The sequence below is a fragment of the Haemaphysalis longicornis genome, unplaced genomic scaffold, assembly GCF_048455015.1.
Source record: "Haemaphysalis longicornis isolate Haplotype H1 unplaced genomic scaffold, Haemaphysalis longicornis Haplotype H1 scaffold_7, whole genome shotgun sequence".
In the NCBI taxonomy this organism is placed as follows: Eukaryota; Metazoa; Arthropoda; class Arachnida; order Ixodida; family Ixodidae; genus Haemaphysalis; species Haemaphysalis longicornis.
This window is the reverse complement of record NW_027526422.1, coordinates 181,949,741-182,238,098: the sequence shown is the minus strand read 5'-3', so window position 1 is coordinate 182,238,098 and position 288,358 is coordinate 181,949,741. Positions and strand designations below refer to the sequence as shown.

The window sequence follows — 288,358 nt, the reverse complement described above, 5'->3', positions numbered from 1 at the left end:
CGCGTGCACGAGCGCTCGACATTTTCTTTGTATTTTTAACTTCGGACACCATACACAACCATTTGCTCAGCAGCTTCGCTGTTAGAAAACATCCTGTGGGCAGAACGCGGGCTTTATCGCGAATGGTCTGGGGTTCGAGCCACAGCAGCGCTATTTTTCTTTCGTGAAAACCCGCGATATTTTTAACCTAAAATATACTTTTCGTAAAAAGGGCGGTCCGGTATCTCCTAAATCGGTTTAAGAGCTGGGTACAGCTATGAAAAGGTTTAATTGACGTTCTGCATAGCAACGGAAGTGTAGGGCTTGTGCCTATCTCGAAACGGAATGTCGCGCTTCAGAGTCCATAGCAGTCGAAGTTCAGTTCAGTTCAGTAAAACTTTATTGAGGTAGGGGAAGGGTTAAAGGGAGCAACTTGGGTGGAGCCCTCTTTCCAGGGCTCCACAAGCGTGTGCCCCGGCCCAGGCCCTGTCGATCAGATGGCTGGTCTTCCAAAGGCCTCGCTGGCCAGAGTCGCAAATGACAGGAGCTTAAACATCATCACGGACTCGACAAGAGCCATCAAAAACATCACTGCCGGAGTAATTCCCATTGGCTCAAAACAGATCGTTCCAAGGGAGTTGAACCGTGTACACAACCAGTCGAAACAGCACAGGCTTGCAGAAGCGTGTCCAGTGGGGCGATTGTGTCCGCTCATTACCATCGTCATGATCCTTTTCCGGTTGCCTCGTTTTTCTCTTTTCGGTTTTCTCCTTCTCCTTTATAGTCGTGGAACGTACCAACGCAGGGGGATGGTTTTCTTATTCTTCACCCTCGTAAGCCCCACGTGTTCGCTATTAGCCTAACGTGCTTTGCCAGCCATTTGCATTCTCAAACGACTGCTTTATAGGCCTGGATGCATGTTGCCAACACACGTTTCCTATTCGAAGGCGTGGGAGTCGTCCGCTAGGTCCTTTTGTTGCCTTGAGCGAAGGCTCGGCAGGGATTGCGTGTTGGGAATCGCCCAGCAAACCACCTGTGAATTATAGTGAAGCCGACTTTAAAGGCACGCTGTGTATGGCGTTTTATAGGAATACGTGGGGTCTTACGAAGGAGTTCAATAAAACGCCCTTGCGTGTTGTTACTTCGTTGTCAGACTGCTTATATGGTGCTGGAGAGATGTTTTCCATGCAATGCTAGAACGCCTAGTAGTGAAACCTACTTTAGGGGGGCTTGGTGTGTAGCAAAGCGACTTAGTCTAAGGCGACTTATTATTCATTCTGCAATTCCCACTCGGGAATCACCTTAGATGCTCCAGGTGGAGCATAGGGTAAGGGGGCTATACAAAGAAAAGAAACTTGGGGGCATATAACCAACACACGGGAAAGGGTAGTATAAACAAAATGGTCAGAACATATTTTTGATTAAAATAGCCTGCAAAATGGATTAACAATCACACCAAGAGCAAAATTCAAGGAATGAATACAAAGCCATAGTTATCCGGTATGTTGGAAGCACAAATATAAAACAGATATATTAGGGAAAATGCACGTTTAGTTGTTCACGGAATCTGTTACGGTTTGATGTAGAAGCGATGGCGTCAGAAAGCTCATTCAATTGTCATATGGCACGAGGTAAAGCCGAATAATTGAAGGGAAGTATTTTTTCATAGAAACGCTTGAAGGTGAATTGATTGTGTCAACGGGATGACATGGGGGGGGGGGGGGGGGCTTCCAGGGATAGCGGGGATGGGTTATCGCTATATACGTATTTATGAAACCGACAAAGAGCGACCCCGCAACAAATTTGTAATGTTTGTAATGGAATGTCGTGTTATGCTTCAATTATAGCTGCGAGAGATGAAGCAAGCGGGTCTGTTTTCAATGCAATCGAGCAAATTAACTGAGGAACTCTAGTGAGGTGACCATACTATCCGGCGACTTCCATTTGCGGAAGGACGAGTGTTAGGTAGGACAATTTACGCATGGCAGTTGGCGTGTTTCGCAGGTTACAGCGCAGGTACCCCACCTTCTTGGTGTTTTTGCGCAGATTGAAGTGAGCGGACCAAAAAAGTGCAGAGGTGAAGTTAATACTTAAATATTTGTAGAATGTGGCCTGTGATATTTCTGCGTTATTTACAGAGTAAAAGAAATCAGAATTATCACATTTCCGAGAGAAAACACAGTTCCGCATTTAGTTGCGGTTAAGTCATGCACCGGGAATCAAGGTCTTTTTGCAACATAAAATGATATTGGACAGTGTTAATGACACGATAAAGGATACAATCGTCCGCGAAAATGCGCACACATGACGTAATGTTAGTCAAAAAGATGTTCATAAAAATTAAAAAAAGTGATGGACCAAGAACGCTGCCCTGAGGTACACCAGAGGTGACGTCAGTTATTGTTGAAGAAAAATCATTTCCGACGGTGCACTGTTGGCGAAGCGATAAGAAGTTGCGCAACCATAATATCTTAAGAAGTCTATGAGAAGAGCTGATAATTTAGAAATTAAACTGCAATAAGCTGCACAATCAAATGCCTTAGAAAAGTCGAGGAATATGCAGTCTGTTGGTTATTATTCAAGTTGAAATGTAGCTCCGGGGTAAATTCAAGCAACTGGGCGTCACAAGACAAACGTTTTCTAAAGCCACGCTCACTATTGTAGACGTGCTTATTTTTCTCGGGAACTCTTAAAATCTACGATGCGATGATGTGCTCAAGCAACTTGCTGCAAATTCATGTTAATGAAATGGGACGATTATTGGCACGTGAAGTATTAATTCCATTTTTGATAACTGCCGGCAATGACTTCTGCTACTTTCCAATCTGTGGGTAGCCGACGCGAAGTTAAAGGCTGCTTTAAAATGTGAAATAATATTCGACTTGAAACATGTACTGGGTTTTTTAGTGTCTTAGTGTTGATGTTGCCAACGCCACTTGAAGTGAATAATTTCATTTATTTAGGAACATACTGCAGGCCATTGAGGCCCAAGCAGGAGGGGCACAAGGTGGTAACAATATCAACCATACAATAATACAAACAGTAAACAACAAAAAAGCAGGAACAAGAAAAGCAAGTATAAAACAGTGCACGCTATAGGCGCAACTAAACATTTGCTTGTTATGAACCAGGAGAGTCTAGACAATTTTCGAGTGTATTGTTCCGATCATTAATTGTGCAGGGTAAAAAGGAAAATTTAAACAGATTGTATATTAATAATGAGAGTTATGAGATTATTGTTGTGAGTTCTAGATTATTAATTAGATCATTATTAATGACAGGTCACTTTTTCATTGTTCGGCAGCACCCTACCGGTTTCATGTGCCGTGTGCTTCAGCTCCCCACGGAGTTCAGCTAGGGTGGTACCCTTGGTCCAGGGCTCCAGCGACCTCTGCTGCCCTGCGTGCCCGATGAACCAGGACGATCTGGTTTTCGTAGCGGTCGCTGGCCACCTGTGCCTCCCACTGCTCCGACGATACGTCGCCAAAGATGCCATCGACACTTGGAAAGTGTTCCCGATACGTAACACTTGTTACGTGCAAGACAAATAACTGTAATTTGCCAATGTTCAGGCCGCAGTCTGAGGCCACCGACCAGCGCTCGTGACGGTTCATGACGTCCCTGCAATTTACAGAGAAACTTTGGCTGCAGAATTAAATAGTTAATATACGGACATGAAATCGCAGTACGCTTGCTTGCATTAACAAAATTTGCCCCACCCCGTTTTGCAATTTTCCCACCTTCCCACCATGCCGTTGCTTCATCTCGAAAATTTCCGCTTTGCCTCGCTTCGTTTACGTCCCTTGACATTTCCGGTGTTTAATTCGCCTTTCCCGCGCGTGTTGCGTTCGGAATCGCACGCTGACACTTCTTCCACCGTGGCTGCTGAACTGCCCAGCTGATGACACTTACCCGCGATGCTTCCTCAACTATTTATAAAATCGGCGTAAGGTTTAATTCGCCCCCGCAGCAGCAGCGAGAGATGCCCCTCCACCGTTCGACGCGTCGGGATGCCGAGCGGCAGAGTAGATGCGTGCAGCGGCGGCCGGAGCGCGGCTCCGAAGGTTCGTTGACCTCAGCCGATCGGCGTCGCCCGCGCAACCGTTGCCCGCGGAGCGCGGCAGACGAAGAGCGGCCGCAAGTGGAACGAGGTCCTGCTCCTTGTGGGCGAGCGAGGAAGCCCGGGATTTCCTGGCCACCGGAAGGGGTGCTGCCGCTGCTACTCCTTTGAAGCCATGACCCACTCCCGGCCGCCACCGGCGGGGTCGACGACCGCCGGCCGCACACATCACCTGCTGTTGCTGTTTCCCCTGGGGGCCTCCTGCTCCCCCCTTGCCGTCGCCTCTTGCCCCTCGGCCGGGGACGCAGAAGCCGGCGAGCGGCAGCGTTCTACCGGGACACCTGGAGCGGACGTCGTCCGGGGTTGGAGAAGAGAGGTGGTACCAAGCTCTGCTCTCGGACACCAATGGCGTGCAAGGGATGAGCTGAGGAAACGACACTTGAGTAAATGATGGCGCACTGTTTATTGTCTTCAAGTAAATTAGTCCTAGTCCTTCGGCTTAACCCGTATTTTTCGATGGCTATAAACCTTGTGCCGTGGGCGCAAGTGCCCGAGTACGCGACATCTTGGGTCTGACCGTAAATCTTTGTGCGTGGAGGCGCATAACGAGTGCAAACAAGCATGTTCTGGAAGATGCATTCGACACTGGTTGCGGCCTTTCTCTCACTCTGTTCTTTTTGCAATTTTTCCCTGTAGACATAGCCTGTACATCGTTATTTTTTTTAATTATTCAACTCTTTTTAAATAAAGGCTCCTCTCCTTCTCTCTGTCTCCTTGTGGGACCACGTGCGTTTGGCACTATCACAAGCATGCGACCAGCATAGCGACGGAGCGCATTTCCGCTTCGACAAGGACGGCGGAATCGGAAGTGCAGGGGGGGGGGGGGGGGTGGGGGGGGGTCAGAACACCGTTAAGCCCCTACCCCCCCCCCCCCCCTACTTCATGCCCAATTGACATTTTTGCGCAACTTACAATCTCAGCGTTCCTACAAGTTTGGCTGCTTCACGATGTCATCATCATCAGCCTATCTACGCCCACTGCAGGGCAAAGGCTTCTCCCATGGATCTCCATTTATCCCGGTCCTGTGCCAACTGCGACCAATTTATCCCCGCAAACTTCTTGATCTCATCTGCCCATCTAACTTTCTGCCGCCCCCTGCCACGCTTGCCTTCTCTAGGGATCCACTCTGTTACCCTTAATGACCAACGGTTACCTTGCCTTCGCATTACATGCTCTGCCAACGTCCATTTCTTCTTCTTCATTTCTACTAACATGTCCTTAACACGCGTTTGTTCCCTGAGCCACTCCGTTCTTTTCTTTTACCTTACCTTTACACTTTTCATCTTCCGTTCCATTGCTCGCTGAGTCGTCCTCAACGTAACTTGAACCCTCTTAGTGAGCCTCCAATTTTCTGCCCCATAGGTGAGTACCGGTAAGATGCAGATGTTATATACTTTCTTCTTCAGGGACAATGGTACACTGACATTCATTATCCGGGGTCACAACTTGGCCTAAGTAGATATATTCACTTACCACTTCCACTGCCTCGCCACCTATCTCAAACCGCTGTGCTCTCCCGAGGTTAATGAGCGGTTACAATACACCTAGGTTGTTTACGTAGTTAACGGCGCAGCCGAAGTGCTATTGGTTGGCTATTTATGAAGGATCACATTTTCTACCCGGGGGAACACCCCAACTGACTTTGAATCAGTTGCAGCAGTACAAAAAGTAGGCTTGTTGATTTCAACAGCTTTCTAAATACGATCGTCTTCGGCCGTGAACATCTTCAATGGACAATTTTGAGCCCAGTTGGAAGGTTGGGGTGGCCTGTAGTTGGGTATAGCACCAGCACGCAGCGCAGGAAATGTCAGCCATTCGCGCGTGACAGGACAAAAAGGCGACCACCAAGCTTGCCATGAATTTTTGATGCGCAATGGCATGCTCGCTCTCTTGGAAAGGATTGTGGTAATTGTCGGACAATTTCTATGCGCAATTTAGGAATGCTATAGGTTAACATTTACATCCCCGTGAAAGCACGAAACTTTGAGCAGCATAGCAACAGGAAACGTGTTGAATTCGGTTAAAACTATCTTTGGAAAACCTGTTTCGATATTAATGGACACCCAGACGTAGCTTAAGTGCACCTTGCAACTCATTTCGCATTCTGGACGTCATCCGGCCTACCCAGAATGCTAATAATGGATAGATAATATCGGTTCTGGCAGCGAAAATAGTCAACGTACACTGCTAACGCGCATTATGCAGGATTGAAGGAAGTGTCGCGTGCATTTTAGGTGTTTCAAGGTGACGGCACATCTGCCAACGAACACGTTCTTTCCCGCGGTGTTCTTTAAGATGCGGAATTTTTAGGGTGGCACTTGAAAGCTGTAATTTCTTTTTCTTAAAATAGGCTCTGAAGACGATGGCTGCATTCTGCATTTGCACCTTAGCGCACGCCGAGGGGACGAAGCTACATTACTTTTGATTAGACCACCGCATCTCAAATAATTGTCCACGCACCCCACGAGGCTGGCGAGGTCCGCATTTGAAGAATCCTAGAAGCCCTCACCGCGATGTCGAATAATTCACTACACGTTAGCTTTTTCTGCGTCAAGCAATCAATCAAACTTTATTTAACATTCATGGGTACCAAGCTGACATACGTGACACATTCACACAGACAACACAAAAGAATGGCAATGTCTTACTAGGAAGTCAGAATAGTCATGTGCCCCAGAATAATACCCACATATATCGACGTGGCACATTTCCGTGCCCCGGATTCTTCTACTCATTTTCAAGTGTAAAGTTTAGGATGTGCTGAACAAAATTTTGCCCCATGATAAACATCATAATCTAACAGAAGTATGTTATGTTAACAGATGTTACTGTTGGTCATATCACCATGGTCATCATCATCATCACCAGCCTATCTACGCCCACTGCAGGGCAAAGGCCTCTCCCATTAATCTCCAATTACCTCGGTCCTGTGCTAAGTGCCATCAATTTATCCCCGCAAACTTCTTGATCTCATCTGCCCATCTAACATTCTGCCACCCCCTGCTACGCTTGCCTTCTCTGGGGATCCACTCTGTTACACTTATTGACCAACGGTTATCTTGCCTTCGCATTACATTCCCTGCCTACGTCCATTTCTTCTTATTAATTTATACTAATATGTCCTTAACACGCGTTTGTTCCCTGACCCACTCCGCTCTCTTCTTGTCCCTTAATCTTACACCTATATCAGCATGGTGTAATCACCTAAATTTGTTTCCCTTGTTGACTCTGCACTCGGAATTGTTGGCTCGAAGCTGCCAAAGACCTAGTGTGCAGAAAGGTGCCCACTCTTTTGGTGCCACGACTTACAACGCTTGCCGTTGGGTGTGGTGACTAACTTGCCACACAAGCTGGAATCAGTTGGTGTTCCAACCCTCCTTCCTCCTGGAAAACGGTAATATCCCTGATTTTCGAATAAGGATGTTGGTTAAAATGGCACAGAAAATTAGCATTGTTTTGTCACCTGAACAGCACAAGTGTCAGAAGTGGTGATCAGCGGCGTGTCAAGAATTTCTGAGCTGCATGATGCGGCTGTAGCTGCCCTGATTTCAAGAAGGGTATACAACAGAATGGGTACTGTGTACGTTTTTAGAAGAGGGTTTTCAACTTTCAAAGGTTCACCGCTGCATCCTTAGCTGCCTTCCTGCGCTCAGCTGTTCATGACGGGCAGCTTTCACTGCATCATCGGTTGATGACTTCGGCAGGTCCTGACTTGGGACTCCAGTTTTCTTTGGTACCTTCCTATTCGATTCGCAGCCTGAAAGCCCAGTTCAGAATATCGTTAGCATGGCACGACAAGACGCAAATTTAAATGCAAACTATGGCAAATAGCAGTACTGAAAAAAGGTCTGTCTAGAACAAGTTGGTTTATATCGAATTGCTGTAAACACTTTGCAGAAAATATTTGGCTTCTCATGACAGCGATGACAGCATGCAACTTACGGGTGCTGGATAAACTTATAAAGCGAACATTTTACGACGTGGTGTAATGTTTAGAGCGTTGGATAGCTGCTGGTGAAGTCAGGTTCTATGCAATCGGGCTGTGTTTTAAATTGCTGTGTTGAAACGTGAAATTTCGGGTACATTTTTTTTTTCTCGCAATTTCGTGGTTTTCCGCTTCGAGACCCAAGTTTGACTACTATGATTTGCAGCCGCCCGTCACGTTTGCTGATAATAAGTACAAAGTCGTACCAGTTGGTTAACAGGCTCGCGGATCACAGCGGGCGGTTGGTATGTGCATCATGCACAACTTGCTTCCGGGAAGGGACTAAACTGGAATCTCACGTGCGATAGCAGTAAATAAAAAGGCGACACAGCATGCTCCGATAAGATAACGTCGTGCGCTCCCTGCTTGGAGCTGACGAAGATGCGGGCGTCCTGCCATCCACCGACTTCGTCAAGTACGTCGAGCTGCGCGCGGGGCGGCGCAAATGCGCATTTGAGGCACGGCTTCAAGCGCGAAGTAAAAAGCGATGTTCCAAGCTAATTGAAATCAAGGCTTCATTTCAAACATGTACCTTGACTATATTAGCATCTGACAGGTATATATTTAGCACATAACAGATTAGAAGGGCAGGTACATGTTCGGGCATAGCACACGGGGTAAGCGCGCCGACAGAAATCACGCCACGAGCACGCAATGCGGCTTCGCCACAATGAAAAAGCAAGTGGCGGCTGACCTGGAAGGTAGCAGTCGTTTTGAGCGAAGTGCTTCGGGCAAGCTCGGGCAAGCTTGCTGAAAGGGGACCGCGAGCTTTGACATTTCTGACCAGTATTTCGTGCGTGGGCTTGCACTGAAAGGGGCGACGACAGAGTCGGCAATGTTACCCCCGGAAGCGGCGGCGGCAGACAGGCGAGCGTGCCTGTGATGGATGACCAATTAGCTCTCGAAAGTGACAATGAATGCGGTGCGCGAAAGTAAAAACCGCATGAATGGCTTTAGGTGAGCGCACCCACCGGTACGTGCGGTTTGGAGGCAAGATTATGCGGGGGAAGGGGGCCTTGAGCGTTCGGGAATGCAGCTGACAGCAAAGAACCCCGCGCCGCCGTGCAACAGCACTTCGCACCGTGACGCCCCTTCCTCCCCTCTCTTCGGTGACTTTTGTCGAACCCGCGAGATGGCTGTGTTGTATGTTGTAGGTGTGCATTTGTGACTTTCTCCAAGGCAGTGTTAGCCCTGTCAAGTTGAGAGGAACCGGGTGGGTCAACGTAAAACGCGTATGGAGGGACTTGAGGTCAACGCATCCAGCGGCATGCGTAATCTGGAGGCAACAAGGGTTCGTACGGAGGCCAGGGCTTTTAGCTTTAAAGAAGCCTTGCCGTGCGCTCAAGGCGCGTCCCCTTGTGAGGGTGGTGCTGCAGGGAGGGGAACTTTCACTTTTCCGATTGTGGACACTTCCATACCTAGGGAAACGACGGGTAGATAAAGAGGTCATGCTGCGTCTCGCCGAGTGTGTTCTCAACTTGATTCTCGCCCTGAATTGTAAGCACGTTATGATTAAGGAAGTTCAGCTTGTGCGATGCTGTCTTTTCGCTCAGAAGGAACAACAGCGACCGGACCTGCTATAACGGTCCGGCAGAAAGCGCTGTATATGGTATGCACCGTTATCTACAGTTATTATCACATCGCTAGGCCTGTTTATTGTTGCTCTTTTAGAAATATAAAATGCGTCTCTCATACCACTGGGTCCGTTAATTAGCGTGGTATGTGAACTAATAGTTAGAAAAAAGAAGCAATGAATACAAAAAACATTTTTTTTCTCACATGGTTATAAGAAAAAGATAGCGCTTTTTCTCTCTAGAAAAAAAAACAGATTTTTATGGGTTCGACATTTTTAATGCATAATTTTTTTTTTTTTAATTTGCTTCAGGCCCCCTTTTCCCCTCACTTTACTGAAAATATAGTTCAGGGGTCACTGCGCGTTGACGGTTCCCGGTCTAAAAGGCACAGACATTTCAAGGTCACCCAGCAGGTTGGAATCCAAAACAGAGCAGCATACATATCTCATTAAGATATGTGCTATTTTTAGTAATAATAGTTTAGCCGTGCCCAATATACATAAATAGCGACTTCGACTCAACCGTGTCCCAATCGTGGCCATCGCCCGCCTCACCAAGAGCGGAATAAACGGCGTGAACAGGTAGCCGTGATCAGCGAACAGGAAGTGCAGGAAGCGGGTTTGGCCACTGATTTAGGCTGGCACCCGAAACAGGCAACCTGCCTTTATGATTCAAGTAGAGCTCCTCTATGTAGCAGAACGTGTGCTTGGGCTAGAATTTACTGCACGAAATTTTTGAGCCCCGCTCAAGCAATGATCCCTCTCGCACCGAGTGACGTCATTCCTAATCGTGCCATGCTAGCATTTATACCGCACAGTGCATCCATTAGCATAAAGACCCACTGAATGAACCTCGAAAATTTGACGTCACTTAACCGTTCGTTCCGCGAGTACGTCAAAAAAGCAAGCACGGGCAAACAGTGCTTTCCCGATATGTATGTGTTGAAACGGAAGACGTCTGATCCAGGTGCGGCCACCCCTTAGCTCTCCTCCGAATTACGGAGCCCTCTCCCGATGCGGGCTCCCCCTCGCCCGCTCCCGTTGCCCCCAGCGACCACTGTGCACTCGTCCCGAGGCACTGGTGACCTTCTTCGGGACGCACCCCCTCTCCACACCACCGCTTCTCGGCGCACGTGGGCCGCTACGCGAAAAAAACTGCAATGTTTTGCTGGCTGCTTCTGCGGACACCTCCGCCCCCATAGCTGCGGCCGCGGCACGAACCCTTTGGGACCTTTGGCAGCCTTTCCGATTGTGCTTGAGCGCCTCCTGACTGCTGCAGATGCTCTCAGCAGCTGGCGAGTTTAATCGCGTGAATGGAACTCGGAAAGCATTTTACCAAGGAGGAGGTCGTGTATGGTCCAGCTGTCGTAAAGCGAAGCTCTGTCAAACCATTGAATCCTTAGTTTGTAAGGAACGGTTAGAAAATACAGAGCTGCCAAACGACGAATCCTATCTACTGCGTCGTCCCTGATGCGTGCACTTAACGGTATCATCCCACAAGCTACGCCACACGGGACGTGTTCAGTGCACGCATCGAAATCTGTGGACAGTGCTACATTAGCCTCGCCGATCTGAGCCGCTACCCAGCGAGGACAGGACCAGGGATTTGTCGAGGAAGAAGAACTATAGAGGAGGCGTGAGCTCACGGCAGGATTGGTGAACAATGTGAGATGAGCGGGAAACGATCAATATTTTCCATGCATGCCATACGTTGGCAAGTTTAAAAGCAGCAACTGAACGCTGCACTACACAGAATTCTCAGGGCCCACGAGTTAAGTGGCCGAGTTGTTGTGTTTTCATTTATTCCATAGCCTCGAGGCTTAGTAGATACGAAGCGAGTCCGATCCATATCCAGTAAGCTAGTTTAGCATCGCGGATATATATCTTTACGCACTCGCGGAACGAACAGTTAAGTCACTTAAGTGGCGTCAAATTTTCGAGGTTGATCCACAGCCCTGCAGCGAAGTGTGGCTAGACCCCCTGAAGAGTAACGTGGTTGAAAATTGGGCCCATCTCCCCGCGAGGGGGACTCGAGTACTATGCGTCGCATAGGGGGTGGGTGTATTGAGTTAACGTTTAGTGTTTGGGGAGTTGATGGTAGTGAATGCGTTGTATCAGCAGCTTCTTGACGTAGTTTGAATGAGTCAAGGATACAAGACGCGTTCGTAGCCTCCCATTCTGTGTCGGCTTTGTGGCGCAGTGGGTAGAGCACCATGTACATTGCGTTCCGCCCGCAGGGTCGAGGGATGGAAACCAGGCGCCGGATAGTATTTTTTTATATCTAGTGTAGGGGGAGGGGTGCGGACTACGACTACGGACGTCAACGCGGGTGACATCGTGAGTAACTGAAATGCTCTGCATTTAAAACTGACATTCTAAAACACGACCGTAAGGTTCGGTATTGATGCGAGCAAGTAGCAGCCACCCCGTTTTATCGGTCGATGAAAGCGCGGCCAGAACGTCCCGGCAAGTCTCAGTTTTAGGTCCTCTTGAGAAAGCAGACAATTAAAGGGAACCCTGGAAGGGAGCCAACGAACCAGTACACTCTTGCATTGCAACACGTGAGCCAGGCCAGAGTTTGGCTCGTATAATTGCCCACACTGCCAAGGGCACCGACATGTCAAAAAGGCCGCTCTCCCTAGGGAAGCCGTTTCTGCTTGAGCACCAAGAAAGTACCGTCATTCGCACTGCCAGGAAGAAGCCAATTAGCGATGTAGCTTGCATTGCACGGCATTCGCGACACGCTAACGGCACGGCGATCCGCTCAAGGCGAGCCGGAAGATTAGCGCGGAGTGATGATCGTCTTGGGCTCCTTATAGCCGTCCTTCCTGGCGCCACCATGAACCGGCTGAACTCTGGCGCCGCGACCCGGGGGCACGGTGCCGAGCAGAAAAGGAGGCAGCCCCCAATGTCAGCAGCGGCCGGGGCGGCAGCGGCGCCCTCGCTCGGGCCCGCAGGCGTCCCGGTGGCCCGCATGGAGACCGTTCAACCCGCTGCCGGCCTTGGCTGAAAGCGAAAGCCGCCCCTTGCGTCACACGCGAGAGGAGTTAACGGGTACGCCGGCGACGCTGCACCAGGACCCCCTTCTCCCGACCCAAAGCGCGGCAAGCAAGTTCTGTGCAGTGAACGGTTCGTGCGGAGTCGGGTGCTGGCGGAGGAAGAGCGGCGAGAAAAGAAATGGACAGCAGGAGTTGAGTAAAGTTTGCCAGTGAAACGCATACAGACAGTGCTTACAACTAGGCGAAAGGGAGGAAAAGTGGTGCGTGCGTCCTCCCTTTTGTCCAGTTGTGCGTTGCTGGTTGCATACGTTCCAGTGACGAGAACGGACAGAGAAAGCGAACAAGCTGAGTGGACAGCCAAAGCTGCGTTGGCGAACCTTCGCGCGTCGCACATCACCGCATCACTGCAACAGTTAGAAACATCGCCAAGCTCAAGTTTAAGCCCTGTACGTCCTCACTATCACTTGTCAGACTTGCTAGGAAGAGTTAGCACTACTACTGCACGGCAGTCGTCCGCAACACACCTTACGAAAGTACATCTTCCGTGGTTCGAGTTGCGCAAAATCGTGTTTTCTTGGTTTGTTCTACCTCGTGTAGGCTTTTGGATAAATTGATGACCTCAGGCATTTGGAAACGACGTACCTGCATCAGTTTGAGCAATAAAAAATGTGAATCTCCGCCTTCTATTAAAAAAGACAACCGTGATAATGAATGGTGATGAACCTTTTTCGAAGCTTTACGCAACGGGCATAAGCGAAGCGATGGCAAACACGCGTTCACGCGTAAAACTTCGAGAAAGCAGCCTTAGGAGCAAAGCGGGAATACAGCGCTCCAAATAGAAGAGTCGTTTACCACCGGTCGAAAGCAATTTTCTTGTCCGGAACTCGGAACCCCCCGCAGCCTTCCTGAATTGGCGGTACTTTGTCGAATGGCAGCTCTCTCATAGTTTCTTCCCGTTTCTTATGTGCGGTGCGATCCCAACACTTGAATTACAAGTGCAGCAATCCGCTTTCCTCGTGAGAATTGAACCGTGCGTGATATGAACTAAAGTGCAATGCAGTAGGAAATAGGAGTTCAACAAACTATTATTCGGTATCTCTTTCAGGAGAACCAATTCATTCATTCATTCATTCATTCATTCATTCATTCATTCATTCATTCATTCATTCATTCATTCATTCATTCATTCATTCGTTAGTTCGTTCGTCGGCCTGCCTAAATCCATTGCCTGACCATATACGGGAGATTTACGGCAGAATACCTACACCAGGACTTCTAGATTCTGTTCTTGGCAAGAAGCACTGACGTTAAACAATTCGAAACGCTTGCATTGCAGGGACCTTATAAAGGGAACTGGGACGACTGTCCGGAGGTGTTTTTTTTTTTCTTTTTTTTTTTTCCAGAGAGATGTGAAGTGCCATCTTGTTTCCTTTCGGGATCAGTTACATCGCCTGTAACTTCGTATAGGCAAGGGTGTAAGCGGCAGTTGACGCCGCTTCGAACATGGTTATTCTAAAACTGCGCTTCAACAGAGAGCAAATTGGCTTGTAAAGAGGAACATGCATATCAGACGACATCGCACAGAAATATTTGTGGGGTGGTCGCGAAATGGACGGAGTGCTTTTTTTTTTTTGTCTTGTTTCCACCCTTCATCTAGAAGTGCAATAAGACATTACAAGTGTCGAAGTGCGCACGGTAGTGCAATTAAACCGCTTAAATATCTTTCTTTTTAAGGCGAATTCTCACCCCCCTACCGGAGTAATATCGCCATTTCAGTCTATCGACTGGAGTATATCGACTAGAGACAGGAGAAGGTTTTTCTTAGTGTTGGAGATGGGGGGGGGGGGGGGATTAAGATGACGAAGAAAACGAATGTCGTGTTCCTACTCCCGTTATTGACTTATGCCAATAAATCCGTAACCTAAGTACTCTTTCCTAGCTAATTTTGGACGAAGGGAGCATTTTATACGCGTTAAGTTTATCCTTGAGGCTGAAACAATTGGATTACAGTCAAAACTTGATTTAACGAAGTTGAGGAGAGTCGCGAATTGTTTCGCTAAACAGAGAACCTCGGTAAATGGAGTTAGGCGTTTCTCGGTCACTTAATTTGGTACATTCGATTAGTATTCGGTTTATCCGCACTCGCTGACGACTGATGGGGGCAGTGCAGCACTGGTTCCACCAGTTCAACTAGTGCAGCTATAACAGCGTCTCTGCACCGCAGTGTTCAATTTACTGCCGGTGCAAGCCATCGCAAATTGTGGTCAGGGCGTCGTTTGCACTCGGTGCAGACCCAGTGCAGAAGCAGACGAAAAATACTTGGTCAGTTTCCCACAGCTGGTGAAATTGCACTGAACTGCTATGGACAGAACTTGCGACCGTCGAAACTCTCTTGTGTACCAGATAGGTGTTCTAATAAGACTAATTAAAGCTTTTTAACGCATACACACCGAGATACTCGTTACAACAGGCTGTGAGTTGTTTAGTTCGAAATTCTAAACTTTTTTTAACCACAAAACAGAAAACGAAATGGCGGTCCCAATTTTCGTAAATTTATTAAGTTACGCAAAGGACGTGCAAAGAAGGCAAACCTCTTATAGCACTGGATCTTGAGCATGTTCTTTTTACCATCACAGTCCCGCTCTCCTTGCTCTTTTCGGGAGCGTCAACTGCAGCCAAAGCTTTCGTGCAGCCCTATGATGTACTGCGGCCCATAGGTCGGCGTACTCACTCGTGAGTACACTCATTTGTACTCATTTGTACTCAAACTCACGAGTGAGTACGATGATGATTGAGTACACACCCAGAAAAAAAAGGTGAGTATGATGACGAGTGAGTACAGGGGTAAGTCCACTACTCGTGAGTACAGTACTCATGAGTACACTACTCATGATTATGAGTACTCATGAGTACAGTATTTATGAGTATGAGTACTCAAGAGTTTGAGTACTAATAAGTATGAGTACTCATGAGTACACAGTACTCGTGAGTACACAGTACTCGTGAGTACACAGTACTCGTGAGTACACAGTACTCATGAGTACAATACTCATGAGTACAATACTCATGAATACTGGTTTTGCGAGTGTTTGCACTCTTGGGTATATGCACTCGTGAGTACAGTAGTGCAAACAAGTTTTATCACGAGCTCGAGTACGGACGCGCGTGTACCAGTCGCAAACATTTAGCGGTGACGCTGTGCAGCTTAACAGCCAAGGATGGCAAAATTAAACAACGAAAACTGCACCTCCCCCCTTTCCCGGTCCCTGTTTGGCGCTGTAAGCGCTTCTCGGCGGTCGCTCGCAAAGGGGTGACGGTGAAGAGGGGAAAACGGGGGGCTGAGGGCCCGGCGGGAAACGCGGCCGCAGTTGCTCTTATCCTATGGCACTTGTTGACTGCCGCAGTTATTTTTGTTGACGCGGCCTCTGAACGCGTGGCGGCTTCATTGCGCTTGCTCCCTTCCAGTTGTTTTAGGGGAGAGGCTGACAATGCACGCACTAGGCGTACTGAAGTCCCTCTTTTTCGGTCTTCAGAAGTTTCCGTAGACGCATGTCACGCTGTGTAGTCGTTTCGTGAGCCGAACCGCTCATTTCAACAGTCGCAGTTAATTTACGTAACTCGCATCAAACCGACTGCATGGTTTGTAACGTTTGACTCACCGAAATTGTCCGCACCATTCCGCTGTGCGTGTTCAAGCGACAATTTGGGTGATGAACGTCCGCCCATATGGTTTTATTAGGTTCCGGTTTTGAAACATTTTGCTCAGGTTCGCTAGTAATCTGGTCTCGTGTAGTGCCATTTACAAGTGAGCATATAGCCCCACCATACAGGCGTGGCGGTGGAATTTGCCCCAGCAATGGAAATAAAATATCCTAGTACACCTAAGCACGTTTGTGAGTTGTGAATCGGAGATCATAATATCCAGTTGAACGCGTGTGACGCCTTGTTTAGCCTCGAATATTTTGTTTAGCCTCGCATAATTAGTTAAACATTTTATTTTTTTCTGTTTAGCCTTTCATTCGAGCCACGACCTAGCTAAGATGTTGCAGTCGACAGGATCACGATTTGTGGCCATGAGAGGACGAACGCACGAAGAGATGAACAACGTGGACGAACCGCACCACGACTACGAGAGTGCGGCACGCACTCTCGTAGTCGTGGTGCGGTTCGGCACGACGGACTCCATGTGGCACGAGTGTGGCACGACGGACTCCATGTCAGTGGTGGTCGGCACACTGCTGTCTTCAACGGAACGCTACGTCCTATGCTTTGCGAAGAAACAGAAGTTCGTGAGCGCACTACGATTACGAAGGCTACCCTGCTCTGGGCGTAAGGACAACATCGTCTTGCGTCTTCTAGAGGACAACGGAGAACGTCGCGATCTCTCCAAACGAACGAATGTTCAACGCTACTTCAGGCTGCCTCCGACGCCAAACGGCAGAGGACCCTGCAAGCGGTGCTGTTTGAGAGCAGGAGGAGGAGGAGGAGGAGGAAAAACTCTCTTAATGTACAAGACAGAGTTAAAGAGAGGGAGAGGCGGTTAGGCCTTTCTTGCGTGGGTGGTATTCCTCAGTCCGGGATCCCATTGGTCGAAGCCGCCGCCCGTGCCCGCTGGACGAGAGCCCGCTGAAACTCTAGGTCCGAGCAGACGGACAGGGCCGCCTCCTAGCCCTCCCTCGTTGGCTTCACTTTGACTTTTAACCCTGGATTGTACTGGCAGGCGCATACCATATGATACGTGTCTGCCCACTGACCGCAGAAGTTACACGAACCCGAGACGGACGGGTTGATGTGTTTGAGCATTGCGAGGCTGTAGAATGAGCCCGTCTGCAGCCGGCGAAGATATGGCGCTCCTCAGTTCTATCCAGGCCCTTGGCGGGTACCGGGAGCGCCCGCCTACCGTGGCGCAGGTACGTTGTGACCTCAGAGGATGTGGTTAGCGGGAAAGGTACAAGTGTACGGTCAGAGCCTGGGAAGCCAGAGTAACTCCGGGGGAGAGACGCTCGGGCGGCTGTGTGCGCAGCCTCGTTCCCCTCTACTCCCTGTTGGCCAGGTACCCATACAAATTGTTTTATGGTGTCGGATATTTCTGCATTGGCATTTGTGAGAATTTTTTTTTAGCTAGGAGTGCTATCCGACCCGATGAAATTTCGGCAAGCTTGTTGCGAGTCAGACATTATGTGCGTTGCGTCAGAGTGAGTGGCGGCCAAAGCTATAGCCGTCTCTTCAGCAAACTCATTTTTACTCGTTTTCACCGATAGTCCATCCACCTGTATTCCCTCATGCAGGACCGCAACTGTACAGATGCCCTCCGGTGTGGGCCCCGCTGCGTCTACATAATACACGCCTTTACGGGTGCCATATTGTTTTGTTATGGCTGTTGCTCGGGCTTGCCTTCTTCCTGAGTTTCGGTAAGGATGCATATTACGGGGCAGAGGTTTAACGATTAACTGCAATCAGATACGCATTTGGGCTGGTTGGTTCATGATTACGAGTGAAAAAACAGCGCTAAAAGGACAGGACAAGAAAGGACACAGGACCAGGGCGCTGACTAACAACCAAATGTGTTTTATTTCTTCAGTCAGCATATATACTTCACCATTATCACAAAGCAATGACAAACAAATTGATTGGAATACTCAATTCATGTCTGATTGATCGCCTCTTAGCCTCTGCGCAGGCTGAGTATTCCAATCAATTTGTTTGTCATTGCTTTGTGATAATGGTGAAGTATATATGCTGACTGAAGAAATAAAACACATTTGGTTGTTAGTCAGCGCCGTGGTCCTGTGTCATTTCTTGTCCTGTCCTTTTAGCGCTGTTTTTTCACTCGTTTAACGATTAGTTTGCGGCGCCAAGGGGGAGGGATGTCCGCTCTGTCTTCAGTGGTAGGGGGTAAATCGATGCGGAGATCTTCAAGGACCTGCTTGCCAGTAGTTGTCATTGACAGTCGCATGATTTGACTCGTGTACTGAGCCTCTATGAGCTCAGTGATCGTATTGTGCATCCAGAGCTGTGTTAAACGTTCGGTCGACGTTTTAGAAGGGAGTAATAACAAGTGCAATAACGTCATTGCTTAAATCCACGTGTGAACAAATCAGCCGCATGATCGGCCGAGTATCAGGCAAAAACGGGGGCCTCCAGGAATGCGAGACGCTCCGCCTGAGACCCGCATTGAGACCCTATCAGCCGTACCTTGAGACCCAATCACTTGACAATATGATCAGGTCAGTTGTTAAGAGTGTGTGATGAATGAGAAAGTTTTCAGAGACAACTGGCGAGAGCCGGCCGCACGTTTCCCATGGTGCATGGACTGCACGAGATCCGGACACAGACAGAATGCACGACGGCACGCACATAAACGAGACGACGCATGCAAAATTGTGATTGCGTGCTCACCGGACCTCTCCCAGGTAATCGCCACGATTACGGAAACGCATCGAAGGTCAGTGCATTTCTGGCGAGATAACGAACACACGTTGCTCTGCTACATCGCCCACGAGCTACATCGCCCACGCGCAGGTCATTCCAGCAACGAGCAACGAGACGCGCAACGTACGCAGCGTGCACGAGCCAGAAGGCACCACGTTCCTAGCACCTGCTATTCCGGTACAGACGTACACGAACGGAACGCTGAGAGCACGGAACGCAACGGAGCCAGTACGTACATTTTTCGCTCGTGCTGTCCCGGCGCCGGTCCACGCAACCAACGACATCACATCCGGATTGGTGGATATGGCCACGACAAGCGAACAAGACGCACGGCGGCCGAAATGCACCATACGTGGCGAACAACCGCACACCAATTATAGGGGAGTTTCCTAGATAAAACGAGACGCACAGCGCACGAAACGCTCCAGAGGCGACGACGACATCCAACTTGAACCAGTGGAGCTTGAACAGCGCACGGAACGCCACCAAGCCAGCACACACGGAGGAAAGTACTGTTCGCGACATCCTCCGCTCCCACTGCCGCTATCCGGACTTGGCCAGCGGATGTTACAACCTCCAGAAATCACCTGGCCACAAGCAACAATAGACCCAGCGCATGCAGTTCAACCCTACCGGAACGTACGAGCTCTCCACACCCGCTGCTCCACCCCGATGTCCAGCGGACGAACGACATAACACTCGTGCAGGTAGGTCCGTCAACGAGCAACGAAACGGCCAGCGCATGCGGCATGTCCGAGCTAGAACGAACAAGATCCCCAGCACCCACGCTCCGACCGAGACTCACACGACAAAACACCATTTCGTACAAGAGGACGCAACCGCGAGCAAGCGGACTCGGGACGAACGGAGCCTGCTTGTATGGAAGAGATAGCGATTATAGCATTTTCGAAACAACGGGCAAAAGACAAGGGCTTGAGCGACGACACGGACACGGCATGAACGGAAACAAATGAACCCGATCCAGACGAAGGCATCGAATGCCCTAACGATGAAGTCACGCTTGCGACGCCAAGGAATGTGGGACCGAACGGGCGGCATAAACCAGGCCTGCTTCCCCACCACAACGGTTTCACTTCCGAAACAACCACTGCGACTGCGAGCACGGAGCCGCAACGACCTTGACCGATCAGCCATGCAACCCTACGAAAACGCCACGCTACCGCACACTAAACGAAAAGCCAAACGGCTCCCGCACCATACGCAACGCACACGACAATTCAAGCAACATCATTAACGCGCCGAACTATACCATCCCTACACAACGCAGCTCGCCACCGGACAAACCGGACGTCTACGCCCCCACATGCATCAAGCACGCGACGAGCTGCACGAACCCAATCGCCGACGGAAGCGGCGCGACTAACGCAACGCCGTAAACGCTGTCAAGTTCAGGTCTGACCAAGGCAATCCCACGGAACACACACAATAAAATCCAGCAGATTTGAAATTCACCGAAACTCAACAAAACGAACACCCTCTTAACGAAGCTTCTAGTATCCGGAACAATAAAAGACAAACGTCAGCATCGAGCATCTGTGAATAAGCGGACAGTGATCTGGATACGAACGGACATCAATCTACGCAAACGTTTCAGCGTGCCTGCGGGCAGGCACAATTCAGATTTGGAGCACGATTACGAGTATCAGCGCGCCCGGAAACGAAAACGAACGACAAAAGCTGCCACCCGAAGACACGCACAAAACCGCAGTTTAGGGCCACGGCCGCACCGACAAGTCCTGAGCTCCCCTGATCCCGACCCGGCCTAGACTTCGTTGTTTTATTCCTGAAACAAGAGGAGACGCCAGACGCAACGCGAGTGCTTACGTTCCGTTTCGCTCTCCCACATGTACGCGCCTCCGCGCAGTAAGTCGCCCTACGACAGTGCACCGCGTCAGACGTTTTCTTCCTCTGTCCTGATATATATGTAACCTGTGTTTTTATAATCAATTAAACATTTTATTATTTTCTATTTATTCTTCCATTCGAGATACGACCTAGCTAACAGTGCAGATAAGTTGATTATTCGTAATACAAATTGAATACTCATGAGTACAGATTGAGTACTCATGAGTGCAGATTGAGTAGTACTCGTGAGTACAGATTGAGTACTCGTGAGTACAGATTGAGTACTCATGAGTACAGATTGAGTAGTACTCATGAGCGCAGAATGAGTAGTACTCGTGAGTACAGATTGAGTACTCATGAGTACAGATTCATGAGTGCAGAATGAGTAGTACTCGTGAGTACAGAAGATTGAGTACTCATGAGTACAGATTGAGTACTCATGAGTACAGATTGAGTACTGATGAGTACAGAGTGAGTACTCATGAGTACAGACTCAGTACTCATGAGTACAGATTGAGTACGAATACTCGTGAGGACAAATGAGTTTGAGTACAAGTGAGTATGGTTACAAATGAGTATTTGATGAGTGAGTACGAGTGATTTTGTGAACAGACGAGCTTTTTGAGTCTGAGTTTGATTGAGTACAGCGTGAATGAAAAAAATTGTGATTGAGTTTGAGTGAGTTCTTTCTGTTTTGCCGACCTATGCTGCGGCCTCGCGACGGCTGCACGCGGACAGGCGCGCTGCCTGCCTCTGGGGCGGCGACGCCCCTTCTTGCGCGAGGTAAATACAACGGCGTGGCCTCGCACGCGCGCCACTGACTCATGGACGTCTCAGGGCTGCTCGCTAATCGCCACCTTGCTGCAGGAACCTTACCCCACTGGTGACGCCAAACTTTAACCTTCCGGGAAGAAAATTCAACCTTCCAGGGAACGCAACCATAACCGCGTATCCACTGCGTACCGTACACGCTTTTTGGAAGCGCTCTCCGCTGCCTCCCGCGACAAGAAAGCGTGGAAATTGTGGTCTGTCTGTCTGTCTGTCGGTTCGTTCGTCTCTGTGTATCTCTCCGTCCGCCCGTCCTTCGATTAAGCCACCCGGCCAAGGAACAGCTGTAAGAACGCTTGACCCGAAGTATACATAGGCAAGACCGTACCAAAGTACTAAAACTGCCGTCATGACTCGTGCATGCCCACATTATTCAGCGCAAAGGAAACCTGGCGCATATCTGAGGTAACATATCAGTACTCATAACCGAGGGTACCGCAGAATTGTTTTAGTTAATAATACACGTTCGATTGGTCTTTACGGTAGCAAATGAACAAAAAAAAAAACGCGTTAAAAATGGTGTAAATAAAACCGAACACTAAAACAAAAAAAAAATGTCCGCTCGAGTTGTTTCAAGCATAGCAGAAACAAAAAGGTGAGCGAGCAGTGCGTACGCGGGAAGTTTGAATTGCATTCATCAAGCATCCATTGAATTTATGGTGGGAGGAGCGAGACGGGTGGAGGAGGGAATAGAGGAGGAGAGAGAGCTTAGAAGACCAGCGCCTTCGACGACATTGGCAGCGAAGAGAGCAGATTGTACGCGGCCATATTTCTAACATTGCAGTGTCGTAACCAAGTGATAATATGAACTCACTTGCTCACGCACGCACACGCACTGAGCTTTAGCAATAAATTATACCAGGCATTGTTGCAGCAGTAACGGTGGAACACTAAGAACATAATAATTACCAGTTTCGAACAACTGCCACCACTTGTAAGATTCCAAGGGTTTGCATGATAAAGCAAGCATCCTGTGGAGCCAAATACGGTGAGCTAAGAATGCCACGGACGAGCCATCCGTCGCAGGAGCAAATACCTACCTCGCCCTGTCGTCATCTTACGCGGTTAAAACGAATTCAGGCTTCCTAGGGACGCTCCGGAGCAGGAAACCCCGGCATGGCCATTAAAAAGTTCAAACTTAGGCGCCCTTACGCCGAGCGTACTCGAGTTGAGAGAAGAATAACGGGCACCCATCACACTCCGATCGCGTTTAGGAACAACGGCTGTTCACTGGAAGGCCACTCCGCGGGAGCAGGCACGCCGGGCGAAGCGGTTCTACTGCAAACTGGGCTGCTCATAAAAGAATGCCCGTTTCCTTCCGTATAAGCTGCCCAGAAGGCAGCGGCGGCGGCCCTCCCGAGACGGGCCCGCAAACCGCGCCGGGCAAGGGTGTACCTGGTCCCACGCGGTTCGATGCCGTAAAACCGCGGCGGCTGCAGCCAAATGCGTCCCCCACTATCGGAGCGGCCACTGCGGCCCTATGCAATACGCACGGCGGGGGTCGTTGACCGATCCGTACGCGGCTTTCCTCGCGGCGCGCACAGCTGATCGCAGAGCAGCTCACTACGGAGCGGAGAGGAAAGGAAGAAACGCGAGCACCCACACCTCGAGACGCGAAGCAAATACGGCGGCGCCAATCTTCCTCGGGCACGTCCCTACTCCGACCATTGACCACGCACTCCGTTTCCTCTTCCGTCCGGAAACGAGGAAGACGGAACGGGCGGCTCGATGGCGGCGGAGCATGTAAAGACGCCGACGGGCTGGCTGCTCCGCGGTGCGGCGGCGGGCTATCCAATGTGTCACCCGGTCTGCCCGCGGGGGGAAAAGGGTTGCCCCCCCCCCGGAGGGAGGTCCTTGCACCGGGACGCTGCAACCGTTGCAATCGGCGCGGCAAAGCGTTCCAGAAAGCACTCGCGGCACGCGGCGCCGGGCCGACGTGACCGACAAAGGCGTTCGGCTGCAGTGCACTGGCCTCCTCTGGACACACATGGCCACGGGGAAGATTGACGACCGCCGCTGGGACTCGACGGCAGTGCGAGAAACGGTTGTGCAACGGCTCAGCGCGAGGTCGATTTGCGTTGCATTCTGGCCACGCCGTCCAGACCGCGCCTTTCAGCTGGAAGTACCTACTCTGAATTAAAATCTACATCTAATTTCGCATCTTACGCAGCTTAAATTCTGTAAACTTAGACGACTACCAAAGAATCCGTCACGAGAAAGCTTTGCGTTCAACCATTGTCGTCATTAGACGTAGGGGTGTATGATTTTTTCTTCATTCATTCATTTATTCATGCATTCATTTTAGAGGAATCTCTGAAGGTTTATGTAAATGACTAAATGAGGAAAAAAATTACAGGGTTCAAATCACGCGCTGAATCGATGGGAACCTTTTTAAAGTGGCTCAAAAGTCGCGCTCGTGTGTGCTTCCGGGTGCAGGTAAGAGTGTGAATCAGCTGGAATTTCAGGTTACGGGCTGCACCAATGAAAAATAATATGACTATATAAAGATAAATTGAAAGCGCTGACTATGTAGTTGCGCAGACATTTGTGCGGTTAGCAGTAACCACATGTGCTTGGAGGAGGTAGTGCGGAGACAAAAATTTGCACTTGCGCCCTCAATTTTCACAGGATGTCCTGGAACCCCCTGAAACAACGCTTTTGTATATAAGAAGTAGCACTCCAAGGAACAATCCTTTGCATGACCACTCCGGAAGGCTCAACTTCTCATGCCGTAGATAAGGGTGTCCCACAAGGTGCCGTGCTGAGCCCGTTGCTGTTCAACCTGACCCTCATTTCACTCAAGAAATCCTGCCGCGTGGAGTGAAGATCACGCTGTACGCAGATGGTACCTGTGTGTGCTGTGCTTATCATTCACGACGATGCACACAGCAGCGTTTACAGAGAGCCCTGTACAACATTTCTAACTGCCCCGCAGACGCGGCCTTCAACTTTCTCCAGATAAGAGCGTGGCCATGGCCTTCGCACCGGAAATTATGGATCGTTATTCACTGATACTACGCGGGCGCAGATACTTCCATACGCACAAGTTCAAAAATGTCAGAGTTTTAACAGACCGCAGCTTGACCTGGTCACCCGAGGTCGAACGGATACGGAGCCGCATTTCTTCGGCCACTCAGGTTTTTAAATGCCTTGCAGGTTCGCGCTGGGGCAGTGATTGCCATTCAATGGTTATGCTTCACAAGAGCTATGTGGGTGGATTGCTGTGTAACAGCCTCCCTATCCCGCATAAAATATCTGAGACAAGCAAGAAAAGCCTTGAGGTCGCAAGAAACAACGCACCTGTGTCTTCGAGCGTTGGAAACGTAGAAGAGGCACGTTGTTTGCCTTTTGAAGTGATTAGTCAACAGGAGACTCTTCGGGTGCACTTGTGCCCTCGGCTACACGCAAGAAATCCCTTCATAAGTCGTATTGCCTCCAAGTGCGGTGGCTGTTGATTCGACGAAACGCTTCATATCATACCGCCGCCACAGCTTCCTCCGTGGAACCTTGCTCCCCTGCAAATTGAATGTGGTATCCCAGAAATTGGCCCTAAAAAGAGTATGCCCCAGTCAGAAATCCTCCACATCGTTCTAGACGACATGTATAGAGCGCATTCAGCAAGAACATTCATATTTACCGATGGTTCATCAACTATGCAAAGCTCTTCCTCTGGACTACTCATACCACTAATTGGTGAAATGCTTTCATTTCGTCTGGAGCGACAAACATCTTCGACAGCGGCTGAGCTTTATGCCCAGGAGGAAGCAATTAATTGTTTACATCCGGTGTCATGTACCGCACCAATGGAGAATCTTGACGGACTCCAAGGCATCTCTGCAAATTCCATCTTGGAGAAGTAGATTCCCCCCCCCCCTAACAAATCGCAGCCTGTGACATCTCATCCCTTTGCCAACTTGCCTGCTCTGCTGGACACAACATTAAATTGCAGTGGATACCTGGACACAGCGGCATCAAAGGTAACCAAAAGGCCGACGAAGCGGCCCGTAAAGTCCTTCTGCACCGGGAATACCGCAAGGTGTTTTTTTTTTTTTTTACGAAAGCAGAAGCTTCTGCCATGGCTCACCACTTTGGGGTGACTGAAAGAAGCCGTTTACGGAATAATTTGCAAAATACCCTCTGCCTTTTGCACACGATTGACGCACACGATTGACCCAGGGTTAGAATATCATGACTTGCCAGAACAGTTCTTCTCCAGCATCCTCCTCGACATCCCATAGGGATTATTTCATTTGGGCTTCAGCCCACTCCGCCGTGTCTGGCAACGAAGCTGCCCATCAGCGTGCCCGAGAGTTGACCCACAGGGCAAGCCAGGAGTTCGGCGAGCAGTGGCAGGTCTGCCCCCTCTTGTCCCTCCACGAAATCACCCAGCATTACCGTCTGGAGCGAACACTACATCACCCTGCGCACAAAAGCCTCACTAAGGATCAAGAACGCCACCTCCGAAGCATACACATTTCCCCACACTACTAAAGCCCACATTCTGGCCCCCACCCTGTACTCCTCGGAATGCCGCTTCTGCGAGGCTCCGGGCACCCTCTACCATATCATGTGGGGCTGTGATAAGAATCCCCCTACTCCCCCTGCCCTTCGCCTCCCCTGAGCACTGGGGAAGAGCACTGTCCAGCTCGGACCCTGACAACCAGCTTTGGCTAGCTGGTGCAGAGAGCCCAGGAAGCTGGGTGGACTCAAGGGCTCCCGGATTGAGGGATCTTCCCCAGGACTGACTGCTTTAGAAACACATTTATCCTTCATTCGAGAATCCCGAGACAGCTCCCTCGTAACCTGGAAACGTTATATCATTGTTTACGGCTGAAGTGTGCATACACAAACAGTTACCTAGTTACCTTGTAGCAACTGCAACTCCGCACTGGGATAATTGCTCTTGTGTCGAAACAGTTGAACACATTTTATTAGAATGTGCGGCCTACATGGAACCGAGATCACACTTCCTTGAAAACATCGACCTTCTATAGAACAGGGACCAATAACCCTCAAGATTATTTTAGGACTATGAAATTGTCCCTCGAAGCAGCGCAAAGCTCTATTGAGGTAATTCTCTTATTTTGACAACATTGTCCTGATTTCGACGTTGTAAATTATGTCCCAATCTCAAAACAAAAAACAAACGCGTTTAATTAAGCCTGTCATCGCACCAAGACCACGAGTTTCTTTTTTCTGCCCAGTTCTTTCTTGGGCCTTATCTTCCTCAATCCTCAATCCTCAGCATAGAAGCATATAGGTGACTGTAAACGGCGGCAAAGTTTTTAGTACTTGAAATACTGGTGCAAACTCGGTCGAATAGCGTTCGATGAAAGGACGCTTGATGAACTTCCCGGTAATAGATGCTTTGGAAGTTTGCCTTTTGGTAAAAAAAAATGGTTGCCACCCCGCCCTGCGAAAGTGGGTGTCTAACGAAGCTGTTGTGAACTACTACAAATGCTGACGGGGGAGGGTATCAAATGTTTCTCGTCGCCTCGTCGGGCTTGTCGCTTGCGCTCGGTTTCTCTTGCGGCAAATGTTAGGTCCTCCCTAGCCTAGACACATGCTCTCGTCATCTTGGGCAAGAACTGTTCTATTTAGTGATGCCTAGCATTCAAAGGTGATATTAGATGCGACGCATCTCTTTGACTCGCCTTGTCCCTCCATCTATCCGTAGTCCGCATGCACGCCTCTCCCCCATTCTCCTCGCCACGCCAGCTGCGCGGTAACGCCGCTCTCACCGCAGCGCCATCTTGCGTTAGCGCTCGCTCCCCTCGCCATGCCAGCTGTGCGTCAGCGCGCGTTAGCGCTCGGTTAACACATGCGCATGCGCTACTCTTTCTCATTCCCCTCAGCGTTAACGCGCGGTACATATAAACGTGATAACTGCGCCGCTCTGCTCAGTCGCTCCACCGCCGCCGCTCCGATGACATCCGATGACCACCGATGATCTGAATGCAGACTAACAGGTCTGCTACCGCGATGGTCGGCGCAACCGTAACAAGCACCGCCCAGATGCGTCGCATCACCCCATGGTTTCCCCCTGCGGAAAGACATGTGGTCAATTTTTCACCAGGAACACATGGTGCGGGTGTCCCACAGGCCTCGCAAGCTTGGACGTTCCCTGGTTTCCCTATAGGCGGCGTAAAAATCGACGCCCCACGTGACCAACCTACAGGGCACTTTTCGACCAGCAAGTCCACCAGACGGCGCAAGCGAAAGGTTACTTTTGGTATAGAATACAAAACATTCATTCCGTGACTCAAAGAGCCCACACAGTTCGCTTACAATGTGTTATTTAAAAATATTATTAACAAGTTCCACATCAAACATCCGTTGAGCAAAAATGTACGCAACTTTTTACGAACAGCCGACTGGTGCACCACCTCGTTTCTGAATTCGCAACCACAAAGCCGCCAATTTAAATTGAAACCGCTGCAACGGCCCACCGTTTTGATGTGCGCGGAGCACTGGTTTCGTGACTGTTATTGCTGTTATGTGCTTTTGCGTCCATTAGTTGTTGAGATGACTGGCAAAACACGGGATTGAGTGCTTGTTGAGTGACAAATGTGGGAAATTCCGCATCGGAAGACAGCTGTCGAGGCCAGAATATTTGATTCTTCCAACAGAAGGTGAGTGTTATGCACTCCGCTAGAAAGACGGTGCAAACGAAACCGTTGTCGCCGTCAATACCTCATCCGTGCCCTTCGTTCGAAATCTTAGCGCAAGTGAACGAGTTGTTATGGCAAAAAAAAATGTTGTCATGAAAGCGACGTACAATTGCAGCGATCGAAATGAAATGATGTCCTGGCCTCTGTAAACTTGCGGATGTCAATAAACGATTTGTTCTCACTTGCTGCTCACTGTGGTCTGTGCCAGTCGAGGCCATCTGGTCACCTGGCGTAACATCACTTCACTAGCGCGGCGCAAGTAAACACGCGACCAGCGTGCCAGCCAGGAACCAGCAGGAGCAGCCACGGCCGGACTCGACGCCCCTTTCGCGCGCGGGAGGAGGAGAGTCGAGTCCGGCCGTTGAGCAGCGAGCCGGCGGCCGCCGTGCGATGGCAGCCATGTTATTAAGGAGCTCAAGCGGCCTGTGCAAAAAGCATCCGCCATCTTTACAAAGCCGTGTTTACAGCGCCATCAAGCGGGCGTACTGGGTAGTTCACGACGCCGCCACTACGCTTTTTCTGGCACTACAGGCAAAGCTAGACCTTTGCTTCTCTAAAATCCTCCCTGTTCTGTGTGTCCCATTGTTCACAGGCGCCTTATCATCCATAATGAGGTTTTAATGCTTGTGTTGTGGTTTCCCTAAACAAATTCAGAGCTCTATGCTGCGCGCCTGATGAGCCATGCGCTCTGCGTCTTATGCGAGAACTGATGGGACCAGCCAGGGATGTTTGTTTACGACACGAAATTTTCCGACCAACTAGAGGCTAACAGCTTCGCGGTAAAAGCGCACTCCCACGGAGCACGTTGTCTTTTGCCGCGATTTTTCGAACTTGGGTGTGTACCAACAAGACACGCGTATATGCGTTGCCACCACTGTTTCAGTTTGTGGCTCACCACACACAAGAGTGAAGTTGTAGGAACCCACACTGCCAATCTCCGCTTGGACTCGTGCGTGCACACTAAACTTTCCTACACCCTTTTTGACCGAAAAGGGTGTAAGAATCTTGTCCCATAGCGAGCACCTTTCAAAGGTGTTTTAGCCAAAAAAGGGTGCACAGATGAAAAAGGGGTGGTCGCGTGAACACCCTAAAAAATGGTGTAAAGTTGCTCAACACCCTAAAATAAAGGTGTCGGCAGCGGAGCTACGCGTGACGGTGTGGATGGGCCGAGAGCGCAGGATGACATACAGACACATTCAACACGCACAAGTCACACCTGACCATCAAATGAATTGATCCAGAAAACCAACGGGGCGCATGGAGACTGCGAGTACATGCTTAGAAATAAAATTCCCTCGCACTTCCCCGAGGGGGAGAGTGTGTAAGTGCGAATGCACGGTTGTTGATTGCGCGATTACGGTGGATATCGTGATCTTAATGAGTAGTCGAGAGATTACACACACGCACACTACAAAGAAAGATATTTCACTCGTTATTGCTGGTACCGTTGCCCGGTCCGCCATCATCGTTATCGAGATGCAGGACCAGCGACCGCTCTCGACGACGGCGCGCGCTCGACTAATACCCTCCCGCGTGACGCGGCCGCTACACGAGCGCCCTCACGCGTCGGAATGCGGAGCGCCCGCTACGCGAGCGAGAGCTCTCCCGCCCGAAGTGGAGAGGAGGCGCCCAACACCCGCAGTCACTGAGCGGAGAGAGGAGGAGGAGAGTAGCGCGCGCCCATCTCCCCCCGTTGCTAGGGAAGACGAGGAGCGCGCGCACCCGCAGCTGTTGCTATGCGGACGACGGCGGCGGACGATTCAGGCTCGCTTAAGAAGTGCATTCGCACTTAATATCTGCTCATCTTGCTTTTATAGCCAGCAGAGGAAAGTCCTGCGGTAGAGTTGGTGGGCTTGTCGCAAAAACCATATATTTTAACGATAATTTTGGAATTATGCATTTTAATATGAGAATATGCAAATCAGCATGCGGATTTGCAAAAATCGCTACGTAGTTACTATGTTCCAGAAGTCATAGAATTTTATTAAATGAAAAACAAATATTCTCCGCTCTATCAACACCTTTCAAGAAAGGCTGTTCATTATTTCAACGCCCTTTTTCCCCGAAAGGGTGCAAAGCTACAAATTAGGGTGTTGGAAACTAAGAAAAAGGGTGTAAAGAAAAAAAAGGGTGTAAGAAAAGACCGCCAACTGAGAAAAAGGGTGTAAGAGACCTCCAACATTGGAGGTATTTCATAGCTGTTTACACGGGTGGAAGGAACATTTTCTACAAGCGGGGTATGTTTTGTACCTCACGGTGTTTAACACAATATAAATTGGCATAATTTACAACAAGTGAAGCTGTTTAAGCTTGAATTGGGTTCGGTGGCGTTAGCAAAAAAAGGACAGAGAAAAAGAACTGCGCCTCCTGTAAAGGTTGCACCACCGCAGATAAGGTATTATAACAGTGAATTCGGCTTTGGAGCCTGTTCGAGTGTCATCAAAGAAGGCGCAAGCGTAGTATGTGCCCCTCTTAGTGTACCATTTCAAAGGTACTAGTATTTTTGGGATTCTAAAGTCAAAAATATTGGCGCAGCTTGCAATAGGGGTCCAAGGCTGGAGAAACAGCATAGAGGGGGGTGGACCTAACTTGTTTCACATTTGGATCCGCCGACAGTGTGGGGGACACACTGGAACAGCCTTGTAAAACCCGGTTAAACTTGGCCTCACCCTTCAGCGCTTATCCTAGCTTAGCAAGAACATCGCAAAGCCTAGCAAACGTAGCAACACATAGCAACACCGTAAGAAGCTAGGTCGACTCCCAGCCCCGTTGTTCTTTTTATGCAACTGAACGCGTATTTCACACCGTTTCAACACCCTCCAGAAAGCCGAGCGTGTTGCAGTCGGTCAACAACCTTTTCGCCACACTAGTCTTTCTAATTTTCTTTCTTTCTTTCTTTGTTTCTTGTTTCTTTCCGTACAAAAAGGGTAGCAGAGGCAAAAGGCTTGGAGCCTGACTAGGGGCCCTGCTCCGGTGGCAGGCAGCGTGCGGGCACAGTATATTATATTGCACACTTGCAGTCGAGTGCACAAAACAAAAAAAAAAAAAAGATGGCTACAGACTACAGAGAGTACATTTGCAGTCGTGATCCTCGACCGCTCAATGTACGACAACTTTGCACAAAAAAAGAATACAGAACCAAATTTTCACACAGGATTTTGGATCAAAACACACGCGTGTTTTTTCGTGCAGTGCAAGGAGTGAACGAACAACGAAATACACCTGAAACAGACTTACTTTAGCATAGATATGTACAATGCAACAAAACAACAAAAGAACAAACAACAAAATACACCCGAAACAGAGACTTACTTCAGCATAGATATCTACAATTTCGCTGCAACATTTTATTTTATGCTTTGGTAAATTTTAGCTATATGCAATTAACTGCTTAACAGGACGTTTTTAATCTGTGTTTTTGACAACCGTTGGCGAAAATTAATCTGTTTCTGAACTTTGTTCAATAAGGAGGGGATTTGATAACCTGTGGCCCAAAAGGCTCAAATTGATGTTTCACGTGTCATAGCTCTTGGGGCATGAGGCGCACCGCACCGTATATGAAAACGAGCGATCATTGCAGACGAACAATTTTTTTTTTGCTTTCGTACATTTCCTACGAGTAAAGGAGGGTATGAGGGGATGTCTTGTTCTTTACAGTGCAATTATATATGTATGCACGGCTTTATTCAATTAACAGCTGAATGCCTTTTCCACACCCTTTTAACACCCCAAGAAAAACCAAAGGTGTTAAGTTGATAAACACCTTTTTTTCGCACAAGAAGGGTGTAGAGCTAGGAAAAGGGTGTTGAGATTCAAGAAAAAGGATGTAATGGTCTCCCAAAACCTCTTTTCCACTTATGCTACACCCTTCTCTAGCAAAAATGGTGTAAAAAAGTTTAGTGCGCGCGTTTACCGTTTACATGCGAGCGTCGAAGCAGCGCGACCTAAGGTCCCTAAAATTTAGTGCGACCGGCGTATCTTGTGGATTCCGCGCGCCAGGAAGGCGTCGCGCAATTACCCCTGCACAAAATTATGCGCCTTGGACCAGAAAATTCGTTATAACCGGAATGTGAACCGGCCCGCGGGTTCTTTTTGCTTGCAGAGACAGCTGCTGACGACTGCGCCGGACACCACCCCCGCGGAGCACGAGCGACGGACACGACCCTGCCATGCTTGATCCCTCTGCAAGGACCCCCGGGTCATAGGAGGCCATCCGTGGCACCGGTTAGTGTAGATAAGGTTAAAGAGTATCGGCACTCTTGTCTCCTTTTGTTCCGTGCCGCCGCCGTAATCATCGGTCAGTTCACATCGCGTGGCACTTGTTTACACTGCGACGGTTCATGGCCGCCACCATTTTGTTGTTTATGCATCTTCTGTCGGTCAACTGTGTTAGACTCAGCTTTCCCTCCCTGCACTGCCGCTGCGCGCGACTGGCGACGTTCCAAACGCGAACCAAAGATAACGCGCTTCGCGGCATTTCAGCCGCAGAAGTGTGCCCGAAGATGCTGTGTTGCTGCGTCTTCGGCGGTGCTGTTTAGAAATGACCTCGTCCAAGTTAGTGGTGAGGCCAGAGAAGCGGCGATCTGGCAACACTGATAAACAACAAAATGGCCACCGTTGCCCACTTGCGTGACTCTTTGACGGTACTAGCCACCCTAACGGTACTCTGTAGCTTATTTAGTGACACTAGCACACGTCTACCGCCACAGGGGCGGAGCTGCGGCAGCCGCTGTGGACGCCACCCGCTTGCACGCACGGTTCCGGACGGACGCACGGGCGAGCATGCAAGTGAGTGAGTGCTGCCAGCGCCGGCCGTGACCACGCCGCCGCCGATAGTCTTCGGGAAGGACCACCCGGTCTTTGAAGAGCGTCCCCGGCGCCGAGCAGCGATCGTCAAGCATCAAGTGTTGTTGAGCGACGAATAAACCGCTGTGTTGTTGAACCACTGCTTCAGCGTATGCTCTTTGCCGGTAGCAGCATGGCCGAACTGCTGTTTTAATGGTGATTTGAAAACAGCCCAACCGGGAGAATTCAAAAACAGGCTCAAAACTGAAATTTTATCACTGTGACGCAGTATAACTCTACCAGAGAAGCGAATTTTTGTGGCGATGTCAGCAGAAAACTATCGTCATTAAGTAGACAGGAACATACCTACGCAGGGTAACTGGCCATACCGGTAAAGATTACGGTTGCGAAAGCTACTCCGAGTGAAAAAGTACCCGACAGCCAGAAGCAGCAGTAGTAAATGTCGTTGTACAGTAATAGAAAGCGTGGTTAAGTACATTTCACATGTCTCTGACTTCACTCTTTGTAGAGACACGTGTGAGAATTGAAGTGACGTCGCATTGTGGGTGTCGTTTGTTGTGGGTGTCGTTTGTGGGTGTCGTTTACAGCTTCGCAGTCCGGCCCACTTCACAGCGCACATTGGAGGCACCAAAGTTCAGAGGTAAACGTGTAAAAATCTATACAAATGCTGTGAATGCCTGCTCTAATTCATACCTTTGCACAACGAGAAAAGAGAAAGAAACAAATTGTGGCTCCGTCCTGCCCTGCGTAGGTGTACGTACCCCTGTCTTTTTAAACGATGGTAGTTTTCTGATGACATCGCCACGAAAATCTGCTTGGATGGTAGAGGTACACTGCTTTGCAGTAAAAAGATACGTAGTGACAACTGGCGTCACTACCTGCACGAAAGTCAAAGAGAACATGAGTATACTCGGTGACAACTTAAGAACGGCACCGAAAGTTGCCGCTGTGCCTTATCACCGTAGCCGGATGTTTCTCCGCGCGGCGGGCGTTACTGGGAATATTTTGAACATGGCGTGAGCCGTTCCCGTGATTTTTTGGACTTAATATGCTTATAAGCGACTCCAGTGACGACAAACAAACTGCGTGATACAAGGCAGACGATATCACGCATTCATAGCAAACCCCTTTCAAAACGCGCGCGCACTGACGTCACGGGTCCGGCGCTTTGGCGGAGTGATACACTGCATGAGGTGGTGCCGTTCTTGAGTTGTAACCGAGTATAGTTTCCAAAGCGGCTAGTGGTCACCTAGAACCACTTTGGAAGCTCCACGCGATAGTGAAGCTTCACGAAGTGATTCATACACTGTCGGACACTGTGAATATTGGGTTTATGCCCAGTCGTCACAGGTCCATTGTCAAACGGTAACTCGTCACAGGTAAACTGGTCAGGAATGTCAACTCGTCATAGGGCATATCGTACGAGGAATTCGCGTGTTGCCGGAATATTCGCCACACGGAAAATTCGCGTTAAGAGCTAATCCAAATTTTTTTCCAGCCAGCGCGAGTCCGACTAGTGCGTATTTCGGCAAATCTTTTCCCTTCCAACAACATCGCACCCCCCCCCCCCCCGAGAAAAGTTTTGGCTACGGCCCTGGGTGAGTGTACTTGAGTTTTTTTGCTGAAGAAGTTAGTGAAGTTAGGTTAATATACCGTCACAGGTCATTAATTATGTAAAATTATAATTGGATTCAAACTTACATCACAAGACGCGCTTTTATACCCTGATGCTTGTTCTTTAGGGGTCACGTTATTTCGCCGTAGAACATTCTTCCTGGCCATTTAAAGCCAGTGCTTCGTTTACAATGTCGCGGAGCAGGGAAATCCAAGCGACAAAAACGAATTCTGTGCCCAAATAAACATGGCGAAATTGCTCTGGTACCAGGCCTACTTTCAAAACACAAGTGCGCGCCGCGCTGCTACTCGCCGTCCTCCCCTCCCCCCCTCCCCATTCCTGAACAGTGCTTCAGCTGCGTTTAAAGGGTTCAAACAAATGTGCAAATCACAGTATGATGGGGTCACACAGACATCTCCACCACCCTGCCTAACTACCCCGTTTACGTTGACCCGACGAGGGCGCGTTGAGTCGAAATAAACAGGTTTTTTTTTACTCAACCCCCCCCCCCCCCCCCTATGTATAAGCGGACGGGTTGGGTCGGGACATGTCCAGTCGACCCGGAGGCAGGGGGTAGAGCCCCGGATACATGGACTCGACGAGAAAGGGTCGAGTCGACTGGCCGGTTCAGCCAAAGCCTTCTAGAATGGCTTTGGTTCAGCTCGACCCCTCCCGTGTTTATATGAACCTCGTCCGAAGAATCGAGGTGAGGGGTCTGGAGGGGTTACCGGAAAAGGAGATACCGTATTTTCACAATTTTAACGCGCTTTTTTTGACTGAAAAGTAGCCTTAAAATTTGTGAGCGCGTTACAGTCGGGTTCAAAACCGAAATAGGTATTAAAGCGGCCGACAGCATTGCCATAGACACGAAGTCCCCTTAAATCAAACTGAATCCAATAAAAACAATCCGTCAACATGGTGTTGACGGATTGTTTTTATAGGATTGCCGTATTATAACGCGCCCCCATTCGTAACGCTTAAGTTAGCGCAGAAAAATTAGATAACAAAAATCATTGGACGCTGACTGTGCCATGCAGATGAGAACGGCATGACACCACGTACCTGGATGGAGATTTTATTTTTCGTATGCAGCTGTGGAAGCCAAGAATGATTGTGCTTCATGAGATTGCTTATCCAGCTGCTGCCGGAAATAAAGTGACAGCGGGAAACATTGGAATTCTGTTTGCGATTTCAAGTGCCTTGATCTTCACAATTCTAGGCGTGACGGGCTAAATGTAGCAGCACAAAAATGTGTAACAGCTGACCAAGGTATGCAGCATGCCACTGAGGAACTATATAGTGCACCGAAATTCGCTCATGTGGTGTTGACGGATTATTTTTATTGGATTGAGCGGGATTTTGGCGGGACTTCGTGCCCGTTCCTATGGCAATGCTGCTGGCCGCTTTAAAGCCTATTTGGTTTTGAGCCCGATTGTAACGCGCATACAAATATTATGGCGACCTTTAAGTATTCACACGACGGAGCCTTTCAACGGGGAAATCCCAGGGAGGTCGTGGCGTCACCGCAGGCGGACTTCCGCTCGGCCAGCTCCTTCGCTCACACGGAGGATGCGACTATCGGACGGATATCACTGTTTGCAGTCGCCTATCTCTAAAGGCCCGTTCACATTTGCGGCGAAGCGACGCGACGAAGCGACGAAGGCGAAAGCGATCGCCACCCTTGCTGTTCACACTAGCACGCGACATCGAGCGACGGCGACGACGAGTTTTTGCTTTTCTTGTTATTGTCTCGCGCTCGGAGTGAGACTTCACGGGAGTTTCGCCGCTTGTGGAGACAAGCGGGTGCTTTGGCAGGATATGACGTCAGGAAGTCTCGCCTCCTGCTTCCGCTTCAAAAGCGACGGCGCGATGGAGGCGAAAAAAATTGGTCGAGACCGATCGCTCTCGTCGCGCGACGAAAGCGACAGAAATTTCCGTCGCTTTCGTCGCAAGTGTGAACGGGCCTAAGCACAGCTGCCGTAGCACCGCCGATACCGCGCCGGCGGCAATTACTGCTAAAGCCCCTACGTACTGATCTTGTCAGCTGCCCAAAAATTGGCCGTGGACGCGATGCAGGCGCTGCCGCGGGTAGAGGACGGCGAGCGACGCGCGAGGCAGTGGGTAGTGGGAGCAGCCGGCCGGACCGCCCACAGGCCCACATACAGATGTTAGGCTTAACACTGCGGCGAATATTCGATTACCGCCCTCGCAAGTGGCGCAGATGACGATTTTTAAGGCAATTTGCCATCACATCATTACCCCCGTTCTCGTATGTGCAGCTTTGTTTGCTCTTTCGGGAGCGATAACAAGCTATCGCTCGAGCTACCTGCGCCGGCCTGCGCAACTTCGCGGGCGCCGCTCGCCCAGCGACCGTGCTGGTGGTGTACGCGGCTCCCGCAGTGCGCCTGTCGTGTGAGCGGCACATTTTCGCGTCCAGTGTCATAAAAAACAATAAAAAATGGGCCCATCTCCCCGCGAGGGGGACTCGAGTAAATGCGTCGCATAGGGGGTGGGTGTATTGCGTTAACGTTTAGTGTTTGGGGGGTTGGTGCTATCACGTGTACACCACGCAGCTATGACGCCGCTAGCACGCCGCTGAGTCGCCAACGCACGCCGCTGACGACGTAGTTTGAATGAGTCAGGGATATAAGGCGCGTTCGTAGCCTTTGATTCTGTGTCGGTTTTGTGGCGCAGTGGGAAGAGCACCATGTACCTCGCGTTCCGCCCACAGGTAGTTAATGCGTTGTATCAGCAGCTTCTTGACGTAGTTTGTATGAGTCAAGGACATAAGGCGCGTTCGTAGCCTTTCATTCTGTGTCGGTTTTGTGGCGCAGTGGGTAGAGCACCATGTACCTTGCGTCCCACCCACAGGGTCGTGGGATCGAAACCAGGCGCCGGTAACTGTTATTTCTTTTTAGAGTGTAGGGGGAGGCTGGCTGCTGCGGACGCCGACGCACGGGTGACATCGTGAGTTATACAAATGCTCTGCATTTAAAAACAGTGCCTGTAAGTTGTAACCGCCTAGAATTTGAGTCGCAGCCAGCTGCCCGATGAGCGCCTCCGCCGCCAAGCGTCGGATCGTTTGTACCTCGCGAGCAGAAGCATGGCGTCCGAGATTCCCCCGCGCGCGGGGTGAGCTCGGAGGCCATGCTTCTGCTCCGACCTCCGACCAGAGCGGTGCGCCAGGGAGAAACCGTGACGTAGGGGTCGTGTGGCGCGCACTCCTATAAGCCACACGGCGGAGTTCTTCGTCGTGTGAATACCACTTTAGCGAAATAGGGTGCTCCTTAGAATCGTAATAATGCGGTAGCTCCTTTTCCGGGATACCCTCCGCTCCCCTCACCTCGATTCTTCGGACGGGGTTCATACAAACGCGGGAGGGGTCGAGGTAGCTGAACCCGTCAGTCGACTCGGCCCTTCCTCGTCGAGTCCATGTATGTATGGTCCGTACCAGCTAAGCACCACTAAGTTCTTTTAGAGTAGACGGCAGCGTAATGAACATAACTCCACTCTGAAAGTTATGTACCAACCGGCTCAAGCTTCGACTCTACGAAGTTCTTGTCATGCGAATATCTTACTAAGTACCCAACCTAAACGCCCCCGTATGATCAGTCCTTTAAAGCAGTCAGGTCACGCTGACTTCTCCCTCCCCCCCCCCCCCCCCCCTCCCACCCACTTTTCCAAGAAAAGGAAAAGCAGTACTTCAGGGCGTTATACCGGCGTGCAGGTCCCACAGACTTCCCCACGCCCTCCTAAACAGTTGTAACGAGTATAACATTGTTGAAAACATTCCTCGGAACCGTTTTCAATGCCAATTTTCGGTCAGCGCTCTCAAGGTTTTGTTCACACGGTCGTGGTGGGACGACACCCATGCGACGAAAAGGCGCCTTACCCGAGAGATGGCATTGTACCAAAGGCCAGTGGGACGAGTGTGAAGAGCTCTCCGGAGCCATGTGGGCTTGTGACGAGTGGGCTCGTTCCATGGAATGTTCTCCCAGTTTCCACTTCCTTTATTGTGCCAGACCGGAAGGAACAGGCCCACTCATCGCAGTCAATTCGTCATAGGAAAACTGGTCATAGGCGAACTGGTCAACGAGGGCATCTGGTTCTAGGTAATACCGTGCTAGAGAAAGTGGTAGTACCGACCTTCTTGTTCTTGGAAATTTCGTCCCGCAGTTCCATTTTTGGCGGATATCAAGGAGAAGAACGGGGGGGGGTGGGGGTGCTTTCCTTGACAAATGGCCCCATTTTGACCTCTCCATATATCTATAGTTCCTGGGTTGGCCTCTCCTTTCGCGTGTTTGCAGAGGATGGTAGAAATTTGCTTTTCAGTTTTAACACAATTTTCCTTTCCCTTTCTGATTTCTCATTTCCCGCGAAACGTAATTGTCATGATTTTTTTTGGGGTGGGGGGGGTCGGTTAAGGGGCCACCGTTTTTGTCCCATCTTCTGTTTCCCCGCTTTTGTAATTGAAGCACTAAATAGTGGAGCTTCACGAAGTGATATTTTCATGTTCCGGCGTGTTGATACTGCGTTTAGTACAAGGGCGCACGCAAGACCAAAGCACGGTGGAAGCTGCGGTTGCAGGAACAGAGGTCTATACAGCGTTCAAACAGTTTGCCACGGGGTCCCGACAGTTTATCGAACACCGTTTTATCGAAGTCATTTTATCGAACGCCGTTTTATCGATGGACGTTTTATCAAAGCTGTTTTATCTAAAATGTTTTTCTCAGCCTTTTCATTTGAGAATTAATTTGCAGTATAGTTTTTTTCCGTTTCCTCTATGTATTTCAGAAAGATTGTCTCCACAGCGGGTCCTTATTATTTACCAAAATTCATGGTATTTATAGTAGACTCCTTTTATTTCCTGCAAGCTTTTATTGTTTTGGGGATGCGCTAGGTTTCTCTCCGTCAATTTCTTATTCGATTCATAGTGCAGACGGAACTTCTATAACGACTCTCCGGCTCTGTATGTCCCCCATCTTATCCGGAGCATACACGCCATTGTAGCGTATACGCTATAATACTCTGATATAATAATAATAATAATAATGGTTATTCAAGCTCTTTTACACGCTAATATCCAGCCCGCAAAAGCCCGAGTGGCTTGTGTGCGGGGCTGGGCAGTCTCGGCTAATACAAAGAGCCGAAAGAGAAACAACTTGGTGAATAAAAACAATTCTAAAAAAGAAAAGGCACGTATGCTTCTTAGTTTTTCATACTCCGCCTTTGTATCGCCACATAATTATTTCCCCGCGTGTGTTTGTGTAAGTAAGGCACGTCTTGGCGCTTGAGCAGCCCCGCCGCGGTGGCTGAAGGGCTAAGGCGGTGTTAGTGGCTCTACGCAGTGCTGCTGAGCCCAACGTCGCCGGTTCGATCCTGGCCGTGGTGGTCGCTTTTCGGATGAAGGCGAAAAGCGAAAAACCCTGTGTGTGAAGATTTTGGAGAGCGTCAAAGATTTCTAAGTGGTCAAAATTAATCCGGAGCCCTCAACTGCGGCGCGCCTCATTGCCGAGGTCTTTCTTCGACACGTTAAATACCAAAATCATTCAAATCAGCGCTTGTGCGTCCAATGTCAAAACTTCAAACTGGGCAGCTAGTAAAAGCCTCCTCCGACGTCTGTATTTCTAGCTGTTTATGTGCACGGTGTTTATTTCTAGAGGATTACCAAGCCTTCTCCTGCTGTTATCAACGACTTGCTCGATTAAAACTAAAGAGAAGTAAATGTCAGCATCCCCGCTCCGTGGATGATGATGGAGAGGGTGCGGAGTACGGGGACTCGAAATGACATCCAAGTTGCGCCCCGAGTGACATCCGATTTGCTCCCCGACCGTCATTCGATTTGAGCCGTGAGTTGCACCTTGATTAATTCCCTAAATGAAACTGCAACTCCCGGCTCAAATCGAATTTCGCTTGATGGTGGTGTGCGCACTGATGGACGCGGACGGACATTGGGAGGTCCTATAAGGTACTCCGCACCGTTACGGGCGAGGGAGTAAGCCGTTTGACTCTCGGATACGAACTCATGGTCGTAGCCCAATGGGTAAGACGACGGACACTAACTCTGTCTGGTCTACCAAGCACAGGCTCGAATCCTCCCGGTGACTGTGTGATCTTTTTAGATGCGACGCTGAGAGGAGCATCTCTTGCCGGCGGCCCTGTCCTGCGTCCGTCGTCGTCGTTTGACCGCGTCCGCACAGCTGCGTCTCTCCTCCGCTCACCCCCTCTCCTCTCGCCGTGATAGCGCGCCCTCTCCCCCTACATCTGTGGCGCGCGCAGTGCGGCGCGCTCTCTCACTCCGCCGGTGGGCGACGCTGCGCGCGGCGCAAGCGCGCTGTGCGCATGTGCAGCGCCCTCTCTTTCCGCGGTCTCCTCTCCTTCGGGTGCGCTGCGCATATAAGCGGAGTGCCGTGCTCCGGCCGGTCTCTCAGTCGACGGTCGTCCGCGCTACGCTTGCTGTCTCTCTCTCTCTCTCTCTCGCGCATTACCCGACGATTGCTCACGCAATTCGAGTAATCGACCCAACGGAAACGCACAATGGAACCCCCTTCAGCGTGGCATCACACCAGGGTTCCCGCGAGGGGAGGTGGGCGTAATTTTTTCGATTGTAAATCCTATGCGCACGGACGCGGACGGACATTGCGCGGTCCTACGGTACCCCGCACCTAAAAATTGGTTCCACTCCACGCTGTGAAGGTGGCTGGACTGCGAAGCTGTAAGCGACACCTACAACGATTACCCATGTGACTTCACTTGAATTCACACACGTGGCTCTACACAAAATGAAACCAGAGACTCTGGCAGCCAGACCACATGGTAATGAGCGTCGGCGAAAGGTGTATATTTGGCAGTTCCGATCTAAATACACCGAACACAACTAAGGAATAAAGGGCTTAGGGTTTGTAATATAGTGGCAAATATGGCAATACAAAAATCTGGAATATACATGCTTGAGAGCTATCAATGAACATGCAATAAATAGTCATAAAATAAACGTGCCCGAAAACAACGAAAGGGAGGGAATATCGCGTCAACATATATATGCAAATTGCTGCACATAATGCACGGTCGAGACAATGTCGAATGAAACTATAGCTACAGGTTGGGTTTGTGCAAAGTCCGGTTAAACGAAATAAACACTGAAAATTGCAGTGAAAGCAGAGAAACCACACTTTCGATAAAACGGACGGTGGTAGTTCGATAAAATGGCATTTGATAAAAGGGCGTTCGATAAAAGGAGGTTTTCTTCGATAAAACGGCGTTCGATAAACTGTCTGGGAACCGCAATAACCCCATGTGCTGTTCTGCGTACTGACCGTTCGTCGAAAGACAAATCGTAATAGGGCAATTCGTCATATGGCTATTCCTCGAAAAAAAAACGGACTTTATTAACTGAAAAGCACAACAGACTATTCGGACAAGATCATCGAACGCGTATGTGTAAAAGAAAAAAGTTCAGACGCCTCCTAAGAAAAACATTTTACACCATCTTCCCGCGAGGGGAACCATGGGGTAGATGCAACGCATCGGGGGTTGCCGTTGCGTTTCCGTTATGTTAGCGATGTCAGCGTGTGGATTGCTGTTGTTGTGTATCCTATTTACGCAGCATGTTCACCCCCGATGCGTCGCATCTTCCCCATGGTTCCCATCGCGGGAAGATGGTGTAAATTTTTAACCGAGCGCAAGCTGCGCGCTGACCGCGCTGACGCACAGATGGCGCTGCTGTGAGAGTGGCGGAGCGCGCAGCTGCCGCGGCGAGGAGAATGGGGGAGGGATGCGGGCTACGCCGCGACAACGACGCGGGACAAGGCGAGTTAAAGAGGTGCGTTGCATCTAAAATTAATCCACCACTGCACGGGAGGCTGCGTGTTCACTGGGCCAAACTTATCACCCACGGCCGAAAATTAGTTGTTCAATTTGAGCCTGCATCTTCCAAAACAAACTTTCAAGATTAACAAGATAAAGTTCACCAGCCAAATGCCATCAATTAACTTGTGTAAGCGTGTTTTCTTTTGTTTTGTTTTTTTCGCAGACGCTATGGAATTCATCAGGACAGAAAGGGGTAGGGAAATGCTCGTTCGCAAGGGATTTTTATAAATATGAATCGAACGGCTGAGCAAAGCCCAAGAAGAATACCTGCAAAGCGAAAATCGTGACTGACGTCTGCAATCTTCTCGCTGTTAAAAATCACAAATAACCGAAACCGTGTACCAGAAACAACCGAGGTTAACTGTCTGAAAATCCGTTCACGAATGAAAGCCAGCGCAGGAGGGACCGCACGAATATTCGTTCGTGCGTTTTGTCACGACAGCAGAGGAAGCACCGTGGTATTCGATTCGCCGACGATTGCCTGTGTGCATTCTTTGTGTTCTTGCGAATCACAAGTTGACTCCAATAAACTTTGTTTCTTAAAGAACCCTGCGTAGTCCTTCGCTACGTGGCAGTATACTATTTCGTAATTCGTTTTTTCCTGATCTTATAGAAGCATGAAACAAATTGCCGCGACATATTGTTGAACATTCTGACGCTAAGAAATTTCAATGTGCTCTTGATGTTGACTTCGCCAAGCAATGAATATGTGATTGTGTTTGTTGTTCTAGGTTGCTGAAAGTGTCAATGTCTGTATTTGCTGTTTGTGTCGTTTGCTTTCCTCTCTGCAATGACCCTCAAGTGAGGGTTGACAGTGCAAACAAACAAACAAACAAACAAACAAACAAACAAACAAACAAACAAACAAACAAATAAATAAATAAATAAATAAATAAATAAATAAATAAATAAATAAATAAATAAATAAATAAATAAATAAATAATAGGCAGATAGCTCTCCTTAATTTTGGATATCAGGAATAAGAGTGTCTCGTGAAATACTTGTGTTGAAGCACGATGAATGTCGTTTCCGTCACTTTTCACGTTCATTAAAAAGCACGACGCGTTCATTCTCGGGAGGCGCGGGGTATTTACCTTTTTATTAAAATCGCTTGTTTCCTCGATAACATTGTGTTGCTAGTCTGCACGGGCCGTGCTGTATCTTTGCCTCATTCTGTTGTTCCACGCAGTAGTAGAATGAACGGGGTGTAGGAACAAATGGTCCCGGAACAAATGGTCCGAACTTCAAAGTAGGAACAAATGATCCCGGAACTTATGGCCCCGGAACAAATGGTCTCGGAACAAATGGTCTCGGAACAAATGGCCCCGGAACAAATGGTCCCCGGTACCTCTTCGGGGAGAATGACTCCAGAGAATCTTACGTTGGCTCTTTGTTTAAATTTGTTGCATCTTGCTGGAGTGTTGTATCGCCTTCGCTAACAAAAACTGTCAGTAAACGATCGGTTCATTTTAGTTTGCATTTTTGTGCAAATGCAAATGCATGGGGTAACACAGCTGGCCTGTTTTTGGCCTGTTTTTATTTCTGTTTCCGCCGCTATTTTCCGGCTTTTCATTTCATTCTTCGTTTGCTGTAGATGTTTGAAGATGCATTTTTATTTCTTTAGTTGTTTGTAATATTTCTTTTTTTTTATTATTTCTTTCACATTGTATTTATCGAAATTCCGCGCTACAACTAATTATCTCCATTCTCGCTATTATAACTATTAAACCGTTCCGTCCGCAATTATGTATTTTTGTGCGAATTCAGTGCGTTAAAAGGCCCCAGTTATGGGGCTACTCGGCAAGAAATGTTCAAATAAAAATAATGAAACTTCATTCCTCGTGACCGGGTGAAAGAGCGGAATTGTGCTCATTATGCGTTTGAATATGCAGACGGCAACGCAGGCGTGGGCCATGAATCATGAGTAAAAGATATTTCTGCGACATACTCTACTCGGCCAACCTTCCCTTCTTCCACTTACTTACCGTGCTTTCAACTTTTTTGTATTTAACTGTTCGTCACGGCATACAAAGGGCGCAACCGAAAGGAAAACAGGAAAAGAAGAAGTCACGTGAGAAGCAAGCGGCTTTATGATCTACGGAATACCTAAAGGCATGCCTCAGAAAGAAGGTTCATCAGTGTCTTTTGTGCAAGCACTTCGATACCAACTAGCCCAGTTCACAGTTTTTTGAACACATACACCGAAGCAACGAATCGTAATTTCGATGAACGAAGAGTCCTACAGCCGTGCTGTTTAAAAAGAACGTGTAAGCAGAAAAATGCTAATTAACGGAGCTAATAGACTTAATTACTAGAATAGCGTACACATAGATCATTGTGACAACAAAAATAACGGAACGATTTGGGCTACTGATGGCAAGAAGTGACGACAGACATTATTGGCCAGTAGACACAAAAAAACAAAAAAAGAACAAAAAATAAAAACGGAAAATGCTGAACCAAATCGCAATGGTGTAACACAATACAGTGCGTTCACCCCATTACCTTAAGACGAAAATGTAAAACCTGGCGTCTTCCTCCAAGGAAACGTAAGGTTGGTAAACCGAAAGATTGGCGTTAGAATGTTTACGCATAAGTAGAGAATTATACGAATTCCTGCATTTTTTCATTTCAACATGCTCGACGAAAAACGCAAATTGTGACGAGTTGTGTAAGTATCCAGTTGACCTATAGCTTACAAGTTTCCCCAGTGCGAGATGGCTTATGACGACTCACCTTATTTGACGAGTTCGCTGTGACGAGTTCTAGACCGGGTGCAGGTAAGCTCTTCACATGGCGTTTCGCCATTGGCCGGTTCGTAATAGGCCATTTGGTCACATGGGATCATTCGTCATAGGCTAGTTTGTCACTTAGGAAAGTTCGCCACAAAGGGTTGGCAAACCAAAGTTTTTCAACCCTGTTTTTTAGAAGTCTGTAAACGACGATACGGCACCGCATTTACATGCTGCATGCGTAATGGTTGCTGCATAGAAAGTGTAATTATAACTAATTTGCAACCTCCCTAATTACATAATTAGTTCTCCCACTTTCAATGAAACCCCCCACGGTGGCTAAGGCGCTGTGGTGCTGAGTACGAGGACGCGGGTTCGATTCCCGGCCGCGGCGGCCACTCTTCTGATGGAGGCGAGAGGCAAAAACGCCCGTGTGTGCGAGATTTCGGTGCACGTTAGAGATCCCCAGGTGGACTCAAAATTAACCCGGAGCCCTCCGCTACGGCGCCCCTCATCGCCTGCGTTGCGTCGGCGCGTTGAAACCCTACAATCAATCAACCAAATCACTTTCAATGAGCCAGTAATGAATGACACGGAATGACTTAGTATCTATATCTGAGATTAACAGCGCTCTCCCGTTCTTTCGCGCTGTTAATCTCAGAAATATATATGTACCAACTGGCCCGCCTACAATATTCCGGTTTGAGCGCCATGTAACCCAACCTCTGCACTCTGACTGGCATTTTTTTTTTCTGAAATGTCCCTGATGTACGGTTGCCGAAACAAGAAAAAGAAAACATGTAGGCGGAACCCACGTGGTTCTCCCAGTCCTTTCTCAGTAGCATGTAGTGCCAATGCCTACAAGGCGGCCACAACAGCGATGAGGGGGACTCTAGTCTACCTGACTCCTCTTCCAAAAGGTTTTTCTTTTTTTTTTAATTGTGCTACCTGCCTTTGTTAAGTCTTATCTACTTCGCTGATACCTGTATTGGCGTCAAAAAAAGAAAAAAAACTTCAGCACGTGGACTCACGTATGACTCATGCAATTTTGCCGGCTCACGCGGAGTCTGACATTTTTTCTCACGTATGACGAACTACCCCACCTGTCAAACGGGCCTGTGACGAATGTTCCCCAGCTACGAACAGGCCTATGACCACCTGGCCTATGACTAATAGCCGTGTGACGAACGCAGACGAAAGGTTTGACCAGAGTTTGGCGCCGTGGAACAGGAGGACGGCCGGCAAGAGCACACGCCCCCCTCACGTCGCACCGTGCAAGGAACGCATTGCGCAGCAACCGAGAGAAAGACGGTGACTTACTGGCAGCACTGAGAAATGTTGTCGCAAGGAAGAAATGCGGAGAGGGAACAAGGCATTCAAGGAATGCAGGTGGGATGCGGGAAGGCAGACGCCACAACAGGGAGGGAACGGGTGGCCTCACGCGGAGGGCGGTGACCCGGACAAGTGACTGCCTGTCCGAGCGTCCCGTCAGACATGTCGGTTGCCAGGCAGCCGTGAATGGTGACCACCGGCGACGGGTCCGCAGTGACCTCTCTTCGAGTGGGGTCGCAGGGACTGCAAGGGAAAGCAAGGGGTGCCTTTCGGAGGCCAATGCCCGACAGCCACGGGCAGCCTTGCTGGAGTGTGTGCCTCAATGGTGCAACAAACCTGTCAGTCACGCTGAACGCCAATACGCTAACAATGCGGAGGGGATGACTTACCAAAGAGGGCGACCGACCGGATGAGGTCTGCCCCCGTGGGGGCACTTCCTAGAAGAGAATGTGTGTCGCTTCCCAGGCGTGTGGGAGAATTACGCGTGTCTAAGCTTGTTTGTTGCTGCTTTCAAGTCGTAAATGACCAATTTCCGAAACGGTTGCCCTCATGTCGTAAAGGGGAAAGAAAACCGCGTGTCAAGGGTTCCCAGACAGTTTATCGAACGGCGTTTTATCGAACGGCGTTTTATCGAACCACCTACGTCCGCTTTATCGAAAGTGTGGTTTTGCGGCGTTCACTGTAATTTTCGGGGTTTATTTTGTTTAACTGGTCATGGCATTAACCTAACCCGCTGTTAGCTTCATTCCACATTGCCTCTGCCGTGCATTACATACAGAAACCAGCTTACATATGTTGACGCGTCTTTCCCGTATTTTCGATCACCTTTGTTTTAATAGAATTTTTTTTTAATTTTTGCGCCTTCATTGATTGCACGCAAGCATGTATGTCCCCTTTGTTTATATTACAGAATTGGCCACTATACTAGCAACCCTAACCTCGTGGGCGATACTCCTTAGATGTTCCTTAACATTATTCCTCAACCTTATTTCGGTGGGCGTTGCCAAATATATCCCTTGCGCCATGGTTCACCGTCACGTAATCCAAATTCTTGTCCTCCCCGATTTCTCTAGCCACGTGCTTTGCACACGACTCCTACTCGGACCATGTGGTTACATGGTGTGCATCCGGAGAAATATCGTGCCAAGAACTTCTGAAAGATTAGTGCTATATGGCTGGAAGCTGCGGATGAGATGGGGGAATATACAGAGACGGAGAGTCGTTATCGAAGTTCCCCCTGCACAATGAATCAAATAAGAAATTGACGGAGAGAAACCTTGCGTATCCCAAAAACATTTAAAGCACGCGGGAAATAAAAGGCGCCTACTACAAATATTACAAATTTCGATAAATAAGAAGGAACCGCTGTTGAGACAATCTTTTTGAATTACGTGGCGTTGAGGAAACGAAAAAAAATATAGCCCTGAATTCGCAAATGAAAAGGCTGAGAAAAACATTTTCGATAAAACGGCGTTCGATAAACTGTCCGGACCCCGTGTTGACGCATAAGAGTGTTGACGCATAAGTAGAGGAACATACGAAATTCTCTATTTTTTCTATTTGAGCATGATTAACAAAAAAAGGCAAATTGTGACAGGAAGGGCAATTGCCCTAGGTTACGAGTTCCCCTGGTGCGAGATGACACGTGGCGACTTGCCCTACTCGACGAGTTCACCTGTGACGGGTTCACCACCTTTTTAGGGGCCTCACTTTCACTGTCGGAACGCCCTCCCCTGTTCCATTCATATAGCCCTAATCTATCCGAAGGTCTTGGCACGATATTTCTCCAGATGCAAACAATGTAACCACATGGTCCGAGTTTCCGAGATCCGAGTTTCCTTGGTGGTCTTGGAGGAACACGCCAGACCAGGCAGCATATTTTTTTGTGCGTGCGTGTGTGTGTGCGTGCGTGCGCGTGTGTGCGTGTGTGTGTGTGCGTGTGTGGGGGGGGGGGGGGAAGGGGGAGGGGGACTTTGTTCAGCTAATCGCACGGGTCATATTAGATTTTGTTTGCCCGTTCTCATTTTTTTTTTCAGTTCTACATTTTTATTTCCAGGTAATCGGGTGACGGCGCTGTATTGAGTAGACCTTCACGATTGCTCTAGTTTTGGTATTTACTATTTTGATATTAGTTTTTTTTATGCCTTATGATAAAAAGGTAAAAGAGTATGGGCATGCACCCCAGGCATGCTGGGGTGCAACGAGGGGGAGTGGAGGGGAGATGAAAACGAATCAGCCTGTATTATGGTGACTAATTTTGTAACTACCCTTTTTTTCTCTCGTTAGTTCTAAGCAAGGCATCGAGAACAGTAGAACAAGGCTTGGTAACCTCTTAGCAACTGAAGTCAGTGCCCATTAAGAATTACGGATGCAGAAATCGGGAGAGACTTTTGCTAGCGTTCCAGTTAGGTTTTGGACATTGGATTCACACGCGCCAAGAAGAGCCTTACTGATGTAGAATATACGCGGTGAAATAATTATATTGTGTGTCAACACGAAAGCGGTTTATACAAAAACGTACGACGCAAATCGAGGCATTCTAGTATATAGGACATAATGCGGTGATATGCTTAGGATTAGACAGGGGATTAGATAGAGACACAAGAAGATTCGTTATGGCAGTACCACCTGCTCAATGAACAGAACAGAAAAAAAAATGTGCAGACGAATTTCGCGCATCACGCAGGCAATAAAAGACAACTAGTACGAAGACTACAAATTCTGTTAGAAAGGCTCGCTGTGGGGAGATTTGCAAATTACATGTTGGGACGGAAACAAACAAAAAAAAAACGTACTGCAGGAATTGTTACACGAAAAGGCCGGGAAAAACACTTTCGATAAAACGGCTTCGATACAACGGCGTTCCATAAACTGTCCGGAACGATTCATGCGTGTAGATTACAACCGCTCTCACGCGCAAATATTTATGAACAGCGTTCAGCCGTGAGTATGGTTCAATAACTGAATTACGAAAACGCAAGAATTTACCGTTTTCTGCCCCCCCCCCTCCTCCTCCCCCCGCCCCGTTTGTGACATATAAATCGCAAAAGCTGGTTTTGCGGAGTCGGGTAACGAAATCTGAAATAAATAACTGTCACCATGTTTTTGGATTCTGAGCCTAATTCCTACGATAGTTTCTCTCGTCAGGAAGACGTTTCGAGGTGCGGAGATATACAGTATATGGAGCGCGAAGCGGAGTACAGCAGCGACTGTTACGTTAAAAAAAATCAAGTACAACAGTTAATCAAGTGCCCGTAGGGGAAAGTATTTCGCAGTACTTCCGCTGAACGCTTGCTTTGCGGAGCTCGGTCAGGGCAGCCACGCAAGACACTTGTACGCTACGACGCGTCGGCGCCTGTGAACGCGCCCGTGGCCTGTCCAGAGAGCGCAACCCTTTAACCGGCGTACTGCCGCGGACCTGCGTGGCGGAAGGAAGCGCCGAGGGCGGCAATTACGAGGCTGCCGTGGCCAAATTGATGCAGCCGCGTCGTCTCCTTTGGGGCGGCCGGGGATCGGGAGCGCGCCAAGGTTGCCGCTGAGCCCACCACCACCCCGGGGCCAGCTTTCTTTTCCACCGGCCGATCGGTACTTTTCCAGGGAAGTACGCGACCGGGCTCACGCACCAACCGCCGGCCGACCGTCCGTGGGCCGCCCTACTCTGGGCGCTTAAAAGCGAGCACGAGCGCCAAAAAGGGGGCAACGGCTAATAAGAGGTGCGCGCTCCCGGCATTCCCGGGTCGCCCTTTTCGACGGCCGCTTATGGTAATGGCCGGCCTTCCTTCGCCGCCTTTTCCAAGCTTCCACGAATGACATTACTGCGCTCCCTGGAGTTCCGGCCCGCGGTGTTCGGAACGTGCGATGCACTTGCGCTTCTAGTCGTCGCGAAGAGGTGATGGCACGGAGTGATCGGCTGAGCGGAGGAAGCGCGGAACGGTAAGCCACACCGCGACAGCCGACCTTGTAGCAAGCTTCACTGAAATTGTCGCATGTAAGACGGGAAAGACTGCGTGCCGAGATCGTTTGTTCTTACGGTGCTGCCGGCGTCGCGCGACTTCTTCAACGTTTTAGGGCCAAAGCACTTCTTTCATACCTTTCTTGATTTCGAAGCTTTGAAATGAAGCCCTTGCAGCGGTGGCGGCGCGCGGAAGGGGTCGTGGGGCGCTGGTGGGCGTTGGTTTGACGCTGGCCTTAAGTTACGCTTTGAGGTCTAACGTCGGCAAACGGTACTCGCAGATTGACGTACAGCGAGGTTGTGCGCTTATTGGCAGGTCGTTAAGCTTAACTTTAAGGCTTCTAAACGTCAAGGCTAAGCGTAGGCCCAAAAAGGGTGACTGGCCACGGTAACTGAGTGAAGCGGGATGGCGGAGAAGAACGGATAGCAGATGATGACGCTTTCACGAACGCATCTTAAGTGACACAAGCGTAGATGCCCTCTGCGACTCGAAACAAACCCGCCGACAGCGGTACAACGCTTTACCGATCCACTCAATCATTTCAGTCGGCCAGTAAGTTCAATCAATCAATCAATCAATCAATCAATCAATCAATCAATCAATCAATCAATCAATCAATCAATCAATTGGTTGATTGAATGAGTGATTGGTTGACTGAATGAGTGTTGGCTGATTGATCAAAATAACCGATAGCAAATAAATATGTAATTTAGAGCGCCAACAACAAATTCTGTTAAATAGGCTCGTTGCGGAGACAAGATTGGCAAATTACATAGCGAGGAGGGAACTAAAAACGTACTGCACATTTTGTTACACGAAAATGCCGGGGAAACACTTTCGATAAAACGGCTTCGATAAAACTTCCGTCAATAAAACAGCGTTCGATAAAACAGCTTTCGATAAAACGGCGTTCGATAAACTGTCCAGACCCCCGTGGACGGACGTTATTGTTGCAGCTATTTGCGTGCGCGCCCACAGACGTTTACTGGTGTTCAAGGTTAATGGTGTAAGCGGAATACCCTCCCCCCCCCCCTCCCCCCCCCCCTCCCCCCACCTTCCTAAATTTTTCAGCGTAAGGGGGGAGGGGGTGTAATGGACAAGGCCACTAAGTCTACCTACGATAAAATAACGAGTACTACGGATAATTATTTTTCTCCAGTGGCTACGCACCAAGCCTACGCGGATGTTTGCTCTTTCCACGGCGATCAGCTATTTCGCAACAACCCTGAATAAAAAAATCAAACAAGAACAAATGAACCAAAAATACGAAGGCCGTGGGTCATGTAAAGTGCGACAACGGTATTGCTCAGTTGGGAACAAATTCGTTCTTTACGCTCATGTTTTATTTTTACTGTGCTTTGTCCTTTCCACGTTGTCTTCACCTCATGTTCCCCCCTCTTGCCGCCGAAATGAAATCCTTCATACGCCACTACTGAAAAGCACCCTCAAAATAATTTTTTCGTAGTGGGGTGGACAGCCTTGTTGTTTGCTCCTCACTGCCAACAACGAATAACAGCTCAGACAGCGTACGTCGTAGCATGCAGTTTGTTTTCGTTGCTACTCGCAAGACAAAAACTGCCTACAATCATATTTTCTCAGAAATCACGCTATAATGAGCCGTCGATTTGAATAAGGTTATTGAACTCCGGGGTCTGTTGCTTGTAGACGAAAGAGCGCGGGTTCGCCTCCCATAGAATTCAATGGACTACAATAGCTACGCCGGACACCATTTTTTTGGCGGTGAATTATTGCAGAAACTTCATCGGTGAACGACTTTTTTCCAGTAGCGATGTGCGCATGCGCGGTACTCCATTCTTGGCAGTAGCTTCTGGCAAAATAAACAAAAGGGCGCCCCCTTAGCTTGCTGCTTGGGGACCGGCTATGCCTCGGAGGGCTGCACGTTTTTGTTTCCTCTTTTTCGACAGCTGGGGGTGAGTTCATACGCGCACACAAAGAAGGCTTTCGAAGGAAAGGGGCAAAGACCTTTGAGGCTGACCACGCGGCGAGCACATGGCTACCAGTGAGGGAGTAACGAAAATAAATAAAGTAAATAAAAAGGGGGGGGGGGGGGCGCTTCGACCACTGCATATTAGTCACAGGAACGTACACCTGCTACCGTGACATGATTGTCACGGTAGCAGGTGTACTGCAAACAGGAAAGGGGGTAAAGGCTGCAGGAAGAGAATATTTTTCTGGGGAACAGGCCCACTCGTGGCAGCCAGCTCGTACTAGGAAAGCTCCTCCCAGGTGAACTGGTCAAACCGGGCATCTGGTTCTAGGTGATCCCGTACTAGGGAAACTGGTGGCACCGACCTCCTCGGTCTTGGAAATTTCGTCTCGCAGTTTCATTTTTGGCGGATGTCGAGGAGAACCGTACGGGGGCGAAGGCGGGGGGAGGGGTGAGTCAGTGGCTTCAAACCTGATAATTGGTCCCAGCTTGACCTTTTCGTAGTTCCTGGGTTGACCTCTCTGTTTGTTTGCAGGTGGTGTTTGAAATTGGCTTTTTGGTTTTAACACAAGCTTTGCTTTTCCTTTTATTTTTCTTCTTCTAAAGAAATTGTCCCATTTCTTTTTTTTTTTTTGGGGGGGGGGGGAAGGAGTCAAGGGTCGCCTTTTTTGTCATATCTTCAATTTATGTGCTCTTGTTGTTGAACCACTGCTTAGTGGAGCTACATGAAGTGATATGTTTTCATGTTTCGAAGGGTGCGCGCATGACCAAAGCATGGTGGAATCTGTGGGATCGGTGTACATATGCATCAATGTGACAAGAATACGGAAATGAAAGTTACCCAGTTGAGCTCTGTTGGCAAAACCTGACAATCGTGTTTGGTGAGAAGACATAGAAAACAAAAAAAGATCAAAATATTAAAAACCGAAAATACAGAACCAAATCGCAAAGATCTACGCAATACAGCTCCGTCACCTGATTACATAGAAGTAATAGTGTAAAATTAAAAAAAAAAACAGAAAAAAACAAACGAAATCTAATATACCCAGTGTCCTCATGCGATTGATTACCTGAACGAAGCACACAAGAAAACAACAAACTGCTCTGTCTGGTCTGGCATGTTCTTCCAAGGCCACCAGGGAAACTTTAGGTAAAAAAGGGTGTAAAAATGTTTCCACTCAAATAGAGAAATGAATTCCTGTATTCTTTCCATTTGAACATGACTGACGAAAAACGGGAGTTGCGACGAGATGGGCAAGTGTCCAGTTGCCCTAGGTTACGAGTTTCCCCAGTGCGAGACGGCCTATGACGAGTTCGGACGAGTTGAGTGTGACGAGTTCTCCTAGACCCATTTTTCTGCACGAGTTCTCTGAAAGCCAATCTTTTTTTGGGGCGTGCCTTACTGTCCTTTTTAGTACACCATGGCGGCCCGTAGGAGGAGCCGTGTTAGACAAGGGTCCATTGAATAACCTCCCAGACGGCGGCTCTTCTATGGGAAGACAGCTCGACGATTTTTAAGTGCGCAGTAATTCATCAGCGCAGCGGCCCCACGAACGATAAGTGCTCTACGCTCGTGTTGCGAGGCTCGAGGATTGCGACTCCAGCTCATCGACACCCCGACTGAGTAACTGTGGAAGTGTCACTCACAAACTATTTGTTCCAGTATCTATGCTCTCCTTGGCGGTGATTATGCCCTTCATAAAATTCCGGGACAGGCGGCTTAATTCGCTGTTTGCGGCCCCTTAAGGTATCAAGTGCTGGGGAATAAAAAAAAACAATAAACAACGCAGCTTTTGGTATACACCATAAAGAACACTTTTTTTTTACGCCAATGGGACCCTTACAAACTATGTCCTATTTTTGTTTATATTTTTTATTTGAACATTGTAATAAATGTGGGTCTCCCGCCAGCACTTATAACTCTAATTTAACTCCATGAAAACACACGCTTTGTTCTGTGAAATGACGCAAAATTAATGAAATCTGATGAATCCTCGAAGCCAACCACAATTAGAATTTTTTGCCAACCACATTTAGAAAGCAATCATACCATGCGCTGTTCAACTCCAGCTTGAGTTATTGCATGCTGGTGTGGGGAAACACTACTGAAATAAATGTACACAAGATGACTGTATTATACAAAATAGAGCGCTGCGAATTATTGTAAATGTACATTATCTAGAACACACCGCTCCAATCTTTCAAAAATATCGAATTATAAAAGTGAAGGATATGTATAATCACAGATTGATATGCGCTTACCAAAGCGCTATGAAGGGAAAATTAGATTTGTTTTTAAACCTAGCTAACCTAAAGCAAACCACATACACATACCCGTTCCGTCAACAGTCACCATGGTAAGTTCCATTTTCCCGCACAAATTATGGGAAAAAAAGATTAGGTATATTGAATTGCTTTTATTTCCATAAAATATATGGTGGATTTGTTGGGAAAAAGCCGCTCTAGGCAGCTTGACAAGCCCTGAAATCCATTTACAGAGGCAGCAGCAGGGGCGGAGTGAGAAAGAAACGAAAAACAAAGAAAGAAACCTTTTCGAAAAGAAAGGAAAATGAAAAATAAAATAACAGAGAAAGAGAAGAGGGGCTCCTCCCCTCATAGAAGAAACATCAACAACTAGTAGTACTACTACAATAACAACAAATACAGAAAAAAGAAGAAAAGAACTAGAAACCGGCGCTAGAGATGTACAAGTCAAGACATAGGGTAATTCAATTAGATGTCACAAGTATAACGGCTCGAGCGGGACAGTGTTCAAGCTGGTGACAAGTAGAACACTAACTCTTGGGGCAATGCAGAATGAAGGCGACCACCACTGGTAGAGGAACAAGAAGAGTGCAGCTTACAGGCATCAAATATCAATGATACACAAGGCGCATTACTAGAGAATTCAAAGACAAATGTGGTTTTGGCGTGGTGGGCGAACAAGATATCAAATGATATGAGCGTCAAAGAAGAAAATTGGTTCCTGCGCTTCAAAGAAGAAAATTGATTCCTGCGCTAAAGAAACGCATTCCAAATTTCAGGCAGGCATAAAAAAGGAAAGCGTGTCACTACAGAAAGTACGTACGAAGAGCTGTTAAGGATGTGGATGTGACGTGTATACTTCACGATTAGATCACGATTTGCTTAAAATACTAAATTATTTTCACTCAAAAGAAGTTGACATTATGAAACTGAACGCAAAGAAAACCGTCGAAATGCTCCTTTAAAAAGTGCTTGTGACTATCTTTGTTTTTAGAGAGAGAGAACAACATCTTTATTGGCCGGCTAGAAGTTAATCAGGGGTACCAGCCTCCTGAACGGGAGGCAGCGCCCTCGAATGCTGGCGTTGGAGGGCCTCCAGAGCAGGAGTCTCAAACAAGGCGCTCCGCAACCTCAGCGACGGGGGTTCTTCAACGAACGCTGGCGCAGTGGCACGCTGCCCCCCAAGTGGAAGGAGGCCCGAACGGTCCTCATCCCAAAGCCAGGCAAACCACCGAGTATCGAGAACCTTCGTCCGATATCACTAACGTCCTGTGTCGGGAAAGTCCTCGAACACGTGCTGCTCAACCGATGGCAAGATTATCTCGAAGAGAACGGCCTCTACCCGGACACCATGCTAGGCTTCCGGGCGGGACTGAGCACTCAAAACGCCATGCTCCTCATCAAACATGAAGTCATTGACAGACCATCCACGACCACAAGCCCAATGGAGAACCGTGCGATACTTGGCCTCGACCTGAAGAGTGCGTTTGACAACATCCACCACTCGGCAATCTTACGACAAGTATCGCGCCTCAACATGGGAGAACGATATGGCCGCCTTTTACACCAAGGCACACCCAATTGAAACCTTCAGTGTTTTTGTTATTTCGACATTACGCTTCAATCAATCAATCAGTCAGTTTTATTTTTCGCTCCAAAAAGTACAGCGAAGAAAGGAAGGCCGGCGAAAAAGCCGCTCATTTGCGGCTTGATGGGGCTCCGGACACCCATCGGCAGTGGACACAATGCCGTCACAGAAGCACACGTACATTAAAACATACATTTAAAAACGTACTAAGCATTGTGATATGGCATTGAAATAAAACACACTAAAAACAGAGTCCCACTGTACTGATGGGACTCTTTGTTTTTAATTGGACTCTCCAGTTAGACTATCTGGCGCCGATTTTGGTGACGTCTAACAAGCGTGCAAGACACTCGTTTCCTCAAAAGTCACTCGGGCGTCCTTCGCAATACCGTTAAATAAATGTTTCTTCAATTTCTGCGCGCAGTCCGAACAGCTGCTTTTTGGGCTCGGATTTGACCAACAGATCAAAGCGTAGTGGACGCACATCGCGAGCGGCGCGCACAGAGAAGGCATTGCGCATTGGCGCGCATCGCTACAATGCCGCCGAAGAAAAGGAAAGAGGCGGGAGGGCCTCCTTGGAGCCGACCGCCTCCCACGCCTCCCTCCTCTATCCACGCAGCGAGTGGCGCGTCGATTGAACGCCGCGGCGTCAGATAGCGGCGATGATAGCGCGCGCGCGTTTCGAAGATTCGTGTGCATACATGCACGCGGCGCCAACCGGCGCGCACCGCCGCCCTCCCCCACCTCTCCCCTGTTCGGCGAAGAGGGGCCGCCGGTGGCACTTGTTGCGGCGGAAGGCGGCGGCGGCACAGAAACGGAAACAAGGCGGGCAGTCGGGCGACCGCCGCGCAGGGAGGCGACCCTCACAGCTGGAGGCACGTCCCCCTCCCCCTCCTCTCCCCTCCGACGCGGGGCCTCGTATAAAAGGGGGCCCGGCTCCCCATTTCGGAAGACGCAGACCAGTGCACCGCCGACGACATGTCCCCCCTACTCCTGCTGCTTCCGCCGTGGCCGGAGACCACGCTTCCCACCTGGCTGGCCGTGTTCGTGGCCGTGCTGCTGCTCAGCCGTCGCCTGTTCTTCGGCGGCCGGCTTCCGCCCCTGCCCCCGGGGCCGTGGGGGCTGCCCCTGGTAGGCTTCCTGCCCTTCCTGGGAAAGGAGTTCCACCGCACGCTCCAGGGCCTGGCCGCCACCTACGGCCCCGTCTACCAGATCTTCCTCGGCTCCAAGAGGGTCGTCGTCATCAGCGACCCCAAGCTGGTGCGACGCGCCTTCAGCCAGGCCGCCTTCTCCGGAAGACCGGACACGGAACTGACCAAGCTCCTGCAGGGATACGGTGAGGACCCGCGGCTGTGGCGGTGGTTCGTTCGGCCGCCTGATGTCGGATTGACGGATTGTGTGCACCTCCCATCTCGTGTGGCTGCCGAAACGTGAGCAAAGAGGCCCGCCTGTGACGCAGGTTTCCTTCGACACTTTTAACGGAGCATTGCTTTGCCCTCGTCTGAACATCGGCGGAGTATCGCAGTCTGTCCGTCGTTTCCATGTAATCATAATGGACGAGTCAACGACCATGCCGGATCCCGGTTGTGACTGAGCAAAGATCAATCAGCTCTCTTGATTTCCATCGTAGCGGACATGTTGATCATGGATGCAGAAAGCTTTCGAGGTGCTTCCAGTCACGAAGGACAGTGAAAGCGTTTATCCGCAGTGCTGCAGCTTCCCTTTAAAATCGTTGTGAAACTGTTTTGTCGTTACAACACGACTTTATTCACCGCAAAGCAAAACACTGCATAGGATTAAAATTACGTTCGCCCGGAGCAAATTGCATTTGCCTCTCTGCGCAACGTTTTTAAATATGCAACAATTAATAGTCATGCAACGTTAACAAGTTAACGTTGACAAGTTAACAAGTTAATTTCTCTAAATTGTAGACGACGCTTCATCGTGTCATCGTTGCAATAGCCTACGAATAATTTACCATGTTCAAAGGCAATGTTTTACAAAAACGACGCGTGGTGCAGGCTTCGTCCAAGAATGTCTCATTTTAATGCGAGAAGTCATCGCCCGCTAACTAGACTTGTTAAATTGCTTGGCCACTTAGTGCATGCGTTTTTAAGTGTTTTAATCAACCATTCGTTGATAAATATAGAAAATTTAACGCGAGGCCAGAAAAAATATGACCCACACGCAAATCATGCTATTTAATTTGTGTATTTTCTGTCGTGTGCTTCCTTTGTTCTGGCGTGTGTTGCTGAGTCGTTTGCCATGTAAATAAGATTGTGCGATTCTTTCAAGCTGTTCCTTTTGGAAGCAGCACCGCACCGTTACTTGATCTTATGCACCGGAATCTCCAAATGTGTACCTCCGGCTTTATATTTTAATCTCGTTTTAAATGTCGCAAATAGGGCATAGGAGATCGGCAGTTCAATCTTCGTGCGTGCACTCTCCGGTGCTGTAATAATCTCACTCCTCAAAGTTGCAAGCTCACTCCTGAAACCAATTATCCGTCGAGAAGTCATGCTTGATGTTGTAGCGATTATTGAAGGCGCAAAACATTGCTGTCTGAGCAAACATGGCCTCGATAAGGGTTGCTGTGCTTCCGGTAACCGCGAAATGAACCTTGGTGCTCTTGCGTGAAACCGAACATGTGATCCGGAGGAGTGCTGTATATACCGTAGTTCATTCGCTTTTCAGTGTAACCTGCCGCGGTGGCTCAGTGGCTGAGACGTGTTACTGTTGAGCCCAAGGACGCGTGTTCGATCCCAGCGGCGGCGAGCCGTTATGGAGGTCTATAGAAGATTAATTTCAACCACACGGAGATCGTCGATGTGGAACGAAATCTCGACACGCGGGGGTTATCGTATTCCGGCTCCATCGCAAAAACTGCCTCCGGGGTCGAACCCACGTCCGCTAGAATAAACCAACGGACAGAAAGGTTTTACAGGCTGGCCACTGAGCGTGATATGCTGTTTGGCACTTGCATAAATCATCAGCCTATCTACGCCCACTGCAGGGCAAAGGCCTCTCCCATTATTCTCCAATTATTCCGGCCCTGCGTTAACTGCGACCAATTTATCCCCGCAAACTTCCTGATCTCATCTGCCAATCTAACTTTCTGCCGCCCCCTACAACGCTTGCCTTCTCTAGGGATCCACTTTGTTACCCTTAATGACCAACGGTTGTCTTGCCTTCGCATTATACATGCCCTGCCCACGTTCATTTCTTCTTCTTAATTTCTACTATGATGTCCTTAACACGTGTTTGTTCCCTGATCCACTCCGCTCTCTTCTTGTCCCTTAATGTTGCATCTATCATATTCCGTTCCATTGCGCGCTGAGTCGTCCTCAATTTAAGTTGAACCCTCTTGGTGAGCCTCCACAAGTTTCGGCCCCATAGGTGAATACCAGTAAGATGCAGCTGTCACACACTCTCTTCTTCAGGGTCAATGGTAGGCTGCCATTCATTATCTGAGGATGTCAGCCGTATGCACTTGACCCCATTCTTATCCTTCTAATTATCTCTGCCGCATGGTCGGGATCTGGGGTAACAACTTTGTCTAAGTAGATATATTCGCTTACCACTTCCACTGCCTCGCCACTTATCTCGCTAACCAGTTGACCAATGCATAAATGAAGGCCGCAAGAACAAAAGAGGTCTTCCCAACGTTGAAAGGACTCAGCAACACTTCCGATAAACACTTAACCTCTTTCCTTCGAGTCTAAAAGCATTGTGAAAGGTATAGTTATCGCCAGCACGGAGCGACACTGCGTCATTTGCCGGTCGCAGCAAATCCGCCTTCCGTTTCTGCATTGCTTTTGTGGATTTCTTCGTAAAGTTGCTGTGGAATGCGCATATTGCTGCTACTGAAAGAAAGCCGGTCAATAGCCGCTACACCGTTGTTATGACGTAATTCTGGCGCTCGAACAATGCCAAGACCGGGAAAGAGAGGATTTTTTTGGGCAAGTTATCTGATGGGCATAGAGCAGCTATTTCGGGCTAAGGCACTTTGTGACCCCCTATTCTAAATACCGACTGTGTTTGTTGACTACGTTCTGAAAGCATTTAGGATATAGAAAAAAAAAACTGGTTGATTCCTCTGTTATAGGTATCGGTAAAACACGAAAGTGAAATGTGCAGCGAAATCTGCAGCCGGGCGTTATTTTCGGGTCGACGGCTGTCTTGAGGGTGCGCTTGGCGAGCGACGTCCTGCTGGCGGGTCGCTTTGGAAAGGCGTACTGGCGCCAGTGAAATCCCGGTGTATCCCGGCATAATACACTCTCGTGTTAAAATATAAAACCCAATAACGAACAACCCAACCCAATAACGAACCCTAAGTATATAGTTCTCTTCAGTACTAAAGGTTGCTTCCCCGCAAAAAGACCCTGTGTGCAGGGGTGCACCCTCTACAGGCCGCTTGCTTCGTTGGGCGTCACTTCCGTGACGGAAATGACGTAAGTGAAATTATTCGTGAATCCAGGAATACAGCACTTTCGTGTTTAAATAGTTTAAAAAGCGTTGCAGGGTCCTTTTAACGAGCGTCTCGGCGTGGGTTGCCAGAACGAGTGCCGTGGCAAACACGAGGCAGTTGGATACAAACGAACAGCCTGGCTCAGGCTTCAGAAGGGGCAAAGGATAAGCGCATTATAACCGATCTCAAGAGAAGGCAAGCGCTAGAGCATGTTGTGCTTCTTCCGCAGGCATCATCAACTCTGCGGGCGCCTTGTGGCGCGAGCAGCGCGCCTTCCTGCACCGGGTCTTCAGAGACTTCGTGCCGCGCAACGGCAGGCCTGGCAGTGTGGCGCTCGAGCAGAAGATGCAGGTACGTCGGGCTCACTGTACACGCTTACTCCTCCACGCTGTCGGTCTAGATGTGGACGCGGAGAGCTCTACATCTGCTTCGTAACGGCACGGGTTATTTTTAACGAAGAAGCGAGCGGATATATTCAAACCACGACGTCTTTTTTTTTTTTTTTACCGCCACAAAATTCAATTTCCAGACTAGCGCCCCGAGGCTCAGATTTGTGAGGTTCACTCTGCCTATCTCTGTTGCACTCACCAGCGGACTTTTCCGGTTGCGACAGATTAGAGAGAGGGAAGAGGCAGTCACGTGGTCACGCAGCATTCGTTCGTTATAAATGAAGCATTTGTAATACGCGTAAAGTACATAAAGTACACGGCCTCGGCCGTATGGCCCTATTTCTCTTTTTCACTTGCTTGATCAGTGTGGGTGATATCACGCGAAGCGGTGGCACGGCCATAATAAAGTACGGATAACCAGGAAAGGCTGTCCGCATTTCATCGCAGTGGAAAGGCAACGATGAATAGCGAGTTGTCTAAGAAAGCTTTGGAGCTTGCGTTTAATTAGGCAGGCCGAACTGCAATGCTCGGTTGCACGACGAGCACGTTATTACCGTGCAGTAGCTTGCCACCATTGCTTGGCTTCCAAGCGCAGCGGGAACTAACAGCTGTTGTGCCACTCTTTTGCGCGGCGTGCTTCACAGCTCAAGCTGCTCTATTATTCAACACTTAGCTTCCCAAGCAACGCCTTCTGGTCACGCTTCCGTCTGCTCTTGGTCTGTCAAGCGCGAACTGCGCATGCTCTCTAAAGAAGGCCCCCCGGCTTTTCCGAGGCGGACACCGTCTTGGCCAACTTCACTTCGTACTCGTTTCCCGACGCCTCTCACTACTAGCTGTTTGAACTGAACTCTCATTAGGACAAGGCTCCGGTTAGAAGCACAACCTTTCATGGTTACCAGTACATCTTACACGCGCCGTCTACATGTCTGAATTGGGAACTAGACATATAATCGCCGTAGAACACGGTGCCTGCGCTAGATAAGGCAATCCGGTCGTTATATGCCCAGGACGCGAGACGTCGGTGGTGAACGACAGACGGGAAGTGCGAAGTACCATAGCGTCGCCGTCCCTTGGTCGTCGCAGGTGCACATCGGCGAGTTCCTGGCGTCGCTGGGGCCCTCGTCGTTCGAAGGCAGCTCGCAGCAGGTCCGCCGGTCGCTGGCGCGCGCCGTGAGCAACATCCTGGGCTCTTTCCTCATGAGCGTCACGTACATGTCGCGCGACTCCAAGTTCGAGCAGCTGCTGGCGCTCTTCGAGGAGGGCTTCCGCTTGCTCACGCTCGCCGTGCCCGTCAACTTCATCCCCGCGCTGCGCTACGTGCCGGGCTCCAACTGGGCCTACCGGCGCATCAAGCGCAACCGGCGCCAGACGGCCGACTACTTCCGCCGCATCGCCGACGCGCACCGCTCCTCCTTCGTGGACGGCACCGTGCGGGACATCGTCGACGCCTACCTCGTCCAGCTGCGCGCCGACAAGGCCAGGGGCATCGAGCGGGAGGACGCCTACTTCGGTGAGTGCGGTCGGGAGAGTTTGCGACACCTCGCTGTAGAAAGTCGTGGACTTGTGCATAGTTGTTCGCGGGCCCCGTCAAGCAGCCAGATAGGCCTCTCCAACGCAGGCCGTAAGCGAAACAAAAACGCAAGGTCAACTGCTTTCAGCGTTTCTTTGGTTACCACGTTTCCGAGCTTAGTTGGATGCATTGTTTCGTGGATTCATGGTGCAGTAAAGCCCGCCTTGCAGGCAGGCTTCCCCAGAGGGAGCGAGCTTTATTCGCCCAAAGTAGAGAGCGTTGGGCTGGCAGCTACATTACAGTTTCTCTATATAGCTCCCACAGGGAGCTATATAGATTTACTCTAAGCTACTTCGGCCATCTGGAAAAGGCGTAGTTGCATTGGAGCTGCTCTGTGTGTTTGATTTATATGGGAGGTGGGGGGGCTCTTGTTCCGTGATCTCTTCTGACATTTCCACATTGTGTGTGAGGTCTGTGCGGTGGCTGCAGTGCTTTTATTTGTCTGCGAATACTTCTCAACGGAAGTGACAATAGTCCGCCAGGTTCGGGAGGTATTCGTTCGAAGTTCGTTTCCATGCCTTGACATGTGCAGCGGTGGGCAGGTGGGAATTCGCACCTGCTAACTTAGTAATCGTTTATCTCTGGGGGGTGTTGCTGCTCGGGTGACGATCTCGCAAGCAGCTGATACATTCAAACAACGGCTGTGAGCACCTGACATTGAGCTCCGCCTCTCGACGAGTCCAGCTTTCATTTATTGAAGAATATGAGCCTTGAAGCTGTTTTTTTAATTTTATTTAGTCGACCCATAAGTACCAAGGCTAGTAGCCTACGTCCGGTTGGCATGTTGCCAGAGCATAGCTTGGAGTCTCTCTTTTTTTTTATTGCGCCATTTTACCACGAGGCATCAAAACCACGAGGACGCTATGTACAGAATCGTTGAAAAAGATGTATAAAAATAGAAAGAAAGGAGACAAAAGAAGCAACATGATGTGGGCGGCTTCATGTACTAATCAGCAATACTCCGGCGAAGGTACGCATAACTTAACACACGTCAATAACTTGTGGGTTAAGCTATATCACTAATGTCTAAAATTGAACCAGGTAGAAAGAATAAATAAAAGGCAAAAACGTTTTTACAGCAAAGTGGCCTTACACCTCACCGAACATACACTGTTACCATGCCATTGTTTTGTGCAAGGTATAGACGTGTGTGGCTTTTTTGCGCAGCTTCAGCGTCATGCAAAAAAGCCAACCAAAAAGGACGAGCCGTGCGGTGAAGTTTAGACGTTTGCATGGAGTTCGGCAGAGCTCTATTCGCATATTCGAATACTTTGAACGATAAAACCGCCTCGCGACTCAAATCGAATAGCAAACACTATTCGCGAGCTATTCGAGTTTTTGAATATTCGCACACCATTCTTCTTCAGTTAGCTCTGCCGCACGGCGTGCCCCTTCCGGCGGCTTGTCCGCATGACGCCGAAGCAGTGCAAAAAAGCCTAGCACAAATACGCGCTGCGCGAAACAAGTACATGCGACACTTGTGTGTTCGCTGAAGCCGCAGGCTACTCGCATAAAATGATTAAATTTAATGGTCAATATAGAGGCATGAGTAAGGAAACAAATCGAGTGATGAAGCAAGTTGAAGCATGTCGCGCCATCTGTTCGTGCTTCGCGCAACCCTGCCTTCCTCGTGTCTCGCAGAGGAGCAACTGGTCCAGGTGCTAATGGACATCTTCAGCGCGGGCCTGGAGACGGTGACGTCGACGCTCGAGTGGGCCATCCTGCTGCTGGTGCGCCACCCGCACGTCCAGCAGAAGCTGCAGGAGGAACTGGACGCCCAGCTGGGCTCGTCCTCCGAGGGAAGGCCCCCCAGCATGGCCGACCTGCCCGCGCTGCCGTACGCGCAGGCCACCATCCTCGAGGTGCTGCGGCGCGCCAACGTCATCGCGCTGGGGAACGCCCACGCCACCACCTGGTGAGCAGTCCTACTTGTAGGGCACTCCGGTACAGACCTCGCGAGATGGCGGACCAAAAATATTAGGCTCCAATCCACGCTGTGAAGGTAACGGTTAAACTGCGAAGCTGTAAACGACAGCCACAAAGGTTACCCATGCGGCGTCACTCGGATTCACGCACGTGGCATCCACTCACTGCTACCACCCATCACGCTCTTTGCCTCCCTGTCTCACTCCTCTCTTGATGAATTGAACGGAGGTTTGTCCAATGCAATTCAAATTTCCCGCCTTCGCAATGCTCGCGTGCCGAGGCCTTCCTGCGCAGTTTGGAACGCGCCGTTTCCGGCAACCACTTTTATCGTCTTTCGAAGGGTGAGGAGGAGGGCGACACACGTGTATTTGGCGTCATCTCTCTCACTGTTTCCCCTCACTCTTGTTTCACGCGTTGCCGTCAGAGCGCCCCCCCCCCTTCTCACGCGCTGAATCCCAACCACCGGCTGTCTCCCCCTCTCCCCGTGTGGGTGTAAATTACTCGGCAAGACCACGGGCTCTCACTCGTCTTCTCTATGCTGGCCCAGGTTCGATCCCTGGTGGTGCCACCAGTAGTTTGCTTGTGTAGCCAGTAGTAGCGTGGGAGTTTTCTGCTGACGTGGACATAATAATGGCCTTAATTTTAGAAGCCCCATTAGAACTTGGCTTACATGTGATGCCGTGCTGCAAAGGTCTTGCCAAAGGGACTACGGCAGCAGAAAGCACCTGTAACTTACCTTTGCTAGAATGTGAGCTGGCATCTGCCAGCACACGTATTGAACGAGGCTCAGCAACAGAGAGTAAGCCCGCATGTGGCGCATGCGCAGTGATGTGGAGCTGGCGGGCTACCGGATCCCGGCGGGCACCCACGTCATCTCCAACCTCTGGGCCATCCACATGGACCCGGACCTCTGGGAGGACCCGGAGGAGTTCCGGCCGGAGCGCTTCTTAGTCAACGGGCGCGTCCACAAGCCAGACTACTTCATGCCCTTCTCTGTTGGTGAGCAGCACTTTTGCGTTCGGTTAGCGCTGTTGGGTCGCAATGGGGATTTCCTTTTGGTTAGTGCTGTAACTATGGGGATCACCTTCGCTTTTTTATAAGTGGAACATCATAGCTTGAAAAGTGTTGTCTTTACTATTCAACAATTTATTGAATTGAGGACGACTTGGCGAGCAATGGAGCGGAAGATGATAGGTGTAACATTAAGGGACAAGAAGAGAGCGGAGTGGGTCCGGGAACAAACGCGTGTTAAGGACATATTAGGAGAATTTAAGAAGAAATGGACGTGGGCAGGGCATGTAATGCAAAGGCAAGATAACCGTTGTTCATTAAGGGTAACAGAGTGGATCCCTAGAGAAGGCAAGTATTGCGGAGGGCGGCAGAAAGTTAGATGGGGAGATGAGATCAAGAAGTTTGCGGGGATAAATTGGTCGCAGTTAGCACAGAACCAAGATACTTGAAGATCCATGGGAGAGGCCTTTGCCCTGCAGTGGGCGTAGACAGGCTGATGATGATGGATTCATTAAAGCACTTCGGTTGCTTTGTGTCTCAATGTCAATAAAGGTCGATAAACTCACCCAGACACACGTTACTACGCATGCCTCGTGCCTACGTGGCTTTCTTGCACAATTGTAGTGTCGTGCAAAAAGCCCACGTTAAAACCCCTGCCATTGCGGGATGTCAAATCTACGTGCCACGTGGCAATGTTTGGCAAAAAAGGATAACAAGGAGTGCCATGGAGGTACTCGCAGACACCCTGAAGTGTCCTTGCAGATCCCTCGTGGTCCGCTGACCCTTACTTGAGAACCACTGCCGTAGCGCACTAATCGCAAGTCTCCTTTGAAAAGCTATGAATTCAAGGCCTACCAAATCTCGTTATTTCGTCAGCATCCCGAACAAGCATCCCAACGCCATGCGCCCTCTTCTTTTGCAGGCCGGCGCATGTGCCTGGGCAACCACCTGACCCAGACCGAGGTGTTCCTGTTCCTCAGCCACATGCTCCAGAGGTACACGCTGGGCCTGCCCGAGGGGGAGGAGCCTCCCTCCATGGACGGCCACGTGGCCGTCTCGCACACGCCACGGCCCTTCCGAGTCAAGTTCACCCCCCGCAACAGCTACTCGTAGTGAGCCAAACCCGGCACCAAGATCAACAGTGCCAACGCACCTTATTTGCCATGAGTGTTCCTCTCCGGAAGCTCGACTCCTGCCAGTGCTCCTTCGTACTGGGACAGACGAAACGTGCCCCCTTTTCTGAAGCAAGTCGCGCATTGTATTGCGCATGCTTCTGCTAGCTACCAGCGCGGCTCGTGTGAGCGGAGCGCCCGTCGTGTGGTGCCCGTGTTCGTGTACCTGCGTCAAGCCAGGGGCAATGCTTCCATCCTCATTCTTGCTACTCAGGGAAGACACAAAAATGCCTCGTTTGTGCAGTCATGCTGTGGCTATTGCGTTTTCAGCGCTAAGTCAGAAGGCGAAATGTACTTCCTTCAAGTGCAGTAGGAGCCAGAAACGCGTATGATGCGGTGTTTCAATTCTTTGCTGCCATGATCCGACCCACTTCTCGCTTCATCTTAAGAAGGTCGAATTCTCCTCATCGCGCTAGAAACCAAGAGCAGTGTTCCTGCAAGCTTTGTGAACTCCGCAGCCAGGATGTGACAGACGTAGGTGCACAAGGACAACCACCATTTTGTGCAATTGAAAGTGAACGCTCCGCCTATTCTTGACACTGCTGCGACCTGCAATATCTCAAGTACGCACCTTGAATGCAGATGACAAGCAACAGGCTGGCGAGAAAGTCCTAATACTGATAGTTGAAGGAGTTAGTGCAAGCACATTTTCTGCTCAAAATGGCCCACCTTGACGTTCCAAATGGCTTGAATGGAAGAGGCCACAGAATGGCATAAATTAGGCCTGCCTTTTTGCCCAATTTCTCATAGGCGCAATCAGTCGCGACCATCACCCACCCTCAACATGGTTTCAAAGTGTTTGCAATTTTTTACACACCCATTATTAACAGTCAGAATTTCATTTCCCAAGCAATAACCTGCGCCCGTTTGCCCGAACGCGATAAGTGTGGGAATAAGTTCTCAACTACAACTTTAGCGCTGTATAGGTAATAAGTTGTTTGCCCGAAACTAATACAAACACTCGGTTAAGGTAGCGTTTCCGTCGGGTTTTCTGGCAACCGGCTTATTTGCCGTGGCCGTCTTCGACTTATTGGCATCTTATGCGTAAGCGGGAACTTATGCGTACGGGCAAACGGGCCCAGCTAATGTCGACTAGTCAGTTGCAAGCGAGCAATTGTGTCCTATGGTTCAGATACCTCTAAAGCAGTATGCTTTGTAGTTCAATGCTTTATTGACCAAGTGCACATTTTCAGGGCAATGATTTCCAGAGGCTCATCAATGCTTCATGTACATAGAACCACATCAGCTGCACGTTGGCAGCTTTTGCGATGCAACTAAAGCAAGACAGTCCTGCTTGGGAATCGCATGCCCACCTACCCACCCTTGCTTGCGAAAAGTGTTCCAACTTCATCATCATCATCCCTAGCATTTGAAGATGAACGCAGTGCAGTCATCTAGAATCTTCCCTGCTGATTCACTGCCAGTGTGCACTTTTGTGCGTGTGTTCAGCATGGATTCTCTCTCGTGCTCGTGCATTTTGCCTGGCACAGTCGGTCTCCCACAAGCAACCCAGATCTCTCGCAATGCAAGTCCATGAGGAGGATCTCGTAGGTTGACGCCCGTGCGAGGGCTGCCGAAAGATCTCGTGTACATAGTTGTTTACACTCGTTTGACACTGTTACGCTGTTCAGTCAACTCTGCAATTGTCTGCCGCATGTCCCTGTGGGGACGCATTCCACTGTACATATGTGCACCCCCATTTCTTGTTTTTCATCTTGGCATCTGCAAAGTACAACAGAAGAGAACAAAGTTTGTTTCAAACACCCGTGTGTCTGTGTGCTTAGTTCTTCGACGGACCGTCAAGGAGGGAAGGTGATATCCAGCTCAATGGAACTCAACAGAATTGCAACCTAAAATGACAGAGCAGCAGGGGTGGAACAGGGTACTTGGGTTTGGGAGCAGTCCTAGGAGCAGGCAAAATTGCCTCTTGCAGCAGGCTTCGAGAGCCACAAATGCCTTTTAGAGCATGTTTATAGCAGCCAAAATGGCCATTGGCAGGGGGCTGACACAGCCATGCACTAGATTGACAGGGGATTGGCAGTAGATTGGCAGCCCCCTGCCAATCTACTGCACAGTAGAACCCATGATATAATAGTCTACTATATTAGGTGTTCTATTGTGCACTAGAACGTACCCTGAACCAGGAATGCAGTTGTTGTACTATATATCTGGAAATTCACAAAATGTGGAGTCATCCACCTTAGGCTCTGTTTCGGCACATTGAGTGTGCCACCTCACCACTGCAAAGGGTAAACCTTGCGAGCAGAGTCGAAGAGGAGGAGATAAGAGGCCTGGCTTCATGTCTGGTAGGTGGCGGTGCAAAGCGAACTGTAGGTGGCCTTCCGTAAAAGAAGGCGTTTGCTTGTATTTTTTCTATCGAACAGTGGCTTTTAAGTGCGTGCAAAGTAGAACGTAGCTTTGTCTTACCCGTCATGGGGTTGCGAGAGAGTCGGTGAATGTAACCCATAGACTAGGTAACAAGAGCATAACATAATTAATGCTGGACCCTCCTCCACATAAGCAAAGCTAAAGCCAAAGTTCACACGGGGAAATGAGTAATTGCTTCACAACAAAGACGGACTGAATTAACAAGCGAGGGCAAAGCCTCCAGGGCCCTGTTTGTCTTGCAGCTATGCTCGTCAAAAATGGACGACTAAATTGAAGTCCCCCCCCCAATAAACTGAAACCTTTCATGTGAATATTATTGTTTTCTATCTGTTGTTTGCGATGTGACACAAAAATGTTTCACTCACTTTTAGTCATTTTAAATTTATCCTAGCACAATGGCCAGCACCAGCAAAGAAAACCGTGCAAATGCGACACAAATAAATCCAAAGTGAAAGTAAAGAAGGTGCGTCGTGCCTGTGGCCTTACAGCTAAGCAAACGACAACTTCCATGGCCTTGATGACTTCGTAAATCTGATGAAACCGCAACCATAACAGCATTGAAACGAAAAAAAAAACAGTGTTTCAGCGAAGTTTCCAGGCACAAGGCACCATGGCAGTCGTATCTCGCGGTTCAGTTCAAGCTCTGCAGCGCAAGATGGCGCTGATAAACGATTTTGACGCAATAAGGGCGGTTCGGCTCAGGACAGCACATAAAAACAAAATTGGTACTCAATAGCGCAATAGGCGCAGCTGTTCCACCCCTGGAACAGCCTTGCACCATTTGGTTTCTGTAAATGTGAGTCTTTAGCAAACTGACCTCCCACTAAACAGAACTTCTGATGTCCAACCACTGAAAGTCACATTTTAACAAGATTTCACTCTAGCTGATAGCTTGCGGGCCGCCCTGTCATATTCACCATGGTAGAATTTTTCTGCGGGGAAAAAAATTTTTGGTTAGCTGCTCTTCTAGTAATCGAACAGGGCGGCCCAGTCTTTCGCAGTATCCCAATCCGAGGCAACAGTAACTGCTGTGGGAGCGAGCTTGTGAATGCAATAAATGGTCGTGTCATGCCTCTCGTACAGCCTACTCCTTTCCTCTAAAACTCTAAAATGAAAAAGCAGTCCTTATAACAGCTAACAGTGTTCTGATGGTATAGATTACAGCCACATCAAAAACAAGTTCCCACAAATACAAAGAGCTTTGAAGTATAAAATGACAGCATACTAAGTTTTTATTTATTATTAAAATGTCATACTATATATTAAAAAAAAAACACAAAATTACACTGCTTAAGCCACACAACTTTGTTAAAACCATGATCAAAAAGCACGTTACAGTGATAAGGATGTGGTGTTTTACTACACATTTATTTGGTACAAACAACCTCGGTTCTATCCCACTCACATAAGCAAAAATTAAGAAAATCTACATGACTTGGTTTTGTGAATCTCTAGTCACCTTTACAAAAAAGCACATCATGCTAATTATAGCTACACATCTAATCCTCACAACTAGAACCTGCCCTTGACGATGCAGTTCAAGAACTAAAAAAAAAACAAAAACAGTTCAGGGGAACGGTAAAACATCCGACAAGTGCTGCCTTTTCGAATTCACAAGTTTAATTCACTCTGTAGAGCTTTGCAGCAGTTTCATTCATTTCAAAACAAAACAAACAAACAAAAAAAAAGATTTGAGAAGCTTGTAGAGTTTTACTGCAGTTTTTTTTTTTTTTGGCAATGGGGGGCAAATCTGTCTTGCTCAAAAACACAACAGAATTCCACGTGGCCTTTCTCAAAGAGTGAAATACATTGCGAAGCTGTTTTTAAGCATCCTAACCGCTGCACTGAGGGGTCCAGACCGGCAGATCAAGCACCACTAAAAAAGTTCATCTGCTGATTTAGAAGGCTGGTGTCGCTGCCCACTTCTTGTCAGTTATCAAATGAAATCCACAAGGCGCCCACTGCGCCATTCTTAATGTTTTTTGAGCCGTACAACCAGCTGCAAAATATGATGTTTCTTTTTCTGCTCCATGCACCGGCTGTGATCTATGGGAAGGTGGTATAGCCTGTATTCAATAGCCAGGCACGCATGCAGGCAACCATGTGAGTGCGCCGTCACTGGTTACGTCGGGCTCCGCGGGATGGCGGTACTTGTCCGTGCTAAGCGCATGATATGGGTTGGAAATTCCAAGCTCTGGCCCACCGAACACAAAGTAATGCCTCGACTCCAATGTGAGTGGGATTAACAACAACTCTGTTGACACCACCGTTGAGAATCAGCAGACGACGCATGCTGGTGTTATTTTTTTCTTCGGCGTGCGGCCGCAGTGGCACAGGCCGCACCATGTCCGTGGCGCTTCGGCCATGTCCGTGGCCATTTCCAGTATCACCAAGAGAAGAAATTGACAGCTAAACTTTTCAACGAATACCACCATTACAAGCATTGCCTCTGCAACCCAGGCAATGCCCCTCTTCAATAAGGCTGTTAAAGGGACCAATTGTGCGCTGCACTGGGGCTGCAATGTGGTGCCAGATATGGGGGTGCTCGTTGCCTGCCATGAGCAATTTCCCGACCCAAAGGCCTATATGGCCCTGAACTTCTCAGCTGTTCTTTGCAGCTCAGATGCTGCTTGCGTTACATTGCTCAAGGTTGATCAACTCCTCGAAGGAAAGGTTGGCCAACATGGTGCACAATGACTAATGTGCGCGTTTCACGATTCCACATTTTTGTTTATGACCATTTTCTTTGGCGAAGGTGCATTTGTTCTAACAGTGTCTGGATGTGGTTGTACTCCACAGTCCGCCAGATTATACTGCGAGCCCCAAAAAGGCTGTGTGGGCTACACAGCATGCATACACTACATGCAACGCAATGTGGGTGAAATTTTTGCCAAGTTCGGTAAAGTAATGCAGAATCACCACAGACATATCTGCAGCCTAGAAAAAAAAATTGAAAAGAAAAAGAAAAAGACACCCTACAGGATCCCCGATTCAAAACTAATTATCATACCTGGTGTCAGTTCTGGCACTGTTTTTCGAAAAAGGAGGAGGTTACCAAGCCAAACAAAATTCAGCGATATTGTCGACTCCAAACTTCTTTACCGCAACAAAAAATACAAGAAACAAGTTCACAGAAACGCTCATTTAATATGGAGTTTCAAAGCTCTTTACAACGTTCTCTAGATTCCATGTAGTGAACGTAGACAAGGAGTTCTTCTAAGGTGTGGTACAAGGCTGGACCAACGCTGCTTAACAAAAATGGAAAAGAATGGCTCTATTTACACTACTGTACAAGAGGCATGCTGACATTCTTAACTAACATTGCTTTCAATGCACACGTCTCGGTGAAGGGTGTCCAGAAAGTACATCAACGCATGAAACTGCATCGTCGCAACAAGCATTACTCAAAAAGGGGTCTTTTGAGTTTGCGGATGTGAGGGAATATGCAAGTAGGAGAGGCTGGCAATTTTAACTCGGCATGTATAAAGGGCTTCAAATAGGGCAAAGTGGAAATAATACATTTGATGCTTCGCAAAAGGGGAGAATGCAATTGAAGTTTTAAAAGGAAAATACAAACCCTGGCTTTTAAGTTTCGCCTTGAGGTAATACATAAACCAGTACCCGCACAATACAGTGAGTACTTTTTCCAATGGGTAAGCGTCAACGATATTTGAGGCGTTTACCCAATGCGAATTTGAGAAATAAGCAAAAGTTTGTTATCGGACTTAAATGCAACGCCGTCAAAGCTATTATATGATATATTTTACATGTCAGCTAGCCAACATTTATGGCCACAAGTAATTGCAAATTATGCCGTGAATTTAAGCAATGTTGGGATAATAAGTTTGGATTTGGCTCATACTGAATTGAAACACTCAAGGTAATGCGGTATTTGTATGAAAACTTTATTTAAATTGACTTTCAAGAATGGCGCGATTGAACTTTGGAGGAAAAGGCATTAAACATATGCACCAGGGCTTCAAGAACTGTAGAACTGTACATGGAGAGCAGGTGAGCCCTTTTGGTACCATTAGCAGCTCTTTTCGAATTCTTCGCTAGGATAAATTTATTGGGCATGCCTGAAGGCACTCGCGAAGTAAGCAAGCCTTTCATTGCTTTGCCATGAATTTCCAAAATGCTTCACGAGAAGGCTGTTAATATCTTCTTCTTCATTTTAATGAACTCGTTCGTACTCTCAGAGAGGGGGGAGAATTGCCAGGGCTTGCAAGTGGTGGCTGTTCAGTTAAGTACTAAAACGGTAAATATGGGAGTAAAAAAATAAATATAACCAGAGTTATTTTGTAGGCACGGGGGAGATGAGATGAAATCATTGTTTCACATCTCTCTGTTTCATTTCGTTCCCTTCTTGCGTCCGCTTCGCTGTTGACATCGGGGGACAGATCTTTTGCTGATCTCCTAATTGCCGTCTGAATTCATGATAAGCCAGCTCCAAAAAGCAAAAAGACAAAAAGAAACTTCCAAAAAACTCTCACGAAACAGTCTGAACAGTCAAGCCAAAAGCAAACTCCCATTGGTAAAAATGGACTTTTACCAATGAATTTGGTTCATTTTGATCCGTGAAACAGTAGGATTTGCTCATTTTAGATACGATCTACCATCTGTGTACACACTTTCAGGGTGTTATCTCACCTATTTTCTTGCCACCCCTTTTTTTAAAGGAAAGTTGCTGACCTTTTCTTGTCACTGCAGTTTTACTGGTTTAGTTTCGATTTCTGGATCTGGCTCATTTCGAAAAAGAAAAAAAAAAAAAAAAAGAGAAAGCCTTTATTTGATTTCAGAACTTGACATTAGGCCTAACATCCTATGCCTCAGCATAACATTATGTGATTTTCAAGTTGAGCTTTACCATGGTCAAGCAATGTTACATTCATTGTAAGCAAAGCTGTGAGTACCGGCCAACAACGTTAGACCTCAAAGCGCAACATTGGGCATAATGTCGGGCTGTTGAATTCCCACATCGCCCCCTTCCTCTACTGTGCACCAAACTATGCGCAGGCAAGCTATAAATTGAAAAATACAGGACATTTCACAAATCAGGCTTCAAGCGCTCATGCGAAATCAGCCGAGGTCAACAAACAGTTCCAGGTTCAAATTCTGTGGTTTAATGCAACAAAGCCTGGGGTATAAGGCATGCCGTAGTTGGGGGCTCGGATTAATTCTGACCCCCTGGGGATCTATAACGTGCGCTGAAGTCTTGAACACATGGGCATTTTCACTTTTCACCTCCATCAGAAAAGCGGCCACCGCAGCTGGGAATCGAACCCGCGTCCTTGGGCTCAGCAGAGCGGCTTAGCCACTGAGCCACCGCGGCGGGTTAGGTGAACAAACAGTGCTTTCTCACTAAAAATGCCCTTCGTAGATTCCAAGTGAGGCACCGTACCAAGCTGCCACAGGGTCCCCTAGTAGTGGCAGCAAGACGGAGGAGGGTTGAGGGTCAGTGTCGCAGGGAGGACATTGGTCGTACTAGTGGCAAGTGGCCACACGTAGAATGCCCGGGCATCTTTCATGAGCGTCGCGATGTAGAAAGGTGGTGCAGAACAATGCCTGGTGGAAAAGGAGAAAAAAGACAGCAATTCAAGTTGGCTGAACTACAAAGTGCGTGCAAGGTTCGCTCCAAAGAGCCCTTATAGACTAGACTGACAAGCTAGAACAAATAACCTTGTCCATGACCCTATTAAAAAGCTAAAAGCAAATTTTGCAAGTATACGTCTTGCATCGGTGATCAGAATTGGCAAATATTTTGTTGATTCCCAATGACGACAATGGCAAGTTCACATGAAGAATTGCAACGAGAAATTGTAGGGTTATTTTTATCAAAAAATTTTTTAGACAAGGCCATAAAACCACAAATAACCATTAAAAACTGGGGGAGGGGGGTAAAGAGGCATGTTATCTCACTAATCTGCTAAAGAGCACTGGAGATGCAGAATTATACAAATATGGCCTTGTCCCTGATGTCTCTGATATGGCTTTGTCTCAGATCCACATAATCACAGAATCTCTTGACACAACCGATGATTTTTTAAAAATTTCTGGCACCATAACCAGATTTCCATCCCAGAGTCAAGCGTTAAACATTGTGGATGCAACGTCACACTGCAGATGCCGAAGGCACAGCCACAAACACCAAAGCTCGAGATGATAGGGTCAAAGGTCAAACAGACAACACGATTTCTTGTGGCAGTCTAAAGCAAGTTGAACTGGCTATCACGTATTGTCCCACAGTCAAGAATGAAGCGAGGTTCCTGTAGAAATTAACGCTTATTGGAGCGAACTTGTGCTCCTCAAAGAGTACGCAAGCGTCGCAGAAGCAGTCAACAGAATGATGTGCACAGATGATCGTCGGCAAACTGAACGCCGCAGCATTTGCTTGGCAAACGTTCATCTCTCAGTGCTGTTCTCAATGAAGTCCAGAACATTGTTGATCAAAGAAGTTAAAGTCTAGCCTAGTGACAACAGGGTGAAACCTCTCCCTATAAAACAAGATTGCCTGGTGTGGCCCATGACAAAAAAGAGCAAACCCTTGCTAAGTTCAAAAATGATAACATATCTGCGCATGTTGGGCCAAGTGCTGGTATCAAAGCACAAACAAGGCATGTTCACAATAATACGGTAGACTCTTGTTAACACGAAATCGGTTATGATGGATTTCGTGTTTAAGACGAACAACACCTGGGCTCTCTTGTAACATGCACAATGCAAAAAACGTCCACTTAAGACAAATTTCTGACAACGTGAACACATTTTTATGGTCCCTTCGAGTTCGTCTTAACGATAGTTTACTGTATACAGCCAAATCCTGCCACAACAAAATTCATGCGGTGCATGGAAATCTTTGCTGTGGTGGAAACTTTGTCATTGCAACCAGGGTGTCAAACCGGAACCGAACCGAACCGAAAACCGGAACTGAACCGGTATTTTTGCGGGAACTGAACCCGAACCCGAACCGTTATTTTTTGAGCGCGCTGAACCCAAACCGGAACTGAACCGAAAAAAGAAATAACGGTTACCGGTTCATGCCGAAACGGTTCGACCCTCCGTTGTTGACACTGCACAGTCAATGCAATTCAGGCCTTTTTTTCTTCCACGTACCATCAACTTCGTACCCGCTCGCGCACTTTCCCCTCCAGACAATTGAACACTATCACGCTCAATGTAACAAGAGAAATGAATGAGAACCGATGTAGCAATGGTCTGTTGCTGCTGGAAGCGCGAGCGTAGTGCAAGCTGACCAAACGAAATGTCATTCTCCGCAGCTTGCAGAGGATATAAAACGACTTTGCCCTTCCCTAGCTGCGACTTTAGTGGAGCAATCAGGCTGCAGGAGTGCTCCAGTGGGCAGCAGCGAAAGCCCATACCCGATGTGTGCAAACTTTTTGCATTTCATAATTTGTTCCCCCCACCAGGCGGGTGCCCAGACAGCAGCACCTAAGGCTCGCATAAATAATGTTTATTCCTCCTCCTCCTCCTCCTCCTCATAATTTGTTTAAAAGGTCCGACACCTGCAAATTGTTAATACTTGACAAGGGTGACCGCAGGAGCTGCTCAGTGGCTAAATCGCCTGCTGCTGATCACAAGTGGCTTCGATGTCCCTTACCCACGACCGTTTTTGAGGACAGTCCAGTGGACAAGCTCCGTTTTTTACAAGTACAAATAATAACAGATATGTCAGGGAAAACTGTTAAGGTGCGCACTTAATCCCTTGGCAAGAAACTGCAGCCTTTGACCTTGTCTTGGAAGCAGAAACAGTAATAAAGCAGATGACACGTGCAGAAAGGCAGGCCGGTACCTCACACTGTCCCATTCGCCCAGCGATCATCTTTTCTGCTTGTTCTGCAGTTTTGTCTCTTTCAGATCTGCTTTTTTTTTCGAAGGTGCACTTGTACTGACTGCCCAATTCGCTACATTACTTCTACTGCTACTCGTTCCGGAGGGGAGTACTGATTTGATTTGATTGTGGGGTTTAACGCGCTGACGCAGCGCAGGCGATGAGGCGCGCCGTAGTGGAGGGCTTCGGATTAATTTTGACCACCTGGGGATTTTTAACGTGCGCAGAAATTTCGTACACACGGGCGTTTTTGCTTTTCGCCTCCATCAGAAAAGCAGCCGCCGAGGCCGGGAATCGAACCCGCGACCTCCCGCTCAGCAGCGCCTTAGCCACTCAGCCACCGCGGCGGGTCGGAGGGGAGTACTGCTGTGGACGAATTGAAGAGCGTCTACCCAAACATGTTCATCTCATGCTCCGCGCGTCAAATTTCCTTTTCATTTTGTAACAGCATAATCTGTTCCACAATGTAGCACATGGAACGATGGCCGGGGGTCAGGCGGTACGATGACATACTGATTGTAATGCACACTATTAGTGCTGATATTTGTACGCGCCAGTACGCAGACCTAAATTTAAGGCTTCAAGGTTAGCGTGATGGGCGATTTCATAGCGACGATTGCGAAAAATGAAAAGGCAGAAAATATATCCCACCGTCATATCTCTTGGCGGTTGCTATATGAATCGTCGCTAGGACAACATAAAGTCTGGACGAGAAAGTAGGTGGTAAATCGTGACCACTTCATCTGTTTTTCTAATATCTCGTGAATGTTAAAATTTGCTTTGCAATTGCGCCTCTGCCCTTGGGGAACAGCAGCATTTTGAGTTTTTGTTTGTGTTTTGATTTTACTGTCGCTTTAAACTACTAAATATTTTTTTTCTAATTTCAGTGACAATTCAACTCATCGAACTGGTTCGCAAACCGGTTCAAGCTCCCGAACCGGTTCGATACTTGATTTTGTCGAACTGGAACTGAACCGGAACGAAATGATTTCACCCAAACCCGAACCGTAACCGAACCGGTATTTTTTTCGGTTCGACACCCTGATTGCAACGAAAAAAAAAAAAAATCTAGAGGTGGGGGGGGGGGGGGGGGGGGGGGGGGGGGACACTTGCAACTACCATAAAGTTGTGAAAGAACGCACACCCAAAGTACAGAGATATCAAGAGAAAAATACGGTATGGGCCATCTTTCAGGTGAGTTGTGAAAAACTACAAAAACATGGCCGCACCGCTGCAGACATATAATGAAGTAATGAGCGAACTTTCAGGTCAAGTGCAGAAAGGACGAATAACTGACCGCATCAGCACATGAATAGATGATTCGCATTTGTTTTGTTCACTCATCGGTGCTAAAGCCATCGATTTTAGGGGGTGGGGGATCTTCAGTGTCCTTTAGTAAATTGAATATTTCACCCCTAAAGAGGCTGGGTGATGTTTCGGGCTGGGAATTCTCTCGGAACTTTACGGTAAGTTTATTCAGGAAAAACACACTAACGTACAAAAATCTTTTCTTCATCGGGTTAAAGCAGTGCCACCAAATAAAACAAGGGCTTGTGCAAAGCAGAACACTCACTATCTGCAATAACTTGTTTAATTTAAATTTTGATGGGTGCAGGAAGCACTTGCACAATCCCATTGAGCCTCTGAAACTGCATGGGGCCTTTTTTTGCACCTTGACGATAACACAGCTGTGCTCGCCAGAAAAAATAAAATAAATGCCCCCCCCCCCCCCCCCCCCCCTCTGCCTCTTTTTTTTTTTCCCTGTTTTTCTTTTTCTGGTGCAGGTATGTGGGCCACGTGTTCTTGCTGAGTGGAAAAATAAACCTAAGGAGCCTTTCCTTAACTTTGATGCTTCCGCTGTCATGGGCCAAGCAATGTTCGCTGCTTTGAGTGTTTGAAAGAAAAATCGAGTAATTATGGTAATCACTTTGTGCAGCAGAAGTGCCGTTAAGTAGTTGACATTCCTTGGTCTAACTGAGTGATCGGCTGCGAGTGGTCAGCAGTACAACAATAGTGCCTTCCCTGCCTGCCATACGAGTGATTGCTGTGATTGCTCGGGAAATTCATGCTTTCCATTCTTTACTTGACAGCACTGTGCTTCCAATCAAATTAACTCATTCACAAAAGAATTGCTACAAACCTAACTGGCACTGGGAGCCAGGATGCAGTTTTAGCCCGATGCAGCTTGCCTAGGGCTTCTCTTAACTTACCTCAGCCACATCATCATCGCCACAAACAATGGCACCTTCCACTGCAACACCAGTGACGTTTGACGCTCTAACATTGAGAGCCATTTTACAGGAGAAAGAGCAACAACATTACAATGAATCTGTGCGCACATTCGTAATGTTATGAATGTACCATTTCAACAGCTTCAAAAACCCAAGACAGCGAAAAATTCAAATTTTTCCTTCACAGGTTAAACTGTACACCCTGTGCCACATGATCTTAGCACAAACCTGTTGTGATGTAAACAGTTTCTTCCTCCATGAAGCAGTTTCACTTTGGGAGCGCATGGTAAACCAAAATGAGCAGAAAGCAATTACTCCAAAAACTATGTGTTAGGCATTTCATGCCCTCAGTGCACAACGGGAAAAGAGCTTACAGGTGTTCCCCGATCGTGCTCATAACAAAGTTGCAATGACTGACCAGGTCAACTGACTTGACCTGGTCAGTTACAACCTGATCGGACGGACTTTCGTCGACCCCTGAGCTCTCCGATGGTGCTGGTGCAGCGATAAAATTTAATTTGTTCCTATCCATGCTGGACAACATATTAGAACTGCAGCAGCAACAAGCTCCCCGTTGCAAGTTTTCATTACTAACGTATTTAAAAAACAGTGTGGATTTTCTGGTGGTCTCCACCACCAAGTTCCGGTATCACACACATACCCACAAAAAAATAAAAATAAAGAAATAATGTTCATTCCTGATTAATGACTCATTTACTAAAACCGGACTCCACTGCATTGCTGATTCTGAGCAACTGATTTTTGTGCACTCTAAAAGGGGCAATGATGCCTCTATGCAGGATTTTTCAACACTGCACGAAACGAACGTACAAGCAGCCAGTAAAAATGCAGCGTGTGGGATCTAACAACACAAGGAAGACATAAACGTTCAACAGTCCAATGAACCTGGCATAAAAGAGAAAATTTATTGGCTACCTTTAAACCACCTGCGATTTATTAACACACATGAAGTGCTTAAACATAGGGCGCATCAACACCACATCCTTTGGAACCCATTATTTAAAGAGGGGGAACCGACACATTGTTCACTGTCTCGATTAAGCCAACTTGATCATAGGCTAAGCAGACAATAGGCTCAAACAGCAGTTATGCTGTCACAGTGAGCTCCAAGCACTCACCGCAATGCAAAACTCGAACAAAAAGCCACCGACCACTCAAATAGGGAGAGACAGACAACAAGGTCGCACCCTAAACAGGCAAAAGCGAGACAGATGCTGAAAATGGGTAACTCTATAAAGTGAAACGAAAAAATGGCAGCATCTCCACTCCCTGGATGATGGTGAGGGTGCGGAGTACGGGGACTCGAAATGACATCCAAGTTGCGCCCCGAGTGACATCCGATTTGCGCAATGACGGTGATACGATTTGAGCCGTGGGTTGCACCTTGATTATTCCCTAAATGAAACAGGAACTCATGGCTCAAACTGAATTTCGCTTGATTTTCGCACAGATGGATGCGGACGGACATTGGGAGGTCCTAAGGTACTCCGCACCATTATAGGCAAGGGAGTAAGCCGTCCGGACTCTCGGGTACTAACTCCCGGTCATAGCCCAATGGGTAAGACGACTGGCACTAACTCTGTCTGGTCTACCAGATACAGGCTCGGATCCTGCCAGTGCTTGTGTGATTTTTTGCGATTGTAAATGCTATGCGCACGGACGTGGACGGACATTGTGCGGTCCTAAGGTGCTTCGCACCTAAAATTTCTCAAGTAGAGAAGATCACCTCAAGGGAAGCGAGCAAGAATGAGCTGAACAGATACGCCGGCACACCCACCTGTTGCCACGGAGACGTTGAGGCTGCCGATGGGGTTCTCCTCCGTGGAGGGGGCCACGCACAGGACAGTGTCACACAGGGCAGACACCTCGGGCTTCATCCCCTCGCCCTCGTTGCCTGCAGTCGCAAGAAGTGCAAGTTTCTTCTTCGACAGCCACAGGGATAATTTCAAGCGCTGCTACTTCTGTGCCCGCGCAGTCGAGCTTTGTGGCTTGACGCGTACGGCCGGCAGGTAACCCCCCTCTCTGCCCCGAGGCTGGGAGTGTTATTCCAGGGCTAGTTGTTGTACCGTGTAAAACCACAAAGTAAAACCAGTTCTGAGGTGCTACTTCATCTTCTTGGAGCGACGGCACATGCGTGGCAAGGGCTGACCTTGCCTTATGGTAGGGCTTGCTTGAACCCATGGTGGACACCCTGAAAGCCTGCACTGCATTACACAGGTGATTGATTGATTATAAGGTTTAACGAACCTACGCTACACAGGCAATGAGGCACACCATAGTGAAGGGCTCCAGATCAATTTTGACCCCCTGGGGATCTTTAATGGCATTACACAGCTGAGTCCCACAGTGTCCAGATTTCTTCTATTAGCATCTCAAGGCTTCTGGCTTTTGTTGATCTGCCTTTCCCCCTCCCCCCTCCCCTCACCCCTTTCCATGCCTGAAACTAACATTTGCATACAGTCACCATCCAATTTTTCAGATGGTTACATACCAGTATGGCTGACCGTGACAGTTTACAAACCGTACACATGACAAACCCATTTTTGGCATATGCTAGTCTGCACAGAGTTTGTGTATGCGGAGCTGCGATACCCTCTGTAGGGCTTACATGTCAGAAGGCAACCGCCCCTGATTAGCCCTCTGGTGTTGCATGATTACAAGCCAACACAGACTAGCCTGCGACCTGCCGACAGTAAACTAAACTAGTAGGGCAAAAATTGCGGTATTGGCCCGTACATCAGCAGATTTGCTCAAAAACTGTTGAAATGGTCAAAGAGGCTTGCTCACTCACTTCTCATAACTAAAAGAAGACTTCTGATTGGCCAAAAATGTCAGCAGTAATTTTCGTGCAGCTGTTGCACTTCACTGTTTGGCACCAGAAGAATCGACAATTGGGCTAGTTGGTCGTATTGGTTTTTGAACATCTTGAAGTAGGGCAAACACGACACGGAAACAACGAGAAAAAAGTGGTATGGTCTGTCTGATACCTAAATTTCTTCTTGTGTCCATGTCAAGTTTGCGCTGCTTCAAGATGTTCAAGAACCAATGCTCAGTTTCCAAGAAGCATGGGAGGGGGCACCATACTTTCAAGACTGCTAGGTACTAATGCAGTTTGAATATATGCTCTTGTCCTTCCACAGGTGTCAAAAGACCTCCGCAACCAACCAAACCTGACCAAACTCACCGGATCACATTCCTGCGGGTAATTCATGATTTCATGATCAATGGGCCCCCAAACTATCGTGCCCCAGTAAGAAAAGTTTTACGGATCAATGAAAATGTTCCTAATGGTCTAGCTTGCTTATTTTAAAGTTATGCCACTTCTGTACTGAAATAAAAAAAAAAACTGAGCAAGAAACACAATTTAGTTTAGTTAGTTTGCACTAGATGGCACTCACTGTCTCGTTTATTTCAGCACGAAAGTGGTGCATTTCTAAAATAAGCAAACGAGGCCGTAACAAGCATTTCCAGCATTTTGGAGCATAGTGGTTTTTAAGCATGTGAGTCACGAATTAGTACGTTCTATTTGCCGCGAGATTGGCCTATAGGTGGCGACAGCGTCGTGCCGCTAGTGTGGATGCTCCACTGAGTAGTAGCGGGCAAATGCACGTTGCGGGCGCGCGTCGTGTTTATTTCGCGCCTTATGTTTGCATGAAATGCGTAGACAAGTGTGTTATGCTGTTGTTCAGCTCTCCAACATTCAATGTTTTGCACGAAAGTGGCAATGAAGTTAAATTACTACACTGAAAAAGGCGGCGACCTGAACCACTGAACAGGCAAAATACCGACACAGAACCTGTATGCTGCGGTTTGTCGCAAGCACTTTTTCGAGAATGACTCTGAACAATGAAGAAAAACAGAGATAAGGACAAACCAGGAATCTCGGGGAATTCAGTTGATAAAAGCAGTTTCAGTAGCTTTCTTTGCCAAAATGATGCATAGTAACTGCATTTGTAGGATGCCTTGAAAAGCTGACACCCCTTCACTGCTCTCACAGTCTTTACAGGAGCTTGAAATAATTTGTTTCGTTCGGAAGTCACCGTGAAATTTCTTTTTTTTTATTAGTGTTAAGATACAAATGCAAATATTGAAACAGATGTCTCCTTCGTGCAGCGTAGTTAAGCAAGCCATGAAGAGAAAATACAACTTCGTGTAATTTGAAAGAACTAGGATTCAGTATCTCACTCAGCTCCATTACAGCCACAAAAGATGTTTTTGTAACGAAAAAAAGCAAGAAGTATTTAAAAACTTTCAAATTTTGCGCCACAGTGACGTGTTATGAGCAAGAATGACGTCATAAGGGCCAACAATAAAACATAATTTTCAGTGCATTAACTGCACGTTAGCATTCAAGTGATGCGATCAAATGGAACTAGAGGGCCCATTACAGACGTCCAGTCATGTGTCGTTGCGACAGGTCAGTTAGGCGGCCGCCAATCGCACAAACAAGGTTCCGTGACGTCATAGAAAAGTTGCGGGAAATTGGCTAGGGGGTCGCGACTGCTTCACACGTTTTCTTTCATATCTCCAGTATTTGTTCGAAGATTGCGATAATATTGGTATCATTGTTATCGGTACTAAGCAGTCTTTCTAATAAACCCAAGTTGTATTTTGTCTTCATGGCTCCTTTAAGGTAATTTTTAGCAACACTGAAAGCAGGTTTGATGAACAACGGTGTCATATCAGTTATTTAAGGCTTTCATAGTAATTGAAGTTGTTAATGAAATTATTGCCGTGCTCACTGCAGTTAAAATCTAACCTCCACTTAGATTGTGAAATGTGACCAGCGGAGTTAGCATTGTAAGGCGACCTTGTTGGACGCTTTTCTTACAGTGAGCACAAATTGTTAACTACCGCGGCGCTGTTGATTATTTGTGTCCCTTTCATATGTCACAAGTGCCTTGAACACCGAGATCTGGTTGAAACACTACAAAATATCGCTTACAAAGCCAGGTAAACAACTCAATTAACCTGCCCAGTAACAGGAGTGACACGATGTTGCTCCTCAACTTTCCTGTAAATAACAATGATACAAATGTGGCTACAGCTAGTTTTGGCATTAGAACATGTAGGGCAGCTTCCATCCAAGTTTGCAGAGCGCAGTGCGTTGTCACTTGCGGAAGAAACCCGCCTAGCCGGAACCAGCAGCTCAGCTGGAATAGACCGGTACCCACCGACGATCAGCATGACGGGCCTTCCAGGCGGTGGCAAGTCCCAGCTGACTTTGGCACCTGTCCCGTCAAGCGATGGCGAGCTCCTGGCTGGGTCGTAGAAGCTCGAAGTGCCCACAATCCACCAGCCCTTCGACTTGAGGTCCTGTGCAGACGAGGGGAGAGGGGGAAAAAGGAGGCCAGTCATCGAGAGAAGATACAAATAAAAATGCTTTCTTTCATGGTAACATGATAATTGTAACAAGTCAACCTATCAAACTAAAGATGCTGAGTCCCAATTAAGAGTCACCCATTTGGTGGGGCTGTATTGCAGGATGAAAAACTTTCTGAAATAAATTTTTGGTTAAGTGACAGTTATTTTGATGCTAAGCCCACTGTACCTTTCATAAAGATTATTGTGCTTCAGATTTATACAGTGAGAGGTACTTCCAGAAACAAGGGCAGTGGAGGGAGTCTTCAGTGAGCCTCAACATGGAAGGCTGACTTTAATGGACGCCTATTTCTAAATGCCTCTGATCCCCAAGGTGTCCTTTTTCATCACACATTGTTTCGAGAATAATCAGACAGCATCTCAAAAAAGAACATTTTACAAGAAGTGGTCCAATGCAAGCAAGACGGACAGCCACGTCTGTTCAAAAAATTGAGAGGCATTCTGCAAGTGAATGGGGTGGTGGTGCACGGGCTCTAGGCGTGCCCCTGCTTGCCACCAGCTTAGCAGAGACGTGGCTTTCCTGCTTGGCAAATGTGCTTGCAGCAGAGGCGGCCGAATGAGGCAGAATAAGAAAGGCACAAGAAAGAAAGAGGAGCCAGAGGATGGGGTGTCTCCACTGGCACCCTCCTCTTTCTTACTAGCTTGGAATTCTTTTGCTCAACAGGTGAGCCGCCCTGCACATGCCCAGCGTGCCTGGGTGTCACCCACCAACAGACACACACCCTGCTCTTTCTATGTAGAGTAGCCAACCAATTTTTTGGACCTGGAGGGGAATGAAATAGTCCGAATAAAGGAGCAGTCCGAAAAATCCATCAGTCATTACTCCTATAGGACAACTGGCGGTTCCTCGGGAAAGTCCGGAATATCCAGCAAGCCGAAATTTTTGGTGTCAAAAAAACAAAAGTCAACTACTGTAGCTGATCCCACCATCGTAACCATCTTCATTCTAAACACTGACTAGGACTGCACTGCTTCAATCTGGCAAAATGAGGAGAAGTGGGGCTCAAGTTAACAATTTGAGATCACCCTCACTTTAGTGGCCCTGTTATACAGTATATAAGCAAGAACAGCCAAGGCTAAGAAAACTGATCTTTTAGAAGGGGGCCTTTACATGCTGAAGCTATGCCTTCAATGTGTCGCTCACCGCAGCTTTAGCACAACGCCAGCCGGCCTGGCATTCTTTTATTAGAGGGACCACGAAGATAAGGTACAAGTTTGGCTCATTCAAAACACTGTTGTGTCATAACAAAAATGATGCCAACTCTAACAAAAGCGTCAAACAGCTGCATGAGATATTAAGTAGAACGTGTGAAGTAGTGGTGATGTACCACCAGCCCCTTTCCTGCCCAGTCTTTGTGATGTCACATAGACTTGTTTGTGCGATCGGTGGCCGCCAGCCAAAGCCACCACCAGGCAACTTAGCATGGCTCTGCAGTTGTGTCAGTGACTCTAGTTACGTTCCATCCCATCAGTCAAATGGTCATGTACAGGTGACTCACTTTCCTGTTTATAGTATTCCCCTGCTGCATCTCTGCTGACACTATGGAGCATGAAATTTACGCACTGTTCAACATTCCCCTCTCTCTCTTTCTATTTCTTTTTCTTCTTGAAAATGACATCCTTCGTGGGTGAAATGAAGTTGAGCGGGTTGTTAAAGACTGGTTTCATTGATTGTGTGGTTGAACACGCCGACGCAACGCAGGCGATGAGGCGTGCCGTAGCGTAGGGCTCCGGATTAATTTTGACCACCTGGGGATCTTTAACGTGCGCCCAAATCTCGAACAAACAAGCTTTTTTTTTCCACCTCCATCGGAAAAGCGGCCGGCGCGGCTGGGAATCGAACCCACATCCTCGTGCTGAGCAACACAACACCAAAGCCACCGAGCCACTGCGGCGGGTACCAAAGGCTGGTTCACCCAAATAAAATGTGACTGCATTTTGTCTTTGTGGTCTCTCTAAAGCGCCCAATCCTTGCCTCCATGGGTGCTCCCCTCCCCTCCTTCGCCTCCCCAATACTGCCACTGAGCCTCTGTTAAAGGAGCCATGAAAACAAAATACAAGTTGGGTTTATTAGAAAGACTGCTTAGTCCCGATAACAATGATACCAATATCACCGCGATCTTCGAACAAATAACGGAGATACCGTATTTACACGATTGTAAGTCGACTCAAATGTAGGTCGACCCCCAGAAATTGCATCTCAAAAAAAAAAAAAAAAAAAAAAATGCGAGCGCCGCCTATAAAATTGTATCACAAAGAGAAGCTCTTCCGTCAACCCACACGGCGGCTCTAGCACCAATGATCGATGCTCCCACAGGAGCCGTGCGCTCGCAGTGTGCACGGTAGATGTTAAAAATGAAAAGCTTTTGTATAAGCACATGGAATAACCATGCGCTTTGGGTTGAGCGGGAAGAACACATTCGCTGCGTGATGACAACCATCGAAGCAACCAGCAGCAGCCATTGGTGCGCGATACCAAAACAAACAAAATGGCGGCTGACGGAAGCGGCCGCGCGCAATTTACTTTTGAGCGACTAACCTCCCACCATTGCGTTCGGAAGTGTACTGAACAATGTGATACGATCTGATCTGGGCTACGTTAGCGCCGCGCATTGAATCAAAGGATTCGCTAATACTCATTTTATTTATTAGATATGAATAAAAAGCTTCTTCACGCGTTTTTGCACGCGATTCGTGCGCGTCGGTGTTGCGCGGCCGACTTTTTCACGCCCGCGTCGACGATTCCGCGCGCGCGGCAGCTTCTACTGCTTTTAAGTTAAACCAGTTCTACCGTTCTACCTCCGTATGACGCGCGACGAGCGCGGCAATGGGGAGGCGTGCTCTTTGATCAGTTTGATAGCGCCCAGGACTAGCCGGCTGGCGCCGCTGGAAATGTTTAGGCTTACCACGGTGGTGGATACAGTACAACCTCATTACAACAGACCATCATAGTGATCGTGATTTCAGTCTGCTACAAAAGAAGTATGAACAATCCAAATACTGTTACTACAGACTTTTACGGAATCATGGATGATGTCTGTTATAACAAGAGTTTGGACTTTTCAACTGTTAAAAACAAATCACACAACAAAAGTGTGCAGGTCATTTCTCAAGATTCAGTTACAACTTAAAGGGGTCCTGAAATGCCTTCCGCCGATGCATGGATGTACATGTAACCAAATAAAGCAATGTATTAGCAATCTCCTCCTGCAAGAATTTTGTTAAAGCGATGAGTATTAGCTGAGAAATCGTAAATCAAAAACCGCGAATTATCGTCGCGCCGTATTTCCTCCTCCTTTCAACTGTTTCTTCGCTGTTGGCCTCCCCTCCCATGATGCTCCGCTCCTCAGCGGTGACGTACTTCCGCTATTGCGCTCCCACAGACTGCCGTCTGCTACGGGCCAGCTCTTTCGGCTTTTTCATCTCTGTAGACACCATGGAGACAGGCTGGAAAAACGAACGAATGACCTGGCCGCATGTGTGCGGCCTGGCCTTGCCCTTTCGCGGTGTACGTAGCTGCAGGGCTGCAGTTGGTATCGGCGGCGAACTCGCAGCCGCGTGGGGAGAATCGTGCGCTCGTTCCCTTTGGTGCACCGCGCACTGTTTATCCAAAAAGCGCGGTCTCAGATGTGGCCCCGCTGGTGCCGGGTGTTATTTTGCGGTGGTTGTAATTCCTACTAACGGCGGCATGTGAAAAAAGACATTTTCAACCGACACAGAACCCGTGCACAAAACGCGCCGGATCGGATCGCTTTATCAGCGGCGATGAACGTGAAGGCGAAGAGCAAACCAACGCTGCACTCGATCAGCGAGAACGTACCCGTGTTCTGACAAGCTGCACCCATGTGTTGCATTCAACACTGACGGGAAAGCGTTTGTTTGCACTTGTTTGGATAGTCGTAAAATGTCCAAACACTCCGGCACTCCGCTAGCAGATCAGCCGGCGAGACATTTCGGAAAACATTTGACAGATGGCGCCGTATGCATTAGTGTGTCGCTACGCAAAACTGATGAGACGCTCTACTAAAACTCCCATCGCGGTGTCACGTAGCGGGACGCAAAAATTTAGCGTTTAGCGTATGCAAAGGCCACAAACGCTGTACTAAAACTCTATTAGCAGCAAAATAGCGTGCGTATGTGAAACCGCTTGCGTTTACAAAGCTGCACGCCGAGCGCGTACGTTTCAAACCTAGTGACATCGTTTAAATACACTGGCAAGCACAGTGTAACGTAGTCAGATATCAACCGTATGCTCAGGCGACAAGCAAGAGCTTGTTTTATGTGGGGCGGAGATTGCACATAAAGGCCCGTTCGCACTTGCGACGAAAGCGAGTGAGAGCGGCAGGAATTCCGTCGCTTTGTCGCGCGACGATCGTTTTTGTCGAATGGTCGGGACAAATTTTGGTTGCGCGACAGAATTCCCGTCGCTTTCGCTCGCTTTCGTCGCAAGCGGGAATGGAAAGTTCTGCCGCTGCTGTCTGCTACGCAGCTCGGAGGTAACCGAACGATCTGCTCGGGCCGGATGAACGCGCACACTCCCGCACGGCAGCGCCCCAAGCGGCAGACGGCCGCGTACATCGCTCCCGGCGCCCGCCTGGAGCCCGCCCTCGGCACACTAGCCAGTATATTTCAGGCACTATAATGGAGGAAAGATTTTTTGCTTCCGATGAACCTAGTTCTTTGCCCCTGTGTTTTTAAATACGTGAAGTGGTTAGCACGTCGTCCTCACGCAGCTCTGTATCGTCGTAGCATCGCTGATTGTCCGAACGAAGCTTGCAGCTAAGCCAATGCAGCGACCGAAGCTGTGTGTGTGTGTGTGCATCGCCTCCTGTGTGTTGTGGACGCGTTCGTTTCGCGATGAAATGCGACATTGTACTTCTGCGGGTGGATAGTGCTTCCCATGGTCTGGATTATCTTTCTCGAACGACGTACCACTCAACCTCGCATGGGGTATGTGCAGTGTGCCTGGCTAAAAGCCTTCTCGCTTGCGCGCCAGAGTTGTGACTTGCTGCTCGTCCCCGCAAACCGGGTGTGAGGTGAGTGCCGTATTTACGACGGGCAGGAGGAGGCAACTCATCGTCTGTCAATCGCGGTTCAGACTTGCAACGCATGTTGTGACGTTGCGTTCGTTCGAAACGCATCTCTGGATTGTTTTGAAGTTGAATAAAATGTACGTGTCAAACCCGGGCATTCGGCTCAGGGCGTTCTCTGCGATTGCACCAAAGAAGTGCCACGGGACTTTCTTTATGGTACGTACTCACGTAAGATAAAATCCACGTCGTGTTATGGCCGTGTTGCATTCAATACAAACGGTTAAGCGTTTGTTTACACTTGTTTCGTTTGTCGTAAAATGTCAAAGCACTCCGGCACTCCGCTGGCAGATCAGCCGGCGAGCCGACGCTGAGCAGACGACTCATCTCTTTGCCGGAAGTGCGTGAAAAAGCCGCCCAATAGCAGGATGTCTAGCTCATGACGAACATCTGGGAATCGATGATGTAGACATGTGAAGATGGCGGCGTCCAAAAACACGAAGGAAAGGGTGAGAAAAAAGCGACAAACTTTGAAACAAAAGTGTGAGCTTTCCGCTGCGCGTAAAAGAGTAATACTTGGCACAGGTGACGTTGGCGACCCAATCTAGCGATTGCGCTAGTTCATTTAGTGTGCTCAAAATGCCTTTCAGGGCCCCTTTAAACAGGTTGGTATTTTAAGCCAACAAACCTTCAGGATGACTTGGGTTTTTCAGCAGTTTCATCCTCTTGTGGCATTGTGAAGCACATCACAAAATCACATGAATGACTCTTTTTACATTTGCTGGGCTCCTGTTGTATGGCACCTTCTCAAACTTTTGATTCACTCATACTATTATTTCTCTCTTTCACGTCTTCAACCTACACTTGCATTTCCATTGTCTTCACATGAATATAAATGAAATGCAAGTAAAGATCTCATTGCTAAGCTTGGAGATTTAGCCAGCTATAATGTATGAGGGCATACATTTTTTTGTTTCAATGATGTTAACTTTCATATATAAGCATCTTATCTGTTGCACTGTAACACTTAAATTCTAAATCCTATCACTTGACTGCCAGGACATCACACTTATGCATACTGCAAGTGGATGCAAGAAGTTTCACTTCTATTAATTCACAATTATTTTTAATTGTTTCAAACTGTTTTCATTTGATCACAACTGTGAGGTAGAAACACAAACTCTGGAAACGTACCTAACAAATGAATGGTTGCCTGCATTTGAAAAGTCCACTGTACAGATGCAAAGGTGGACTTGTCAACCTTTCAAACTGGTCTGTTATATCCGAATGTATGTTGTAACAGAATCTGCAGTAAAGGAAGTTTAATCAATGGCACAGATAGGAAGACCAACCAAGCATTGCAAATCAGTATGTTGTATCCAAATATCTGTTGTAAGCAGATCTGTTGTAACGAGGTTACACTGTATTTGATTGGCGCTTTCCCTAGCGGTGCGGATAATGCTTTATAGTGTCGTTTTCAAGCACATTATCAGCTCCTTTCCTCCACAAACGTCTTCGTTTGTGCCTTCAGTGAAATCTTAAAGGGAAGGTGAAGAGGTTTTAGAATTAAAAGAAAAGTTGACTAGCAGCAAGTACACATTGAATAGTTGCCATGTACGAAATACTTTTGCAATACATTCAATAGAAGCGGCGCAATGCGCAAACAAAAGTGGCCCGATGCCCCGCCCCCATCTCGCCGCACGGTGCCGGAAGACCGAAGAGCGCGGACGAAAACCAGCTGAAAAACGTCATACCTGGATTTTCGGCCGGATCAGCCGCCTCGGCCATGCTCTTTTCGCCGTGTTTCCTTGTGAATGATACTTGTTGTTGTTGTGGTTGATAGCACTCATTTGTACAATTTTTGTGTTCAAAAAGTATGCACGAATGCCAAACGAGGCATAAGTTATCATGCCGTATTCCTAAGCAGAATAATGCCACGCCGGGATGCTTGATAACGTACGGAAGCGACAGCCGAGGTGGCTGTGCTTGATGACAGAGAATATACTACACTACGTTAAATACTTTGTAAACCGCTCCAATGCATTTTTTTTTTATTTTTTGATGCGACGGATGTGAATGTTCACCTTAGATTCTAGATTTAGGAAGGATGGGGAATACTGCTGTACTTTGGCCGGGGATGTTTCGTTCCATTCCAGAAACCAAGTCACATTTGTTCAGGAAATACTTTTTTTGTTAAACGCGTCGGTTTTCTTTCCCTATGGGCTCAGGACAGTGTTCAAAAAAACAATTTTTTGGCGAAACTAAAACGAGGGGCCAATCCTGATAGAAGTTCTCTCCCGGCTAAGAGGTAAACAGTATTCCTACAAAGTAAAAGAACCAAGACAACCAGATTACCTATTTTGCAAGTATACATGTCACGATAAGGTGATGTTTGTCTGGAATTAAAAAAAAAAAAAACACCACTCCGAACCTCCACCGTGCCATAATTCATGTTGACTGCGGGGGCCTAATTTTTTGCCCAAGATTCCGTGTGGCTGCATATTATAACCTGGCAAGCACTTGTTGTCACTGAACCTCAAGTGTGCTCCAGTGATAGTCGGTGATATATATAATGATGATACTAAAGAAATTTGGAGCGAAGAGTAAATATACGGCCTTTGTCCGACTAGCGCGGTAAATGCTTAAATCTAGAAATGCTGAAAGAGGCCAACGATTCGTTATCAATTTATCACAAACGTTTGGTGATTGTTACCTAAAGTAACGTAACTACAACGTAACTGCCTTGTCCGACTGGTCTGTTAATTATAACAAGGTGGCCGTAATATTGTAGCAGAATGCGCAACGCACAAGCGAAAATCAAGCCCTACTACAGCCAATAATGCTGAGCAGGCACTAGTATGCGGCAGTGTTTTCAGAATAAATGCATGTGAAGCAGTAAGACGCCACTCATCGAAGTGCAGCTAGCAATCGGGGAGGTGCCGTAGCGCCGCTGCCGAAATTGCGCGCGCGTGTGGGGCTGTGTACGGGGATGAGTAACGGGGCTGGGGTGGACGACAACGAACAAAGGAAATGCGGAAGCAGAGTCTGCTTGTTGGTTTATGCGTGTACCGGCAAGATGTGTCTCGCATATAAGTTTACAGTGCATGAACGCTATTTTTTCGCGCAGTGCACGTAAGTGCTTTTCGCTGGTAGATTGTTTATAAAACGCCCAATAATCTTTGGCATAAATGGTTTTGTGTATAATAAGAAACAGTTAAGGCAGTACCTAATATTAACATAAGGTATAAAATCCCCCTATGCTGGTTGCCTAATTCAAAAATATTTTGATGGAACACACTAGTCGACGTCACAGTCACTGCTTTGGGGTTCTCTGTCGTGTAAAGCAAATTTAAGCTCCAAGATAATTGAACCAACCGCACGGGAAATTATAAAACAAACTTCCAGTCATGTGCGAAAATTAAACTGCAAGCTAAATTGCCGCAAAGGCAACCGTGCGATCGTTTGCAATGCTTCCGACAACCCGCGCGGCCGAAGGGTGTCCTCCTTTGACGTCATGACGGGCGCAACCAATCAGGGGCGTCAAAAGACGAAAAGTGCGCGTCTTTCAAACGGGGCCGCGCTTTTTGCAAGATAAATGCCACTTGGACTCATGTACGATAAATTTCAATGTGATATTCGGAATCAGCACGCAAGAAACTATATAACTGTTAATCTAACTCAAATTTTTTGGAAAGCGCTTCAGCTTCCCTTTAAAGAGCGGTTTAAAGTGGCCGCTGGAGCTACGCGCACCTCTTCGCGGCTGGTGACGCCAGTGACGCCGCCATGTTGCCGCCACCGATCGCGTAGCGCGCAGCATGCGGGTGGTATTCGCGGCAGCGTCAGCGCGGCGCATTTTCACGAGTAGAAAACACCCCATGCTGTTATAACCATGGGAATGAGGGTGCAAAGCTGTCACCACCTCGTAGCACCCACTATTTCTCGTTTTTCTTGTTGTTACTAGCGGTAGATGGTTTGACTTCGATTCTAAGTCGACCCCCCAACATTGGATGGTCAAATTTGAAAAAAAGGGTCGACCTACAATCGTGTAAATACGGTATGAAAGAAAACGTGTGAAGCAGTCGCGACCCCCCAGCCAATTTTCCGCAACTTTTCTATGACGTCACGGAACCTTGCTTGTGTGATTGGCGGCCGCCTAACTGACCTGTCGCGACGACACATGACTGGACGTCTGTAATGGGCCTCTGGTTCCATTTGACCGCATCACTTGAATGCTAACGTGCAGTTAACGCACTGAAAATTACGTTTTATTGTTGGCCCGTGTGGCGTCATTCTTGCTCATAACACGTCACTGTGGCGCGAAATTTGAAAGTTTTTAAATAATTCTTGCTTTTTTTCGTTAAAAAAACATCTTTTGTGGCTGTAATGGAGCTGAGTGAGATACTGAATCCTAGTTATTTCAAATTAAACCAAGTTGTATTTTCTCTTAATGGCTCTTTTAAGAGCTCGCACCAAGGCAGCCCTGTACATATACCGTATTTACACGATTGTTGGTCAACCCGAATGTAGGTCGACCCCCCCACATCGCAAGTCGAAAAAAAAAAAAAAGCAGAACACACGAGCACATTCCACAACCACAATATATTGATCACTTGAACTACAGCTCGTCCTCGCTAGTGTCCTCGTCGTCACTAGTGCTGCTGCTGCCGTCACTGCTGCTGCGGTCCCACAGCACGTCGTCGTCCAGTGTTAGCCCGCACTTCGCAAACGACCGCATCACAACATCGCGCGGAATGGCCGACCACGCGGAAAGCACCCACCCGCACACAGTAGCCAGCGAGGCCCTCTTCACACGCCCGGCTGGAGTGAGTTCACGATTGTCCGCCGACAGCCACTCGTTGTACTCGCGGCGCAAAAGGTCCTTGAAAGGCTTGTTTACGCCCACGTCAAGCGGCTGAAGTTGCCCCGTCAGACCACCGGGGATCACCAACATGTCGGTCTCCTCTTTGCGGAGCTCCGCTTTCACCTTCTCGGTGAGGTGGCCGCGGAAGGAGTCCAACACGAGCAGGTTGGGGAGACCCTTCCTGAGGGAAGCGCCCGGCCTCATGAGCCACACAAGGCGGTACCACTCGACCACCATGTCCTCCGTCATGTAGCCCTTCTCATTTGCTCGCACAACGACGCCTCCGGGGAACACTTCTTTCGGTATCGTTTTCCTCTTGAAGACGACATACGGGCGGAGCTTGGTACCGTCCGCCAAGCACGAAAGCATGACAGTGAACCGCAGTTTCTCGTTCCCTGTCGTGAGAAGGTTCACCTCGCGAGCTCCCTTCGCGCTCATGGTTGTGTTGCTCGCCATATCAAAGTACACAGGGGTTTGATCGGCATTACCGATCTGGCCGAGCAAGTACTGCCGAGAGTCGCGGAGCTTCAAAAAATATCTGTGAAAAGCGAGCACTTTTTCCTCGTAAGCGGACGGCAACTTCTGGCACACGCTTGTACGACGGCGCAGAGAGAAGCCGGCCCGCTTCATGAACTTCGACGCCCACGACCTGCTGGCTTTGAAGCGCGACCTCGGTATCCCCGCTTCCAAAGCGAAGAGACGGGCTTTCTCTGTGACCATTTCACAAGTCACCAGCAGCGACCGATCGCGCAGTTCGGTTACATACGCAGCAAGCTTTGCTTCCAGCTCGGGAAAGCGTCCAGATTTCGGCCCGCGAAATCCTCGGCGTTTGGCATCACACGCGAATATTTCGTCGCGCTGCTTTCGCCACTGCCGCACCACCCGCTCGCTCACACCGAACTTGCGTCCCGCCGCGCAGTTGTTGCTTTCTTCAGCATGCACAATAGCGGCCCTCTTAAATGCCGCTGTGAAGGAGCGCCGAAAGATTTTCGGTCCGGGTGAAGTCATGGCAACGAAGAAATGTCGGACGCCGAAAGAAAAACGTGCCGAAGGCTCACAAAGAACAAGGAGAAGAGCTCTTCCGTCAATTACTGGTACCCCCCGTACAAGCCGCCAAGGAAGAGCGCTCACCACTGTCACGTGATATGACGTGCCGCGACGCATCCGTGACGTCTACAGCTGCGCGGACGCCGCTGTGAGAGCTGCCGGCCGGCACTCGCCGAGTGCCGCACGCCGTATCAGCGCCGGCATGTTTACAGGAGGCTCCTCGGAGAGTTGCGCGCGCCGTTGCCGTTGGAATCTGTCGTGGTTTCGGGCCTCTCTGAGGCGCTCACGCGAGCAGCGTCGTGTTCGACACTACGCTTCGCCGCGACGCTGCTCGTGAGAGCGCTCCGAAACGGCCAACGGAAGATGCCACGTGTGTTACCGTGAGCCCAGTAAGAGCAGAAAAAAAAAAGTATTGCGAGCGAGCGTTAGGAATAACTGCAATACGTAGAGTCGAAAAGCAAACGCACAGTTGCAACTACGCCGTTGCGTCCCCGATTTCTTGTTTGGCTTGCCATCACCAGCGGCACAAGTTTCAGTTTCGATTGTAGGTCGACCCCCCAACTTCAGATTTTCAAATTTGAAAAAATGGGTCGACCTACAATCGTGTAAATACGGTACGTGGCCAATGTTACTAATACGACCCTTACAGCTAGCTGCTCCAAGCTCTTGTGAATGACACCTACAAAAGAACAGGGCCTCTTTTCTACTCTCGAGCAAGAAGATTGAGTTGGTTGTTTGGCAGAGCGATGAATTCTTTAAACTACACGCTGTGAACGTGCTTCCTACAACTGCCAGAGTGGCACCTTGCAATCAAAACAAGCCTTAGAAAAATCGCAGACAAGCACCTTCCCTCCTTGGAAAGAAACCCGGCGTCCTCCACGCTGAGGATTAGTGTGACAGGGACTTCTGTTGTGGGGAAGTGTCCGCACCTGTCGACCGTTTCAGGACGCAGCACGGAGGGGCGACAATTGAGCTGGCAAAGGGATTAGCGTGACGATGACTTTTGTTGGACACGGCCTACACCTGCTGGGCATTCCAGGAAGCAACAAAAAAGGAGGAGCGACCATTGAGCTGATGGAGACCTCGCGCCCCCTTCTTCAATACGCGGAACGAATGAATAACACACAGGGGAAACACTCCCAGGACAGCACTGCTGGTGGAGCTATGCCAGTTGAGAGACGGCCATCTGAGTAACCGGAGCTTGCTGAAAGCACACTTGTCAATCTGAATGCAAATACACGCACAGTTTTAGTTATAGCTGAGTCGTTCGCCTGGAGAGCCACGAATCAGATCCTGAATGCCACTGTGGCTGTGGTTAGGAAAAGACCCGAGTTAAAGAACCGAGAAGTTTAACATTGGTGTTGTACTTTTCCCCATTGCAACATTTTTCCAGGGGCTATAGGGCAAATGTCCAGTCCCCCCCCCCCCCCCCCCCCCCCCACAACTTTAAGCTATGTCTGGAAAACAGCTTCGCACCACAGAAGGCCGAAATGGTATTCTACTGCACTCAGCAGCAAAGCAGAGGAAGCAAAAGCAAGTTATCTCATTGCATGGTATCTGATACCCCTGTCACGTACACAACAGATCTAACGACATTTAGAGTGAATAACATTTGCACTAAATGCCATGAATTTGGCGCTACAAGAGAATACCGAATAACGTTTGAGGTGAATGACATTTAGCGGCTAACTGAGGTTCGGGAGCTCATTGAGCAGTCAAATGAGTAGCCTCAACAGCAGTGGCATGTCACTAGAGAAGAAAGTTCAGTAATAAACCAAAGAATACTGTTTCTAAAAACTGTTAGTAAACATATTTTTCCCTTTCTGTTGTTTTTCAAATAAAGAAAGACAAACAAGCACTAACAAAAAAGAAAATCTCTTCCCCCGTGCATGTGGTAGCCTAATACGGATTTTTTGTGGACTTGCCTCGGCTTGTGATGTCTACTGATGTCACCTAAACCGGTGATTTTCTTATTTTTATTTTAAAAAATTATTGTAAAAAAATAATCTTTTATGTTTTAAAATAATATTTTGTGTGAAAACATTCCAGATGCACTTCAAATATAATTTTGCAATTTTATGAGCCTGCTAATCGTCACCGCTTTCACTACCAAATGACACTTGTTTCGCCTTGTAGACCCACACAGCCAAACCAAATGTCTTAATTAACAGCTAATGTCATTCACTTTGAATGACATTAGATTTGCCGTGTGACAGGGGGGGTACAAACTAGAGCCCCTCCATACCACTATCGCCCACCACCAAGGTACAAGTGACCATGAAAGAACGTGATGAAGGGGCTTTAGCTTCTCCTCCACATGCTTGCCCCCTTCCCCCTTTTAGTGCCACAGCAGAAGCGGCCTGCCTCACCGCCAGGAACTTGTCGGGCATCTGCAGGGTGTACAGCTCCATCAGCTCCAGCGCGCCCGAGCTGGCCTTGCTCACTGTGGGTGACAGCCGGCAGCTGGCAAGGGAGGGGAGAGAAGAGAGGAACTTGGAGCAGGACCTTCAACCAGGGTTTTTTGCCATCACGTTTCCTCTAGGATTCACCAACATCACACAATACAGGGGTTCCTCTCCTGGACAGCCCCCTCTGGGTGACAAGAGGCACAACTGGAGACCTGTTTTCAACCATTGAGGACACTTAAGTTAACACTGAACGGCTGAGTGTCTTTTCACCGAGTTCACAGCGGAACTCAGCCAGCCTAGCCGAGTGCCTCGAGTCTTGTTTACACGCACCCTCAAACAAACTCAAACAAGCACAGGGGACAGTTGGAATGTTGTAACCTCTCCCTCTCTACCCTCACCTGGAAGAAAATCTTCTGACCGTTATTTATTGACCAGCACTACTAAAAAACAAAAAGAAAAAAAAGAAAAAAAAAAAAGAAAAGAGAACAGTCCCAGACAGTGGCGATACACACAACTCGGGCCTGAACATGGCTTGGGTGCAAAGGTTGCCCCCTACATTAATTCAAAGAGACAGCACCAACTCTTTCTGAGCTGTTATACGCCTCGAGCGTGGCCTGTAGGGGCGCCACTGAAATCCCCCTAGCGGCGCGTTTCGAAAGCAGGCGCGGGAGTCCGCGCCCCGCTCCCCAGTGCCGCCGCTGCTTTTGCGGCACGTTCACGACTGAGATTTACCGTTTGCGAGCGTTTGAAATTCATGTTTGTGTGGAGCAGTCACTCTGTTCGCAAATTGGGTGTGTTTACGAGAGTGTAAATGTTTCCGACGCGATCTTAGCGTGGTATTTTCGGTCTGTATAAGTGCCAGGTGTGTGTCACAGGCCAGCGTCGCGGAACCGGCGTATGATGGAGCCGATTGTAGTTACACAGACCTGAATTTACTAGCCGTGTCTCCGTAACCACCGGTTCCTCAGATGTTCATGATACGGCTATACACTACGATTTAAATCGGTTTTGTGCGCTTACATAATCAGCGGAGCACTCGTACCTGACAGCACACCAGTTACGTTTGCCAGTATTATACCTCAGATATTGATCACCACTATTTACAAGCCAGTCTGTGTTAATTTCGGTAATATTCAACAAAAGTACGATGGACAATGCATAATTATACTCGGGGATTAGCACAGGACAGAGTCGTCTTGTCGTGAGGTGCGCGCCCGCAGACCTTCATCTGCTACATATATCCTCTGCGAGAAGCGCGGAGACGGGCTTACAATATAATCCGCGTCCGCGACTAAATGCTTCTTCGAAATATCGTCATATGGCACAGGGAGCCTGCAGAATAAACCAGAAACTGAAATCAGAGGGCCTTATCATATACCACACTGTTCCAACGACACATTTCATCGCTTGTTGAACAGCCGACCCTGTATACTTCCAAAAATGCGTCCGCCGTACGATCAGCTCTTCGTTGAAGTAGAAAAACAAAAGGAAAGTGAACGCGAGATTTATGTGTGGGATTACTAAAACGTTCATTGCTTGATTCCGCTCCGCATTTGTACACAGCGTCCCCCTCCTCGCCGCCCCCCCCCCCCACCGATTTCTCGCGAAATAGCAGTGCATTTCGCGTATAGTTGGTCTAGTGAAACCTACCTGACTTAAGTTTAGACAAACGTCTTTATCATGCCAGAAGCTGCACTGTTTTTTTTGTTTTTTTTTTTTTCATTTCCGTTACAGCTATTATGTTTCTCAATTCCGCATTGGCACAGCATTTATTTTTCTGTGGTTTCATTTCCTTGGTTCTTGCTATATGGCGTGTGTGGGCACATATTTAACGACGCACAGGCTTGGAATATACTTTACATTTTCGCATGGTTTATATTCTTATAAAAGGCATAAGTTATTGTCCGGGATTGGGTAATCACACCCCCGAAACATATTTTTCTGCGGCGTATATGTATAAGCGAAACAAAGCCGCATTCGTTGTCCACGCTGCAAAATGAAGCCAACCTCTCATTGTGCCAGTATCAGGTCTAAACGAGGCGTCAGTAGAATTCATTTGTGCCTGATGTTTTGGAGGTGACATGGGGGATATGTTGCTGCCGTTGCCGACGCCCGGAAAAGCGGCGACGAAGCGCGCAGAACCGCGTCCCCGGGTAGCTCTTGCAGGCGATCGCGTACTCTACGAAGACGCAGCTGCTTTTTAAGTGACCTAAACGTACTCTTTGCCTATAGTCGTCACCATAACAAGTTTTTTTAGGGCGCGGAAAGGCGAAAAGAAGTGAAACAGAACCAAAACACTGCACGAGCCCCTATCAGTCACGTAGCGCAAATCCCGTCAACGCCGCGGAGAAGCGGCGGCAGGCGGCGCAGCGATCGCAAAGCTCGAGGCGTATAGACCAGCAGGTAGCACACTGTACATCTTGCCACACTCTGTTGAAGGGACTCACTTTTTCCGCTCCTATGAGACTTACTAATTTATGTCTCACGGGTTTAAAAGCCCTCCTGCGCAAATATGAAATGCCTTACAAAGTCATGAAATGTTCTTAACCGCCTAGTTTGCCTATTTTAGGAATAGTGTATCACTCCCGTACTGAAATAAAAATTAAACACTCAAAACATTTTTATTCAGGCATTTGAAACTAGGTGGAGCTGGCTGTCCAGCCAGCGAGCGTTTAACACTTTCGTGAACGCGGAAAAATCGGTTGTTTTTGGATGTTTCAGGAAATATCTTTTTCTTGCCACCAAAAATAGTGGATGCTAAAGTGCAAGTTATGATATGATAGAAGAAGAATGAGGCTTTCCAACAGTAATATTTTCAAACAAAAAATTTATTACAAACTTTATCAAAAAAATTGCGAAAACAAAAAAAGTAACAAAAATAAAAAGAAATTGATGATAACCTCAGTGCTACTTTTCACAGGGTAGACATAAAAACAATTTGAAATATACCCTTCGAACATAACACTCTTACAGAATATTACTGCAAATATGAGCAGTGCAAGTACAAAAGTTATTTACATACAAAAGTACAAACACTGACATGTATACAATCAGTGTGTTTGTAAGCAGGCAGAAGGGATGTAGAAAAAAAAACAGAGTAAATAATGAATTTTTTTATATGCAGACATCAAGAGAGTGCTCACAGAATGAGAGACACCAACAACTGCAACCTGAGTAAGGAGGTGTAAGGAGAGACTCACCTGTCTCTGCTGGGCGTGAAGACTTTCTGGACACCAAAGTAGCAGGATGATCTCAACACAGCTCCAAAGTTCATGGGGTCCTGGACAGAGAATGGAGCGCTGTGGTGAGTGACCGAAGTGATACACGCTCGTCAGACCAGGGTTTATCACTCTCTATATCTCTCCTTCACGCCCACACGCACATGCAACACTTTAGCCAGCTTGGGTGAGAATTTTTCAATGGTGGCAAAATTGGCGAGCGCAACGTTCCAGGAGAGGAAATTCCATACTTGCCCAGCGCAGCTGTATTTCTGAAAGAAACATTCTCTCCCTGTTACAGAGCCTACTGATGACTTGCCAGGTAATCCAGAGCCCTCCACTACAGTACATGTCACTGGTCAGGTCTTTCATCAGCACGTTTAAAGGGACACTGAAGTGATATGTAAACATTGCGGGATTACTAGCGCAAATTGTAGTCCGGGGTCCCCAGGCCATGTTTCGACCACTCTAGGCGCGTTTACGCGATTTTAATTAGTAGAAAAACTAATTCGAAAACGCCGTCCTCCTCTCTTTACGCTCGCCCATTTTCTGTGGCGTTTTCGTGTGACGTCAGGAGGGGATGAGCTGGCAATTGGCTGCGCCACGGCTGCGCTACTGCACGGCTCCCCGGCCGACAGAGCCAGTCGGCCCAGCGTTTCGTCCGCCGGCCGCCGGCGGGTCGTCGCAATCAAGGAGGTTAAAAAAAATTGCTTGGTCGCAATTCGTTCGCTTAGTTGAAACGAAGCCAGGACACGTTTGTGAATGGAAGAATGTGCCTTTCTTTACTTGGTTTGTTTGCACACTGTATCTAGCTCCAAGTCAAGGTCGCTTCACACAAGCGCTGCACATGCGACGCTTCGCTGACTGGTACGACAGTAGGAAAATATAAGGCCTCTTGAAGGCGGGAGAAGAGTCAGCGAAGTCAATATAGGTACTAAGCAAATAAAATCAACTGATATTTTTACCGTACAGCGTAAAACTAGGGCGCGGGAAGCACGTTTTTGCGCTGGGCGAACAAGCACAGCGGTCAGCAGCACGACTACGCATCTGCGAACGCTTTTCCGTCTACGAAATGCAATTGCTAGACGTGAGCTACTGTGGAAACTCGGGCGACGCTTACTGCACGATCGCAGTACAACAAATAGTCACCTAAGCGGCTTGAAATGCCAAAACTAAATAAAAGTGTAAACCGGTTGTATAATATATACCCTATATTAGAAAGGCATTGGCGTCCCGCTCCGTGGCCTAGCGGTCTGAGGCGCTAGGAATTCACGGCAAATGTTTTGCGAGTCACGAGTTCGAATCCCCGCGGGTACGTGCTTTTTTTTTTTTTTTTGTAAGTTAACTTTTTTGTTTTCCGCCGATGTTTTCTATATTGAGTTCACCTTTTTTGGGGCCGCAACGTTCATGGCTCCACGAACTAGTTCACAAAACGCGCGCAGGCTGGCACTGGCGCGCTAGCGAGTTCTCGTTGGCGTGCTGTTGCCATAAGCACCGACTGCTTGCAGGCAGTGGGCACAAGCCAGAATGAACAGACCCTTGGCCTGGTGCGAACACGCTTTTTACGATACAGGCATGAGGGAGGCAAGCTCCAAATATGGGGGAAAAGCGCATGACATTTGGGCGTCTGCGGGTACGCGGAGGGCGTTCATGCACTGCGTAGGTCTCGGCTAGTGAATGCTACGACTACAAGCCGTCCTGGGAGGCTTATCTTGTGCATTTTACAGCCGACAACATGGCAGAAGCGCGGTACGATGATTACTGAGATATTGAGAATGCCCATCCAACAAAGCCATTGGTTATGTTTTACAGAACCAAAACCGAAACCGAAACTTGTGTGATTGCTAACCTTGGGCATCGTCCAATCACGGCGCCCCTCCTCTCAACGTCACAGCCTTAGTTGGTGCGGCCGCCGCAAACCGCGCATGGTAGTTTTTCTTCTTTCGCGCTTTGTAAAATAATTACCCATTTGTCAACCGGATAAACGATGAAAAGTGTGCTAAATTGAGCCAGTCTACGCAGTGCAAGCAAAAACGGGAGCTTGACAAATTCACTTCAGTGTCCCTTTAACACTAAATTTGAGGCTGAAGAAGCAGCACGTCTTTTTTGCACAACAACATCGAGTCTGTTAGCTGCTATTCTAAGCAAAATTTATTATTACCTTGACAATATTGCTCAAGACAGCGCCACAGTATGTACGCAATAACGTAGATGTGAAATTCAGAATACTAATGACAAAAGTAGCCAGAGGAACAGCCAAAATAATGATGGAAAGCATGACAACGTTGCCGCTAAGTATTATTTTGTTAATGGTGCGTTTATATTTCGTTGCCAGTGCTTAGTAGCGCAAGTCTATCTTATCCTGTACTAAGGGCAGAGCGCCTACTTGCTCTCACTGACAACAGGTTATACCCAGCTATCTTCTATGATAGAAAAATAATTATACTCGTCACATTAATTGACAGTGTTCTTGACCTGATCGCATGTTTTTGGGAGGACTGAGCTCTAGCACACATGCATGTTGAACTAATAATGCGATGGCATTTGATTTGCCCACCACCAATTTCAAATTTCAGGTGCTTTAAGTGCCAAAGCAGCTCCTGGGTTGTGTGGTGCGCCATAGTGGAGTGCTTTGGATTAATTTCAGACCCCATGGAGATTTTTCACACATGGTCAAATTCTGGAACACAGGCATTTTCACTTTTTACCTCCATCTAAAAAATGGCCGCCATGACTGGGATCGAATTTGCGTCCTTTCGCTTAGCAGCACAGAGCCTTAGCTACTGAGCCATCGCATTGCAATAGCTACCAACCATAAAATGTGCACATCTATTTGTTCGACTTCAGCCTTGCTTTCCGCTCTTTTGCCAATTTATTTAGTAGCCCTAGATCTCTCTATCAACCTTTACTTACTGCAGAAACTCTGCATCTTCTCTGCCTTTCTGAGAATATAAATACTCAACGAGTCGGCCCACAAATGGTTCAATGAGAAGGGAGGGGCAGAGAACTTGACTTGATGTGCAAGAAAAGAACACCATCACTTTACAGATCCTGCTATTAAACACTTGCGTTAAAAACCAAATTTAAAGACACGAGTTACAGTTTGACACTTCCCACGGCAAAGCTGCTCCTGCTCCCAGGCTAGATAACGAACTGACACGAAGGCCTTTACACTATTTCAGTGACGCGAAGTGTAGTTCCAATTATCAAAAATATCAAGACATCGGTGCTTCTTACAGTTTGCACCAACTGAAACAATGCAGACACTATGAGCCGAACCCGCAATTTTATGACCAAAGCCAGCAACAATGAGCAGATTACACAATCAAACAGGCTCCACACAGTGCCAAAACAATCAGTAACCATGGACAACATGTTTGCTAAAATGGCCATTTAATTCAGCTCTACATCCTTCTTGCACAACACTTATGTGGCCCATTCAACATGCATGGTGAAATCTAAGCCTGTCAATCACTCAACCGCTTACCTTGTGCTTCAGTTTACTACACGCCAGTGCAACATGCCATTGGTCACACTGGGAACAAGACAGATCCCAGGAAGGTTTGCTCGGTTGCAGAGCCACCAGTTTTGACAGCGAAGCAGTTTAGCGAATCGTAATTTTTCGTGTCCGCAGTTAAGAATACCAAGAAACTGCTGAGCATGTGCACATAAGCGCAGGCCTCGCAGCAACCGCCCAACCAAGAAAATGCCAAGCCCTTGTGTGTGCGTGCCGGCGTCCCTGGCGCAAGTTTGTCAAGCCCAGCATACCTACTTAGAGAAGATTGGCCGAGATTGGCAAAAAAAAAAAAAAGTGTTCACCCATAATTCTGGCAACCCTTGCTCGGCACGAGAAAGACTCCAGCATTCACCCTAATGGTGGAAAAACTTGGCTGGAACAAGAAAGATGCGTCATACGTGCGCCTCTCCAAGGTGATGCCGAATGATTATCACTTACAAAAAAATGAAGGAAGCTCACACTTATAGCAACAGTGATGGAGTGAATTTCGTTGCGGCAGAGAATAAGAAGCAAATCGGGTGCAATCGCGGACTTAAACCTTCGTGAAGGTTGCGTGTACAGCTTTGCTTTTTTTTTTTTTTTTTTTTCAGTTGGGTCCTTGTTCCCATGTCAATGCATTAATGGTGTTCCCCAGCCCCCCTCTTTCCCTCACCTGTATCCTGTCCATGTAAAGCCAGATGGGCTGGGCAGGGCTGGTGTCCAGTTCACTGAAATGAAGAACAACGTCACTAACTACACACTTCCCAGCATAAAGCAGACTGCAAAACAGTGCTGAGGCAAGTAATCTCTAGCAGAAGGGGTAGTTAACTAAAAATCACAAATATTTTGGCGCTTCAACGAAAATGCTCCCTTGCTTTCACTTATGGCTCACCCACATACAGATCTTCCGAAAACCATCAGTACCGCCAACCTGCATCCCATTTGTGGGCAAAAATACGATAGCTTGCTTCAAGCATCCAAAAGGCAAATCGTTGATTGCAAGTTGGAGGAAAAATTTGAGAAATACTGGTGACTGCCACGTCTTGGGAGCGGAAACGGTTGCTACGGTCCACGAGCCCACTAACCGCATGCGTTGAAACTGTCACACTGCACGTTTACCTGTTAAACACAACCTGAGCTACACACCGCACACCATATCAGATACGTAGTTAAAGGGGCCCCGTAGCACTTACCACCAACTATTCGGAATATAGCTTGGGGTAAAGTCTACTGTCCCAAAAATCTCCTCCCACAAGATTATAGAAATCCATTCAGTATCACCGAAGCTATAACAGATTTGAAATTGTGCATAATCGTTCCCTCTCAACTCGAGCTTAGACTACTACTTGGATGAAGGCTCCACGCTCCCTCCAGGAGAAAAACGTGGCTCATGGCATCGTCACTGGTGGCCTTCGATATATCACAGGCCAGGGACTTTTCTCTTTTTTTACGCAACGTGGACTAGTCTATTTCTCCTGCGATGTGGGACAAGGCCTGCTCACAAGTGTGCTCAGGCTTCCAGTGTTTTTGAAGCAATAGAGGCTTGTTGTCAAGTGCTCTGGTTGAAAGTAAAGTATTGAGTTTGTCAATCCACTCCGCCCACACTCAAAACACACAAAAAAAACTCCACGTACATGTTCAGGCATGGAAGAGGTTGGTGCACAGAGCCAACGACAACGGAATCGTCACAGGAAATGCGAGAAATAAACTGTGACGTTGACAAGCAACAGCCAGTCGGACAGCCTCCGCTGTAATGACGTAACTAAAGTGGTGTACAATGAGAGAAACCCGAGAGAGCGCGGCTGGTTTCCCCACATCTTTCACAGAGATTTGCGAGCGGACCGCTTCCCGTGCACGTCGCTCCGTTATTCCTGGCAGCGTAATCTAAACGTCGCACAGGTTTATTTGAACTGCTCGAAATATGTTGCAGGGTCCCTTCAACGACTTGTTCAGCCACCGCCAACATATATTCAACATAGACCAAAATTTTACAGACACAAGTGTTTTTATCCTTTCACCAATTTACGAAAAAGGCAGACTGAGTGGCGCAGGAGTGAAGTCCCCTGACACGCGGTGCTCAGTCGCAGAATGCCAGACCATTTAGGCCACCATTGTGGGTAAGGGTGCATTCGGTCACTTACTTTTGGCTTAGGCTGTCCAAGAGGGAATCCCCCAGGGGTACCGGTAACTGGGAAGCATCCAGGCAAACACCCTGCACGAAACAGGCGAGAAACGTTCAATTTGGTGAGCTATACCTATCACATTAAAGACAAAGTGAGCACACGTAGAAAGCCAGCCATCTTCAGCTCCAAATGAGTGCATACCATATTTACTCAAAATTAGGCCGGCCCGAACCTAAGCCAACACCTGAAATTCGAAAGTCAAAACATGGAGAAAAAAAAAATCTAAAGTTTAAGCCAACCAAAGTAGGCATGGACGATAGCCACAAAACTAAAACGACCTTTATTACAAACAAATCTGCTTGGGTGGTTCCCTTAACATTGTCGCTGACTTGGTCTTTTTTGCCGCTCTCCCCCTCATAGAGTGTGCAAGAAATATCCGCTGCTGTCAACTACACATGCGCTAGCAGCCAATCCTTCTGGGACATTATCCCGATCTTGTCTCGACACCTCCACCATCGCGGAACACTTCTTCCACCAATACAAGTTGCCACCTTGCCTGAAGGTTCAACGAGTTCTTGACTGCCAGCACAAGTTTTTGCCTGAAGGCTGCACTATAATGGAGCCACATTCAACGTTAGCACCAAGCAGGAAAATTGGTACACTCAAGCTGATACGGAATACTGAGTGAGCATGACCAATATGGTGGTCTGCCACTTGCCCATCGTTGACCACACCCCCCGACACTAGTGGCTGCAACACTAGTTTTCAGCAAAAGCCTCCTGATGACACTAATTGCGTGTCACATTTTAAGTTTGGATAGGTACTCTGTGCGTTTTATTATAAATCCTCAAATCTAAGCCGCCCGCTGACTTTTGTATCCACCTCTTTAAAAGAAAGTACCGCTTTGAGATCGAGCAAATACAATATGTACAGGGCACACGCTTAGCAGTCGAAGCTTTTCCCAAACTACCTGTGTAGTGGATTTTCATCTAAAAGCTTATCTTGTTTTGGTTTTGGATTTCTCAACCTCGAAAGGCAATACACCTCACAGAGACCATGCTAAGTCTATGTGCAAATGATACCAAGCCCCCTTCATAAAGCACCATAATCAACGACTGTAACCATCAATCGATCGGCATTTCAGGGACACCGTACAGGAGGTCACAATTCAAATGCAAATGTGTTGAAACAGACAAATTTACTGGATTTGAGTAAGCTTGGACAATATAGCAGCAGGAACTGCTTAGAGGGCTAATAAAGAATTCACGAACCCCAAAACTGTTTCATTCTCTGTAATGCTACAAAATATTGGTGATAATTTCCTGCCTTAAAATGTACAAAAGATAAAAAAACATTCCTGAAATATTACATAACGGCAAGTTAAAACAGTGGCACAGAGTCAGTAAGTGGGCAAGCATTCTCTCTTTTGATTTCCAGAATAGTATGTCTTTATAGTATGTAAAATGATGAAAAACTTCCCCACAAGCCAGTATTTGCTGGGCGCAACAGCCATATCTGCGAATATCACCTTCCTCTTTGCACCGATTCCCAACCTGTTCCAAATGTTGTCAAAAAGTTAACCTCAATATTTCATGGTACGTATAATTTGACTCTTAGCAAATCATACTTTTCAACTATTACTGATTATAGCCAACTGCCCGTACCTGATGTCATAGAGCTCCAAGAAACTGAAACAGACAATTTTACCATAACAGGTTACAACACATACCGTATTTACTCGCGTAATGCACCCACTTGCTCAATGAACCCTGCCCCCACCTTTCTTCTTGAATTTATATATTTATTTGGTCACTACTGCCAGAAGCTTTCTGGCTGCCAAGGCAGGAGTGTACGAAGCAGTGAAATAATGCATTTTGCAAACTGTGAGCACAGAAGAGGAACAAGGGATAAATTAGACATATAACACAAATATGCAGAATATTCAAGGGACAGTGACAAAAAAAAAAAGAAACAAATATTGCTGAATTCTGTAATGCGTGAGGGACAAGTTCGTAACAGTATGACTGGGCATGTAAAAGACAAAGTACACACTGGAAAAAAAGTGTACGACAGGCGTAGCACTAGTTGTAGCTCATGAGAAACAAAAAAAAGATACAATAAAGTCATGTATAGGCCATAACTGCTCCCATTGGCATCAACAAAAAAAAATACATGAACAGGGGAAATCCAGGCACAGAAAAAACCGCAGAGGCAACAGCCAACACGTCTAAATTCATATTATTGAATGATTCAACGACACTCAGATGTGCGAAACCAGAGTGCAGCAGTTGTCGGGTTTCAGATAAGACATGCAGATTGAATTCTGAGTTCAAGGATTAAAGCTTAGCGTCGCCAAAAAAAGAATCCAGGGATGACGCATTTACCACGTTGTACGAAAGTAAGTTCCAGTCCCTCATCGTCCATAAAATAAAGAGAAACGGTGGCGTTTGTTTTATTACGAGAAACCAGAATTGTCTTGTCATGCTTCCTTTGTGTCTCGCGCGCTGTGTAATATATATATGTACACAATCATGATAGTTTAGTCTAGTGTGCCCATTGACAATGTTGAGCAGGGTTTTGAGGCGGTGAGCTTTGCGGCGTGATTCAAGCGTTGGGAGCTTGGACCTGTTGCGTAATTCCGTGATGGAAACGTGCCTCCCATATGTGTGATAGATAAACCTTAGCGCTTTGTTCTGAATGCCCTCAATACAAGCGGTGTATTTTTTTGTGTGCGGGTCCCAGATGGTGTCAGCATATTCCAATAAAGGGCGTACCAGGTGTGCGTAGGCAACAAGTTTTGCCTTGCTATACTGCAGTGCTTTAATTGCTGTTTTACAAACCATAATCGTTGTGATGCCACCGAGACCATGTTGGTGATGTGGGCATTCCAAGATGCATTAGATGATATAAGGTTTAGGTATTTGCACTGAGTAACCTGTTTGATTTGGTTGTCATTTAGACATGCTGTAGCAAGTTCTTTTTACGGGTTATGGTCATTCGAATACATTTTGATTTGAACTGTTTACTTTCTAGTAACTTTGCATAAAAAATGCACTGAAAATACTTTTTTATCATGGCATGGTTGCTGATGCCGTAGACGATTGCAGCATCGAAAATCCTGAGGAGTACAACAGAGCCACTGCCGGTGTTGCCAAAGTGTGAAGCGAGCTGTCGGAATTTACAGATGCCATTGCAAGATCAACGGCCAATGAGTTTTTGTGTGTGGATGATGGTGTCACGACCGTGGGAGAGTTTGTAAGACTACATTGCCATCATTGTACCGAGCGCTAGCGAAAGCGGATGCAATGAGGGGATTGGTGCACTCGCACTAGCTCGGCATTACTTAACAAATGTGAAAGATTGTGGCCTCACCTGACAGCGGGGAGAAGTGCATACTGCCTAAGGCAGCAAAGTTGTTCAAGCAGATGATGAAGCCGACTATTTTGTGAGAAAGTAAGGCAGTTTTATCAATAAAGTGTTTTTATAAACGGTATGGGCTTTGATGACATCCAATTCTTTAGCATGCTTATATCAAATATCGAACTGATAGGGCTTTTTTTGCGAATTTGATATAACTGGGTTTGATTGTATCTGCATGCATCATAAGCCACAACGGCGACTATGAGGATGACGACAATACTGCTACAAATTCAGAAATTACGCAATGTTTCTGCACTTAGTAAAGATTACTAGATCAAACGCGCCCCCAGATAACTTTTAAATGAATAGACGTCAGCGATGCAGTCACACAAAATGATGTGCATAGACCAGAGCCGGCAAATCGGATGCCGCTGCATTCAGTCAGCACGTATTTTACTACAGCCCAGTCTTTTTTTAGAAACTTGCAATCAGATCAAGAATGCAGTCGAATGAACCAGAATAATCTCGATGATTGATGAGCAGATTACATTATTCCCCTATAAAATAACGTAGCTGGGTGCAGGTTGGCACTGCAAGAGTAGGGGAATGCACCGCTCCAGTGCAGGACAAGAAACCTAGAAACGCCTCCAGGCGTTTCACTCAACTTCCATTAATACAAAGTTTGTGGGGACCGCGAGACACTTCGAATGAACTGAACTTCGAACGCAACAGTCTCCCTTTCCGATTTCGTTCAGAATGTCAACTTTCGTTGCCAAGTCGAGCGTACAACACGGGTTGCCATGGTAGTTGAGACTTATTGCTAAAATCGAAGCCTGAAGCGTTCCCTGAACAAACTGCTCCCACAGCACTCTGCGCAACTAAGAAGGTTTGAGAACCTCAGAAGAGAGATGCATACACTGGCGTTAGTCTCAACTGACCTGCCGCCTTATGCTGTGGGCTGCCTCAGTTGTGATGACACTGACATCAGTACTGAGGCCGGTGCTGTTCTTGCGCTTGAAATTCTTGAATCTTGTCTAGAAATGGCGGTCGCCTTGGTGCTTTTATTTGAAATAAATTCCATTGAACTGATATAATTGGTTTCAGCTTCGAATTATCAAGCAATTTCTGCAATTAAATTGCATGTAAAATTGCAGGGACCACCTGACCACTTTTAATACGCACAAAATTCCTATGAACTCTTTCGTGAGCACGCCATAGGCCATCATTCAGGGGTGAACGATGATTTTCAAATCTCCTGCGAAAGCTAGAAACAGCACTTTGCGGACAACTAAAGCCATCTGGCATATTTATTGACAACTCATTTCTTCATATGATTATTGTTTGTTTCCATTTGGTGAACATAGACGGTGTCGGGAATAAAATTTGAACACAAGCTAGTGGCAAGTTCGGTGGAAATGGTGTCCTGTTTCACTGCACGCTCCGCAAAGACAGACAACTCTTGCAGGGACTTCGGCCGCCCTAGCAGTAGTGATAACTCCAGCAAGAATGTGGATTCGTCAGATTTTAGTTCTGCTAAAAACTGCTGTTATGTGTTTGAAAGAGCCATCTATAAGCTGCAATTTCATGCATAGCAATGCTAAATGTCTTGAGTACCTCAAGAGAAAAAAAAATGTTTTGTAGAAGCACTCAAAGTCAGCCATTTTTCCGTAGTCCCGAAAGAGTTGCGTGACTTCAGATTATCGAGATTCAACAATTTTATGGTAGTGAGAAACTGGTGCAATCTCCCCAACACGGCCAAAAAGTTCCAAAAAAGAAAAGTATCGTTTCAAGTGGACAGGTCACCTGGTGGTTGCTTCCTCCGCACAGGCGCTGAATCTGGTCAAGCGAGCACCCGTTCACGGTCAGTCCCTGCTCCTTGGCCAGGTCCAGTATCTGGAGCAGCAGTGGACTCTGCTCCAGCCTCGCAGTGTCCGACAGCTTGCTGCCATCGACGTGCAGCTCGTAGAAGATGCGCTTCCGCGACTTCAGAGCCAACAGGACTGGGTGGAGGCCAAACACAAGTTCGCCGCCCAGACTCTTTTTCAGCTTGGGCTTGGCACTCCAGGCGGGCTTCCAGGGGGGCCTGGTGACGGAAAGGCACCAAGACACGATCAGGTCGACTAATTAAAGTGTACACGTCATCAGTGAACACTGTAAGATGAAAGTCTTTCTAAAGGAGATCATCATCATCATCAGCCTACCTACGCCCACTGCAGGGCAAAAACCTCTCTCATAGATCTCCAATTATCCCGATCCTGTGCTGACTCCAACCAATTTATCCCCGCAAACTTCTTGATCTCACCTGCCCATCTAACTTTCTGCCGCCCCCTGCCACGCTTGCCTTCTCTAGGGATCCGCTCTGTTACCCTTAATGACTAACGGTTATCTTGCCTTCGCATTACATGCCCTGCCCACGTCCATTTCTTCTTCTTAATTTCTACTAAAGAAGTCGATGGTTGGACGGCATACCGTCTGGTCAGGTAGCATACTTCAAAACAAGAAACACAGGTCACTGACCAAGTCAAAAACAAATTGACGTTTCGGGAACGCCACTTTGGAAAAATGCAGACCTTTCTTTGAGCAGATTAGAATTCTCGGCAGAAGTGATAATACAGTGGCGAGGGAGCTCTTGGAAGCGTTTTATACTGAGCAGAATGGGGACAAGTGCGTCAGCGATACTTCTGTGTTTTTGCTTGCCAGCGAGTTTGAATTTTTGAAAACGTCAACTTGATCATGTTCTCTGGTTGATGGGTTCCATGTAGTGTACAGAAGTGCACGTGCGCATGCTCCTGATGATTCATGTATAAATATGAGACGATGCCTCAATAAATGTTAGTTGCAAGTGAGCGCTTGTCCCGTCGTCCTTCTTTACTGTCGTTGTCCAAGTCGCGCTCTATTTTTTCCAATCATAATGCACCAACTTGCCCAACAGATTTGCTTAATGTCTTCACACATGCGTAGAACGCGTTTTCGTTCATAATGTGTTTCTTTACTCAAATAAAAATCACTTGCTTGTCGGCTCCCTGTGCGTTTATTCGTCTTCTCTTGTGCCCTCGTTTTATGCGCAGTTTTTCCTTTTCGATGTGCACAAACTGGCCCAATTCTGTATTCTACTAAAGCATTAAACACAGAAAAAAAAAAGGCAAGTATAGTCACGGGGATGATGGCTGTATCTTGCAAGAACCTACGAGGCGGAGAAATCAGTGCAATCTTTATCTTCGCGGCTTTTAAAATCGGCCGCTATGCAGCTTGAAAAGGCCGCCGGTCGATGCTCCTGCGATCACCCTCATGTTGATCGTGACTGTACAACTGCTCTTATTCCATTCGTAAGCCTGTTTACCGAGGCCACCACCGCAACCTGTTTGTGGGCGCCACAGAATACGATGTATGCAGGCTCCAAAAAAAAAAAAAAAGCCTGTCCGTGCGAACGTAATCACATCACAACCCGGCATCATCGTTGTGAACCACTCTTAACGTGAAGGCAGAACCAAGAGTAAGATATAAGGCTTATTTTTCGCCAACACCGGCTCCACTGAGCATAGACGTGGTTATGAACTAGCATCAGCCTTTTTTTGTTTTGTTTGGGCGAGTTACTTAGCTTGACGTGCCCTCCCGAGAGAACACCTAGCGTCTAAACGCCGGAAGGCGAAAGGGACCGAAATTCGGCGAACCTGTAGTTCTTCATGGGGAGTTGTGGTCGTAGCTCACTCCTTGCGTGGATAGCCAGGACATCCCCGCTCACAGCCTCCCAGCCTTCGGGGTTAGGTAGCTTTGAATACCATGCGCTTGCCACAACCAGCCGAACATGCTGGCGGCACGATGCACCCAACAGGCCTTTTATTCCACACTGCACACACAGGAAAAAAAGAAAAAAAAAACGCGGGACAGTGGCAGATTAACGAATATTACACACGCTGTAATGCAACCGCTAAAGCAAACCCAAGGATGTTGGTTTCACTTAAGCGTTTTTGCTTAACCACCTTGAGCAAAACACAGCACCACCATAACCACGTGAGTTCAACACTGCGTTTCAGCAGTTTCATACACCGTCAACCACGAAGACTTTATAAACAATCCAGGGCCAGCTTACCGTAAGCGGACTAGCCATCGTAATGCGCACGTTTATACGCAGCCACGACCAACTACAGGCAAAAGACTAGAGATGTAAACACAAAGCACGCGTGGTTTCCATGCGCCTTTTTTCTGCTCAAGCTGCGCTCTGTGACGCCAAGCCAGAGCCAAGCCAGATCATTGCGCCAATCCGAAACTGCTCTAGGCGTGGGATAAAATTTCAATAGCAGTATCGCAGAAAGACTATTAATAACTTCTTGTTCTATAAATATTTGCTTGAATAAAACAATTATTAAGGCGCACATTCAGGTGGCTCCCCACATTAAGGCGTTTGGTTGCGCCGTCTGCAGCACGCAGTTCCGGTTTCACTTTCCTTCTGTTTTTTCCGTCTGCTATCGACCGGCGCGGTATGGAGGAACAGCTTCCCTCATACGGCGGCTTGTCTCGCGCGGTCCGATATAACATGGCGCATTGCGTAAACGTGTAGATAAGGCCCTTATCGAAGGGAAATTGCCTCGCTATCAAGAATGATTCCAGAAAAGCTATCGCTGGTGAACTTCAGTGTCTCGGGGAAGAATCAGACGGCGGCTATGTCCAGCGCCGTGCGCTCCACTCGCGATGAGATTATACTGGAGGACTTGGTAAGTCCCACAAGTCGTGCATTTTTGCTTACACCTGCGTGCGAGTGGACCTGTTGCAGTGACCTTACTTGCTTCACGTGTAAAGTGCAGTCGGTTGCTTAGGCGCAAACATTATTTGCCTGCTCGACCAGTTACCGTCGGTCCGACTGTCACGTACGTAAGATGAATCGGTATGAACAAATTAATGTATGAAGTGCGTTTAATAAAAGGCCCTAAGCCCTTCATTTTGACATCAGACTGTATATTTATATCCCGAAAATGTGTATTTCCAGCAATGCATCTGCGTTATGTACTGAAGCCGACGTTAAAGGGGATCGGTGTAAACTATCCTTACGGATACATGTGGCCTTATGGAGGTATTTAATAAAAACCCTAGGGTATCCACACTGATATCAGACGGTTCATATTTCCCTGTCAGGGCAGCTTTTGAGCAATGCACCCCTATATACAAATGAAGCCGACTTTAAATGGTCCCGGTGAATAGCGGAGTGGCTAGAAAGAGACCCTAGGAGCTTCGTACTTTGATGTTTCTGCTGGGCCTGGAAAACTGTTTTCCGAGCAATGCATTTGTGTATGCTGATTAGGCCGACTTTATAGGGGCTCTATGTATAGAAGACCGGTGGATGCTTCCACATTACTCGACAAATCCCCGTAGGAAGTTCCTGCGGTTTTCGTGCCTCTCCGTTAACGAAAACGAAGACAAAAAAAAAAATAGAGGCGGAGGGGTTGAATTGAAGGGGAGGGGGTGAATTGGTGCGAAAATGGAATTTGATTGATCATGTATTAGCGTTCTTCCTCAGTACCGTATGGATTTATTTCGCGATTTCTTTTCCAATGCTACGATATTTAGGGTGCCTGGGGGATCGGCATACCCGCAGCACCCAGTGGTTAATTTTCATACAAAACCCTATTTCGTCTTTACCGACAGCGTGTGCTATTTGTAGTTTGCGTCGTTAACTGTTTTGCACATTAGACTGGACGCAGATGCGTGGGGAATAATTTCTAAACGGCACTTTGTGCACCCGCAAAAAAAAAAAAAAAGAAAAAAAGACGCGACAAGATTGGAAGTAGCGCCCATTTATTTTACCGCTCCGGAGAAAAGCCGTAGCTGTCACGGCATTTGTGTAAGCAGGAAATTTTCATAAACAAGATTATTATTCTGGTAGGAGATGTGGGGAGGAGAGGGAGGCCACACCACCGACCTCGAATGCAAAGCTCCAACATCGGTTATTTTTATAGGATAAAAATTAATAAGAAGGAGATGAAGCTAGCTGCGGCAAAGAGAGAACGTCTGCAGTTTGTTGCGTCGCACTAGCTGTTCACAAGCGAACCAGCTAGGCCCTTCATTATTGAGCAATGCACTCCTTAATGCACTTATTATTGCACTTAATGCACTTAATGCCCTTCATTATTCAAGAATTACGTTTTAAAGTTATAAGTTATAAGGAACATCAACCGAACAAAATCTGCCATTCCACGATATATTTCGCTTCATGTCAAAGTTCGGCTTTTCTCATTTAAAGGATTATAGTGCGCTGGCCACTAGGCCGTATTGGAAATCGGTTCGTTTTCACTTGTCGCGCGTATTTAAATATTTCTCCCGGAAACTGCAAGTAAATGGCGGTTCATACAAGATTAAACCTTCACGATGTTATTAACGCCATTTCCGCTGCATTTTTCTCTCTCTGTCCGGATATCTTTACCTTCGCGCGCAGAACAAGAAGCTAATAATGAAAGGGCCAAGGTCCAGGACAGATACGTTTTTATCTCGTCTTGCCTACGTATTGTTAAACATGACATCGTATTGCAGCACACTAATTAAATTCGCCTCAATTTTGTGACGCTACAAATTTGCTTGTTTCATGCTATAATAGTCGTTGGGGTCCAGTTACATTCATACCTTTTTTTATGTAATCGATACTAGAAAGCTCTCGATCGCGCTGCTTGTGTTTATGTACAAACTAAATGTTCCCTATGTGTTTAAACCACTAAACCGGAATGAACTCGAATTAAAATCGCATAATCTTTTAACGCGTACCATGGCTTTTAACAGTACCTAACCTAAATTCAAATTTCACGCCTGCTTATGCGAACACTCCTAGCGCGGACTTGAAAAATAACATTATGTAGGCAAAACCCAGGCCTTGCGGCTCTCAAAGCTGGAATCAAACTCACCAGGCCACAACCCGTTTGGTGGAATAAGAGCAATTCATGGTTGTATTTTTGCTTTTTGATAAAATGTTTGCAATATTATAAAGTCTAGAAGGCGAAGAATGATTGATCGTGGTTGATATTATTGTCATGAACTCTAACCGATGGCTGTAAGAATAAAAGCTGCTGCTATAAAAAAATCTGGGAGTCATCATCATCATCATCATCATCATCATCATGATGATCAACAACAGAGTACTTAGGTCCAATGCAGGACGAACGCCTCTCACCCACCGCGGCGGCTCAGTGGCTAAAGCGTTGCACTGCTGAGCACGAGGTTGCGGGTTCGATTCCCGGCCACGGCGGCCGCTTTTCTGATGGAGGCGAAAAGCAAAAACGCCCGTGTGTACGAGATTTCGGCGCACGTTAAAGATCCCCAGGTGGTGAAAATTAATCCGGAGCCCTCCACTACTGCGCGCCTCATCGCCTGCGTTGCGTCGGCGCGTTAAACCCTACAATCAATCAATCAATCAATCAATCAATCAATCAATCAATCAATCAATCAATCAATCAATCAATAAATAAATCAATCAATCAATCCATCAAGCAATCAATCAATCAATCAATCAACGAACGCCTCTTCATTGACCTCCAACCGCGCCCTAAGCAGCTCGAGTCCATTCTTTACCCCGAAATCTTGTTATTTCGTCCCTCCATCGAGTTATTGGCTTCCCCTTCTTCTAGACCCATTTCTTGGTATACACTCTGTTACCCAAATTGTCCACCGGTCGTCGGTTCGTCTCGCCACGTGAGCAGCCCTGGTCCATTTCTTTTTCGTTATTTGAACCATGCATTGGGTTTGTTTGTCGGCTTGACGATGGCTTAGGTTCATGTACCCCGCACCTCTACCAGATGTCACGAAGCCAAAGACGACGCAGTTGTCTTCAAGGAAAACAAGTTTATTGGAGCGAACTTGTGCTCCCCTGACAACTCAAAGAATACACAGGCGGCGAAACAGCAATCAACAAAGTGACGTGCGAAGGCGTGCGCGACGATTCGAATGCCGCGGCATCTGCTCTGCGGGAATTTATCACTCGGCGCGAGGGTTTCTCGAATAGTCGAAGTGTCTCCTACTATCTCCTACCACGGTTCATCTCCTACCACGGAACTCGATTCCTGTCTCTAAGTGTTACTCCTATCATCATTCGTTCCATGACCAGTTGAGCCGGCCTAACTTTGCTTTCCATGCAGTTGTGTAGTAACGCGCCAAGTTTTAGCTCCGTATGTCATCACCGGCAGTATTCACTGGTTGTTGATTTTTCTTTTGAGTGATATGGGTAGCTTACTTTTCCTTATTTAGCAGTGTTTGCCGAATGCCCCCGAGCCAGTGCCGGATTAGGAAATTTTGGGGCCCGGGGCTACATATACCTCTTTGGGGCCCATTGAGTTAATCGTGGGCGCCCTAATAACAATTATGACGATAATGATGACTGGATTAGGAGGTTGAAATCTCCGAATACCACATGTTACGCTCAATGATCAGTGAAAAATTATACTTAATTTTAATGCTCTCCGGAAACAGATTTTTTATTTTTCTTCGTTATATTATTTAACGGTTATTACTTGATGTGCACGTCAGTATGGTTTATTTGCCACTCCATCACCAATTCACAATAATTGAAATGCCGCATTGGACCGCATGACAGGCCAAAGAACATGAGAGCACTTTCTTCGAAAGAAACAATTTAAGCCTTGTTAGAAGACATAAAACTCAAGAAAACACATGTGTAGTCACAGCCTTTGAACATCGAAATAGCCACAAGAATCATGTGCATTGACTTCGCTTCTAAATAAACCTTTACATTCAATACATTTACCAAAAGCAGTCACGTCTGGCTCAATCACTTGTGACAAAATGGGAACAAAGAACGACTTCCTTCACACTGTACAGTGGTAGAAAAATGAGACAATCTAGCACTAAGATAAAACATGAACAAGTAGAAAATTTAATACGGCCCATTATAGCTTTTTGCACTCGCAAATTCACATATTTGTTCATCAAAAGAAATATCTTTCAGCAGTTGCCTTGCGATCGGCATGATGGCTAAAGACATCAATTCTTCTTGCAGATAGTATAGCGTAAGCAGTTTTTAATTAAAAGCAGTTTTCAAAAAGCAGTGTTCGGTCTCACAGTTTGTTACGAAAATAGACTCCCTTAGAGCAATAGAAACTGTACGATAAACACATTTTTCTTGCTGTAACATTTTGAGCCGACCACCCGCACTTCCGTCTTGGAAACTGCAATTCTCAAGGCAGTGAAAAAAAATCGTAGAAATCGCACTGATGCATTTCCAAAACCAACTACATTGACTGACAAGGTTGTGATTGCTATGAACGTCTTTGTCAAGCGCTATACTTTGTAACTGCTGCCAAAAACTGTGTACGCAGATTTTCGAGCCAGTAAGTCTGTGCTCAAGTTGTCCATTATTACATTGAATGTCCCTTGGGTTTAAAAAGTACCGAACGTTCTGCGGAAATAAGTCAATATATACTCGCGCCTGAACCCTTCTTTGCGCCGAAACATCCATTAACAGAAACGTCCGGGTAACAAAAAGACTGAACCGAAACGCCCTCAACCGAAAAGACCGTAGCAGGGCTTGGGGCTTCTTTTAGCGGGTTCGTTGACACCGTCAAGCTGTGTACAAAGCTTTAAACAGCGAAGCTGTTTAGCAATTCGTAGATTCCGGTGTTTCAACAAAGTCAGTCTAACAGTGTAAAGAAAAGAAGTCACCGGCCCCGTCAGGATTCGGACCTGTGTCTGATAGATCAACGGAGTTAGTCATCGTATCCACTCGGCTATGGCCGCGAATTACTTACCGGAGATTCAAACGGCTTACTCCCTAGGTCCTGGCTTTGGGGCGAGGAATTACGCCACCTGCTTTGATAGAAATAGAAAACCGGATAAGGTACACGTTGCTCCTTCGAAAGCCTAATCTAAGATCTCGTGTTCCGTTCGTTCGTTTAAGTCCGATCGTGGACTTAAACCGTTGTGATGGTTGTGAAGGTTGCGTTCAGCCTTGCTATTTTCAAGTCTTACACATTAGTGTGAGCTTCCTTCATATTTTTTAGTCCGGGAATCTTTCTGAGAAACGTATGAGCAAAATAAAGAAATTACATTGAAATGAACGCCGGTGCTCTCTTCCATGAGGTTCGGGGCTGCGCCGGCTCGTCCCTACACCTACACGTCACGGAGTAGTCAGCATCTGTGTGGAGTTGAGGTTGAGGCCCCGGCCGTCGGATTTCTATACGATAACCGGGATCACAACCGAGCCCCTCAACAAAACAGGCTCATCGACATTTCTTTTTTTAAATAGTCGAGCGGGGCGCGGATGCAGGGGGCCCCTGGAAGCCGTGGGGCCCGGGGCTGCAGCCCCCGTAGCCCCCACCTTAATCCGGCCCTGCCCCGAGCCAATACCTATTCTGCACCGGAGCTCTTCCTCGTGGTTTGGCCGGTCCGCGCTGACAACTTGTTCGAGGCAGTTATTTTCTGCGACTTGTTCTAGCGTTGCGTTTCCTAAGCTGAAGACGGCTCTTTCGGCATGTTTATTTATCCTTACTTTGGATTTATTCATGTTCTCTCGTGGTCCGACGGTCAAGCTTTCTGATTGCAGATGCTCAAGCATTTTTTTCAGATGCTCCGCTGCCTCGCTGAGCAATACTATGTCGTCTGCAAACCTCAAATGACTCAAGGTTTCTCCGTGTATCCTTGGTCCTGTGTTTCCCCAGTCAATCTTCCTGAATGACCCCTCCAGACATGCGGTGAACAGTTCTGGCGAGATGGTATCTCCCTATCTTACTCCCTTTCGGATCGGGAACTTCTCGCTTTTATTGTGAAGGATTATCCCACCCGCGCATCCCTTATACGTATATGTCGTCTAGGAGTCTTACGTATATCTCCTCTATTCCCTTGTCTTTCAATGCTTCAAGCACAGCTGCGGCATTTCCTGAATCAAACGCTTTTTCATAGCTTATAAATGTCATGTAAAGGGGTTAGTGTACACTGCGGATTTTGTAGCGTGAGCTACACTGGGCGAGGTTGAGCAGTTTCACGTGGCTCCTGGAGAGCCATGCTACGCTTGCGCGAGGAGCAGAAACGTCGTACGGCGCACAGAACGTTGCTCACTGCCCGCGTCTCTCACATACCCCACGCGCCCAGCGTCTTCGCCGACCTCCGTTCCGCACGTGGCGGCTCGGTCCACTTGATGATCATGCGAGAGCTGGCCGGGTGTACAACCGATGGCTCGTGCGTTGCAGCAACACCTGCGTGCGCCTGTGGAATCAGCTTAGCTCTGGGGGCGATTGGTGAGGCTGCTGCACCGGAGCCGCTTGATAAATATACATGTGTCACATAATGCATGTACCGTGTGTGTGTCATTGAAGCAGCAGTAAGCATGATAATCAAGCTAATCTTAGACAACCAGGAAAGCTAAGAATAACCAGCTGAACCTTAGCTCACGCTGCGTACATGCTGGCATAGCCGAGCTAAGCCACTGCTAATTTTTTCCATTACTTGATTGACGACATGGATGTGGTCCATTGTTGAGTACCCCTTCCTAAATCCAGCCAGCTTTTTGGGTTTTTGGGAATCCAGGCTGTCTCTTCGGTAAACAGTTTGTACAAAACTGAGAGTAGACTCATGGTTCTGTAATTTTTAAGGTCTGTGATATCTCCTTTCTTGTGAATCAGAATTACGTTGGTGAGTTTAGAGGCTATGGGCACTTTTAGAGTCCTTAAGCATTGTGAAAATAGTGCAGCAAGCTTCTCCAGTACAATAACTTCCCTTCCTTTACAAGATCTACGGCCATGCCGTCGTCAACTGCAGCTTTTCCTATTTCATGTCTTTGTGAGCGTTTTGAACTTCCTCTTTAGTTACTGCATGGTGGGACATCGCAAGCTAAGCTTGTTCCTTCAGTGGTTTCCCTTTGTCTATCGTCGCTGGCGTAAAGTCCGGCGTAGAATCGTTCGTCTAATTTCTTTATCTCTTCCATGTTGTGCGTAATTCTGCACTGCTCGTCTTTGAGTGCGTCCATTCTGTCTTTGCCGCTAGCTAGCTTCCTCTTTGTTGCTTTTTGGCTTCCGCCTATTTCCAGCGTTTCCTCGATCACTGCCATGTTGTACGCACGAATGCCGTTTCTTTTGCTACTGAGCACGAGGATGCGGGTTCGATTCCCGGCCGCGGCGGCCGCTTTTCTGATGGAGGCGAAAAGCAAAAACGTCTATGTCTACGAGATTTCGGCGCACGTGAAACAACCCCAGGTGGACAAAATTAATTGATTGATTGATTGATTGATTGATTGATTGTAGGGTTTAACGTGCCGACGCAACGCAGGCGATGAGGCGCGTCGTAGTGGAGGGCTCCGGATTAATTTTGACCACCTGGGGATCTTTAACGTGCGCCGAAATCTCGTACACGACAAAATTAATCCCGAGCCCTCCACTACTGCGCGCCTCGTCGCCTGCGTTGCGTCAGCGCGTTAAACCCTACAATCAATCAATAAATAAATAAATCAATCAATGAACTAATCAATCAACCAATATTTTACTTCTATAGATCAGTTTCGACAGTTCTGCTAACTAATTCTGGACCTCCGTAATCGAAACTTCTATGTTCTTACGTTTCTTAATTAGTTCCTCCGTTTTCTGAGTTTGTTTTTCTGTTTGTTTCTTACATACTGTTTCTCCCACAGCTGGTGCTGATCCTGGGATCGCCGTTGTTAGGTTGTCATTTAGCCCGTCTACATTATCGTCGTAGAACGGCGTAAAAAAAGCAAAGAAAAAAAATGCTCCAAGCCCGCATCTGCGAGAGTTTATTTGCAGGTCGTTCTGCAACGACGCACTGCTTTGAGTGCAATTAAATTGAGAAAAACTCTGGTTACGTTAGATCAGATAAGATTAGGTTATGTTAGGGTAGGTTCAGGCTATTCCTAGATTGGTCTTCGCCGTCGGGTTCAAACAGCCTTTTTAGGCAGGTGATGCTCTCCACATTTACTGGTCAAGGACAGTTGGCTGCGAAACAGATTTGGACTCTTAGCGGAAATTAAAGGCAGCTATTCGCCGACTGGGGATGTCCCAGACCTCACTGCAACTTTTTCTGGCCGACCGGTACCCGCTGCCAAGTCCGTTGGCGTGCTGGAATTGGAAATTTACGCGTCTGGTTCAGCTGTGACGTACGTGGCTCCGACATGCCCGCCAATAAGCAGGCCGGACGCTCCACCTGATCCGATGCCTCTCACAGAAGTCTGTTGGCTGCTGCTCGCCTGCATTATGGGGCACAATTCCAGCGCTGACTCAGGTGGAGTTGAATTGAAACAATCTCATCAGGTGACCGACAACCGCCCTCTGACTTGACTCCATATTCTGTCGTCCGGAAGCAAACACACGCTCTTTGTTGGCATGGCATATGTCTGGGACCCAGCCCTGGGTGGCAGGGGTCTTTGTTGACGCTGGGGCCCACGAAAGCGTTTGGACTCCAGTGGTCCAATTGCCTGCCTACCCAGGTCCCACTGAAACTTGTTTTTATCAGACACTGCGCATTCTGCCATCTTTGCTAACGGGGCTCACGACAGTCCGGGAGGGACTAAAGGCGCTAGCGCCAATTCTCCAATCAATCCCCCGAGGTTGCATGAAATGGAGGGGATAATACGGCGGAAATACGGCACTGACCCCTTTTCGCTAACAACTTCACTGCTTCGACAGACATCCACACATTCATGGAAACACCCCTGCTTTATATACGTTGTAACACACTCATCCCCACACCTATTGCGGCAGACAGTGCCTGCCATGTCATTAGTGTTCCGCAGCCACTCTGGTTTCCCAACAAAAAAAAAAAAAGATCTTTTTCACCCCGCACGGGCTGTCACCTCACCGCCCTCCCCCCCCCCCCCCCCTTCACCCCCCTCCCCGGTGGACTCGCCAGCTGGAAGGAGGTCTTGCTGCGGAAACCTGACGTTGGGGTGACCCTCTCCCGTGCTATGACCCGGGCGTGTCCCATTCAGAGACAACTGTGCCTTCTGCATACGGTTCCTACCGAGGAAGCTGGTACAACTAGCATCAAAGAGTTCAGGATGCAATATCAGATGATAGCCAGCGTGCGTGCGTGTGTTTCGTCTGTTCCCGTATGTGTGCGAGAAGGAGGAGGAGGAGGTGATGGGTCTGTCGCCTTCACCATCGCGCTTCTCTGCTTGAACTATATGCCCTTGATAAACCCTGTACCCTAGAGTCACTAAATAAGGTTTTACTGTACCCTCACAAGGAAAGCTGAAACATGCGTTTGTGGCGATCAGCAAGTTTGATCGAAAACTACCCGCCACGAATTCGGGGGAAGCTTGTCTCGCGATACTCTGCACGCGGTCGCGGGTTGTATTTCAAACCCATAGCTGGGCGGTTATTTTAACACGAAAGTGTTTTATTCACCAAGATTTCACCAAGATTTCACTGACGTCATATCCGTCACGGAAGTGACGCCAGTACAACGAAGCAAGCGACCTGTAAAGGGTGCGCCCCTGCACACAGCGTCTTATTGCGGGGAAGCAACCTTTAGTACTAAAGTGTGCGTTATACTTAGGGTTGTTCGTTTTCGGATTTTATATTTTAACACAGAAGTGTTTTATGCCGGGACACACCAAGATTTCGCTGACGTCATATCCGACACAGAACTGACGCCAGTAGGCCTTTGCCGAAGAGACCCGCCAGCAGGAAGCCGCTCGCCAAGCACACCCACAAGACAACCGCTGACCCACAAATCATGCTCGGCTGCAGATTTCGCTGCGCATTTCACCTTCGTGTTTTACCGATTTCTATGACAGAGGAATTAGCCACAGTTATTTACGATGGCGGGGGAAAACCGGAATTGTCATATCCGTACGAAATTCCGGCCCATATCGGAGATCATGAAAGGTACTAGTCTAGTATCAGTCCACGATGAATGATCTTTCTGAACGCACGTTGTTCCTTACAAGCTCCAGGAGAACTATCCATGGCCACGTCAGTCAGCTCCGTTGCGAATGTAACCAAGTTGGCGTACACGCAGCGACTGCAGAGCGTGCAGGCCACCACATCGTCCTTCAATTGGCTGCCACGTCACTCTGGAATAGAAAGCAATATTTGATCAGATGCAGCCGCCAGCGCAGGTCACTTTCTACGCTACGCGACCCCGCTGCGTTTCACTCCAGAAGACAGCAATGCCCTTATCTCTGTAACAGAATGCACCGACAACTCTGGTCGGAGTGGCAGAACTCTCACCGCAGATACCCACCTCTGCGTGCCATTGACCTACTATCGCGAATTCCGCTTTTCACGCTGCCTCTGCCAAAGGCCTGAATCAGTGCTGCAGCGTCTGCACCTTGCTCAGCGTATACTTCAAAGCAGGGTAGGAGGATTCCCCACGGTACCCGGCGTGTGCGGTGCAGAGATATGCCCTCGACTATCTGCTGCGCCAGCGACGCAGCTAGCTCACTCCAGTAAAAATGACCGAAATCAAGTGGTCCGTGTGCGGGGCGGACACGCCTAGAGATTCAACCCCTCCGCCCACTGGTTTATTCCCTCCTCCTCCTCCTCCTCCTCCTCCTCCTCCTCCTCCTCCTCATCCTCCTCCTCCTCACCTTTCCGCACGAGGTGTTCGACCTCTCCCTACTAAATAAATTCATTAATTCCTCCATTAATTCTCTTGTACGATGTGGAGGCACGCAGCTTCGACTGCGTCACTTTCTGAGACTGTGGGCCAACAGTGACGACTCATCTTCAGTGACTAAAATTTCGAGGCGTTTCCTGTGGGACTCCGGACTATTAAAAAAATCCATATGTATAAAAAGTTCGAGTTACTTTACATATGTACTCGTTCCGTTGTAATGTCGAAACTTAAAGGCGAAGCTCTTTATGGCTGAAGTTTTGTACACTTTTGTTTTGCGAAGCAACAACAACAACAACAACAACAAAAAAAAAAGCCGGGCGGCAAAGCCAACTTTATCACGAATGCCCAGCAGAAGACAGATGTAATTATTGTTTTACCAGAGCTGTCCCAAATACAATCTTACATATGACGTTTGGATGCTAAGATGACTCTATCATTACCCCGCTTTTCATTTATTTTCCTAATTAGTTGGAAGTGAAGTTGTAAACGTTACCTCTCCATCTGTCTTCCTCAGCAAGCTGGAAATGACACTTTCCTATTGGCCGGCCTCAATGGGCCAGGGCAGACTTTGTAACCTTGCTCCACTCAGCGTAGAAAGAAGAAACAACAAATGAAACCCTGCGTTCTGCGGCTTTTAATTTGGCATCAATGCTTTCGCATGCACGATCCATGAGAAGGGCTTAGGTGTCCTAAGAGTTTATTGATCAGCATTTGCATACGTGTGTGCGAGCAAAAAGACGAGCACGAGCATACTCACGAGGAACGAATTCGAATTATGGTTTGCTAAACGACATTATGCGGTATTAAACGACATAATTCGAAATCGTTCTCCGAATTCTTTCCTCGCGCCGAAGCTACCCCTGTCTGGGCTATGAGGCGTGCCCTGTGGAAGGCTCCGCATTAATTTGGACCCCCTGGGCATCTTTAACGTGCTCCGAAATCTCGAACACACGGGAGTTTTCGCTTTTAAGTGCAATGCACTTCTTAAGCGACCCTGAACCTGCGTCCACCGGCGATGTCCGCGCACGTGGAGATGGGCGCGCGCAGCCTGGCCGCTGACATGGCACATACCCACGTGGGGGATTGGCCAGGAATCTCCTCGTCTTCCTTGGCAACGGGGGGAGATGGGCGCGCGCTGCCTGGCCGCTGACATGGCACATACCCACGTGGGGGATTGGCCAAGAATCGGGCGTGAGAAGGGCTAATGCACCTGCTTAAAGGAGTACTGACACGAAATTTCAAAGCTGAGATCCGCTCTAGCAATCAAGTACAACGACAACACAAATAGGTGTCTGTGAATAAATGCATCTTTCTTTCTTTGTAGTTGTGTGTGTGTGTGTGATCTCGCATGGTTTCAAGCACGAACAAAGCTCAGCCCACAGGAGATGACCTGCTGTATATAGGTGACACTGAGATACAAATGAAACGAGGGCACGTACGGCTACTCGGCCTCCCGCTAGCCAGCTGTAACAGCCCCAAGATATGGATCGCAGAGCTGAGACGAAAATGGAAGCCAATGCTGAAATTGATAGAACGCCTCTCCAACAAACACGGAGGGGCGAATCAAAAAGCCTGCCTAACGATGGCACGTGCGGTCGCAATTGGCACTCTAGCTTACGGAGCCCCTGTCTATGAGTTGAATAAGACCAACACCAAACACATTCAGGTGCTCCACAGGGCCACATTGCGTACCATAACGGGCCTCCCAATACACACAAAAAAGGCAGCCCTTGAGCAGGCAGTGGCACTTCCTCCCATCGTTACTGTGATGAAAGAAACAAAAGACCAAGCAGACCGCAAACGAGGTCTCACCCGCCAAGGATTGCTCCTCACGGCATGGGACGAACAAAAACCCGCACCACCAATTGAGCTACCCATCCCCCTTGCACCCTGGTCGATATCAAACAACATCGAAAGCCACCTCAGCAAGCCAATCCCACGGGCTCTTCCAGCAACCCGATCTCAACGTATTCACTACCTGATGGCGTCTAAACTGCCAAATGAAATTGATATCTTCACGGATGCAAGCGTGACTCCCACACATATCGGTGCAGCATGGACATGCCCCGAAAATTCATCTTTTAACGGGCAGATATCTTTCAACCAAAACGATGGAACCGCATTAGAAGGAGAACTACACGCCATAAACAGCGCGATTAACCACATCTGCTACGAAATCGACTTTAAACCACCGCACAACGTGCGCATTTTGACAGATTCATTCGCAGCAATCCGAGAACTACGAAAACCCCTTTCACTCAACCCACTTGTTAACTCCATATTACTGCTTAAGGAACTACTAAAGAGCCAGAAAGTGAACATCCGAATCGACTGGACACCGGGTCATGAAGAGGCCAGCCCAGGAAACCAGGCCGCTCACGCAGCGGCGCAGGAGAGTCTTAACGTTACCCCTCCGCTGGTTTATACCCCGGCTACTTCACCTGCCCTACTCATCCAGCGACTCAAGAGGCGCAAGAAATGTCAGTACGAACAAGTGACACCATCTGGTTACCTTGCTAACATGCCCTCATTAACAAGAGCCGAAGAAGTATTCATCAACAAGATTTGCGCCAATGCAGCTTACACCCCACATATCATTCAGAAGTGGACAAAGGGCCCCACAACACCCTCACCCCCACATTGTCCCTACTGTAACACGAACACCAAAGCAGACCTTCACCACTTAGTATGTGTATGCCCATTCTTCGATGCACATCGTTCAGACAACATTCGACACATTGATCTAAACACCATACACCAAGAAGCACATACCGCACTAGATAAGTCTTTATTACACGAAATAGGCAAATTTGCAACCAAAAGTGGTCTGTCGCGAGTAGTCTGACGAAGGACGACCCCGGCGAAGCCTCCGAACAGTCAGTGAATAGAAGAAAAAGTGCTTGGAACTGAAGAAACCTGTGTAATCCCCTCCTTCATATCCCATTTTCCCCACCAAGTGGCTTTAGCCCTCCCTTCCCCAAATAAAAGCTTTACTACTACTACTCTTTCGCGAACATTACCGAACCGCGCAAATTCAACTCGTGCATTCGCACTTTCACATTCTTCCCCTCGGGGAAATGCGGGGAATTTTTTAGCCTCCACCAGAAAAGCGGCGGCGACGGCAGGGAATCGAACCCGCGTCCTTGGGTTTGATCCCGGTGTCTAGGTCAGCAGCACAACGCCTTCGCCGCCGAGGCAAGGAGCGAGTAAGGCAATAAGAGATTACGTAAGTAACACGCCAGGCACCAAGTCGGAAAGTATGAATTAGCGCCTACTAGCCTTACTTTACTTACGAGACCTGGATAGTCCACGGACAGTCAAGGAACCACCCAGGGGGAAGCACCATTCTCACAAAGGCGACAAATTTCGAGCGTCCTGCCGCATTCCGATTACTTTTTTCACACTTTCCTGGAAATACCTCGGAAGAAATACGGCATTTGCCGACACAGAACGGAACACTTTGTGATACGCTAGCCAGAGCCGCTGTACTATACGACCAGGGCTCATTCCGTGCATTTTCTTGTGCGTGAGTACAAACGCTTTGTGGCGAAGCCAACTTTATCGCGAATGCTCAGTAGAAAACGGTTCTCGTTTTATTTATTTATTTGCACAATACTGCGGACCTTGAGTGGTCCAAGCAGAAGAGGGACGTACACACCCACAAGACATGCGTACGGATACAAGATCAATACATGAACGCGTAGATACATAATCAATAGGTGAGAAAGCAATCATTATACATTGGATGACAGCAACGGTGAACATTCCGGCAAAACGTTCCAATCGGGAACAGCACTGGGGAAAAATGAATTTTTGTATCGGTCAGAACGGGAAAAGAACGGCTTAATACATCGACTATGTTTGTGACGAGACATTCTACCAGGGTTGTTAGTTACGTAATCTCGTGATTGGAGAGTGTAAACCGGAGAGCCCCACTGATTCGAAGATGGCCGTTCAAAACTTCATTCGCGGTAGCATTTCGGCTACGGCACTCAACATTATCCTCCGAAATCCCCCTACTCAGCCAGTCGACATCGTCTGGACCCCGGCCCACACTGCGGTGGGAGGCAACGAGGCGGCCCACAAAGCAGCATGAGAACTCACCAGCCGTGCTGGGCTCGCTCCTGCTCCCTACCACGCGGTGCTCGGTCGGCCCGCGATCGACTGCTCTCGTACCAAGAGGTCACGGAGCATCACCGCCTATCCCGCCGCCGCTATCCCCCAGCCCACACATCCCTCACCACCGCTCAGACTCCCTGACCAGTCGATCCATCCTCCACAAGATCTATCCCTCCGAGTTCCCTTCACCCAACTGTCCCCTCTGTGACTCCCTGGACGCACTAAGCCACGGCATGTGGGCCAGTCCTCTGGACCCTTTTCCCCCCATCTCCAGCGCCGAGCAGTGGGAGGACGCGCTGGGCAGTTCACAACCGGGGGTGCAGCTACTTCTGGTTGACCGAGCCGCCACCGTCGACACCAGTCTTCGACCGGCAGCCACCACGCGTTTCTAGCCAACTTGCTTGGGAAATGAAGTGATTTCTCTTTCTCTCTCTCACGCGCGCGCGCTCGGCAATTTCTTGGTATTTTTGTCTGCGGACACAAAATATTACGATTTGCTAAGCAGCTTCCCTGCTAATAAAAAGAGTATTCCGAGCAAGCCAGTAGAGGGTGGTGGATGCGTATATACATAAAGTGGCAGGCTGGAACCTATCTGGGAATGGAATGTCGCCGCAAAAAATTCTCATGCTTGGAAGAAGATCCAGAAAAAGAAACATGTTTGAGCGAGTTTTTGAGTAATGCGCGCAAAGCAGCAGCATTTGGCGTCGGTACGTGATCGAAGCACTGGACGTTCTATTCGGTACGTTCTATAAAAGCATTTCCGATACCACGAAGGTCTGGAAAAAGTGCTGCGGAAACCTTTAAGGCCTAATTTTGTCACGAACTCTCAGTGGGCAGCAAAAGCGCGTCAATACACGAGGGGTGCCCAGTGATGCACGCGACCCGCTCGCGTATGTTTCCAAAACGCTTCGCTGCACAGAGCACCCACGTGACATGTGTGATGTCACTGCGCGCGCTCTTCTTTTGAGCGTCTGCGAATACGAGACCACTCTTCGGGCTCTGTGGCTTCGATGTAGAGTACTGAGTACTGGCGCTCACCCCTTGGGTTCGAGCCCCTGCAGGTCTGCTTCTTAGTTCTTTTTTCCATTGCCTAATTTTTTTTTTTCAAATTTCATTTTCCTTTCTAAACTCGAATATAGGAGTTGTTTTTGTTATTAATGGCGATTTGGTATGTCTTAGGTAGCTATAGGTTTGCGGCGCAGCCAATGACCCCGTTGAATTACCGATCTCTATCGCGTGAACAGACATGTCACGTGGGTGCTCTGTGCAGCGAAGCGTTTGGAAATACGCGACCCGATTCGCTCCGATAAGCAGAAACTCACGCTCCAATAAGATTATGTGTTCTGGCGCTGCTCGACAAAATGCTCGACTCATGACTCACTCTTACGTGCAAGTGAAACGGAAAAAAAAGTGCACAGTTGGGAGCTCTTCCTTTATTTTCATTATCATGCTGCCTTGTTCGTCCATTCACTCATTTGACTTTTTTTTTTCATTTTCTCTGGTCAGACATTCTGTACCGTCTCTAGAAAAGGGAAGTCCTTAATGCGAAAGTAGTAATTGGCCCAACTGAGTGAAAAAGCCGGCGCACCCGCCGCGGTGGTTCAGTGGCTAAAGCGTTGGGCTGCTGCGAGCCCAAGGACGCGGGTTCTATTCTCGGGAGCGGCAACCGCTTTCAAGATGGAGGCGAAAAGCAAAAAACACCCCTGTGTCGGAATTTCGGCGCACTTTGTTCAAAACCTGAAGTTGGTCGAAATTGAATATTCCGTAGCCCTCCTCTACACGGCGCGCCTTATAGCCCATGTGTAGCTTCGAAGCGTTGAAATCTGTCGCGCACAGCTTGCAAGCACGTACGACCCTCTCAGCGTGCACAATTTGGCATCAGCGCGGGACCACATGACCGTGACGGTACACGGCCGCGCTGGCGTCACTGCGCGCATGGAAGTGACCGCTCGCGCCACTGCAGTGACGGTGCCGACGCGGTCGAGTGCCCCGCTCGGATACTCCCGTTCTCGGCCGGTTTTGAATACGTTTAAAAGAACCAACACTGACGTGATATTTGCTGCAAGATGAAAGGGGTGGATTAGGACGACACGGCAGAGAGCGAGCAAATGGTAAAAATTATATCTCTTCCCGTACTGATGATGATGATGATGATGATGATTTCTACTGGTTTCCCCTTTGTATCGGGGTGATGACATGTCAGCTTATTAAAAAGGACTAATATACCTATGTTATACACTCTTGGTTTAATACTAGCGCTGCTTAGGGCAGGCACAAAAAGCTTATTAGGCACAAAATACTTTTTTTTCCGTTACAGGCGGTAACTGTCTTAGGCAATATTCCCCTCTCTGCTTTTCGTCCACCAGCATTCTAATCTTCTTTTTGTCCCCTCGACAGCCTTGAAGTTAACTTCCTCTGTGATACCCTTAAATACTAGCGCTTCTGGAAGCCGAATATTTCCTTCATGTAGATTTGGATGGATACCCTCACCTTCTAACACTATGTGCCGCATAGTTTCTGTTTCTTTTCCGCAGACCACACATGCCCCATCATTTTGTGAATACTTCCCCACAAAACTCTTAGTTCGCAGGCAACCTGCTCTAGCCTCAAAAAGCAAAGCGCTGCCCTGTGAATTATCGTAGAAATTTTCCTTTCTGATGTTCAATTTCTCGGCCCTGTAAATCTCTAACGACGTTTTAGCTTCCATTTTTTCCCTCCATTTATTTGTTTCAATCTGCCTTGGCTCTTTTTTCGTTACCTTGGCTGTTTTAGATTCTGCACTGTTCTTTCCGTATTTCATCGTTAGCCTTCTAGTCTTATAAACACTGCGTGTCCACGCTTTTCAAGTATAGGTACCTAAAAACCTTAGCTGCCCACCGTCGTTGATTTATTGCTCTCAACCTCATTTCAAAGCATATTTTGTGCTGCTTTAACTTCAAACGACGCCAGCCCATATTTCCCTGAACTGCTTCGTTAGTTGTTTTTCCATGCGCGCCTAAGGCCAAACGTCCTACCGTTCTCTGGTTCACTTCAAGGCCTGATAGAACGCCCGAATTTAAGCAGAGTACAGCATTCGCAAACGTGAGACCCGGAACCATTACTCCTTTCCACATTCATCTTACTATTTCATATTTGTTATACCCCCACAGCGCTCTATGCTTCATTATACTTTCCCTGAACCTTAAGTTGCTCCTAGTGAGTTCTTAAGTAGTTATCCCCTTCGTTTATCCACACTCCCAAATATTTATATTCCTTCACTCTGGGTAATTCGCCTTGCTAGATAGGCACTCCTAAGGGACTACTCCTAAGCCCATAACCTTTTTTTTTTTGTTGTTCATGCACATGTCGCCCCGATGGCTAAGTCGTTGTGCTGCTGATCCCGAGGACGTGGTTTCCGTTCCCGGCCGCGGCGGCTATACCTTTCAGATGTAGGCGAAAAGCGAGAACGCCCGCGTGTTCGAGATTTAGGCGCACGTTTAAGGTCCCCAGGTGGTAAAAATTAATTCCGTTGCCATCCACGACGGAGCGCCTCACAGCCAGCAGGTGCACCTTCGGCGCGTTAAACCCCACAATCAATCATGCAGACGGGGTTGCGCCGGAGGAGTTCTCTGCGTATACACCGGACTGCCGGAATTTCCTTTCGTCTATTTGTATAATAGCTTTGCTTTACAAAAATCGTATATTGGACCCATCAGGCCGGAGCACATCATCATGGAATCGACTGTTTCATCAGTGCTCCGGATTGATGCGCCTAGTATGCACGATTTTTTTTAACATTTTCTTGATGTCTATAGTATACCGTGCAATCCGTGCTGTCTTCCACACCTAATCCACTCCTGTCAGCCTGTACCAACTCGCCCAACAGCAAGTTATGCTGATTTATTTAATTTAGAACTTCTATTATACCCAGGGTACAAAACTTCAGTATTGTAAGTCTGCTGTCCACAGCGGGCAGGCACGCTGTCGGGAGATGGCCGTGAATGGCTTGCAAAGGCTTACGTTGTCCGGTTCTGACCAATCTATTGTATACAGTAGACGCGATCTAACAATATTAAAAATATAACGGAAACACACAAATAAAACCGCCGCACTTCATTGTGCTGTGATTAGGCGAATAAAGTTGTTGCGGCATAAGTTGGAGAAATAGTAATCGTTTGTCGTCCAGAAGTACACTTTAAAGCCGTAACCAATACGTAATGCCTGTTAGAGTCTGCAGGGTTTTTTTTTTTTTATTCTTTCTTCAGCATAAATTTTGTTATTCGGTCGTACTCGCTAAATAAAGCCCGCGAAATGGTATTTATGTACCTTCACGACTAACGGCCGGTAGAAAAAAAATGACTGAAGGCCTCACAGCAATCAATCTGTTCGCCCTTCAGGCGCTGAAAAGGTGGCGCTGTCACAAGCGTTAAGAGGAACCAGTATATTCGTGCCCGCAAGATTAGCTTTGTCTTTGGACCAACTTAAATACCAGGCTCAAATCACTCCCATCTCAAATTTTGGGAGTTCTACGCGCCGAAGTTTCACCTGGGCTGTGAGCCGCGCAGTGGAAGGCTGCGGATTATTTTAGACCACCTGGAGATATTTAACAAGGAGCACCGAAATCTCAAGTCACGGGCGTTGTTGCTTTTCGCCTCCATCTGAAAAGCGGCCGTCACGGCCTTGAATCGAACCCAAATACTGAATACTTCTCAGTTCCTGCTGGTAAAGTTATAAAAGCTGTGAAACGTCTCGTTCGATATATACAAAGGGGGTGGGGGAGGAATATAAAAAAAAAATCCCGAGCTATCTCCACTAACGTGAAACCTGGGGAGGGGCGAAGCATGCAGTGTATTCTTGGCGCCTTGGCGTTTTTGCCCACGGAGATGAAACCGTTGGGGTGCAGAGGTATACAGAGTTGCTGGTAAGGTGTCATGTCTGTGAAGCACGAAACGTTTTAGCGAGAGGCGTGAGCGAGTGTCCCGGTGTTGTTTTAGTACGCGTTACGAAGTGTTGCGGCTCGAGGCGTAAACGAGTGTCCCGGTGTGTTTTTAGCACCGTGACTACATGAGACGACGATTATGACGATGACAGGAAATGCCATACCCAGCCCCTAAGAGGCTTCGCCCTTAAAAGCACACGTCGGTTTGGGGTGTGAGTATCTCGGCCCAGCCCGTCAGTCCTCATCACGCACAGCGCCCCAACGCGTAGCTAAAGCTGTCGTTACGTGAACTGCGAATCCGGACGCGCATACATCGCCGCAGAGAGACGCGTCCACCGAAGAGCAGAGTGAGCCTTGCACAATCTTTCCCACATTGCACGGCGGGGAGAGATATTTGAAACACAATGTACCCACGCGGAGCTGCCATAAAGGCTGCCGGGGCCGTGCGCGCTGCCCGCGGCAGAAGCTCTCCAGCTGCGCTCCGTCGTTACGCAATCGGCGCGGCATTGTTGTTGCTCGGCTACTGCGCCGATTCAGTGCAACATACGTTGCCTTCTGTGTACACCGACGGCTTTCTCTTCGAGTATAAACAGGCCTTTTGCCCCACTCCGCTGCAACCAGATGTACCTAAATAGAGCTCTGGAGCCCGCTGGTGAGCACGCATATATACTCACAGCCTTTGAAAGCATGTCACAGCCGATAGTAGCAGGCTTCTCGGCGCCTCTTTCGGGTTAACGCGTTTCTCGCATCACCAGGTGTAACATGTGCACGCTTTATAGCGATGGAGAGCTGCGTGTTTTGCTACAGCTGTAGGCGAAGCACCTATATACTTCCCGAGTGGCCAATTAAAACAACTTCAGAGTCCACCCCACTATCGCTTATAGGCTCCCGTTTTTATTTCCTTTAAAAAAGACCTTGCAAGCAGCACGTCAAGGGTATATAAAGGTATCTCTAAAACACGAGGAAAACGAAGACAAGGGCGTGAAGATGTAAACGCTGGTGTTCTCGCTGTATATTTATCACTTGTGAAATGCATCCAGACGATGAAATGCGTTTCTATATTGGAAACGTTCCATGTCCTCGTTTTTTTTTTGTCTATCGTTATAAGAAGCAAGAAATGTGATATGAAGGAATTAAAAAATTACAGGCCGGTCAGCTTACTGTCAGTCGCCTACAAGGTACTTACAAAGGTAATCGCTAACAGAATTTCTGTCACCTTAGATTTCAGTCAATCTGAAGAACAAGCAGGGTTCCGTAAAGGCTATTCAACAATGGACCATATTCACACGATCAATCTGGTGATAGAGAAGTGCGCTGAGTATACTGAACCCCTATATATAGCCTTCATAGATTATGAGAAAGCATTTCACTCGATCGAAACCTCAGCAGTCATTCAGGCATTACGGAACCAGGGGGTAGATGAGCATTACGTAAGAATACTAGAGGATATGTACAATGGGTCCACAGCTACCATCATCCTCCATAAGGAGAGCAGTAAAATACCTATGAGGAAGGGCGTCAGACAAGAAGACACAATCCCTCCAATGTTATTCACAGCATGTTTACAAGAAGTATTCAGAACGTTGGATTGGGAACAGGTGGGAGTAAGGGTTAATGGAGAATACCGAAATAACATCAGATTTGCTAATGACATTGCCTTGCTAAGCAACTCGGGGGACAAATTACAAAGCATGCTTACCGCACTGGACCAACAGAGTAGAATCGTGGGCCCGAAAATTAATACGCAGAAAACTAAAGTAATGATCAATAACCTCGGGAGAGCACAGCGGTTCGAGATAGGTGGCGAGGCAGTGGAAGTGGTAAGCGAATATATCTACTTAGGCCAAGTTGTGACCCCAGATCCCAACCATGAGGCAGAGATAATTAAAAGGATAAGAATGGATGTGGAGTGCATTCGGCAGGCATTATCAGATAATGAATGGCAGCCTACCATTGTTCCTGAAGAATAAAGTGTATGACAGCTGCATCTTACCGGTACTTACCTACGGGGCAGAAACTTGGAGGCTCACTAAGAGAATTCAACTTACATTGAGGACGACTCAGCGAGAAATGGAACGGAAGAATATGGTAACATTAAGGGACAATAAGAGAGCGGAGTGGTTCAGGGAACAAATGCGGGTTAAGGACATATTAGTAGAAATTAAGAAGAAATGTTCGTGGGCAGGGCATGTAATGCGAAGGCAAGATAACCGTTGGTCATTAAGGGTAACAGAGTGGATCCCTATAGAGAAGGCAAGCGTGGCAGGGGGTGGAAGGAAGTTAGATGGGCGGGTGAGATCAAGAAGTTTGCGGGGATAAATTGGTCACAGTTGGCACAGGACCGACGTAATTGGAGAATAATGGGAGATGTCTTTGCCCTGCAGTGGGTGTAGATAGGCTGGTGATGATGATGATGATGATGATGATGATAAGAAGCAACTACGTTGGAAGGGTGGTATCCGCGTGTCACACCGCAGGCTGAAACTGGATTCAGTGGGGGCTTTTTTGACTTTCACTGTCGGTGTCGCCGCGGGTAGATCGCGGGTAGTCCGAGGATTACACTCGCCATGGGAATGCATGCAAAGAACGAGTACCGGATTGCGTCTCGAACCGTCCGGGGCGAGCCAGAAATTGATAGTTGAACAGGGGGGCCCCGCTGATAGTAAAAATACATTAAAGTTTTTTTTTTCTTTCTTCAATTAACTCAACCTCGGCTGTCCATTTTAATATACAGGGCGCAATAATTTGAAGAAACAAAAAAAAAATATGGGGATTTTAAGTGTCCAGGCTATGAGGTGCGCTGGAGGGCTACGGATTGATATAGACAGCTTGAACTCCTATAGCTTGGGCCGAAATCTCGACACACGGGTGTTTCTGTTTTTCGCCTCGTTTTTCGTCCCTGTCGGGATGGAATCCTCGTCGTTGTGCTCAGCATCATAACTCCGTAGCCCCTTAGCGGGTGGGATGCTTTGTATGAAAGGTGCGTTTAATAAATTGAGATAATTCCGCGTCTGCAGATTCTTCTCCCAAAGAGTTTAAAAAAAATTAAAGCCGTTCACTCAATGTGAAAACTGTCGGAAGTGCAGAGCAGTGACAGAAATGCAATTTAGTATTACAGGAATTAACCGCTTGGTCAAAATCAAATCAAATAAAAATTAACCCTTTTAGAACTAAAGCTACAATTTTCTGGGCAAAGAATAAGCAAGTTAATTCGCATCAAACCGTCTACATTGACGACCAACCTGTGGAAATTGTTAAAGCGCACAAAATTCTTGGGGTCTATTTCGTTTGCCATCTAAGCTGGGAGAACCATACAGACTATCTCCGAAAAAATACTTTCTGCTGTTTCTGGTGCACTATCCAGATCACGGTTCGCACTTCCTGTGAAGGTTAAGCTTCAGATTTATTGCGCATTATTTTACTCCCAACTAAATTACTGTTGCTTAGTGTACAGCAATACAACTAAGTCTAATATAACAAAACATTTCCGGCTCCAGAAAAGGATGGTTCGGCTGATAGCAAATATTGAACGACTCCACACAACAAAGGAAGCATTTAAAAAAAAGAACATCATATAATTAAAACAGAGTACATTTATGAATTTCGCCTCATCCAGACTTACTATTTTTGTTCGCCTATTAACAGAAATTTCCTAACCTCATTGACTGGCTTGCAATACCAGAGTTCAAATATAAACACACGACGTCGTGACGTCTGGAAAACACCTTATTTCCGTAATAATTACAAACTACAAATGTAGGCCCATAACCTTCCATCGGTTTTAAACAAATATCAAAACATACCCAAATTCTCACACAAACAAGTTCGACAATATTTTTCAGATTTGTAGTATGATTACTTTTGATTACTTCTGTTTTAAATGCAGAGCATTTCAGTAACTCACGATGTCACCCGCGTTGACGTCCGTAGTCGTAGTCTGCACCCCTCCCCCTACACAATATAAAAAAAAATACTATCCGGCGCCTGGTTTTGATCCCTCGACCCTGCGGGCGGAACGCGAGGTACATGGTGCTCTTCCCACTGCGCCACAAAGCCGACACAGAATGGGAGGCTACGAACGCGCCTTATATCCTTGACTCATTCAAACTACGTCAAGAAGCTGCTGATACAACGCATTCACTACCACCAACTCCCCAAACACTAAACGTTAACGCAATACACCCACCCCCTATGCGACGCATTTACTCGAGACCCCCTCGCGGGGAGATGGGACCAATTTTTTCTTAATTTGAGATTTGTTGTATACTTATTTTGGCAATTATGTTTTGAATGACCTCCAGGAAATGGTATTCTCATCTTGTTATCGGTGTTTTGTGTGATTTTGTGAAGTACTGTGAATTTTTGAAAGTGTGTAAGCCTTTTCTTTGTTTTATTTTTGCAATGCTATTTTGTTATGTTCAAGTGTAAACTCGTATTTTTGTGATTATGCTTGTCGCTGAGCCTTGTAGTGGTTCCTTGGGCTCCATGAAGCTGCTTATGCAGCTTTTACCCAGGAAACCACCCAGTTTTATCTGGAAATAAAAATTGATTTGATTTGATTTGATTTGATTTGATTCGCCATAATGGGCTGTAGCGCCGCTATTCGCTCACTGCTACCACCCAATGCATTTCAAATTTCCCGCGTCCGCAGTGCTCGCGCGCCCCTGCCTGAAACTGCGCCAGCGAGAGTTCTGTTCTTTTTGTGGTTGGTTTTCCTCCCGCACGTGCCGACGTTGCACTGCCACTTTTTTTCGCTTACTATCACAAAACCAACCCAGCAAGCGTTTTTAACTAAATGAACGCGGGCGCTACCGGTTATATATCAGACTAAACTTTTTTATGCCCTTTTAGCCAAAAAGAGTGTAGCATAAGTGGGAAAAGGGTGTTGGCAGGCCTTTACACCCTTTTTCTTGAATCTCAACACCCGTTTCCTAACTCTACACCCTTTTTTAGTGAAAAAAGGGGTGTTGATGAACTTCAACGCCCTTGTTTTTTCTCAGGGTGTTGAAAGGGTGTGAAAAAGGTGTTCAGCTGTTCATTGAATGAGACCATGCTTGGATGCATAACAGCACTGTAAAGAACAAGACACCCCCTGATATACTCCGCTACTCGCAAGAAATTTTCAAACGCAAAAAAAAAAAATGCTCGTATGCAATGATCGCTCGTTTCCATATGCGGTGCACCTCATGCCCCAAGTTTAGCTTTGGCACGTGAAACACCACTTAGAACCTTCAAAATTAAACTATAGTCCTGTGGCGAAAAGAGCGTTTACCGAACACGCTTGGCTTTCTGTAGGGTGTTGAAACGGTATGAAATAGGTGTTCAGTTGCAAAAAAAAAAAAAAAAAACAGCGGAGCTGGGGGTCGACCTAGTTTCTTCCGCTGCTGCTAAGTTTTGTTATGTTCGCTAAGCTAGGATGACCGCTGAGGGGTTAGGCCACGTTTAACCGGATTTTACAAGGCGAGCCCCTAAAGTGCTCCCCACTTAAAAAAATGATCCAGAAATTTTGAGAATCTTATACTATTGCACCCGTATTCTTTCCAGCTGCTCTGCTATACATCTCCTTTAAAGTCAGCTTCACCAGTGCACGCAAACGCATTGTAGCCCATTATGTTCCGTGGTTCCGTTCTTGCTTTTTTCATTTTTTTCTGATCTATTCAGAGGGTACCAATCATCTATGTACTATTATAACCAGTACGTGCATTAACCTGAGCAATTATGCATTTATTTGTCAGAAACAGTGCGTCACGCTTTCTCGCGGAGGGGAGGGGGTACTCGCCAAAGAAGGCTTACTTACACATTAGTAGGCGAGAAGTCTTTCAACTGACTTGCGTTTGGGGGGAACACACGTTTTCGCAGCACTTCCCTGAACACATCCCAAAGGTACAGCTTCGTTTTTATTTTCACAAAAATGAAAATCAACCTTAGTAATGTGACCGTACATTACAGCCGTTAAACTCGTTATTTTCAAGGTGCCCTCAATGCAGCATTTCACTAACAATGCTGTTCTCTTCCGTTATCCCTGCAGGCCCGGAGTCGAGAAAATGGAGCGGCGAGGACCCCGAGTTCGGATTCCAGGCGGAGCTCCGGAAAGGTCCGTGTAAAGGAATGGCGCCGGTAGGGAACTGCATGGGGGCGGTGACCCGAAGCGGGAAGTGGGTACCGCTATTCGAGCATGATGCGGGAACCGTGTTCCTAACAAGTTCAGCGCCTAGAAGAATGGACGATCGTAGTCCTCATCGTTATCGTCGCAGTCGGTCTGTTGATGTCCACAGCAAGACGAAGGCCTCTCTCGTATTAGCGTACCTCAAATGACCCTCTCTGCACCCGATTTCATTTACATCTCATCCCTGCAACAAGCCTTGCGTCTTTTCCTCCCCGCAGTTCGTCCCTCGGTATCCATTCTTTTGTCCACCTGTTACTAAACCTTCCCGATCCCGTGACCAGCCCAACTCTACTTTGAAAATCTTTCTCTGCTGTGATGTTTTCTGCGCGAGTTTGCCCTCTAATCCATGCCATTGCTCCTATCACCCTTGTTTACTATACTCTTTTAACTGACCTGCCTCAGCTTTTTTAACATGAAAGCGAAAATACACGAATCAGTAGTGCAATCGAAAATATAAAAGCGATAGATAATTACAGCAGAGCGGACAATAGGTCCCGGTAAGGATCCGCTACACAGTGTCGACGCAACAGACGCGTGCGCGCAACTGGTTCCGCCACACCCTCGCACGCACAGTGGCACCGGTCCGCTACCGAATGCCGCACATCTCGATCCGCTCTGCTATAAGTCTCTATTGTAGAACTGCTAAAGACCGAAACAAAGTCCTGGTACCGCGTCCCGTACGCGTTAAGCAGCACTGCGCGAGCTCGTTTGTGCTGGTTAGATGCCGAGTATAGGACAGGTATCGGTATTTGGTCTACATTCACTATCTATAAGAACTCATTTGAGCGCATGTCAAAGGTCACACAGACGCCAACTCGCCTCCTTCAAATGTCCGCCGCTAGATAAACGCTTACAGGATAATCTGTTGCACATTCATCATTGGTGCCTAGAACGGATCCGTTTTTGAAGTTCTGCTGGGACGACTTGATTTGCTTGTGATGATTCATTGCATCCTACCAAGACAGCTTCGCTTGCTGTAGATGCTTCTTTTGAGACACGTTCGTTTCCTCTTTGTGCCCCGCCGCCAAACTCGCCGATAAAAGGACCAGCGCTCGCCACTCGGCGTCATCCTTCTGCGCACGGCGTGATTCTGCTTTTCTGCCCTCGCGCCGACGCTCCGCCGGTGCTCCCCGACTGCGCAGGCGCGCTTCGGAGGCTTCACTCATAACGACAAGCAGAGCCGGCCTGTCTGAGCCTTCTACGCTAACGCATAAAATTCGTCATTGTCCGCGTCTCGATCCCGACAGCGCTCCGACGACTGAGCTAAGCAGAAGTTCGTCCCCCGCAAGCGCCACAACAATGTCGCATAGCGGCTAGTGATGGAAACCTATAGATAGCAATGGGCTGTCGGTAATACTACCAACAGATGATTACACTATAGACAGTGCACTACAGTGAACCCCCGGTAAACTGCCCACCAATCAGTGTGCCCCGTTAAGCTAGCGTGACGGCAAATTAGAAAATAAATGTTGGAGAGGCCATGAAAGCAACACAACCTGAATTTTGGTAAAACAAACGTTCTTGTTTTGATTAACCGGCTTTACTCGAACAAGACTACTTTTTTCTGCCTTGGCTTGGGGACCAATTTTTCCGGGACCATTCTTTCCTACCTTGGATTTGAGACCCTTTTTTCTGGGACCGTTTCTTCCGGGACCATTTTTTCCAGGACCATTTTTTCCAGGACCATTTTTTCCGGGACCATTTTTTTTTCGGGACCATTTTTTTTCGGCACCATTTTTACCTACACCCGTATGCCCTTAGGCAATCCCGTGGTTCAGTTTTGCCTCAGCGCACTCGATGGAATAACAAAGCAAATTCGGCGAATGTCGAGCATACGATTTGACTCAACACTGAGTTCGGTCTGGCTGTGGCATCACGCAATGCAATTCGCCGAATCGGCTTTGTTGGATGCATTGCTTAGTGTTTCGCGGACATTGTGGTGAAGCTGAGCAACAGGATTGTATCAGAGTGGAGTCGACTGAGGTGAAATTATAACGCCATAATGTTATCGAAATAAACTGTCGCTAAGTATCTACATAAAAATTTCGATGGTTAGCTATAGCGAAGGTACCAAAAGTAATTCTAGTAGCTGGCCAAAAGCGCAACTTAATAAAGAACGCCCTCATAATAACCAAGGGGAAATCTCCGAATCGTGGCACCCCTGCATAAAACGATATAAATTTTATTGACTGAGAACATTTCTAGCATATTATGCACAAGTTAGCGACAGTGGAATCAGCAACCGACAACCATTCTAGCACTGCTGTTGTGTTTGTAAACAGTTGACTATACTAATACCCTTGTCACACAGGCACTTTCAATCGCGATTGAGTCGATCCGGATCGAGCTCAATCGGGATCGGGTCCCTGCTACACGGCAGTTTCAATCGCGATCGAGCTCGATCCCACTCGAACTCAATCCTGGTTTCTCAAGCGCGATCGAGGCTTCCAAGCGCGATCGAACGAAAACGCTGATACTCTCGTCCCCGCTGAGTAATGGCACAGAATGTGACAACTTCAACTAACGCCACCAATTATGTCAAATACCTTGACCCAAATAAGGGTGATGTAATATTTGATTGATTGTAGGGTTTAACGCGCCAACGCAATGCAGGCGATGAGGCGCACCGTAGTTGAGGGCTCCGGATTAATTTTGATCACCTGGGCATCTTTAACGTGCGCCGAATTCTCGCACACACGGGCGTTTTCGCCTTTCGCCTCCATCAGAAAAGCGGCCGCCGCGGCCGGGAATCGAATCCGCGACCTCGTGCTCAGGAGCGCAACGCCTTAGCCACTGAGCCACCGCGGCGGGTGTGAGGTAATATTTACATAGTTACGACCGCGCTAAGTTACCAGACGCCGGCCGCAAGTACATGGTTAGCGCCATCTGGCGTACACGAGTGCAACCCGTGCAACTTCTCGATCGCGATTGAACGTGCCGTGTAGCAGCGGCAGTGCGTCGAGCACGCCCGAAAACTCGATCGCGATTCACTTCAATCGCGATTGAAAGGGCCTGTGTGACAGGGGTATAAAACTATGCACAGTAACATTGATTGTTAGGCTGGATTAGTGTTTTGGCGCTGTTGAGTCAGTAATTTTCGAAAAGTAAGAGACGATACCCCAATAGTCAATTATCCACAGTGTTACGATCGGCGTACTGAAATTGCGACGGCCGTCTGCATTATTATCGGGTTCAATCACCCAATCCTCCCGTCGTCCGGTTGTCCCCGGTCCCCCCTTCTCTCCTCATTGACGGAGAGCGACAAGGCTTTGTGCGCAAAGACGCGGAGGCGACTGACTCTGCTGCTGGACCACACCGTGTGCTGGACACATGCCGCTTTCCGCGCCTTCACGGTAACCCAAGCGCCCGCCGGCAAGGCAAGCCACAGTGAGCGAGAATGTTGCAGGGAGGAATGGAAGGCGTGCAGCATTGCTCTTTCGGCGGCAATCTTCAGCTGCGAGCCGCGAATCGTGTGGCCCCTTGGTTGTGGGTCCGAGACGCCGCTCGACGCCGGATTGCCGACCGGGTCCAGGCGCCCTCCGGTCGCTTCAACCTCGGACGGTCCTAACGGCTTCGACTTTAGGAAGATTGCACCACCGCAGTCAACCGGACGCTGACCTGTGCGAGAGGAACAGTGCGTTCTCGTTGTGAGTGTGTGGACGTCAATTTCAGTGCCACGGATTTTTGCGACTGGTGCGTTCCTGAAAGCAGCGGGAGAAAGGGTGAAAGGGGACGGATCCAACCTGGTTATTTAAAATAAGAGCAGGGGCTGCTCTTACGGAGGACGTGCTCGAAAGTGGCGGGCATACGCTCCCCGATGCTCACGACACCTGAGAGAACCTCCCGAAAACTTCAGGGAGACTACCATCGTGACCTGCGCCTCGTGTCACGCGCCAACAAGGCCCACAATGCAGCACATGTTGTGGGAGTGCTCGGGGCTCGCGGCGGAGAGAAAAGCCCATCTTCCGCCGTACATCAAGACCATCCAGGAGTGGGCATCGCCTCCTCTGGGCCGGGCTCACCCAAGAGAGACTGTTATGTCCCTGTGGACTTTCGCTTGTACCACGGGGATACACAAGAGAATGTAGACGCTCTCACCTCCTTTACCGCCTTCCCCATCCCTGACTAGACCTTGAGTCTCCCCTTCCGAATAAAGCATCATAATAATAATAATAAATTTGCGCGCGCAGGAGCGCGAGAACCCTGTTCACTCAGCCAAACGCTATGCAAATATCTGCACATAAAGTTTATTTTTTGTCCCTACTCGGCGCCAATGTTTGCCCCAACTCCGAGCAACGGACGCCAACGCTACCAGACCCGCAACAATAGTCAGCCATTAATAGTTTCCCTGCACCATTGAGTGGGCAATTTTAAAAAAGAAACTATCGACGATACTATCAATAGTCGATTCTCGATAGTTTTGCGTCATTAAAATGGGCGGACTGAGGGCTAACGAGGCGGTAGACGCACAGAATATCTGCTGAAATTCTGTCACCCGGTCGTTCTTCCTACCTCACGGTCTCCCCTTAAAACGTATACCTCTCTCGACGAAATCGAATTTCAGAAAGTAGAGTGAGCTTACGCTCTTACTGATTGGCTCCTGCTTTTTATCGGAGACATTGAACCGCAGACTTTTGCTGAAACTTCGCATTGTTCGAAACGGTATCGGCGGCAGTGCTCCACCCTTTCTTACCTTTCTCACCTTTTGCTGAGCGATAAAATCTACCACTTTTATTTATTCTTGCTCTGGAAACTTCCTCGTAGATTATGGCGTGAGACAATAAGGTTATTAGTGGGAGCTCGACAGCTGCATCGGATTCTTGCGCTGGGCGAGTATACGAGATAGAAGGGCACATTAAAGGAGATCTTGTTTCGAAATAAGAACGCAAAGTTAAGACAGAAAGTACGTAGTGGTGGTGTGTGGAAGGGCTGGTCGGCAAGAGCACTTCACTTTGCTACCCGGTGAAGCGTTCCTTTTTACTTCGGTGCGCGCGAGCGCCTTCGCATTCCTCGGCGCCCTTTTGAGGCAGAGCAGGCAACGCAAGGGGTCATCCACGCGCCTTGCAGGGCGCGCTGGCTCAAGGCATCGATCGCTGCACGCTTCGTGACCGAGTTGCTTCACAGGCGCGCAGCAGCACGGGTTGCGTAACGCGTTGCGTAACGCGGCGAAACAGCCACCAACGATTCAGCGTGCATACATAGTATACTATGTATACATACTGCGCATTGTACCGACCGAAAAGCAGTCCTGGCGTGCACTGAATATCCTAACTCTCCCCTGGCGACTAAGAACGAACGTCTGCAGTGTAGTGGTCGCAGTAGACACTACCGTGTAATCACTTCGATTGATTGATTGATTGATTGATTGATTGATTGATTGATTGATTGATTGATTGATTGATTGATTGATTGATTGATTGTAGGGTTTACCGCGCCGACGCAACGCAGCCAATGAAACGTGCCGTAGTGGAGGGTTCCGTATTAATTTTGAGCACCTGCAGGGGATCTTTAACGTACGCCGAAATCTCGTACACACGGGCGTTTTTGCTTTTCGCCTCCGTCAGAAAAGCGGCCGCCGCGGCCGGGAACCGAACACGCGACCCCGTGCTCAGCAGCGCGACGTAATCGCTTCGTTTCTTACAAAAAAAAAAAAAAATTCTACGAAGACACTTGACCAAATCGAGGAATTTTGAGTGCGCATGCGTGGTTACTGCTTCCAAGTTCTCTCGAGGCCCTTCATCCACTACTCCTGCAGACCTGCGACCGCCCTGACTAAACAAATAAATAAGCAGGAGGGGGAGGAATGAAGTTTGTCTTGAGGAGAACGAGAGATGGTCGGGCCGTTTACTCGCGTAAGGGGGCGTCCTCGGCCCAGGACATCCTGGGCACGTTCAGCCAGCTGCGCCCGGGAGCTGAAGCTGAAGCTGAAGCTGAAGCTGACCCTCCATGGGCGGGAGCTGGCTTGCTGGTCCTACTACTGCTGAAAAGGGGTTGGGAGAGGAGCAGAATCTGAGGTGAGAGCTCTCCCATACCGTACGGTATAAGGCGCAGGGAGATAGGCAGAGTTTGCATATTGAATTAATAAACAGATGTTCTGATTGGATGTTTGATTGGGGGGTTTAACGCGCCGCCGACGCAACGCAGGCGATCAGGCGCGCTGAGGAATAATAAAATGCTGTCCAGCGTTTGGGGGCTTGCAGCTCTGACAAGCTGTCGATTTCTGACAGCTTTTACTGCTCGCCTACAGCATCCTGTACCTCGCGCAAGATGGAAACAAACAAACAAACAAACAAACAAACAAACAAACAAACAAACAAACAAACAAACAAACAAACAAACAAACAAACAAACAAACAAACAAACAAACAAACAAACAAACAAACAAACAAACAAACAAACAAACAAGCAAACAAGCAAACAAATAAACAAACAAACAAGGAAGCAAACAAACAAGCATGCAAGCAAGCAAACAAACAAACAAACAAACAAACAAGGAAGCAAACGCATACACATGAACACCTCGCTCCTTGGCACAAAATTCGGGGGCTGATTTTTTGCGCCCGCATACTCGTTGACACGAGAAATCCACGAAACCCTAGTCATAAACAACTTCGCTGAAACAAAAATTGGCCGCGTATCTGCTCCTTTCGTTGCAAATGTCGTCAAAAGACGATAGTCTTTGTACTCGTTTGCCAAGGAAATGCCTCCCTTTGCTTTCCCGCTCACCTGTCATGCTGTTCCTGTACCGTCGCGCTCATTCCACGGTAAACACACTAAAGGTTCGCGCAAGGCTATTTGAATTTACCGCGTTCCACTGCTACAGGCCGGGTTCCTCGATGCCAGCGCTGCAGTACGGCGGAGACGCGCGTGAATGGAGGCGGCCGACTAGAAGGTTTATATAGAGCCGCGTGGCCGGCCCGTGCTCCACGTGCGTTCCAAGCAGAACGTGGAACCTAGCTAGTGGAACCTTTCGTTGCTGTTGCCGCGTGATTTTTCATATGCCGCCAGGAGGCGGCGGTTTTCTACAGTAGATGTAGAATATCATTTTCTATCGAAAAACCAAGCATCCATGAATTTTTTAATAAAGGAACACTGTAAATATCCCTTGTGTACTAATTTCCTTTCTTATATTTGCGTAATGTCTCGTTCTTGTTCAACAAAGTTGACAAGTATGAACATATAAACCGCGCTTAGACGTTTACATGTGGCTGTGAGTATATAAGACTATTGCGCCACAGTAAATTTACTTTGGCCGGGTGGCTGAATCGAGTCACAGACAGACAGACAGACATACAGACAGACCAAAATTTCTGGGTTTAAGTAGCCCAAGAAAGACTATCGTTTTTAATAAACATCCCGCGCCGTCGGCACCGTCTTTCCCAGCCCGGCGCCGAAACCGAATCATCCAGCGGCGTCCAGATTACAGTGTACCCCTTGCCGTCGCGGATGTCGTCGGCGCGCAGTCCAAACAAAGGCGGCGCAGTTCGCGCCGTCTTCCCCGCCGGGACAGAAGAAGCAGTGCACGTGTAGCGGCCGGCCTTGGAGGTCACCGAGCCCGCCGTAGCGGCGCCACCGCCCTTGCGCCAAGGGTTCCCGCCCACAGTCGGGTGGGCCATCGATCGAAAATTGTCTCGCTCGACGCCCTGCGCGCAAGCCCACGCGATCTGGCAAACGGCGCGGGGGCCTTCGCTCTCGTGTTTACAGCCGCGTCGCCCCCGAAGAGAGTGAGCGTTGTATATATGTACTTGTCGCCCACGTTATCACGTTATAAAGTTGTCACTGTCGCGTTTATAGCGATCCTTTCACGCAGTGGCGTACGCAAGGGGGCGAGAACTGGGGCACTGATTTTGTCGGTTATCGAATAACGGTTACCCATTATTATTTATGTCCCGCGAGTCACACACCCATTGATCTGACGCGAATTCGACGTATGCTCTAACACAACGCTCAAAATAAATTTATTTATTTTGAGATGCCCCCGATGAAAAGCAACAGTGCATGACGCGATCGAAAGAGGGTACGTACGCCCAATGCAGAGGATGTCAAATGTCTACACGGACTCGACGAGAGAACTGTCGGTCTGTCTGTAACGCTTTACGTGTCCCACTTTCGGCGCACAAGAAAATGCGACAAAATAAATTTTCTTAAATAAGGTCGCTTGTATTGCGCGCGGACAAATGTTGTAACGCGTTAGACGAGGATATGTACGGAAGTACACTCCAGTAGAGACACAGCACCGACTGTACCGGGCGTCACACGGACTGTCACTTCCTCTTCATCCACGGTCTGCCTGTTGTTTCTTTCTTTCTTTCGTCTGTGCGTGCTGTTAGCAAAGCCGTGAACCGGTGCCAACTCGCCCAGTTGCCCATTCTGTTGCGGCCAGAAAGCCACACGGAGCTGCCGTTTCACAGCTGCTTCTCTTGCAAGAGGACCGCCCCGTAGCGATAGCTCCTCAGTAATGCGTATGTGCATAGCAGTGAAGCCGACTCTATAGGGCTCAGAGTAAAACAGCGGGTGGGCGTACACATTATTCGACAATTTCCACTCCGGAGTTTTCGCAACTTTCTAACAGCGAACCTGGTCTTGATCGAAGCTTTCGTTGGACAAAATGTGGTAACGCGGTCGTAGCGATGTAGAGAGAGAGGGCATTGCATAGCGGGGGGAGAACAGCCACCAATAACACAAGCACGTATTTAACAAAATGCTTGAACGTGACGCTTATATCGGTAAAGCTTTTCCAAACTACTAATGTTTGTACTTGTCGGCATCCTTTAACAAAAAGAAAACATTCAGCATATCTGAGGCAAGGCATCGAAACACAGGTGATAACTGCATTGTTCCTTTAATTAAAATACATGGCTGCTTGATTTTTACGAGAGAAAATAAAAAAAAAATACGCCGTGAAAAAAGCACAGAGCGCTCGCGGCGCCTTCTTGTGGAAGTGTTCTAAGTTCAAAGTAACAACAAACGGTTCCAGTAGGAGGCGTGAGCAGTGGAACACAGCACAAGTGAATTGGCGCGAGTGGGAACCAACCGGCTGACTTTGCAAGAAGTTCTATGAAACTGAAATTTGCAATTAGGGAACGCCAGGCAGCTTTTTGGTCCAGCGTTCGCGCTGTTGAGTCATCGAAGCTGGTCTAATTTTTACAGTGTGTCCAGAGAAGTTACTTTTTAAAGCAAACCTGGAGGATGCGCAAGGTGACCTTTTGGCCAGAGACACACCTCCGGTGACACACCCCTCGCAGCGCATCTCGTGATTCGCCGGGCCCGTTGTCGGCGCTGCGCACAAGGCCCCGTTTTAAAAACAGTCGTTCTGCTCCAAGGAGGAGTTTTATACAACCTCCTTGTTCTGCTCACGTAGCGGCGGCGGCCGCTACGGGAGCGGCCGCTCAGCCGCTCTCGTGGTGGCGGCCACAACCGCCGCCTTCCACGCACGCGCCGCTTGGTCGTCTCGGGATGTGCGACTCATTTTGCGCCGCGTTCACCGTGAAACAAAAACGCCACGTTTGCCGAGACAGAAAGCGAGGCCGGGCCTCCTTCCGTGAGCGTTGCACGGGACTGAGCGGCTTTTAGCCGTGGTCGGCATCAAAGGTTAACCCAGCGAAACGAAGACTCAACCAGACTATGCTAAGCTTTTGCTTTGCATATGCAAGGTTAGCTGAGGCAAGCCGAAACAATTTTTTGCTTTCTGCAGTACCCCAGTCGTCACTACCGAGCAGAGAGAGAGAGAGAGAGAGAGAGAGAGAGAGAGAGAGAGAGAGAGAGAGAGAGAGAGAGAGCGCCGCGCAGTTTGAAACCAAAGCGGGCGCCGGGCGGCATTCAACTAAGCGCGTGTTGAAACGAGACTGGCGCACCATATCACGTGACAGAGGCGAAACACCGGTTACGCGTGGTCGGTGTGCCGCATTTACCGAAGGCAGGAACAAGCACAAGGGAAGACGCTGCTCTCACAGCGTATGATGATCACGGAAGGCTGGGAGGCCTGTGCGCAGTGTTAGCCAGCGGGCCATTAATAGATCCAGGACCTCCTTGTTCTTTCACGACGGAGCGTTTCATTTTGAAAGTACGGATAAGGTGGTTACAGGCAAAAAAATAATCAGTCTTCCCCAGAGTACGACACAGCAAAGAAAACTAGGTATTCTGAAGCGACCGCCGCTGGCACGAAGCAACTGTCTGCTTGGCCCTCCTGTCCCGGCCGAAGATATGTAATAATAAAACTAGAAAACAGCGACGTGAGGACATTGGACAGTGGGGAATTATATCGTTCAGCACGGTATATGACAGCGATAACTTTGCACTGTCTTAGCGATTATAGCAGCTAGCACAATGAGCCGAACAATAAATTAAAGGTGAGTGGTTAATCGGTCGAAATCCTCAATCGGTGCACGTGTACGTACGGGTTATCGTACGTATATGCTGTGTCATATCATTTCGCGGAATGTCGCAGCATAAGTGAGCGTTAGGTTACGCTTATGGCTTTCACTTAGCATCAGTCCTCGTTTGTTACTGTTAAGATTGATCACCGCGCAATTGTCTGTTTAGTTACAAATAGCAGTTGGCTGCAGGGATCGCCGTACACGCTCGTACGCTTTATAAATTTAAAAGTAGTACTTTATTATGTTTACAGCCGAGTTGTGTAGTGCTGACAGTTGAGAAGAACGAATGTTTTGTTCGCTTCCAGGCACATTTGCGACTCGCCTGAAAAAAAAAAAGATCACAGGCGACCAACCACCCACAGGTAATCACAACCACCTCCACCACCACCACCACCACCACCACAATCATCATCATCGTCGTCGTCGTCATCATCATCATCATCATTAATTATCATAACTGGTTGTGTCCACTGCGGGACTGCGGCTTCTCCCACTTATTTCTGTAGCCACGTCATCCATGAGCTAGCGGAGTCCATATTTTGGCCCCGAATTGTGTTAGTTGATCTCTCCATCGAATTCATGGTCACTCTGTTTACAATTGCTTGGTAGCCACGCCGTTGAACGGATGATCCACCTGCTGTCCCTCAGAGGCATGAAATGTCCGCGCCAGCTCATTCTTTAGGAGTTCTTTCCAGAATCCACGCCCTAGGTGATACGATCACAGACAGCTCTCGACGCACACATATATTGAATTTAGATGACCCTGCAATGGCAATGTCTCGCGGGCTGCATCCCAAGGTGGCCGCTTCAAAATGAGAAATGAAAAATTAGTGTCGTTTAACGCGGTGACTTCAAAATTAGCGCGACAGCAGAGTATTTCCCCTTGGCAATTCTTCATTGTTATTCTCGGCTTAGAAACGTTATGGTGGTTAAAGGTGGTTATGCCTATACGCTTTAGCGCAGGCATTCACACAGCGTACAACTTGTTCCATATACTCAGCATTATTACCACACATTCCTTCTGGCTAGTCTAGTATAAGAATGAAATGACGCTAACGATGCCTAGCTAGGTTAAAGCAAAAAATATTTAAAAGAAACAAGGCTATCAGCTAACTGACGCTAGAAGACGGCAAGCTTTCCTATTGACCGTGAAACGGCGCTATTTTTTATATTTAATTTGCGTTTCGCACGGGGTTGCGCTGAACGATAAACTGGTGTTCCGGTTTCGTCAATGCCTGCACAAACATCACTACAGTGACGCGTACAACACACATACAGCAGCGATCAGAGACAGCCGAGCGAAACGACGCAGCACTGCGTCAGGAACGTTTCTACCAGCAAGAATAGCGCGCGCTCTCGTTTCTCTTGCTGGATCAGCACTCCTTCGCTTAGCATGCGAGACGATGTGCGCATGCACTGCCTCGCAACCGAGCCCCTATTTCTTGCTGGCTCGACATTCTTCCGTTCAGGAGGCTTCACATACTAGACGCGTTTTAGAGTGAAAGCTCTAGTATACGCCGTGTCTCGCCCGATATTAATCGCGTCGCTATGACCTTGAGCCTCCGGAGCACAAGAGTGGCAGCTGTGACGTCACGCCACGTGATCCGCTGAGGAGAGGCGTCGTAGCTGTGCTCACTCAAAGCCTCGCCGCTTCTGTACCATGTGACTAGTCTCACTAGATAAGGTTACAGAGTATCGGCACTCTTTTCTCCTATTGTTCCGTGCCGCCGCCGTGATCGTTGGTCAATTCGCACCACGTGACATTTGTTTACACTGCGACGGTTCATGGGCACCGCCGTTTTGTTGTTTATGAGTTTTCTGTCGGTCAGCTGTGGTCATAGAGTTTCATACTAATATACACTAGAGGGAAACCTGGCGCCACTGTCTAGGGGAGCCGCGATTCAGCGAGCGTTCCGTCATGCACCGGTCAGGCACGGTCTACTTGTCCTTGGAACGGCTCCTGAACAAGCTCAAAAGTTCTGCCTCTGGCTTTAAAAAAAGCAACAATATTACTCTAAAAGATTATTGAAATTTGTTTTGTTATTATAAAATTGAACTTCCTGAATGATTTATTTGTCAGTAATTATTTAGAAGCTTTATGCACGATGCAGAAGAAAGAAAATGTTACCTCTCTGGCTTCGAGACAAAAAAGAAGCCATAGCTAAGCCAAGTAGGCGAGGAACGTCGCTAGCTGCAATTGCACCGCCCACGGCGTCCCGCGATTGCAGCGCCAGATTTCCCTCTAGTGTATATTAGTATGAAACTCTAAGGCTGTGGTAGTCTCGGTCTCTCCTCCCTGCTCTGAGGCGGCGCGCGACTGGCGTCGTTCGGAACGCGAATCAAATATAACGCGCTTCGCAGAATTTCAGCTGCAGCAGTGTGTCCGAGGATGCCGTGTTTTTGCGCCTTCGCTAACGGGAACGGCCACGTGACTTGCTCCCTGTCACCTCCTTCCTTGGACCAGTTCGGGCTTAAGTGAAGTTCCTTCTCTCCCTTTCTTTACGAATAACCTCGTCAAAGTTAGTGGTGAGAACGCAGAAGCGGGAATCTGGCAACAGTGACAAACACCAAAATGGCCGCCTTTGCCCATTTGCGTGCCTTAGGGACGGTACTCTGTATCTTATCTAGTGACACTTCATACAACTAGGCGAAGGTTTAACGGCTGCTTCGCTGGCGCTTGGTCGCACAATCTCGCCAAGGATGGCACGCCGCCCTCGGAGGGCAACTGTGTCCGGTTTTACCTAACTTCGTCAAACACTGTGTGCATGGGCTCTGTGCAAAACCAAGCCAAACAGGCATTTTGATCGTGATAACTAGATGTACAAGTATTAAAGCTGACCCATTTTCTCGCTCGTGGTGCAACGCATCTAGCGCTCTCGCGTTCAAAAAAACCTGAATGTGGGCATGTGTCGTCACGTGAGAACCAGCCTGGGACAGATCACCGTCCTTACATAGAATCAGGGTTTTGGCGGTGTCATATTGGTCAATCCACCGCGTGGATACGGCACGTGTCATGTGTGTTTGCGCGTAAGTTTGGAGCAACAGCAGCTACATGTATACTCTTGGCATTCCTATTTAAGGTTGCGTCAAAATCGAGAAGCCATGCTTCCTAGGCCTTTAAAAAGGTTGCGAAACTGGAATACAAACTGAGTAATTAATCACGTGGGTGCCCGGCATGGCCGGACATCCACGTGAAACATACCGACGCATTACTGTTTGTGGACACTGTTATATTATGAAATTTTTCTTGACTTTTTTTTGGCTATTATTCCTGCTTGGCCTAGCAAAAACGATATCACTAGTGGTGTTCACTGCCACCAGATACCACTAGTGATATCGTTTTTGCTAGGCCAAGCAGGAACAATATCCACAAACAAGTCAAGAAAAATTTCATAATATAACAGTGTCCACAAACAGTAATGCGTCGGTATGTTTTAGGTTGCTATAGGCGCGGTTTGCAGCCTGTCGTCGTATATAATCGGTGCCTTGCAGAGCGCAGGAAGCGCCACTTCTTTTATGCTAAGGGGTTCTGTTCCGTTTCTGCGAAGAAAGGAGGAGAAATGAACGCCTATTTCGCGGCGGAGAAAAGCCCATCTTGCTCCCAATATCAAGACCCTCCATGGAGATGGGCATCGCCTCCTCTGAGCCAGTACAAAGCCGATGCACAAGAGAATGTAGACGTCGTCACCTCCTTTACCGCCTTCCCCCGCCACGACTAGACATTTGGTCATCCCTCACAAAATGATAAAATCCCGAGCCATCTCCACTAACGTGAAACCTGTAGAGAGGCGAAGCATGCAGTGTATAAGTGCATTCTTGGCGCCTTGTTTTTTTTTACGAACGGAGATGAAACCATTGGGGGGGGGGGGGGGGGGGGGGGTAGAGCTGCACAGCTAAGTCTCGTGTGTTTGAAGCACGAAGCGTTCCAGCGCGATGCATAAACGGGTGTCCCGGTGTTTTTTTTAGTACATGCTACATTCCAGCACGAGGCGTAAACAAGTGTCCCGGTGTTTTAGTACCGTGACTACATGAAACGACGGTTGCTACGACGACGACACGAGACGCTGACAGCCCGATCCCCTAAGGGACTTCGCCCCTAATAGTGAGAGTCGGAGTCTCCAGACAAGACATTTATTCGGTCGCCGAGCTCAGACCTTCCTCAGCAGTCGGGGCGAGGGGATGATGGTGATAATTTACAGATGATAACGGCGATGGGTGCATGGATATGAGTGACATCGGGAAACACACCCCTTGGCGTTCACAGTGCATGTGATGATGGTGACGTTGCGTGCAGGCATTAATGTCTGGAATAACGTCACTATGCTCACAATAGTAACATTTTGAGGCATGATGAAGCCGTTCACTCAAGCGGGGAAAGTCCTCAGTCCAGGATTTTCTGGGCACGTGCAGCCCGCTGTGCCCGGGAAGATCAGCTGAAACTTATCCTGGAGGTGGGAGCTGGCCCTCCCACTGCTCTTGGGAAGCGGTTCAGAGACCAAGTAAAATTGTGCTATGTTGTATCCGAGTTACTGGATATATACCAGTTGCGAAACTCCCGATTGGCCCCATGTATCGAAAGCCGGTCTTCGGTTGCCCCCCTGCGCCGGAACAAGCACGGGGCAAGTTGACTAGCCTGTCGTCTGTCGCCAGAAAGTTCAAGTAGTGCTCAAGGGCTTGTGGCTGCTGCCGTAAGTCATAAAAAGAAAAGCCACAAGAACACAAGTAAATTCCCCCTACTTAATGCATTATAATTCATAAAGCAAGCTTTATTTTACAAAAAAAAATTGAATAATAATAGTTCAGTGAAGTTGAGTTTTTGTCTCCTAGGTGCCGCGCGCGTCGACTTGCCCCTCAGCTTCCACGGAGCAGGGGGGCTAGCGGCTAGCGCCGCCCGGATTCAGAAGCGCAGTTTCGCAACTGTATATATTGAGTAACTGTTGTATGGCATGGGAGTGCCCTTGCAAAGGAACGTGACGGTGCACATGCGCCCTCGGCCAATCCCCTCTTCGTGCACGGGTATGCGCCCATATTTGTGGCCACACGCCGAAACAAACGAGGTGGAAGAGGAGAAGAAAGCGGCGGCGGCGGTGCGTGGATTGCAGTGTCGCGAGGCGCTCGAGCTGGAGGCCTAGCGGCGGCGCAGGATCGGAGCGGGAAAAGCTTGGAACCGCATGAGCCTGGCTCTTGGCGGCATCGTGGCCCTCCGCACCCTGCAGCAGCGACGTAGAAGGCGCCGCGTTGCGTTTCCCGGCCCCCGCATGGTCGCCCTCTTCTGAACGCTCGGAGGAGGAGGAGGACCGACGCGCAGGCTTCGCCCGAAGGGACCTTGGCCTAGCACACGTCCCGGCAAGGTGAGCACAGTGTCCCCTGCGACCACCGCAAACGCGCTTCTTAATCCTCAATCGGCGCCGTTTCCTCTACGGTGGCCCGTGAATTCCCTCGGAGAACCATAACTGCGTGCCGAGCAAGTAGAACTGCAGCGCGTCGAGCAGCCTGTTCTCTTGATGACGTAACGCTAGCTAATGCAGTCGGACGTGGAAGTTGAATCTACAGTTTTGCTTATTGATTCCGAAACCGAAAAGTTGACTGTCTGCTTTCGGTCTTGCTGACGTGTTTCTGCGTGCCGTTAGAATTCGTTAGCAAGAGCTTTTGTGGGAGGGGACTGTCCGGAACTGTCTACCGGCGCGCGCGCTGATCTATTTGTATATTGGAAAAAAGTCGGCCCGTAAATCGCGCGTGCGCAGGCGGAGATGTCGGGGTCGGTGAGACTTCGTCATCTTCATGCCACTGCTCGTACCCCCCAGTGGGGGATTGCCCAGGGCTTGTGAGCGGATGACTCGCATGCTATTGTAGTCCGCCTCTTCAGTGCGCTTTAGGGTAAACGCCTTTTGCTAAACAAATCCTTCTTCACTTTGCGATCAGATGACGTGTGCTTGACTGCATACGTGTGAACTGGACTGTCCAAATTTGTGCGCAGCGCGAACTGCAGTCTTCTCGGTCACGGCGCCTATCTGCTTTGTCTCAAGAAGTGATCGAGTGATCGGCAAACGCACGGCGCTCGCACTACTCTGCCGTTACCTCGCAGCGCGTCGCCGCCGCCGAGCATGTTGTTTCAAATCGTGTTTGAACCTCTCGCGTCAATGTCACGTGGTTCGGATGAGCCACGAATGGAAGAAGGGCGGCTGGCGAAAGCATGAGGGGAAGGATGCTTCTCGGCGACAACGCATGGCGAAAGTGTGAGGGGGATGACGCCATAGCAGCGCGTGCCGTCCTCCCCCTCCTCACACTTTTGCCAAGTGCTCCGACGAGCGTCTCTTGCGGGCTCAGCATACTGCCCTCCCCCTCACGCTTTCGCCACACTTTCCTCCGCCGTTTTCTTTCCGACTTCGCCCGATCGGTTACAACGCCGTCGCCATCTCCGCCGCCAAACCCCAGTAGCGGTCGCCAAAGTGCTAACCATGCACCTAACCGGTTTGTTCTCTTGTAATGAAGTAGAGTACAATGTGAGCAGAGCTTTAGGACCATACCGCACGAAGTAGTAGGAACGTATATAAGGTAGTAATGCTATCACATTAAAATTTCGGTGCATACAGTTGGCGCTGTAATGTTTGCACTGCATAAGCATTTAATGTGGCACCTAGCGTTATTGAAACCATAATTTCGATGCGCGATGGTGAATCCAAGCGAGATGTGTTGCGCTGACAATGACGTACGCCACCTAACGCGCTGTGGAACGTATAAGCGCGCGAGCGCGCTTGCAATGTGCCCACGGAGCATCCGCGTTACCTGTGTTCATCGCTTCCCCCTACAAGAGTAAAATATAGGGAACACCCGTTATAACGTAATCTGCTTATTCGAATTTTCGCTTCAATCGAAGTTTCCAGTATTAGCCACGGCCGTAGAGGATAGCTGGTTAACAGTAACAGGCCGGTTAGGGAAAGAAAAATAGGTTTAATGAGTCGCGATTGAGAGCTAGTGCATAATGCACGTTCGTCGGCCGAAAAGTGGCAAACATTTACGTCAGCTCCACGTACGTCGACGCATCGCACTCGCACACACGGTCGCCACGTCGCAGGGTTGAGCCCTCTCACAATTATAGGCATGCCATCATCACCTGTGCGCGGCGTCCACTTCAGGAAGCACCACCAATAGTTGATGATCGCCATTTTTAACGAAGTACCGCTTATAGTGAAGCCGGTTCCGCGTATACCGAGAACTTCGATGTAACGAGGGTGCACTGTATAGGCTGTCGCGAAGGCAAACGCGCGCTATATATGAGACGTTTTTTTTTTATTTTTCCGCCAGGACGCGCATTCGCCGACGGGCTCGACCCAGCCACGACCTCCTAGCAGCATGAAACCTCTGAGGCCACCATACGTGAGTGAATGCGCGGCTGTGCTGCGGACGGCACCGTCAGATTGATTCGAAAGCGCGGTTATTATGGGAAAGGGACGACGCTTCGAAAGGTGATAGTTGCCGATAAAGTAGAACTGTGGCGGTTATATCCGCGTGCTTTTTGCGCGGTGCTTGTTGATACTAGACTCTGGTTTTGCTTCGGTCTTTGATGAACAACCTTTGGGTGCTTGCACCGTAATGAAACACTCATCGCGTATTGAAATACGACCGTTTCTGGCTGCATGCACGTAGCCCCCACGTGGAACGTTTCTCGGCGCTTTCGTATGTGAATTATCGGGTGCTAAAGGGTCTCAAGTGTGCCATTACACCCCCGCGGTGATTGAAAAAGTGTCGCTTTTAGTACACTAACTGCACCACTGCTTTTAAAGAAGGTATTTCTGAAGTGATGACGAGGGACACCGGCGGGCTAGTTGGCATTTTAGGGTTCTTCAAATAAGAAAGAAAGGTATTGACTAAAAGTATCCATAAGAAAGGTATTGACTAAAAGTAGTTATTGTGGTTGCTCGGCCTGATGCACCAGGGTTTTCGTATATTGTATCTGCCGGCCTGGCCTGAAAATGGCTGAAGCGAGGCTCATAAACTTACATGCTCCCTTTTAATGTACTCCCTAACACGTAACGATGCGTGTTGAGCCACACCCGCGACGGGTTCGTTACCCAAAGCTCGTCCCCAACCCTTCTCGCGTAAGTTGCGCATGGTTTCAAACGGGGGTGGGGGCTTCATTATCGTGAAACGCTTCTGTTTCAACAAAATCAAGGGAAAAACTTGCGGACCACAAAAAAAAAAAAAAAAAAATGGTTACGGTAGTGTTATACTGCTTGTTAAAAGAAGGTGTTCCGACACCGGGAATCGAACCCGGGCCGCCTGGGTGAGAGCCAGGTATCCTAACCACTAGACCATGCCGGAGCTCGAGTTAGTTCCCGAATATCGTTCATTTCAAGAGGTTCTATTTTAGGGTACCTAGATTTGCTGGCACACCTAACGGAGGGGTGTCTCTATATACAACATAGGCGCCGCTGACTTCCAGTTGTTGGAAGTCAGCGCCTGTGTTGTGCCCGTCTATTCGTTGAATGTGCGTTGTTCACACCTGACACTCAGCGTAGTGGCCATCTTGATTGGATAAGAACGCATAATCTTGTAACAGTGCGTAAGCATTCCTTGCCGAGTACTCCAACCGTAAAAAGTGCGATGCCTTGTATCTGAACAAAAATGCCTCAATGGCGAATACATTTGTAGTGTAAATGTAGACAATTGGCAAAAGCAGATCTGAACAAGGAGAAAAATCACTAAACTGAACAAAAAAATTCATGCCGCCCATTATAGTCCAGTACAGCCCAACAACGAAGCAAAACAAACGACGAAAAGTCGCTCGATTAGGCTACAGGTACAGCCAAATTTGACTATAAGGAAAGAACTCGGATTTAAGTAACGAAACCCCAGCTCCTTCACGTGATTAACTATAGAAAAAAATCGTGGTTGATTTCTCTGTCATAGAAATCGGTAAAACACGAAAGTGAAATGTGCAGCGCAATCTGCAGCTGAGCATGATTTGCGGGTCGGCGGCTGTCTTGTGGGTGTGCTTGGCGAGCGACGTCCTGCTGGCGGGTCGCTCCGGCAAAGGTGTACCGGTGTCATTTGCGTGACGAATATGTCGTCAGCGAAATCTTGGTGTGTCCCGACATAAAACACTCCCGTGTTAAATTATAAAACCAGAAAACGAACAACCCCAAGTATAACGTACTCTTTACTACTAAACGTTGCTTCCCCGCAAGGTGACTCTGTGTGCAGGGGTGCACCCTTTGCAGGCCGCTTGCTTCGCTGTACTGGCGTCACTTCCGTGATGGATATGACGTTGCTCAAATGTTTGTGTATCCCGGAATAAAACTTTCATGCAGATATAAAAACACACGTGACGATCCCAAGAAAATGCAAGGCTTATGAAGTGGAGTAGCAATTCTTCACGCATTCGCAGGAAATTATCGATTGTCCTTTACGTTTGGCGTTGGCTGGTTCGACATCTCTGTAGCAGAAAGGTATGTTACACCGATATGTCGGTGTAACCGAGCGAACGATATCATCGCAGTAAAAAAATGCCTCAACACTTGCACTCAAAGCTCGCGTTGCAAAGACATGTAATCGTCGGCCTCTGTTTACCCCTTTAAAATGGAAGCCCGTGAGTCTCTTCAGAGACCCTTTAGTGATATTGGTCTGCCGGTACGGCCTCTCTTCACCCTCTCGGTACACCTCCATCGTCGTCAGCCTCATAATTGTGGAATGGAGGTTTCTCCGCACGAATTTTCCATTTATTATGCGTCAGCCGAAGCCTTCATTCGCCCTAAAATGTCTTCGTTTGCCTCACCCCAATACGCCTAATTATCCTGCCTATCGGTGCGTGTCTTTGCAGTCGTGGGGACCGCAGTAAGCGGTCTGGTCGAGTTCACTCTGCGCATAAGTTCTTACAAAAGCCCTGGGAATACTACGCCGCTGAGCGGGGAAAGGCGTCCAAAAATGGAGGATCGAGAGCCGCGAAGAACAACGAAAATCCCGGGCCATCTCCACTAACGTGAAACCTGGGGAAGGGGGAAGCATGCAGTGCACAAATGTATTCTTGCCGCCTTGGCGTTTTTGCCCACGGAGAGGAAACCGTTGGGGGTAGAGGTATACAGCTTTGCTATAAGTCTCTTGTCTTTGAAGCACGAAGCGTTCATCTAGCGCGAGGAGTTGGAAAACGAGTGTCCCGGTGTGTTCTTTTAGTACGCGTTACGTTCTAGCGCGATGCGTTGAAAAACGAGTGCCCCGGTGTTTTAGCACCGTGTCTACATGATACTACGACGACATGAGATGCCGCCAGAGCGAGCCTTTAAAGCCTTCCGCCCCTAAAAAATTAATATCCACCCTCGCATACACTCCCGTCTCACCTCCGTTGCTTCTTTTGATGGCAGTTTAACGCGAACCGTTCTGAGGCTAGCTGTAGATGATATTGTGGTCACGAAAAGTAAATGCCAACATTTCGTGCGGTCCCTAAAGTGAAGGCTGAAGAAGGTGTTAGCAGATGGGCAGGAACGGGGGGGGACTCGCAGTTGATTGGTCGACGGGTGAGAGAGGAGGTTTACACGTGGAAAGGAGGATAACGGGCGGAGGAGAGTCCTAGAAGAACACGGTTGAGAGGCTGGCTTGGTGTGTGGCAAAGTGCGTGATGCTGATTGGTTAGCTTGGCTACGGAAGGTTCTGGAAACGGCAGGGACGAGGAGGTTGCGTCGCGGTTCATTTCAGCGCTGTTTCAGTGTGTAGTGGTAAGTGTTAAGCTGCCCGTCGGTAAGCGACGTTGATCTGACGAGATGGGATAGGAGAGCATGAGTCAGAAGGCAATGAATCGTAACACCACGATATGACGTTGTCCCTCGTTGTCCCTCGCGACGCCTTTCGTACACAATCCGCTTGTGTTGCGCCAGAGCATTGGCCACAGGTCTAAAGGAAAATGGTTTCTGCAGTTGGGGACGCCGCTGTAGGCGAGCGCGAAGGTTTGTTCAGGCGTGGCTCAAGGCGATTCGTTGGCGTCGACAGTACCTTGACAATGCTCTAATGTAATTCTGGACAGCGTCAATACGAGCCTTCGATCAGACGTCGCGTGCTTGCATGTCGCTTGCTTGCGTGCCAGTTTAACGCCGCCGTGGAGGGGTGTTATTGATTTTTCCGGTAATGTTGAGTCGTTGCGCTGCTGCACGTGTGCGAACTAAGCCCAAACAAGGAGGCCATGAACCTCATCACTGCAGGTGCAGTACATTCCAGGACGCAATTATACAGAGAAGAGAGGACTTTAACAAAAAATTGTGGTTGATTTCTCTGTCATAGGAGTCGGTAAAACACGAAAGTGAAATGTGCAGCGAAATCTGCAGCTGAGCATGATTTGCGGGTCGGCGGCTGTCTTGTGGGTGTACTTGGAGAGCGGCGTCCTACTGGCGAGTCTTTTCGACAAAGGTGTTTTGGCGTCATTTGCGTGACAGATATGACGTCAGTGAAATCATGGTGTATCCCGGCATAAAACACTTTCGTGTTAAATTATAAAACCCGAAAACGAACAACCCTAAGTACAACCAGAGCATTGCAGGACTCTGGTATAACGTACTCTTTGGTTCTATAGGTTGCTTCCCCGCAAGAAGAGCCTGTGTGCAGGGGTGCACCCTTTACAGGCCGCTTGCTTCGTTATACTGGCGTCACTTCCGTGACGGATATGACGTCACACAAATGTTTGCGTATCCGGGAATAAAACACTTTCGTGTTAAAAGAATGTTTCGGGAGCAGGAGCTAGAGAGTTTCTGGTGAATAGCACCAGGTGCTGAAACATGGTGGTAGACCTGGCGGCTGGAGAGGATTCGGTTGCAGAAGGAATCGCACTCGCTCTTCCCCTTCCCTGTTGTTTTGGCTGTCTGCACAAGTAGTTCTGCTCCGATGCAGGCAGGCTCAGCTGCGGCCTCACGTCATTTCCAGTGCTTGTAGCGCAGAGCCCAAATGTGGTTTGATTCGAGCGCGGAGCGCAAGCTCGCTTCTCGTTGTAGGAGCTGAGCGAAAACAAGTCTACTGTAATAAAAAGAGTCATCTGATTCTGAGTGTCTGCACTGAGCTATCATTTTATTCTCGGCTGCAGGCGTTTGATAAACGGAGGCTGCACCTACGAAATCTCGCAATTCATCGCCGCGCTATAAAAATATTGCACACGGTCGGAGATGATTCCGTGGGTCGTGGGAATGCTTGTCTCTTGAAAAAAAAAATCAGTTAAAAGGTAGGATTTGTTTGAGGTGTTTACTGAAGGCATCCTTACGAGGCACATAGCAGTTTGTTATAATGACCTTTTATTCGGGATGTCGGACAACGCGCGCAGTAATGATGATTATGCAGAGGTTAGCTCTGATGATAGTGTGCTGATTATGAGAAAGCGCCGATAACATAATAAAAAGTACTAAGAGCGTGGTCGAAAAGGCTCAATAAATTCTTCTCCCGGAGGGGCTCTCAATATATTCTTTTTTTTTCAGTGTACCTTTGCAGTTTTTTTTTGTGATGGAGAATACTTTTATTGATTGATTGTAGGTTTTTTTAACGCGCCGACGCAACGCAGGCAATGAGGCGCGCTGTAGTGGAGGGCTCCGGATTAATTTTGACCACCTGGGGATCTTAAACGTGCGCCGAAATCTCGTACACACGGGCGTTTTTGCTTTTCGCCTCCACCAGAAAAGTGGCCGCCGCGGCCGGGAATCGAACCCGTGACCTCGTGCTCAGCAGCGCAAAGCCTTAGCCACTGAGCCACCGCGGCGGGTGAGAATACTTTTAGATTGCCGGAATAAGTTATTAGGGTGATTTTCGGGATGGTTTTGATTTTGAAGAAACTAATGTCGTTAGGGAAAGCTGTAACATTCTACGTACAAGCTGTCGCATATTGTAAAGATATTTCTATCATAACAAAAACTTACACCATATCCGTTCTTTTTGCTCACCTTGCCATTGTCAAATTGACTTGAATAATGTGTAGGTAGTTACAGCCCCTTAGTTGCGAGATATCTCGCTGTTCAGTGACCAATCGGTGAGCCTCCCTTGGAGGCCGCCGACCAACAACTCGTGGACCATAAATTACGAGTGGCCTACCCGTGACTCCGAATGGGTCACGTGACCCGGAGGAGGGAGCTAGAAAAAAGACAGTGAAGAAGGGAAAGGACGGAGAGCGGAAGAGCTGGAGAGGGGAACAGGACTAAATGGGTGAGTGGGGATGGAGGGGTCGGTGGAGGGCGAGGTAGGGAGAGGCGCAGGAGGGGAGAGCAAATTGAGGGATGGGGCGGAAGAGAGCGAGGGAAGCGGAAGGGGAGGTGGAAATGTAAGTGGAGTGGAACGGTGAAGGGGAGAACAAGGATACGGGAGGAGGGCAGCAAACACGATGTCGCCTTTCGACGTTGTTCACAGACAGGCAAGTACTCGCGTTACCTATTTTCTAGCCCCCTTGCCGTCATCGCCCTTGATCAAAGTTGGCGGGCAAAGATCCGCACGTGCAAACAGTTAGGACGAAAAATAAAGCCGGCGTAAGACGCCCGTGTCATGGAGGTCTCCAAATGGGCATGCAATTTATCACAATGCTCCACACAGAAGGAATACCGCATTTGCCATCAAAATGTGTGCACAGGCCTGGTACGCCGCTGTCCGCGTTTCGGCATGCTCCGGCATGGTCTAGTGGTTAGGATACCTGGCTCTCACCCAGGAGGCCCGGGTTCGATTCCCGGTGTCGGAACAATTTTTTTGGTTCATTGATCGTTAATTATGTTTAGTCTGGCTCTCCCGTTTTGTTTTTCCCTAACTGGAGAGCGCCTTTATCTCTGTTTCTTTTAATTGAGCTGCTTTCGGAAGCTAAATTACTGTATGTAACCTTGCAACCGAGCGCGCGTAATCCGAAGAGGTGGATCGGGTAGGTCACTACAGAACGAAGTGAATGTCGATAAATACGTGGCAACCGCGGTAGAGGCGCTCTCCAGTTTGGGGGGGGGGGGGGGGGGGAAATAAAATTGCAAAGGCAGACTGAACGCCATTCAGGACAAAAAAGGAACAAAACGAAAAACTTGTTCCGACACCGGGAATCGAACCCGGGCCTCCTGGGTGAGAGCCAGGTATCCTAACCACTAGACCATGCCGGAGCACGCATAACGCCGGACAGCAGCATATGAAGCCTGTGCACGCACTTTCTGATAATGCTGCTTTCCATGTATGTTTGTGGAGCGTTGTGATGAATTACATGCTCATTTGGGGGCCTGCATGACACTGGCGTCTTACGGTGGCTTCATTTTTCGCCATAGCGATTTGCACGTGCGGACCTTTGCCGGGAAACTTGGTTCACTGGCAATGACGTCATGGGGGACTATCGAATAGGCAGGACGACGCATACATACGCCAGCCTTTTCCAAAACTTTACATACCACACATACCTCTGCTTCCAGCACTTTCAACGTTTAACCTATGCTTGCGTATAGAAGCGTTTTTGAAAGTTTAATTTTGGCTTTTTGCAGACCGTTTTATATCCCTTATATTGTTTCCCAGTTTTTTTAGTTTCTTCATCCTCATCTGCTATGAACACCTTCATTATTAAATTAAGGACCTTTTAAGTAAGGATCGTATTACATCCACTATTTTTATCCGCGCAAGTTTTCATCAAGCGTGACCTAAATCAACCTAAAATCACAACAGGAATACCGCAGAAACATAGCAAGACTTCTTTTCATACGACAAAAGACTTTGTTGCGACAACAGAAGTCCTGTTGTTACGACACAGATTTCTGTCGTAACGATAGTCAATTTTCTCAGCGACAAATATTCCTGGACTCGGAACAGAGCTGCAATTTACGCTACTCTTTACGATGAGCAATAACAATCAAACCATGCGCAACCACTGATGGAACACCAGTATCCCGACAAGACAGGAATTCGGCAGGACGCAACATCAAAATCACGACAGAACATCAGAATCACGACACAAGAATACGATAAGACGACAGCACTATTAAGGCAGAAAGTTGGGCTAGTTGGTTATCTGACTGCATTTTACTAGCGAAAAAACAGACACGGACGAAAAAGTAGTACACTGTGTACTTCTTATTCGTCCGCGTCTGTTTTTTAGCCAGTAAAATGCGAGCGACAGTATGACGCGCAAAAATACGGCAAACTACAGAAATTTTTATTGTTGTTATTTCCGAGTGGGAACATCACTTAGACGGCGCTGTTTGGCCTTTGCTGCCATTGCACCAGAAAAAATCCTCCACAGCTGCACTTCCTGCTTTCTCCTCTACATCTTCCCAACTCCCCCAACCCCCTGGTCACGTGATCTAATCAGGGACCCCCACACGCAGACGCAGGAGGGGCCCTGATTGGTCACTATAGCAGTAGTAAGCAGCGAACGACAGTGTCAGAAATTGGCCCCCCAGTAAAACCCACCACTAGCATCTCCGGTTGAAAGGTGAAACACAGACCAAAGTTTCCGAGTTTACCTATACACAAAGAAAGCCCACCATCGTGTTAAAAAAAGCGCGATCCTCAGCTAGCCTGTCTAAAAGTGCTCATCTATGATTCCGCAACGCCTAGAATACGCTATATGATGGGCGGTTTTTACCAACCTGTTCAAACACTACGGCCGCTTAGTGGGAGTCCAGAATCCGTCAGTCTCCTCAACTACTTAAGTTGGTGTATTTTAAAATACGTACTTTTGTTGGAAACTTGGTATATACTAAGACAAATATTCTTTGCAGTCTGCATTTAGTACTCGGCTTACTTTTTGCAAGTTAGTTGTACTCAGTTTGCAAATTACTCGCACTCCGCTGGAGCCTTTCTCTTGCAGAGGATGGGTGGAGGGGAGGAAAATATGAAAGAACGTGCTCTTTGCCCTTTGTTCTTTGCTCCCGTGCAGATAGGGATACGAAAGATACAGGTTGACAACTTTATATCAGCTCGAGGCAAGAAATAATCTCCAACCGGCGAAAAAAGAAAACATTCTGGCGTAGTGCTTTATCTATCTGGGTCACTGCCAGGAGGGCGTAGTCGAACGACTTGCCCAACTACGGGTGGGGCAGCGTCGGCGCCTGTCTAGCATTGGAGAACGCGCGTGTGAAACAAACAAACAAACAAACAAACAAACAAGCAAGCAAACAATAAATAAATAAATAAATAAATAAATAAATAAATAAATAAATAAATAAATAAATAAATAAATAAATAAATAAATAAATAAATAAATAAATAAATAAATAAATAAATAAATAAATAAAAAAAATGTTTCTGCAAGTGTTAGTGGTATTTTTCGCACATAGTTTACTTCGTAGTTTTTTTTATAACGATCCTCATTTAATAATCGCCAAAAAACAACAATTAAAGAAAACTGACATCGACAATGAGTGTTTATAAAAAAAAAAGACTTCTCCGTGTTTAAAACATCTTTGTTCTTGTAAGCTTCAATGGTCGATGTCAGTTTTTGATCGATGTCATGTCTTTCCCCGACTAGGCGGGCTTCCGTCCAACTCTTCATTAAATTGCAGTACAAATGCTAACTTAAAGGTATCTCCAATGGAACGAGTCACTTTACTGTTAATATTTCGAGTACTATATTCAGATACCTTTCAGGTTTCAGTCTGAAACCTGAAACCTGGTTTCAGCATTTGATACTCTACGCAGTTACTTTTGGCCCAGTGTTCGTTAAGTATCTCGTACAAGCCTGGGTCCATGACAGAATACCCGACGACCCAGAGAGCTATATCAATCAATCATTACCGTAGTCCTCTGATGGAGGCGAAAAGTAAAAATGCCCGTGTGTACGAGATTTCGGCGCACGTTAAAGATACCCAGGTGGTCGAAATTAATCCGGAGCCCTCCACTACGGCGGGCCTCATCGCCTGCGTTGCGTCGGCGCGTTAAACCACACAACAGAGAGTTTTAGTATAGCGGCGATTGCAGCGATTGCAGCGATTGCGACGCGCAAACGTTAACGCCACAGCTAAAACGCTATACTAAAACTCTCTAATCAATCAATCATCATAGTCGTCGTGGTCATCATTACCAGCCGATCGTCACCACTCCCATTATGATCATCTCCATAACTCACAACCAATTCATGTTCACTGCAGGGCGAAGGCCACTCCCAGAGATTTCCCAACCATTCCTCCCCGGGTCCATTGCAACGACAAGTACTATTTGTATCCAGCCCTTCAACAAAGTATTCGGTATTCGCCCAATTTGGTGGCCGTTTTCGGTATCCACTCCGCTGAACGGATGGTCCAAAGTCATTCGCACATCACCGCCTGCCCAATCCCCTTCGTTACGCTTAACTTCAGTTGATTGTCGTCGATCCTAATAGGTAGATACGCACGACTATTAGAAATAAGATTATTAAATTCGCACAATTTCCACGCTGTTCGTTTCGCGCTTTCCCAGAAGGCGATATATTCCCGGCTCCTGCTAAAAAAAATCGTTCGTGCGCGCATACGGAACGAAGCCTCTCACCAACTTCTTATACTTGCCGTCATAGTACATTGCATAAAATCAAGGAATCTTGCAAAGGTTTCGAATATTTAGGTGCTTGCGGTGTTGCGCAGCTTCATCGTGTGCCCCGATTATGCGGCCAGTATGCGTTTTATAAGCCATAACATTCTGCGCTCTCGCCGATTATGTACCTCAAAATTTTGACAGGAAACTCTGCCCGACCCCTAAAACAACCAATTCTTCTGACCTGGACGCCCGCGCATTCGGGCCTCGAGGGGAACGAAGTGGCCCACGAACGCGCCCGAGGACTCACGATCCGGGCTGGGCCCAGCCTTTATACCTACCACGGGGCGCGATCTGCGCGGGATCGCCTGGTCTCTTTTCACGACATCACTATGCACTACCGCCTCTCCCGCTTGACCTATCCTTCGGCGGAAAAAACTTTAGACAACAGTAAGGCTCACACGTGGCGACTTCTTCAGACTTCTTCATACAGGCACCTTTCCAAATCCCGCCGTCCTGACGCCCATCCACCCCACTCTGTACCCTACTTAGGCCTGCTGCTTATGTGGCGGTCATGCAGCACTATCCCACATCATCTGGGCTTGCCCGAAAAACCCTCCGAGGAACGGTGGGAGGCCACGCTGCGCAGCTCGGACCAGGACGTACAGGCCCGCTTGGTCGCCAGGGCTGCCGAGGTCGCTGATCAGTTCACGCTGACAGCCATCAACGCAATCTAACCACCAGCATCGCTTTCATGATGCATAATCACTGATATTCCTCGAAATAAAGTTTACTCTCTCTCTCTCTCTCTCTCTCTCTCTCTCTCTCTCTAAAGAGAAAAAAAATGACCTCTTTTTTTATCTTTTTCTTTCTTTGAACAATATAATTTTTCCAATTTTTTTCTCGTCTTTTGTTTTCTTGATACGCCTCTTGTTTGTTTTCAGTCACTTAGTCTCCCGGTCCCTTCGCCTTCTATTTCTTCCCTGAACAAATGAATACGATCGTTGTAAAACATTTCCCCGGCCGAATCCCCGCGCTGTATCCAACATTCTTCACACCAGTGTGATGACCTGCCCACATTTCTGGATTACAGAAGTTTACGAATGGACTAGCTAGATTGGACTACAAATGGGTTACAAATGGATTGGCCTTGGAACTTATTACAAGGCTGACACAATACCCCTATCGCCCTCCGGACGCACCATTGCGCCTTTGTACCATGGGCGCACTGTGCCTGAGATGCAGCATGGGGCGAATTGCCACCCATTCGATTTATTAGCCTGTGGCCGTGTTTCGCTCGAGGGGAAATTAAAAAAAAAAAGAGATTGATTCCTCTGTCATGGGAATCGGTAAAACCCGAAAGTGAAATGTGCAGCGAAATCTGCAGTTGAGCATTACTTGCGGGTCCGCGGCTGTCTTTTGGGTGTGTTTGGCGAGCGACGTCCTGCTGGCGGATCGCTTCGGTCGCTTCGACTGGCGTCATTTCCGTGACGGATATGACGTCACGGAAAGCTTGGTGTATCCCGGCATAAAACACTTTCGTCTTAGAATCTAAAACCCGGAAGCTAACAACCCTAAGTATAACGTACTCTTTAGTGCTAAAGGTTGCTTCCCCGCAAGAAGACCCTGTGTGCAGGGGTGCACCCTTTACAGGCCGCTTGCTTCGTTGTACTGGCGCCATTTCCATGACGGATATGACGTCAGCGAAATCTTGGTGTATCCCGGCATAAAACACTTTCGTGTTAAAAAATGTTGCTGGAAAGGAAAGAAAAGAGGCTTGTTAAAAACCGCCCATCGGAGCTCTCGGCTTTGCGTGCGTTGTCGGACCATTCTGAAAACGGTCGTGAACAAAACAAACAAACAAAACAAAACAAACTGGGTATGCAGGCTACCCAAATTCGTGGCCATTCCACTCTGAAGGTGGATGACCAGCGCAAGTGTTTAAAGTACATGTCACAGGCACGATTAGAGAATGTAGGCGTATTTATTTTTTCAATTATTTGCTAACGGTAGTAACTATGGCTTCGTGATTAATTTATAAAACTTGTAATGACTAAAGTGTCATCCTAGAAGGCAAACATTGTACCGTCCGTTTCCCTCCCGCAGAAGCCGATGTGTTGACAGCCGTCGGGAATTCTGTAACATCTACGTACTTTTCGGTGGACTATAAGCTTGACATGTAAAATAGACTCGGCGCAATACCACACTCCTCTTAACGACCAGTTGTCATACAACTCTTGTTCTAAACGTTTGGATAAAACGAAGGTCACAGCCGTTCCCTGCTGAGAATTTGCGATAAAGCTGGCTTTGCCGCCCGGGATTTATTAATGACGAAGACGAAAAAAATCTACGGAATCGTCATCATAAATAGCTTTGCGGTAAAATACTTTTTTTTTACATAATCCACGTACGCAGGGAATGTCACTGTAGTTTTCCCTTTGTCGCTTAGGCAGTGCATAGGTTTTCTGTCTTAGCGGTGGCTCAGTGGCTAAGGCGTTGTGCTGCTGAGCCCAAGGACGTGGGTTCGATCCCTGCCGCTGTGGCTGCTTTTCGGACGGACACGAAAAGTGAAAACGCCCGTGTGTCGAGGTTTCGGTTCACGCTAACGATCCCCAGGTGGTCAAAATTAATCCCGAGACCTGTGCCTGACCTTGAGAAGCCGAAATATTTCCCAGGCTTGGTTATGGGTGGATACGATCGCATTGCAACAGAATGTGCAGAATCGTTTGTTTGCTTTAAAGGAGCCATAAAGACAAAATAGAAGTCGGGTTTATTAGACAGACTGCTTAGTCCCGATAACAATGATACCAATATCATCGCAATCTTCGAACAAATAACGGAGATATTGAAAGAACGTGTGAAGCAGTCGCGACCCCCTAGCCGATTTCCCGCAACTTTTCTATGACGTCACGGAACCTTGTTTGTGCGATTGGCGGCCGCCTAACTGACCTGTCGCAACGACACATGACTGGAAGCCTGTAATAGGGCCTGTAGTTCCATTTGACCGCATCACTTGAATGCTAACGTGCAGTGAACGCACTGAAAATTGTTTTATTGTTGGCCCCTATGACGTCATTCTTGCTCATAACACGTCACTGTGGCGCAAAATTTGAAAGTTTTTAAATAATTCTTGCTTTTTTTCGTTAAAAAACATCTTTTGTGGCTGTAATGGAGCTGAGTGAGATACTGAATCCTAGTTCTTTCAAATTAAACCAAGTTGTATTTTCTCTTCATGGCTCCTTTAAGCAGGCGACACATGCCCCATCATTCTCTAGCGCCAGAAAGCAGAGCGCAGCCTATAGAGTTTTCGTGATTTTCTTTATAAACAATAAATTTCTGTTCTATTTTCGATCCAGCTTATGGCCCAGGTGTAGCTTCGCCGCATGAACCCCCATAATCTAATCTAATCTAAATCTAAATCTAAATCTAAATCTAAATCTAAATCTAAATCTAAATCTAAATCTAAATCTAAATCTAAATCTAATTCTAATCTTTTTTTTCTTGGGGGAAACTCAATTCAACTTTACTTGAAATCGCTGAAATCCTACGGTAAAGCGGTTGCGTTACGGTCTCCCTCGCTTGCAGCCGTCAGCGAGCAGGAAAATTCCCGGCGAAAAAAAAAAAAAGGCATTTTTCCTGCTTCGTATACATTGTTCATGCTTCAAGAGTTCGTGCACACATACCTTATGCCACGAACCCTGCACACGGCTTTCGCTTATCACGAAGGCACTCGAAAGATATGCAACATTGGCGCCGGCGATAGAACTTCTGCATACGGACCACTTTACGGGGCCCCGTCCGTTATTCCCTCCTACTCGTTCATGTCGATGTGCTTGCACCCCGCTCGAAGCGACAGTTTTTATAAAGTTGCGGAAAGAACAAAGTATGCTGGCATTCGGTGCTCATTCATTGTTTAAATGAGTCGAGGTGCGTTTGTACTTTCTTGTGTTTTGTACTTCCAATGGCCGCGCACTGATTGATTGATTGATTGTTGATTAATTGATTGATTGATTGATTGATTGATTGATTGATTGATTGATTGATTGATTGATTGATTGATTGATTGATTGATTGATTGATTGATTGATTGATTGATTGATTGATTGATTGATTGATTGGTCGATATTCCCTTTCAGTCGGGCTAACGACGCGTGTCGTCGCACCAAGGAAGCTAATGAATGTTATACTATTACATAAATTTTTGCTCTGCCCTTGGCTGTGCGCTCTTGTCCGTTACACGTGGTAGCTGCCCTACGTTATTCCAGCATTGCAATCTTCTTTTAGTTACCTTTACACCCTCGTAGCCTGCTTTCTCGGTATTACTTAAACTTCAGTTCCTCGAGAAGCCGAAATATTTCCCACGCTTGGTAATGGATGGATACGATCGCATTGCAACAGAATGTGCAGAGTCGTTTGTTTGCTTTAAGCAGGCGACACATGCCCCATTCTTTTGGGTGCACTTCCCCACGAAGCCATTTTTTTTCAAGCAACCTGCTCTGGCGCCAGAAAGCAGAGCCCAGCCCTAATAGTTGTCCCGATTTTCTTTAGTGACAATAAATTTCTCTGTTGGATTTTCGATTCCATTTTCCCGTCCGTTTGTTTGTCTGTATTGCCCCGTCTTTGGTTCTCAGCTGTCTGTGCTTCTCCACCGATCCTTACATCTTTCATCGTTAGCCTTGTAGTCTTTCTTAGCCACTGCGTGTCCACTTTTCTTTGAGAGGTACCTAACGCTTTGATGTCAACTTAGGTGGATCCATTGCTGTCACCCTCTCCTCAAAATAGATTTTACTCCGAGCTTGTCGAACTTCCGACGACACCCAGACCATATATCCTTGCAGTGCTTCTTTAGTCGTCGCAAAACGCGGTAAAGCTGGCTGTTTGGCGCATCTTGCAAGCGTGCTGGTTTGGTGTCAGTCGCGTGAAATTTACTGAGTTAGAGAATGACAACAAGCACTGCTGCGAGCGCATGCGTGGTGACTGCGTTCATTTCTGTTCTGTTTTTCAATGCAAATAACCCCGTTGTTTGGCGTAGAAAATGGCTGCCGCTGAAAATAGTAATAAAGGCTACAAAAATGTCTGGACTTGTGCCAAAGTGCGTATGCGGAATAATTCCGATAAGGAGCATTCAAATTGTGGCATTTATTAATTTGGATAGATATTCATACTTTCGGGATTGATAAGGCGCACCGTAAAGGAGGGACGACTCCGGATTAATTTCGACAATTCGGGGATCTTTAGCGTGCGCCGAAACCTCGACACAAGGGCGTCTTCGCTTTTCGCCTCACCCGGGAAGCCGCGGCCACCACGGCGGGGTATCGAACCCACGTCCTTGTGCTCAGAAGAGTGGCTTAGCCACAGCGTATTTTTTCTCCTTTTTTCCCCTTTATTGTTTGAGCAACCACGGCGGTGTCTTCCTGTCCTTACTCCTTGGACCCCTCCACTCGGCCCACTCCCCGAACTTTCCCGTCTTCTCTTCACAATTCCCATTCCACTACTCCCCTCCTCGTCTCTCTCCACCACATTCCTCCCTCTCCACTATCTCCCCTTTCCCGGGTCACGTGATATACTAGACAGTCACGTGACAAACTAATGAACCACATGGCCTTGGTGCATGGAGTAATCACCGCAACTGGGTGTCAAGTGATCCGTGCCAACGAGACTTGCCCAAGGGACGGACGGGCACACGGAACAAAATTTTCCTGATCGCTTAGCAAAAGGCGGACAATCGTCGTTAGTGAAGCGGGGTGGTACTTTAGATCAAACCGCCTTTGGTAACGGAAAATCTGCTCCAACTATATACCGCCAACATCACCCTTCTTGAAATGTACCGTTCGTTCCAAAAGCACCCATTTCAATGCTGTGTTGTTCTACCGAATAATTAAAACTAAGGGAAGAAAGCAGTTAGATAAAAATTGACCTCGTATCTACTCCTTTCGTTGCAAATGTCGTCAAGACGATAGTCTTTATCAACTTTTTCCAATAAATGCCTCCCTTCGCTTTCCCGCTCACCTCTCATGTTGTTCCTCTTGCGTCGCGCTCCTCCCAAGTTAAAGACGTCAAAGGTTTGCTTAAATCATTTTAAATTTCCCGCGTTTCACTGCTCCAAACCGGGTGTCTCGATGCCAACGCTGCCGAAGTCGCGCGTGAATCTAGGCGCCCTACTTCAACGTTTATAGAACCGCGTTTCCCTACTCCACGTGCGTTGCAAGCAAAACGTGGAACCTCTCTAGTAGAACCTTTCGTAACTGTTGCCGGTTGATTTCTTAAAATGGCGCCAGAAGCTGTAGTGGCGCGGGCGACAGCAGGCGACGGTGGAGTGAATTTTTTTTCTGCAGTTGATGAAGTATTTAATTTCGCAAAAGTCAAGCATGTACGATTTTTTATAAAGGAACACTGCAAATATCGCTTCTGTATTAATTTGTTGTCTTATGTTTGCGTAATGTCTTGTTCTTCAACAATGTTCACAAGTATGAACATTACACCGGAGTTATCGGGTAGATTTAGATGTTACTATATGAGACTATTGCGCAGGCATTGTTTTACAAGAGTCTTTCATTGCCTTTACTTTGGCTGGGTGGCTGAATCGAGTCACAGACAGACAGACATACCGGCAGACCAAAATTTCTGGGTTTAAGTAGCCCAAGAAAGACTATCGTCTTTAAAACGTCGTCGAACCAGCGCTGCATGTCCGCGGTACACAAAAGTGAAGCACGGCAACTTAAGCAGTTTGGCCCAGCCCACGTCGTCTTTTATGCTGGAGCAACACAGCCAAAAGAGGCGATGCGGCATCCATCTTCTGCGCGTGGGAGGACCTCGATCAGAGGACGGGCTCATATTCGCGCCACTGAGCTTAAATGCGTTATGAGCGGAAACACAGAAGCATGAAACGCCGGGCACCCGCAGCCTGTCGTTGCATCACTTGGGTGTCTTTCCCCGTAGCTGTGTTTCACCGGTTCTGCCGCCAAGGCAACCCATAATTTACGGGCAACCGACCACGGCGGCTCGGAGGCTAATGCGTTGTGCTGTTGAGCCCAAAGCCGCGGGTTCGTTCCCACCGCGGTGACTGCTTTCAACATGGAGGCGAAAAGTTAAAACGTCTGTGTGTCAAGATTTCGGCGCACGCTAAAGTCCTCCAGGTTGCCGAAATTAATTCCGGAGTCCTCCCTCCACTACGTCGCCCCTCATGGCCCGGATGGAGCTTCAGCGTGTTGAACCTAAAAATTTGAGAACTACTGAACAAGCACCACAATTGGGTGGGACACACTTCTTAGCCTCCATTGTGGCTTTCGCGTTTATTATTGCAAGTACTGAGGCTGCGGCTGATGGGACCGCGTGGTCGACTACTGTGCAAGGCTGCACCGGCAAGAAAATAGCCGACCGCAATTTTCCGCTTGCACTGTGTACAAGCGCCGACTTGACGTTTACACAGCCGAAGCGAAAAAAAAAAAAAAAAACCTGTTCCGACACCGGGAATCGAACCCGGGCCTCCTGGGTGAGAGCCAGGTATCCTAACCACTAGACCATGCCGGAGGACGAAGTGAGGCGGCACGGAACCGAGAGTGGCGCTCGCTTCTTGGTGTGTTGAACGAGGTCGTGAGAGCAAGTGAGAGCCGGTTCTGCTCGTTCATAGAGCCGTCACCACCGATAGAGCGCGGGAGTTTGTAGCGCGAGATTTGAAAGCCTTGAACTTCCGAACGCAGACGATTTTCGCTGTGGCCTCCGTTGCCCATCGAAGGCTTCGTTAAAGCAGGCAACATTTTCACGAGAGAGACGGAACAAACAAAAAGTGAACACTTTGAGATAGGGATTCAGTTAGGGCTAGCTGGTTACTGCCTTACTAAAATGTAAACTGGCGTAAATTTATTGAAAAGGTACCTAAATTCAGTAACCACTAAAAGGTAAAAAATAATTTGCGCGTAGACAAATTTGCGCATAGGAGCTCGAAGACAGAAGGTTAAAACATTTTTTATTCATTGGTCCGAATTTGAGAAACCTTGGATATTACTTACGTTATTATGTAGTATATATTATATAACCTAATATATACTATTCAAAGCGCGCCACATAACATGAAGAGACATTTTAAATTAGTGAAGTGAATTTTCCACCAATGGTATAACTAATATTCGATGGAGACGTTCTGGAGAGGCCCAGAACGATTCGCCTGACATCACTTCGAAGCTCCCGCTATGGAACGCTTCACATGGAACCGTATCGCTGTTGGACGCCGACGCCTGCTTTTTCGCTCAGTGAGCCATTTGAGGATTCAGCGTAAAAAAAAAAAAAAAAAAAAAAACTGGCGGTGTATTTTAAGAGGAGTCATTGTTTTCTTTGTCTTTTTTTTTTTTTTTCTCTCTCTCCGGAGAAGACCCTTCGGATGTTCTGACGCGACGAAATTTAACCCTCCCCGAAAGGGTCATTCAGAATGAACGATGGCGGTTAAATGGAGCTCGGAGGACGCGAAATAAGTACAAAAAAAAAAAAAAAATCCAGGCGAAAGCCCCGAGGATCGCTTCAGGCCCGCCACGAGCGACGACTGGGGAAGGGAGGTGGGTTTTCGTTGGCCGCCGCCTCGTTGCCGCCGCTCCATTCACAAACAAATTAACAGCAGGAAGGAACCCACCGCGCAAACCTCTTCCGCCGCCGCTTTGCGCGGCGAGTGGAATGCGCCTCGCCGCGGCGATGGTGAGCAGCGATTGCACTGTGGGGCTGCAACCAACCGCGCAGTGTAATCCGTACACCGCAAGTGCTGCCGCATAGCTTCCTTCCGAAAATAGCACGTGCCTGCGGCCTGCGTGCAACGGGAAAAAACTCCGCTGGGTATGTGCTCGAATACCGCGAAGCGCAGCTAGTGCGACCGCCGACTCATCTCTCAGTGTCGCCCTGCTCATTTCTGACTGCTCATTCTCTCCGACCCTTTTTTTTTTTAAATATTAAAGCACGGCTCTGCTCAATTTATCTTCGCACTAATTTACACCCATCGCCGTAGCTTTGTGTTCTGTGTGTATACGTAAGGTTTAAAAACATTTCTATATACAGGCGAACCTCGTTTTTACGAAGTAGTATCGAGACAGCAAATTAGTTCGTTATAACCGATATTCGTTGTAACCGTCGAGGTAAAAATTGGCTCTAATAAATCGGCAATCTGGATCACGCAACAATCCTAGATAAGAAACGCATTGTTCTAGGCTTCGAGGCTATAATAAACGAGGTAATCCTTACCTGTCTCCTTGTGGCATTTCAAACGAAACAGACCGGGACGTGAGATCGTGAAATTACAACAGAAGTTCGGCAAAACAAGCCTTCGTTCTTGTTTGCTTCAAGGGGGATGTGGCCTTCGCCTGGTGGCTTTTCGCAGTCTGAGCGGAACGAAGTTTTTCACAGTGTCCACGCAATAAAGGGCCCTTAATGGTTGTTTTGTCCCAATGTTTTAAAATTTGCTTTTAGTATGCTAGCTGTCGAGTTTTGAGCATTGCGAAAACCAAATATTTCTTCGTAATAGCCGATATCACGCGGCTCTCGAGGTTTCGGTTTCGTTATAAAAAGAATAGGTGTCAGTCTTTCAAAAAGCGTGATAAAACAAACTTCGTATTTAGTTCGCTGTATCAGATTATTCGCTATATCAGTGTTCGCCATAACGAAGTTCGACTGCAACTGCATCGACTTTTATAGCTGCGTGTTGTGTCGCAGAAACTGTGAAATTGTCCTAAAGTCCGCCCTCACCTTCAGGCTACACATTCTATGTGCGTGCTCACGTTTTTGAGATCGAGATTAGGGCCGGAAACGGTTGAGCTCTGATAATGGCCTCCGACCACTCTTTTTTTCTTTGTGCCTTTTCCCCCCTTTCTCAAGCTGCTCGTTTTATCTTTTGTGCCCGTGTTTTCCGTTTTTCTTCGTTTTCTTGCTGACCGATCCTTCTAATACTGTTTTTTTTGCGTGATTCTGTAGATGAAACCGTTACGTTGAAGAAGCATGGCTGCAAATTACTGAATTAAGGGGACCATAAATTTCCTTGTGTGTGTGTGTGTGTGTGTGTGTGTGTGTGTGTGTGTGTGTGTGTGTGTGTGTGTGCGTGCGTGCGTGCGTGCGTGCGTGCGTGCGTGCGTGCGTGCGTGCGTGCGTGCGTGCGTGCGTGCGTGCGTGCGTGCGTGTGTGTGTGTGTGTGTGTGTGTGTGTGTGTGTGTGTGTGTGTGTGTGTGTGTGTGTGTGTGTGTGTGCGCGCGTGCGTGTGTGTGCGCGCGTGCGTGTGTGCGCGTGCGTGCGTGCGTGTGTGTGCGCGTGCGTGCGTGCGTGCGTGCGTGCGTGCGGGGACTTCTTCTGCATCATTTATAATCCGATTTCGGAACATAAATCGTGTAATGATTCTCATCCGGACGCACCTTACTGCTCACCTGGGAAGGCTATCTTATAACACAGCTTAAAAGAAGTATCGACTGGAATACCTGTCACTATTAGACAGCGCCATTTCATTAGAAAGTTGCAGTCTATACTCTTTCAAATGCTACTCCAAGTGCATAAATTATGCGATTCTCCTTTTGCAATTCTGCCTCCTTCTTCGGAATGGATAGCATCGATCACTGTCAGATCGCTGTGCGACAGGGCCTGGTAGGACGAACGTGCTAGATTATGCTTTCTAGCTGCCACCTGTATACGAGCTAGCGGCCTATTTACCCGATTTTAGGCTGAAACCAAGGAGACGGAAAGTCGGTCTTAAGGAGGCGTGCAAGGTCGATGGCTGGGTCTCTGGTGGCCAGTTATCTTAAACGAATACTAAAAAAACGCGACCACCTTCTGCCTTCTGTGGAGACGGTCATGTTAAAGCGAGCTCCAAAATAGAGAGCAGAATCGCCCTAAAGTTGGTTGAAAGCGCACGAAGACGAGGACGATCGAGACCGTATAAAGTGCAAGCCCATTAAGCCATCCTCGTGGACCAGAATCGAATACCGGCAATGGATCGCCCATTTACTCATCAGGTGTTGATTTTGATACGGCGACGTAGCGGTACGTGAACTGGTGCTCACTGGAAGCTCTGCGCGCTGCAAGCACCAACAGCGGAAGAGGCAGCGGACTCAGTTAAAATGCGGTGCACGCCCTAACTTCGACACAACACACGGTGTGACAAGCAGGTGCGGCTTATCTAGTGGGATATGCGGCATAAGCAATTCTCTGCACGCCATTCACCCATCCGGAGAGAGAGAAAGAGGGAGAGAGAGAGACAGATCAAAACAGGCGAGCAACACCAGGTGCACGTGCGCGCGGTACACGAGAAGCGGCGGCGCATGTTTTCGACCCGCGGTTCCCTTGGGGACCGGCGGCCTTGTGAGCGGCGGAGGCGGTTTCGCAGCGGCCCCTAACCAGGTGCTCGAACGCTGCATTGGAAAGTTTCAGCGCGCCAGCGGCCCGCTTTCTGAAAAGCCGCCGCCTCCGCCAAGAATTGCACCGGCCGCGGCGTGGGCGACGACGGACCGACTTTTCCAGCGCTCCTGTGGCGTTGAGCGCCGCCGCTTCCGCGTGGGCGACGGACAAATAAGCGTCGAACCAGCCCGCCGCCACCGCTGCAAGGTCAGAACACGCACTTGGTGTTACGGCTCAGCGAAACCGGGATATTTATTTTCCCCTACCGCTACCTTGTCCAGGGGATGAGGGATTTTTTCCCTCCTGGTGACCCGCTCTCGTATAGTTCAACCGATGGAGTTGTGGAATTAACGATCTCCTATATACTTCGTCTCGGTAGCCGTGTTTTCTGATCAGGCCGATTTACGAACAAGCAAAATGTCCTCGAGTACGTTACGTGAGCCGGATGGTCGGTGTGAAAGAGGTTTCTGCCATGAGCGTGCGGGTGTGCCGTGCGGTGCTTAGTTTAAGGTCTTAGTTCGAAAACGTCTGTCGGAGCCAATGCAGAACGTTGCGCGGGAATGTGCATCGGAATGAAAAATTCAAGAGAACCTTTGTGAACCGACGTGATGCAAGGCGTTGAAGATGCAATGATTGGATTGTCGAAAACCTTGTGGAACTACGCATTGCCCGTGATGACGAAACGCTTTACGTTCTTTTTTCTTTGTGTGGGTACTCGTACGACGGGATAAATTTGTAAGCATATTTCGCTGCAACCATATGCGGGAAGATTTTGATTGTGCAAATTCTGGGACCGTGATACCGTGCAAGTCTCCATTGTACTTAGGTGACTTACAGCGCCGTTAGAGTGGCTTCATACAAAGCAAAAGTGTACGGCGGTTCGCAAAACATAATTTGTCCTTTAAAGGAAGCGTAGTTTTAAAATTTCCCTTTTTTCCTCGTGCATTTTATGGCAGCTGAAGTTGCTCCAGATTTAGATGCATATTAAGGACTCCTAGGCGGTCTAAACCAGTCCGTAGTCGTCCACTGCGGAATCGGCCCGAAGAAAGCTCAAATTTCGAGTTTCTTTTCCCTTCGTACTTTTGACGGGTATAATACAGTATATGTTGGGCTAGTCAACAGTACATTCTTAACGTGGGAATTGCGCAACCAAATACGACGCGAAGAATAAGTACGACGAACCTGCTGATGCATAAACTGTAGATTAACAGAACTCCACTGTCGCGATTGTGACGGCGTACCTCAGTTTTCTAACTGCAACATACTGCTTAAAATCAAAAACCAAACGGCCAGAGAAATTGTAGAAGCGGTAGAAATTTCAGAAGATAGAGGCTGATGTACTAGACAAGCATCAATTGCATTATTTCCTAAAGGAGTTGCGCGTCCGGAAGGCCGCCGCCCTAGAACAGTATACGGTAAACACGTGTGCTGGTTTAGCATCTGCCTTTTCTTGTTTTATATGCACCCTGATGGTATAAATGTGTTCTTTTTTAATAACCCAGCAGTCCAAAGTTAGCGCTATGTCCGTGCGCGCCCGTCCTGTCCTTCGTACCTCTTCAGTTAATTGACGCATCTGATGTTTCTGGACGTCGTTACTATGTATGTCCAAGCTCTGGCGAATTCTCGTATCGCTGTGTTGATGTCCCGCATATGTAGCAGTCACCGTCCCAGTACCGTTTCACTGCTCTCATGCATATGTTTTATCTCGACATTGTTTCCAGGTGAGCCGTTCCAACGGCTTCCAAGAAATTTTCGCGGGCACAGATAACCGATCCTGGCCTTATTCTCTGTCTAGGCTGCAGACAGCATTGATATAAAAAGAACTCTTACGTGTGCCTTTCGCTCGTTCCCTTCGCCCTGTCGCATTTTTGTGTTCTCTTTCACTTCTCGTCTGGGCAGGAGCTCGTACGATATTCCTATCAGTTTGTCCCAGTGATATCCCATATACATCTTAATTTTGTCCCATTTCTCACATAAAGCCTGCGTTTAAGGTGTGCTCGTTCTTGCAGCGTGAGTCACAATTTCCATATTGAGCAGTTTTTCGTTTCTAACACGGCCAAGGTCGCTCTAGTGGCGTACCAGGCCTAGCCAATAAAGGGGGTCTATTTTGCTTTTTTCGTCTTATCCCTCCACTCACTGCCCCTGTGTCGAGCATTTTCAGTATCTTTATCCTGTAGACCTCAATTTCGCAAGCGCCTTTGTTCGTGGTAGCCTATTACACCCATGTTTTTTTAGTCGCTAGTACTATTATTTGATGTATATATTATTTCATGTATAGCATGGTGGATGTCGCCGGCATCACGACCAATCAAGGGCGAGTGTCAAGGTCAGACGAATAGGAGGAGAAAAAGCCCGTGACGTCAGATTGCTCCAGTCACATACCGGTCTCCGCTACAATTTACGAAAAAAAAAACATCTCGATATAGACCCAAGAAAACATTGGAATATTGAAGGGAAACAAGAAGGAAATACAAGCTACACAAACCAATGGATCAAAACTGTTCACAAACATCCGGCCCGTATATGCCCGCAAACTACTACGGTAGGCTTCAATTTTACTTTTAAAGGTTCGCCATTACAAATCACAACGAATGTAAGTGTAACCTGCCAGCAGACAGCTTTGACCACTACTTGCAGGACTGCTCCATAACAAGAGAACACAGAGAACAACTAAGAGGCAATCTCTCAACAAAGAAACCCGAACTGATGAAAAGTACAGACATAAAACATTCTAGAAGAAATGTATACCTAATTAACGGTAACGTTTAACATTATTATTACCTGGAGAATTTTAAGGCAAAATTACGAAAACACACACACATTTTCCATCGACCCAAAATGAGCAGCACATAATGCAAGAATAATTCTGTGATAATTAACTTGTGTGATTATCTAGTGCGTTTACCTTGTGTTATTATGCAGCTTGTAGATTTTGAAATCAAAACCTTTAGATTCAATGCGGTTTTTGTTTGTTTGTTTTTAAGCCGTTATACCTTGTCACTGGAAGGGCTTGTGATTGTTTAAGCCCGTTTATTAACATCCACCAATCAAAGGGACGTGCAGGGGATGATGGGCGGCGTTGGTCGTCGTACCTTTTAAGAGAAACGAGCACCTACCGTGAAAGCTAGTCGAAGAAAAAATACCCCGCGCTCAGGCAGCTCGTATTGCACCCAGGATCAACGGCGAATCAACGGTTACTAAAGCGCCGAGCATGAACCATACAGGTCGTAATCGACAGCGAAAATATAGATAACTACACGGGAAGAGTGTCTGCGGTAGAAGCTGACAATGGATTTGAGAAACGGGACAGCAGCGAGAGGACGAAATGAGGTGTTCCGGTCATAAGAAGAATCTAAAATAAAGTGGTCTTTTCAATACATTTCAGGACAGAACTCTCGAGCGAATTCTGGGGTTTCGGTTTACGTAGGGATACCCAGTATGTGACGACACTCGCCGTAAATAAACACCAACCCCAAGATAACATGACGTGTGTATGTACACCGATTCCCCGCAAGACAAACACTTCATTTCCTGCGAAGACATCTTGTATTATTAGGGACGAAGCACATAGGGGCTCGGGCTGTCGGCGTCTCCTCTCGTCGTCGTCTGCTGTCGTCACAGCAAGTTGTCAAACGATGGTAAAAAAAACAAGTGCTAATGAATAAAACCGGTTCAAAATAAACTAACATAATTTAAACTAGTTTGAAATACTGGAATTATCAAGATTTGATTGCATTAATAAAATAAATTGGTTAAATTCTGTATCAAAATTGGTTTCAAACACCAGATTTTCTCCTGTAAAGCATACTGCTTAGCATGCTGCGGCATGTGACTGAAGACAACTTACGGCCAGTCTGCCTCCTTTAATTTCTTAAATCCGGTTCAACGCAAGAGAGGGCGCCACCGTCTTAGCAAGCGCGCGACTGTTCTCCCACCAGCGCTTCTCCGGCGCCCAATCAGCGCGCGCCGTGTGGCAAGAGAGGCAGCGGCGCGCGTTGGCTCCAGTAACGATCTTTTCTGCGATGGACGCTTGCTCATTAGCAGAGATTTCGCTGTGGGAAACACCGGCGCACACTGCATGCTTCGCCCTTCTCCAGGTTTCCCGTTAGTGGAGATTGCCAGGAATTTTTTCGCAAGTTCTCTCAAAGGCTGTTATGGCTGGTATATGCTTTGTCCTAAGGAATTTTCTGAGACCGCATGCATAGCGCCACCCCGAGACGTCTTGCGTTCCCTCTAAAGGGATAAAAGCGACAGTTAATGGTCGGTATGGGAACGTACGCGCGTGAGCGACCTTTTAATCTCAAAGCGAAAAAATCCGGCGTACCAGAAATGCGGCGCAATAATTGCGGCACGCACCAAGGCACTTTGCGTGACGCGGACGCTCAGCGGCGTTCGATTGGACGTGAATTATTTGGCGTTCACAAAGTGATCAGGTGCCCTGAAGGATAGTGCTCGACTGGTTTCGCTGAACGACACCATACCACCAACTTCCATCGTTACACGCCCTCTCATCCGTCAGCCTGGGAGAGCTACAATATTCATTCGTTCATCGATTCATTCTCGTCGGCCACATTCTCACGAGAAGCGGCATATAGTTTTACTCTGCGCTCCGCCTTGTCTCCTCGCCAAGGTGTTGCAGCGTTTGAAGATGGCTGTGTCTCAGCCATTCTCAGACACTGAGGCTCAGCGTCCGAACGTCTCAGTGCTGCTGAGGATGAGTACGCTTATGAATTCCATCCCGGCCTCACAGGAAGTTTTTTTGTTCTTTTCTTGGAGGCGACATTGATTGATTGATTGATTGATTTATTGATTGATTGATTGATTGATTGATTGATTGATTGATTGATTGATTGTAGGGTTTAACGCGCCAACACAACGCAGGCGATGAGGCGCGCCGTAGTGGAGGGCTCCGGATTAATTTTGACCACCTGGGGATCTTTAACGTGCGCCAGGACTTCTGTGCTGCCTCCGGGCCATCAAGGCTTCAATAAGTAAAGCGCCCGTGCGTCGAGATTTCGGCGCATGTTAAAAATCTCCAGGTGCTCTGAAAAATTTACGTAGTCGTCCATTACGGCAAACCTTATAGTCCGGGTGTAGCTGTCGTTGCGTAAAACTTCAATAAAAAAAAGACATTGCTTTTTTCCCGGAAACGGATCGTCGTGATGCACGCACAAACAGGTTTCTTTCTTCTTGGAAGCCAGGCGTACTATCCTATGATCTCTCGGAGCTCAGATCTGGGAAGCCACCGGTACCAAATAAGCCAACCATATAGGTTAGCTCGCTTGCAGGCAACCGCAGCGCCCATACGTCTTGAGCAACGTACGGAGGAATAGGCACACGACACTCACAAAATCTTTGATAAGTAACGCGCACTATTGCTTCCAGTCCTGAAAGTCGTCAGCTGCGTTTCCCAAGGGGCACTTTCCAGGCGTCCGTTTATTTACCGTTGGACTCCCTTTCCACAGAGTTCTAGGTCGACGTTTGCCTCGTGTATACACACAATCCTCCGCCACGGCATCGATCTTTGGGAGTCCATTCACTGCTGCGGAATTCCTCACTGTAGCTAAATTTCTTTTCTCGCTTCAGACGCTTGGATACTGTGGCCAACGCTCAAAGCACCCCACGTGTATCATGGTGGTCAACAAGTCGCCTTCTTGCCGCTCCCGTGCCTTTTGTAAGGCTCTGCGCAGGCCGAACATAAGTGTGGTAGCTCCCCAAACACAACTGAGCTTTATTTTGCAAACAGATGAAGGATCTACATACGAAACGCTGGTTGAGAAAGTAGCTTGATTGGGTAGCGCTAAACGGACAATCTTCACCTGTCTGGGATGGCACGAACCGCGTTTTGGTATGATGGCTTCGTTATAATAAAAATAATTCAGCGAAGCTTGCATTCATGCGCGAGACTTAAATGCCGAAGAACCTGTAGGTTAGCATTGACGGACACAATTAAGTTTCAGTATCATTGCTTATTTGCATAGAATTGCGGTGCTATTGATGGTCGTCATATGCACCGAAGAGGTCGTCGCCGTCTTCGCGGTGAGTGGCGGATGCAAAGTCATCCTCAGCATTGTAAACTTCGACCAGCTCAATTGGCGAAGCTTGCACAAGGCTTGAACCATAGCGATGCTGCAGGATTTATTTATACGTGAGCACTCAATGACACATCCATTCGTACAAGTTTGAAGTTGTTTATTTTCATGTTCCGTCGTTGCTTTGCACTGTGCTAGTAGTAGTCATCGTCATATGCATCGATATCGTTGTGTTCCTCACGCCAAGCATTACATGCCGTCGCCGCGAAACACGCGCTCACACGCGCTTCGCATTTTCTTGGCATTTTTTTCCTGCAGTGGCGAACTTACCGCATGTACAACAGCTCCTATGTAAATAAACGGCAAATGATCGAATACTTTACTATTTTTGTATACTCTACACATTTGTTTCTTGCTTGCTCTTTCTATACAAGGCCAGGCAGGCAGGCAGGCAGGCAGGCAGGCAGGCAGGCAGGCTCACTACTGTCGCAGTGGCATCATAATGACGCCGCGCCCCTGTTTATCGCGCGAACGGAGATCATTTTTACTGTTGTTTTTACAGCACTGAGCTGATGTGGGAAGGCCCCATCAGAGAAAAAAAAAGACATCCCCCTCGCGAGGGGCACGATCAAATGCACAGCATTTCCGAGGGGGTGCGCCGGCAAGTCGTATCTCTTGATCGCGGGACCCGTGTCGCCATCTTTTGGAAGCGCGGGACAACTTGTGGCGCTTTCGAAACAAACGAGAAATGAGTGAAGGATATAAGGCGCGTTCGGTGCATCGAAATCTGTGTCGATTCCGTGGCTCGGTCGGTTGTGCGCCGGGCACCTTGCGTTCCGCCCGCGGCGTCATGGGTTCGAAACCGGGCGCCGGAAACTGTTATTTCTTCCTGGCTGCGGACGCGGACTACGACAAGGCGCGCATGCGGACTACGACAGCGCACGCCAACGCCGCGTGACATTGTGAGTTACTAAAATGCTATGCATTTAAAATACTGCTGTAGTGCAGAAACCGCGAACATTGCGGCGTAAGCGAGATAAGAGCAGAAAAAAGGTGTATTTTTGTAGAACTGATTCTCCACTATAGCCAACGCAGAGAGAGAAAGAGAGAGAGAGAGAGAAATAGGTTATATTAATAATACACAAAGGCCTGCTTACGCCTCGCCTTACAGAGGATCTGTGGTGATACCTTAAAATCGTTGCCTGATGAACGCTGCCAGGTGTTGACGTATCCCGCTCGAGTGCTCAAGTTATCAATGAAGATGCTTCCAGTAACGGTCCCCTCCCGTTCCACGCACACTGGCGTGTTCCGGCATGGTCTAGTGGCTAGGATACCTGGCTTTCACCCAGGAGGCCCGGGTTCGATTCCCGGTGTTGGAATTAGGTTTTTTTAGTGTTTGGTAGTTTTCGCGTTGGTGACTGACGTGTCGATATCTTCGGAAGCTTTTCTTTTTGCACGTGCACTTTGCCTGACGGGCTTTTCACCATACCGACAGCACAATAAAGATGATAGAAAAAAAAGACAATTTACCGAGCCCCCTTCGCACTTTTTTTTTTCTTTTTGCCATGTGCTCGAAATATTGTTTACTAAATATTTCTCTCTCTCTTTCGCACATTTCATGAAAACGCAGTATAACAGGGCCACTTTCACTCGCACACATGACGTAGCTTGGAAAGCTATGGAATTCTGAACGGGCAGCTTGAACATTGCATGCGAGCTTACTATGTGGAAGTAAACAATCGCACACCCTGGTCGTTCATGTTTTGGCGGCCGCCGGCATAAGATATGTAGCCCCATTCGATCGGTCTTTGAGCCACGCCTTTTATGCTTGGCCGACATTAGGACCATTAAACGTTTTTCAAGAGAACGTTTCATGGCTAGGTTCCGGGTTTTTATGGCGATCCCGCGCGGAAGAACCAACTGTGGGAAAGCCCGATTACATAGACCAAGGTTATCGCCAGAGTAAACGCATATCGCCGTTCGCGTCGGAGCTGATTGATTGTAGGGCTTAACGCGCCGACGCAACGCAGGCGATGAGGCGCGCCCTAGTAGAGGGCTCCGGATTAATTTTGACCGCCTGGGGATCTTTAACGTGCGCCGAAATCTCGTACGAACGGGCGCTTTTGCTTTTCGCATCCATCAGAAAAGCGGCCGCCACAGCCGGGAATCGAACCCGCGACCTCATGCTCAGCAGCGCAACGCCTTAGCCACTGAGCCACCGCGGCGCGGTCGCGGCGGAGATATACGTCTCTGAATGTATGATGTAGGGCGTAACGCAGTGAGCGCCTGATAAGGCGACCATGCGCGCGAAGTTAGAGAACGACTGTCGCGGTGTGCGTGCTATCAGAGCGCAGTCACCGCCACAGTCGCACGGCCTTCAAAACATGATTTGTACCTTAAGCTCATACGTCTCATCACATTGATATGCATTTGGAGGGGATTAGTTACCACTAATAAGCATCATCTCCAACATCAGCAGACAAAATATAAACGTGTGCATCCGTCAACGCTAAAGAGAAATAAAATTTCCTCGTATCATTCCCCTAAGTTGTGTTACCGCTATGTCGTTTGCTGGTCCTCCACTTTAGCAAGGCCGGAATGGCGAGTTTATTTTTAGTGTTTCCGTGAGTGAAACTTAAGCGCAAAAATTTTACAGGGACGAGAAAGGGAACGGCACAGGCGCTTACTATCACCTGAAAGTTTTATTGAAAATGAAAACAAATTTATACCCCCCCCCCCCCCCTCCCAGACCAAACATCCTAGCACGTGTGCCCTTCGCACATGCGTACGGCTGTACAAGAGAACAACCGCCCCATTCCCTTCTCGTTTCTCTTCTCCTTTCCCTCATGCTCTACCCCTTCTCCTTGAGAAGTTGCTCTTCTTTATCTAAAATACTCAGCGACGGGTGACTTATACAATCGGAACCCTTAGTCCGGATGTGAAAGGCTTCTGCAATTTTCCTGGTGGGATGTGCTTAAAAACAACTTCCGTGTCTGTGAAGCGTGGCTGACCAGCGTGCCACCAGGGAGCTTGCAGAAGCCTTTCACATCCGGACTAAGGGTTCCGATTGTATAAGTCACCCGTCGCTGAGTATTTTAGATAAAGAAGAGCAACTTCTCAAGGAGAAGGGGTAGAGCATGAGGGAAAGGAGAAGAGAAACGAGAAGGGAATGGGGCGGTTCTCGCATGTGCGAAGGGCACACGTGCTAGGATGTTTGGTCTGGGGGGGGGGGGGGGGGGGGGGTATAATCTGTTTTCATTTTCAATAAAACTTTCAGTTGATACATTCTGAGGGAGCAGCGCAAACTGACAGGACAAAGGGTAGGACACAACACGAGCGCTTAATCGGCGCTCGTGTTGTGTCCTACCCTTTGTCCTGTGAGTTTGCGCTGCTCCCTCAGAATGAATGTATACCAACTGGCCCAGTTCTCGACCTTGTTGCATTTCAGTTGATAGTAAGCGCCTGTGCCGTTCCCTTTCTCGTCCCTGTAAAATTTTTGCGCTTAAGTTTCATTCATGGAAATTGTTCACCAACTAGCTCGTCTCTCCATTTTGCTTCAGTTTATTTTTACTGACCTCAAGTGATTGTTTCCCCTTCTCTAGAGTATTAACACGAGAACTGACCTTGCAACTCTTCCCTCCCCTCTGTGCGCAGATGGCGGTGCCAAGACGCAACATGTTCTGGACGCAGCTCTCGGCGTTACTATGGCGGAACTACTTACTCAAGAAGACGGAAAAGGCCAAAACGTTCTGGGTGAGTGCTGCTGCACACAGTCCTTATCCTGCTGCACGGAGGAAACGGGTGTTTTCCAACCCAGCTGTTTCTTCTTAGATGCATTCTTCGCCTACTGCTCAATCGAAGAGGTGCGACGCCTTTGCGTGGAGCCTCATATCTGAAAAATAAGCGCTTAATTGGTTAAGTCACCACACTTATACGTTACAATAGTGCAAGAGTAGATGACCTTCAGAATAGGTGGGTAAGAATCGAATAAAAACAAAACAAAAACACAAGCACGTGACTCAATGCGCTAGCAATGCATTTGTGCACAACGGTAAAGCCGACTTTACTAAAAGATTCTCTAAGGCGCTTCATAAGGACTCCTGCTTTGTGTAAAAACTGATTATTGCCGCTGTTAAAACGTCTTTCCAGTAATGCGCTTATGCATAGCAGTGGAGCGGATTTTAAAAAGGTTCAGTGTTGTGCAACGCAGCCGATAGAAGAAAAGAAAAAAAGAGAAAAGCTGGCGCATTAGGAGACAGTTCTAAAAATTTCTTTATTTTTTGTGCTGCCAAGGTTGACATCGTCCATTCTTCGTAACAGAACGACTAAGATGAATTGCATTAGTTGTCCATGCGTTGTCAGCAATACTAAAAACATGGTTGTTGCCGTAAGCAAAGCAGCTACATGAAAAATTGGAGACGGGCAGACGAGATACTTTTCGGTAATAACCATTTTTATTTTCGTAAATAACCATGTTTTTAAAAACCAAAGAGAGCCCGTCCACGATAAGTTGCTTTAAATTGTCTAATAGCTTTATCAGTTTACAGTTTTCAATGCGTAGGCGATGCTCGCAGCTTATTTAGATATATAACGCTGGTTGAAGTAACTGAGTTAAAAGAAGGTTGCATTGAATAGTAACCTTTGTAGCTGTATAGCTCAATCAAGCTTTTGGGAAACGTAACGCGCAGTACCGACAGCGCGCGTTGAGTTTCCACCATAGTGCTGCGTACGGGAGCGGGTGATTTAGAAGGCGTTTTTTGTTAATCGCCTATGTTAAGGAACTACATTATATTCTTTTTACGAGTACTTCCGGAGCCATTCACGAGAGATTGTGCTATCGCTGCACGCAAGTGCAGGAAAAGGGGCCCGAAATGTTTCCGCGTGATCGGTCAAGTACGACCGAACTCAGCAAACACCAAAATGCGCCAAGGTTCATTGAAACTGCATCTGCTCATTTGTTTGCACAAAAGGATTTGTAGTTTGGAGGGCAAGCACTAATGTACATCATCGCTGTCTTTGTGAGCTCCCACATAGCTTTGAGAAGGCACTCTTTGAGGAATATGTGCGGAAAAATTTAGGACTATGTGCACGGTGGTGTATTTGAATTCAGTACGCAGTTAAATCTGTAGTCAGTAGTATGAACATTTAAACTTGCGTTAGCCAGATTCTTCGTAAGCGAAATAAGTGGAAAGTATGTTCCTGATAGAAACGATGGACACGGAAAAAGTAATTCAGAAAAGGGAGGCACCTGGCGTTGAAAGCAAAACAAATGTTTGTATCGGCATTTGCTTGCGTTGATATTGTCACGTAGCCAAGGACGACGCAGGTTTCCTTCAAGAAAGAAACGTTTATTGGAGCGGACTTGTGCTCCACAAAGACTCAACGTGCGCAGGCGAGCGTCGGTGAATCGAATCCCGCGACGTCTGCCCTGCGAGTATTTATCTTTCGGCGCGATTGTTTCCCGAACCGTCAAATTACAGCGAGAACACCAAGCATCAAAGAAGATTATTCTAGGCTAGTGACGTCAGGGTGTAACACTCTCCCTATCAAATAAGATAGCCCGTGCGGCATCCAAAAAAAAAAAAAAAGGAAAGGATACAGGCACTTCGTTTGGAACACAGATAACACAGCCTGGCGCAGCCGGATGGTAAGAACAAAGCACAGAAGTAAACAAACAGAATGCAGGGGTTCGCGGCAACACGCTATAATCAAAGGCAAACGTCGGAGAAACTTCGAAGTATTCGGTGCAGTTTCGAATCGGAGCAGCCAAACAACCACTCACGCGGGGCGCCAAGCCCTAGGGCTACACGGGTACTTACCGTAATGGAATGGCTCATGAGGTGTGATGAACTCGTCAGGTTAGGGAGACGTAAACACGTTATCCGCGCATTTCGCCCCGTCGCGAGGAAAGCGGTGCCTTCATTCGCGTACGCCCCGAAGTTGATGAAAATACCGTTGTTCCACGGGAAAGACGAATGTCGTTTCATTCGAACGAGGTTCGGTTGAATGTCGTTGGATGAACAAATTGCTCGGCGGCATGACCAGTCGAAGCTGTTGAGGAGGACTTGGCCAATGAAAACACATTCACACCACAAAATTTAAAAAAAAATCTCTAATGCGGACATACGACTGCGCTACGCGTGATTATGGCCTGAAATGTGGTTGAACTTGAATTGTTACACACACACACACGCATACACACTTTTGTTAGCCATCCTTTGTTGGGTGTCTGTAGTGGTGCGTATGGCTGTGCAGTTCCATAGGATGTTGTCTTAATTAATCTAGTACGACGCTACATACCGAGGAAGGAAGAGGTGGGGTGTCAGGATCTACCATTATTTTGTGTAGGCAAGCGAGGTATCCTGCAGCCTAGGCTAGCGAGGTTACCGTGCTTGTGTTATTGAGGTGCCTTGATGTCTTGTGAGTATGTCAGAGACCTGTAGGAGTTCCCTCCTTCCCGTGGACTAGTCCCTCAGTTGAGGTGCTGTCGGGACAATGGGCGTACTTGGCTCGAGGTTGGCAGGAGCCTTGGCTGCAGCTTCTTGGCGAGCAGATTCGCTTTTTCGTTACCTGTCACCTCACCATGCCTAGGTATCCAGTGCACTGTCACAGTCCCCCTGACGCTGTTGTCGATGGCCTGTAGCGCTTAGCGTTAAACGGCGTCTGTCGTGCTTCTTCTCCCGCAGGAAGTGGTCATGCCCCTGCTCATGGTGGCGTCGCTGATGAGCATCCGCAGCGGACTCAAGCCCAGCTCGAAGCCGGCCCACGTGACGCCCGTGGGCCACGTGCGCCTCATCACGCCCTCGCACCTCTCACAGGTCACCGCCGAGATCATGGTGGCGCCGGCCACGGCGCAGACGCGACAGTTCATGCACCAAGTGCTGGACTTCCTCAACGCCAATACGTACACCAGCGGCTTCAACTACTCCTTCTACAACTCGTCGCAAGAGATGGAAGATGTACGTAGCGATGCTCTTCCGGACTGAGCTGGTGCTTCTGCTTGCAGGGCCGGAAAGCTTTAGATCTCTGACCGGCTCGCTCCCCGTCGTGCTTCGCAGGTTTACCGGAAGAACTCTACGCGGGCCCTGGTGGGCGTGGTGTTCGAAGGGAACGACCTCGAACAGAACGGCTCCTACCAGCTACGCTTTCCTCTACGACAACTGCCGTCGCCCGAGCTCAAGCACGTCGGAATAGGTAGGGCTCACCTCTTTCTCTCCCCACCCTCTCTCTGGGTGCGTAGCTCGATCCCTGTCTCGCAGGGCTTGTGAAGACGAGCCACCGCTTCTTGTAGCCCCGATTGACTTACGTCCGCCACTTGAAACGGAGCCTGCAGAGTGGTTCATTTGCGCCGGACAGTGCAGGCACAGATCGCAATGGAAATTCAACAAAAAAGTCAGCCACTTTCCTAGAAGAAATACGGCTAAAACCCGAAGCTTTCTCCATGCAAAATAAGTCAAATCAGTCCAAAACCAATTTCAAAGTCCAAAATTAAGACTACCACAGTCCGCTTAAACTCTGTCAAGTCCGAATCCAACGCCCGCGTGACGAACCCAATGTACGTGCTGAGCGGTCAGCGACCCTATTACAATGCGAATGTGTCTTCCAGTGCTATTGGTGGTGAGCGCGTACACAGGCGGGGCTGCGAAGCGCGCCTCCGTGACGTCAGCTTAGGGATTCTCGCATTTGTCGTCTGCTTCACTCAGGATCGCTCTCCCTGCTGTTTCTTTGCGCTCGGTCAATGTCTGATGCTTGTCCGCACCATAATTGGCGTGTGGGTAACTTTTTATCATAATAATAGGCTTAAAATCGCATACACTAGCTCATGGTGTCAACTAAAGTATAGTTTTGGATACCGCTACGGGAGAAACATTGCCGGCGCCACCCCATTCCTTGCGAAGCCGGTCCTGTGCGGAGCGCGAACAGTCGGAGCTAGGTGTCAGCTTCTCATGTAAGCATTCGAACAAAAGGAACAGTCAGCTGCTAATAACCGACAACAGCGAAAATGGAAGACCAAAACAAATTCTAGGCCTTCAGGGCTGTCGGCTTTGGCAGAAGGCATCACGATTCCCGGTAATCATATGTAAGGTAAAACAGTTTCTGCAACCTTGCCGAACGCTCGAACGCGTTTTGTCACATCACTTTACGTTGTCAAGGCATGAAAGTTTGCCGACATGCACTATAGACTGAAAAAACTGTAGGTTGAATTCCAAATAACCCAGTGTGTATAGAGGAGGAGGGGAAAATTTTGTTCAACAATTAAATCGATCTGGTTAGTGGGCCGAGTCCTCAGTCCAGGACAAGAGAGTAAAAGTAATTTTCTTCAAACCATAGAACCCCATCCCGAGTAGAATAGGATTTGTTCTTCGCGCCTAGAAGGGTTGAAAAGCAATAAAGAGCTACTTGGAATTCTTCTTCGGTTTCGAGTCTTGTAATATATGTAGGTATACTATTTATTACGTTAGTTAGCGAGTATATCATACCTTCAACACCGTAATCACGTCATCATTGTTGGAGTTGAGAGTTAGTTCGTTATGATAACGATATAATTACGATAGAAATTCGGAGCACAAAAGCCGCCTTCGAGTAGTGTGGACCACGTTGTTTAGGGCACGATCGCGGTGGCGTAGCACAAACCTTCTCATTGTATTTGCATGTGAATAAACAAAGCACGCTGCGGATATGCACCTTCTTGCACGCAGCCGTAATGAAAGCCAATTTGTGAAGAAGGGAATGCATGCCATGCATTATGAAGGAAATATCCACACGACCTTTGTGAGGCTCCCAAACATCCCGAAACCTCCTAATAAGAAGTTGGTGACGGCGCAGAAAAATTAATGCGTTTGGCAGAAAAAAAGCAAGAAACATTAATCCGATACAAGACAACAACGAAAGAAACAGAAGAAAGCCGACTTATTTCCTGCTGTGCGATGAGCGTGTAGAGGCCGCTGCTTGGTGCGTAGTATTAGACTGTTGAGTCTTCATATGAGCATCTCAAAAATACTGTAGGGAAGCCTACGCATTTTGAATACTTATCGAGAAGCTCTGATCGCTGATCCTCGCGAATAAGCAAGAAAGGACGAGTTACACACGATCTTCTGACCGATACTCTGAAGAAAGTTGTTCTCTATCTCTTCGTGTGTTGCAAACTTGTGGGGGATACAGCTTCAAATTATTCAGATGCGTCAGAATCTGGCAAAATAACTGACTCGCTAGAAATACGCTTTTTAACGCACTACAGCAACGAAGCGGGCGATTTCTAGCCCAGGCACTTGCCCCTCACAAGCGGAGTGTAGCAGACGACAGCGGCGCGAATCCCTAAGCCGACGTCAGAGCCAGGGGGCGCCACTCAGATCTCACCGCCAATATCGAATCGGGTTTTGTGCTTACAGGCCTCCCATTGTACACGTATGGGGTGTGATAGATGTGCCTTCGTGGAGGCCCGTTGGGTAAAGGCAACTACCTCGCCATCAGTGAGGCATAAAAGCTTCGCTTTAAAAGGTCAGGACGATTGACACGGAGCGGAACACGTGCCGTACTTATTTACCGCCAAATCCAAGGCGACGGTGCATTCGAGGGCCATTTAGAGGCGGAACAAATCTGAAAACGCTCCACTCTGTGCGGGAACTTTGGTTACTGGATGCACAGAAGGCTTAAGAAGCGTTTGCGGGGGAAGTGTGGCGCTGCTGAATCGGGCTCCACAGTGTTCCTGTACATAGCTTCCCTAGGGGCGCAGAGTGGCGCGTCCATCCGCCATCTTGATCTCCAAAGTCCTGCGGGAAAGCGACCCGTCGGGCGCATGGAGGAAAGAATCCATGGTCGGGCGTGTGGGAGCCGCCTCCGTGCTAGTGGCAGCGGCAGGGAGGAGTTGGCGCATGCGTGTGCCAACGGCTGCGGCACAGCGCGACCAGAGCGACTGCGGGGATAGTCGGCTGCGTATCAGCTGAGCGGCCGCCGCTGCCGCCGCCACCGGAACCGCTGCCGGTCACCTGGGCAGAACTGACTGAAACGGTGTCTTGTGCGCAGCACTGAAAGCGGGCTTCGCTGTCGTATGGTGGAAACCGCGGCATGTAGCAATCAGACGCGCAACTCCTGCGCTACGCGATATACAGCAACTCTAGGGCTCAAAGCTTTCGGAGACGGGCAGCGATCTTGGTGGCGGTTGTGGTGACAGGGAAGACACTCGATCCTACGAAATTCGTTCTTGGGGGCGGCAAGTTGCAGCGGTCCGCATTCCGAATATTAAAAGACCATATTGCCGTTGTTACTTGAAACGTTTTGCGGTCCACACTGTGGTGCACTGAGACCAAATGTCTCCCCGCTTTTGATGAAGCACCGCTTAACACAAAGTCAGTTTCTTCTCCTGGGGACTTCGGTATAAGGGGGATTACTGCATAATATAACACCAAATCGACAAAAGCGCGCTCGCGTATTTGCTTCACTCGCTGCAACGACGTTGAAAGACGACAGCGTTTCGCGCAATCCTGTAAAGTAATTACCCTATCCCTTAATTCTGTTGTAGTTTTTGTATTTTACGCAGTATTTAAGAAGTAAAATTCCGCTTCGACTTGTCAGCACAGTGGGCTAACAAGTATCGCAATGCGCGCTGAGAACGAGACGAGGTGTGCGTGTGAGGTGCCTCCGTGGCTTTTAGGTTTGTACACTAAACCCTTGTTACGACGCAGGCCTCAACATTAGGGGACAAGAAGAGAGCGGAGTGGATCAGAGAACAGACGCGGGTTAAGGACATATTAGTAGAAATTAAGAAGAAATGGGCCTGGGCAGGGCATGTGATGCGAAGGCCAGATAACCGCTGGTCATTAAGGGTAACAGAGTGGATCCCTAGAGAAGGAACGCTTGGCAGGGGGCGGCAGAAACTTAGACGGGCAGATGAGATCAAGAAGTTTGCGGGGATAAATTGGTCGCAGTTAGCGCAGGGCCGGGGTAATTGGGGATTAATGGGAGAGGCCTGTTCCCGGCAGTTGGCGTAGATAGCACACAGGACCGGGATAATTGGACATTAATGGGAGAGGCCTTTGCCCGGCAGTGGGCGTAGATAGCACACAGGGACCGGGATAATTAGAGATTAATGGGAGAGGCCTTTGCCCGGCAGTGGGTGAAGATAGGCTGGTGGTGGTGTTGGTGATGATGATGATGCTGATGATGATGATGATGATGACGACGACGACGACGCAGGCCTCGGGAACGAAGACCAACTTCTTTATACGTGGTGCTTCGGTGCACTGCAGCTGAGACCGTAAAGCACTTCAATAAAGCGAGAATTCGAATTCAGTGATTTCGAATTATAACGAGGGTACTCCTGCTCTTTTGTGCGTATAGGTGGCATTCATTGAAAAGTTTAGCTGTCAATTTCTTCGCTAGGCAACACTGGCAATGACCACGGACATGGCCACTGCACCACGGACATGGCGCGGCTTGGGCCACTGCACCCGCACGCCGAAGAAAAAAACACCGGCGTGCGTCGTCTGCTCTGTTTCAACCCGATTCTCAACGGTGGTTTTAACAAAAACGTAATTAATCGCACTCACACTGGAGTAGAGGCATTATTTTGCGTTCGGTGGGGTAGAGCTTGGAATGTCCGACCCGTATCAAGTGGTCAGCTTGGACAAGTACCGCCATCCCGCGGAGCCCGACGTAACCAGTGACGGCGCACTCACATGTTTGGCTGCATGCGTAGCTCGCCAGTGAATACAAGCTATACAAGTGGCTCCGCGGGTCATCGGTGGGTTACTAACGGGTCACTAGAAATTAGTGGGGGACGGAGCACTCTTGGGTGACCTGCCTGTGGGTAACCAGTGACCCATAGCGGCGCCACCGGTGAGTCGGCGACCGAAAAGCAAAAGCTGCTAAAATTTGCTCATCTGGATGTGATGACCTAATTATCAGCGTTTACTGTGCAACTGAAAGATTTTCACACATAAAAATTGGTCCAGCTCGATCGTGCCGACAGACATGGAAGCACAGTGCGTTGACCAACTTGAATCGATGCTGGCAGTTTTCAGCTATGTGGCGTTGCTCGCCGCGGTAGTGCCGAGTGCTGCGTCACCGCGGGTGTCAGCTGTGCGCTTTATGTGGGTGCCGCGAAGAAGCCCCCTTTTTTCACAGCGAAGCTGTGATCGCCTCCGGCGACAGACCAAGCGTAGACCGATAATTTTCATCGTACGGGAAAAATTATCAAAAAATAAAAAAAAAGTCCTGGGGCCTCCATATCCCGATACAAGACGGCTTATATCGTTTCTGGGAAATGTCCCGGCAGTGCGTTTGTGTTTAGAGGTGAAGTCGACTTTAGGCGGATTGGTGTACGCTTGGCCTTTGTAAGCTTGCTTTCTCACATTGCGTGTTGCACGGTGAAGCATGAACACCTACGGCGGGATAAACGGACCCTGCAACACCTTTTTCAACTTTTTTTTGAAATCTTAAATTCTTGCAGGACGTAGTCACCCCAAACACCCAGTACTTAAACTAGGGTGTCGCAAAGTACCTGAGCCAAAAATTACAGCTATATGCCCATCACATAACCTGGAAAGTCGCTCAACAGATTTTTCTCTCTTTCCCGGTCTTGACGTTCTTTGACGGCCCGAATTACGTCACTAAGGACATGTAGCGGCTTTTTGCCGGTTTTCCTTCAGTTGCAGCGATGAACGCTTTTCGATAGCAACTTCAAAAAAAAAAAAGCCACAAAAACAAAGCAGAAACGGAAGGCGTATCTGGTGCGACGAGCAAATCACGCAGTGCCGTTCCGTGCTGGCGGTAACTGTAACTTTCGCAGTGCTTCCAGACGCGAAGGAAAGAGTGAACGCGCTTATCGGAAGTGTTGCAGGGTCCCTATAATAGTTACAGCCCCACTTTACACTCCTCTCTACCTCTGCCGCCCCTTTCCTGAGTCGCGTACACTCCTCTCCACGAGCGCCATCTGTCTCCCCCCCCGACATTGCGCAATGCCGCGTGCTCTTCGGCGGCCACCGGTGCGGCGCACTGGAGTCGGCGCCGTGATTGGCGTAGCCGCGCTATAATGAACCGGCTTGTCTCTACCCACCAAGCGCGCGTGTCCTTAATGTGTGACGCAGAGATCCCTCCCATTGTCCTTATATTTCAACATAGCAAAGCTGAGCCCCAACACAACAAATCCCATCACAGCGCCAGCTTCGCTCGACTTCCCTCTTCACAAGATAAAAGGGCTATGATTTTTTTCTGTTGAGGCCACGTTACCCGTGCGAGTGGTGCTGCTACTCTAATGCAGCGCTGCAGTTCTTTTTGTTTTTTGCAGTTATGTCGTCTTATCGGTGCAGTTTTTTAAACCCACATGCGACGATTGTATTTTGCATTCGCAACAACCGTGCAATATGTATTTTTAAATAAAATGAAACTTCAATCATGAGCACGTCACCTTGATCAAGCACTCTAAACACTTACTTTGAGCTAAATCATGTTGGTATGTATAAATCGCGCTAGTGCCGGTACTAGTTTGGAATGTCATGTGTACGCCTCGAGCGTGACGATTTTTTGTGTACGTGTACTCGTAAAAACGCACAATGCCAGTAAATTGGTCAACTGCGGAGAACGACTGGGTTGTCGCTTCTCCGATGAGCAGCGCTTGTCCAGGCATTGACATACAGCGGGCAGTACATTGCTACCAGCGCAGCTAGAGAAGTAGCAACAGTCGCAAGAGGTACCTTTGAGTTGTAATGAATAGCGCGCAATCGACGCAGGCAAAAAGGTAGATCAGAACATGACGCGATGTAGCGCTGTTTTGTTTATACCGCGCAAAGTGCGAACTGGTTGATTCCTCTGTCATAGGAATCGGTAAAACACGAAAGTGAAATGTGCAGCGAAATCTGCTGCGAAATGAGCATGATTTGCGGGTCGGCGGCTGTCTTGTGGGTGTGCTTTGTTTGGCGAGCGACGCCCTGCTGGCGGGTCGCTTCGGAATAGGTTTACTGGCGCCATTTCCGTGACGGCTATGACGTCAGTGAAATCTTGGTGTGTTCCGGCATAGAACACTTTCGTGTTAAAATAAAAACCCGAAAACAAAACAACCCTAGGTATAACGTACTGATGATGATGATGATGATTGATATTGGTCTCCCCTTCGAAGCGGGGTGATGACATGTAATCTTACCAAAAAGGACTAATATAATCATGTTTTACACTTTTGGTTTAATACTAGCGCTACTTAGGGCAAGCACTAAAGCTTATTAGGCCTATTCAGTACTAAAGGTTGCTTTCCCGCAAGAAGACGCTGTGTGCAGGGGTGCACCCTTTACAGGCCGCTTGCTTTGTTGCACTGGCGTCATTTCCGTGGCGGATATGACGTCATGGAAATCTGTGTATCCCGGAAGAAAACGCTTTCGTGTTTAAAAATTTAAAACGCTTGCGGATAAGCCTCGACATCAGCAAGACTATAGTTATGGTGTCGCTTCGTATTCCGGACGGCACCGCACTCAAGTTTCGTTGCGCTGGCATTCGCGACTGTGTCAACACAACGCGACACTGCAGTCGATGTCCCGAGAGGCTCTATGGCTCCCCCTGTCCTGGTAATTGTATCCTAACGTCGTTTTACAAAGCCGTGCCAACGAGTCGGCTGTCAAAACACACCTTCCCAATGAGAGCTCGAAAACCTTGTATGTTCCTCCTTTCGTCCCGCTCTTTGACGCCGACGTCGAGAGCGCGCACACGCGCGTCTGTTCCCGCCGCAGATCTGTGTCGGGTGAAGCACTTCGTGCACTCTTCGGACGCGACGCTGTGCCCCGCCAGCGCCTACTACTCGAGCGGATTCAGCGTCCTCCAGGCTGCCATCGACTACACCTTTCTCAAGGTGGGCGGACGACAATCATTTGGTACCTTCAACCTGCCCGTACGCGGTAGTTTTGAGCAGGTTGAAGTTTGAAGTTGAAAGTTTTCAGCTTATTTGTTTCTATCTGAAGCGAAAGAGGAAGCCGAGACAAAAGGCCACGAGGCCTGACATGTTCTCGGCTTTCTTTGCAGTTTGCCGTTTACGGAAAAAAGTGTCGTTACTGAAAAAGTGCGGAAAATAAATGGAATAGGCGCGATAACACATTATGACAAAACAGCCAGTACATCTTTACACATTCCCTATACACAAGGAAAAGACCAAATAACGAACACTCCCACGCACAAGAGAAAGGTTGAGAGTACATACTTGTGTAGCCCTATACACGTGTATAAGAATAAAAATAAAAATGAGCGTAACAAAAGACCAAGTAACAAACACTGCAACGTACAGATGAAGGGTTGAGAATCCCCTGTACACACGTAAGAGTAAAAATAACGAGCATAACAAATCCCCCGGGGAAAAAAACACTGAATAACACAATGCACAGCCGCCTCACAGTGGTTCTGGATGGGCACTTCAGAACTTCTCCCGTCATAGACATTCTACGGGCAAATAAAGTACGGAGATGCTTTGGAGAAGTTATTACAGAGGTTCTGGATGGGCACTTCAGAACTTCTCCCGTCATAGACATTCTACGGGCAAATAAAGTACGGAGATGCTTTGGAGAAGTTATTTTAGAGGTTCTGGATGGGCACTTCAGAACTTCTCCCGTCATAGACATTCTACGGGCAAATAAAGTACGGAGATGCTTTGGAGAAGTTATTTTAGAGGTTCTGGATGGGCACTTCAGAACTTCTCCCGCCATAGACATTCTACGGGCAAATAAAGTACGGAGATGCTTTGGAGAAGTTATTACAGAGGTTCTGGATGGGCACTTCAGAACTTCTCCCGTCATAGACATACTACGGGCAAATAAAGTACGGAGATGCTTTGGAGAAGTTATTTTAGAGGTTCTGGATGGGCACTTCAGAACTTCTCCCGTCATAGACATTCTACGGGCAAATAAAGTACGGAGATGCTTTGGAGAAGTTATTTTAGAGGTTCTGGATGGGCACTTCAGAACTTCTCCCGTCATAGACATACTACGGGCAAATAAAGTACGGAGATGCTTTGGAGAAGTTATTTTAGAGGTTCTGGATGGGCACTTCAGAACTTCTCCCGTCATAGACATTCTACGGGCAAATAAAGTACGGAGATGCTTTGGAGAAGTTATTTTAGAGGTTCTGGATGGGCACTTCAGAACTTCTCCCGTCATAGACATTCTACGGGCAAATAAAGTACGGAGATGCTTTGGAGAAGTTATTTTAGAGGTTCTGGATGGGCACTTCAGAACTTCTCCCGTCATAGACATTCTACGGGCAAATAAAGTACGGAGATGCTTTGGAGAAGTTATTTTAGAGGTTCTGGATGGGCACTTCAGAACTTCTCCCGTCATAGACATTCTACGGGCAAATAAAGTACGGAGATGCTTTGGAGAAGTTATTTTAGAGGTTCTGGATGGGCACTTCAGAACTTCTCCCGCCATAGACATTCTACGGGCAAATAAAGTACGGAGATGCTTTGGAGAAGTTATTACAGAGGTTCTAGATGGGCACTTCAGGACTTCTCCCGTCATAGACATACTACGGGCAAATAAAGTACGGAGATGCTTTGGAGAAGTTATTTTAGAGGTTCTGGATGGGCACTTCAGAACTTCTCCCGTCATAGACATTCTACGGGCAAATAAAGTACGGAGATGCTTTGGAGAAGTTATTTTAGAGGTTCTGGATGGGCACTTCAGAACTTCTCCCGCCATAGACATTCTACGGGCAAATAAAGTACGGAGATGCTTTGGAGAAGTTATTACAGAGGTTCTAGATGGGCACTTCAGGACTTCTCCCGTCATAGACATACTACGGGCAAATAAAGTACGGAGATGCTTTGGAGAAGTTATTAGTAGTCAGAAATGACAGATAAAAAGAGGCCTAGTGTTACACACAAAATGTACTTGTGTGGATGGTTGAAAACACTCCTCACACGTCTGGCTTTTGTAATCGCTGCAATAGTAAGGGAAGTTGTGCTATCCGAAAAGCTGTTACCTTTCGAAAAGTGTATCGTCGCGTGACAGGTTCAGCGCGTCGGGAAAGAGAACGTTCATTTCAAGGAAAGAGCTACTAACAGCTGTCAACTTCGCAAAACAAAAAGTAATGATGATGACTACATCGCGTATTGTGCAAGGCAGCGTTGTCTAACGATATCCCATTACGTCTAATGCGCCAATGCGTACGGTTAGCATTCAAGTGATACTAGCAAGCGGAACCAGGCACCCCACTACAGTCGCCTGTGTTTTTTGACGGCGACAGTGGCTATAACGCGGTGGCTATAACGCAGTAGCTCGCCGCGCACCCGCTACTGCTACAAGCGGGATAAACCCAGCCACAGTCGCCCCTAACTCCTCTCCAACTTGATTTGTATTTTCGTGCGTGCTTATTGAATTGCGAAGGAAGAGTTTTCTGCGTAAACGGGACCGCTTTCACCTAGCCGCGTAAAACTTCACTTTAAGAAATGGGCGTGGGCAGGGCATGTAACGCGAATGCAAGATACCCGTTGGTCATTAAGGGTTAACAGAGTGGATCTCTAGAGAAGGCAAGTGTGGCAGGGGGCGGCAGAACGTTAGATGGGCAGATGAGATCAAGAAGTTTGCAGGGATAAATTGGTCGCAGTTGGCACAGGACCGGGGTAATTGGAGATCAATGGGAGAGGCCTTTGCCCTGCAGTGGGCGTAGATAGGCTGGTGATGAACACTCAAACGTCGGGCGTCGGCGGCGCAGCTGTGGACCAAGAGCGACGTGAAGCTTCCCGAGCTGGTGATCCGGCTGCTGCCCAAGCCGGCCTACGTGGACCCGGGCACGACGTGGCGCGCCCTGGTGCCCCTCTACCTGACGCTGGCCTTCTCGCCCTTCGTGTCCGTGCTCTGCGTCAACATCGTGCTCGAGAAGGAGCGCAAGATCAAGGAGGGCATGCTCATGATGGGCATGATGCCCTCGGCCTACTGGTAACTGAATAACGCCCCTCTTTTCCCGCTTTCTCTTTCTGGCTAGAGGTCATTGCCTAACTGGACAGAAGCACGACAACCCACAAGAAAGACGATGAAATGCTACGCAGTTTGCTCTGTGTAGCGTGTCCCGCTTCGCGCCAAATCTACCTCAATTTGACCTACCGAGCCGCTCAACTTTGCGTTGTAATAGGCCGAATGAATCCTGCCCGTGAGGGATACAACCAGCCCTTTTCAGCGCCACGTATAACAATGAGCCCGCGTCAAATTGGGCGCTAAACATTTTGCGGAGATCTTAGAAATTTGGCGCATAGGGCGAAAAAGTTACGACGATCGCAGCCAGGCTGAGGTCGCCAGTACTGCAGGGTTGGAAGCTTAGTTCGCGTGTACACATTACAGGCCTCTGTAATTCATGCTCTCGTGCTTGAACAGTGCACGCTTCGGTCGACACTGCCGTTTAATCTCTCCCCGTCATCACCCTGTCGATGAAAATAAGTCCCCGTTGCAATGCCCACGCACGCCTTGCCCTCACCACTGCCTCCTCCTCTGCGGCCTGCAGGACCGCCTGGGCGCTGATCGAGGCCCTGGTGGTGGCCAACGTGGCGGTCATCATGACGGCCATGGTGTACCTGCTCCGCATCCTGCCCAACACGGACATCCTGATCATGTTCGTGGTGTCGCTGCTCTACGGCCTCACCATCGTCATGTTCAGCTTCATGGCGACGCCCTTCTTCAACAAGTCCAAGGTCGCGGGCTCGGTGGTGGGCCTGATGATGCTGCTCTTCAGCTTCTTCTACATGCTGGCCGTCTTCCTCAAGGGCAAGGTGGCCACCTGTGTCTTCTACGCCGTCTCGCTCCTCTCGCCCGCGGCCTTCACGCTGGCCGTGGAGAAGATCAGCGAGATGGACGTCAAGGGCGCCATGCGATGGCAGAACCTCTTCGACGGAGACTTCTCCGTCGGCAGCGCCATCATCGTGCTCGTCGTGGACATCGGCCTGTACGCCTTCCTGGCCTACTACTTCGACGCAATCGTGCCCGGTAAGGTTTACTACAATAACGCCGCCTACACAACCAGGCCTATACTCGGTTACAACTCAAGAACGGCACCACCTCATGTAGTGTATCCCTCCGCCAAAGCGCCGGACCCGTGACGTCAGTGCGCGCGCGTTTTGAAAGGGGTTTGCTATGAATGCGTGATATCGTCTGCCTTGTCTCACGCAGTTTGCTTGTCGTCACTGGAGTCGTTTATAAGCATATTAAGTCCAAAAAATTACGAAAACGGCTCGTGCCACGTTCAAAATATTCCCAGTAACGCCGTACTTGCGCCGCGCGGAGAAACATCCGGCTACTGTGATAAGACACAGCGGAAACTTCCGGTGCCGTTCTTAAGTTGTCACCGAGTATAAAATGAGCTGCTCTGGTCACGCACGAGCTAAATATTAACTTGCACGCTGCAGGTGCACGAACGGTAGCTGTGGGATGGCATTTCCCAGGCGTGCAAACGTCCAGGGGTATGTTTAATGTAGGCTTCGGGCGTAAAGAATGTTTTCAGCTTCGGAGATTTTCACTGGCGACCCGCATGAAGCACTATGCCTCTAACGCAATGCTACGAGCAATGCGTAACCGCGTAGCTCTTTTTCGCACATCCTGACATCGGTTATTTTTACGCTAACGGTATTCATGCGTGAAATTTCTCAGAAACAGCTTATCAAGGTTGATGTAAACATTTGCGGATACGGACGGGATGCGCAATATAAAAGAATAACGCGTAGACGCATATGGCGGGGTGGTGACGGCATGAAGAGAGAGCCAGATAAGCTTGTAATTGGAATAAAAGTTGAAATCGCATTTATAAATTGCAATATTTGAACACCCTGATGTGTAATCTCCACGGTTTGGGTCTCCCCCGTATTGAAGGGCTCGTTTGAACGCCCTCTTGTTCTTTATGAGGAAATTAAATTAGGCGTACATATGTCAATGGACTACAGTGCCACGTACATGCAAACGTAGAACATGCGCCAGCAGCAGTTTGTTACCGCAGCAAGCGCGAGAGGCATGTAAACCTCTACATTACCATTTATGATGCCGCAAATTGGGAAAGGCCGAGCAGCATAATTTGTGGAGTAACGGTTTGTTAAATGTTTTACGATGTCGTACAAAAGAAAAAAAGGGGGAAGGATTGCAGCAGCTACTAGCGCAATCGGCTACACAACCGTTCATACTTTCAGCTTTACTAATCGAATGCTACTAACTTGCGGGGATTTTTCTGTGTTCTCAAAATTTCGGGGCGCCTTTTTTACTACCTCCCACTCCAAGCAAAAAAAAAATCACGGGATACGAAAATTACAGCTCAAACTGTTTACGTCTTAACAAAAACAAGGTAGCGCTTGACATCGAACAAAAGCAAAATGCGCTTTGAAAGCCGCGATGTTTGAGCCCCAACAGAAAGTAATTGTACAGTACCTTCAAAAAGCATTTGACGCTGCCTCCGAGGAAGTTTGTTCCACCGCCATCCGACAAACTGTCGCAGCACTTAGCTACTAAGCGGGCACCAACCGTCAGTAATGGCGTTGTTGCTTCCGTGGCGGCAAAGTGGGCACAAGTAATTGGGAAAACTTTCACCATCTCCGGAACTGCGGCGCTCGCAATGTGAGAACCCCGAAACGCATTTTGATATAGAACGTTAAGCAATCTATGCTGAATGGGCTACATGCGAACTACGACGAGTCTCGAACTGTGCGGCCCCGACGAACACAGCCACAGTGTCATCAGCTGGTAGATCGCTGACGCAAGGATGGGAAAAGCCAAGTGCCGTTCGCTCTTCTTGAACCTGTTGTATTGATCTGTGCTATTTGTCTTTGTAGAATTTCATTCACTCAACCGCGCACTTGCAGTTCAGCGAGTTCGGTAATACTTGTGGTACTGAATTATGCAGTTGCGCTTGTAAAGGTGGCTTTTTCCCATGTGGAGTGTGCTTGCGGAGAAGCCTGAAATAACGAAGTGCGGCTGACAGAGGGTGGATGACACAGGTCACCATCGCGATACAAAGGAATGTCATTATCAATCAATCAATCAATCAATCAATCAATCAATCAATCAATCAATCAATCAATCAATCAATCAATCAATCAATCAATCAATCAATCAATCAATCAATCAACCGAACAATTGACTGATCGATAGATTATTAGATCGCTCTTTATTTTATTCGTCAACATGAGCGGCCTAATGGAAATCTCTATTGTGTACTTGCCTGGTGGTAGTATACGCGTTTATTGAGAAAAAGAAAAAGTAAATCCTAAAGAGAGAGAGAGAGAGAGAGAGAGAGAGAGAGAGAGAGAGAGAGAGAGAGAGAGAGAGAGAGAGAGAGAGAGAGAGAGAGAGAGAGAGAGAGAGAGAGAGAGAGAGAGAGAGAGAGAGAGAGAGAGAGAGAGAGAGAGAGAGAGAGAAAACAGTTTCCCGTACTCTGCCCACCATATGAGTGCCGCCACAGGGTCCGAAGAGCCGTAGCGGATGCAATGAGATATATGAAAGTCTGCGCGAAAGTGCGGGTGATATGGGATTACTAAAGCCAGCGAGCTAACTTTTCTGTGACAAGAAAAGGCCGAATCCCATTTTGTGACGAAGTCGGTCGCAACCCCGCAGGCGAGTTCGGGCAGCACAAGAGCCCGCTGTTCATCTTCGGGTGGCTGGGCCAGCGCCGGAGGAAGGGCAGCCAGCTGGACGGCCAGGGCAAGCCGGACAACTCGGGCCCCAACCCCGACGTCGAGGACAGGCCCGGAGAGCTGCTCGGCAGGGAGGCCATCCGGTGAGTACGCTGCGGGCTAAAAATATAGTGGGGAAGCCCGGTAATGGGTGATGGTCCAGATAGGCTGACTCCCCCCCATATGATCGTCGAGTCACAACGATTGTACGCGAGCGTCGTAGGTGATTGATTGTGGGGTTCAATGCGCCGAAGCTACACCTGGGCTTATGGGGCGCGCAGTTGTGGAGGGCTTCAAGTTAACATCGACCACCTGCTGAAACCTCGACGCACTGGCGTTATTGTTTTTCGCCGCCACCGGAAAAGCAGCCACTGCGGCCGGGATGGAACCCGCGTCCTTGGGCTCAGCAGCACGACGCCGAGCCACCGCGACGGATGATTCCGACAAACGCACCCCAGTTCAGCATTAATAGCAACAACGCTTTTTGTTCGGGATCTCTGGTGTGGGAGAAAAACTGAGGCGCAGCCAGAGAAGTATCGACAAGCACGAACTTTTGCGATGGCTGCGAGTCAAATTCTGGAGTCAAATTCTGCTGACGCGAAGCTATGAATTTCAGCGCTGGGCAAAAAAGCAAACTGTAGCACCCAGCAAGGAAGAGTGCAGCAATAGCTCACGACTAAGGGCTACAAAGGGAATAAGGCAAACCACTGTGCCAGGCGTAGGTTTGTGAAACTGCTTTCCTGGGCACTTCGCCTATTCGCTTAGCTACAGAGCTGCAAAAAGCACGCCAGATGAGCAAGTGTCCTTGGTAAAATCTCAGAATAAAGTGCCCGAAAACTTGGCGTATTCTCGCGCGTTGGTTCGTTTCCCGCGAACAGAGGTTTGTGCCAAAGCGTCTGTATTTTCAGTCTTCTTCTACCAGCCTTACAAATTCCGCTGACGAGACGAAGTAGTCAGTCACCAATGCCCATTATATATCGTTTAGTCCTCACAAAGCGCTGCTTCAACATGGAACAGGGCTGAGAGCATTGCGTCGTTGAGGCTACCAACTATCCGGGCGCCGGTGATCCCTGCGCCTTCCCCGCCTGTGGCGGACGATGCACGTTTCTGGAGGGAGACTCTCAAACCGCACTACCAACACCCCCGGCACTCGCTACAGACGCTTCCGCCACCCAACCCTTCCCTATCCACCGCATAAGTACAGAGCCTCCGGGCAATCCAGCTAAACACTTTCACCACTCCGCACGTCTCTACCTCTACCGTTATCGCTGAGACCCATCTGTCTCAACTGCCCCTGTCCATACAAGCAAATGTTGAGCTCCTTTCCCTCTGTCCCGCGGCTCTACTGTTCACAAATTTCTCTCGTCGACCAGTTGTACATAATGGTCCTTCTTGCGGAACGATAGCAACAGGTCTTAGTCTGACCGCAAATAGTTTTACTCGCATGTGAAATTCCCTCCTAGGGCAGACATGGTCTGTCCCCAGCTAATCACGGGTTTCCCTTCTTTGGCGGCGGCGTCGCAGGGTGCACGGCATGCGCAAGGTGTTCACCTCGTGGCGGCGGGACCCCGTGGTGGCGGTGGACGGCGTGAGCCTGACCATGCACGAGGGCCAGATCGCGGCGCTGCTGGGCCACAACGGCGCCGGCAAGAGCACGCTGCTGAACATGCTCGTGGGCACGCTCAAGCCCACCTCGGGCTGGGCCTCCATCTACGACTTCAGCACCGAGCGGCCCGAGGACCTGGCCCACATCCGCAACATGCTGGGCGTCTGTCTCCAGGAGGACATCCTCTTCGACACGCTCACGCCCCGACAGCACCTGCGCTTCTTTGCTCGCATGAAGGGCCTCCCCAAGACCAGCATCGACCTCGAGGTATTCCACCCCTACTACCACTACTACTGCTGACACTGCTGGTGGTGGTGGTGCTATACGCTGCGCTCGATTCTTTCGATTCCGTGCCGTCTTGCCCTGGTCCAGCGCGGCCCAGCCATCTGGTCGACTTAGACACGAACAATGTCCACACGCTCCCAGCCTGGCAGCATTTAAGGCTCTTTTGCATGTTTTACAGCGAAGCTGTAGATGTCTTGGGCTCGGCATGTCGGCGTCTCCTGTCGTCGGCGTCGTCGTTTCTCGTATCATGTAGTCACGGTACTAAACACCGGGACACTCGTTTTCCAACGCCTCGCGCTAGAACGTTTCATCGCTGTGGGCAAAAACGTGTACTAAAATAACCACTGCGACAATCGTTTTCCAACGCCTTGCGGGAGAATGCTTCGGGCTTCAAAGACAGGAGACTTTTACAGTAAAGCTGCACACCTCTACCCCCTACCCATGTCATATCCGTGGGCAAAAACTCCTAGGCGCTAAGAATGCAGTTATACACTGCATGCTTTGCCCCTCCACAGGTTTCACGTTAGTGAAGATGGCGCTGGATTTTTGTGTGTGTTCCGGTAGCAGAATACGCTTTGCGGCAAAGCCAACTTCCCCAGAATAGCTGTGTACCTCTCAATCTAATTTAAAAGAAATCAAAATTCAATTGGCCACCAAGACGACTCTACGATTACCCCGTTTGATTTACTAATTAGTCCACTTTGGAGTTATTTAAACGTTTCGGAATTACCGTTTGTCGCCAGTACACGGGCTTCTATGAGAAGAGCAGGGTTACAGAAAATAGCGGTAACGTGTGCTTCATCGGAATTATCCTGGAATAAACTGAATGTCGTTTGACTGCTCAGACGACTGCATACCTGCGGAAGGTATTAATTCAGCGTGTATCATAGATAACTATCAGTCGGAGTTTTAATACAAACAACAGAAATCGGTGCTTCACGACCACTCCAGCCGCATTACGAAGCCACCGTGAAACGGTCAGCCCTAGCTTTGTCTGCTAAGATGAAACCGTAGTTCTTGTAATTTTCATTAAGGCCTCAGTGTGGTAAATCTCATTGTTTCTTCCACAAGCTTGGAACTGCACCCTTGTCAATCGTGTTTTGTGTCGGTCACTCAATTGTCAAGTTCGCTGACAATTAACACATCCACAGCGTCGATTAAAGGGACCATGCAACACTTTCGAAAAACGCTCTCACTCTTTCCTTCGCGTCTGGAAGAACCACGAAAGCTATATTTCTCGCCAGCACGAAGCGGCACTGCGTGATTTGCTCGTCGCACCAGATACGCCTTCCGTTGCTGCTTTGTTTTTGTGGCTTTATTTTTAAAGTCGCTGTCGAAAAGCGTTCATTGCTGCAACTGAAGGAAAACCGGCCAACAGCCGCTACATGTCCTTAGTAGCGTAATTCGCGACGCCGAAGAGCGTCAAGACCGGGAAAGACAGACAAATCCTTTGAGTGAGTTCTCAAGTTATCTGATGGGCATAGAGCAGTAATTTTCGGCTGAGGTACTTTGCGACCCCCTAATCTAAGTAGTGGGTGTGTTTGTTGACTACGTTCTGCAAGTATTTAAGGTATTTAAAAAAAATGTTGAAAAAAGTGTTGCAGGGTACTTTTACTGAAGGCACTTTTCCGGCCCAAAAAAACTCCTGGGCCGTGTATGCGTACAGAGCTCGGCCATGTGGACTGTAAGAGAGCTTACCACGAAGAACTCTTGTGCAAAATTTTCCCTTTTGATCCGACTGGAGAGACCCCTGGTTCGAGCCAGGTTCACTTGAACCGAGGCACGTCTTGTAACCTTCAGAAATCTCGGAGGAGTGAAGACCAATAGCTGAGCTTGTCTCCCCGCGCCTGCGTGCAGGTGAAGAACATCCTGCTCGAGCTGGACCTCGCCGAGAAAGCCGACGTGCAGTCCATGAAGCTGAGCGGCGGACAGAAGCGAAAGTTGTCCGTCGGCATCGCTCTCATCGGTGACCCCAAGGTGTGGCGCGTTCCCCTTACCTCGTATGCGTATATACCTCTTCACTTCTTAAGCCTTGATGTTCTGTTCTGCTGCGCGCATGCGCAGTTACGCCATCGCGTCGACTGCACCAGTTAAATTGGCTCTAGACAGCCCAATGGTAAAATTCCTCCTACCAGGACCAACAAGCTGGAAACTTCTATGCATAGGGACTCCTAATATCCGTGGAAACACGTATTAACCACGCGCGAGACGAAGATGCACCCTAAAAGATGTGGTATAGGTGCTTGCCACTGGCATCGATGCCGATTCCTTGCGTTAATATTAATCGTAACATACGTGGGGACTGGTGACCCTTCATTCGTCACTTTGTAAATTCACGGTAGTTACAAAGCTGTTAATACGCTCGCGCAATACCATTAGTCGACGGCTGCCTCTGCTTATAGGCGGCGATCTCACCTTTTTGTTCAGCTCCTCGAAGCTACCGCAAAAGTTGATTAGTCAGAATAGTCCGTCAGGGTACGGACTATTCTGACTAAGGTGGATTGCGGGGGGGAAATCTTACTGCCGGCCTGCGCATGGCCCCCCCCCTGCCGGCGGACTGGGTTGTGTCGGTCGGTTTCGGCTGTCCTGCTTTGGTCCGTCGCAATGGCAGGAGTCAGTGGTGTGCCAGGCCCACTGTATTGGGTATTCAACTCCCATGGGAGCTTGAGCAACTCCCAGGCACTCTGAGGGCAAGTGCCTTCCAAGAACACCGATGCGTGATGCGGACGCAGGCCCGGCTACCGAGGTTGGTGCTTGAAATGGTAATTCGATCAAAATTTGCGGTCGCAAATTTCTGTGGATCAACTATGATTCTCTTTGTCCGGGGGCGGTAACGCGCTCCTGTAATCCAGTGTGGGTGGAGGCCGGGGTGTCAATGTTGCGAAGTGCAACTGCACCAAGCGGTACAGTTTGTGTTATAGTGGCGCACGGTTGCTGAAGCAATGTGAGCGCTACTATGAGGCCGGGGGAGTGGCAAGCCCCTGTAATCGCAGCTAGGAAGGGGCCTATAAACACGAGCCGATCTGCTCGCCGAGGGAGGTGACGAGCCCTTGTAACCCAAGTCATAAGGGTACATGCGGTACAGTTCGTTTTATCGTGCCATGCACGCATGGGTACACGCATGGGTACACACAATGAGGCCGGGGGTGTAGCGAACCTCTGTAACCGGAGCATGGAAGGGGCCTTTAATGCGAACTGGTCTGCTGACCGAGGGAACTTGATGAGCCCTTGTAACCTTCAGTCTTGGGGGCGAGAGTGCAGAGCCACTGGGAGTTCCTCAGAGGATCCCTTGTATTTCGAAAGATGGTATTTGTGGAATAACTATGACTCTCTTGGCTAGGGGAAGTAGCGAGCCCCTGTAATCCAGTGTGGGAGGAGGCCAAAAGCTAGGGGTGGTAGCGCGCCCCTGTAATCCAGCGTGAGAGGAAGCCAGCGGGTCAATGTTGCGACGTAATCACTGCGCTCAAGCGGTACAGTTCGCACGTAGCGTTGGCGTACCATTGCTGAAGCAATGGGTAGACCACTACCGAGCCGGGGGCGTGCACACCCCTGTAACCATAGCTTGGGGCTCGTTCTGTTGAACTTGCGAACTGGTCTGCAGGCCGGGGGTTGTGACAAACCCTTGTAACCTAATGTCATAGGGGCCAGAGCGTGGAAGTACGGTAATTCCACGAGACCTCCTCGAGGAATCGGGGAGGCCGCACAATCCCTGCCCAGGGAGCGTGCAAAACGGCCGCCACTGCGGAGGTTCCTGGTCAACTGGAATCAGGTCCTACGCGGAGGTCGGGCGGTCGGGTGTCAACCCGGCACTTGGCAATGCGGTTGAAGCAGGAAGGCGTGTCGGGATCGATCAACTATGACTTTCTTTGGCCGGGGGAAGTAACGCACCCCTGTAATCCAGCGTGAGAGGAGGCCGGTGAGTCAAGTTGCGAAAGTAGCAAGTGCCGCGAGCGCACAGTCGTTTGTATTGGGAATACCGATTATAGTCGGGAAACCATTACGGGCCGGGGGACTGGCGACCCTTGTAACCGCAAGCTTTGGCGGGGCCAGCGACCTGATCGCAAAAAGCCGGGGGGAGTGACAGACCCCTGTAACCGAACGTCACTGGGGGCTAGATGTTGTACAGTCCGTATGGGGCCGGGGGGGGGGGGGGGGTCGCGCCCCCCTGTAACCTTGCTGCGAAGGGCCTATAGACTACTGATCTTCTCTAGCTGAGGTGCAGGCGAACCACGTCACCCAAATGCCGCTGGGGCGCAGTTTCACGAGCTACTTGGTGTCCCGCACGGGGAGCACGAGGAAAGGTGAGGTTAGTACACCGGCCGGGGAAACTCTCCTGGCTTAGTAACGGCTAGTCCCGGACCGATCTCCTCTGCCATATGCAAGGCAATGCCCGAAGACTCTTGTTCCTATGAGCGAAAGAGTAGGCAAAGAGGAGGACATCAGAATAGGCCCTTACTAGCTGGAGGGACCTTGCGAACGGGCCGTTGAGGCACCGTGCGCATACAAACTTCCGGTGTCCGGAGACCGTGAAAAGCAGGTGTTGCAAGTACCCGTGTATAGTGGAAAGCTTTACTGGCGATTCGTGAGTACCTGGTGCGGGACCATCGATCGAGGACGTTAGTACACATCGGCCACAGAGCTGGGGGTCGGGGGGGGGGGGGGGGGGGGGGGGCGCCCGTCGCCACTAAATAAGGTACTTCCTGTCTCCAGATCCCAGACTATTCCGACATTATCCGCTAAAGTAACGGGTCTAGAGCAAGGACACCCGAAGATTTCGTACGGTTGGCGAGCGTCTTTCCCTCTCGTCCGAAACAGATCGTGTTCCTGGACGAGCCGAGCAGCGGCATGGACCCGTACTCGCGGCGCCACCTGTGGTGCCAGCTGCAGAAGCGGAAGGAGGGCAAGGTCATAGTGCTCACCACGCACTTCATGGACGAGGCCGACATCCTGGCCGGTACGACGACGCCACAGCTCGCACAGCCGGGCTGGCCACCATAATCGCGGACTCTGATCATGCCTTTGCAGAACGGTTTTGTAACGGCAAGCTGCGTTTTTATTTAAGTGGGAAAGTGCTTAAACTTCGAACAAGAGAACGAAGACAGGAAGATTGACTGATTGTGGTGTTGACGTGCCGAAGCTATAGCTAATAGGAACGTCGTAGTGGAGAGCTGCGGATTAATTTGGACCACCAGGGGGGACCTTTTACGTGCGCTGAAATGTAAACACACGGGCGTTTTAAGTGCGGAGCACTTTAGGGGCCCGGCTTGTCGTCGTCGCTCGTCCGCAGTTACGGCATCACGCAGCCAAACAGAGGCTTCCATAAGATACCCCCTTGTCCCTTCCGGCCATAAGTTAAGGGGATACTTCATCAAAAGGTTTATATCTGAGTGAAAGAGGTACAAATGTGAGTGAAAATTTGCGGTCCTGCGCTGGCTTCCTATTGTTCGAAGGGTGAACGGAGAATATGCAACAGGCGAATATTGGTAGAACTATTCGATTTTGTTGTTTCTATTGGCCGGCAAATAACACTTCTGTAAAGCAGAGCTCTTATGTCCAGCCGTTGTACATTCTGCTAGCCGAGCTAAACTGACCGAAATGAAAAGGAATACAATGCACATCCGGCTCTTCATGTTCGGTTTACTTGATAAGATTCCACGGCCGTTTGAAACAACGCGGTAATACTTAAGAAGGGTTGCATTGAAGGCAGCACTGAGGGGAAAATGACGTTCTCACCTGGGATTTCATGCCGAGGGAATGAAAGCGGAATGTCAAGCACGACCGTTTTGCAGAAGACGACGGAAGGGGGTATAGCTTTCTGCTAAGCATTCAACTGCTCTTGTCCAACATGAACTCCCCCCTTTGTCTTTTCGTCCGGCAGACTGGAAGGCAATTCTCTGCAAGGGCAAACTCAGGTGTGCCGGCACGTCGCTGTTCCTGAAAAACCGATTCGGCATCGGATACCACCTCACGTAAGCACACGAACCGCACACCACCAGCCCCCATCTTAAATGTTCTCCTCGAACCGGTGATAATCATGACGATGGTAACTTTAACACGGAAGCCGTGACGTACGTACGTATAGGGGCAGCTAGTCGCGTCCTCAAGTCATCTCTGTTTACGAAAGATTTTCAAGCCAAACTGAACTTTCCGGCACGCCGTCTGAATCAAGTAATGCAATTTGTGTGTTAAGTCGCCGTTACTGCATTGCGCACCGTAGCCCAGCGGCCAAACCTTCGCAACATCTACAGACGACTGCACTAAGGGATTCAGTGCGCGATCGCACTTGTCGTACTGGGAGGTATCCTATGCCGTTCCTCAACAGGGGCATTTGGGTCGTGAACCTGACCTGACCTTAGCAATAACTCCTTGCTACCTCTGAAAAAGGTCGTCGTTTATGCACCGCTGCATTGCGGTATTTCATATGTGTGTCCGTGCCAATCCAAGTATCTTGTATCGCTCTCCACGTGTGCATTTCGGGAATCGTCCTCCCTCCCTCCCTCCCTCTCGTCCTCGCAGCATGGTGGTGGACCAGGGCGCGGACAAGGCGTGCATGACGCAGCTGGTGCAGCGGCACGTGCCCAGCATCTCGGTGTACCGGTCGACCAGCACCGAGCTGGCCTTCATCCTGCCCATGGACTCGACGTACAACTTCGCCAGCCTGTTCGGCGCCGTCGAGGCGGCCATCGCCGAGGGCCGCATGGGCGTGCGCAGCTACGGCATCTCCATGACCACGCTCGAGGAGGTCTTCCTCAAGATGGGCGAGGTCGAGAAGCCCGACGAGGTGCACCTCAAGGACATACACGTGAGCCGCCTCCTCGCCCTACACACACAGGTCCCTGGGAGGTCAGGATGGGATATAGTTTATACATTGCGGAGGGTGTTTCAGAAGACTATATATAGGTACACTGGTCCTTGAGCGTTGTCATTGGCGAGGAGAAAGTATACATAGTCATGTTTGGAACGAGTGGTTTTATCGAGAAATTTACAAGAGTTGCACGAATGTTCTTTGCAGGTTGGTTTATGACCAAACGTACTTTCGCGATAGGCAATGTAATTTGCGGATCATTAGTTATGAAAAATAATACGCAAACTTTTTAACTGTGGCATTTAACGTATGCGTTTATACGAAAATGCTGAGGCAAGTAATAACCGGAACTACCCGACGTTTACAGATTCCGAATCGAAATGACCTGCCCCCAAAGTTGTATTCTAAATACTTTAGCGTTCCGTGTCATACCCCATTTTTTGATGATGTGGAACACCAATGTATTCAAAGGGACACTGAAGTGATTTGTAAACATAGCGGAATTACTAGCACGAATTGTAGCCCGGAGTCTTTAGGCCACGTTCCGACCACTCTGAGTGCGTTTGCGGGAATTTATTTAGTAAAAAAATCAATTAGAAATTGCGAAAGTCCTCCTCTCTGCATACTCGCCCATTTCTTGAGGCGTTTTCGTGTGACGCTAGGAAAAAATGACTTGACTTGACTGCGCTATAGCACGGCTCGCCGACCTTCCGACAGAGTCAGTCGGACCAGCGTTTAGCCCGCCGGCCGCCGACGGGTCGACGCAATTCGTTCGCTCAGTTTAACTTAGGTACGACACGTTTGTGAATGGAACAATGTGCCTTTCTTTAGTTGGCTAGTTTGTACACTGTATCAAGCTCCAAGTCCAGGTAGCTCCACACAAGTGCTGCACAAGCGCACATGCGACACTTCGCTGACTGGTACGCTAGTAGGAAAATCTAAGGCCACTTGAAAGCGGGAGAAGAGTGAGCGAAGTCAATATAGGTACTAAGGGAATTAAATCAGCTGGATCTTTTACCGTAAAGCGTAAAACTAGGGTGCGCAGGAAGCACTTTTTTGCTGGGTGAACAAGTACAGCGGTCAGCTGCACGACCAAGCACCTGGGAACGCTTTTCCGTCCAGGAAATGCAATTTCTAGACATGAGATATTCTGGGAATTTGGGGGACGCTTACTGCACGAGCGCTATACAACAAATAGTTGTCTAAGCTGGTTATATTTTGTGTACCCTATATTTCCAACACCGGCAGCGCTGGTTCGTGGCCGAGTGGCATGCAGCGCTAGGTATGTTGTCTTGGAAGTCGCAAGTTCGAATCCCTAATGATACATCCCTTTTTTTCACCATTTTTGGGTCGTAACGTTCATTTCTGCACGAGCGAGCTCGCAGAACGTGCGCAGACTGACACTGACGCGCTATCGAGTTCTCGTTGGCGTGCTCTTGCCATAAGCACACACTGCTTGCGGGCAGTGGGCACAGGACAGAATCAGCAAAGCCTTGGCCTGGTGCGAACACGCTTTTTACCATACAGGCATGAGAGAGGCAAGCTCCAAAGGTGGGGGAAAAGCGCATGGCATTCGATCGTCTCCGGTGACGCGGAGGGCGTTCATCCTTTGCGTAGGCCTCAGCTAGTGATTGCTACGATTCCAAACCATCCTGGTAGGCTTATATGACGCATTTTACAGCCGGCAACATGACACAAGCGCGGTATGACGATTACTAAAATATCGAGAATGCCCATCCAACGATAACGTCGGATGTCAAGCATGTTGTTTCACTGAACCGAAACATGTTTGAATTCTAATCTTGGACATCGTCCAAGCACGTAGCACCTTTAACTGACGTCACGGCTGTTGGTCGGTGCCGCCTCCGCAAACCCCGCATGGTAGTTTTTCTTCTTTCGGGTCTTATAAGATAAATACCGCCTTATCGCCCGGATAAACGATGAAAAGTGTGTTCATTTGAGCCAGTCTACGCAGTGCAAGCAAAAACGGGAGCTTGACAAATTCGCTTCAGTGTCCCTTTAAGGTACTACCAGAAGCAAGATTCAGTTTACTACGGTTTGGTTATCCCTTCCCTCTGTTCAGCTATAGAAAACATGTGCCGCAAGACAATGTTCCAATGACTATTACCTTGCAGATACGTTTTCAATCGCAAGTAATGTGCGCCTAAAGCCCGTTCTACGTGGTGCCCATTTCGCCTGTGAATTAGCAGCCGCGGCGTCGCTAGTGCGGCGAAACGATCTTTTTTTTTTTCGATTTTCACTGCTGCGTCTAATTTCCAAATGCCTAGCGGCGTTCACAGGAGAATTTCGACTATTTCAAACACATGGCAATTTGTCACAGCAGTGAAAATAGGAAAAGACTGATCGTTTTGCCACACTAGCGACGCCGCAGCTGCGAATTCACAGGCGAAATTCGCACCATATGTAGGACGGGCTTAACTGTAAGGCGAAAAAGAGAATCTATTCCTATCGCACAATTCGGGCACTTCATTTCAGCTTGAGCCCAATGCGCCCCATTGACCAATTCATGACACGAACAAATCGAATTCGGCAGATAACAGCCATTCGGCTGCCACGGCATGCCATTCGCCTCAAAAATGGGATGTGCTGTGACACTGCTCAATTCCGGACGTCATGCTTGCATTGCGTGACGTCACAGCGTATGCGCAACATTGTCATTCCTTGTTGGCTGCATAGGTTGATCATTCGAGTGCATTCTGGTGCAAGTTAACCACAAAACGGCATTAGTTGCTGTCAATATCACCATCAGAGAGAGGCCATTTGTGACCACCCTCCCCGACAGGGAATGAATCCTGAGCCGATAGTACAGCTCCTTGCTGTAACACACGCTGCTACAGGCGCATTCGCGGTGGTTGCTATAGGAACGACTTCAGTTGAGTGGTGTGTCTATCGCGGAACCCTTACGTGTGGGAACTTTTTTTGCTGGACCCACACATACCTGTCAGCGAAGTTATTCGAGAGGCGGTTTCTGCTTAAGCCCGCGTAGCCCATAAAGGAGATCTTATCTATAGGTGGCACTGCTGTATCAGTGTGCTATCACATCTGGCACAGGCGTCTTTCTTGAAAGTTCGCGCTTGATCAACTCATATCAAAACCTGCTATCGCTATTAAGCCTATGATGTTGAAAGCGGCAAAAGCGAACACAAGACGCGCGAGACTACTACACGCCGGGAAGTCAATGCACCAAACTAGCCGTCGACGAGCCCGCCACGCCCGGTGTTAGAGGGAAATGAATTTTGTTAGGGTTTGCCTTTAAGCGTGGAACGTGATAGCGTTACCGTGCTGGAAGGAAGACTCTGCAGTGCGTTCGGCATAGATATAAGGCAGCGCATCCATCACACGTGAATCAAAATCGAGCGCGCGCGCACGGCGCCTACACCCTATAGCGCTGACGACATAGTATCCCCTAGCGGTGAAAACTTTCCACTCTTGCTCCCACGCCTTTTGTTGGGGCAGCGTCTTGCGATCCCGGGGGGTTTCAGTGGACGCTGCAACGTGGCGCTACGCGATTTTTCGCTCACAGTCAACGTCGCCGGCGACGCCGGCTATTCTGCGACACGTGACCCCTAGCGCTACGCGTTAAAAAGTGCAACTTGCTCGTCGAACAGGCGGATGTCACCAGCGCTGCCGTGCGTGACAAGACGCCGCCAAGCACAGGTCCTCAGTCGCAGCAGACTGCCGGCGGCCAAGCCGATGGAGGCGCGGGTTCGTCCACGGTGAGTACACATCAGATTTATCCGTGAAGTAGAAATAATCGTGGGAAAAGGTATCTGCGCGTTCCTTCGTATCCTGACAACAACCTTATTGACTGCCTTTCTTTCCAGGCGCAACGCCTGAACGATGCTGGCGGAAGCGGTGATAACCCTACGCCGATCAGCCAGAGTCCGGTACGCTTGCAGTACACTCAGCGGAGTTGGAGTTATTTGAAAAAAAAAATGCGGCACTGACTAGATGGGATAGCTGAATAACCAATGCACGTGGACAAGCCAAAATATGGCGTGTATAGGAGAATACGCACCCCTGTGTAAACTTGGAAGGAGCGGACGCCTATATGAAGCTCCGCGCACGACCTTCGGGGGCACCACTAAAAGCCGTTTGGCGGCCGTTTCCATCCACATGCGTGGAAGAGCCAGGAGAGTCACGGCTAGGTACGACTAAGGTACGGCTAGCCCTGCACGGCTAGGTACGAGAGTTCTGAGGCTACGACCTCCCACTTTTGCGTGCCAGAGACAAGTATTACTGCGGTGAAAACATTCGAAAAGTTCTGCTTTCAACGTATTTGAAGAAACTGAGCTGAATTTATATCCGGCACGCAGGTTATAAGCATCTCGTTCAGGCATAAAGTGATAAGAAACAGAGTTCGGCTTTTCGCTCGCCCTTCTTAATGGCTAGACAAAATATGCAAACGTATACAGTATCCCTAAGGAGATTTGAAAGGTTTCTCATATAAGTAAAGACACTTGTTTCCAGATTTCTTCGCAATCGCGAAAAAAAAATCTCTTTGGGGAAGGGAGAGGGGTGGGGGGGTGCAGGGGGCCCAACGCGCCGAGGCTGCACTCGGGCTCTAAGGCGTGGACAGTAAGGCGTACGTGACGTTCGGTAGTGGGATGGGGGTTGGGGGGGATAGTGAAGAGAAGGGCTCAGCTTGTCAATTTTAAAATGATAGGGCGAAGAAAAACTCTTCCGTCGGTCACTTCTTGGGCAAGTTGCTTCCAGGCGGATCGATGCGATAAAAGTTGTATATTTTCGCTGTTGTCTTGGAGAAGCGCTTTCCCCGCACATAATGGCACTGGGGCTTACGAGGCGTTTGAATTGCACTTCCGTGGACACGCATGGAACGCATTTGCTGTGCAACACGTGTTTCCTTTCCTTCCTTGGCTTTGCAGTGCTGCCCATCTTTTCTTTTTTTGTTCCCTCTCACTGTGCGCTTGTGACGCAAATAAAAGCTCTGCCCTCACGCACATCCTGTGCACTGTCTGCTTTGCTGACACCGTTCAGCACCCTTCCGTTTCCTTGCGCACGCCGCCATTGCGAGCATTCGTGTCGGCTCGTTGACTGTTGCACACTCGTGGCTTTGTCTGCGACATACTGCTTCACCGCTCTATTGCCACCTTTCGCGAGCTCCTGTGTGAGCCACGGCTCGGACTTGAGCTGGAGAATAAAGTTTGATCTCTCTATGTGAATGTGCGTCTGAGAGTGTGATGTGCGCGTACGCGTACTTAACCTTTTCAGCCCTGGATATTTTATTTCTAGCGAAAATTGTTTTTCTGCACGTTTTCGTACAGCTTTGGACCTCAGAAGTACAGAAATGAAAAATTACGCTAATGGTGCAAGCATTTATTCATTTGCAGGTCCGCCAATCGATTAGGTCATAGGCAATTAAAATGTTTATTTTTGTAAAAAAATATTTTTCGTAAAACATGACACCCTGGTCTTACAGAAAAAATATGAAGCTGGTAATAGAAGTATTTACAGATTTATAGACGTTTTGACAAACCGGAATTTCCGTTTCCTTACCCACCCGGTCGTCATACCCTGTGTCTACTGAAGCTTCTTCTGTTTCATATCGTCCAGCCCCGCGAAAGCTCAACAATGGTGATGTCTATCGCGAGAGGCACCCTTAAACAACCTTCACCCAGAAAAATAGCAGTTTTCGTTTTGTTCATAAGGCGCTAGAGGATATTGTGTGTTGTTTCGTCAAATGACGACGCCAGGGCCGGAAGGGTTAAGTGCGTGTGCGTCTTTTGTTGAGCATGCAAATTAATCTTGGCGAGCCTTCTTCCGCTTACACGCTTATTTTCTCGCACACCTGACTTGTTTCTGCCAGCGCCTATTCACCATTTCTCGATCCAACGGGTCACCCAAATCACGGTTTAGAGCAACTACTGAGTAACAAGGGCGGCCGAAGAACTGCCTATTTATGCGGGTTTTTTTCCGAATGCGTAAAAGTTCGCAAGTCCGAAATAAAACAAAAGACAGTATTCGTGAAGTATATTTACGTTCTATTCTGATTGGCATACCGAATGGTATAGTGTCTCGCAGCGTCGGAGGTCTCAACTAAAAAACGAGTCTAAGGGCAGGCATGTATTAACGTAACCTTTTTATTCTCCCGTAAGCTTCATAGGCTGGAAAACATTGCGATAGACTCGTTTGTACAATGTTTACAGTAATAAGTCCCGTCGAAAAGGAGAGAGCGGTAACATCTGTTTGAATGCATGCGAATGTATGTATAATATTGCATTCAATGCTCAAACTTCATCTAAGTGCTGATTGATTCAATACTCTCACATAAATCGGGCAAAAAAAGTGTTGTGCGCGACTTTTCAAAATCTTTCAGAAACAATTATTTCATCAGCGCAACCAAAATAGGCGTCCTCATAGAACGCCTTTTTTTCCCCTTATCCCCTGAAAATAACTTATTTTCAAGTGTGAAATTCGCAAATACTCGGCCGAACTCATTTCGTTCAGTGCTGCCGAAGCGGCTGTTAAGTGTTCCACATAGATCGACAGTGAAATGTTTCGTTCAGTGTATTACAATTCACGGCGCTGCAGATCGTGCAGTCGGGAACCGATGAGGGAAAACGTGGCATTTGTATGCGTACCAAGTTCTGCGTTTAGGAATAACTTGGAGACACACTCTTGCATAAAATACTCCCAGAACCTGATTTATTAAAAAAACGAATTTATCCATAATTTCTGGCGATACAAAAAACAAAGCCAGTATAGCACATGAGGACGCGTTCCTATGTAGCAGACTACAATCAGTTTTGCCATCGTCGACTTGCAAAGTGAAGCACTGGCGTTCGGTGTCTTCATCGTAGCGTACGAGTGTGCGCTGGGCAGGGAACAATAGTTGGTCTGAGCGTACGTAAAGAGATGACGGTGATAGAAAGCCCGGCTCGCTCAGGCAGGGGCCAATGGGTAGAGCAAAGAGTGGGGCGCCATTATAGCCTCGAGGTGCGGTCCATGATCCCCCTTTCTCAAGAATCAAGATTGTGTGGTGTGAGGAACGTATTTGGGAAGAGTTCTTGTCGTCTGCCTGCGTATGTAACGGTATTCCAGTTTCTTAGCATATGCCTTCGAAGTCGCAACCAACCTAAGTTCGTGTCAGCTAGGCGATTGCAGTGTGCTTGAAGCTTTGAAAGGCTCACGTTCTCCCGGCTTACGCACAAAGGGGTGAGGGAAGAGGAATCGCCAAAATCAGTAAAATCATTTTGTGGAGCACCTCTGGCCAGTATTACTGCTATTAAGAGACTAGCTCTGAAGAATCTCATCAATCGGGGCTTTTTTTTATTTTCTTAATATTTCGCCTGGACCCAAACTTCTTCGTTAGTGTCGCAGATTTCTGTGACATCTTGGTGGCCTGGCTGAAATAAATTCCCCTACGCGCATACAACAGATTCCACGCGTATTGGTTAACGCGCAAACACAATTCGACCTCAATCCGCTTTTCGCGTTAGTGACGCATTGTGCCTCTGTAACGGAGAGTGAAGCAAATTCGTCAGTTGTGGCTACACTGTTCACTTTAACTTTTGTGACAAATTATTTGTGTTTATGAGGAAAAGTGCAGCCTGAGCCCATTTGCAATGCGCTAAGAAAGATAAATTCGGCCACCTCCCCGATTGAGATGCGAAGAAAACAGCGGAGCTGACCTTCACTATCTTTAACTTGGCTTTTCTTAAATCTGCCCCTCTTTAAGAAGCACGATCTTTAAAAAGCGAAGATTTCTTCGTCTACAATAAGTTAAAACAAAATCCACGATCCACCCTCCTAGAGTCCAAAATCCAAGCTGCCAAAGTTAGAAGCCACAGTCCAAAGTCAACGCCAGCGCTACGAACCCAAAGGAACTTATGTGCGCCCCGAATACAGTAATAGCGCAATCGGATAGACGCCGGTATCATAACGCGTGGGACCGAGGTTTGATTCTGACCGCGGGAAGCGTTTTTTTTTTTTTTTTTTCTAGAGGGGCGCGCTCCCCACTGCTGCTCGTGGGCTCCTTGCCTCCTCGCCACTTTCATTCACGCTTCTTCGCCTAGCATTTCCCCCTCTCCACTTCGCCGAGCAGAATTTTCTGTTAACAATCCACGCGGACAGGAGAAAGCTTAGAAAGCTCCGCTGCTAAAAAACACCAAGTGGTGTTCGCTGTCGCTGCGCCATCTATACCGTAACGACTGCACACAAGTTTGCACCGTGTCACTTGCACCGTGCACCGTGACGGGTCAGCGCTTGTCCCGTCTACTCCTCGACCCGTGTTTTTATTTAGCGCTTGTTTTCCGTGTCACTATACTAGCTCTGACCTCAAAGTTCTGATTTTCGCCCATTTCGTGGTTGATATGCAAACCGTTAAATGTTGTAACCCAGGGGACCATCTGACGACGCATCGCCATATATTGCCGGCGTCAGCACATCGGCAGGCAGCACAGTCAGAGTATCGTTAAAAAATGAGCAAAAAGAGACAGAAACGTGGCCTATCCAAGACTTTATTCTCGTATTTAATTATGCAACAGTAATCACTTCATTGTGCTCCTTAAAAGCAGACCTTGATTCGTATCCAGGAGGAGGTCAATGAGAACAATGCCCCAATTAATTAACGTACGCAAAGACACGTCTTCCAGTGGAGGACGGTCGAAAATATATCGTATTTCTGTGATTAAAAAATGTTTTACACTGACGCATATGCAGTATCCGCGGACTCCGACGTTCGGCGCGTCGAGAGCTATGGCCGCTCGTCGAGCACTGACGGTGTCGTTTTTGTGAACTGCGCTCGCTCGCAGACGAGTTTCCAGAAGGAGGTCGAGGAGATCGAGCTGCTGAAGACGAACAAGGAGACCATGCCGGTCACCACGGTGCAGCCCAGCTCCTTGCAGGCCTTCTTCGCTTTCTTCAAGGCAAGCCGCCGGCGCGCCCGAGAGGTGCACGCATGTGCTACCTTACGGTCGGATACTTTCTCACCACCCTGCGGTTGTGACATGATTTGGCCTGATGAAAGCGAGATTGGCTGTGCGAAGTGGAGTGGAAAGAAGCGGTGCGGCAGATAATTCCGGGTTTCTTGAATACGCGTTTTCAGCCGACAGAACCAGCGCGGTAACCCGGTAACTTTTGACACGCTTCAGGTATAAAAGAAATATCTGCATTTATGAAAAAACTGTGGTTGATTTACCTGTCATAAAAATCGGTAAAACACGAAAGTGAAATGTCCAGCGACATCTGCAGCTGAGCATGATTTGATGGTAGGCGGCTGCCTTGTAGGTGTGCTTGGCGAGCGACGTCCTGCTGCCGGGTCACTTCTGCAAAGGTGTACTGGCTTCATTTCCGTGACGGATATGACGTCAGTGAAATCTTAGTGTAGATGGTGCATAAAACACTTTCCTGTTAAAATGCAAAACCCGAAAACGAACAGCCCTAAGTATAACGTACTCTTTTGTTCTAGAGGTTGCTTCTCCGCAAGAAGACCCTGTGTGCAGGGGTGCATCTTTTACAGGCCGCTTGCTTCGTTGTACTGGCTTCACTTCCGTGACGGATATGACGTCAGCGAAATCTTTATGTATTCTGGAATTCGTGTTAAAAGATAACTGCACCAATGCATGAAAACAACTGTTTGCGCTCTTTGGAAATCTCAGAGTAGCTCTATTTGCGGTGCAACTTGCGGATGCGGTGGAGTTGCGGAGAGGACAAAATAGAAAAAGAGAGCTGTAGGAAGAGGATAATAACAGTTAATCAACGTCCGCTGTTTTATCACTAGTCCGGCGCAAGCATAGCCGTATAGACTTGTGTGAGATGTCAGTTGCGAGTGAGGTGCACTGTGCTTACGGCCAATCACAGAAACACTGAACTTGTTAGTGCCTATAGTTAGGAAACGTTACGCCCACTGTAGCACGTTTAGCCGCATACGTACAAAAGGACCACATAGCAAGAGAGACACGGCAATTAATGTTTACGCATCTGAATTAGAGCACTCCGAGAGCTGGGATCTAACAAAAAATCATGCTGGTAAGGTAGTATCTAGGTTTCATCGAACGAAGTGCTGTCGTGCAAGTAGTGCGCCCCTAAAACATTGCTTAGTACTACTGGCCTAAGGTCTGTGTCCCATAAAAACCCTGGCCGCCTGGGAAACAAAAGACAACGGTTGTGAACAGGGATGCTATCTGTTCACCGCTGCTGTTCCCCGGTGCAGGCCTCACGTGAGAGTAAAACTTCGCAGCAGAGCCCACGTCGTGGTCAAAGAGAGAGAATAAAACTTTATTTAGTTCCCAACTGGAGTTCCTAGGCGCCGGCCAAAACCCCTGGGCTCTGGCAGCGTTTTCCGCCAAAGAGACTAAAGTTGCAGAGGAAACCCACGTTTGGGTGTTAAAACGTGAGACTCAAACGCGTTACTCCGGTGCCGTAGAGGTACTTCGAAATGGAGCTGCTGCATTCAGCATCCATGCTCGATACGCGCTGAGGGCCAGTAGAGACAACGGGATTAACAGAAACGTTCCTATGCGCCATTGTGCAAGAGAAAATGATGACTCGTCGGCGCGAGTGCCGACCGGAGGAGGAACCCGACTGCGCATGCGCGAAACGGGCTGTAAACACGTATCCTTTATTTATTCGTCTCCATGCTATAATTCCCGTCGAGCCTACCGGCGTGCCTCCTCCTTTCCACACTTAGCTCCATGCACTAAATACCCTACGTAGGGAGTCGTCACTGTCTGTAAACGTCAACAAAAGTCAGTTCCGCTGCGCCCGATTACAGATTTACACCGGAGCTCGCTTACCGCTGCCGCCGTCATCGTTCCCGGTTGGTGGCGATGACGTCTTTCCGCGGTCGCTTGATTGGCACGGCTGAAGACTACGGCAGCTGCGGACTCCTAGCGCACACGGAAAATCGTTAAAAAGCATGGGGCAAGAGGGCGTCCTTGCGGAACTTCCCCGCGCTTGAACAGGCCTCGCTTCGCGAGTGCAGCGTTACCCCCGTCGTTGAGGGCCACCGCGCATGCGTCGTGGTGCAGGTTCGCCTGCTGCTGTTCCTGCGAGCGCCCATGCACGTGGTCCCGCTGGTGGTGCTGCCGGTGATCATGGTGCTGCTCAGCTACTGCTTCCTGTCCAAGAGCGAGGTGCCCGTCAACAAGCTGGGCGTTTTCACGCCCGACTTCTACCCGGAGTCGAACGTCGTTCAGGCATACCGCACGGGCGCTCTGCAAGGTGACCTGTCTGCTCTGCCACTGTGCCCGGTGTAGCAATGCAGACTACTATGCTTGCCGTCTGCCGTTCTGATAGCCAAACCTTTTAGTTTTATCATCGAGAAAGGTCATCATCGATCAAATCCTTTCACTGTCTTCTTGTATTTGTTGCTAAGTAGATTTTGTTGGGCCATAATAGTGCAACCGTTTGAACTGACGGAACAAACAGAGGGAGGCAACAGCATGAGCGTGGAGTTAATTGACTCCCTCTATTTTCATTCTCAGTTCGCGCTGTCGTATCATTACGATTCTGTGCCAACCGGCCATGTTCTCGACCCTTTTGACCTTGAGCTAGCATTTGACGACATTCCACCACCTGATTTTCAAAACGGCATCTCGTCTCTCTCTTTCGTCATCGCGGGGCGAGCAGAGGCGCTGGTGAAGCTTTATGAGGAGTCAATGGCCAAGCAGAACATGACCGTCCTGTGGAACAACGGCGTCGTCACGCTGGACAACGTCGTGGCCGACACTTACTACGCCCAGGTTCCCGAGAACCTCGGCGGAGAGTACAAGGTAATCCCAAAGGTATACCAACACAAATACGGTTCCTGCTGAGCCTTGGGTGTTGCGCGGGTTCCGCCGTGCCGCCCGATGGCGAAGCAGCGAAGCGAGCATGCCATGCCGGGCGCCCCCTGTTTCAGAAACCTGCAGGCCACCCCTCCCTTCTGGCGCAGTACACGAGCCCGCTGACGATGCTGTTCAACGACTCGCACGTGCACACGCTGCCAATCCTGCAGTCGGCGACGTTCAACGCACTGTACGCGGCGCTCGAGCGCAACGCGGCCGTGCTGGACGAGCGGAGGCTGCGCGTATCCGCCTTCCCGTGGCCGCAGCGGGGCGCCGAGAAGGTCTTCGACGCCCAGCTCTACACCTGGACCATGATGATGAGCGTCGTGCTCGCCTACATGCCCTCGCTCATTGCCGTCGAGGTGGTCGAGGACCGACAGGTGCGCGCCCTCCTTCCGCGGACCGTTGCGAGCTGCCATCGATTTATTAAACCGTCTGTGAACCATTACAGTGCCAGTGGTTACAGGTTATACCCGCCGCGGTGGCTCCGTGACTGCGTCGCTGAGCACACAGTCGCTAGTCCGACTCACACTGTTTTGTCATAAACGCGAAATTTACAAATGTCCCTTTGTCCGAAGATTCCGCTGCACGTAAAACAAATCTGTAGCAATTCATTAAACTGCGTCTTGCTCCTATTATGATAAACGTCACGCACACGGTCGTCCACGATTAGTGCAATACATTGCCCGAGACAGCCTCCAACTTGCAATGTGCTGGCTTCGAACGTTTCACGGTGCGACTCGTCTCAACCAGTCTGACTTATCCATGTTCCCCAACCAGCGTAGCTCTAAGCTACTCAGAGACGTGAAAGGACGCATTCACACAACTCGCAGATGGCAATAAAAACTCGCGCAAGTTTTCTTTCTTTGTTCGCTTGCCGTGCACGTTCGTTTTTGTCTGCATCGCTTCTCTTTCTAGGCATCTTCGATTTGCCATTTTTGGACTCCTGCCCAGGAACTGCTTCAGAGGAGCTGCGTATCCTCCTTGCCCAAAAAACTAAGCAGTCCTGAACTGCCCGCGAACTGCTCCGGACTGGCAAATAATAAAAACCACGCTCACTTGCTAGCCCAGAGAAGTGCTGGGCAGTTCTTTGGCAGTCCAGGACTGCTTTTGCAATAGAAGTTCTATAAGCAAAAATGATACGCAGCTGCTCTGGAGCAGTACTGGGCAGTTCCTAGGCAGCCCAGAACTTCTCCAGAGCAGCTCTATTTGCCCATGACACTTCTATTGCAAAAGCAGTCCTGGACTGCCAAAGAACTGCCCAGTACTGCTCCAGACTGCTATTGCAATAGAAGTTCCATGGGCAAAGAGGATACGCAGCTGCTCCGGAGCAGTACTGGGCAGTTCCTTAGCAGTCCAGGACTGCTTTTGCAATAGAAGTCCCATGGGCAAAGAGAGCTGCTCTGGAGCAGTTCTGGGCAGTAGTCCGAAAATGGCAAGTAAACGTCATTCTGTGCGCTGCGCGTGTGGTCAACGCGCAGAACAAGGTGAAGAACCAGCTGCGCGTCTCGGGCCTCCTGTTCACGGGCTACTGGCTGACGGTGCTGCTGAGCCACGCGGTGCTGTACCTGAGCACGGTGCTGCTGACGCTGCTGGCGCTTGTAGCGCTCGAGGTGCCCTTCATCACGGAGCCCGTGGCGCTGCTCGCCATCGTGTCGCTCTTCCTGCTCTACGTGCCGGCCTCGCTCATCGTCTGCTACGTGCTCACGCACCTCTTCAACAAGCACGAGACCTCCAAGGGTGTCCTGCCCTTCCTGGCCCTACTGGTGAGTGCACTGCTCGCCTCTTAAGGGGGCCCTGTAACGTCCTTTGTAAACATGCGTCACGCGTAGCCAACAGGCGCGTAGTTGGCGTGTAACGAGGCCTGTAGTTCAGTTTTTAGGGAGCTCTACAAGATAAACTCAGCCCTCCCGTGGCCTCAGACCCCGGCATCCCGGCTAGCACGCTTTCCGCAATCATGAAGGGAAAGTACGCGATCATCCGAGCCACTTGGCCTTGAATTGCGTCGAAGAAAAATAACTTCAAGACCACCCCGCACGAGAACTTGAAGGAAGCCCTGTTCACGTGGTTGAAGGCTATGCGATCCAAGAACGTTCCGCTAAGCGGGGAAGTACAACAAGAGAGCTGTGTTTCGCGCGTCCGCTGGGGTTCACGACTTCAGGGCAAGCCCTGGCTGGCTTATTCATTTCACAGGGGAATTTCAGTGCATTGATAAATTATCGGCAGGCGAGCGCTGTGGCAATTACGATGTCATGGTAACTGCTGGGATGCTCCTCCCTCTAGACATCAAATTTATGGAATATTTATGGAATTAACTGCTGGTAATATGACAGTCCCGATTTTACGAAGTTCCCGATTTAACGAAATAAATCGCGGTTCCCGGTGACTTCGTTAGGTAGGATTTTAACTGTACGTCAATACAATACGTCTAAAGGGAGTACTACTATCAAGGGGTTGGTGTCCCTTTTTTCTTTAGCGGACGCCCATTTCAGAGGCTGCGCACCAGGTTCTTATAGGGGCAAAGCCCCTTAGGGGCTCGGGCTGTCGGTGTCTCACGTCGTCGTCGTCGTAACCATCGTCTCATGTAGTCACGGTGATAAAACACCGGGACACTCGTTTACGCTTCGCGCTGGAACGTAACGCGTCCTAAAAGGCACACCGGGACACTCTTTACGCCACGCGCTGGAACACGTCGCAACGCGTACAAAAAAAAACGGGACACTCGTTTACGCCTCGCGCTAGAACGCTTCGTGCTTCAAAGCAGACTTTTACAGCAAAGCTATGTAGCTCTACCCCCCAACGGTCTAATTTCTGTTGAAAAAAAAAGCTCCACTGCGCAAAGAATACACTTGTACAGTGCGTGCTACGGCCCTCCCCAGGTTTCACGTTAGTGGAGATGGCCCGAAATTTTTTTCATCCGTTGCATTGCTGTATCCCACGTTCGGGGCAGATTGCCATTCGTTCAAAGAGGTGCTTCGGAAATATGGCGAAAAGTGCCAGTCATTCGTAACTTTCTTCAACGCACGGTACTGGCATAAGTTTTTAGGGTTGTCAAAAAGGTTACGCGGCAGACACACGTGCGTCCGAGCAATCCGGTTTCCGACGCGGAGCGGCAAAATATCTGGAAGGTTGGACGCGCGCAGGAGCGGCCGATCCGGGCAGTACTGCGGCATCCAAACCATGTTCTCCGAGTGGGAGACGGGTGCGCAAACACGCCCTCTTCCGATCATGTGTTTCGCCCTTCAATAAAAGGATGCGTCTTCCATAACCAAGCGTTTGAATTTAGCGCCTCCGTTCCCCTCCCCCCCCTCCCTCTCTCTCCTTGGTGCCCAGAGCTCCATGTTTCCGGCCGTGCCAGTGACCATTCTGGACATGATGGGCTCTTCGCGCAGCGCCACCGCCCTGCACTACACGCTCTGCCTGCTCGTTCCGTTCTACATACCCAACGGAGGGCTCTACTACATCACCAAGGTGGGTGACAGCCGATCAATCAGTCAATCAGTAGATCAACCGAGCAATCAATTAATCATTCAACCCAAAGGTCGACTAATCGATCGATCAAGGTTTATTGTGCAACGAATATACTCGCACAGGATGGAGGCTGTGACAAAGGTGCTTTTCCTCACGCTTTGTCACCGTGCGGTGGTGCACGCTTTACAGGGGGATACAGTACACGTCAGGCTGCACCAATTTTTATTCTTAAAATAATTCTCCGAAGTAGCCGACCTGTGAGTGTTGCTAGGAGTACCGACCCCTTCGTTATTTACACCCGTTAGTCGCACTGCGGAGTGAACCAGGTATACCGTGTCCTCGCAGACGTCAGTGACCATCGAGACGAGGCTCTCGAACGGGTACGAGGCGGACCGGTGGATGTTCTTCGACTGGGAAAACAACATCCTCATCACCTACATCGCCGTGAGTGGTGGTGCATAGCACTTAATTATGCTTACGCCTATAGGCAGCGAATGACCACTGTTCTTCCTTCCTTGTTCCGGGGGCGGGTGCGGGGCAGTGCGCGATCCACATGGTGGTGTACTACTTCCTGCTGCGGATGGCCGACATCGGCAAGGCCGGCGGCCGGGTGGCCGACGCCTTCTGGATCACGCGCCGCATCATCGACATCACGCCCAACGGGGACCTGCCCGAGAAGGAGGACCCGGACGTCAAGGCCGAGCGGCTGCGCGTCTCGCAGATGGACATCAGCCTCATGCCCAAGGTGGGTGTGAGGATGACCTCCTGCTGCCGCCAACATGCCGTCTCTTAATTAGCGCTCGGAGGGGGGAGAGAGAAACAGGGAAGGAGAGAGAGAGAGAGAGAGAGAGAGAGAGAGAGAGAGAGAGAGAGAGAGAGAGAGAGAGAGAGAGAGAGAGAGAGAGAGAGAGAGAGAGAGAGAGAGCACGGACACAATAATAAAGAAGTACACAGACCATGACACTTCTTTTTTGCTCTGTCCGTGTCGAGTGTGCCCAACTTGAAGATGTTCAAGAACCCCTACTACGAACTAGCCCAATTGTCGATTCTTGTAGACAGAGGGAGGAGGAGGGAGAGGGAGCGTTAACGAATAGTGAAGAGGTTAGCCATACTAAAGGCCTGGGTTGCTACCTAACGGAAACAGAAGGGATAAAAAACCAACAGGAATGGCACAAACTAAGGCGAATGAAAATTCGAAGGGCATTAACAAGACAAGAGAAAACCATATTTCACAATTCCCCACGCCAATGCGTGGGCCGCAGAAGCAGTGGGTACACCAAACAAAAATCTACAAAACAGACAACAGTAAAGCAGAGACATAAAAGTTAAGAAAGAACGTGGCGCTCTAAGTTTCCGAGAAAAGTATTAGAATGAAAAATGTCAGAGGTCAGTGAATTCCAGTCTTCCACAGTTATAGGGGAAAAATTAAAGTAGACTACTTTAGGGTTAGAGGACGTTGTCCCATCCCGCAGCTGTTGTAAAGATCGGGGGAGCTTCTGTCCCTAGCTCAGCGTCAGCATGAGTACGCCGTGGTCTAAGAATAAGGAAGGGCTCAAGTCTGGCTAATCTCGAGACTCTATTGTATCGCTGCATCCCTTTTGAAGCCAACGTTGGCACGCGAAGCGGCTCGTACTAGAGAGCAACGGCAGTGCGTCTTGCAACAACGGCTGATTACAAGCGCGTCGTGCCGGCGCGTGTGTCACGCATGCGCACTGGGGCCAGGTGATGGTTGTGCCCACACGCAGTGTCATCGACAATACATCGTGTCGTGTGGGAACCGACTGTGAGGTCCCAGTGCCACCTACGGAGATATCTGAAACCTCCGCTGCCGGCTTAATTCGGTCACAAACTACTCTCCTCAGACTTCTAAAGTAGCCCCGGCTTTGCAATTGAATCATGTAACTAAAATTAGATTTCTGTAAGAAAGCTCTAAGAAAAGGCAAGCGTGGCAGGGGGCGGCAGAAATTTCGATGGGGAGATGAGACCAAGAAGTTTGCGGGAATAAATGGGAGAGGCCTTTGCCCTGCAGTGGGCGTAGATATGATGATGATGATCATGGTGATGATGAAACCTATTAAAAGACGCATCGCACTCTGCGTCACCGAGAATAACCATGTGTTAAGGACAATTTGCTTTGTCATCGCGTGTATTAGAGCGGGAAGGGGGGGACGAGACACTGAACCCTTTGCGCCGTGTCTCGTGACGTAAAAAAAAGAACACACGAGGCATTATCAGCGCTACATCATACACCTCGCGTTCGAGCAGAAGCTTTCAAATGCAGCGGCTGTGCTTACGAGGTACGCCCGTAAGGACGCAGTGTTCGAGCTTCTTACAGGGTTCCCTCTGTCTCTCTCTCTGCGCAGCCTCCCGTGGTGTACGTTCACGAGCTCCGCAAGGTGTACGAGGAAGGGGCCAGGTGCCGACCGCGCAACCACGTCAAGATCGCCATCCGCAACCTCTCCCTCGCCATAGACACCGGCGACATCTTCGGCCTGCTCGGACCCAACGGCGCCGGCAAGACGTCCACCATGAAGGTCATCGTGGGCGAGGAGAGCCCGTCCAGCGGAAGGGTGAGCGAGCCTGGACAGCCAGCCAGCTTCCGCTTCCGGCGTACCTTACTTCCGCTTCCGGTGTACATCTGACTTTGTAGGCCTGTGGTGCGAGCAAGATATCTGACGTAACGTCTGTCATAATCACGATGTCCATTTCTATCATTGTCCATCCTACTCTCACTTAGAACTAGTAGTAGTAATAACGGTAGTAACAGTGGTAGTATTGTAGTAGCAGTAGTAGTAGTTGTAGTATTACTGGTAAAAGTAGTAGTAATAGTAGTAGCGGCAGTAGTAGCAGTAGTAACAGTGGTAGTATAATGGTCGCAGTAGTTAGTAATGGCAGCGGTAGTAGTAGCACTAGTAGTGGCGGTACAAACATGGACGTTTGAATTTCCCGCGCGTGCAGGTGGCCGTGGGCGGCTACGAGATCACGTCCAACCTGTGCCGGGCGTTCAAGATGCTCGGCTACTGTCCCCAGCACGACGCTCTGTGGAACAACCTGACCATCCGCGAGCACCTCAAGCTCTTTGCCTCGCTCAGGGGAATACGCTCCAACGAGATCGAGCCTGTCACCAACTGGTGAGGGGAAAACGAGAAACCGTCCTAACAACCCGCAAGTGGTGGCTGCGCACGACTTGACGCGAATCTGTTTCAATTTTTTGCCGAGTACCCCGACAGCGGCAACCCTGTATAACGCTCCGCATGTCCACAAAAACGCATAATTGACAAATTTCACAAATTCAATCCTTCTAGTAGTGTAAATTGAGATAATTTGTCAAAATAAATTTAGCAATAAACAGAACATTAGAAATTTAAGAGAAAATAAAAATTAACCAACGAAATCAAGATGTCTACCTTATAATACACCGAATAAAACAACCCCGCAAGCATAAACAGAGACACGCAAAAAAAAAAAAGGAAAACGTGGCATCTGCACCAAAATTCAGAGATAATTCCACCAAGGAAAAAAATGATAAGAGAACAGGCGTAGGAACGCCTCCGCAATAGAAGATAATTTCCTATTTATGCATATTATGTGATTAAAGGGACCCTGCAACACTTTTGATGAACGTTTTCGCTCTTTCCTTCGTGTCTGGAAGCACTGCGAAAGCTACAGTTATCGCCAGCACGGAGCGGCACTGCGAGATTTGCTCGTCGCCCCAGATACGCGTTCCGTTTCTGCTTTGTTTTTGTGGCTTTATTTCTAAATGTGCTATCGAAAAGCGTTCATTGCTGCAACAGAAGGAAAACCGGCCAACAGCCGCTACATATCCTTAATGACGTAATTCGGGCCGTCAAAGAACGTCAAGACCGGGAAAGAGAGAGAAATATTTTGAGCGAGTTTCCAAGTTATCTGATGAGCACAGAGCAGTGATTTTTGGCTGAAGTACTTTGCGACCCCCTAATCTTGGTGTGTTGGGTGGCTACGTTGTGCAAGCACTTAAGATTTCAAAAAAAGTTGAACAAAGTGTTGCAGGGTCCCTTTAATTAATATTGGAGTTATTATCTCCGCATTGAAAATCAGTGAAGCTAGTTTGTATCAGATTCGATACCTTTACCATTTGGCCTGTCTCACACGGCGCTTAATGTTTCAGTGCTTCCGGGTACAGCGTAGATATAGTGCGGTCGCATTTTCACCACCCTCATTGCATAGTTGTACAGTGGCAATTCCTCGCCGCAGGTTGATGGACAAGCTGAACATTCGAGAGCACGCCGACAAACGGGCTAAGCAGCTGTCGGGAGGAACAAAGCGAAAGGTATGTGCTCAGTGCTTTGTTGGATCACGAAGGCAAAAAGAAAAAAAAATTACCCGTAAAGTGTTCGTTGAATTCACGGGTGTTTGTTTTAAAAATTACGCCCACCTCCCCTCGCGGGAACCCTGGTGTGATGCGACGCTGAGGGGGGTTGAAGCGCAAGTGGAGAGCAACCGTCGACCGAAAGGCCGCCGGAGAGCGGCACACCGGTTATATGCGCAGCGCGCTCGAAGGAGAGGAGACCGCGGAGAGAGAGTGCCGCGGCTATGACGCAACACAATCCACTTTAATCCAATCCAAGCCAAGCCAAGCCAAGCCAAGCCAATCCAATCCAATCGAATCCAATCCAATGCCCCTCGCGAGAGAGTGTTCGCTATCGGAGAGGAGAGGGGGAGAGTGGCTGCGGACAACAACGGACGCACGCAGGAAGGACAGGGCCACCTACAAGAGATGCTCTCAGCGTCGCATCTAATAACCCCAGCCAGACGTGATGCTTAAAGCCAAAACGTTTATCCTGAACCGCTACGACTTGAGGCTAGCCGCTTACTTGTATAAATACTCAAAGCGAAGTGAACTGCAGCTGCATCGAAGTGCTGCGATTTTTAATTAAGGAAAGCACAGTGGGCTCCCGTAAAGTAGAAATAGCTTGAAGAGAAGTCCCCTCAGCTTGAACGACCGAGGAGTCAGTTGTTTAGATTTACATTCCTCAGTAAAAAGTACTCTATCCAGTACTCTAACTAGACGGATAAATAAAAGCACTTTCCAGGGGCGGTGTTCTCGTGTTTGTCCGTTTTGAAAACGTCCGTTTTGCGTCCGTTTTATTGTGAGATACTTCCAGTTGTAGGCGGGCCTTGGGTTGACTTTTTACGTAGCTGTTCTTGCACACATATATGAAACGACTAAACCTATTTTAAACTGCCTTTATGTGATTATTGTTGCGCCAGCGAACCAACAAGGTCACGAAAAATCGTCTGCTTGAAATCGCCTGCTCCGAGAAGCCGCGCCTCATAGATCCGCTGTGCTTGCATGTCGTCACATCCGGGTGTTCGCTTTTAGCCAATCAGGGCTTGCCAAAAACGGACCCAAGACGGACACAACACGAGAATACCGCTCCACGTTCCGTTTTACGCATACGGTCCACTACGGAACTAGGGAGCATATCCCCTCGAGTGGAGAGCGGCGGTCTAATTTCGGCGTTTCGTCGGATAAGCCGAAGCACGTGCAAAGAACGCGTTACGAAACGCCTTGTGCGAGAGGTTATAGCTTGCAGACGTCGAGTGCGCCTTTCTGTGGCCTCGACGGAGGGAAGCTTGGAAATGGATCCTGTTTGGATTTACTCTGTTCCAACAGAAGTCGCGCTAAGCGGTTCTAGGTTATCCGCATGCACGGGTCTCGTTTGGCTTAGCGGTCACATGAATGCAACTTTGCTAGCGCGTCTTATACAGTGAAACCCGGACGCAACTTTGCTCACGTGTCTTATAAAGTGAAACCTCGTTAAACCGTACCTAACGCAGACGCGAAGTGAGTACGTACGAACCGGCACTACGTTTTATTCGAATGTATTAGGTTAAAGGGGAACCGAGCCAAGCATTTGGCTGAACTACGCATAAAAAGAAACTGCGGCTTATGCGAGTACGGTTTAACGAGATTCCACTGTACTTTATAACTTACATTAAACTTAGTCTTGCTTTACTGGGAGTGTATAATGGTCTCTACTTAGGTGCACTGACCTCAAACAATTCTCCTTTTTAACCAATTGTCGCGTCCAACGAAGCCCATTTCTGCCCCCCAAAATTTTCAAACTTGCGGAGACACCGCACGGACAGAACGAAGCGCTTCGTCCGAGTACACTTTCATCGTTGAGTTCGTGCGATGTTTTGCAGTTTGCAGTAGTAGTAGTAGTACAGTGTCCTTCTCACGCGTCCTCCTCCTCTTCCTCCTCCTCCTCCTCCGAACCACAGCTGAGCTACGCCATCAGCATGCTGGGCAAGCCGCGCATCGTGCTGCTGGACGAGCCTTCGACCGGCATGGACCCGCAGTCGAAGCGCTTCCTCTGGGACACCATCTGCTCCACCTTCCCGCAGGGGGGAGACAGGGGCGCGCTGCTCACCACGCACTCCATGGAGGAGGCGGACGCCCTCTGCACCAAAGTGGGCATCATGGTGCGCGGGGCGCTCAGGTACGGCATTAATGCGCGGCACGCGGCCATCGATCGGCCACTCCATGTATATATAGGCCCGTTGTTTCGACTTCTTCTGCAGTGGAGGAGATCGCTGCTTAGAACCCACCCAATTTCGTATAATTACTCGCATTTCCGCTTTACGCAGTCGCCTCACATTTAAAACCGCGTGTGGTACTTGCTTCTGCCTTCCTATCGCAATGTACGGGTGCCATCATAAGTAATTGGAACAAGGATTTGTGAATATCACAACATATTTGTCTTACTGGCTTTGTGACAGTCGTTTGCGGTCTACAAAAAGCTTTTTCCATTAACGGGGACTCCTTTTAACACACACCAATGCAACCCGGCAGTTCCGGGAAGGAGAAATATCTGCGAATTTACGAGACCACGTCCCAGAAACATTTGAAGGCACCTGTACATCACGCCTGAAAAAAAAAAAAAAAACACTTACGCACGAAAAACGGGGGAAATAGGAGAGACAAACGCAGCGCAGCCTCACAATGACGTTTTATTGTAAAAATAAAAACCGCGCATGCCCATTGACGTCAACTACAGAAACGGGCAGAGTGCGCAGGCCTGCGTTCTATCAAATCACATGCTCTGCAATAAAACAGACTTCCCTTTTGTGCAACGTCACTGATGGTTGGCTGACACTATATTCACTGTACTGTCACGTAGCCAACGACGACGCAGGTACTCGGAGAAAAAAAAAGTTTATTGGAGCGAACTTGTGCTCCTCAATAAAGAAAACATAACCGTAGAGCCAGCATCACCAACGTGACCTACACAGATGAGCGTCTCGAAACGAATGCTGCGTTGTTTGGCTTGCGATCACTTATCCTTCGACGTTAATCCTTCGAGAACCATCGAATCGAATCTAGAACGTTGGCGATAAAAGACGAACATTCCATTCTTGTGACGACAGGCGATACTCTTCCTATCAAATCAGATAGCCTGCGTGGCATACAAAAGAAAGATACCGAAACGCGAGCTTCGCTTCTTAGATAATACAGCTGGGTGCGGCCAGACGCAGGCAACAGACAGACAGACAGACAGGCGGACAGACACAAACATACAAATCATCATCATCATCATCATCATCATCATCATCATCATCCCCAGCCTATCTACGCCCACTGCCCACTGCAGGGCAAAGGCCTCTCCCATTATTCTACAATCATCCCGGTCCTGTGCTAACTGCGACCAATTTATCTCTGCAAACTTCTTGATCTCATCTGCCCATCTAACTTTCTGCCGCCCCCTGCCACGCTTGCCTTCTCTAGGGATCCACTCTGCTACCCCTAATGACCAAGGGTTATCTTGCCTTCGCATTACATGCCCTGCCCACGTCCATTTCTTAATTTCTACTAACATGTCCTTAACACGCGTTTGTTCCCTGACCCACTCCGCTGTCTTCTTGTGCCTTAATGTTACACCTATCATCTTCCGTTCCATTGCCCGCTGAGTCGTCCTCAATTTAAGTTGAACTCTCTTAGTGAGCCTCCAAATTTCTGCCCCGTAGGTGAGTACCGGTAAGGTGCAGCTGTCATACACTTTCTTCTTCAGGGGCAATGGTAGGATGCCATTCCTTATCTGAGAATGTCTGCCGTATGCACTCCACCCCATTATTATCCTTCGAATTATCTCTGCCTCATCGTTGGGATTCGGGGTCACAACTTGGCCTAGGTAGATATATTCGCTTACCACTTCCACTGCCTCGCCACCTATCTCAAACCGCTGTGCTGTTCCGAGGTTATTGATCATTACTTTAGTCTTCCGCATAATAATTTTCAGGCATACGGTTCCACTCTGTTTGTCCAGTGCGGTAAGCATGCTTTGCAATTCGTCCCTCGAGTTACTTAGCAAGGCAACGTCATCAGCAAATCTGAGGTTACTGGGGTATTCTCCATTAACCCTTACTCCCTCCTGTTCCCAGTCCAATGTTCTGAATACTTAACATCGGAGAGTTGTGTCTCCTTGTCTGACGCCCTTCCTTATAGGTGCATACAAACATACAAACATTAAAACAAACATACAAACATTTAAACAAACAAACATACAAACAAACAAGCAAACAGTATCTACAAATGCAGAACATCTCTGACACTTCTCTTCTGCTCTCGGATCTCCTTTCGGCGTCGGCGCAGGTGCCTGGGCTCCACGCAGCACCTGAAGAACAAGTACGGCGCGGGCTACACGCTCGACATCAAGATGCAGCGGCAGGACGGCGCCTGGTTGAAGAACCTGAACGACCTGAAGGTGTACGTCAAGCGCGTCTTCCCCTCTGCCACGCTGCGGGAGGGCTTCCAGGACAGGCTCACGTACGACATCCCGCAGGCCGGGGTCACGTCGCTCGCAAACGTCTTCGTCGCCATGGACGAAGGTCAGTGACCCCCCTAACTCCGACCACCATGCGTAATGCACAGCTAGCGGCGTTATATCCTTCTCGTGCACCTACTAAGGCTGGGGGCGTCCGAAACAGACCACAGTGCACGAAGGCGCCCCATACAGATCCTGTCGATGACGGCACAGTTGTTGCGTTACTTTGCATAACCATGGTAAGGAAGCTATGAAGATAAAGACGTGGCTATACAGTTGAACCTCGTTACAACGAACACTGAGATAGCGAATTATCGGCTATAGCGAACTAACAGACTTTGGTTGGTCACGCTTTATTTCAGTGACACTTATTCTTTTATAACAAAACTGAAACCACGAGAGCCGCGCGATATCGGATATAACGAAGAATTATTTGACCAGGAGGCTGAGAAGCTATTTGGAAGACAACCCCGTAGTCCTAAACTGCAGAAGTATAATGGCCCTTTTGTTCGTGGACACTGCGGAAAACTTGATCCTGCTCAGTGCTCTGAGTATCCACCAGACGAGGATCAGATCCTTCGTCAAATAAATAAGGACGCAGTCCTGTTTTGTCAAGTGAACTCTGTTCTGGTGTAATTTCACGCACTCATGTTGCGGGAATTCACTGAGCTCGAAATGCAACAAGGAGAAAGGTAAGAGTCACCTTGTGTAAAGTGGGTTCGAAGCCTCAAAAAATGCACTCTTGTATCAAGTATTTTTGCGCGAGCCAGATTGTCGATTCGTTATAGCAGATTTTCGCCTCTACTGTTACAACGAGTATCGGTTATAACGACCTAGTTAGCTGTCCCGATACTACTTCGTAAAAGCGAGGTTCGACTGTAGTTGGGATAGCAAAGCGGTGTACACACTAAACTTTATTACACCCTTTTTGGCCGAAAAGGGTGTAAGAATGGCGACCACTTTTAAAAGGTATTTTGGCTAAAAAAAAGTGTACGGATGAAAAAAAAAGTGTTCGTGTGAACACCCCAAAAAAAGGGTGTAAGGTTGCTCAACACCCTAAAATAAGGGTGTGGCCAGGGCAGCAGCTACGCGTGGCAATGTGAATCGGAAAAGCACGCTACATTCAACCCAAACAGTCAATACGCACATGTTACACTTGGAACACAAATGAATTGAGCAAGAAAACCAACGGGATACAAGCGGTACAGGGGGTGCATACTTACTTAGTAATATGCTCTTCTTGCTTTTATATCCAGCAAAGGAAAGCCCCCCGACCGAGTCGGTGGGCTTGTCGCAAAAAACAGATATTTTAGCGCTATTTTTAGAACTACGGATTTTACTAGGAGAATATACAAATCAACCACGAATTTACAAAAACCTTTTAATTACGAGGTAGTTTTTATGTTCTATAAATACCAAAGAAATCTTCCCCGCCACCTCAACACCCTTCAAAAAGGGTGCTCATTATTTCAACACCATTTTTCCCAGAAGGGTGTAAAGCTACAAATTAGGTTGTTCGAAACTAAGAAAAAGGGTGTCAGAAAAGGCCGCCAACTAATAAAAAAGGTGAAGAGACCTCCAACTTTGGAGGCATTTTGTAACCTGTTTACACGAGTGGACTGAACATTTTCTACAAGCGGGGGGATTTTGTACCTCACGATGTTTAAAGCGATATGAATTAGCATAATTTATTACCAGTGAAGCTGTTTAAGCTTGAGCTAGTTTCGGTGGCATTAGCAAAAAAATACAAAGAAAAAGAACTTGCGGCGCCTGTAAAGGGTGCACCACCGCAGATGCGGTATTATAACAGTGAAGTCGGCTTTCGAGTTTGTTAGAGTGTGAGCACAAGGGGCGTATGCGTATGCGCACCTCTTACTATACCATTTACTACTACTACTACTACTACTACTACTACTACTACTACTACTACTACTACTACTACTACTACTAATAATAATAATAATAATAATAATAAGTGTTTATTGATGCCATAAAACAGGATACATATGCGGGTCTGCCTAGTCTTTTTTGGATTCTAAAAGGTAAAAAGATTGGTGCAGCTTACAATAGTGGTGCAAGGCTGGAGAAACAACATAGCTGGGGGTCGACCTAGCTTGCTTCTCCCTTGGATCCCCTGGAAGTTGAGGGGGGGGGGACACACTGGAACAAATTTATAAAATCCAGTTACACTTGTCCTCACCCCTCAGCGGTCATCCTAGCCTAGCAAGAATATTACAAAGCTTAGCAAACCTAACAAAACTTAGCAGCAGCGGAAGAAACTAGGTCAACCCCCTGCTCCGCTGTTCTTTTTTTGCAACTGAACACCTATTTCATACCGTTCCAACACCCTACAGAAAGCCAAGCGTGTTATGGTCGGTAAACGCTCTTTTCGCCACAGGACTATATTCTTTTTAATTTTGAAGGTTCAAATTGGTGTTTCAGATGTCAAAGGTAAACTTGGGGCATGAGGTGCACCGCGTATAGAAACGAGCGATCATTGCATACGAGCAATGTTTTTTTTTTTTTTTGCGTTTGAAAATTTCTTGCGAGTAGAGAAGTATTGAGGGGATGTCTTGTTCTTTACAGTGCCAGTGTGCATCCAAGCATGGCCTTATTCAATGAACAGCTGAACATCTTTTCCACACCCTTTCAACACCCTAAGAAAAACCAAGGGTGTTGAAGTTGATCAACACCCTTTTTTCACACAAAAAGGGTGTAGAGGTAGGAAAAGGGTGTTGAGATTCAAGAAAAAAAGTGCAAAGGCCTCCCAACACCCTTTTTCTACTTACGCTACACCCGTTTTGGCTAAAAGGGTGTAAACAAAGTTTATAGTGTGTATAGTATGCCTAATAGTGTGTAATCGAGCCGATCATTCGATTCTGCACACCCAGTCACGCACGCTTTCTCCTCCCCTTTCTCTCTCGCAGCCAAAGCCAAGTTCTCCATAGAAGAGTTCAGCTTCAGCCAAACAACGTTAGAACAGGTACGGCAACATTTGCAGTGTCTGAAGTTTTGTTACTGGTATTCCTGGGATACTCCCGGGTACTCCCTGGCAGATTTTTTGTCGCGTATATGTTCTGTAGCTCATATGAAAGCTAGCGTTTTATATAGCCCGGTAACCACAAGCAATTTATATACAAATTGGCGGAAAGAATTTTAATTTAGCACCAAGCTTTCTGAAATCGGAAGGCTGGCGGTTCGTAGTATCGAAACTTGGCACCACAATGTGTCCCGGTCACGTGACCTGCAAACGTAGCAGCTACTGTAACTGCTGAAACGTTTATTAACTTCTTGAAAACCTTTTGAACTCAAGTATTTGTATAAGTTTAAATTGTAGATGTATCTTTAAACATTATTTTGAAAATTTAAGACACGCCGCCCGCCACCGCCGGGTTGCTTTCAGTGTGGCTAACTGAGCCTCCATGCCCAAATACAACGGCAGCGTTCAGTAAACAGAAGTGAAGGAACTTTGAAGATTCTGCCCGAGTCAGGGTCGTTTCTTCTGCTGAAACATTCGATTTCTGTCTCCAAATACGCCAACGGCAGCTTAAAAAAAAGATGCACCCTGGCAGAACCGAACTGCGACCTACACAACGTGAAGCCAGATTCTACCTATCGTCTATCCCTATAGATGGCGCCTCCGTGCAAAATAGACTGGTTAATTTTAAAAAACACACATAAAGGAATAAGAAACCCTGCGATGCACATTTTTTTTAGCTGGGGACAAGTTTTTAAATACCGCTTTTCATCTCGCATACACACAAAAGTATGTTGCCGCGTACTGTATGTCATGGTTGCCAGCATGATTTTAGGGAGGACACGTACGGCTCGTAGATCATCAAAACCGTTTCTTGTTAAGGTGCTTTTTAAGTGATGCCCTTTCATTTGGCGTAGTGAACATATACTCGGCAAAAATGGGTTGTCTGTCCCTTTAAATGGTGGTTGCCAAAGGCTCCCATTTTCATTTGTTCTTGATGCACTCCGTGTGCTTCGTTAGTGCACCCTGAGAAACTCACCTGTAGCACATGCCTACGTCCCTGCAGGTGTTCCTGGGATTCGCGAAAGAACAAGAGCTAGCCCAGGAAGACGACGACGGCCAGATTCAGGCCTGAACAGTGTTCACTCTGCGTGCGCTCTTCTTATTTTTTTTCTGTGTCTGTGCCGCCGTTCATCTTCACACACTGCCTGCGTTTTTGAAGTCGCTCTCTGCCGCTGGTTTCCGCCGACTTGGACGCCTCATCGTGTTTCAAATAAACCATCTCCCATGCCCGATGAACGTTGCGTCTCCGCTGTTTCGTACCCGGTATAGGCGCAGTAAAAGCTCGTTAATTCGAAATCGGTTGCTACTTCCAACTTCCGGTTCATTCGAACTCACCCCCTAGACCCGGCACAGCCCTGTACGTTTCAATGGGGGAAAACTCGTGATAATTCGAACGCGTCGTAACCAGAACGATTAATTCGAACTCGGATTCCCTGGTTTCCATCGCTCCTCGCAGAAGAGGTCGGCCCAGAGTGATTACAATGTGTTGCAAATTCCATAGCAAACCATATTTACTATAGATGCAAATCAGTCAAACAAAAACAATGTGGGGCGTGCGCTACGCCCCTGCAACAGCTTATTTCGCTTCTACAGAAGGCACCGCGCCACGGGCGCCTGTGCTCCGGCGCATGCCATTATTATTTACCAAGCAATATTTACGAAAGCACAAACGTGTAGTAGTGGCTAATTCGCGATAACGAGTCCAGAGGTGGCTTCGTGTTCTGTCCGCGCAGTGTGGCGCGATTTCTATTCATTCTAGCGCCCTCCCGATAATTCGAACTCCGCCTAATTCGAACAATATTATACGTCCCTTCGAGTTCGAATTAACGAGCTTTTACTGCACAACACTCCGTTTCACCAACCATCGTGTAACGCTGAGAAAGCTGCAGCAGGAATTCGCCAATGAGGAAAGCGGGAGCGGCGGCCTCAGCCAACGAGGTCCGCTGATGCGTTGACGACAATGTTCGTGCGCAAGGCACCGCGCCGACGGCTTCTGCAGGAGAAAGCAGACAACTCGCCTTCGTGGTATTTCGTTGAGCGCATGGCTATGTTTTTGCGCGCCTCGAAGCTTCTGCGGCGCTGCGCGAAGTTAAAGGGACCGTGAAGATCTTCAGTAACTTCTCGGGCCCCCATTCCACCCGCGAAATGTCTTTAATTTTAACTGCGCGTGGAGGTCGTGCTACAATCCCCCAGTCATGTTTTAGCAGCAGAGATATTTAGGCTCGAGCTTGGACCGGGGGCGCTCGCAAAAAGCGTTCGCAAAAAAAATACACCATCTTCCAGTGGGGAACCATGAGGAGGATGCGAAGCATCATAGGGGTTCCGTGTAGGTTCCATTGTGTTGCCGTTATGTTGTTTCATTTATCGGAGCACGAATGGGAACGTAGTGTGAACCCCCATGTAGGGACAGAGAAATTTAGAGAAATGTAGAGACGGCGAAGACACCGACACCGACGTTACCTGATCGAACACATCCTGGTTCTCGTCTTTATTTATTGCGTGCTTACGCTCCTACCCCGCTGCCCGCCCTCTCCGTCCTCTTCTCTGGTTGAGCTGCAAGGCGCGTGGCGCTTTCCGCCACAGCTTTCCCACGAGAAATTCAACATCCTCCTCTAAAGTCTTCAGTTCGTCGTTTCCGTTGACGTTCAGCTTCGCGTGCCTTCATTGTATCAATAGCTTCTTGACGTAGTTTGAATGAGTCAAGGACATAAGGCGCGTTCGTAGCACTTGCTCCTGTCCCGGATTTGTAGCGTAGTAGGAAGAGCACCGCGTACCTCCCGTTCCGACCAGAGAGTCGTGGGATCGAAACCGGGCGCCGCTAACTATTTCTTTTTTTATATAGTGTAGGGGGAGAGGTGCGGATGGACGGACGACGGTCGACGGAGCCGAAAGCAAGAGATGCTTCGCATCTAAAAGCCGCAGCTTTCACTAGTAGGCTGGAGAAACAGCAGAGCTGGCGGCCCCTCTTCCTTCGTAGGAGACCCGGCTGTTCCCCCCCCCCCCCCCCCCCCCGTATGGATTGTCCAACTTCCCGCTGAAAATTCACCATGACTGGCAGGCCCGGACCGTTTTGTCGGCAGCCTTTCACATCTCTCCCAAAGTGGACCGCGATAGCACGTGCTAGAGCTGGCGGCAACCGGCTTCGCGAACTGGGCGTCTGTAGCGCGAGCTGTTCTGTTCTCCTTTCACTTCAGGCGCGGACGCATGTGAACTGTTTTTTTTTTTTTTTTTTTGCGAGCTCCTCACGTGGTGCAAGCCCACGCACAAGTCTGGGCGACGCCGGGCGGTACTCACGAATCGCACGCTAACGTCCGCTTTGACCGAGTTTTCGTAAGGCTCGACGGCGGAACTAAAAGTTAAATGCTAAGAAAAAAATTAGTACTGGCTTAACTCTGCTATGCCAGGATATACGTAGCGTGAGCTACGGATCAGCAATCAAAGTCAGTCTAATCCAGTCCAGTCCAGTCCAGTCCAGTCCAGTCCAGGAAACTGTTCAGGAAACAGGAAAAAAGGAAACTGTTTACGTGCGTGCCAGCCAAAGTGAAAGGAGAACAGAAAAGCTCGCGCTACAGACGCCCAGTTCGTGAAGCCGGTTGCCGCCGGTTCTAGCGCGTGCTAACGAGGCCCACTTTGCGGGGACGCCGGAACTTGGTTGGGGAAGGGGAAAGGGGGGAGGGCAGGGCCCCCCAGGTATTCGTATGTGCGGTCCCCCTACTTTATGCCCCATTGACATTTCTTGCGCAACTTACGATCTCCACATTCATATAGATTTGGCTGCTTCCACGACGAGATAGTTACAAAGCACGAAAGCAGCTACGGATTGCCGAATAGACACGCTGCGATGGTGGTCTGCAAGGCGGCAACTTGCGTATTTACAGTAATTCATTTATTCTGCCAGATTCTGACCCCTCTCAATAATTTCAAACTGTATCCCACACAAGTTTGCAACACATGTGGAGAGAGACCACTTTCTTCAGAGCACTGGTCTGAAGAACGTGAGAAACTCGTTCTTTTTGAGTATTTTTGAGATGGTCGTCGGTCGGCATGATTTGGCCTCTAGGGGGGCAAACCCGTTGTATTGAGAGAGAGAGAGAGAGAGAGAGAGAGAGAGAGAGAGAGAGAGAGAGAGAGAGAGAGAGAGAGAGAGAGAGAGAGAGAGAGAGAGACTTTATTCCAGCAAGGGGTCAGAGGAGCTCCGTGGCCATCGGCCAAAGGCTGGTGGGGACTTCGGTGGCTCTTTTGACCAGTGCTTGTGTAAAGTCCGGTCGGAGCTACCCTACGCCTCAATCGCAAACAGCATCTCAATCAGCGTATCAATCAGCGTCTCAAAAACAGCGTCTCAATCGCAAACTAAGAAAGTCGCGGAGCTCAACTACGCAATCGAGGAACACTGCCGCATGCTATGTGTGCAGCAGTGGAACGAGATCTCCAACGTAGCCGACGGTCAGATGCATATAGCGGAAAAACACGGAACCTGCTACGACACCTGCTTGACAAAACCAAGACAAAGTCACACCAGCGAGACAGACTGGTCAAGCTCATCCACCAGGAAGTCTCGAGGCACGGAAACGACAATGTAATCAAGCACATCAGCGACAAATACCTGCACATACACCCACGGAACAACACGAACCGTATGACGGAATACCCAACGAAATACTCGACAGAGGAGGTGGTACGCACGCCTCTGCAAGACCTCAACCGCAGGTCGGCGGCCGGCCCAGACCATGTCACGAACAAGGCGCTTAAGAACCTCGACAACAAGTCGATCGAAAACCTGACGGTGCCGAAGCCGTTGTAGAAAACCAGAACCATACTGATTACCAAGCCGGGAAAGCCACCCGACACGGACAACCTCCGGCCCATCTCGCTCACGTCTTGCGTGGGCATAGTACTAGAGCACGTCCTGCTCAACAAATGACAAGACTACCTTGAACGGGAGGACCTCTCCCCGGCGACAATCATCGGCTTCAGACAGCGCGTCGGCACGCAAGATGCAATGATACAGCTGAAGCACCAAATCATCGACGGCAACACTGACGACAACAAAGCGATACTTGGTCTCGACCTGCAGAGCGCCTTTGATAAGGCGAAGCACTCGACGATGCTGTCGCAGGTCCCCAACCTCAACATGGGAGTAGCATCCTACAATAACATCAAAGATTTCCTCACGGGCAGGACCGCCGAGTTACGAGCAGGCGACCTTCATACGAAAGAGAAGAAGCTCGACAGCACAATCACGCCATAAGGGTCGGTCATCTCGCCGATGCTTTTCAACCTAGTAATGATCGGGGTGGCCGAGATGCTTGCGAGCATCGAAGACGCCAAACGTATACCCTCTACGCGGACAACATAACGGTGTGAGTGGTAGGGGGCAGCGACGCCCACATCTAATCCACACTACAAGAGGCGTTCGACGCAGTTAAGGATCAATTTGAAGGCTCGTACTGAGGTGCTCGCCGAGCAAATCTGAACTCCTGGTATATCCTCCCGTCAGGAAACGCAAACCCAAGATCCCATGAGAATGAGAGGAGATCAATATTACAACTAAATCAGGCAACGTAATCCCAAATGTCAGCAAGATCAGAATACTAGGCATGGTAATATAAACGGGTGGAAGAAACGACGACACCATCACCCGGCTCATGGCGAAAGCAGCGATTGCAACGAGACTACTCAAATGAGCAACATCCAAAAAAGCGGCATGAGGGAGAAGAGTCATCCAACTACTCAGGCTCGTCCACACTCGTTCGTTATAAGCCACGTCGCGTACGTAGCCGTTTACCACAAGTGGTTGCAGTACGAGCGCGACAAGATAAACATTCTCATCCGAAGAGCGTACAAGACAGCACAGGGGCTGTACGAAACCAGGAGCACGACTCGTCTCCTGCAACTGGGAATACACAGCACGCTCGAGGAAATAGCGGAGGCACAACGTGCCGCCCAGCTGGAGCGGCTGCCTAGAACCAGGGCCGGGAGAGAGATTCTGGAGGACCTAGGAATAGGATATCCAGACAGAACGGAAACGAAACTCCCCATTCCTGACGAGAACCGGCGCAACATCCGGGTGGACCCAATACCCAAGAACGTAAATCCCGAGCACAACAAGGGAAGAAGGACAGCGAGGGCCAAGGCCCTGATCGACCTGCACGCCAGCGACAGGTATACTTGGACGCGGCCGCGGACGCCAATCCGAAGAACGGCTTCACGGCAGCCGTTGTTGACACGACCGGCGTCGTGCGGACGGCCGCCAGCGTGAGATGCACCAAGTCTGAACAACCGGAGGAGGTGGCCATCGCCCTGGCCATCTCGGACCACGACTGTCACACGGTGCTGTGTGACTCAAGACAGGCAGTAAGAAACTGCGCCAAGGGCATTGTAGCAAAGGAAGCGGCACGCATACTGCAGACGGTTACCGAAAACGGCACAAAAGTGAGAATCAAGCGGTTCCCAGCGCACGCGGGCCAAGCGTCCGACCGCAACGACAACCACAACGAGATGGCACATGCCGAGGCGCGAGTACTCACGGACCGCACCTTGGCAGACCGCCCGACGTGGTTCAGCACGAGAGATCCTATGACCTAGAGCCACTAGATGAGCGTAGCTCATTTAGTGGCTCTATTATGACCGAGTACTGCGAAATAACAAAGGCTTTTCGCTTGGCTCGCAGAACTCTCCCGCCCCCGTGCCCGGGGTTGAGTCGAGAACAAATCGTATTGTAAGCTACACTGGCCTAGGTTGAGCAGTTTCGCGTGGACCTTGAAGGGCCGTTGTGCGCAAGCGCGAGGAGCATTGGATTTGATTGGATTGTACTGGATTAAATTGTATTGTATTGGATTGGATTGGATTGGATTGGGAATCCAATCCAAATGGAGTACGGGTGTGTAGAGAATTGGGTCTGCACATTCGCCGGTCTGCGCATTCCAGAGGAGTGACGTCATTCCCGCGACAGACGCACTGAGCCGGCGCGTGCTCGGCTGTGCGCCTCCGTTGCGGAGCAGCCAAGTCTGACGCTGAGCCGGAGCCGCTTGACAGCCGTTTCACGTGGCTCCTGGAGAGCCGTGCTGCGCATGCGCGAGGAGCAGTGACTGGACCGGGCTGGACTGCATTGGACTGGACTGGAATGGACTGGATTGGATTGAATTGGATAGGATTGGAAATCGTTTTAGCAGCAGTAAGCATGATAATAAGCTAATCCTAGACAACCAGGAAACCTAAGAATAACCAGCTGAACCTTAGCTCACGCTACGTATATCCTGGCATAGCCGAGCTAAGCCACTGCTACCGCGCGGCAGGCACCCCGAAGACGACGTAGGCCCCGCCGGAGCACGCGAGCGCTCACTGCATGCACAAATAAAGGTTTTCCAATCCGATCCGATTGCCATGATCCCACCCTTTGTTGCGTGCTTTTGGGCTGCGCCATCTTCCCGCGTGTATGTCACGATAGCTTTGATCGTTGGTCTGCGTATCTCGAGTGCTCAGCCATTTATAAAAAATGCGCTTAAGGATGCCAAACATTTTTTTTTCCATGATATACTCCCTACGCTCCTTGTTGACAACCCTAAGAAATTTTGGAACATTGTTGGTAACAAACCAGTGAATACTGTTTCATTACCGATTGTGACGGTGCCGCAATCCCACCGTCTCAGTGTTGTGTCGTGTTAAACTCAGTATTTTCAAAATCATTTTCGCACTCCCCTGTTGTTGATATGCCACATTTTGTGCATGATGATTTTCCTACTATGGATGCTGTACTCTTCTATCTGGATGGTGTGGTGAAATTGATTAGAAACTTGAAGGTGTCGTCGTCATCAGGTCTAGACGGCATCAACGCAAAATTAAAAAAAAAATACATAGACATACATAGAAAAATACTGGAAGATCGGTAAAATTGTGCAATTATTTAAATCTGGTGATCCTTTTTCTCCCCTTCATTACAGGCCGATATCAATAACGAGTGTTTCTTGTAAGATTTTTGAGCATATAATATATTCTAATTTGGTTAAATTTCTGGAAGATAACTCATTTTTTACCCCTAAGCAAGATGGATTGCGTAAAACCTTTTCTTGTGAGACGCAACCTATTTGTTTCATACATGACATTGCCACTGCTCTTGACAACGGACATTGCATTGATAGTATTTTTATTGATTTGTGTAAGGCTTTTGACTTAGCTAATCACCAATTACTGTGCATGAAGTTAAGTAAACTAAATGTTGATCCAAACATTCTTTCTTTGATTGAAAATTTTTTATCTAATAGAACTCAGTTTGTATCTGTCAATGAATTTGATTCACCACACTGTCTAGTGACATCAGGGGTGCCACAGGGTTCCGTGCTGGGTCCTTTGCTTTTCTTGATTTATGCTAACGACTTGCCTTCAGTAGTTCTTCAAGCATTAGGTTGGTCGCAGAGGATTGCGTTATTTACAGAAATATTACTGCAGATTCTGACACTTAAATACTTCAGAGTGACCTCCATAATATTACTACATGGTGCAACACATGAAAAATGCGTCTAAATACTAACAAATGCAAAACACTTAGATTTTCACGTAAGCCTAGCTGATACCTGACCCAACTACAGCATGTGAAGATGTGTGTATGCAAGACGACGTGCAACACCCGCCAAGTGTTCCCAGCTCAGTTGAAGCTCATCCGCACTTCCCAAAAACAGACTCTCACCTCGGCCCTCTCAATGACCGTGCTTCATGGACTCGGCCAACCTCTTCCACCAGTAGAACCGTGAACAAAACTGATCGGATGAGTAGGCCACGCTCGCTGCTCGTGCTCAGACCGCTCGCTAAAATCAGCGTCAATGAGATTCCCAAACATACCTTGGCCCAACTAATTGGCACAACTGCACCAAACCCTTAACTTGCCGAACTAGCTTCCCACCGGTACGACACACTGGGTAACTGCCTTTATATCACCGTCTACGACGATTCCCACACGCAACGTCTCTTATCTTACATTTCTTCCTGAACGGCTCTTCAGTCACCATTCCAATCGAAATCAAACTGTCCCCGTATCGGCCCAACACATCTAGAGGTGTAATTGAAGTTGAGCCCAATGAAACAAACGAAGAAATTTTGAAATGGCTTCGCTGTGAACAAGCCAAAATCATCGCATGTCACCGCCTTGGCCGCTCCAGTAGAGCCGTCTTAACGTTCGACTCTCCAACTCTCCCAAAAGTGGTCCAATACTATATGGCCATAATCAAAGTGTCACCATATCAACCGCGTCGCATGGTGTGTTATAACTGTCATAACATCGGGCATATGTCTCGACATTGTCCTTCCCCAGCAGTTTGTCGCAATTGTGGGAAAATGCATCCCGACACTACAGACTGTGGACCCACCATTTACTGCGTCGTTTGCGATGAGTTGGGCCACATTGCACTGAACCCCACCTGCCCTGGAAGAGTTCCTACGCCACCCAACAAACCCCCTGCCAAGGACCGCCCCAATGGCGTCTCTTGGGCGGATTTTGTGCAGCAAAAAGACATTTCGTTCCCCCGTCTTTCTACTACCCAAAGCATTACAAATGAGCCCAAAAATACTCCTCAATTGAAAAACTCTGAGAACAATATGGCCCATATCCTCGCTGAACTGAATGCCCTTCGTGCGGAAAACCAGCAACTCAAGGCTGAAATCATGGAACTTAAACGAGCCCAACACCTTAGACCTCCGCCCTCCCAACCGCCCTCCTCCCAACCGCCCACTTCGACGCCCCCTTCATCCACAAGGCGCACTAGAAGCCCTAGTACAAAACGAACTCCTACCTCCAAATCTAAAATGGACGCCCAACTCGCCCAAGTACTACAAACTATACGTACTGACATCCATCAAGAACGAGTCGCCCGACAGGAAGATTGCAAAAACACGCATGCCTACATCGACACGCAAGTGAATCAACTTCGCCAACTTATACAGCAAGTCATTACTCGCCTTCCGCCCATTGACCCATCCAAAGAGCCCCCGAGAAAGATCCCACCTCCGCGTCCGCAGATTGTCTCATGACTGCTCCAATAACTGCACTGCAATGGAACTGCCGCAGCTTCCAGCCCCAACGCACTACTTTACTGATGAAGATTAAACGAACCCAGCCTTCATTTATTCTCCTCCAAGAAACACGCGGAACTCCGAGAATCCCCGGTTACGTTGCACACACAAACCCATCAATCACTCAACTAACACGCGGTCGCTGCAAAGTAAAATCAGCTATCACCCCAGGGTATGCCGCCATTCTTGTACAGTCTCATATCGCGACCTCACCGATCGTCCTCCCTGAGTTCTCTTCCTGTAATCACGAAGTCGTTGCAGTTCTCACACGCCTTCCTACTGGCCGCAAAATTATTCTGGTCTCAGCCTACTATAAACCTATCGAGAGTAGCTCACGCTTCTCCGAGTTTGCCTGGATCCCGGCTCTCATCACCCATCACCCAAATATTCCAATACTAGTTGGTGGTGACTTCAACGCCCCTCACCCTCAATGGGGTTACAGCCGCACCTCTGCTCGAGGAAGCTCTCTCGCCGACACCATGGATATCCACAATTTCATTCTTATCAATGAACCATTCCAAAAGACAAGAATTGGCCTTCATAAAGCTCAGGAAGACACCACACCGGACCTCACTTGGGCAACGCCCGGTCTCATCAAGGGCTGGTCCCCATACTCTACAACCTGGGGTAGCGATCACTTCTCCCTCCTTATATCGTTTCATGGAAAGAAAACGCGTACCAAGCAAACCCTATCACGACTTGACTGGGACATTTTCCGCGAACATATAGATCAAAAAGACCCTCCCACCTCATTCGATGATTTTACGAATCTCATTCGAACTGGTACCCAAGCAGCCACCGAAGAAATCGAGTGCTCTTCAGACAAACCAGCCCTCGATGCCCACCTCACAAACCTCTGGAAAAAAGTACACAATTGTACCGAACTACCGGCAAACGCCATTCAATCCTTGTCCGCATCCGCCGCCAGTATAAACTCATCACGTCATATCAACGTCACCTTTCTCATAACCACTGGAATAACCTCTGTGCAACGTTCGGTCATGGAAAAGGTCTTCGGGCTCTATGGAAGATCCACCAAAGTCTTGGCCCTAAGAAAAAACAGCGACTTCCCCTCTTTTCTACTCTCACTCTCACGAAAGACCCTGTTACCGTTGAGCACGATATTATTATGGCTTTCTTCCCCCACGCCCAACTCAATCCCCCTCCCCCTCTTCCATACATACCTATTTCCTCGCCGCAGGATGACCTCGACCTTCCCTTCACCTTCAATGAACTTCACACGGCCATTCATCAAGGTAAACCCAAATCTGCCCCTGGACATGACGGTGTAACTTGGAAACACCTCCGCAACTTGCCGAAGACTTCCCTTGTTGTCTATACTTGACCATGTTAACCGCTGTTGGGAAACTGGTGAAGTTCCTGAACCTCTTAAGTTAACTCTCATCTTCCCTATTCCTAAACCCAAGAAGCCTGGTACTGGCCCAACTGACCTCACAAACCTCCGCCCCATCTCGCTCACTCCTGTGTTCTGTAAACTCATAGAACGGCTCATAAATAACCGTATGACCCATTACCTGGAATATGTACGGCCATACTTTCATCCTGCGCAGACTGGCTTCCGCCCAAACCTGAGCACTCACGATAGCCTCTGGCTATTACGCCGAGTGATAAATCGCTCCCATCATAACCACTCTCCTCCCGACCTGATACTAGCAGTGGACATACGTAAGGCTTTTGATCGCGTCAGCCAATCCGCCATACTAGAAGAACTGGCACACGCCTACCCAAGCGCCCGGGCTCAAATCTGGATCCGCAACTTCCTGAACGCTCGTCCAATACGAATTCAAGGATCGCACCCAGGCTGGAGTCCTCGCACATACTACACACTAAACTTTTTAACACCCTTAAAGGTGCTAAAAGGGTGCACTCAACATTTTGCACCCTTTTTGCACCTTTTAAGGACTAAAACATTGCTCCGGCACCCAATCATGAGGGTGCCACATATTAAGGGGTGTAAATCTTAACATTTTTACACCCTTTAAGGTGCAAGGAGGGTGTACTGAACATTTTGCACCCTTTTTGCACCTTTCAAGCACCCAAATATTGCTCGGGCACCCCACCTCGAGGGTGCCAAAATTCAGGGGTGTAATCAACAGTTTCATAGGGTGCTACGACCGTTAAAGGGGTGCTAAAAAGTATTTCTTCTCGATTGGGGTGTTACCACGGCACCTTATCGTTAGGGTGCCTAAAAGAACGGTGTGTGAATGCAAGCATGCAAAATTGCACAAAAACAGGCTGAATGTTTAAACCGCACATTGCACTATTTCACCGCCCGTTGAGAGAATAAATATGAACTCTCCACATAGACCAGGGGAAAGGCTCTAAAATTGCTGTTCGTAAATTGAACAAAACGTGCTGAATGTTTAAATTCCACTCTGCACTAATCTACTGCTTCGAGTGTATCACAAGGTTCGTTTCGATGTCTGGGTGCACGGGAAGGAAAGGCTACAAAATGCCTCTTGTAGTCCTATAAATAAAACTTTTACGCGAGGCATCGGTGTCCTCAACGAAATCGAATTTGCCTAAGAATTTGTTCCCGTATTATTATGCCCCGGGCAAAAATTCCAACAAGACTTTTTTGTTGGGCTCACAGCACGCCTGTGGGGCCAATACGAAGTTCTGTCGGCACTCTATCGTTCCAATAGCCTAGTCTTCCAACAGGGAGTTTAACCTTGATGGCGTTTGTGGGGCCAATAAGAAGCTCTGTCGGCACTCTATCGTCCCAACAGCGTAGTCTTCCAACAGGGAGTTTAACCGTGATGGCGTTTACCGGCTCGCCAACACGATAAGTCAACGCCAACAGACGCCTCGTTCGTAATCAGCGGCGCGAGCGCGCCATCAGACAGAACCGACAGACGCCCTGAAGGTGGTTTTTAGGGCCTAAACAGCAGCGTCTATGTCTGGCATAGACGCTAGACGTCAACGTTTGTGTTCTGAATTTTCCCTTCAGTAAGTAACAGTCAGACGGACGATAACATAACTATGTGAAGATATGCTTTGGCTCATACCACGGCAAGCGCAATCGTTTGTGGCTGCAGCCTCGGTTGCTCTTCGTCCACAACAAACTGAATCGGCTGTACAGCTTTCTTCGAGGGCGTGTATGCAGGGGTTCTATCTTCCTTTTTTGCGCAGGCCGACGGGGGCGGTCGTGTAAAATCATTTTCGCTCGTCGCTGCCGTAGGGTTGCCACCTTCCTGGTTTTGGACCGGCCCGACCGGTTTTTTAAACAGCGGGCCGGTTGCCGGTCCATATCTAAAACCAGCCGTCATCAGCCGGTTTTTTGGCTTTTGTGCCGTGATTATGCCCGTTTTGGCGTTTTATAAGCGTCAATTCAACAACTAAGACGATAAATACGTGTCGACAAGCATATGCGTGCGCACAGGGGGGGCAGGGGGGGCGGCCGCCCCCCCTAATCATCTGAAGGGGGCGCCAAATTTGCCCCATGCCTTGCCGATGTAACACATGAAAGTAAAATTTCTGCTCAGAAATATTTTGTGTGTGTTGCAATTCCATCACATTGAAATAAAAATTTTATAACCATCCCTCTTTGCACTGCGTTCGCACCGCAAGGCCTTCAGTGAGAAGAGGTCGGGAGTTGCTCTGGGGGGGGGGGGGGGGGGGGGGGGGGCGCAAAGGTAAGACTTTGCCCCCCCCAAATTGAGAACTCTGCGCACGCCTATGTCGACAAGCTGCGCAAAGACACGCGAGCAGAGAAAATACGCGGGCGAGCGCGCTGCCTCAGATGGAGGGGGACCTAAGGGAAGAACAAAATAACGAAATTCTACCGCCGCGGTCAGCAATTGCGGTTACTTTTCAGTGAAGCACATGCAGAGCGATTAACCAAGCTCTCAATCACTTTCAGTACAAACGTTATGTTGATTTCTCTCTAAGAAAACACTACAATAAATGGCACTGCATGTTAAAAAACATGGCGTCTTTTTTCAACACAATCCCCCCCTCCACCCCCCCCCCCCCCACCCCCCTCCCCGGAAGGCCCGTTTTTTTTTTTCTGGGAAAGGTTGCAACCCTACGCTGCTGTTCTGCCTACCTGCTTGCTGTACCTATTACGTCGCCGCCACCGCAAATCCCCACTTGTTACAAACTCAGAGGTTTTCGCACTGTTAGCAGTCGTTTTACACGATGGGTTTGATGCGCCTGACATGCCAGGAGTGACATCGCTTGTAGTATTAGAGCGACGTTGCTTGTCTGCAAGACGGTGCCGGTCAAACAAGCGTTATCAACGCCATAATTCTAACGGCACATTCCATTTATTTCGTGGCTGCCGTGGCTTGCGCAGAAAAGGTCGGGTTGACTGCGATAGCTTTTCTTGAGTCAAATAATGGAGCTTTGGCTCAATCGCTTGCAGCGCTAGCAATGCGGCCTCGTCTGCAAGACCGGTGCGTGAGAAACAAGCGTTAGGTCAGCCAGATTTTCAAAAATGCAGCATAAACTAGACCATCGTTAAAGGAGGCGATGACTAGACACAAGCAACAATATTCGTTGACAACTTACGTAAGTATAGAGTTCTTTTAGGCGCATTGAACACCGCCCGCCGACATAGCTGTTTGTTAACGCGTCCGTTTACTGTTTTGTAGGTCAATGGTTCGATTCCTCGTCTAACGTGTTTTTTTTTTTTTTTACGTGAGGGTTTCATTAGCTCCTTTTTTAACGACCAGGGTAAGCACCTGTTCCTTGCTTTCTATCACACCGACATTTACCGCCCTCTTCCTAAACCCAAAGTAGCTCGTTTTCTCGCACGTTCTCTCTTGAGAAGCCCGCCGTGAAAACAAAACCAAAACAAACGTCAAACCTCTTTACAATATCAGTATATATGTCAATTACTTTATGTGTATTCACTTTTTGTGTTTAAAAACCTTAAATTTAAGTTATAAACACATTTCAGACTTTGAAAGCAGAAAGATAATTACCAATATTACAGTAGTAACACAATTTTCGTCAAACCTAGAGGTGCTGCATTTGAAGTCTGGCAACTATCTCTCACTTTTGTGTGTGTTTTTTCATGGCGTTTTGTGCCGAGTGGTTGGTGGCGTGATTTAATCTGTTTTATCTATTTCAAGCTTAAATCATAGTTATAGAAGCTTTATGGGTGATGTCTACCCTTCTAACCTACGCGTGTGTTGAACATGGGGACCCCGAAGAACGATCATCGCCGGATAAAATACTGCGCGTCAAACGTGGATGACATTGCATCAGAACAAAGCGTGTTCGTGTGTCCGCGAGATGAAGACGACAGTGAAGGAGAATTTTACGTTGGAAACATCGTTTTTGCTCGGGTAAGTACGCATTTTTTATTATTCTGTATTTGGTTGGAATGAGTTCTGGTGTTTATGGGTCAGTAATTCGCTAGACCCCCATCTCGTTTGCTCTGAGAGCCTACGTGAGTTAGTATACTTGTTTGGCGCCCAGTCCACCGTTTCCGCAGAAGTCAGCATCAATTTACGCTGAAACTAGACCTTGGCTACGATGCTCGCGCTATGGTACACGGCTGCTAATAATTTCACATCACGCAAGGCTCTTTAACACCGGGGCGTTTGTTTATGTGTCTCTCAAACAGTGCCTTTGCGGTTGCAGATCGCAGTCGCAATTTCGCGTGAGTGGCACAACGCTGTGATTAGTCCTCCCTCGTGAATACCCGCGGTATACCAAGAAATAACATGAACAGGAGGTTCCCTGGAAGTGTATGTGAAAACGCGTACACGTGATTCTATGGCTGGCGTCTCGTAGGTGTTGTGAAATCTCCCCCCCACCCCCCCCCCCACCCCTTCCTTCACGAAATCCGTGCAGTGCGCTTCGCAGCTATTGCGCTCGCGAGACCGGCGACCGTACGCCTCGCGGTCTTCGGGCCGCGATATGTGTGCTGTTCTCGTGAAGCTCGACAACAGCGAAATTGCCGTACTCGCTCGCCAACGCGCCCCGACAGCGTACGCGTCGACCGGGTGCTGACGGAGTTGTGCTGGAAGAAAAGCAGGCAAGAGATGAGGGCGCACGAGGTGTAGTTAAACATGAGAATTTACAAAGTGCAAGGTGGAGAAAATAGTATGCAAGGGCCGGAAACGGTGAGAGAGTTGGGGCCGCGCGCCAGCGAGCGAGTGCGGTAATTTACGTTGCCGAGTTTCACGAGTCCGGCACGAATATAACGACGCCCGTCTGAGAGTTCATAGAGGTATAGAATTCACATACGTGCAAATTGAAGGTGAAATGCGCGCATGTGGCCTCGCAGGGAGTTAGCATAGTCTCGGGGTAGTGGGGGAGATTTCACAACGCCTACGAGGCGCCTGCCGATTCTGTCAGAGTAGCTCTCGGGAAGTCTGGGGCTTGATATCAGAGGCATATGTATTGTTTAACTTAGTGCAGAAAATTGAGCCAATTCGCAAGTTCTCATTTTCGCAAAACCGCAGGCCATACAGAGACTAACAAGAAAGCTGTAGGCACTCACTCAACTCGATTTATATTGGAGAATTGAACGTGCAGATACAAGTCAGACATTGAAATGGAGGAGCCTCAACTATCACACACCAGTTCCGATTGAAAGCAAGGGATACAGATGAGCTGCTAGCATGCGTTCCATGCAAATTAGCTCAGTAGCTAGCTTTGCATATATCATGCATACCCCACTCACAGTACCTGCGGGTCTAATAAATACATTCTTACTGTGACCTAAATTTCACTTGGGGTGTTCCGGGAATGTTCTTATTAGTGCCTTGGAGGTTACTGTCTTTAAACGATTAAAAATCTACTTGATGTAAGCATTCGTGCTTTGTGTGTGCTCTTCTTGTATTTCAACAAGTGTCAGCACACTCACAGATTATGCACCTGCAGGTGCTGCTGCTGGCTGTCCTGGGTCAGCTGCCTTCCAGTCCAGTTTCAAAGGCTTTGCCAGGGCCTCCCTTGGCCAACCGACACTGCACCTGCTGTACCCAAGTACTGCCTGGCCTTTCGTTGGTGCTCCGTACGCTTTGCCGCCAGGAATGGTCATTCATCCATCATCTGGCCGCTTGGACCACCCGTTCAGAAGTCAGCGCATTTGCTCGACACATCGGTCCAGGCACTGCTGCCATATCGGTGCACCCACCGATTATGTATTTTCAGGTTAGTTATTGCATGTTGTGGAACTTGCCATGATGTATACCTGTTAGCAGTGCTGTGGCCTCTGATTATTTGAAACATTTTCATGAAGCAGTGCTGTGCGTATGGAGCGTGTCATTGCTTAGCAGAGATATTGAAGAGAATCTGGGGCTGACGACTAAAGGGAAAGAAGAGAAATTGAACTGACTTTGAAGCAAGTATTCGTATGTAATCAAGCCAAGCAAACATTTAGGATCTTTCGATATGGTTTTAAACTTGCAATACAAACTGGTCTACTTCAGATCATACTGGTAATAATCATACTATACCGAAAAGTACATCCCGCAGTCTGTAGAATTCTGACAGCGCTTTTTTCGCAGTCTCTCATGGCAGGCACTAATCTCAATGGTTGGAAGATAGTCGAGGTAGCACCAGTCTTTAAATCAGGAGACGGTACTTCACCATTAAATTTCCCTAACTAGCACCATATGCAAGGTCAGGAAACATTTCATCCACTCTCAGGTCGCTAATTATTTATAAAATCACAATATTACATTCGAGTATCACCACGGTTTTCACAAGGGTTACTTGAGAAACACAACTTTCAGGATTTGTTCACGATCTACATTGATCCATTGACACAGGCTTACAAACTGCGGTAGTTTTTCTCGATTTTTCTGAAGCATTCAATCGCATTGCACACCACAGACTACTTCTCAAACTTCACCCTAATGTCCTCACTTGAGCAAAAGATTTTCATTCTTCTCAAATGCAGTTTACTTCTAATAACTATATACTTCTTTTGCTCGTGCCACTTTGTTGTCCCCCCAGGCAGGTTGCTTGGTCTATCTTCCATGTTGCATATCCTCCCATGTAAGTCTATTTGCAGATGATGTAATTTATCACACAATTTCTTTCAACTACTACCGTCAATGCTTTCAATCTGATCTTAACACAATTAACTCCTGGTGCTGCAAATAGCTAATGTCGCTTATCTCTAAAACAAAGTGCATGACTTTAACGGTGGCAAGTCTCGGATTGTAAATACTTACTTCATTAACAACAGCCTGATTACCTCTTGAGACAAAGGTGTTTTGGTAGGCCGGTAGGGGAGGGGGGGATTGCATTGTGGATTTCAAAAGGTACATCGATTGGGAAAATAAGACGTGTGATTAATATTTTCATTTGCACTCCAAAACTCGCTTTATTTCATATGTTTAACCCACTGCCGTGGCTAGGGTGGTGTGCTGTGGAGGCGAATGTCGGTTAGATACCGCTTGGTGTAGCCGCTTTTCAGATGGAGGCAACACGTAAAGACGCCCGTGTTTGGAGATTTCGATGCGCACAAAAATACCCAGATGGTCAAAATTAATGCGAAGCCTTCCCCTACAGTGCTCCCCATATCCCATGTGTAGCTTTGGCGTGTTAAACCACCGTTTTTTTTTCGTGTTTTTGGTATAGTACCAGCTGCTGTAGCAGGTGCAACTTAAAGGTAAAATTATACATAATGTTTCCAAGAGCTAAATATAAAGGCCATATTGAAGTGCGTTTATGGGTCTATCTCATAGCAGTAGTGAAAGGTTATATACTCTGGTGCAGGTTAAGAACGCCAATGGCTCATGTGGTGTAGTCCAGTGTTTGACAGAATGCCGTGTAGGCAGGTAAAAGCATTATTGCAGTGATGAAACGTAGGTCACTGACCAAGTCAAGAAAGCCATTTAACGGTTTGTTGCTTGTTCACGGTGAGCATGTGTCGTGGAAAACGAAGCTATATATTGGGCATTACGCGGCGCAATGAGTTTGCATAGATATGGTGCAGATTGCCATCCATTATGTTGATAATGTTGGGCGTCGTCTGAACAATGAGGGACTCGAGCAGTAATCGAGAAGATAGATTGCGCTCAGTTGTCAGTAATTTTGTCTTGTTCCAGTCGACCACGTGTCCCGTCCTCTCACGGTGCTCTGCCAGTGGACTTGTTTTTGCATGGCCCTTGTTCACTTCGTTCCAGTGCTGCATTAATCTTCTGTGCAGATTGCCCGTTTCGCCAATGTACACTGATTTGCATTCAGCGCATGGAATCTAATAAACAATACCCGGAAGCTTGGAGCGTGAGAGGGGGTCTCTCACACTGACAATGTCAGAACGCAGCTTGCTAGTGGGCACATGCACAATGTATGCACTGCGTGTCTTGAAAATGTGTGCGAGAGTTTCGCCGATGTGTGGGATGTAGGTAATTGCTGCACGTTTTGATGCAGTCGTTGTCCTGAATATAATGCCTAAAGCATTATATTCAGAAAGAAGCGAAGAGGGCGACTAGCAAGAATCCACATTGACATTAGCAGGCAGAAGCGTCCACAAGGCCTGTGTCAAAACGTGCTGCAATTCTCGTCCTACACATCAATCAAACTTTCGCACGCATTTTCAAGAAACACATCGTGCACATCGTGCAGGTGCCCACTAGCAAGCTATGTTCTGACATTGTCAGCGTGAAAGACCCCCTCTCACGCTTCAAGCTTCCAGGTGTTGTTTATGTTTTGAACAAAAAAAGTGCCATTTAAACGTGACACCTCCTTCCTTGCCGATTTCTGATGCCTGATTGTTCAGTTTGTGGGGATACGTTTAGCAGATTGCTCACATGTCTAACCTGTATTTGTGCTTGAGCAGTCAAACGGTGATGTTAGCAGTGTAGTAGGTGAAAATTGTAGTTTGATTGTAGTTGTGTGCAGATTACCTACATTGTGTTAATTCGTAGAAAAGCAAAATTGAGGTAACCCTGCTAACTGTTCCGCATTGCAGCATTTTATTATGCGAACGTTAAGGAGTTCAGCTGCTTGTTAAAGGTGAAATAAACAGTGGTACAAAAAGAAGAGCATCTACTAAACAGAAATATCTTCACAATCGCAGGATGCCAACGGTCCGCCTACCAACTTGTGTCCTGCATCGTTTCTGCTGGCTGGAGCGGTTCATGGAGCATTTTCCAGCTTCTCAAAGTTTGTGGTCAAGCGCTCCTCCAAGTGAAAGATGCCGCAGAGGGATCTTTTGTTTTAATGCCACAATTTCACGTGCTCAGCAGCAAATTTACTCGTAAGGCTTTTTAAATATTCATCACCCAAGAGGGCATGTTACCTTCGTCTTCGGTGGAATGTGTCTGCACTCAGGTTATTTGTGACAGAAACAAGTGGACCACGTCATGAGAGTCATTGAGGCCTTGTTGATTGTGCATGCTTCTGAAATGACATTTTCATTAAGCTGAATACTTTCCACATATTACGATTTGTGAACAAATTATTGTAAAAGTCATGATTAGTTGTACTACACTGCAGGAAGGAAATGCCAACATACGTTTTAAGCACCTCTGATATTTCAGATCGTTGGCTGGTGAGCAATAAAACAAAACTGAAATTTTTTTAAAGTAAAATCAAATATTCGTTGTCACCAGTGCATGACCATAGTAAAAGCTATCTAGTCACCAAATTTAGAATTAGACACGAAATGCCAAGAAAAATAGGGAAATAAACTAGACAGCTGGCTACAATAAACCAATTCGTAAAATTCCTCAATGTCTATCAAGTGATGATTCAGGCGGGTTAGTTAAGATGTCAGTGGGTTTACACACCCAACTTGCAGGGAAGCTTATGAGCTCCCAATATTAACATGTTTTTAGTGAAGACCGTCTTCCTTCATTAATCTGCTTTGCACATTGATGCCAGTCTGATAAATGTCCTGAATTTTTGTTATGATCAATCTTTGTATGGGAACCATATATTTTTATATGATGTCGCTGTGTATTTCTGAAACTGTATCTAGTCACTAATTCCAATTTGTCGTGGTCAGGTTTTTTCAACTAATTCGTAGCTTTTTTAACAATTATGGTATATTTTGTGTGCCTAAAGGAATGCCTCATTGCATGTTTAGCCTATGTAGTGTTGAAAGCGGACATTTTGCTTCAAAGTGGAATGTCGGGCTAGCAACAAGGTACTTCGCGTGCTGCTCACTTTCATTCATGCCATTATTTTTTATATTATCATTTAAAATTAAAAGCCAACCAATTTGCTGTCGTTTTAATTTTGTCACCTACTTTATACTTCCTTTTTTTTCAACTTTGTGTAAGGATTGACTATCCATATTTTTATGATACCAAGGCGTTGGACTGGGCTAGCTGGTACATGTTTGAATGGATGAAAAACCATAGGAAAACTCAGGACACAGAAGAGAATGACAGGACAAACTTGTGCCGTCATTCTGTTTTAACTGTTTCTGTGTTTACCACTGGTTTTTTATGCATTCAAACATTTTTTATGAGTTTGTTGAACAGTGATTAGTTTAGGTGTGTTCAAACAATTGTTGGCTGCGAAGGCTCCCTGTAGCATTTGTATAAGTGCTCTCTGCTTTTTTTTTTGAGCCAATACCCCACCACCAGTCTTCATGAGGTGGTCTTTTGTAGAAATAAGTTGAAATAAATATTTGTTTGCATTGCTTTACATGTTCTGAAAGAATTTCTTGTTCATTCTTGTTTCATTCAACCCCGTTTCAGAATCCTGCTTAAGGCATTTCCTCTGTTATTTTTTTCAGAACCAGGAAGGGTGCTCATCCTCGGTTCTTGCTGAAGCAGCAGTATCCATACTTCACACGTGAGCTCTGAACACACAGTAATTATGGTATGAAACATTCTACCAGTATAAGCCTGCTTTGTAGACGTCATTGTAGATGTCAAAGCTCTTGACAGTGTAGTCCAATGTCTGGTGTAACGGGCAATGTCTACAACTTGTAAAAATTAATTTTGTGGCTATAATGTTTGGGATTATTTTAAAATGCACGTCAACTACTATTTAGAATCGCTGTCTAAATTGGCAGCCATTTTCCTGGTGGATACAGAAAGTGAAAAAGTGCGTGTGTAGAGATTTCAGTGCACCTTAAATGTCCCAAATTTGCTAAAGCTAATCCAAAGCCCTCCTTGTGGTGCACTTCATATCCCATGTACAGTTTTGCGTAAAAACAGCTAAAAATTTATGATCAATTTAAACTTATTTTAATGTTTTTAAATGCAAATATTGTCAGTTTAAGCTGCCATATTTAGAGTAAAATATTTTGTAACAATTATATAGCTACCAAAGGTTTACAGAAAAGCTTTTTGCTTTTGGTTGTGCACCTTCTTATCAAAAGAAAAATGTTGTTAAGAAAGGCAGAAGAAACCCAACTATGGAAATTAGCAAACCCTAAAGCTGCGGATAGAATGAATGTTTCGTAGAGAATCTTTTGCTGATTTCAGTTCTAGTCAACTCTAAAAAAGTCTATCGACGTAGAATGCTTACCGTGAGGCACCTCGTAATACTAGCCAAAACTAATGGGCCCTGGCTGTTGGCTTTTCATTTGCAACAGTGACAAATGACCCCACATCCACCGGCAGGGACATAATGCAAGGCACCATGTACAAGCTAGCCTCATGATAAAATAATGTTTTCTGAACAATGGCATTACATTTCAACCATGGGCTTCACCAGGGAACTTGTATGCATTGTTCTGTGATGTTTGCAGTTCTTGTTATTGCTATGTGGGGTCATTTAGTCTAAAGGTATGTTTATAAAACTCCAAATACCACCAAACCTTGCAAGTGCTGTACCATATGAATATTTTTCCGTAAAGCAAAAAGAATAATGCAAACGAAAATAAATGGCTTGGGTACCCAACTTTTATAAGTAGATTATGAGCCGCAGTACGGAGGGAACTATATTATGAGCCGCATTACGGAGGAAACTATACATTTTGCATTTGGTCTTCCTTGATATTGAACCTTCCTGCTCAGCTCAAGAATAAGGCACTAAACATTGCAGGTAGCTACCTTGATTGGAAGTTTGATGCAATACTAAGAAGCCAAGGGTTTTAAGGTTCAAGGAAGTTTTGTGTGGTTGAAGTGTTGCACACCTAATTGCTTTCACTGCACAGCATGGTTAGGCTCTGCAGTGAATCTCGAAGGATGTGTACTGCAGTTCGGCAAAGTGAACATATAATTGGTTTTTTACGAAGTTTTGGGTAATCAACTACCTCTAAAGTTATAACTGTGCTGAGATGTGGCTCCTGACTTTTTAAATTGATGTTTTAACAATCGGTGACACAAATTCAAGGAAATTATCAGCTGATGTTGAGCTTCAATGGAATGTCTCACAGAACCGAGCTTGGAAAGCACGAATGTTTCATACCATAATCGTGTGATATTGTGCAATATGTGGTCTCACACCTGCTGCACCTGTGAACCGAGGATGACGCACCCGTTTTGTACCCCTTTAGGTGGGTGCTTTTGCAGAAGATGCTCCTACAGATTGGGGTGCTAAGTAGCACCCTAGGATACGTTTAGGCGGAAAAGGGTGTTTATAAGGCACCTGTCCTCTGGGGTGCTTCAAAGAGGGTGCTCCTGCGGCGACAAAATCCAAGCACCCTAAAGGGCGTAAAATATTCAGTTTTTAGGGTGCTCCTGCGGCGACAAGCTGAAGCACCCTTTTGGGCGTAAAAATTTTTAGTGTGTACCTTGACCGCGGGGTACCTCAGGGATCCATACTTTCTCCGATCCTATTTAACCTCGCCATGGCGAGGGTAGCTCGAAATCTCGAGCGTGACTCTGCTGCCCGCTTCACAATATATGCTGATGACGTAACCATATGAACTGAATCAGACGACTTTTTATGCCCGGAAGACATGCAAACCGAACTTCAAGCCGCAGTAAATACCCTTGAATGCTCCTTGGCCACTCTTGGTCTCGAATTGGCCCCTGAAAAAACCGAATTCTTACCGGTATTTGGCCACAAACCCCCTCCGCACTATAATCCTCTAACTCTTCTTCTCGCCGGTACCCCTATAACCGCTAGTTTCCAACCCATGCGATTACTCGGAATCCCAATCGGACACAAAAATAGCCCGTCAATATGGCTGCAACAACTCAAACCTAAATGGAAAACAATTCAACATGTCATACGTCGCCTGTCAAACAAATTTGGTGGAGCAAGCCAGAAGGCGACCCAATCATTAGCACAAGCTGTCGCCATTGGTACTATAACTTACGCAGCCCAATCCTACGACCTTAACAAAACGCACATGAGAATACTTCAAAATCTGCACAGAGCCACCCTTCGCACCATCAGTGGACTACCCAAACATACTCGTCTTGAGAACCTGCAAGCTGCAGTTGCTCTTCCCCCTTTGGAAAATATCATTCAAGAGCAAGTACATCAATCCCTCCATAAACGCTCATTAACTCATCAAGGTGTCTCCATCATCGCCTGGGACAATCTGAAGCCGTTACAACCCAACGACATCCCACCGCCTTTGGCTCCCTGGAACCGCCCTTCTGTCACGGACTCTACAGCCACCCATCCCGTCCCGCGTAACGCCCACCCCGTGCGCGCAGCCCGCATCAACGCCCTCCGGAACAGTAAACGCCCCCAAGAAATTGACATTTACACCGACGCAAGCATAGCTAATCCACTAGTTGGCATCGCATGGACATCACCTGATCTCCCCTCCATCCAAGGCAAGCGAACCCTTAATATTCCATGTGCTACCATTCTGGAAGCGGAACTCCATGCCATCATTCAAGCCATCGACTTCCTCATGTTCGACTTTCACTCCTCCGTCCCTTCACAAATACGCATCCTGACGGACTCATTCGAAGCCCTAAAGACACTACAAAGTCCCACATCCACCAATCCCATTGCCAACAAAATCCTGCATCAGATCTCCATCCTAAAATCTAGCGGCATCCATCTTCGCATCGACTGGTCGCCTGGACACGAGGAGTCTTCACCGGGGAACCAGGCAGCTCACTCGGCTGCACGGGAGTGTATAACCTCCAGTCCTCCGCTGCTACCCGACTTGGCTCCTCCGCCTCCTGAGTCATTACCGCCAGCCATACAGATTCTACGGTACAAAAAAGACAAAAAAGACCGCCTCAAGACCCTCACTCCAACCGGCTTTTTTTATGCTCTACCCCCGCTCCCAAGATCAGCCGAAATTTTTATGAACAAATATTTTGCAAATGCTAGCTTAACCCCAGAGACATTCCGTAAATGGTATACCCCATCCCTGCCGCCTCGATGTTCCTTCTGCGCCTCCCTCACACCCGCCAATCTCCAGCACCTAATTTGGCACTGTCCAAAATTTACGCGTTACAGAAACTTCAAGCCTCCTCCAAATGCCTCCTCCTCATACATCGACCCTCGAACACTGGAACCCTCCACGCTGACTTTAATTGCGCACTACTCTCTAGAAAGCAGTCTAGCGCGAGCAGTTTAGAGCCGTGAGCCTGCTCTCCTCACCCCACGTGGCCTCTTCCGCCTTCGTAAGGAGCCAACCAGCTTCAACTTGAACGGTTTATTTTCAAGATGTCCCAAGCCTCGAATATCCCACCCTCTACTCCCACTTCCCCCACTTGACCTAGCGTCTTCCTAATGTAATAAAGGCTATCTCCTCCTCCTCCTCCAATATTTCCAACTACTATATCCAGGGCTAAACAAGAACTTGTTGCTTCCTACAAATATTTCGGAATTCACATCACCAACAACCTTTCTTGGCAATTTCATGTATTGGATTGGAAAACATTTAATGAGCATAAAAGTGGGTGGCTTTCCTTTTTATTATTAATAATATTATGCCAACCGTATGCTTGGGTACTTGCGACGTAATTTCTCTATGGCGCCTTCCCACCTTAAACTACTGTTATATAAAACTTTCATTCGGCCTAAACTTGAGTACGCGTGTTCGGTGTGGGATCCCCATTATGATTATCTCATTAACCTGTTGGAAATGGTACAAAATCGTAGTGCACGCTTCATCCTTTCTCACAATGCTCGGACATCTAGTGTTTCTGCGATGAAACTTGCTTTAAAGGGACACTGAAGTGAATTTGTCAAGCTCCCGTTTTTGCTTGCACTGCGTAGACTGACTCAAATTAGCACACTTTTCATCGTTTATCCGGTTGACAAATCGGTAATTATTTTACAAAGCGCGAAAGAAGAAAAACTACCATGCGCGGTTTGCGGCGGCCGCACCAACTAAGGCTGTGACGTTGAGAGGAGGGGCGCCGTGATTGGACGATGCCCAAGGTTAGCAATCACACAAGTTTCGTTTTCGGTTCTGTAAAACATAACCAATGGCTTTGTTGGATGGGCATTCTCAATATCTCAGTAATCATCGTACCGCGCTTCTGCCATGTTGTCGGCTGTAAAATGCACAAGATAAGCCTCCCAGGACGGCTTGTAGTCGTAGCATTCACTAGCCGAGACCTACGCAGTGCATGAACGCCCTCCGCGTACCCGCAGACGCCCAAATGTCATGCGCTTTTCCCCCATATTTGGAGCTTGCCTCCCTCATGTCTGTATCGTAAAAAGCGTGTTCGCACCAGGCCAAGGGTCTGTTCATTCTGGCCTGTGCCCACTGCCTGCAAGCAGTCGGTGCTTATGGCAACAGCACGCCAACGAGAACTCGCTAGCGCGCCAGTGCCAGCCTGCGCGCGTTTTGTGAACTAGTTCGTGTAGCCATGAACGTTGCGGCCCCAAAAAAGGTGAACTCAATATAGAAAACATCGGCAGAAAACAAAAAAGTTAACTTACAAAAAAAAAAAAGTACGTACCCGCGGGGATCGAACTCGTGACTCGCAAAACATTTGCGGCGAATTCCGAGCGCCCCAGACCGCTAGGCTACGGAGCAGGACGCGAATGCCCTGCTAATATATGGTATATATTGTACAACCGGTTTACACTTTTATTTAGTTTTGGCATTTCAAGCCGCTTAGGTGACTATTTGTTGTACTGCGATCGTGCAGTAAGCGTCGCCCGAGTTTCCACAGTAGCTCACGTCTAGCAATTGCATTTCGTAGACGGAAAAGCGTTCGCAGATGCGTAGTCGTGCTGCTGACCGCTGTGCTTGTTCGCCCAGCGCAGAAAAGTGCTTCCCGCGCCCTAGTTTTACGCTGTACGGTAAAAATATCAGTTGATTTTATTTGCTTAGTACCTATATTGACTTCGCTGACTCTTCTCCCGCCTTCAAGAGGCCTTATATTTTCCTACTGGCGTACCAGTCAGCGAAGCGTCGCATGTGCAGCGCTTGTGTGAAGCGACCTTGACTTGGAGCTAGATACAGTGTACAAACAAACCAAGTAAAGAAAGGCACATTCTTCCATTCACAAACGTGTCCTGGCTTCGTTTCAACTAAGCGAACGAATTGCGACCAAGCAATTTTTTTTTAACCTCCTTGATTGCGACGACCCGCAGGCGGCCGGCGGACGAAACGCATGGGCCGACTGACTCTGTCGGCCGGGGAGCCGTGCAGTAGCGCAGCCGTGGCGCAGCCAATTGCCAGCTCATCCCCTCCTGACGTCACACGAAAACGCCACAGAAAATGGGCGAGCGTAAAGAGAGGAGGACAGCGTTTTCGAATTAGTTTTTCTACTAAATAAAATCGCGTAAACGCGCCTAGAGTGGTCGAAACATGGCCTGGGGACTCCGGACTACAATTTGCGCTAGTAATCCCGCAATGTTTACATATCACTTCAGTGTCCCTTTAAACCTTCCCAACGTAGCCATACGCAAAAAAATTTCCCGTTTTTCAACCTTTCATAAAATTAATTTTTCAAACGCACACCTCAAAACTGAACCTCATTCTACGCCATCATATGTATCACCCCGTATTGACCATCGCCATAACTTGTACATTCCCCACTGCAACACTAACTTATTTTTTGCCTCTTTCATTCCCAAAACTGCTAACGAATGGAATCGCCTGCCCCCCGCAATAGCTAGTGTACTTTTATTTAATATTGCCATTGAAAGTTACTTATGATTGCATTTATGCTATCGACTCTGTTGTGTATGCTACTCGCATTTTTTTGTTGTCTTCTACTGTTTTTGTTGTTCCCAATTATTTGTTCACTTTTGTTTTTTCTGATGTTAATACCAATGACCACTCCCTTCTGTAACACCCTCTGGGCATGGAAGGTATTGAAATAAATAAATAAATTCCCCATTCGCGTCAAGAAGCAGAAATCTTGAAATTGGGCGGCTTTTTCTCTCACTTCCGGCGAAGAGAAGCGTCGTCTGCTCAGCGTCCAGCGGTCGCGGTGGCGCCTTTGGTTAATTAGCGCTTCCAGCAGCACGCTCAACGGTATCGCGTTCGTCCATGTTTATCCATTTCCGTACCACGCTTCTCCTTAACGCGCGTTGCCTAGGCCTAAACGACGACGACACGATGGCGACGCCGACTTCCGAGTTGGCAGAGCGCCTTGTCACACGACGCCGACGGCGACACGAACATGTCGGCCGATAGAATGTCCGCGCGTTGTTACGGGATCGCTGATCAAAGACGCCGACAATACCGAATCGATCGAGAAGCGAAAGCTGCGCACCGACAACATTCATGCCGTAATGATTGCGGCTCTGTTCTGTTAGTATTTAGAATGTAATAAACATATAGTAACGTCCAGGAAGTTCATACAACTCAACACTAGCGCTAATAACATCCGTATTCCGGCTTACGACGCTTCGGCCGTTCGCTTTGACGGCAATTTGCAAACCGTATATTCGATCGTGTGCAACAAGCAACGCTTAGATAAAATATAAGCTCAGTTAAGGGCAGAAGAGGAGTTACGGAATATTTATGAGGTAGAAAGGAATCAATTGCGAGCAAAAAGCTTTTAGCATAAACCGTAAAACAAGCACGGCGAGCACTATTATTGCAGGGCGACATCGCAGTCGCAGCTTAAACAGTGCTGTTGGAAATCAGCTATTTTGGGGGCTTTTTCGAGCCTTACCGCGCATCTGTTCAAAAAATGTTCAGTTAAAGAGCCAGGAATCTCTGAAATTAGGCAGAAAACAGATGCGATACAAAGGGTGGGACTCGATGCGGTATAGAGGTTACTTCCACATAACCTCCGGTCTAGGTATTCCTTTTCTGTCTGCTAAGTTGCATGGTTTGCGAATCGTATTCGCGAATACAAAACAAAACGTTTTGGTTTAACCGTGGAACTACCATATCAAACGTCAATGCATCGTTTGAGTCATAGGCACGATCTGTTCAGTTTTAAACTCGTGCTTATAAAAAGGCAATTGTACTTTCAAAGGACGGAATACTGATATGTGTATATGGCGAAATTTGCGTGTTTTCACATAGAGTAAACATAGTTTACTCCCAAAAACTTAAAGGAGTACTGATACTAAATTTCTCGCTTTCAGTTTTTATGCTCTAAAGAATACCTATTGGCCCAATAATTACGAAAATCGAAGCGAAAGCCGTCAGCCGCCAATACAGAATTAATTATAGCACGTTTATTGCAACCAGTTTCAAATTCGGTCGTCGCGCGGGAAAACGGCCGTTCGAAGGCCAGCCTGCAAGCGGGCCAGTCTGACGTCACGGTCTCACCCGTGACGTCAGGGACGTTCGCCCATGAAGGAAAGAAAAGGTTCGTTCGCCGCATCGTCTGCTACGATTGCACATGGTCCGCACTCGCCCGAGCAGTCGACGTGTCGTCTGAATCGTCAGACTCGGATGAGTCGCTGCCACCCGACAGACAGAGCAAGTTTATTTGGCCAGGCGGTTAGGCCGGCGATGTCTTCGCCGCCGTCCGTTTTAGATGCGACGCTGAGGAGCACTTGCCGGCGGCCCTGTCCTGCGTCTGTCGTCGTCGGCGTCCGTACAGCTGCGTCACTCCTCCGCTCACCCCCTCTCCTCTCTCCGATAGCGAACACTCTCGCCCAACAACTGTGGGCGCGTGACGCAGCGCACTCTCACTCCGCTGGTGGGCGGCACTGCGCGCGGCGCAAGCGCGCTGTGCGCATGTGCAGCGCCCTCTCTCTCCGCGGTCTCCTCTCCTTCGGGCGCGCTGCGCATATAAGCGGAGTGCCGCGCTCCGGCCGGTCTCTCAGTCGACGGTCGTCCGCGCTACGCTTGCTATGCTCTCTCTCGAATTACCCGGCGATTGCTCACGCAATTCGCGTAATCGACCCAACGGAAACGCACAATGGAACCCCCTTCAGCGTCGCATCACACCAGGATTCCTGCGAGGGGAGGTGGGCGTAATTTTTTTAATATCACAGCGGCTCGAACCGGCGCAGACCGTGATAGCAACAGCTTGTCGCCACTCTTGTAATCAATCTGCTCGTGAAAAAGAAGTTCCACATGAGAGAAAGTAGATGTTAGTGTGGTGAAAAATTGTGCTAGGGGTTGTTATCAGCGCTGAATTTAAAAGCGGCGTTCAGATATTTGCCGCGATGGTAAGCCTACGCTGACCGGCAGCGGAGGTTAGGCGCTCCGACCCAGCACTGCCGGCACCGCGGTGCGGCGAGCGGCCGAAAGATGGCGCCACCTGCGCGCTAGAATCAAAACAGGCCATGGCAGATGTCTTGGTCACTAATCGCAGAAACGGCAGTTATCGCCAAAATGAAGCTCAGTATGCGAAAAAAGGGATGATAGTTGGTGAAAAGTTGTGTAAGGGATGGTCATTCGCAGTTGTACAGATACCGGCGATCAAATATTCGCCACGATACTAAGCCTGAAGTTCCAACACCCAAGCTGACCCGAGCAACGCCGAGCCCGCTAGCTTGGGCGACAGTTCTTGCTGCCGCCGCCGCCCACGAACTCAGTCTACGTTAGCGCTGTATGTCGTCGCGTGGAAAATAATGCCTTGGCGTCGTCGTCGATTTGCTTGGACAGCCTTCCACGAGCAGTACTTCGCATTCCGCGAGCTCGGCGACGCGCAGTACCGCGGCGCCGCGGTGCGCGTCGACATCGCGCACCGCGCGGTGCTGGCACTGCGCAGTTTTCGGCACCTGTGCAAGGGAACACCATGCGCCGGCCACGAACTGAAGAGCAAAGACGTCGAACACGCAAAGTGCGCAAAGACAAGCATTGCTCACACAGCTACACCCGTACGTCTCCTGCCCAAACGAACACCACCGACAACAGCAGCGCAGGATATCGTTTCCGGTTCCGAAAACAACTATATGACATCACCCTGAACCGGCCAGACACGCCGGCCGATGTTTCGTCACGCCGAAAGCGATTTCGCTAGTGCTGCCGATTTGTGGAAGCTCACGGCCGGGACGATAAAAATCGATTTTAGATGTGATTCCGGCCTCGGATCGCTGCAAAAATTTTTGTGAGGCATCTGTACAAACTAATGAAGCCAATTATATCACTTTTTAGGCGTCAAAATTTGGTGTCAGTACTCCTTTAAACGAGACGCAAGGTAGGCTTGGGAGGGGGGGGGGGGGGACAGGGCCTGCGGCCGCAAACAAACCCTCCACATGTCGCAATTGGCAGCACTGAAAACGTAAAAAAATGAACAAACAGCCTTTTGTAGAGAGAAAAGCGGCTCCAGACCACCAGGGAAAAAGCGAGGGTGTAATAGTTGTTTTGTGCAATTAAGCAAAATCGAACACACAGGCAGCCCCGCACGGCCCCAACACTAACACCACTCCTCCGTAACATATGTTGCGCTGTGCTTGTCTAGTAGTTGATAAACACAGGGTCGCGTGGAAGTTTCCGGGAAATTAAGGGGGGAGAGAGGAGGAAATGGAATGCACGACGCTCTATAAAAAAGACCTTGTGGCGTACCGTGCAACCCTTCGGCTCAATTTTTGTTACGATTATAAATGTTTAGTACCGATAGGAATAACGGAATGGAATACTACAACTGCCTGTGTACGCGCGCCTGCATGGCGTCATCGCGACCAAGCTCGAGATTGGCGCGAACGAGAGGCCTATTAATCAATATATAAACCGACGTCAGTTAGGAACGCATGTACGTGCTAACTCTAACAAATTTTCAGGCGATTCTTCAGTCAATCGCTCACATATTTTAGACTCGCATATGTACCAAGACATGACATCGCCGCGAACGCGCGTTGTCAGGGTCGTTCACTTTTCGCGTGATCTTTCGGCGTGGTGTGGAAGCGTAAAAGTCCCGCCACATTTCTTCAATTATATTTTCGAGCAGTGAGCGAAGTGCGAGATTTATAAGCGAAATGATATAAAAAAATTAAAGCCCACCTCCCCTCGCGGGAACCCTGGTGTGATGCGACGCTGAGGGGGGTTCAAGCGCAATCGGAGAGCCACCGTCGACCGAAAGGCCACCGGAGAGCGGCACATCGGTTATATGCGCAGCGCACCCGAAGGAGAGGAGACCGCGGAGAGAAAGAGATAGTACTGCACATGCGCAGCACCACGCGCAGCGCCGCCCACCGGCGGAGTGAGAGCGCGCTGGGCCGCACACCCGCAGATGTTGAGAGAGTGTTCGCTCTCACCTGGGCACGCGCCGGCGCCAGTTCGTCTGTCGCGGCTATGACGCAACACAATCCAACGCAATCCACTTTAATCCAAGCCAAGCCAATCGAATCCAATCCAATCCAATGCCCCTCGCGAGAGAGTGTTCGCTATCGGAGAGGAGAGGGGGTGAGCGGAGGAGAGTGCGGACGACGACGCCGACGACGACGACGACGGACGCACGCAGGAAGGACAGGGCCACCGACAAGAGATGCTCTCAGCGTCGCATCTAAAAACAGCCCAAACGGAGCGCAGAAAGCCAGACGGCCCTAGAAGCTAGACGGCCCTAGGGGAGCAGAGTAGAGCGCCCGTCCGCCATCTTGAGTTCTAAAGTCGTGCGGGAAAGCCACCCGTCACGCGTCAATGTTACTTTGGTCACGCGTGTAGGAGCCGCCGCCGTGCTCCTGCCTCCTTCCTTGCGGTATCGAGGGAGGCAGTCGCCCGTGAATTGGCCGCTGTCGCCGTTGTCTCCCACGTGAGAATGAACACTCGCTTAAACGTTGCTGCCGCCGATGCCGAGACTACTGAGTGCCTCTCTTCTCTGCTGGCAACACAGGAAATATGCGGTATTCCAGTACGAGCCTACCGACTCGTCGAACGCGGCACAAGTCGTGGCCTGATCTTCGGCGCGGAACCGCAACTCACGTCGGACGAGATATTGACCAACATTAACTCCAATGTGCCTGTAGTGAGGTGTCCCGGCAGCGCGGGGGTGCAGTGGTGGTGCACTTTGCGGGACCGGTCCCAACCCCCTTCGTCGCTGTCTACAAGCTGCTGCTCCCCGTGAGAGCCTGCCGCCCCAGACCTATCCAGTGCGGCCGATGTTGGAGACTCGACCATGCGACGGCCAGCTGCAAGGGTACGGCGAGGTGTGCGCGTCGTGGGGGAGGACACAACTCACAACAGTGCACCGCAGCTGTTGCCCGCTGCTCCAACTGTAGTGGCCGCCACAGTGCGACGGACCCCCGTTGCCCACGCTCGCAGCACGAGCGCCGTGTGGCCACAGCCATGGCCCAGGTGTGGCAGCCAGTGCCACGTGCTGAGGTTGAGGTTGAAGCGTCGGTTCGGCCAGCGCAACCCAGCTAAGCCGAAATGGCCAGGCGGTGCAGCACTCAGCGGCAGTCACGGCTTGGCCCACAGACGCAGGAGCCCCGGTCTGCAGAACAGCGGGAAGCAGCCAGGCGCCCCACTGCCCAGCAGCCCGCCCCGCCTGAAGCCCCAGTCGTCCCGCTTACAGCCCCCGGCTCAGACCAGCTGATGCCCGTCCTCCTAGTCCTGGCGCACAGCTTGGTGGGCCCACTGCCCCTCGGTGACCCTGCACGGATGGCGGCCACATACGCCCTGGCCCTCCTGAAACCCCCCACCCACCTCCACCATGGCTAGCAGACCCTGTGGGAAAGGCCAGCGGCCACGTATCCTGCAGTCATGTGCAGCTTTCCCGCTCATGGCAGTCCTTTCAACAGTGATTACTCTGCAATTTTTTAGCGAAATGAAAAGTTCTTTTGCACAGCTAATACCTGGGGTGAATACTTGCTTTGTGCACAGTTTCAAGTCGCGCACGTTGCGCGACTGGGTTCCTGAGCTATGGGAACTATACCATAGAAATGCATGGGGAGTTAGATTTGATAGCGGATTACACAAAAAATAGTCAGAAACCTGAAATGTTCTTTTAGCGTTTTAATCTTCGCATTGGCGTCTAGCTTATGCTAAATATTATTTTCCTAAAGTGGTTTTTCTAGGTTCCGGAGAGGTTGTAATTTTGAGCGAGAAAGCTGGGTATGGGAACTACAACAGCCTGGCCCGCAGCAGCGCGAAGCTAATTTATCACCTGCTGCGGGAGTCATTTGACGTGCACTGCAGGAGGTGCACATCTAAGGCGACACACGGCGCCTGCCGGGCTCTGTGTGTCATCTCAGCGCCACCAGCTGCCGCCTGAGGTCTTGCAGCAGCACACCGTGCCGCGACGCCACCCACCCACCGGGAAAGTCGCGGGCAGCGGTCTATATGTGCGGGCAACCCTCAACAGCGCTCATGTTGACCTGGCCCCAGTTTCTGACGGCCCCGTGTGCCGCCATGACGGTGCGCATGGGGACAACGGACGCCACCGTGGCCAGGGTCTACATCCGGCGGCAGAAACCGTGGAATGCCGTGGCGCTGTGCCGGCTGCGCGCAAACCTGGGCTCGGACGCCGTACTGTGCGGCGACTTCAACGCACATTACCCGGCCTGGGGAAGTCAGCAAGCCACCCGAAGGGGACGGGAGCTGTTGGACGCCGCCACCTCCTGTCGACTGCACGTGGCCAACACCGGCATATGCACCCAAGATAAATCCACACGGTCGTTCAAACACTCTATACAACACTGCAGCCCTACTTTCATCCGCCCCTGTCGTCCTCGTGGCACGGTCCAGCAGTCATGCATCGACCTATCCCTGGTGACGTAGCGGTGAGCCTATCCCTGGGAGACCATCGCCAGCACGTGGGGTTTTGACCACTACCCCTTACTGGTCACCCCCGGGAAGGCTATGCGAAGCAATCGCCCAGAGGACTGGACGGAGTGCCGGCGGGCAGACGCCCAATGCCGCCGACGGGCACGGCAGCGTCGCAGGCAGGGCTGGAAGTCGCTGTGTTCGTCCATGGACTCTCGCAGGAACCCGGGAAGAGCCTGGCGTATCTTTAAGTCTCTGCTGTGGCCTACCACCACCAGCCGGCGCCCCCTTCTCACGGTCGCCATATCCCTGGGCATCACCGAAGAGGCCCTGGCGGAGCTGTCCGCCAACCAGTTTCCCAGAGCCGCTCAAATCCCGCCTCCAGTTCTTGTGGCCTCACCGGACGTGGCGGCAGCCGCCCCACACGACAAAAGAGTGGTGTCCCTCTGCTCCACGGACATCACACTTCGTGAACTGGAAGCCGCCCTGAATGGCTGCCCCAAGAGGCAGAGTGCCCCTGGTATGGACAGGGTGACGTACCAGATGCTACATAACCTGGAGGCGACTCAGCTGGAGCTGCTTCTGTGACTGTTTAATCGGGTCTGGCAGACTGGTGTCCTCCCGCCACCCTGGCTCCTGGGGCTCATGTCGCCAATTCTAAAGGTCGACAAGCCCCCGACGGAGCCAGAGTCCTACCGGCTCGTGTCCCTGACGTCGGCTGCTATACAGGTACTCTAGACGGCACCGACCCAGACCGATGCTGCGGCGCAGAATATCTAGCAGACAACGCCTGCAACCGGATGTTCTTGCAGACGTCACTGAGGAGCGAGGCACCCTGGGAAGTCACGCTCGCGCGGTGGGAGGAGGTGATTACTAGCACATTGATTTACCTGAAAATGTGCACAGCCATGTATTGGCAAAACCTCCTTCAGGGCCGCTTTCTTATTCAGTGGCAGACGCGTTCAGGTAGAGCAGGGAGTACGTGATCCTACTTATAATGAAAGCTTGGATCAGTCGGATTCTCTCCTCCTTGAGACCCCTGCGGCGGTTGGGGATTCGTTTGATGAGTCCTATAGTTTGAATAACACGTTGTTCCAATTTTCGGAGGAATTGTGTGTTAGCCCGATTTTTTTCCCCAGGAATTTAAGGGTAGGGACCTCCGGAATCAGGTTGTTTTATATATGCACTCTAATGTCGGGGGTACATTAATTGGATCTCATCTTCGGCGGTAGCAAGAGGTGGTGGTGGAACGCAATTTATTGGCCTTTAGAAGAGGAGGGGGTTGGGGAAAGGAGGCCCGGACTCCGGCTCAGGGGAATCCGAGTGCCATGGACGCGGCCTCTGCTCTGCCGACCAGTAGCAGCTGGTCCTCGAGGGAGGGGCTGTCCAGGATAAGCCTCCAATGCCTAGGAGCATGATGGGATGGAAAAGGGATGCTGTTGTTACTGCTGGCTTGTTGGGGCGCCTGTCCCGAAAGCAAGGGAGGAGGACTGCCGATTCGAGGAACCGGAAGAGGGGCGGGCGGGAGGCCCGAGGTGTGTCGGGGAGGCCCAAACTGATATTCGACCGCTCAGCCAATTGTGCCTGGCTAATTGGCCGGCACGAACGGGTAGCAAGAGGAGTTCCGACTTGCTGGCGGAGCAAGTGAGTCCGGCGTTGGTGGTTTCTTCCACTACTATTTGAACCCCTTCTTGCAGGGTCTCCTCTAAATGGGAGCCGCTTCCGCCATTGACCTACACTGTGACGTTGTCGACGTATAGGTAATTTGCTCAAGACGGCGGGGGATTTAAATTAAACAGGGGGATAGTATCGCTCCTTTAAGTGATTTAGAGGGGAGGTCGACCGCGTCGGAGGTAATGCCCCCGATCTGGAGGATGGCCCATCCGGTTGGAAAAGGAGCTGCGTATACAGTTGCGTATACAGTTACAGTTGCGTATACAGTGGTTGGTGGATTCCAGTATAGACCTTTACAACTTCTTCGTCTTGGGAGCTGCCATTTTATCAGTGGGCTGTGCTAGCGGCTCTACAATTGGCGCAGTCGACATGAATATGTAACTGCGCATGCGCAACACAGCCCACAACATGTACTGATCTTAATAAAGATTAATGGATGGAAAGGTTTATAGTCATTACGGCTTCGTGGGACACGTTATCGAAGGCCTTGGCCGAATCAAAGGCAAGGACAGCCGCAGAGTCCGAATTGTTTTGGAGGACTATGACTTCTCGGGAGATATGTCCTGCGTGGGCTGACCCGTGCGGAAACCGATCATGGAGTGGAGGTAGGAATTTTGAATGTGGGATACCAAGCGTGCATGAATATTGTCACGGGTGTGCGTGCAGTACCTGGGACATCGCCTCTGCCTTGTCTGTCTTTACTATCCCGTCTATTTTTGTAATTACTATCTCTAAATACATCATGGGAACATGTTAAGCACCAGGCACAACTGGAGGAAGTAAAACAGACAGGAAAGGGGCGCACTAACAACTGAGCTTTATTCGTTTTGAAAGCGATTATAAAGGCACGAAAAAACACCATGTGACACTAGTTGCACCACGTGTGGAAACGATTGCAGCTGCCGCACTCGCCTAACTAATCATCCAGATAATCCACCTCACTCGAAAGAAGGTCAACTGAAGGTTTGCTGACACATCGGTCCCCCATCTATTTTATGACGTAGGCCTCGAACACTTCCCGTTCTTCTTTTTTGCGATATGAATACAGCACTCGGGTCCTCTCAAACGCTGGTTCGCAGCCCTTTGGCTTGCAGTCAGTCTTACAGTGAAGAGCCAGATTGCTTCCTGTTCCCGTATTCAGCGTCGCCGCATGTTCACGCCACCGGTCGTTGAGGCAGCGCCCCGTCTGTCCTACGTATACCCGGCCACACTTCAAGGGGATCTGATATACTACGAGTCTACGTCTGATATACTACGTGACCAAACTCGCGAATTCAATCGTGAAAGCGGAGGGCCTGAGCCTCCAGCCTTTTTTCTCGGCAAAGACTCACAAGGATGAGACGCCTTTTAGAGTGGTAATTTCCGAGCGTGGCACCTGGCAGCGTCATTTGGGGCAGTACCTACAGCGATACCTCAACAAGCTCGGAGTTGATGACCCTTACTTGGTGCGGAGCCCGGCTGAAGTATCAGAATTGCTTGGTGGCATGATTTCCACAAATGTGAGTGGCGTTTCGCTCGACGTCAAGGATCTGTACTACTCCCTGCCCCAGGAATTACTTTTGGAAGTGGTTAGCGAGGGGATCGACAAGTACGGGTCTGTCCGCTTTCAGAACGATTGCGGTGTGTGCGTCGACGGCTTCCTTGAACTCCTGGGGTCTTATCTCCAGTCTTCAATTGTGGAGTTCGAAGGAACCTACTACAAGCAGAAGCAAGGAGTCTGCATTGGCTCTTGCCTAGCCCCCGCGCTCAGTGACATGTTGATGGCTCAGTTTGACCGGCGGTTGGAACACGAACTTGGCGACCTAGGTGTTTTGCGCGTTTTCCGGTTCGTGGACGACTACCTTGTACTTTTCAAGTCGTCAGCCGGCACATCGGACAAAGACTCTGCTAGACGGGTTCTGGCAGTTTTCGAAGGGGCGCTTGACTGCCTCACACTGACCATGGAGCTGCCACTTGAGCGTCGCCCGAGGTTCCTCGACCTGGAGCTGATGTTCTTGAAGGACCACGTTTGCTGGGTGTACTCCCCCCGCTCCAAAAAGGCCTTGCTTCCGTTCACCTCTGGTCATTCCAAGTTGGTCAAGCGGGGCATAGCGGTCGCTGCCTTGAGGAACGCCCTTGTAAGGTCCTGCCAGCACCAGATACAGGAGAGTTTTGTCTCGCAGGTCGGGAGACTGTTCCAGGCGGGCTTCCCTGCATCGATGCTTTGCGGCTTGGCGGGAAAGCTTTTAAATGAGCAGCACGAAGGAGCCAGCCAGTCGAACACCGGACAGAAGAAAAGGTAGAAGATTGCCGTCATCCCATACATACATGGGATATCGCATCACGTAAAGAAAAATGCGGAGCGTGCCGGTGTGCGCGTGGTCTTCAGCGCTCCCAACAAACTCGGGACTATGTGCCGCACTGTTAACCGATGCGAACCCAGGCCTCCTGTCTGCAGCAAGAAGCATGTCACTGCGTTTGTGGAGTGTTCAAAAAACGTAGTATATCAGTTCCCCTTGAAGTGTGGCCGGGTATACGTAGGACAGACGGGGCGCTGCCTCAACGACCGGTTGCGTGAACATGCGGCGACGCTGAAGACGGGAACAGGAAGCAATCTGGCTCTTTACTGTAAGACTGACTGCAAGCCAAAGGGCTGCGAACCAGCGTTTGAGAGGACCCGAGTGCTGTATTCATATCGCAAAAAAGAAGAACGGGAAGTTTTCGAGGCCTACGTCATAAAAAAGATGGGGGACCGATGTGTCAGCAAACCTTCAGTTGACCTTCTTTCGAGTGAGGTGGATTATCTGGATGATCAGTTAGGCGAGTGCGGCAGCTGCAATCGTTTCCACACGTGGTGCAACTAGTGTCACATGGTGTTTTTTCGTGCCTTTATAATCGCTTTCGGAACGAATAAAGCTCAGTTGTTAGTGCGCCCCTTTCCTGTCTATTTTACTTCCTCCAGTTGTGCCTGGCGCTTAACCTGTTCCCATGATGAAGTACCAACTAGCTCGCATCGACACATTAATCTAAATACATCCCCTTCGTTGCCACGTCACAATATGCTCAACCAGCTTTCCCAGGCACGAGGTGAAGGATGTCGGCCGAAGGTGTTCCAAAGCCAGGTGTCGTTCCGGTTTGGCAATAGATGTAATTTTACCGTGTTTCTAGGACTATGGCAGCGTGGCCTATTGCCAATGATGGCTGAAGTAACCTGTAATGGTTGCGATAGAGTAATCATCGATATTCTTCAACATTTTGTTGGTTAAGTGATCGCTCGGGGCCGAGACCTATCGAAACTTGTGTAAGGCTCCTCGTACTGCTGATTGAATAATTTCCCTGTCCATATACGAATTTATTTTGGTAGACCGGTGTCTGGGGGGAGAGGGTCGCTAGTACCTTTGGGCAAATACACGTCCTTGACCTTATTCACTACGTCTGCATCCATGCCTGGGAGACCCTGGATTATGCGAGGTGATGGGCTTGGTCTGTTTTCAACTGGTTAGGGTCCAGTAGGTGTTTTAGAAGGCGTCCTGCTCTACAAAGACTACGCCTCTTGCACTTCGCCTCCTGCGGCCCGCGCCCCTACCGTGCCCAGGACTTCGCCTCGTAGTGTGACAGGGACCACATCACGGCCAACTTCTACAGTTTGATCGCGAATCCGGAGTCTACATCTATATATAGTTTTTGTTATGTTGATTAGCGAATTCCCGCAATAAAAGAAAGATGGTGCAATGACCGCCTCATTACCAGATTGCCAAGCATCTGGTCGCATATTTCACCCCAGTGATCCTGAAAGGGTCGGAGTATGTATTTTTGAATGTACGCTTCCAGTTGTGTGGTTGTTTGTTTCTTCTCCAACGCTTTTGTACGCTCTTGTATAGATGCCACAGATGTTGCAGGTGGGGATCTGTGGTCTCCGAAGGTATGTCTGGGTAAACTACAATTTGGTTACGGCTCACGTGTCCGTAACTAGTTGCGTTATACCCACTTTTGGAGACCTAATGGGTTGTATGCTACCGATGTTTCTTTGTCGGATTCTCCACAACCCCTGAACTCGTCCCAGTTTGTGAGGTGCTGCTGTCGTGGGGGTGGGGGGGGGGGAGAGGAGGAGGGGGCAACCGAAGAAGTGAAAGCAGAAATAATGGGTTGCCGCCAAAAACGGAGGAGGCGAGATTGCTTTAACCACAGCCGGCTTGCCTTCCCTTACCGTGACTCCTGCTTCCTGGACTGTATAAAATTTGTAAATACCGTTAAATCAATCACCTTTTTTGCGCCACCCTTCTATCACCTTATGGCGGAACAAGTGCCACCGTCGTAACAATATCATGTCCCTCCAGAGCGAAATGTTCTAGCAACCTACCCCCGCTTGCCGCCACTTAATGTAAGAGCACTAAATCACCCACTGCACAAAATACAGTAAACTCCAGTTAAGACGAACTCGAAGGGACAGTGATGGTTTCTTCGTCTTATAAGTTCGTCTTATCAGAAGCTCTAAAAAAAGAATTGCAACGCCCAGGTGCATGCAAATATCTTGCTTCAAAACGGTGAATTAGACTTACAATGGAGGAGAAAGAAAAAAAAATATTTCAGTGCGCAACTTGATAGAAGACTGTCTTCAAGTGCTCTTTCCTGGTTTTATCCGGTCCAAGCGGTGACGGAGAGCGCACACCAGCTACTTCAAGCGATAACGCAGCAGATACAGAGAGGGAACTTGCTTTCTCGGCGGTGATGCGGTGGGACTCGCGACGCGAACCGACGGGAACATATGCTCCCGCTGAGAAACGGCATTGGTCAGGAGAGCTGCTACGTTCGCAAACAGGAAGTCTCCGTCGCCTCTTTTTTTAGAGGCGAAGCCGCCTAGGGGCTCACCGTCTCCTGTCGTCGTCATCGTTTCATGTAGTCACGGTACTAAAACACCAGTACACTCGTTTCCCAACGCCTCGCGCTAAACGTAACGCGTACTAAAAGAACACAACGGGACACTCGTTTTCCAACGCCTCATGCTCCAAAGACACGAGGCTTTTACAGCAAAGCTGTATACCTCTACCCCCAACGGTTTCATCTCTTTGTCCTGGTATGGGTACCTGGCCACGCTAACATGAACAGCAACGCAAGAGTAAACGCGCTTTCCCGAGAACTATCCCAGGGTCCGTCCATGCTCTGGCCAATGTCATACCATCCTTTTTCCACTCGTCTTCACGATCGCGCAACCCGTAAATTCACTTTACTCTCATATCGCCTCGCCCGGCAAGGCCACCCTTCTCCACACCAGCGCCTCACTCGCGCCCAAACCGTTCTTATCCGCCAGGCCCATACCCGCTCCCTCCCATCTCATCACATTCTACATCGCATACGTAAGTGCTCCGGTCCCCCAACATGCTCTTCTTGTGGCGCGTACCCCCTCTAACCCACACTCCTACTGGGACCGCCACACCCCGAAGCTTCCCCACTCGCTCTCTCGCATCCCCTCATGGGACACTTGGCTGGCTCCCCCGCCGGGAAAAGACGTTCGGGCCGCCCGGGAGGCTGTATGCCTTCATATCCAGAAGGTCTCCAAGGACATTCTGGACTACTATGAAGACAGTGACGCCTCAGGAACCGTCATTTAGCTGACCTGAACATAGGTTGGTGACTGGGCAATAAATGTTTTCTCTCTCTCTCTCTCTCTCTCTCTCTCTCTCTCTCTCTCTCCGTGAGCAAAAACGCCAAGGTGCCAAGAATACACTTACACACTGCATGATCTGCCCGTCTCCAGGTTTCACTAGTGGACATGGCCCAAAATTTTTCACTTTTTTTATTCCCCTAGTTTTGCGCCTCTCTCCTCCAGAGCAGATTGGCCACAAACCTCGCACTCGCTCTTTTCCTTCTTTGCTTTGCCGCTGGCTCAACGGTTTGAAGGGTGGGAGAAGCGGCAGCTTTTTTTTTTCTCGCTCCCTCCCTTCCTCCGTGGCGCGAATTCGCTTCGCGCTGTGGTTTCCTTTTACTTTTCTTTCCCGTTAATCGCGTAAATGCCCCGCCAGGACTGCCACGTTCGCTATTCGGAATCGCCAGCAGTGGTGGACAGAAAGTTGTTCGTCTTAACCGAAGGGTACGTGCAAAGCTGCTCGTCTTCAGTGGATTTTTTTTTTTTTTTCATTGGGTCTACGGAAAACCAAACAAACGTTTCCACGATGTCTGGCATAAGCGAGAAGCCATCTCAACGGGTCCTGTTCACTGTAGTCGGGGTACGGAGTCGTCTCCAAGACGTCTAGCCACTCATTTTGACGGAACCTGGACGGAATTCTCGGTTTTGTCCGTTTTGCGTTTAATGTGCGCACTTCGAGAGAACCCTAATTGGCTGAAAACAGGCGACCCGAATGTGACCCCAAGAAGCAAGGCGGAGTGTCAATTCCTGTGCACGCCAATGGTCAGAGGTCTCGCACATACTAAACTTTTCTAGACCCTTTTTGTCCAAAAAGGTTGTAAAAAAAGTTTACAGAAAAACGGTGCAAAGAAAGAAAAGGGGTGTTGAGAGGCCATTACACCCTTTTTCTTGATTCTCAATATTCTTATTCAATATTCTTATTCCGCGCCGTGTGTCGTCGTTTCTTGTCCCGTCTTTTTGCGCTGTTCTGAATTTCAGTTATTTCTTATTCTTAGCTCTACATACTTTTTGTGTGGAAAAAAGGGTGTTGACCAACTTTAAAACCCTTGGTTTTTGGTATGGTGTTGAAAGGGTGTGGAAAAAGTGTTCAGCCGTTGATTGATTAAGGTCATGCATTCATGTGTAATTCCACTGCGAAGTACACAGGACATCCCCTCATCCCCTCCTCTCTAACTCTTAACAAATGTTCAAAAGCAAAAAAAAAAATGTTCATCTGCAATGATCGCTCGTTTCCATATACGGTGCGCCTCATGCTCCAAGTTTAGCTTTGGCACGTGAAATATCAGTTTGAACTTTTAAGAGACTATAGTTGTGTGGCGAAACTGGTGCTGACCGACTGCAACGCCCTTCGTTTTTCGTAGGTTGTTGAAAGGGGGTGTGAAACAAGTGTTCAGTTGCAAAAAAAAAAAAAAAAAACAGCGAAGGGGGTCGACTTGGCTTCTTCCAGTGTTGCTAAATTTTGCTAATTTTTGTAAGGCTTTGCTAAGTTTTGTTAGGTTCTGCGATGTTCTTGCTCGGCTAGGCTAAGTGCCGAGGCCAAATTTAGCCGGATTTTACAATCCAGTGTGCCTCACCCACTGACAGCGGATGCAAGGGGGAAACAAGCTAGGTCGACCCTATGCTCCGCTGTTTCTCCAGCCTTGCACCACTGGTGCAAGCTGCGCCATTTTTTGCGTTTTAGTGTGCCAAAAAAAAAAATAACAGACTGATACCTTTAAAATGGTATTGTAAGAGGTGCGCCTACGCATACGCCCCTTGTGCTCACACCCGGACAGGTTCGAAAGCCGGATTCACTGTTGCAACACCCTTATCTGCGGCGGTGCACGATTTACAGGCGGCGCTACTGTTTTTCTCGTTTTTCTTGCTAACGCTACCAAACCTAGCTCAAGGTTAAACAGCTCCGCTAATGACAAATCATGCCACTTTACATTTTTTTAAAACATCATGAGGTAAAAAACATCTTTCCGCTTCTAAAAATTCACAGTCCCCCCCCCCCCCCCCCGTGTAAACGGGTATAAAATACTTCCAAAGTCGGAGGTCCTTTAGCGGTCTTTCACACCCTTTGTTTAGTTTCCAAAACACCTTAATTTGTAGTTTTTGACAGTTGTGAGAAAAACGGTGTTGAAGCAATGAACAATGAATGAAATGAATGTAGCAACGAATGAAATGGTGTGAAATAGGTATTTGGTATTCAGTAAAATTCTACGACTTATTGAACATAATAACTACCTTACCATCAGACAGTTTTTGGAAATCAGAATGCTGGCAGTATATGCTCA

The 288,358-nt window shown here is 48.5% G+C and overlaps 3 protein-coding genes, 1 long non-coding RNA gene and 5 other non-coding genes across 20 annotated transcripts; 5 read left to right on the top strand and 4 right to left on the bottom strand.

Moving 5' to 3' along the window:
• The first annotated feature begins 57,349 nt into the window (after window positions 1-57,349).
• On the top strand, window positions 57,350-68,855 carry Cyp18a1 (Cytochrome P450 18a1). Its single transcript, XM_077679432.1, has 6 exons — window positions 57,350-57,898; window positions 61,260-61,381; window positions 62,503-62,929; window positions 64,631-64,904; window positions 65,742-65,914; window positions 66,849-68,855. Exons 1-6 carry the CDS (start codon window positions 57,541-57,543, stop codon window positions 67,037-67,039), a joined length of 1,545 nt encoding a protein of 514 aa, XP_077535558.1. The 5' UTR covers window positions 57,350-57,540; the 3' UTR covers window positions 67,040-68,855.
• Window positions 68,856-70,700: 1,845 nt separating this feature from the next.
• On the bottom strand, window positions 70,701-114,739 carry LOC144147314 (rRNA methyltransferase 1, mitochondrial-like). Its single transcript, XM_077679431.1, has 10 exons — window positions 114,603-114,739; window positions 114,184-114,359; window positions 112,316-112,595; window positions 107,171-107,241; window positions 105,703-105,757; window positions 101,516-101,595; window positions 98,277-98,370; window positions 84,762-84,903; window positions 81,365-81,481; window positions 70,701-75,051 (listed from the first exon to the last, which is right to left on the bottom strand). Exons 1-10 carry the CDS (start codon window positions 114,618-114,620, stop codon window positions 75,011-75,013), a joined length of 1,074 nt encoding a protein of 357 aa, XP_077535557.1. The 5' UTR covers window positions 114,621-114,739; the 3' UTR covers window positions 70,701-75,010.
• A 248-nt stretch (window positions 114,740-114,987) lies between these two features.
• LOC144147312 (cholesterol transporter ABCA5-like) lies at window positions 114,988-245,118 on the top strand. 12 transcript variants are annotated; one of them, XM_077679420.1, is made up of 32 exons: window positions 114,988-115,224; window positions 141,133-141,198; window positions 158,952-159,023; window positions 190,103-190,201; window positions 193,135-193,407; window positions 193,507-193,642; window positions 201,163-201,281; window positions 204,131-204,354; window positions 204,914-205,392; window positions 208,000-208,162; window positions 209,583-209,931; window positions 211,807-211,926; window positions 214,765-214,903; window positions 215,828-215,918; window positions 216,466-216,751; window positions 220,384-220,491; window positions 220,600-220,662; window positions 225,550-225,663; window positions 227,767-227,959; window positions 228,368-228,510; window positions 228,672-228,944; window positions 230,046-230,330; window positions 231,898-232,035; window positions 232,381-232,479; window positions 232,577-232,780; window positions 234,399-234,605; window positions 234,994-235,166; window positions 236,269-236,344; window positions 238,303-238,520; window positions 240,671-240,906; window positions 243,770-243,825; window positions 244,886-245,118. In XM_077679420.1, the coding sequence occupies exons 1-32, from the start codon at window positions 115,111-115,113 to the stop codon at window positions 244,952-244,954; spliced, it is 5,385 nt and encodes a 1,794-aa protein (XP_077535546.1). In that variant the 5' UTR covers window positions 114,988-115,110; the 3' UTR covers window positions 244,955-245,118. The 12 variants fall into 12 exon arrangements, with proteins under 12 accessions (XP_077535546.1, XP_077535545.1, XP_077535544.1 ...); XM_077679419.1 differs by having other exon boundaries at window positions 228,368-228,522; XM_077679418.1 differs by having other exon boundaries at window positions 228,368-228,522; window positions 228,639-228,944.
• Window positions 159,897-159,968, bottom strand: Trnae-cuc (transfer RNA glutamic acid (anticodon CUC)). The gene has a single exon. It is a non-coding gene; the product is annotated as a tRNA-Glu (tRNA).
• Trnae-cuc (transfer RNA glutamic acid (anticodon CUC)) lies at window positions 165,262-165,333 on the top strand. Its single transcript has one exon. It is a non-coding gene; the product is annotated as a tRNA-Glu (tRNA).
• Window positions 165,662-165,733, bottom strand: Trnae-cuc (transfer RNA glutamic acid (anticodon CUC)). Its single transcript has one exon. It is a non-coding gene; the product is annotated as a tRNA-Glu (tRNA).
• Window positions 176,520-176,591, bottom strand: Trnae-cuc (transfer RNA glutamic acid (anticodon CUC)). The gene has a single exon. It is a non-coding gene; the product is annotated as a tRNA-Glu (tRNA).
• On the top strand, window positions 187,756-187,827 carry Trnae-uuc (transfer RNA glutamic acid (anticodon UUC)). Its single transcript has one exon. It is a non-coding gene; the product is annotated as a tRNA-Glu (tRNA).
• A 13,834-nt stretch (window positions 245,119-258,952) lies between the features above and the next one.
• Window positions 258,953-265,533, top strand: LOC144147311 (uncharacterized). The gene is made up of 3 exons (XR_013317885.1): window positions 258,953-259,259; window positions 260,806-261,075; window positions 263,957-265,533. It is a non-coding gene; the product is annotated as an uncharacterized LOC144147311 (long non-coding RNA).
• Window positions 265,534-288,358: the final 22,825 nt, after the last annotated feature.

Coding starts and splice junctions, on each gene's coding strand:
- Cyp18a1 (XM_077679432.1), top strand. CDS start 57,541: ATGTCCCCCCTACTCCTGCTGCTTCCGCCGTGGCCGGAGACCACGCTT. Junction 57,899..61,259: donor CAAGCTCCTGCAGGGATACG/GTGAGGACCCGC, acceptor CTTCTTCCGCAG/GCATCATCAACTCTGCGGGC. Junction 61,382..62,502: donor CGCTCGAGCAGAAGATGCAG/GTACGTCGGGCT, acceptor TGGTCGTCGCAG/GTGCACATCGGCGAGTTCCT.
- LOC144147314 (XM_077679431.1), bottom strand. Junction 112,596..114,183: donor CTCCCCATGAAGAACTACAG/GTTCGCCGAATT, acceptor TTCCGTCACCAG/GCCCCCCTGGAAGCCCGCCT. Junction 84,904..98,276: donor TGCCCGACAAGTTCCTGGCG/GTGAGGCAGGCC, acceptor TCGTCTGCACAG/GACCTCAAGTCGAAGGGCTG.
- LOC144147312 (XM_077679418.1), top strand. CDS start 115,111: ATGATTCCAGAAAAGCTATCGCTGGTGAACTTCAGTGTCTCGGGGAAG. Junction 232,781..234,398: donor ACATCAGCCTCATGCCCAAG/GTGGGTGTGAGG, acceptor CTCTCTGCGCAG/CCTCCCGTGGTGTACGTTCA. Junction 236,345..238,302: donor CGGGAGGAACAAAGCGAAAG/GTATGTGCTCAG, acceptor TCCGAACCACAG/CTGAGCTACGCCATCAGCAT.